This window comes from Gambusia affinis, linkage group LG21 (assembly GCF_019740435.1).
Source record: "Gambusia affinis linkage group LG21, SWU_Gaff_1.0, whole genome shotgun sequence".
In the NCBI taxonomy this organism is placed as follows: domain Eukaryota; kingdom Metazoa; phylum Chordata; class Actinopteri; order Cyprinodontiformes; family Poeciliidae; genus Gambusia; species Gambusia affinis.
The window spans coordinates 3,424,155-3,678,090 of NC_057888.1; the positions used below are offsets into that span (position 1 = coordinate 3,424,155).

General features: G+C 37.0%; 1 protein-coding gene across 3 annotated transcripts; it reads left to right on the forward strand.

Annotated features, from left to right (window-relative positions):
- Positions 1-61,991: 61,991 nt before the first annotated feature.
- LOC122824190 (cadherin-12-like) lies at positions 61,992-209,489 on the forward strand. 3 transcript variants are annotated; one of them, XM_044104486.1, is made up of 12 exons: positions 61,992-62,468; positions 109,892-110,294; positions 144,115-144,409; positions 149,478-149,597; positions 155,165-155,332; positions 159,254-159,441; positions 181,037-181,290; positions 188,452-188,588; positions 192,938-193,059; positions 200,380-200,497; positions 202,634-202,885; positions 208,173-209,489. In XM_044104486.1, exons 2-12 carry the CDS (start codon positions 110,049-110,051, stop codon positions 208,682-208,684), a joined length of 2,412 nt encoding a protein of 803 aa, XP_043960421.1. In that variant the 5' UTR covers positions 61,992-62,468; positions 109,892-110,048; the 3' UTR covers positions 208,685-209,489. The 3 variants fall into 3 exon arrangements, with proteins under 3 accessions (XP_043960421.1, XP_043960422.1, XP_043960423.1); XM_044104487.1 differs by lacking the exon at positions 155,165-155,332; XM_044104488.1 differs by lacking the exons at positions 61,992-62,468; positions 109,892-110,294; positions 144,115-144,409; ... (5 more) ...; positions 192,938-193,059; positions 200,380-200,497 and adding an exon at positions 201,130-201,807.
- The last annotated feature ends 44,447 nt before the right edge of the window (positions 209,490-253,936 follow it).

Genomic DNA, 253,936 nt, shown 5'->3' on the forward strand with positions numbered 1-253,936 from the left:
AATAACTCCATAAAAATTCAACTCCAGCAAATTTCAGCTTGTTGATGTCTAAATACCAACATATCACCAATTATTTAAAGTCTCTCTGATGCTACGGAAACATTGGTGTACCTGTTAGTGACTCAGCTGTAATGGGGTTTCATCTGTTTTTTTATTTTGCATGTCAGTGGCTGCACATTTTACAAGTGTGTAAAAAACTTAGTTGATATTCCGCTAATGTCAAATATTTTTCTTCTGGAATTGGGATATTTTTATTAAATAAGAAATACAGTTAAAATTAAGGTGTTCATGGTATGAGTTCTTAAACCATTCAATGACATCGTCCTTCTGCTACTTCCTGTAGTCTTCTTTTTAGTTTCTGCCAGTAGTAACATGATCACATGATTTATGTAATGAGAAAACATGTTTCCAAACCAGTTTTATAAAATATACAAATTTTGATACGGCTGGAAAAACCGCCAAATACTAGCGCTAAAACTTTTCACCAAAAAACATTTTTTTTTTGTTAAGCAAATTTATTTTTGTACTTCCAATTTATGCAATTTTATTGTTAATGGAAATACAATCAGTGTTAATTTATTTATATAATGCATAAAAGCAACAAATGTTGACCAGAGTGCTGCACAATTTATTGAAATTAAGCAAGACAACAAGAATGAGAACAAAATAATTACCGTAATTTCTGGACTATAAGCCGCGACTTTTGTCTCACGCTTTCGACCCTGCGGCTTATACAACGATGCGGCTTATTTATGAATTTTTTCTAACGGCCAGTAGGGGCGCTGGAGCAGAAAAGGTAAGCGTGAGACAGCTGGAATATATCTGTAGAGGAAGACTAATGTAACATCGTGCTTTGTGCATGAATAAAATTAGCTTGAACAGACCCTCATCATGGAGAATGCAAGAAGAAATGCATATGATGCAGCTTTCAAGTTAAAAGCAGTCGAGCCGATGAAGAAGGAAACAGACAGTGAGGAAGAAGACTTCCATGGTTTCAGTGCACAGGAGGAAGAGGATGACGGCTCTCCGTGACTTTTAACCGTATGTTATTTAAACCAGCCCTGTTAGTGTTGTTTTGCTATATTGCTGCTGTTCAGAAAGAAAAGCTACGGCATATTATTAAAACTTTAAAAACACCTTCTGTGTACCGTCTTTCTTTGTAAATATCTCATGTTTCAATGTAGGCACATGCAGCTTATACACCGGTGCGGCTTATGTATGTACAAAATGTGTTTCCTTTAAAAATGTAGGGGGGTGCGGCTTATAATCAGGTGCGCTCTATAGTCCGTAAATTACGGTATGTGCATTTAAAAGTAAGATTTAAACAAAACATCTCTACTCTGTAAATGTCATAAAAAAATAAAAATAAAAACTCGTGGGGGCTCATCCGGGAAATGAACCCAGGACCTTTTGCATCCCCTTCTTATGTTATGACCCCAAGGTCTATAGAGTCAAGGGTGGTAACATAAAAACATGTCCATAGAAAAAATCTAATTTAAAATGATTAATTACAAAAAAGGTTGTTTCACAAACAAAACACAGTTCAACTTAACCTAATTAACACACACACACGCACACACACACACACACACACACACAAAAAGACTAATGCTAAAGAGGGTAAGTGCAAATTAATTACATGACCAAACAAATCCAAAACAAGTCCTTGTCACGGCGGTCTACTCTCAATCCGATTAGCCAGGTCACATTAATACCAGGTTCTGATCTGAACCTTAGTTGGTTCAAGTCCAACATGAGGACACAGCCAAACCTCCAAAACAAAAATCAAAGATATACACCATGACAGAAAATAAATATGGGTGATTATTGTAAATGTAGCCGTCATACAATAATTTGTTATTATGAAAGAACTAACATGTTTGCCAGAGGTGCTGAAAATATGTTTATTAAATTCATAAAAGTTTCCAGATATAACTTGAGAATTATACTGGCCACAAATGCAACACAGCATCATAATCTCCTCAATGGACAATCATTACACAGAGAGAAGCAAATCCCCAGGCACTTCGTAGCACCCTCCATTCACCATCCTCAAACCTAATGTGCTCACTTATGAACAAACACATTAGTCCAGCAGAAGAGAGGCCATTTATATTTGATGTGCTGTCAGTGGCTTTTGGTGAATCTTTACCCCCTTCAGTCTTATTATTAATGTTGCTGCTTCCCTCCCTTGGGAGATTGCTTTACGGGACGGTGGCTGCTAGGTGGCCGGCGGGGTCATTAGGGGAGCAGCGAGGGGTCTGGAGGTCGGTCAGTAGCTGCCTCACCCACACACTCAGCGAGTTCCCAAGGCTCTGAAACAGCAGGGGGTCTAAAGTGTCTCTAAATTGATTGAAGTATACCTTCTCAGACTGAAGGACTTGAAATATTGTCAGCGTCGGTAGAGGAGTTCTGTCAAACTGAATGATTAGTCTGAACAATGGGATGAATAGCAAAAAATACTTGAAAGATTATTAGAAAAGAACATCCTATTAAAAAAATTAAATTATAACAAGGAGTTTTCATTTGCTCCTCCTTTAAAGGTGACCTATAATACTTCCTTGAAAGGGTTGGGATATATTCATATTACAATTTTTGCACAAAATCATTCTTACTGAGATTTAATCTGGTCACTTCTGTCTTTTTTTCCGAAGGAGATGTTTTAGGATCTCGTCACTTTCGATCCAAATAAGGTGCTGGTAAAGCCCCCATCTTTACCTTTAAACTCGCATGTAAAAATGGCTACAAAAACTTAAACAATTATACAACCATATTTATTTGAAAAGTAGAAGTGGAGCCTCCTGCACAACCAACAAGAATGCAGTGAGTGGTTTCTGGATGGTAAGTCAACAACAGAACACTCGTATTTTTCAGCAGCCATTGTACAGCGCATACAGAAATCAATCGTGTTGGATTTTAGCTTGGGTTGCTAGGTAACGGGCTGGGCTTCTCTGGGGTTTCTAGGCGAGGGGAAGTTTCTGCTGATGATTTGTGACTTAACAATAGGGAAGTTTTAGAAACGGCTTATTTTCCAGACGCCAAAAAACAATAACTTATAGCCAAAACCGTCTGGGTGTTTTTGAAAATTGCTTTGGTTGTTTTTAGAAACAGTTGAAACCAAAATGGAAGTACAAAAATGTACAAAATAGAAATTTATTAAACATAAATCTTTTTTAGTCACCATTTTATTTATGTTATTGGGTTTTACAGTAATAAAAAAATATATTTGCAAAAGCAGGATAGATACAATCTTTGATATTTGTGAAAAATTATGCAATAAAGCATCTAGTGTCCAACTTGATGACAAATTAGATCTAAAAATTTTTGAGGAAAAAGTACTTGTTTCATTGCTGTGAAAGTTTGATGCAATTCTATGAAAAGATTGAAAAATTGGAGTAACCAATATTTGTTATATATATTTACGTAAAAATATTTTTTTGCACAGCGAACCCATTTGCAACAAATTGGCCTAGTGTAAATCCAAAGGCTGGTGTTTCTATATGCTATCCATCCAATAACACTGAAGTGGAGATAGTCTGCAATGCTGAATGTGCACAATGTTTATAAAATCTCTTTAAAATATATCATGTTTCAGGTTTTAACATAAAAAAACAAACAAAAAAACCTACATTTTGCTGTCATTTTGCTGCTGTTGCATCAGAATTTTCCCACTTTGAAACATTAAGCAGCATTTCTATGCTATTCTATTTTCGTTTTCATGGTAAAGCAGTTTTTTGAGTATTTAAAACTTTCTTCTTATTCTGTAAAAAAGAAAAAGAAAAAGAATTTGAACTCTCATACAATCTCACACCAGCCCACGCCTCTTATAAAGACTTCAAAACTAATATAGCAGTCAGCTGGTAACAATCTAATCTGAAAATCTGGGAGAAACTCTGGACAGGATATTACATTTCACTCTGAGCAAATACTTTAATCCCGGGTGTGAGTTTTCAGCATTTTGAAGCCTTCAGCATATTCAGGTTACACCCGAGTTTGACAAAAAGAGCACAGCGACGCGCTCATTCATCACCAAAATGTCCTTCGGCACTTTCCTATTAGAAGCTGTCAGGTGGGCTGGACTCATTATTACATCATCATAATGGTGTCATCCTTGAACTTCATCAGAGTAAATTGCTGCAATTTGTCACATAGAGAGATATACCTCTGGACATCCACCTATATGCATGCAAGCTGCAAAATAGTGAAATAATACACTCAAAGCCGCATAAAATTATTTGATGGTTTCTTTATGAGCCCATTCTGATTTTAAACTCATTTTTTGGAAAAACACAAAAACTTGCCAAGTATTTTTGTCTTGCTTCTTGAAAGAAACTAACTTACAAGTAACATTTCAACAACAAATAGGAGCTTGTTTTAGGTCAATAATTCCTTAATATTGATGAAAAAGTTCTTGTTCTATTAGCAGATTATTTAATTTACAGCAAGATATATTTCTTATGTGATAAATAAAATAATGTGGCACTTTTTCATCAATATTAAGAAATTATTGATTTAAAACAAGCTCCAATATGTTGTTTCAAAGTTATTTTTAAATTACCCTTTTCTTATTTTATGTGCACTAAGACATTTGCACTAGAAACTAGACCAGAATACTTGGTAAGATTTTGTTTTTTTGCAGTGTAATGCCGTTTCAGCTAAATTAACCATCTATTAACATTTTCTGCTGACATGTTTTTACTCACTCTGACTCCATGGTTCCCCGGTGAGGGGAGCTCAGATATTAAGTCAGTTTCAACTTCTTGAAGGACATCATTACTAGTTAATTTTTTCTCTTTTTTTTGGCCCACTGTTTGATGAATAAAAGGAACCATCCACAAGGTTTATCCAAAGATTTGTTTAATAGTAATTAACTTTCCATTCATCTTGGTAAAAACGCATTGCATAGTTCTTATTGCGGATGGGGTCTGGATGATGCTAATTAGCAGATCTTTAATGTTTCCTCTGAGAAGCTCAAACTTAGCCTTAGATATTGCTAGGGGACTCGTATCTGCACACCATAACAAATTAGAGTACAGATTTATCTTGTACAGCAAAAGCACTTTAGATGTAAAAGCTGCTACCTAGAATTTTCTGTAAAATGAGTGACTAACATTTATAGGTTTTCCAACTATATCTACTAAATCATGCCTATTTCTTTTAAAAAATTTGGTCCCACTATTTGCTCTGTTTAACCCAGATAAAGTCAAGGTGCTACTGCACTGCAAAAATAATTTTGGTCTAAATTCTAGTGCGGATATCTTACACTTTAAATAAGATAAAACTAACTTTGCTTTTCAGCAAGATGTAGGAGGTTTTTTGGAGTTAATAATTCTTTAATATGGATATAAAGCTCTAGTTCCACTGGCAGATTATTTCACTTATAACAAGATATTTTCCCCAGGTTGTTTGTGAAATAATCTGCCAGTAGAAGTAGAACTTTTTCAACAATATTAAGGAATTATTTACTTAAAACAAGCTCCTATTTCTTGATGAAAAGTTTAGTATTATTTCAAGCGTACTAAAAACTAGAACAAAATTACTTGGTGAGATTTTGTGTTTTTTGAATGTTAGGGTCTGTTGTTGTGTTTATGTATATTGTTGTGTGTTAATGTATATTAAGGTAGATTTGGCATTTCAACTATTTAAATATATTTTAGTTATAAACATATTTAAAGGGGAATGGGTTAGTTCGTTTTAGGTGAACAAAATCAATATTCATGCTTTTAAAAAGAAATTTTCACACATTAAAGTTTATTTTTTCAGTTATGCATCTCTGAAAAACAAAGAAATTTAGTTGCTACTTCTACCAGTTTATAGTTATTGTGCCTTTTGTGACGTCATGAACCTAAATACTCGCAAAAGTATAATTATTTTCCTCCATTATGCTTTTGAAAGATTATAATTTGTGAAATTTTTGAAGTCAAAAACCACATGTATTCATAATAATCACTGTTCAATTGATATGCATAGAACAAAAATAAATTTACCACCTACATTTATTAGGAACCAAACCGTCATTAGATAACAATCCACCTTAAATAATATGTAGTGACAGGATGCAATGAAGGGTGCAAAAGGGAAATAGGGGGTGGAGGCACTTAAAGGAGCCATTTAGGTTTTCCTCCCCCCCTGCCACCAAAAACATTTTGGTGCTTTCAAATAAGAATGAATTATAAATGCTATTGAATGTAGTCTGAAGTAAAATACTCCCCTTTAAAAAGACTTCCCAGAATTAAATACACACACCTGATTTCGCTTGCCTTTAATGGTTCCTTTCAAAATAAAGGTGTTGAAGATGAAAAACGTTTTTTTTTTTTCTTTTTATCCTTTCTTCTCATGGTTCTATTAAAACAAGAAAGGAGCATAAATTATTCGTCTGGTCATGTTGTTTTGTAGCATTTCAATTCCGACTGCGCTATCCTTGAAATAGAAAGCCAGCTTGTTTTCTGTACAAATTGTTATTCCTGAAATAGAATTGCATGAACAGGCGCAAATGCTTTCTAGATAGGATGGTGTCTCCATGCTTGGTCAGTTTGACTTAAGCTAATGTGACAGTAGGAACAAACTAAACTAGAGGCATGTGTTTGAAGCTGCTATTACACCGCAGAGGTGCATTTGAGGAGAGTTTGTCTACTCTGTATTTACCAGCAGTATAACGTCGTGACTTTCATAGTATCCACAGAAAATCTTAAGTGGATTTAAGAAGATTTAAACATGAATAATGTCAATGTATACCAATGCAATCGTAGCTTCTTTCATTAGGTTTGTTGCATGAAAGACTTGAACTAGTCAGTCATTTGTTTTATGTGATCAACTGGTAGAATTCTCCACACCCAAATTATGAAAAATTAATGTTTCTCACATTTTTAGACTTTTGTTTGGTTTTTTACTGCTTCTAAAAGCAGCCCAAGTGATTAAAAAGACACACGCAGCTGTTTTTGGCAATACGTTAATGTTTTTGATGTCTGGAAAATGAGCCGTTTCAAAAAACCTTTTGAATGTAACCAGAAGGCACTACCCGTTGCCTAGCAACCTCAGGGAAGGCCAGCCCGTTACCTAGCGACCTCAGGGAATGCCAGCCCGTTACCTAGCGACCTCAGGGAAGGCCAGCCCGTTACCTAGCGACCTCAGGGAATGCCAGCCCGTTACCTAGCGACCTTAGGGAATGCCAGCCCGTTACCTAGCGACCTTAGTGAAGGCCAGCCCGTTACCTAGCGACCTTAGTGAAGGCCAGCCCGTTACCTAGCGACCTCAGGGAATGCCAGCCCGTTACCTAGCGACCTCAGGGAATGCCAGCCCGTTACCTAGCGACCTCAGGGAAGGCCAGCCCGTTACCTAGCGACCTTAGGGAATGCCAGCCCGTTACCTAGCGACCTTAGTGAAGGCCAGCCCGTTACCTAGCGACCTTAGTGAAGGCCAGCCCGTTAGCTAGCGACCTCAGGGAATGCCAGCCCGTTACCTAGCGACCTTAGTGAAGGCCAGCCCGTTACCTAGCGACCTCAGGGAATGCCAGCCCGTTACCTAGCGACCTTAGTGAAATCCAGCCCGTTACCTAGCGACCCAAGCAAAGCTCCAGTACTTTGGCAAGCTAGTTTTATCGTATGAATTGTATTTTGGACTTTTGGAGTTTCAAAAGTCAAAAATCTGAGTTTCTTGATTTTGAAACTCAGAAATGATTCAGATTCGTTAAACAAGAAATAGAACAAAATAACGCAGGATAGTTGCCCTCAAGGACCAACTTTAGTCGCCACTGGAATAAGGTTTATTACTAAAAGGCATTGTATGCAAAAAAGAAATGAACAAGCAGATATAAATAAATGCTAGACGTATGAATCTTTATACGTTTTAGAACTGGCTTAGACTTGCTCAGACATAAAAACAGGAGAACAAAGGTAACATTGCCTCCCACAAAGAGTCTCTAAGGTGTGTAGGTGAGCAGACAGGCAGTGGAGCTCCATTTGCTTTGGCTTTCTGCTGCAGCCCATATTGAAAGCACAGCAGCCCATTTGCAGCATTAGTCACATCACTGCTCTTGTGTCTGCCTGACGGAGAACCTGCAGCGAGCCAGGCAGTCGACCCATTTCTTTCCCTCACCCCCATCGCCGTGACTCTCACCCTTTATAATAAGGTCAGCTGGGAAGCATTCATGGCAACATTCATTCAGAGCAGAGACGCTGAGCGTTTGCGTCGCAGGTAAATGAAAACTCCCCCAGATCTCTGGTGTTGTGTGATTTGCAGAAAGGTGGGACGTGTGTATTGCTGTCTGTTCTCAGCTCACTCATAAAAGCTGTTTTCCTTGTTAAGTAGAAGATTCGGCGTCCTCCATCAACTATTTTCTATTAAATTGGAATTTCTGACATACATCAACATTTAAGGGGTGCGTTGGTCAAAATTCAATGTGAACATGTTTTTAATTTTCCCCACATGTGTTCAGTTGTGTCAAGCATATGCTTCATATACAACAAAAGAGATCTTTTGCCCAATGAGACAAATCTGGTTAAATAAAAGTTATTGTTATTTTTTCAATCATTATTATTATTTTGTCAAAATTTATTGCCATCTCTCACTAAAACTGAGAGGGAGTTCTTGTTGCTTTTTTATTACCCATTTCTTTAATGAGGAACACCTCAATGAGTTTGAGAAACTCTAAAGGAAAAAAAAAACCTCTAAGATGATCAAAATTATTTTTGATGAATGTGAGATTGTGAGTTTTTGTTCTTTCTGGTAAACTGTGGTCCTGAACTAAAAACTCTCCCATGACGTCTGTTGAATCATGAACTCTGAACTTTCACACCTCATATATAGTCCAGTAGAGTCAATTAAATTGGGGACCAAAGTTGCAACATTTGTTACATTTTTACATGCTGCGGTTTGGTTTCACACTGCACTGCTAACAATTCAAACTAATTGGAAAACATGTTCCCTTCCTCACCTGTGGGGGCGCTGCACCAAGATCTACTGTAGGAACTGACACAAAAATCTCTAAAGAAGACACTGAGCGCAACTTCCTTCTTCTCAAAATGCAGACAAACTAAAGTGGAGTCAGATTTTAGTGGTTGTAAGATTTCTCTTCTGTCGTCGGAAAAAAACCCCACGAGCCATTTCTCCCACTAGTTGCACGTTTGTTTTGGTTGTAGTTACCCAGAATGCCCTGGGTATAGTCCACTTCCTGGTTTTGGAGAGGTCTCTGATCCGCTTGGTGTTCACATATGGGCTCAAACTATACAAGAGTTTACTTCAACCAAATCAAGACAAAGGTTTTTAGGTGGAAAAGAGTTCACTTTTTCGGTCCACATCGGCGTTTGATCACACAGTCAAACCTCCCCAAACAAACCGGACTTTCTAGGCGATTAAAGCGATTCACATCATTCATTTTCAGCATGACTGGGGTGAATCCAGACTAAATCGGTTGTATTGGAACTGATCAAAAATATACAGGACATTATCACTCGATGACTGGATTTGGAGGCCATTGTTTTACATTTTTTACATCCAAGACAAAAAGCCTAATTTCCACCAAATGTGGCTTTTAATGACTTTATAATTACATCACCAAATTTACCTCTAGCACAAGCAGAACTGAACAACGTATTTACACATTCCCATTGCTCAACAAAACCAAAAACACAGCAGGCTCATAATAAAAAAGTGCATGTCTAAAATTACAATAATTATGTTGAAAGAACATCATAAGAAACATCAAGCTTTTTTAATGGTTCCGACAGAAGCTGCATTATTCCCAGTGACTACTAATGAAGGGCTGCTGTCATTAACTGGAATAAATCATTCATAAGAAAACAATTCAGTAATAGTTCCTCGTTAAATCATTTTGGGCATTTAGTTTGTAATGTATAAAACTAAATCACTTCCCTTCCACTGTGTGCAAGTGAGAAGCACTATTTCCTTTCAACGAGCAAATACAGAGCCACTCTATTAACAGGACTCAAATAGCACAGATGGAAAACAGAGAGGTACTCTATTTGATTCTGATGGTCTATTATTTTGTTTCTTCTTCTTAGCTATTATTATTATTATTAGTTGCGGAAGTAGTAGTAAGAAAGAATGCATTTCATATGCCAAACTGGATCTTGTTTAGTACACTTCCTTTCCCCATCTCTTGACTCTCTGGTACAGATATGTGAATAACCTGAAATAATTGTAAAAAATTATTGCAATTAGATTGTGCACTGAAACATTTATTGCAACCCTTCGACACTGAGCTTTGTTTTGTTTTTGTTACCATCCTCCCAACTGTTTATGGAGGTAAGATATACCTTACTCTTAAAGGTGACCTTTTATGATTCCTTCAACAGGTTAAGATAGATCTCAACCTGTTGTTCCTGTCATAATGAGCTGTTTTAGGACATCTTGTCACTTTAAATCCAAATCATCCGCTGCTGCCCACTCCTCCGAAGCCAACGTTTATATACGCACGTTTGAAGAGCAGAAGTGGAGCCTCCTGCACACCCAACAAGAATCCAGAAAGCGATTTCTGGACGGAGGAAGTCAACAACAAAACAATTGTATTTTCCACAAGTCATCGTACAGTGCATACAGCTGTGAGACCAGCTGACCAAACGTGCTGGAACTGTCTGATTTTAGTATCAGAAAAACCCAATCAAAATTCAGACTTAAATCCTATTGTAGTACTGAAGGCCTGTAGCAGTCAGTCTTGCAACAATTTTGTGAAGGTCCTGACTGGCAGCAATAGTCAAACAACAATAGAAAGAAAGTAGAATTATTTTTCTCAGAAGTTTGACATTTTCAAAGATCCCAATCCTCTTCCATAGAAGAACTTTAAAGTATCAGTGTTACGGTACATTTAAGAGTTGTTTCAATAAATGAAGCCTACTGGAAAATGTTGGAAGACTTTTGTGCTGCAGAGTGAGTTTAGACGTCGTCACGCAGTAAATCATGCACTCATTTCACCGTGTGGTCTCCTTCCACCTCTACTCATCTGTTTTGCTGCCGCAGGTGTTTGCTAAACAATCAAATTCCCTTCAGCCAATTCCTGTTTTGTTGAATGTCTAAATGCTTCAAAGCAAATGCTTTTGTGAGATAATTCCCTCTGCAAAGATTTAATTAAGTGCGCTCGGTTTGTTTGCAGTATCATCTCTTCATCAGCATTGTTGCAGCGTTGGAAACATTCAGTCCAATCAATCCGAACAGGCTCTGCTTCTTGTTTGTGGCACTTCTGGCTCTGAATGTCGCAGCCTAATGAGTTTATGAGAATGATGTGTGGAAAATCTTGTTTCATGTGGATGAAGGCTGAACCGCTGCTGTTTTAGAAACATGTGTGGCTAAATTAGCTTAAATGTTTTAGTAAGCATAAAACTTTCAAGGGAAAGTCAACATTTTTTAGACAGAAGAATTCCTTTACTTATTTATTTGGAAGAAATCTTATGCTCATTCTGTATATTAAGATCGAAGTCCTTCAAACATGGATTCTGCACAAAACTCACCTGGATGCTGCTGGAGAGGAGGAGTTTTGTGGAAATGGGCGGAGCTTTGTGAGATCAAGCGTTTAGGCATTCCCAATGCTATGGGAGAATCAAGAAGTTGTCAAACATGCATGAAAGAATCAAAGTAATACTCCAGGTGCGTTTTATGATGAAGGAAAAACATCTTAACATGATGTAAAGTTGATTTTACAATCAACTGCTCCTTTAATTTTGTGGCAGCACACCAATAGTTATATGTTTTCCAGAACTATTTGTGTCAATGTCAGATTCATGTAAATAAAACTTGTTCTGAAGTTTAAGTTTAAGGTGTTAAGCAGCAATAAGCTGACTGCAACAGAAAGTTCACTGAAATGGGTGTGAGATGCAACACCCATTACATCTCACGCTGACTGTGTGAAAACAAGCAAGACATGAAGATGAAGGGTAAAATGTGTCTATTAAAGGGGATGTGATATGCAAAACTCACATTTTGCACATTTCTTTTTTTTTTTTTACTTCCATTTGGGTTTCTACTGCTTCTAAAAACAGCTCAAGTCCTTAAAAAAAACATCCTTCTGCTTTTTGGCAACAGGTTAATGTTTTTTGGTGTCTGGAAAATGAGTCGCTTTAAAAACCTCGACCCCAATACCTCGCAACCAAAGCTGAGCTCCAGTCCGTTTAGTCAACTGGTTTTACCGCTATATGCACTGAAAAATGACACATTGTACAGTCATTGTTTCAACTGTAAAACAGCTGAAACACTGACTTCTTTTAAATCTCGACTAAATGAATCAATTGCAGATTTATTGATGAAACTTGACTTGACGTTGTGTTTTGATTGTTGATTCTATGTTGCATTGTGTTTCTGGGTTTGTTATGATGTAAAGCACTTTGAAATGTCTTGCTGTTGAAATGTGCTGTGCAAATAAAATTTGATTGATTGATTGGTTGATACAATGACTACTGGAAAAGATAAATGTTTTGTTGTTGACTTACAATATAAAAACCCCTTTCTGCAATCTTGTTGGTTGTGCAGCAGGCTCCACTTCTGCTTTTCGAAGATGTATGGTTGCGTAATTGCCAATTTGTTGAAACCATTTTCATGAGTGAGTGTAAATGTTGAGATTGGGGGCCGTGGCCAGCAGCAGCTTACTTGGATTTAAAGTGATAGCTCATTTTGAAAAGAGCTTAAAATAGCTCCTTTCAGACTAAAATCTCATTTAGGAATTATTTTGTCCAAGAAATGTAACAAATATGTTTTTTATAGGCCATAAACCTATCCTAACTTGTTCAAGGAAGCATATCCGGTCACCTTTAAGCATTTCCAACTCCTCCAGGACAAGAAATGTTCTATATCCTGCTTATATAGCATTAAACAACGTAAAAAAATGTAACACTAGACCAAGTCATCTGGAAGAAATGCATTTCCATCTAGGATATAACACAATTTAGCCTGGGAGCAGCAAAAAAGAAACGGAGCAATTTTATTTTAGTCGTTCACCAAGACCCATTTACACGAACAAAGACACCATTAAGAAGAGAACAGCAAAACGCTGTCTTTGCCTGTCCGTCTCTGGTCCCCATGGTGATGTGCAGGAGCACTTAACCTGCCAGCAGGGCGCTCGGTGGGGCTTCCACCCAAACACGGGGGCCTGTCACGAGAGGGAGGTCTGTGGGGACTCAAAACAAAAGGCCACGGGCACGCAAGGCCAGACACAATCTGTCCACCTCTGCACTTACACAAGCAGACAACACAGTCAGGCAAACCAAGTTCATGCTCCGACACAAATACGCTACATGCAACGTGCAACAGCAGACGTCTCACTACCAAAAACTACAACTTTAATAACGCCTCTTATTATGAAAATAAGCGAAAATTATACACAAAAGTGGAGGTAGGGTCTAGGGAAGTATGTAATATTCAGTGAGAATATCAGTGCTTTAGAGGGAAACATGGAAAGTCTTTTCTTGAGATAAAAAAAACAATGGGAAGCCTGAGGGGATAGTAGTGAGACTGTCCTAGAATGACTTTGATCTCTAACAAGTCACTAATTCAATAGAAAGCAGATAAATGACATCTTTTTATTCTAGCTTTCATATAATAGAGTGTTGAAATGATCCAAGTCTTAAACCATTTCAAAAGGCAAATATCATGTATTAGACAAAAATATATGTATTAAAAATAATTTCTTTAATTGTTTTCCATGGCAAATATTTCATTTTAAAAACACTTTTTATGTTTCATGTTGGGTGTTTAGCCCAGTTAAAATTTTGAAAATGGGATAACATGTAATAATAAACATAAACATGTAAATACATAACATTATAGCCAGGTGACACGTTTTTCATTTCTAATCCCATTTGCAGGTTTAGGCTAAAGCACAAAATAAAGATTAAAACCACCAAATAACTACAGGGCAGGAAAAGTATGAAACGACCTTAAAATCTATACATCTTTGCATAAAATCAATTTAGACATTTTTGGCTTTCCAAGAGCCGTTTTTAAAGATGATTTTTCTCTGAGATGGGAAGTGAAAGATCTCTTGTTCACTCACTCATTTAAAAAAAATAAATAATAATAAACTGCTGTAATAGAGATGGAACATAGACATGAAGTATTTTATAAACCAAGACAGAATCTTGATAATTTACTTTATCCCAACTCGTTTGGTGAGAATTCATGAGCATTCAGAATAAAGACATAACAAAACATGACCATCTGATTTTTATGTTGTCGTACTAGGGCCACGTTAAGAACATAAAAAAACATTTAAATATGAGAATAAAGTCAATAACATGAAAATAAACACATAACATGACTATTTTTGTAATTTTATCACAAGCAGTCTTTCCTCACTGTTGTTTATTACAAATCAGACAGAAAGAGCTCTTTATTCCCTAGGGTGCTGGTTATAGATATTTCTTGATTTCTGTCATGAAAATGAACCATTGTGACCTACAAATGGAAACAAAACTTAAAAACATGTACAATAAACACATCCTTTGATTTCATAAGTACTACAGTATGCTTTTACTCTATATTGAGTCACATCTGTTGAAACAGCGCAGATGCCAATCATGTCCCCAACAAACCTGGTTTCATCTACGGGGAAAAGCAGAATCAAATGCTATGAGTGTCTGTGCTTCTCAAAGAGAGGAGCAGAAAGAGGCAACATCAACTATCTCCTCCCCTGCCAAGACTGCAGTGGAGCAGAGGGCCTCCTGGGAGGCTTGGCTGGGCTATTCAATCTCAGAGGCCGACAACTGACAATGAGCATCATGTCCAGGGGATAGAAATCGAAATTAGAAACAAAGGAAATGAAGGCAAAGCACAGCAGGCTGTCGAAGGTGGAACCCATAAGTCAGGACTGTTAGGGATGGATGCTGCCATCGAAATTACCCTCTGATTCGTCGTACCGAGAGAGTTTGAGACGGGAAACAGGTACTTTTCCTGTCTGATGTAGCTGCATGCAGATATAAGAACCAACCCACAGTTCAACAAGTTGCAAAATCTCTTTTTTTTTGTTTCAAAAACTGAGACTGCCTCTCAAGTAATGACAAAGCTGCCACTTCCTCAGACAAGCTCCTTTGTTTGATGCATAAAAGACAAAAAGCTTTAAGATGGCTGCTGCAGAGTTGAATTATATCAGAGTTACACAGTCAGACAGCATATCAAGGGTTCTTTATGTCAATAGGTAAATTCTCATTGGAGCAGACAAAAGTCACATCTGAGATACCCCAAGGTTCAATCCTGGTACCCCTAATATTTAATATCTGTATATTAATATTTTTATCTGTATAACATTAGTCATCTTAAGTAATCATGATATTATGATGTCAACAAGTGACTCTGAACCCATCCGTACTGAACAAATGCTTAGAACATGGAAAAGTATGGATATGGCGTAGCTTTCTCCAGCTGAACAGAAACGAAACTATCATCTTTTGACATAAATAGTCACATAAAGACAATTACAAAGTTGGCCTTCTATCTCCTGAAGAACATTTCCAGGATTAAAGGACTATTGTACTGCCTTGTTTTTACTGAAATGTGCTATGCAAATAAACTGAAGAGTCCAGAAAAATGGTTCAGTTTTAATATACCATATTTTTCAGACTAAGCTCTCTGAAAGGGGCTTGTGGAAAACACAGAGCATCGGAGGTACCAGTAGCTTATGCATGTACGTTTCCAGTTTTTTTTTTTTTTAAACATTGTGGGTGCAGCTTATAGAGAAGTGCTCGCTGTTGTCTGGAAAATACGGTAATTTTGTGCACATATAGACCAAAAAGTGAGTTAATTTTCAAAAAGCTGCAGCACCTAAAAAGGCACAAGAGAGCATAAAAGGTAGCATTGACGTACGGCTCAAACTCCCCAAGCATCCAGCAGTCAGACATGTTGAACACACAGAAAGAATGACTATCAGGCCCACAACATTACCAACACATAATGGAGTTCAAAATGGGCTGATTTCAGCAGGTTGTTATATGTGTAATTGCTCCATATATGATTAATACATATATGATTATAACAGATTGAACCACAAACTTCAAGTGTGATGGACCAAAACAAGAATTTTGTGAAGTAAATGCAAACTGTGACTTGATTTTACAGGGGTTCTTAAAATCAAAATCTAGAAAGTATTGCATTCATTTTAGATTCAGCCCAAATATTTCGATATCATTAATAAAATCGAGGAAATTGCCATTTAGTAAGTACATGGTGTTTTATTTATTTGTTACACCTTTTATTTTCCAACATTTCTGTGAAGTGTTTTCTTCAACAGTGGGTTTGTATGAAAAGTCCTTTGGCTTGGTTGGTTAATTAATTGATATACTTTGCAGTTTAATGGCTGAGTTCTTATGTTTTAAATGGGAAGACACTTTGTAAATACAGGATTGACTAACTGATGATGGTAATAAAGATTTCATCCTTTCATTGTATGAGATTGAATGATGTCTCTTCACTGAGTTGTAATGACAGTAATTGGTTATGCAGGTATTGTTTTATACCAAAAATAGAAAAGCAAAAGACTGGAAGTAGAGTTGAAGTGAAACAGAGCGTGTTTTATCCATTACAAACTAACTGTAGAATGCCTCAAAGGCGCTAGGAGAAAGACAGATTAATTCCAGTCCTTTGTAATTCAAATGGACTGGGCTGATCCCCCACTATGCATGGTGATGGGCAGCATATTGGAGGGCAGCGCGCCCTAATAGGATGGACGAGGCGAAAGAATCTTGGCCAGGCAACAGACAAAAGCCCAGCAGACCAGAGGGTCCTGTAAGTGCAGCGCCAAGTCTGATTCATCAACTTTTACACTTCAAATAAAAGTGAGTGCCGCGTGCCAGCTTGATTATCAGATGGGCCCGGCTGCATTACAGGAGACGACACGCTACATTTCCTCTGATGTCGCTGCTCTGCAGTGGATTTGCGGGTTCTTTTTGAAGATGGCTTCCAATCAGGTTTGCAAATATTTGCTGCTACCGAGAGAGGAAAGAGCAATTCTTCTCAGGCTTCTTACCAGACACAAAAACACAGATCAATCCAAGGTTACCTCTAAAACTGTGTTTTTGCTTTCAAGTGGATGCCTATCTTCAATGTACAGCGGATGTAGATTCAGGTGTGATACGAATAAGTGTCACAAAGCATTAAGGGTATAAAACACATTTTTTATTATTGGGTATTTATATTATATTACTCATGCTGCTATTGTTAAATAAGGCCTTAAAGCAAAAATCTGAGCTAAAATTTTGCCTTTTTGATTAGCTGTCAGTGTTACTAATTACTAAAACAACTAAAATTATGTATCCCAAGTTATTTCTTTTAGAAATATATTTCTTTTTATTTTAGGCTCATTCTGTTTAATTTTTATGTTCATTTGGTTTATATTTTGTATTCATTTTGTAGATTTAACACTAAAACTCCATCATTTTATTTCTAGTGTGTAAAACTGTCCTTGAGTCAAACACAACATGATTTTGTTCAGTGTGTGATGTAAGTGAATTTATGAATGACAAAGAAAAGCCAAACTATTCGTCTTTAAATAGTCAGATTCTTTTGCTTTCTGCTGCGGCTAACTTAAAATCAGACATTTAAAAATCAATCTGCATTTCATTGATTTATTAAAAATTGACTAGGTACAAGAAGCCTTTTCAAAGAAAGAGTGACCTAATTACTATTAAATTACCCCTAATTAATTAATTACTGTATTTTTTTTTTTCAATTAAGATCTGAAAAAAATAAATAAACAAACATGATGCTTCTCTGAAAAAAATCTAACACTTTTTAATTAATTAAAGTACTGTGGCTTAGTTTATTGTTGAGCAGGAAAAAAACTTTTTCTTTTAACTTATGACAAAAAGTTTGGACACCCCTGGTGTAAGTAAATGCTTAAAGAACAGCTTGCTGGGTTTAGAATAATGTTTAAATATTTTCTGTACACTTTTATCCATTGTTAGCTTTTCCAAAAGCCATTTGATTTGGCTGAAAGGAGCATCGCACCTTATGGGAATCTTGCAGCAGCAGCACATCTGCCTTATTACCATGGCACTGCTAACAGCATTAACTTCAGATAAGATTGTTACAAGATTATTAAGCATATTACTTGGTATGGTTCACTAACAAACACCGCCTGTTGTAATTTTCTGCTAGCATAGTAGATTTGTTTGCTTAACAGCTACTTATGCAGGAGGTAAAAAGACCTGGGGGGTTGTTGAGGCAGTAATCCACTCAAAGTGTCTTAACACATATAATGCACTTAGACCCAAGCATGCAGAAATCCTCTTTTAGTTAAGGGCACTCACTGTTTGGGCCTTTGTGTTCATCTCAGATTCCTTTGCTTCATAAAAATAGCAACTGGAAGATCGCTCGAGTGGCTCTAGACGGGTAAAGGTTGAATGGGAAAGGATTTGCAGCACCTGCCCTAGGTACCATATTAAAGCACCACACTACGGGTTGCATTAGAGTCTCCGCAGGCATCCACAGCAAACACAGTGGGGACCTGAAAATCACAGCCCTGAAACCAGCGCTTGTCCAGTGAAGGTCACGGAGCGGAGACGGTATCTGCTCCAAAGGTAGAACTGCTTGAATAGATGAATCACAAGTGGCCGGAGCATCAAAAAGTTGCTTCTTTGTGCCTTTTTCCTTTCAGGGGAGGAATTTTCTCTTATACAATAATGTCACATTCAAAGAAAGTAATGTGACTTTTGCAAGGACAACAACAAAGACCAAAGTTAAACTGTTCTGTTGCAGAAAGAATCAAAAATGAACACCGTTAAATGTACACCATTTTATGTTCACTACCACACATTCTAAAGGAGCAGTATCTTGTATTTTCCAGGCACATAATGGCATTTCATAGCACAATCAAGTAACTATGTCACCTTCAGAAGAGAAATTTGACTTTGTACTTTAACACCTTGAAATTAGGCCTCTGTCTCTTTAAAAACTCCTGCTCTTTCTGACACTATGCATTCAGGAAGTTATCACAACATTGAAACTCGTGGTGTGTGGACTGGCTCAAAGCACAACGTCCATTGGGTTTTCTTAGAGAACCCAGGGTGAGGAATGCCTTGTTAATCCAAATTAACAGATCCGTATCTGATCCATCGTCATCTAATGTTTTTCAGTTCAATGTCTCCGTTCGTGTCATTGTCATTATTTTTTCTTTGTGTCACAAACTGTGCTCCCATTGGACAATTTCTCTCTGTCATGACTGTTATATGGAAGAGGATTAGAGCCCCTGAAAAGAAAGAAAGGAAATAAATAAAATGCTGACTGGCCTAGTAAAATATAGTCAAAAAATACTTGATACCTGAAAAAAGCTACTTATATATAGAAAAGTATTTACTGCGTTATGTCTCACCTCTAAAGTATCAATATTCTTTTCTAAATATATGCATTTCTAACTCCTACAGTTGTTTTGTCTGTCTGAACATGAAGGTTGTTTTCAGCCAGACCAAATTAAACTACATGTTTTTAATGTTATCCAGCTGCTGGTTCTTGGATGCTTATTAAAGATGGCTCCAATCAACTGGGGATTAGTCTCAATTTTCAGATTATAAATCCTGAGTAGAGCTGATCTAATAAAGAAAAGGCTTTAAGTATGTCAGACAGATTTGAAAATATGCAAAAACAAAGCTGCCACTCTACTTTGCAGACAGAATGTCATCAACTGCATTTCTTACACACTTTGTTGATATTCCGTTAATGTCAAGAAAACACAATTTTGGTGTTTTCTATTAGCTAAGAAATGCGCTTAAAGTCACACATGAATAAGTTTCCTCATCACTTTCTGTCATCGTCAGTAACATAACATGACTCGTTTTCATTTTCACTACAATTTTGTGAAATGCACAAATTTTGTTGAAGCTGAAAAACATCCTAGTGCCAAAATTTATCAAATAACTTAGTATTTTTTAATTGCCGTTTCCATTAAGCAAATTTACTTTCATGACACTAATTTGCGCAATTTTATGGTCAATAGAAATGCACACATTGTTAAAATAAAAAACTGACTGTTTTGTTTTATGGTGCTTATTTCATAAATAAAAACTTAGTAACTGTGTTAAATGGGGTTTTGTGGGGTTTTGTGGGGTTTTGTGGGACTAGTGTAACTGGTGGACTTCTGCGTTGTGTGTTATGTGGTGATCGGACAAACCGCAAAACATCTCCGTTTATTTAATCTGTCAATCGGGAGATATTAGCATTAGCACATAGCATGTGCTCCAGTTCTCCAACCCGATCTACGCAAAATAATAGTGTTAGCATGCATCAAATGTTATAAAGGCGTAATAGCAACTCAAATGAAAATATCCAAGCACTTATTATTAACACAGAAGGAAAAATAAACATTTGACCAATATAAATGAAAAGATTACAAAGGATTATAAAACTTGTCTCTCCCCAGTGGAACGAGTAACAAAAGGGAAGAAGAAATTAATAACTTAATATTTATAATAGTCCTGGAGGACCCTGAACAAAAGAAAGGTCCTCCAGGTCCTCTGTGCCTCTTATAGCAGAGGAACACAAGGACAGTCAATTATAAGAGGACAAATGCATTAAATAAAACATTTTGTGAAAATATACAACTATTAATATAGACCTAGTTACAGTAGCAGTGTATCATAACTAACATGAAATAATGTGGATAGTTCCCTAAATGCAAACTTTAAGTAAAAAATACCAGTAAATATCCAATTTGATAAATTCAGGGAGAAAAAAGCCCTCATATAAAACATATAAGGATGAAAACATTAAGATTGTTCTGGCTCAGGAAGCACAGGAGAACACAAACTGCTGTCTTGTCACCTTCATAACTGCGGGACAAAAGTGACTAGAACCAACACAGCAACGGTCCCCGATCTGGGCAGCTCGTTATTAGAACGAAGCCCAGTGGAGCTCGTTAAAGGACGACTGGAAATGCGGTAAATAAGGTTAATTGGGCGATCTGTCAGAGCCGGAAAGATGCTCCCACTGACATGGAACAACCGGAACATGATTTCACCCTCTGTGCCCGCACCTCGCCCCTCTCCTGTTTGCGCTCATTAGCACGTTGAAGGGTTGATTTGGTGGCTGGGGTGGTGGAAACAGTAGCTAAGGTGTGCTTCGGTGAAACCATAGGTGGTGAGCAACGAGAGTTTCAACCTTCCTGCAGTGTGGCGCTGCAGTCATGCCCATTTGGGAAATGCTAACAGAGGTTTTAATACATTCAGGTAAAACTAAAACAAATGGTTTCATTTCACAGCACAAACAATGTCAACATAAAATAGGTGTTGAACAGCTGCGTGGCATAAATACTGCACTTTTATTAATCATTTTTACAATACTTGCAAGAACCAAGTATTTGGATGTAGATATTAAAAGGAACATAGTATTCAAAATTCAGGTTTTGAATGTTTTTATACTTCCACTGAGGACTCTACTGCTTCTGTCAGCCTCTATAATCACTGTGTAGAGGTGATTTTGGTGATGCACTTAAAAAAATATAGATAAAAAAAAGCAATTTTGGCACTAAGTTGGAAAATTATCCATTTCCAAAATCAAACTAGCAAGCACTGCCCATCACCTAGCAACTCCAGCAAAGTCCACACCGTTACCTAGCAACCCAAGCAAAGCTCCACCCTCTGTATGTGCTGTACAATGGCTGCTGGAAAAGTTAAGAGTTGTTGGAATTTTGTTGGTTGTACAGAAGGCGCCACTTCTGCTTTGTGAACATGTATGGTTGTATAATGGCACATCTGTTTGGAGCTATTTTTAAACGTTGAGCTTGGGTGTTGTGGTCAGCAACAGATTATTTGGATTTAAAGTGACAGGAGCCCCTAAAACAGCTCATTCTGAAAGGAGCTCAAAATAGGCAGAACTGACCAGACTAAAATCTCATTGTCCAAGTATGATTCTGTGCAAAAAAAAACCCAACTTAGTACTTCTTTAAAATGTTCAACATGTTGTACCTTCAATGTTTAAAGTAGAAAAAAAAAATCTGTAAAGATAAAAGTATGAAAACAATTTAGAAGCAGTTTTCATTGAAATCTTTGCCATTTTCCCTTTTTTTTCAAATTAGTTCAAACTTACACAGTTTTAATTAAAAGTGTTTTGATTAAAAGGTTGACTTGATTTACTGACTGCGACTGTTGGTTGCAGTTGATGCTTCCTTTGGGGGTGTCAGAGTGAATGGGGGACATGGGATACAATGGAAACCTGGATTTTGTTAGCTTTATTTTTATGAAACTGATCACACAAGGATTAGGACTTGGAAAAACTACCTTAGCAACTACTTTTTCTTCTTTTGCTCTTTCCTTTGGTTTGTTATTTTCTTTGTATTTCCTTTTAATTCCTGTAAAGCATTTTGTATTACCTTGTTGCTGAAAATGTGCTATATAAATAAAATGACCTTTATCTTTATGGTTCTGGGTTTCTAGCCCAGTTGGCATCTGTGTGTGTATTTGACATTAAGAGCAGAAAAATCTCCACAACAGTTTAGAGGGCAAAAGCACTTGAAAGATTTAGCCTCAGTGTTAATGAGACTGATTTGACCATTATTTCTAAGGGTAGCTCATTAGTTCTTGGTGAGAAAGGGACTGTGCTGCAGCAAAGAGTTTAAAATGTAAGACATCACTTGCATTCCTGTTTGATTTTAAATCCGTGTTAAACTTTAACGTATGGTATTGTACCACCTAATGAAGTCCGCAGTTTTGGTTGTTATCGTCAGCAGAAGCAATTTTTGCCTGCTCCTGTTAATGACAGCAGGCAGTTAATTAAAGGTCTCGTCTTGGGGGAAATTTATTTGCCGTCACATTTGCTAAGGCAGGACTTCTAAGGACTCTGCTTTTCGTACGTCTTTATTAGATGAACAAGGCCGCACCAAAAGGGTGAACGCATGAAAAAGATATGAGAAAATTAGCCAAGGAAGTTTTGCTGCTCAAATAAAAATGATGTTTTTCAAAGCACAAAATACCAACCTAAAATAGTCATTGATTTTCTCAATTTGAAGTCAAAGGCATCGGTAACAGAATGCTCTGCTATTATTTTTCAGTTACTCCAAATTAAAATTCCTCATTAATACATGGTGTGACAAAGGGGAGAAGTTAACTTTTCAATCGATGCCTTCAGTAATCCTTTTTGATTTTACCAACCCATCCTTGAATTCAAACAAAGAAACGGCAAAGTACCTGTTTTCTAAATTCCAGCAATAAAAGTAAAATTCTTCAATTAAAGCAAGACCTGAATAGGAACAGATTGAAGTTACTTTTTCTGGAGCAAAAAAAAAGAAGAAAAACAACATAAAACTTCAAAATGATTCTGAAAAACACTTTATTTTTAGCCGGGGGTCTCCAGAATTGGTAAAGTGCCTCAACACAAAGTGTTGCGTTCAGTCAGGAGCTCTTAGATCTCACCTAATCATGCCCAATGTACACATTTAACCATCCATTTGTACTTATTGTAGCTTCTGTGTTGCGGTGTGCTGGTACAATGTGCTGTGTGTTGTAGATGTGACCCAGATGTGGTTTTAATCATTGCTGTAAAACAAATTAATCAGGATTAATCACTGTTAAAGCTCTAAATGTAAATCTGCAAAATTATGTTTTTATATGCAGGAAGGTTGGAAAGTAGTAATTTTGTTTAAACATTAATTTAGAGATCTTTTCTATAAACCCCTTGTGCTTAGATTGAAGAGTAATTCATTCCTGCAATATATCACTACTACTACCTAAAATATTACTTCCATCAGGTGTTTTTGGAACACACCACTCTGAGTCCCCTCGCTTGTTTTTTCCCTTGTGTTTGGAACTCTGCATTGTTGACCGCAGCACAAGACCATGTATTGGGCTCCTGTTGCTCCTTCTTCATTCATTCTCTTTGGAACTTGCGCCGCTTGTTATTCGTGCATGTGGAACTTCAAGCTCTTCACACAAACACGCAAGAAAATTGAAAAATGTTGCAGTCAGGCCCAGGGTGTTGAGCTTACTCTGATTGGAGTCAAACTTTTGCCGATCGTCACCTCCCATGTGTCGATTCGATGAATCTGGATTATGTAATATTAATGTGTTAAACTTTTCAGATTAATCACGTGTTAACGTTGACAGTCCTGGTTTTAATAAACCTTTCCAAAACTATGAACTCCAAATTGGTGGGCAGGAGACAAGAATTTATTGGTGGATGTTCATCCAGTCCTAGAAACCTACAAAGGCAAGATACTGCTTTTTATTTTGTGTTTATTAAGTGAGGTTTGGCCTAAATAAGGGCTGACTGTAACTCTTCAAATAGGTCATTGCTGTTTAGAGGCTCACATGCTGGATGAGCCAATATTTTCTGTAGTTTATTTAATCATAGATCAAGAAATGGATTTATATTTTCTAAAACTTGTCATTTAATATCATGTAGGCTGCATTGAAAGTGTTTGTGTTTTGTTACATGGTTAAAAAGATCAATGTGGTTCCCGTGTCACAGAGTCAACAACCACCTTAATGGTTAACAAAATTATGTTCATATAAACACAAATTTCTGCAGGTAAATTCAGGAAACTGAACTTACAGAAACTAACAAAACCCCTGAGATATGATGGTGTTGTAAAACCATCTCTCGAACAAAAAACTGCTGGTATGTAATTAAATCCAGCCTTCCTTTAGCTATAAAAATGTCTCCTGTGCTTCCAGTTGGATCTGCAGCCAGAAAGCCAAAATGCTTTTGATAAAACCCTGCCAACAACATTCCTCTGCAGTAAGACCCCCCGCCCTCCCCCATCCCTCAGACGTCCCCTTAAACTCCTCACAACGCCATTCACCAGTGAGGTAAGAGCTGTGTTTTCTCTACACTAATTAAAAACAATAAAAATGTCACATTTGAATCTAAAATAACAGCTCAAATTAAAAGAAAATTGCTTTGTTTCTTTCTTTTTTCTAACTTTACCACCGGCCTCAAGCAGTGTTTTTAATTCTGGTGCAATGGTTGGTAGATAAATTGTTTGCTTTTCTTCCTTTCGGCACAGCGTTAGACCTTTTATAAACTAGTTCCCCTGCATTTGATGTTAAAAATAATTTTAAATCTTTTGTTTTTGCCGAGGCAAAATAGCTGGTTCTGAACCACCAATCAAAGAACTCTCAGAAGCTAAATTTTATTTTTGGAGTGTTTTTTCTGCTCTGACTGTTTGTGTTTAGTAAACCTCTTAGTCAAATCTTACTGCGCTCCAGTTTCTCTTCAGCTGAAGTTTTAAAAGTGTTGCAGATGTTTAGATTCAGTTTTTGTAGCTCCGGTTTAGAAGTAGGGGAATTGTAAATAGAAAAAAAGCAACACAAAAACAAACAAATGGAGGAGTGTATTTCTGCAAAAATCTTGTTCTGTTTTTCCAGAAAACTTCTGAGATTAACTTAAACAATGTTTGAGTTTTTTTCTTGCAAAATGTATACCTTTCAAGCTCAGAATTGCAATAACCTACAGCAAAATGTAAACAACTGCATCAACAGATACTCTTCAGGTAAACCAAGAGGTTTTGAACCAAAACAGGGACAAAAAATTCAGTTTCTTGATATACTACACTCAGTCTAAGCATTGACATTCAAAATTTTCATTTGTACAAAATAAAATAATGTATATATATATATATATATATATATTTAGAAAGTGATGCACCATTTTTTTCACGCTTTGTTGATATTTGTGGCTGCAGTGTGACAAAATAAGAAAAGAAAAGGTAACATTTTGTAAGGTATGTCTGCTTGGATATGGAAATCTCAACCCTAATAATGCCAAAAATCCTCATCCTACTTGAAAAAGGACTTTATAACTACATAGATACTGTAAGCCACACAAAGAAGAACAGTAGCTCATAATAAAAGCTTAAACCACAGAAAAGACTTTCCTGTTTTAATGCCTCCCATTAAGCCATTTAGCGATAATGAACGAAGCACTGAATCCACCATCTCAGACCTCATTCTAAATCATATTTTAATCAACAGAGTGGCCTTTCTAATATACACTTACGCCAAGGAGTGGCAGAGCGAGCGTGACCTTGGCCGGTGATGTATCTGTCATTGCTTTTATTTATACACCTATCTGTATGAGCAAGCATCAATAAATCCTCCCTTAAAGTTTAAAGGCACTTGTGCTGAAAAGACGAAGCCGTCACCTGACAAGGGTTGGGATGACTTTACGAGCAGGAGGACAAAACCACATAAAATAGCTTTCTGTAAGTGATGTATGAGTGATGAGCGTCAGAGGTGAACCGGCTCCAGTGCAAGAGCTGCAGAAGTGGGGAATAAATAAGCTGGACGGTCCAGATATTTGTGGGAGGGAGCCGTCTACAATATCTGGTGCTTAAGAAGGAGAAAGTAGATAAGATGGGAAAAGCTGGGCAAACAGAACAAATTTATACTCCATAAAACAGAGATAATCCTATTTATTCTGGGATTTTTTAGAACATGACATTTGGAGTGTTTGTTTTATGTTGTGAGGAAACAAAAACCTTAAAGTGTCACATAAAGGAGTGTCTTTTACATTTAATGTTTCATATTCTAACATTTTTAGAAAAAAAAACAAAAACAAGACTAAGTCTTTAATGTTCACTTTAAAATATGACTAAATTCAAGTTACTGTGGATTTATGGCAGACATTTACACAGTGAGAAGGCTTTAAATATAAAACCTTGAAAAAATTGAAAACAGATTGAAGGAAGGATGGAGGAAGATAAAAAAAACATGGATGAAAACAAAGGCCATAAGGAAATGAAGATGGAGTAAACAAAAAAAGAAACAACAACAATGTATGAAGGAAAAGAAAGGATGGATACAGAAGAAACAGTAGGGAAGAAGTAAAGAAATAAAGTAAAGAAGAGACATATTCAGGTGAGAGTATAAAGAGGAACAAGGACAAAGCATTTAGAAAAAAAAAGGAACATAAAAACTATCTTTCCATGCTTATCCAAATTGGAAAATACTTTAAACCAATTAAAAACTCTCCAGGTTGCACAGAAATCCTAGATATTTGACTTGGAGCAACTTTAATGCGATTGCTTTTAGTCAAAATGTTATAAAAAGAATAGCTTTTCATGTAAAACTGGTCATACAATGTACTAAATTTCCATGTAGATTAATCCATTTCATATGTTTTTCTATTAAAAACATCATGAAAGATAGAAAGGTAAAAAGGTCAGGGACTATGCAAAATTAGAGATGAGTAAATATCAATCTTTAATTGCATAAAAATATACTTTTTATAACCAATAAGACATTTTCTTTTCTAATTTGTAAGTCATAGTTTTAACAGATACTAAAACAAAAATTTACATCCTTGATTATGCAGAAGAAATGGTTCATCTGAAAAGTTTGGCAAGCAAATGGAGAAAAAAAATAAATAACTTCAATGGTTTGTGTTTTTATGTCTTGTAATATCTAGGAAAGACGGGGATATTTTTGGAATTAAAATCTGATCATTCCTGAGGGTTTACATATTTATAACCACTCCAAAGTTAGACAATGTTTTTGTAAACAATAGGTATAATGTCAAACACTAATTATTATGTCCTACCTGACAGAATAATTAAATGAAAAAATGAGAGTCTGAATCTTACTTATTTTTGATAAAACTGAATCTCACATGAAAAAAATACAATATATGACATTTATACGTCTTTAAATTCAAGTAAATACACTCCATCATAATATGAATGCATTCACAAGAAATAATCATAATATAAAATGCGTAAAAACAAAAATGAACCTGAACAGCTTCATAGTTAGCCTCATAATTAGCCTCGTGCTAGCGGTTAACTTCGCACCTAGCATTAACATCAACACGCTTATATAGCTCAAAATAAGCTCCTCCAAACATTATAACATAATCCAGTGTTGCATAAAACAACTAAAATAACCAACTTTATTCATACTAATTGTTGGTTCCACTCCAAGACTCAGAGAAGTGACTTTCTGTGATGTAGCATGTTGCGCTAGCTGTGTATAGCCTACACACCGAAAGGTCTGGTAACTGAAAACCACCACAAGGGGGCAACTTACTTTACAAACTGACAGGATACTGAAAAATGATAATTTATAGAGTTAATAATAAATGTAAATGGATATTTTAATATCTGGTAATTTGATTTGACCCAAGAAATTGCAGAGGAAACAAGTGGGCAATGGGATAATTAGTTCCTGGATTGGATTCCATGCTTTTTATGAATGGATGAAGGCCATAAAAGAAAATGTTAATTTTTATTTTCATTTAAAGACATAGCCCATATTTGTCATAGTTTTAGCTTTTTAGAGCTACCTGCTCAACAAACTGAACTTGAATAGGTGGCATACATGTTTTACTAGATCAGAAATGTCCTTAGTTAAAAAATAAAACTCCATGCCTTCCACTGCTTGTATAATCAACTCCAACCCATTCGTAATCCATTTAAATGTCCCTCATTTGACACTAATAAACGCTAAAACAAAAAAGAAATAACTACAAAAATATTTATTTGGCATGGGGATACAAATGGCAAATGTGTCACATTTATTTAAAACATTTATTTCCACTAACTGTGGTGAAATAAATTCTGTATTGAGACACATGAGGGTCGCATAGCTGCTAAAAGAACACTGAATCACTGCTTATCTTGCCGCTGTTTTCAAGTCTGCCTAAAATGGAACACCCTTCTGCTATTCATCATATGCTACTCAATTATGAATGTCTGAAAACTTGAATGTGCTGCAGTAATATATTTTCAGAAGATGAAGGAAGAAGGAGTTTTGCTTGGAAAGCTAAAGAAACACAAGCTGCTATTAGAGAGGGGAAAACATTTTTTAAACCAAATCAAACCTAAAAGAAAGCTTTAAAAGCTTACATTTAACACAAATATTAATTTATACTTAAATATTCATAATTTCACTCATTCTCCTTTATTCAGGATTAAATAGTGACGGCCAATCAGTTGCACAAGTTTCCAGACCTAACAAGCAAAGCTTTCTTGGAATAAAAAACATCTAAAGAAGCTTTATATCTACCCAATAAGGTCTTTTAATTATGGTACCATGTCTCTGCCTTTGTAGTTACAGAAGACGTCCAGTAGAAAGATTTGTTCTGACGAACTAGAAGCATAACTAGACCTTTTATCTCCAAAGAGAAAGTTTCCGATTTTATAGAACATACCCATTTTTACTGACAGAAAAACTAGAGTATTTTTTTCTTGTTTTAAATTTTGATTTTGTTTTCTTTGGTAATTTCGTCAATTTGCTTCTCGCTGGTTTGATTTTTTGCTGCGTTTCAGAAGGAAAATAATAGGGAGCACTGCCAATTAGTCATATAGAGTTAGACCAGTCCTTGACCTGTTGGGATGAAACCTTGCCACTAGCTTGCAGAGTCTCGTTATGTGGTTCATGTTTAATTAAAACCCCAAATTTCCCAACTTCAGAATCAGCTTGTCCTTGGAGAACCAGTGTTTTAATAAGCTTCTCATTGGCTCAAACACAGGATTACTCCCTGCTGACTCATATTGCAGAATGGTCTTTATTTACAAGTCTGGTTCCAGATTTCCGTTATTTAATCCATACTAAATTGTGCTATTACTCCCTTGGTTTGACTAATACAAAACAAACAGTCCTAGGTCAAATAAAGCCTCTGAATTCTTTGGTTTAATTTCAGCTTTAATCAACCTTGCATATTGTGTTGACTTTAAAAATAAAAAACTGCAAAACCAAACAACCTTGGACAAAAAAAAAAAAATTAATAAATGAGTCATAATATGTAGGATATAGTTCACCAAAAAGGTCCATAAAAGTTCAATAATTCATTGAGGCTGTCTTTTTGGTAACACAAATCAGGCTTACTGCACTGCCAATTTATTTATTGGCGCAATAAATGTTTAAATACGGTGGCCGACCCGCTGCGCAGCAAAAGAGAAAACATGCAAACAAAAAAAAAAAGAAACCCCCGAATGAAATGCAGCAAACAAAAAGGAAAACACCCCCGAATGAAATGCAGCAAACAAAAAGTGTTGAAAACGGAAGTGCTCCAGACCACTAGGGGGAGTCAAAGAAAATAGTATTCATTTCTATGGGACCAGATGCAAGATTCAGAGAAAGAAATTTGAAAGAAAGTAAAGGTACGTATTACTATATTTCTTTTTAGATACGCCGTCTTTTATAATTTTATAAATATTATTATAAATATTATAATAATATAATATCTCTTCTTTTAGAATATTATAAATATTATTATAAATATTATAATAATATAATATGTCTTCTTTTATAATATTATTAATATTATTATAAATATTATAATAATATAATATGTCTTCTTTAATAATATCTCTTCTTTTATAATATTTACAATATTATAAAAGACGGCATATCTGAAAAGAAATATAGTAATACGTACCTTTACTTTCTTTCAAATTTCTTTCTCTGAATCTTGCATCTGGTCCCATAGAAATGAATACTATTTTCTTTGACTCCCCCTAGTGGTCTGGAGCACTTCCGTTTTCAACACTTTTTGTTTGCTGCATTTCATTCGGGGGTGTTTTCTTTTTTGTTTGCTGCATTTCATTCGGGGGCGTCTTCTTTTTTGTTTGCGTCTCTCTTTTTGTTTGCTGCATTTCATTCGGGGGTGTCTTTTTTTTTATTTGCATGTTTTCTCTTTTGCTGCGCATTTGCACCTGTCGGCCACCATATTTAAAGGAGCCTTGGAGACCAATTGACCAACACAACATGTGCAATTGGTCCTAGTGGATGCTAAGTGCTGAACTATTTCAACATGAAATGCAACTATGTCAAATTTTCTGCAAGTTTAAAAAGGATTGCTGGCTGCCACAAATTGGAACAACAGCCACTGACCACATACCTGTAGTGCGATTTTCCATTTACGTTTACTTCAAAGTTAAATAAACAGAAACTTGATGGTCTAACCAGTCAGCTAACTTTTTTTGCGCCTCTTAAGGCTAAGTGAAACTTTATTGCCAGTTGACTGGATAATTTTTTTTTTTTACCACTGACTCACTTCTGTCTATACACCAGGATCCCACAACCATCCTATATATTTAAAGCTTTTTCGGGCTTAAATTTAATTCAAGGTGACATTAAAAAGGCCTTAGAAAGTCTTAAATTGGACTTGCTGAAACCTGCAGATACCCTGGCTTTGGCTTTGACCTTAACCTGCTCTGGTAGTCCTCAAGATAAGTTTCTGCAATGAGTCTTTGCATGGTTGACAGAAATTGGGTCCAATTTCAGAAAAATAAAATAAATTTTTGGGTGAATACTGAGCCTGAAATTTGATGGTGTTTGCAGTGTCTTTGTTGGACCTTAATGGGTGTAATAGGAATACAATTGGCTTCTCGTTTTCAGCTTTTTGAAAATACAAAACTTCTGCAGCAAGGCTGTGGCAGGTTATCTATGAAGTGGGGACCATGCATATAACTCTTGGCTAATCACTTGATAGCTGGAGCAACTGGCCCTTGCTGACCCATGCCCTGGTTTTGACCCCTCTCTCTGCATTAGCGGGGTTCTGAATAAGTTATCGTTATTTCCACTGCTGCTGCCACACGCATCATGTCCTGCTACAGGGATAAATCTTTTAACCAAGTACTGAGTGGAAAAAAAAGAAATGATTGCCTTCACACTAAAGGGGATTTTACAAATTGCTGCAATCAAACCACGTCCACATAGGTCATTTAGGTCGTTGAGAGTTTAGTGGGGTCTTCATCCAGTGTGAAAGGGGTCTTCATGTCTCTAGAGGTGTTTTGTAAGATGATCAGTTGGCTCTTTCAGAAAGTTGTGTTACATAGTGTGAGATACCAAAATGTTTGTCCCGAATATGTTGCTTCTTGTAAGAGGGATTGCTTTATGTAACAGTGCAAGTTGAAAACATAAAGTAGAAATAGCAGCTTGATAACAGATGCATAGTTTTTAACCACCTTCATCGAGTCCTTGCATGGATCAAATTGACAACTTTAGGAGAACACTGAAATCTGCACCGCAGAAAAGACTCCTGTGGAGAACTTCAGCGCAGAACAAAGAGAAAATGGCAGAACTACCAGCAGGGAGGCACTAAAAGTGTCAACTTCTAAAAAAATAAACGCTTTGATGGCTGCCATTTCTGCCAAAGTCATACATAATTTTTTCCTAAACAAAAGACTAACAGAATGCCATTTGTGCAACATTTTTAAATCCCAAAGTGCTTTAGATAACAGAGTGAGGTGAGGTGGGTTGAGATCGTAGGATATTTGCAAACAGAACTAGATGAACAAAATCCAGGAGTTCAGATATTCTTAATTAGGGATCTTGTCCTTTGACTATTTTTCAGAACGTTTAGCCTCTAGTAAAACTGTCCACACCTAAATTTTTTAAAATTTAATATCAACTAAAAATCTTGAGCTGAATTTACATCTCCAAACACAAATTAGTGCAACTGTGTTTGCTAAGCACATCAAACCTGACAAGTTGAAAATTCTTTAAGACAATAATAAGCAAATTATAAACTTTTGCTGTTTCTTTGGTTTTACCTGCTTATCAAACAAATTATTACCATTTTTTATTAAAGAAATACATGTAAATCATTGCACATCCAGAAGATTAAAAAAAACATCCTGTCACTTTTGTGTTAATAAAATATTTATTTAAATTTTGTTGGTGTAGAAAACAGTCTATTCTCTGCAACAAGAATGCGGTAGCTACGGGTCATCCTTTGAAATCATTTGCGCTACTTTAATCTATCCAGCATTAATGAATAATGATTGGTGAAAATGTGGGAAAGCTTTAGGGATATTAGACTAATAAAAATGCATGGTTGATGTTTAAATACCACAATTACCGACCATTTCTGCGTCAATAAAGTTTCTGAGTAGAAGGAATCTTAAGCTTATAGACTTTTTTCTCCCACTAGGATGAGATCAATATTTTCTTCAGATAAAAAATAAAAAAAGAGTCCTTGCTGAAGAAACATCCAGGGGAACTTGATGTCTATCTATCCATTCACTTAAGATTTATGGAGAACCAATGCTGTTATAGTTAAGAACAGATATAAAAATAAATTAAAGCTGCAAGCAGCATTGGAGGTCCCCACAGCTCAGCGCCGCTCTGGCCTTATGGGGTTCAGAGATGGAGCTTTCCAAGGGATAAAATCGTCACTTCCTGTTTTGTGGGGGTGGGGCTTAGATTATATCAGGCTATGACAACATGGGATCGTCAGGCATCCAACCAGTTTGGTGCCAGTTGAGGTTTTCATTTACTTTGGCGAGTACGACAAGTTTGCTGCTCGGCCACGACCCTGAACATATGTATGAAAACTTTGTTTTTTTGATAACTTTTAAAACTCCACCCCTTAACTGCATCCTAACTAAGCATGAAGCTGATAGGTTGAAATCCCTAGGATGAGTTTGTTAAAGTTCAAGGTGTGTAAAAGTGAAAAGTTGCCAAAATTTGCCCTCTGACCCAAAATGGAATGACAAAACAAAGAGGTTTAGTTAAGAATTGCTCCATTAAGTAAGTATAAATGTTAATGACATCCTGCACCAAAGCTTTGGATGAAAGCTGATTTACTTCACATATCACAGCATTACCGAAGTTTGAGACTTTAAAATGCTGAAAGTCCTGGTTCTCACCGACACCACCAGACAGGAAGATGCTTTTTAAATAATGAACATGGCATGTTGCATTTAATTGAACTTAAATAAAATATACTTATAAATGTGATTGCAATAGCAAACCAAAGATTGAAAAAAAGACATCAATGCCAGGGCAGGATCTAACAAATTATTTTGTACACTAATCAGAGGAGAAAAGAGGCAGATTTACTGTGTGGCTGCAAATCATAAGTACCGCAGGCAGGTGTGGTGATTTACAGACACAGACTCATTTCAATAATGACCAAAGTAGTCACCAGGAGCAGTGCAAATTAGCATAGAGTTGCAAACAAATAGACCTGTTAATAACCAGGAGGCTGTGATTCATCAGCTGCACAGTTTGTTTCCTATAGCCAAAACTCAGGATTTATAGGCACCAACCTGCACTTAACACCAACCACCCTGGCTCAGATGGGAAAAAATAATCACTGCGACTGCTATTTACATAAGTAAATTCATGCTTTCACATGAGTTGTATAAAGGTTTAAGCCCTTAATTTAAAAATGACATTAGCATAAAAAATACAGCTCTTACCAGTTTCTGAGACTACAAACTGATCATAAAGATAAAGGAAAATGTTGGAAAGCCAACATAATCTGACAGCTTTCTTTGTTAATTTTATAAAAACAAGCTGACTACTTTGTCTTGGTTCGTTCTGACACTGAATGTACAATTAAAAACGGCAAATCCTGCCTTCTCAGGCAGTGTGACTAAAGTGCTCGTCACAGAAATGGAAGCCAGACAGAATGCATTATGGCGCGGTTCATCTAATGGCTTCGAAAACTAGCAAACAAACAGAAACTATAATGGAAAAAAGTGATCTGACATGAAAGTAGATGTAAATCAGAGGGTGAGGCACTGTCATCATCTTGGACCAATTAATTTGAGTGTTTTTTGAATGCAGGCTTTCTGCACGCTGCGTCATTTTCAATGTTCCCCAGCAGTGCAACAATAGACTTTGTTTACAAAGAAGATCTCAAGTCAGAAGTGCAGGAAGTGATGCATGTGGACATAAAAAGCTTCGTCCTTGTTTAGTTTTCATGCAATACTTCATATACAACCTGTTCTACCTTATTCTCCTCACTCAAATAAGGTAGATTACACAAGTGAAAGGCAGAGTAAAACAACACCTGTGATCTCATAGCCAAAAATCTTTGCAGAATCATTCTATAAGTCAGAACATAGTTGAATTTCTACATAGTTTTTTTACTTTCTAATGGATAATCGGATTAAGCTTTACCTATTTTAGGTCAGGTAGGATTACCAAAGTTATACATTTGCAAAACACCAGAATCTTTAAAGATTTTTTACGACTTTCTACAAATTTTGAAGTTTACATACAATAAGATAAATATGCCTAAACAATTCGGAAGAAGACTTCTAAGCCTCTTTCAGGTTAACTCAACACAAGTGAAATAAAAATAAATGTTCTAAGAAAAAAATAACCGAATTGTGGACCTTCATAGGAGTGGTTTGTCAATTTCTAGACGTCTGAAGATACCATGTTCATCTGTTGGGGTACAACAGCTTGGAAATGTTCAGACATCAGGAAAATTACGAGTTCTGTGCCATTTTATTTTCTTTTTACAGTGACATAAGTTGAGGATATAGTTGGGCTGAAGGCCGATTCATCATCAAGGAAGAAAAAAAATTTTTTCGGGAAGAATGGGAGTTTTGGAGATAAACACCAGAAGGAAAAAAAGGGCAGCATACATAAAGAGCTAGCCATTTAGCTAACAAGATGGATAGCAAGATTGATAAATTGCTATCTAGATAGATACATTATATAACTAGCAAGATAGATTGATAGCTAGCAAGATAGGTAGCAAGATAGATAAGTAGCTAACTAGCTAACTAACGTAAAAATGAACATCACTGCTACATTGTGATGCTGCTGGGAGGCTCGTCGATGATGTAGGGCTTTCTCTTCCAGATACTCTTGTGATCTTATGCCCCAATTAAATATTAAACTGCAACAGAAATAATTAAATGGATTTCAAAAATCACAAAAAGTTGACCATAACTTCAGTTTTATGTGAATTTATTTATTTTTTTGTGTCTGTTATATTACTTTCCTGGTATCTTTTGCATTTTGATGAACCATCTAGGCATCATATGTTAGATTTTAATGCATCTTCTCCCTTGAAGAAGACTTTAGTGGCGTCAGCCAGAAATCAAACAATGGGTCATTATTGGGGCTTTTAGCTGCATAATGATGAAAAACTTATGACCCAATTAACACAAAAAGATCCCAGACACAAAATTAACTTTCTTTCTTCCATTTCCATCCAAGTTCCCAGAATTAAGACCATTAAAAATGCTATCTGCCACTTTAGAAGCACCGAAATGCATGAAAGCGGTTGCGATGTTTGATTTTATTGCAAACACCAAAAGGCTTTTATGCTAGAGTCAATAAAAAGCATAAAATAATTAGAAATGTAAAGCCAGGTATGACCACAGATTGATTTCCGCAAGCCTATGGGGAATAATTGATCAGAAAAACGGAGCATTAAGCCATGCCTGCCCTCTGAATCTGCGCCAACATCAATTTATGGTATGGTAATTTGCATACATGCTGTATTCAGAGGCTGTAAATAAACTATAATGGGAAATCAGGAAGAGTCTGAACACAACGTCCTTCATAATAATGGTCTTCCTTCATTTACATATACATTATATCAATGCAACACTCTTCAGACTAGATTAAAACTACATTCAGTGATTTTATGTGGGGGTGAATTGTAATTTTCACATCAGGAAAGTTTTTGAAGCTGTCTTGTGGACTTGCACTGACATCCGTTGTGATTCTTGAGCTCCTTTGTGGGTTTTCAGAAGCACTTTGTGACTTCTCAGTGTCAGAAGCACGACAAACCCGCTGACAATGGCACTCGAATACCACTTCTTCCAACAGAACTCTTACTTTGAAGTCCAGTCAGGGGATCAGGCAGAACATTTTAAGAAGTTAATCCCCAATTTCTGCTCAAAATGCACACCATCCGCTTAATGTTTACCGCAGAGAGGTTCTTTAATTGTCCTGATTTCACCAGTTCACACTTACAGAATCATGCAGAGATTTTAAGGAGACCACAGGGGAGACATACGCTCTGCTTTGAAATAAATCATGGTTGTTATGGCTGTTAAATCTTTTCATTTCATTAGCATACCTTTGAAAGGATAAAAACATATATATTTATACTTTCAGCTGTGACAAGGTCACCGTACCGCCAGTATGATAGATTAATTAAATTTACTGTCCTTAAAGTTTTTGAGGAACGTTATGGAAATACGGCCTTAATTACGTCTCATTTGAAGTGCCATGAAAGAAAAGAAAAGTCTTCTGTGAATTTCCCAATTCAGCTTTTTTGCTGCCATAAATAAGAAGACTTGGAAATGTATTCGGAAATGCCATCTCAGCTGCTGAAGCCATTTCCTCCTGGCATTAGTTTTGTCTTCTGAGAATGACTTTAAATAACTGAAATGCTCTTTGGCTCACTTAGCTGAAAAGAGGACGACTCATTCCTGCTTTGCTTGTTAGTTCTTTTAAAGTAATGACATGGATACAGGGAGAAAACCAGCAGAGCAGAATGCTGCAAGAAGAATTTTTTAAAGTTTCAGACTCCCCCCCAATTTTAGAATAAAGCTTGTAAAATCAAATTATTTATTTAAATGCTCATCTAGACCTAGAAAAACTAAGCATATAACATGGTTTTCTGGACTTTATCTGTGGAAACCCTAAAGAAGTTTATTGGTTATTTTAGTGGAAAGTGAAAATTGAGGTGTACCCTTGGAATAATTAAATACAAATATTTATTAAAAATATAGAGATATTTTTAATAACAGTTGTTTTTTAAAAGACAACTCAAAAAGTTTTTAAAAAACAATTTAAAAATTTGAGTAAAATCTTTCAAAAAGCAGTGTAAATGTAACAGAAAGTGTCTGTTGGACGGTGTCCCATTGTCGCCCACTTTCTCTGAGACAGACGGTGCTAATGGCATGAAATACATTAGCACAAATGCCTCCAAATTTAATCCATTGAACATGAATTGCTTCAAGTTCAACACGATTTCCAACAATGCTCGACGATCAACTTTTCCACACGTCTGGTGTGTCAGTGCAAACCCCTTTGAATGCCTTCTGATTCTCTGGCTAATTCAAAGTACAAAGCAGCCAGTCAGGGCTAAAATTAAAGTTCAAAGGGCACCAACTGCAACAGCACACTTAGAAAAATCAAATATTGGCACAAGCAGCCAACCCTTTTTCGGAGAATTACACGTCACGGTGGGGAATTAAAAGTCAAAACGGAGATTCGCGGGGCTTTGATGCCTAGGACCTTGATCAAATATTGATTGTATGGAATCGTGGTGGAAGTTGAAACTGGACAGAAATCCCCAAATCCACGCTGCGGAATACGGGAGACGCAGGCTTCTGTGATTTAAATATCATTTCCTTGAGTGAGATTAGCGCGTCCTTCAAGCCCCGTCAGCTCCTGCTGAAAAGAACCTGCCAAAAGGAAGGAAGTTAGGAGTTTAATTTGTAACTTTCTGCTCCTCTTTCATTTCCACATTGCTGGTTCACCCCAAAATCTCACACACCCACAAACACGCACACACCCACACACAGGCTTGATATGAGTAATAGCACTCGGGGTTTGGATTTATCACCACAGACACCCCATGGGAGGAGTGGTAAAAATGCATACAACTTAAAGCAACTTTTGAATAATGTAGATTTACAATTCAAATGGCAGCACTCTCCTCTACATTAGCTCTATTCCAGGAAGTTGGTTTTAATGAGTGAAAGTAGCAGTAATTAATGTTCTCCTGTGATGGGTTTATGTTTATGCACATTATTCCCACAAGCTTCTGGATTTTATTGGAAATTTACGAGATAGAAAATTATGAAGGGGCACACAAAAGAAGAGCCAAAAGAAAATGAAATTAGTTTGTAAGTTTAAGTTTAGTTTAAGTTTATTATTTGGTCAAAAGTCTCAAAAGGTTTGCATAGATAGCTGGCTAGCTGTCTTAAGCTAAGCTAGCTAGCTATCTAGCTAGCCAGGTAGTTAGCTTAGATATATCTAGCTAGGTAGATGTATAAATGATTCAAACAAGTTATCTTTTTTTTTACTTTAATCTCTAGCAGCATAATTTCAAAAGCTCTAATCTTGAATTTGAGCACAAATGCATGGCATGCGTCTGTATATATCTTTAAAATATAAAATCATATGTACATGGGTTAGTGCCTTTTACAGCTATGATTCACCAACAGGATAGAAGTTTGTGTTCTTCAACAGCATCTTATAAAATTAGAGCTTGTTGTTATTTTCTGATTTATGTATTTAAAGCAAACTTCTAAAATATTAGAAAGGGATGCCATGTCTTGTTTACCCTCTGATAAAGTGAATAAGTGAAGTAAACCTCCATCACTTCACATTTATTCCCCTGGAGAATCATTAAAAGATGAAAATTCATAAAAGCTTCAGCTGTATACATATTATTTTCTGAGAATTGATAAAAAAAAAAAAATACAAAAAACGTTATTATGATCCCCACAAGCAGTAGTGCCTGCTGCTGCATGCATTGTGCGTACCTCCAGATTTTCCTTTAAGCTTTTTTATTTTCTAACGATCTTTACTATTAAGAAAATTATGAAGAAAATAAAATCTTGTGTCAAAACATCTTGAACATAGCCCACATCTATGCGAGTCTGTGGGGGTGGGCTCTTCCTAAGCTTAAATGTTATTGGTCAGTTTACTTTTATTTGGCAGGTTGGCGCTTTTTGTGTAAACTAAAAATGAAGGAGCTGATTTTGATCCCCCCTGGAGTTCAAAGAGCGGTCGAGTGAATCCTACCTCACCTTTTTACTGCGTGCGCAGTTCAGGCAGGGTTGCCAGTTTATGAGTATCTTTCTTTGTGGTTTTATGAAGTGAAGAGCTGATTGGTCACCTGGCTGGCCGACCGTGACATCTGCCACACTCTTCTTGACCGTCACGCTACGACTGCAGGTTAAACAGTTAAATCTAGTCAAAATATTTGCCAAAAGAGTTGAAATGAAGCAAACATTGTTCTTCAGTCTCAGAAACGTCACCTGAACCTGGGAATATCCATCCTCCACCTCCCATGGATCAGACAGGTAGGCTTTGCTATCCTGCCTTTATTATTTAGTATACTTTGCTAAAAAAACCAAAAACAAAAACAACCAGCTGAATAGGTCCTCTGTTCTTGTGAGCTATGCTCATTACACGCATGTATTTGTGTGGTTTAGGTTTGTGCGACATGCACATTATGCGCGTTGGAGATGTGGTTCTGTTCTTGTGGGTCAGGTGCAGTGGTAAAATTGTGCATATCCTCTGATGATATCTTGCAGGCGCCCTTGCCCGCAAGATTATTCAATTTAGTCAATTTAAGAGTGTGATTTTTAAAAAATGTATCTGATTTTTTGCTCCTGTACAACTTTCAGTGCATAGAGCACCACTTGTTTACCTTATTATTTAGGTTCTTCTTGCTTTAGCAGCTGGAGAAAGAGGACCTCCCACATCAGTTTCTTTTATTGTGTGCGGCTCCATGTGCATACGAGAAAAATCTTTGTGAGCAAAATATATCAACAGAAAAAAGCCTTAAGCCTCCTTCTCATGAGACCCTCATTATGTGTGGAGCTTAGGTAATTAATGAACTGTGAACAACCTCTGCGCTTTGTGAATTGTACTATAAAATAAGAAAATTTCTCCATCAGTGACCTGAATACATTTCTATATTTATCGTGGAATGACTTGCTTTGATTCACTGTGTGGCTCACAGCTTGAATATTGTCTAAATTAAATAACCTTTAATAACAAAAAAAATGACTTTTTTGACTACCCTGACCATGTTTCTCTGTAAAAAGGAAGTAGAATAGAAAAATAAAGACCCAGTCAGACTACACTTGTTTGTTTTTCTCATTTTTACCCGATGCATAACCTTGTCAGTCAAAAGAAAGGTCTTGAGAATTCAATAAAACAATACACAAGTCTCAAAGCCTTTGGATTTTTACAGCTAATGACCCGTTTCCATTATTTTTCCATCATGTAGCTGCTGGTAAAGGAAAAAATGTGTCAGATAATACAATAGAAAATGCACTGAAAACAATTTTTTCATAACTGCAGATGTCTGAATATTGTATTGAAATTTTATGTGGTAGATGTAATGTAATGCATATTTGTAGAGTAGAAAAAAATGAGGGTCGGCATAATAAAAATAAAAGTTTCTACTGTATTTCCATACACCACCCTCCACTCTAATACCCTGAAATAAAGTCTATAGGAGCCAAGTGAAGGGAAAATCATAGTAGCGTTATGTGACTATGTCCAAAGCTTGGAAAATTTCAAATCAATGCTTCATGGAAAAAGGGGCAAACTCCAAACCTTCCAAGGCATGCCTTATTGTAACTTTGGAGGAGCTGCAGAGATCTATAGCTCTTCCAGAACAGAACAGATTTAGAAAGTTATTGAAGGTTTGCAAGACATAAGAAATAGAGTTAAAGTTTCAACGAGCCAAGTAGGAAACCAAAAATACTAAACATAAAAAAAAAAAAATGTTAACAGGAAAATTATAAGACAAATGGAAATTTATTAGAAGTATTCATGGCAGTATACCAATAATTTCACCACTATGTGATTTGCTAATAAAATGCAGGACACTGAGGTCATATAAGACAAAAAATAATTTTGATCTACAATGTAAACAATCAAGGTTTGCACTTACTGAAACAAGTGCAAATTTGATAGCACACACAAACCTGATCTACAAACAACATATACAGTAGTACTGCATCAGTAAACTGAGGCACAAGCCCAATAAATGTAACATCTCTCCCTTATTGAATGTGCAAAACATTATGCTGATCATCAGAAAGTGCAAAATTCTGGGATGAGGATGTGCAAATGTCACAAGTTACCAACCGCAATGCAATTTACGAAACCTGGACCAGCCGGTGCCGTTTTTGCATCTACATTTAGCGCGTTTGAAAAGGAGGCGCAAACAGGCACGCAAAGATGTCTGCGGTCACCATGGGGAGCAATAAGCAAAGACACAATGACATCAGTCACAGAATGTCAAAGATTTGGAACATTTAAATAATTTAAGCTAGTAAAATATAGATTCAGTTATTATTACAGAATAATTTCATTACTAATAGCTTAAATTTCAAATTAATTAGAAATGTGTCCCATGACCTGAATATTCAAATGCTGGCCACCAAATCTGACTGATCTTGAGCTTTCTAAGTATTAGACTTCCAGCTAAAGTTGCCGCCAAGGTTCTAGAAAGGTTCTCCTAAGTATTCATGGAGGGGATTCTGAGCGTAAATTAGATTTATTTTTATGGGGGGGGGGAGGGAATAAATCATTACCCTTCTCTTTATACAGTTATGACCCACTTTGTGCTAGTCACATAAAATCAAAATAAGTACATTAAAGTTTGTGGCTGTAAAGTGACAAAATTAAAAAGTTCAAGGTGTATAAATACAGCTGCAAGGCGCTGTGACTTAGTCGTTGGTTGTGTATTGACAGTCATGAACTTTCTTTTCCCCATGTCTCCATAAGCTGTGCGCCGTTAACTCTATTTTACCGTGGCATGACTGAAGCAGAAATGGAGCTTAAATGACAGAATAAATGTCAGTGCTGTCTGGACAAAATAAGCTTTTTAGAAAGGAAGAGTGAGGGGCATTTTTTTTTTTAATGTACAAAAAGCTTTTCCGGATTAAAAGCCACAAGCCTGTTCCTGTTTTCATCCACAATATGTGACACTGAGCCATACACTAAACACTTTCCACACCACCGCAGGCTGTCTGTGGGGGCATTTGGGAGCAAGAGTGGAAAACTGAACAACTTTACTCACTTTTCTCCTTTTTGCAGTCACTGACTTACATTTCCTAAGCAACTGAAAAAATAAACTTGCTCTAAAATATGCAAATGTTTTCACATTTGGTGTCTCTACAAACAAATGGGTTTTGCATCCCAGAAATCTCTGTTTAGCACTACTTGATTCTCATTGTGACCTTATAGTTTATATGTCCATGTACATATCCTGGGGTCTCCTCTGAAGCAGTTAAATGTTTTATTATTTCTTCTGTTTTGGCTGTTTTGACTTCTTGAATTTTATTTGCTTTGCATCTTTTGTCTCATATGAATGTACTAAAGAAACCATGGATAGAAATTCAGCCGCCTCAGTAAGATGTAAATGGTGCAGCAGGGAAATTTTGGGTTTTATGTTGGAATTCCTTTTTATCTGCAAGATTATTCTCAGCCAAAATGCTCCATTAACAGTTTGAGGCACAAACAGATTGATGATCCTCTTTTTTATTCTCTGGCAACCAAATAAGAGTGTTTCCACACCTGATAGTCCAATAGACTCGGTTTGATTTAGGACCAAAATTGCAACATTTGTTACATTTTCAGCTGGTGTGGTTCACCCTCACCCTGCACTGTGTTAGATTTTTCAAACCCCTTGAAAAGTTTGTTCCCTTTCTCGCCTGTGGGGGCGCTGCACCAAAAACCACTGAAGGAAACAACTTGAAAACATCCAAAGAAGACACAGAGATACTTCCTTCAACACAAAATATAAACAAAAATTGAGTAGCGTCAGATTTTAGTGGTTCATTTTTCTCTGTGAAAAATCAAGAGACATTTCTCCAGCTAGTGCTGGACTTGCGTGTTTGTTTCGGTTGTATTTACCCAGAATGCCCTGTTCTGTAATCCACTTCAGGCTTTTGGAGCAGTCTCTGGTCCACTTGGTGTTCACATTTACATTTGAACCGCACCAGAGTTCACTTCAGCTCAACTAGAGTTCGCCTTTTTGGTCCGCATCAGAGTTTGACTGCACATCTACACCTCCCCCGAAAAAATTTACTTTCTTAACGAACTGGAGTTCAATTAAAGCAGAGTAAACAGGGTGGTGTGAATGTTTCCAACCATTTTCATGCTTTCTGATGATCAGTTGATCACTTTTATCAGCGCTGTTACCCTCCCTCTTAAATCCTGTGGAAGCAGTAATGATTTATTTCCACTATTACTGATTGTTTAAAATACGTTGGCAGTTGCAGTACCATGTCAGCAGGCTGGAGAAATTGTGTTTTATGATGCAAGAAGGTCTGCTTTGTGACAGAAATAGCTGGTAAAAATTAAGCTGGTCTTTAAATACATTTAAGAAATGTTAGACCTTTAATACCTCTGTTACAAGCCCTTGACAATACAGCAGTCCTCACAGTTTCTCTGGCGATAAAACATTAAAACTGTCAATCTAGGTGGAAAAGAATAATACAGAACTGCCACCGGGGCAGTTAAAGAGGAATAACTTATGGCTAGCCCACAACACTTATTGCAGTTTATGAAACATCCTTCCCCAAAAGGCTTAAATGTGTATCCTGCACTTCCTGTGAACCGACAGCGTAAAGAGTGAATGCACAAAACAGATAAATAAGTAAACACACACTCAGCTTGATATTCTCTGTACACACCCACCTCCTTTCATATTGTTGAGGCCGGTTTCATACAAGGTGAGAAGAAATACCCTTCCAGACTTCAGAAGTGCATTTGATATCTCAAGCTGGACATTTGCACATAAATAATAGATTCTATGATTTTTATTATTTAAAAATGAATGGAGGTCCCTTCTTCCTTCTCTTTTTCTTTGAGGACAGTTTGCTATTCATCAGCTTTAAGAGCAAGCAGGCCCAGACACCAAGAAGGCAACAGACTGTACCGAAGGCACAAACTGAGCACTCAATGTGCTTTAGGAGGTATTCGGGATTTATCATCCAGCTCTGTTAATGGCAGAAGTGAAAATAAAATCCCCATTCCTACTACAGACACTTCCACACCCCTATTTTCTCCCGTCAATCAATCCCTCTTTTTCAGCTTGGTAATTGTTCTTTATTATTTACCATCTTTATCCTGGATATAAAACTCCCAGCAGTCAAAAAGTCAACTTTTTCTTTCCTTTGGAGAGTCTGACTCAATGTTTGAATAGCATTGATCTTTAGTGTTTATACACAAAAATGAGTTTAACAAATTCAGTTTGAATGAAATGAAGGCCATTAAGTTCTAGAGTCTTACATTTCTTCAATTATGGAGTTTAAGAGGTCTTTAGGAGAGGTTATGAAGTGAGCAAGATAATATTTTCATTGCATTCTTAATTTTCAATCATGACATTATGAAAAAAGAAAAATACTATTGCCTCTAAAGATTATTTGAACTTGAAATAAACATAGATACGTAGGATTCACAAATCAAGTCTGTAAACCAAGACCATGTTTTTATTTTCCTTATTGCTTTCATAAAAATCACACTGGTATTTGTATGGGGGAATTTTTCTGCCATAATTCGAGAGGACTTGTTTTCAGTCTGAAAGCGAAATTTCACGTCTTTTGTACTCAAAACTTCTGCTCTCTTTCCAATATTCGCTGTGCTTTTTCAAACCTTTCCACTCACGCTCAAAACTTGTCTTTGCTTGGATCAAATCTCCGCTTGCAGACCTTTATGCTCGCTTGTGAACCATTTTCTGCTCGCAGTTGGAACAGAAAAGCACCATCGCCTGGCAACCTCTCAGCCAATAGAATGAAAGTGTTGTACTGGGTGCGTTTCTTTCCTTCTAGTGGGTGTGCCTGTGTGGTTACTATTAATTGTAGCAAATGTCAATATAGTTTAATAGTTTGGATAGTTGTGAGATTTATGAATTTTTAGACTTTATAGATAAAAAAACAGCCAATCTCTTATGTGTAATAGAAAAAAAATGGTTGCAAAGTTGTGGATGCATAAACAGCAAAATGCAGTTTGGCAACTTCTTATAATCATAGAAAAAATGCTTCTTTTTTTGCAGATTTTATTCCAAAGTGAAATGATTACTTAATTAACTGTTGAATTAATTAGTGTGTCACAAAAATAACATCTTGCAAATAGTCTAAAAAATAGACTCTATAGTTGCCAAATCAATAATAATTATAATCTATACAATATGTGTTGTAATAGTTCATCTTCCCACAGCTTTTGCTTTTTTTATCCAGCCCACCTATTTCTCAGTGTCTTTAAATATGTGGTATTAGCAGAGTCCCTAACTGAGCTTTGAACACTGTTGTGCAATTACATTCTCCCCTTCCTAACAAAGAGCGTAAGGTTGAACAGCTTGAAGCCAAAGACTTCCAACACGACCATTTGCCTGTGCCAGTTGGAAGGAATCACTTTAAATAATGCAGCCGCACTCAGCATCTCTATAATTGAACTTCAATAATGACGAGAACTCCTATCACGCTGGCTGGACTTGCTCCTGACAGGTCTCAGTAAAGTACACGGTGACAGCCATTGTTAAAACTCCACTCAAATATTGTGCAAAAAGCTCTGCAGTGGCAGCTTGTTTTCTGTGTTTTGTGATGCATTACAAGCACTTTGAAGGCTCCTCCAAAGTGCTATAAGACTGGAAAGGAAGAAAAGGTAAAGTCCATAACAGCACAGACTTTCTGTCATACATTTATCTTGCCAAAAGTGAGCAATGCCATTGTGATATTCCCCCAGATCAAACATCTTAAACATTGATTTGTTTTAGTAAGAAAGTAAGAAAAAAAATCACACACCATGTCCTCTAAAAGCTGAAATACTGAAAGTGTGTTTATTTTTTAGTGTGATGCAAATATGTGAATAAAACGTACTATAAGCTGCCTAAAGTTAAGGACCGTATCAAATCATGTTCCACCTTTAACTTCAGAACAGTTTCAGAAAACACTTGGAAAGATTACAGAATTACCAGTTTTCAGGATATAGTACTATTCCTATTCTAGGTTTCTCAATCTTTGTTAGCCAATTTTTAAAACGTAAATATAAAGGTGCACTATGATTTGTTGCTATTATTTCTACGATGGTCAGATTTAAGAGACTAAGGAAGAGGATGAACAATGGACAAGCAAATGGGTGAATGGACAGATTAGATGTAAACAAGTAGAAGGATAAGTGGACATATGACTGGCTGTGGACAGACAAACAGACATATCAATTGTTGGATGGATGGACAAGCCAATTGTTGGATGGATGAGGTGCAAGAGATGGATGGACAAGCCTATGACTGTTTATTGGGTGGAGAACCCAATAAACAGACAGACCTGGGTTTGAAATAATAACCAAATCGGTGATTCGATGGACAATGATCAAATGTTTGGACAGACAGACCAAAGGTCAACGCTTGGACCGACAAACCAGTGGATGGAGAAATGGATCAACTAATTGAGAGATGGATGAGTAGCTGAATGGAATAATGAATGGTCAGATGGTTGGACAAAGAAACTGATTAGAAGGGTTAGACACAGATGATTGAAAGAATGGAGAAACTGATGGATAAGCAGATTGATGGATATAATTTTTACTCAATAGGGCAGGGAATGAAATTTGGATTTAGACCTGGGAAATGCCTGAATTCAGACTATTTCAGAAAAATTCTGGAAGCGGAACTGATTGAGTGGGATTTGATAAACTTACAGGCCATTTGATACTTCCTTTGCAGGTATTAAATGAAAACCATTAATTCACCATACACCACTGATTAATGTATGCCGAATAAACGATGGAGAGCTCATACTGCTGGATTGTTATGAGTGGGATAACAGTGTGTTTTTGGCATGTTTAACCACAGGATTTCATGGTCATGAAATGCAGCTTAACATAAAACATGGCACTAAAATTAAACCCAAACTGTGAGGATGCAATCCGATGTTTCAGTTTCACTTAAGAAGTGCAGCGTGTCATGCAAGTTCCAGAGGTTTATGCATGTTTTCCCCGATTCTCAGCGAACATTATTAGTCACGCTGGAAACACTTCCTTGGGGAGATGATGAAGGAAGTCATTTGCCTGTATTGGTGGAAATTTTTTTATTTTTTTTTCTCCTACCCTGTCTCCTGCTGTCTTTATCTGACTTCCACCAACTGTGTGTGTGTGTGGGTGTGTGTGTGTGTGTGTGACTGAGAACCAATCCAGCAACATATTAATTTGAACCCTGCTTGCCAAGCGTGCTGGTTGCAGCAGTGCTACAGCCGGGAAGGCATCATTTTGGCTTCAGTGTTCCAGCGCCAAATGAATTACACTGACAGCTATTTACTGACCCAATTTTTAAAAATGAATTGCAAGAATCATCGTCTTTAGTAACAAGCATGGTGAGTATGGGAAGTGCGACACGATGACACCTAATCTACCCAAGAACCATGCGCATTCAGGGATCATTATTTTAACTTTGGGTGTCTCGCGCTACAAAACGAACCAAATGAGAACCACACAGGTGGTGAAAAGTCTGACTGTGAAACAGTCAAGTAGCGGCATATTTAGTTCCAATCATCTGCATGCATTTTCAACGCTTCTGGATATCTTACCGGGAAAAAAGTACAGATGTTTTGAATTACTTTTTGTGACAATGTCAAGGATTTTTTTTTTTGCACAGATCTTAAAGGGGAGAGCTGCAATTATTATTTTTTAAGTTGTCATGTAATGCTCTGACGCTTGGGCTAATTTTAATCTAGCTTCTAGCCCCATTTATTTCATGTACGTCCCAGGGGTTAGCAGTGTCCTGTATCACTTAGTTATGTAAGTGAAGGACAAGGTGGTGGGGCTAACTGCCCTTGTAAGAGGAAATTTGTTTAAGGAACAATTTTTCCATGATTTCCCTAAGAATTTATTCAAATTCAGTCAAAAATGGCTACTAAACACTGAATAAAAGATGTTTCACCTCTAAAAAGTTTTATGCCAGGTCTGGAAGATGACTAAAACCTCTGAGTAAAATATAAAAAATTCTGATTTTAATCTCAAAATTCTGTGGAAAAAACTCAGAAGTTGAAGACAATTCAATATTTTTACTTTGAAAAACTTAATTTGATTACTTATATCAAATCAACTCAATTTAGGTTGGATAAGCTCTTTTCTTTTTTCAGTGTAGAAGCTTGTTTTCAGTTAATAATAGCTATTATTAACTGAAATAATAGCAATTATTTCAGTTAATAAATTTAGTGAATTTAGTAATTAACTAAATTGCTAAATTTAGTTAATTTAGCAATTAACTAAATTGCTAAATTTAGTTAATTTAGCAATTAACTAAATTGCTAAATTTAGTTAATTTAGCAATTAACTAAATCAATTGCTAAATATTGATTTTTACCCGTGGAATACTAATTCCTCAGGCAGATTATTTCACTCAGACATTTTCCCCCAGTAGATTTTCATCAATATTAAGAAAATATTAACATAAATGAAGATATATCTTGCTGAAAAGTTACCTGTAAGTTAATTTTGTGTTATTCCAAGTGTACTAAGAAATTTGCACTAGAAACTAGAGCTAAAATATTTGGTAAAATTGTGTTTTTGCAGTGTGAGAGCAGACATAATGTGATCTAATCCCATGCAGTGGACAAACAAGACAGCCGTTTCCCTGGCATTGCTTTCCTCATGGGAGATTACGCATCTCACTTTTTCATCACCGCATTTCGACTTTGGCGCCCCAGCACTTATGAGACAAACCTAACGTCTCATCCTGAAGCTTCGGACTGGCCAGGAAAAAGAAGAGCACCTCCAGTAACTGTGTCACCTACACAGCGTTTGGTTTTAACAAGCAGGCATGATGTAGAAGCACAACGTGAGATGGATGTTCACCTTTCTTTCTTTGTATTAAGGAACAATTTAGAAGAGAAGGTTGAAGCAATAATCACCAACACTCTCTAAGGTTGAGGCAGCGAGTTGCACTCAGATGGACAGAGTAGAAATGTAATATAGCGCAGCTGCAGAAGACAATTTCGAGCCTTCAGTGAGTTGTGGCGGCCTCCTCGCCGGAGCCCTCCTGGCTGTTGTGTTCATCCCCATCCACTTCCTCAATATACTTCAAACTCCTTTAGGCCTGAGCTTATATTCTGGCCTGCTTCATCTCTCCACAGTATTTACTGTGCCTCTATCCTTCCCCACTACTAGCTCAAATCTTTGCCAAATGCTCGTCTGACAACCTATCTCTCAGCTTCAGCGGCAGATGAGCAATATGGACTCATTCGGTGGCAGCAGCCCCCGTGGCACTGACAGGAGCGGCGGCCGTGTCTGCCAGGACTTATTACTCGCAAAAGATTGCTGATCAAATTGTCAAACTATCCAAACTTTGAAAGGTTTTTTTTTTCCTTCCACTGCAACCTGGTGACATGCGACCTCATTTCCCCCCGTTTTTTTAGGGGAAAGTGTTTCTGACATTCCCCAGGAAAGGTTTTCAGAAATTTCAAGGTTTATCAAAATGTGAACAGCTTAAAAATTTATTTCATTTGGACTTTCTGTTTGTAAATATTTTTGTTTTATTTGGCATGTCAAAGAAAAATATGTCATATTTTCACTATGTTATTTTCTTTGTTAACTATATCTATAAAAGTCAGAGTTACAAACTAAATATTTAATTCACCAGTTAAAATATTTAGCTTTATTTAGGTTGGCAGTTGAATATTTAGCTACAAGCTAAATATTGCTAGCAACCTAGCTTAATATCTAGCAAGGCAACCTAGCTAAGTTGCCTTGTTAATTTTACTATCAAACAGTTTAAGGTTTATCAAAATGCAAATAACTTAAATTTATTTGACTATTTGGATTCTTTTGCCTTTAAAGTCTCATGGTAACTTTAGAAGCCTACTTATTTACGTAAATACATGCTAGTATTGCTGTTAATTCTTTACTGTGTATCAAATGGTACGTCATGAAAGATCAACAAAAAGTAACGCATACAATGCAAAAAAACAAAATTTTACTGAGTATTTTTATCTAGTTTCTAGAGCAAATATCTTATTACACTTGAATTAAGACAAAAGTACATTAGAAGCAACTTTTCAGCAAATTACAGGAGCTTGTTTTAAGTCATTAATTCCTTAAAATTGATTCAGAAAAACTGTTTTCTGAATTGAATTGTGACCTTAAAAATCAGAATTGAAAGTCTTACAGTACTTTTTAAATTTTTATTTATTCAAAATGATGCATAATTTTCTTTTTATATCAAAAATATGCAGTACTTTGTGTGCATCACAAAGCACACTGAAGTGGTGGTTGTAGCTACACAAAATGTTTAAATAAAAATTTATTAATTGCAGGAATTTCTTCCTCTTGTTAAGACATAAACTAATAGTTTGACTTGCAATACGTTAAATTCCAGACAGGACAGATGCATTCAATAATTATATACTGCTTTAACACTCATCAGCGAAATGACCGCCCCCTCAAATAAGTATTTTTAATCTCTTTCATTAGGGCGGCATTACGGCTTTGGCAAACTGATTAGACGCCTCAGTCCCACTGATTGTTGTTAATAGCAACCTGTACAGCAGCGGCGCAGGCAGATTGAGTGTGGCTTGCTTTGTTCAAGCAACGTCTGTTTTAATTACAGCTTCATTCAGATCAATGCAGCATTGATACTGTGATCAGCATTCAGTTCCGAGTGTTCCTTAAAGACTCTCCTTGTTTTGGCGCAGATTTTTGATTGTGAAGAGGATTTCACAGGATTAATGAAAGATTATTCTTCTCTGATTTAGCACTTTGGAATGTTCCCCCCTAATCAAAACTCATAAGAAGGACTCTAAAATACGTGGAATCCATTTTTTTTCTTTTCTCTTTATGGTTACTGGCTGGCTTCTTAAAAAGCCAATTTTGGCATATTGCCACAGGAAGTGATAAAAACAAAGATTAAATGTTCTAGATTTTTAAAAAAATGCATTTGATGTGATGCATATCACAGTATTTCTCTCATACAAGCAAATGAAGTGAATGAGGGAGCAGGAGGCAGAGCGTGGCTCCAGATGCCATCTTTTAGGCCTGACCTCCCTCAGGATAGTCTCGTCTTGTCTTGAGCTGGATGATCCAGCGAGCGACAGTCTGGTGATTCCATTAGCTCAACCTCTAATAGCATGCTACACCTGGGTCCTTGTGGTTCGGCAAAAACATCCTTATTCATCCATTCCTCCTCAATCATTCCTGTGCTTTAGAAAATATTGAAAAAAGGAAAACAAATACAAGTCTGTTTTTCTTGGATGAAGAAGATGATTGAAATGTTTTCTTTTAAAGGTTATCCCTTATGCCTCCTTGAACAGGTTAGGATAGATTTACATACAGTACAAAACATGTTCTTTACATTTTTTTTGCACAAACTCATTCTTAAATAATGAGATTTCAGGCTATTTTGAGCTCCTTTTAGAATAAACTGTTTTAGGGTATCTTGTCACTTTAAATTAATATCAGCTACTGCTCTCCACTTGCACATGAAAATGGCTGCAAAGAGATGAGCAAATATACAACCGTATGTGTTTGAAAAGCAGAAGTGGAACCTTCTGCACAACCAACAAGAATGCAGCAAGTGGTTTCTGGATGGTAAGTCAACAATAAAACACTTGTTTTCCAGCAGCCATTGTACAGTGCATATGCTCCGCAAAAACAAAATCTTACCAAGTGTTTTTCTCTAGTTTCAAGTGCAAATATCTGATGGAGATATTTTCACTTGAAACTAGTACAATTTTAGTAATTATTCTGACAATTCTTCAATTAAATTTGATGAAGTAATTGGCACATTCTTCAAGTTTCTCATTCAGCCACCTAAGCCCTTCTTTTTTTTTTCTTCACAATATTAGAAATGCATTAAAAGATGGACAAGAATAATTCAATTCCTTTGTTTTAAAATAATAATAAGAAAAACATTTAATTTCCTAAAAGTTAAAAACATTCTTTTAGTGAACCTGAACCAGGTGAAGCTAAAACTACGCAATTCAAGGAGTTTTGCCTAAAACATATTTACAAATTTATTTATGTATTTTTTTATCTTAAATGGAAAACATATCTATATTTAAATTTTGCACGTTTGGGTTAATTGCCACTCATCTTGTTCCATCAACAAATTGGCATTTTCTGAGTTAACAATTAATCAATCACTAAATTTGCGATTAATTATGATTAATCGTTTGAACCTGGCATGTAATTATTTAAACAGATGAATGCGGCCCATTCAGACATCTGGAAATTATTCCCGAGATTGACCAAGATTTACTACTCTGAATATGTTGTTCTTTCAGCAAAAAGCCTTTTGTTAGTCTGTGAAATCCAGTTAATGATTAATCTATTACAAAGTTAGCGATTTATCACAATTAATCCAATTAATCGTTCCTGCCCTACATATCATTGCTTGAACAAATGAATGCGGCACTTCCAATTGTTCCTAGGTTGAACCATACCTACTGCTCTGAATATGTTTTTTCAGCAAATTGCCTGTTTTTGAGTCTGTATAATCCAGTTAATGATTAATCTATAACTAAGTTAGTGATTAATCACGATTAATCGTTTCAACTCTACATATAATTGTTTGAACAGATGCACTGAACAGCTTCAAGCATCTGAAAATTGTTGAACCAGACTTGTGCAGCTCCACAATCCTCTTCCTGACATTCTGAGTGATTTTATTAACAGGTTTGTGTGCAACGACGAGTTACCTTTCAGGTAAAATAAAGTTAATGCCAACATGTTTCTTCTCCATAGGCATCTATGTTGATGCCCATCATTTTTCCTTTCATATCAGCAGTTTACCTGTAATGGCCTTGTAAAGTATCCTTACTTCCCTTTTCTGTTGGCAAGCTGCAGTGGAAATGCTTCAGTGTCCCACAGAGCGCGGGTCAGGCTGAGGTGCCATGATTGACGCCCGACTCCAAGCAGCCGTTCCACCTCTTGCTTAGCAAAGCCGGTGCCAAGAGGATTAAAAATGGAGTCCTCTAGGGCCACGCCATGCCATCTGGTCAGAGTTGATCTGGGAGCGGGGCTGTCAAACAGGACTGCTGAGTGCAGGAAACACTGAAATACAGCTTTCAGTCTCCACAACGCTATTTATTCTAGAATAAAAGCCTTCTCATGTCATTCTGTGCTTTATTGAACCATTTTTAGTGATATTTTTACATTCAAACTTTATATTCTAAATCATGGGTGTCTAAACTTTTAGTCACAGAGATCAAAACTGTAAAGTCAAAACGACTGGAGGGCCAAAAAAAATTTAAAAATCTTTCACACAGTCAATAATAAAAGCTTGCAATGCTTTAATTAAACATATAAAGTTAAGACCCAAAAGTTAAATAGAATTTTTTAAAGTTTATTTTTTTCAAGAAATGTCGCCAATTTTCTAGGTACACTGCAAACACAAAATCTGAACTATTTCCGGTCTAATTTCTACTACAAATGTCTTAGTGCACTTGAAATAACACAGTTAACTTACAAGTAACTTTTCAGAAAAATAGAGGAGCTTTTCTAAGGTAGATTATTCTTTAACAATCATGAAAATGTACTGGTTCTACTGGCAGATTATTTCACTTATAATGTGGGAAAAATGTTTTGTCAAAATGTGAAATAATCTGCCAGTGGAACTAAGGCTGTTTCAGTATTAAGCAATTATTGACTTAACACAGGCCTAATTATTCTGCTGAAAAATGATTCATTGGTTATTTTTGTTTTATTTCAAGTGTACTAAGATACTTTCCACTAGAAACCAGACCATGATGTTTGGTAAGATTGTGTGTTTTTGCAGTGTATCATTTGGGAAAAAAGAGAACAAACTTTAGTCAGCTCTGAACAATAAAATGAAGGATTTAGGTCACTCTGTTTGAAAAGGCTTGCTGTATTTAGAAGAGTTTACTAAATGAATAAAAAGCAGATCTGAGTGCAACAAAGATCGGTTTTAGGTAAAAGTCGGTAGATGTGAAAAAAAGCAAAATCCTGGTTATTTAAAGACACATAACTGGTGTTGCTGCCAACATTATCTATTGTAAGTACATATTACTTTGTGATAATTTTGCCCTAGTTAAAAATAGAAAGTCTTCAGCTATTTGAATCAAAGTCAGGGGCTGCAATCAATCAGTCCAGGGGCCGTTAAAGGTCCCCGGATCTCTAGTTACAAACGATCTGTTTCAGGAAATGTTTATCATAGTAAAATAAGATTAAAAAAAAAATGCAAGTCCACTCTTTATTTCATGTCTGTCCATCTTCAATCCAATCAAAAATAAAATATGGAAATACCTAAATGCTAATGCCTCACTAACCTTTTCTATAGACTGATGTGGGCCACTTCTGATTCCCTGACCGGCTCGCTAAAGGTTAAGACATGTGGAAACTCTTCAGCATGCCGGGGAGAAATAAGACGACATCTGTGCTCTGCATGACCAAGAGAGGAGCATAGCAGCGCGTGAAAAATCTCCTGGAAGATGAAAATTAGGGAATTTAGGTCACAGTCAGTGACGACTGCCAGACTTCAGGGAGAAACCAGAAAGTTTTGATGTTTATGTCATGTAATTCGTTTTTATGCTGGTCTCTATTGGGGAAAAAGGGAGGTGAGGTTTGGATTTTCTTTATTTGATTTCCCTATTTGGGAGGTTATGGGTATTAGCAGAAGCCAGCTGATGCCTCCTTTTCCACCTAAATCTCCCTCACACACACACACACACACACACACACACACACACAAACGCTTTATCATCTCTTTTCCTCTTGTTTAACCATAGGAGCCCTTTCTCCAACATCTTCCTGGTGCAAATGTCAAAAACAAGATTGATTAAAATGATTTTCAAGTAACCATGGCTGAGCTGGAGATGAACAATTACCATATTCCCCCAAATCCCAAAACTTAACCTGATTATAACCTGAGTCACCCCTCCACTCAAAAGGCATTAATAACAGGAAGAAAGAAGACTTACTGTCTAGAAATGAAGGTTCAAGCTCTTCACAGTTTTATTTTACTTTTTTGTTTATTTTGGGTCAGCGTTTGGCAGGAATGCAAATTTATAATCCTCAATAAATTTGTACAGGCTTTTCTGTATGCCCAAAGTTTGTGTGGTGGATAAAACCTGAAAATTACAACACAATCTTTCCAGCTGGAAGATAAACTTTGTACTGGGAAGTTTCAAATAATTACAAAAAATCACATTTAACATTTTTTTAAGCGTTTTTTTCTTTTTTACAATAATGGCTCCAATCAAAAGGGAATAAACTAGCATTTTACCAGGAAGAAACAACAAAAAAGTAATTGACTAAACACAAGTTTTCTTTCTTTTTCAGCATTTTATAAAAAGTATTTATGGCTTTTGATTTTATCCTTGAGTTTATCCTCTTAGTCCTTTTATAAATCAGTCATGCTTAATGAAATTAGACTTTTTTGGACAAAAAAAAGATTATAAAATACATCCTTTCTAATGTCAGAGTGAAAACTAATTTGCACAAAATAATGACAATTAAGTAAAAATAATAATAATGGCCGACGTCAAGTTTTGCCAAAGTAACTTTCGTCAAAAAATGACTTAAAAAAGTGACGATATAAAACATAAAATAAATAATTGCATAAATGTTCATCCCTTCCACTTATTTAACTGTTAGAGGGGAAGTTTGATGCATTTTCCAAACACATCGTAGCAGCATAATCAAGTAGATATGTTAACTTCAGTTGATTTAAAAATGCTATTAATATCAAATATGATGCCTTCAAATTGGGTCTCTGTCTCTTTAAAAACTGCTGCTCTTTCTGTAGCTCCGCCTTCAGGAAGTCATCACTGCTATTAACACTTTAATTACATTTTTATCAGCGTTTCACTGAGAGGAGGGGCTGCGCCCCAGAGGCGGAGCTTTGTCCTCCAAGGCTTTTTACACAGATGAATTGTTGCCATGGAGATTAAAGGATTTCTCAAACATGCATTAAAGAATCGAAGCAACACTCCAGGTATGTTTCGGATGAGAGAACAACATTGAAACATGATGTAAAGCTAAAAAAACGGGGTCAATTTTACAAAATTACTGCCCTTTTAATATTTTGGATGTAAAACAGTCATACAATACATTTTATTTAAGATGAATAGAGTAAAATGAAAAGTAGAAAATAGTCCCAATGTTTTAATAATATGATCGTGCATAAGAAAGAAAAAATAAATCTCTAATATTTCTCTTTGTACATTAACTTCAGTATGTAACAAGAATCTATTAAAATGACGAGTTAGTAAGTTTACTTTTCAGCCTGTGAATACCTTGTGGTGCCAAATTAAAGCCAAAAAAAGGCAAACTGATGGACTGTGTTTATCTAGCAGCTGAGTTTCTCCAGGGTTTGTATCTAAAGATGGCGAACAGATGTTGCACAACAGTAGGAAACCAGAGAATTAGGATTGGTATTCTGTATGCAACGGCTCTGGGAGTACAGGCAGCTTGTAGGAGACAGACACTGATTGAATAAATCTATATCACCCCCATGATGACGGTTTATGCTTAAGCTTCACAAAACGTCGTCAGCAGTAGCTGACTGAATATTTGTTACCTGAATAAATTGGCTAAATTGCCAGCCGAGGTATTTCAATAAACGGCTATATCGGTAGATTCATGCAATGTAATAGAAAATGTTTTTTTTTTGTTTTTTTTTTAAATAAGCATCACAAGAAACTTTCTAACTGTGTTGCCAGAACTTTTATTTTCTCTCAGTCTCGTTGTACTGCTCAACGTTCCAGCTTCAGAAACATGAACATGAAGTAGAGAAAGAAACCACTTTGTAAACCTGAAATGAATGCCCTGGTCTGTCCAAGTATGTTGGAGCACCAATCAATTCACATAAGAGGCATAGTGAGGGGGGAAAGCAGATAGCTTCAGCTAAAAGCTCTGGACTTAATGTAAATCTTTCCCCGAAAAGCTTCACTGCTAGTGTCGTTCGTTTGTTGATGGAAAACTTAGATTTTTCTCTAAAAAGCTTCTAAAGTTTGAGCGGCATTATGTCAAAGGGTCACACTAGAGCTGCATTTCCACTGACTGGAATCACCAAAATAAATTCATATAAGGGAAACAAAGCAATTTTGAAAAGAATTCATGTTTAGATGAGGAGGTGATGGTTTTTTGGCAGTACGGAAATGACAGCATTTCGCAAAACTGCAATTGAAACGATTTTTTCACATCAACAGCCTGGTCTAAGTTCAATATTTAACTTCTGCTTGCATAACTGCTGACCAGCGCGCACACACAATCAACAATAAAATATTAAATTAAAGACAGTAATTCAGAAAAATAATTAAGCAAAGCCAAAAATAGTTCAGAGGTGAGGTGAGCAGGGCAGAAATCATGAATAATTAACCTCTGTTGATGCGTTTAAAAGCATCGTTAAGGGCTTCATGCTGTGAAAACGAGAGAAAGGGGACCCACCAGCAGCAACGGCAACAGATTGCCTTTGTTTACATGCGAAGCAATAATTTCAGCTATTGACCTTTTTCCAAATACAACAATATTCCAATTATGCTCTCTACATGAATTGCATGGAGAATATCCTGTTTATTTTCTCACTTACATCATGTTAGAGATCCCAGTGAGATCAATGACTTTAATCACATTACACGCTACATTCCCTGACAACACAACCCAAAGCCTTCATTAGGTCTACCGCCATGCAGAGTTCCTCTCCATCTCCAAACAAGCACCTTTCTTTTTTTACCCACAGCCTTCCTGTTCTGCCCGCACCCTGCAGGAGCCTGGGGCATGCATTATAAAGCAGCAATGTGTTGGAAGGTGCAATGAAATCTTCGAAGGAACACCGTAGGATGTAGTTAAATTTAATACATGTCTGTTTAAAGTGACTCAAGTCGGAATGCTCCTATTAGCGTCATTTAAATAATGGCTGCTCTGAAAATTGCCCTATTTGGATAACTAGGATTTGCATTTTACTGAGAAGTGCATCTTTCCACAGTGTGGAGGAAAATAAGCAAAGTATTTAAGATCTTTTTAACGCCAGTGGAAAGGGAGGTCTTAAACAGATTCAGCGTCTTGAAACAGTATTTATATCCAGCTCTGGAAAAGATTTCTCTGATTTTACTGTTCATAGGTATATGTTTGAGTAAAATGAAGATGTTGCTTTAGTCTATGAACTGCTAACATCCCTAGCAAAAATTCAGGATTTGCAGGAAATGAGAAATGGTCAAAATAACGAAAAAGATGCAGTGCTTTCAGACCTCAAATAATGCAAATAAAACAAGTTCTTATTAATTTAAAACAACAATACTAATGCTTTAACTCAGGACGAGTTTAGAAATCAATAACCAGGAGGTTTTCAATGGGGTTCAGTGCAGAGGGCTCTTATTTCTGGAGCTGTACTTTGTACTTCTTCAGATTTTATGTTAAAAAATAAAATTCAATATGTATTTTATTGGATTTCATGCAATATTTTTTGGGATTTTTAATAATAAACCTCAAAAGTGTCACATGTGTTGAGTTGAAATCTATGACGGAATATTAGTGACGCACCAAATAAAAGTATTATAAAGTAATATTTTACCAATTGATATGATCAGAAATTGTTGAGGGATGTGGCTCTAATGTTTTTTGGAAATACAATATTTTCCAAACAGTTACATTTACACTCATTTAGATTGTCTGAAGGAATGCGCAACATCCTGAAATGTATATAATAAAATAGAACTTAATAAAAATGTCTCATTTTACCGCACTGTGCACTTTCAGCAAACTGAAGTTCTTGTATTCAGTTTGGTATGGAGACATGTCCGGTCTGTGGCATCAATCTGCATCCAATCTAAGGTAGAAATTCATTCAAAACTCATGTCTGTGTTTGTGATCTGATCATATGGACTCATTTGAAAGCTTTCTGACAGGCTGCTGCTGTTCTCTAGCAAAGTATGAAGTAAACATGAAGTGGTTGCTGTTTTTGCTCAGCAGCTGAACGAGCCAAAGTTCTTGCAGCTCAGCCATAGTGTTGCTGCTCACTTAACTAGTGAATGCTGGCTGACAGCCACAAGCTGTGTTCAGACTGAAGCCTGAAGAAAAAAACTGCAGCTTTTTGCAACCAGCGAGGCTGAATTTATGTTCAACGTAAATGTGTTTATCCCGAGCGAGACTTCGGTGGCAAGTTTCTCCCAAACTGTTTACGATTCAAGACCATCCCAACAATGTTTATAGTGGTGTATAAAAGTGTTGCCCCCTTCCTAGTTTACTGTTTTTTGCACATCTGTCCCAATTAAATGTTTCAGAACATAAAATCAAATTTAAATATTGTTCAGATACAACATAAGTAAACACAAAAAGTAGTTTTTAAATGAAGTTGTTAATTTTTAAGGGATTGTAATGCACTATAATATCAATTTGTTGTAAAATGAATATATTGAGGTTTTAAAATCATGTTGATAATTATAGTTTGCAGTTTCTTACAGATATTCATAGATTATTTAACAAAGATGAAGAAATAGAACAAAAAAAACCATTAAATAAAATATGTTTCCTTTGGTGGATACACCAATTAGCAGCCCAGGAAAGAAAGGAGAAGCAGACAATTGTATTAATGAATAAATCTCTCAATTTAAAAGCAACATGAAGATTTATGTGAAAGAAATCAGTGAAAAACCTCCCTTCAGATGCCAAACCTGAATCTTAGACCCTGACCTTCCACCTGGTTGGTTGTGCTTACGCAACTTTCAGTCTGTCAAGAATAATGAAACATCCCAACAAGCACAATAAACCATGGTTCAAACGCCCAGCAACAAGAAAGAATCCGAAACAAAGAATTGTTCAAGCGAGATGAAATTATGGCTTCAAACAAAGAATAGATTATTTACTTGAGCCTCTAAAATCATCAAAGTACCTTCGAGAAGACAAAAATGTGGGAAAAGAAACTACATTGACTCTAAATATGCCAGAAGTTTTCTGCAGTGGCGTATGCGGGTTACTGTAGGTAGAAAAAAGGAGTACATTTGAAATTTTTTCTGAACTCCAAAAGTGGAAAATTTGCAATAAAAAAACATCTGAAAGTTTGAGATTAATCCCAAAGTTTCCTTTTTTCCAGAAAAAAAATCTTTTCAAACTCAGAAATGTTTTTTTTTTTTTTTTTAAGAAAATGTCTGAGATTAATCTGAAAATGTGAGTAATTTGACAAAAATGAAGAACATTTTTCCACCTCACGCCGTCATCGTTTTCTCCCACATGCCAATTCCTGCAATCAGAACGGTCTTGTTATGCCGCTGAAGAGTATCGCTGCTGTGTTCTCAGTTTTCCCGCTTTCCTGACCAATCACCAATATATTCATCATTGGTGCACACTTGTTTGTTTACAGGCTGAGGCTGACGTTTTATGGGCATATTCATAGAAGATGACCCTGCTGAGCAGTATAATGAGGGCCATTTCAGTTTGATGGCCAGCATGGACTGCACCGTGGAGGAGATGCATCAAATGGAAAAGGGAAACACAGACTGAAGTGGAGATGGCTATTTCAGGCAGAAATGCTGTTTGAAAATCCTCATATGAAGAGTCTGACAACTCAGATTTTAGGGGCTTTTCACCCTTTTAAAAAGGTTTGAAATATAAATGCTCATTATACTTGCTGTTATGAACTTTAACTGTTATATGTGAAATAGATTATTAGAGTTTTTTGTTGTAAAATGTATACATATATGTTTTAATGAGAACTATTATGTTTTTACTTGAGATAACCTCTAAAATCTCTTATAATTGCTAATTTTAAACACTTCAAACACCAAATATACCTTAATACGCATTAATTACCTCTACCACAGAACTGAACATTTTCTTTACATCCATTTTTGGAGTTTCAGCCAATCAGCACCAATGAAAATGATTGGCATTCCTGGATTGGTCGCTTTCCAAAAGTATGGATGCAAAATCAAAATCTTACCTTTTGGTTTAGTTTATAGTGCAAATTTCTTGATACACTTGAAGACAAAACTAACTTAAAAGTAACTTTTCAGCAAGATATAAAGTTCTAGTTGAACTGGCAGATTGTTTCACCTCTTACAAGAGAAAAATATCTTATAATAAATGGAACTAATACTTTTTAATCAATATTGTGACAATATTTACTTAAAAAAAAGCTTGCTGAAAAGTTACTTGTAAGTTAGTTTTGTCTTACTTTAACGTTACTAAGATATTTTCTTTATAATTGAGACTAAAATGCTTTGTAAGGTTTCATTTTTTGCAGCGTTGGACCAGGAAGGAAAGACGCAGGTGAGACCCTGGAGGACTGGAGCTTGATTTAAGGTGACCCATCTACTTGAACTAGCGGCAAATCTATCATTTCTTATCCACTTCCTTCTATTTGGATGGCAATGTGCTGCCAAAGATTTCAAGGAAAATTCAGAGAAAGACTGATTAAAGAAGCCCCAAGTTCGTCTTCAAAGGCCTGGCCACCGCATGCGCTTGAGACAAAAGAAGCATCTCCAACAGTCTCTCCAATTAGGATGTCCCCTGTGACCACAGAGCACAGCCCTGGCTCTGTGGTGTGCATGTGTGTGTCTTCAGGGGGTGAAGGGGGTGGGGTGTTAGTTGGCTCTAATCTGCTTGATGATGAAGATGCTCGGTGCTCAGGGGGATCTGATGAAGGAGTTGGGGAAGGGTGGGGGGTGTTGCTCTCCTGCCTTACGCCAATGCAATCACGACCGTCGCTCACCACCGAGCCAGCAGTACTCCCAGACCCTCCTCACATTTTCTCTCTGCTTCAAACACACACCTCCTCTCTCCTCCAGGCGCACACACACACACACACACACACACTGCCCTGCTCACGCAGTCTCTCTCTCTCTCTCCCTCTCCACCTCCCCATCATTCGGTCGTCGTTCTGCATCCGCTCGGACGCACTTCACTTTAGGTACAGCTCCTGTGCATTCTCCAGCTCTACCCTCGTCTCTTGCGGTGCGGCGCGGCGCGTGCGGTCCTGTTATGCTCCAGCTCGCGCTCAAAGTGAACACAGACAGAGCGGGACGATGACTGAAAGGCACCAAAGAGGAAAGCAGAGCGAGAAAAGGAATTAAAAAAAAGGAGGGAAAGGAGAAAGAGGGAGACCGCGTTTGCGTAAAAGGTGGAAGGACAGTTTGATTCAGTGAGAATTTGGATTAAACTGGCTGCTCCTCTGCTTCCAAGTTACCATCACAGGTAAGTGTGTTTTTATATTCTGTTAGTATTAAACAAAAAAGTATTTCACATGAAACAACTCCACAGTCTAGATGTTCTGTTTGAAGAAGTTATTGCTTTAATTTCCTTTGAGCTGCTCTTGCGAGCCTCCAGTGAAGCGGATGAAACTGTGCCCTTCATAGTGTTGTAATGCGGTTTAACTTCGAGCATTGCCGCCACTTTTTTCTCTGTCGGGGTTCATAGAGCGAAATGAGGTGGGAGAAAAGCATCAATTAGACACGTGTCAGGATCCGGCGAATGCGCCGACATCAAGTTGTAGGTCTGAGTTTCTTTTTTTGGGTTCATCTGCATATGAAAAGGGCTGTGCGGCTTTTTAACTCTGCGCTCAGCTGTGATTATCTCACCACGCTGTGTCAAAAGGTTTTGGCAAGTTGTTCAGAGCTGTGCTTATGACGTGGAGCAGCACAAAAAGAAGTCCCATCTCATCCAATCAGCGCTGAAATGATCTGTTGAAATGTGGGAATTAATACTCCCCTCCAAGAAGAAGACATGACCTTAATGCATCAGACTCGTTTTTTCTGGTAACGCAGTTAAGTGTGGAGTTGAAAATCGTACATGATCTACATGCCTGAGAGGATTCCTATTGTCTGTAGAGTCTTCTTTTAGTTCTGGAAGGTGGGAATCTGAAGGAGTCTGGCTATAATTAGGGGTAGAAACAACAAGATCACAGATGTCTCCTCTGATCCATCATACACTGGCAGCTGTTGATTTAGATAAACAGATTGCAAAGACATAAAAAGAAAAATAAGGAGTTGGTTTGGCTTCAGAAGGTTCCCTGGTTGCTTACAGTCTTCATGCATTACTCTCCACTGATGCAACAACAAGTGTCTATTCTACTAAAGTAAATCGATCTGTTGATTCTGCAAACCCATTGGAACTTACAGTAACTCCAACAGATATGCATATCATTGGTTAATACTGCAAAAGGATAATTATTCCTATGTGGGAAGACAGAAGAGTAGCTGCATTTCTACTGACTGTAAAACTGAGCAAATTGGAATTACGACAATAAATTTGAGTGCAGTGAACCCTCGCTGTAACGCGGTTCACCTTTGGCCTCACTGCAGTTTTTTTTATTTTTTTATCACAGTGCATTGTGTTCTGCGTCCTGATTGGCTAAACAGTCTCTGCGCTTCTTCTTTATATACCATAACATGCCAGTAACGTTACGGTTTTTAAATATACATAATGCAGCCTGACAAATTTTGGCAAATATTTGTGCCCAGAAGAAAAAACAAAACAAAACAACTACTGATAACTATGTTATTTTCTCAAAAAAAAAAAAAAAACACACCTGCACCACAGGCTTCAGAAGAAAAAGACACTAGAGAGCGAAGTCAGGCCGCAGCGTCACAGTCAGAATCAATTTGTCTTACTGAACTTCGTATTGATGATTAAAATGATTATTTTACTGACGGTATTTGTGAGAAAGCGTTCTATTTGTTAAAAAAGAAAAAGCTTGGTCCTGAAAACAGGCTTTGTTCTTTGGTTTCAACGTAGAGTATTTAATGATGCTGTATAATAATTGTAAAAAAATAAAGGTAACTACTTCACGGATTTCGCCTATCACAGGTTCTGTTTGGAACGCAACCTCCGCGAAAAACGAGGGTTCACTGTTTTAGAAACAGCTATGTAAAAAACGTCTTTGATAGAAACCAGGATGAGGTGGGTTTTCAGCTGCATTGCAATTAGTTTATTTCACAAAACTGCTATGGAAACACTTTTGCATCGGACAAGTCATGTGATCAATATCAAGATGTTAGTACTAAATGACTAATAAGATGACAGGAGTTTGGAGGAGGACGATGTTGCATCATGTCATTTAGTGATTTATTGCACAAAACATATTCACGTGTGATTGCTATTGTGTTTATTTTTTTTTTAGACATTAGATGTTGACAAAGTTTTACACACATTTGTAATGGAAATGGAAATAGTGTGGATTGAGGTATGGTTATGCTCGGAAACAAAAGGCTCACAGATGAAACCTTCCTCCGTTGTGCAGCCATTGATTCAGAAACCAATATTGGAAAGAGATTGACACAAAATAAAGAGCTCTTGATTCTGCAAACCCATTAAAGTACAATGACATTAGATATGCATATATTTCAAACAAGCAGCATCAACATGGATTCGTTTGAATTTAATCTACTTTTTGGGCCACTTTAGGCGACACATGGTGGATTTTGTTTAAAAGTCTTTTGTTTGGACTCAGCCTATGGGGCAATACTGGAAAAGAGTAACAATTTAAATGATGTGGCAAAAACAGTGTTCAAGAAATCGACGAGGGTTATGGCAATGCTTGGAAAACAGGCTCACACATGTAACATGTAGATCAAATACATTGATAAAAAAGAGATCTATTGATTCTACAAACCCATTGCAATGTACTATCTACTGTACGTTAAACAAGTGACAGCCACTTGGACCAGCATTACTTAATGCACTTATTGGGACATTTTAGGCCACATGGTAGACTTTGCTTGAGAAGTTTCTTTTTGTTTGGACCCAATCTATTGGGCCAGTACTGAAAAATACTAACTATTGTGGTGTAAGTTAGGCTTGTAAAGAAAATTGGCTTATAGATGTAACTTTTTCCATTACATAGCTGTCAGTTCAGAAGAGCGACATTGGAAATGCATTGACACAAATTTGAAGAGACCTATTGATTGTGCAAACCAGCTGTAAGTTCTGGTTACCTTAGATATGCATCTCTTCCTGCAAACAAGTAGCAGAAAGATGGACTGACTTGAACTTAATCCACTTTTTGGGACTTTTCATGCCATATGCATGGCTGATTTTGCATCAGGGATAATGAAGATCAGTCCCCTCATTTTCTCAGTATTTGCAATGTTTTTCTAGTCTGCAGAGGTACCATATGCGGCTTTTCAGTGAATCCCATCCTCACTTGCAGATTAGATGAAAAATAAGCCTTTACCCTCCACTGCTTCAGGGAGATCTAATGCACCCTTACTTAAGTGTTTGAGGCGCTCAGTTCTCTTATCAACATTCAGCTGAAAACACCTGCTTTGGAATAATCAAATTATACTCCAAGGAGTCTGCGTCTCGGGAAAAGGAGAAGCCGGACACTTTGAGTACACAGAGGCTACTGTGCAGAAAATGAGCATTCAAGGCATGCAGCCACCGGCCACTCAGGTATTATAACCGCGTTAGAGAGGGGATAAGTCAAGACACATGCAATATACTTGGAGTTATTATGAAACGCCAACGCCACTAACCGTCTCAGGTGCATATGAAGGCATTAATTTCACCAACTCAATGATTGGAACATGATATTCTCCTGAGATAACCTCCTTTTTCCTTGCATGAATAATGCCATTCTGTATTCTTGCCCTCATCTTGTCTGTACTGGATAGATGCCAGTCCAGCTAACAGGACAGGATGCAGCATCCCATCACAATGTCAAAAACCCAACAGCTTTATATCAGATTATCCTGTTACAGGCGGCCACACACTGCACAGATTTAATCAAATCCAGATTGTTTTGATTTGTTGAGTTAACTGACATTTAATTATAATTCTGGTTTGTTTTAGGGTATAAAACTACTGCACACCTCCAAAGTGAAATATGTCATCCAATGCCATCATGGCTCGGCGGTGATGCATCAGTTGCGGCATGCCTAGGCAAAGGAAAAGTCAACTCTGCACTGTGTCCATGTAAATTTAATGGCTAGACTAAGTGCTCTGTGGTAAATTACAGCATACGTCTACCAAGCTGTCATCACGTCTTCGGATCTGCTGCTCCGTTTGATTAGAGAGAGCTGTTATTTATAGATGGTCTGCAGGCCTTACTATAAAGCAGAGCTACAGTGATCAGTCATACAGATGTGCCACCTATTGCTGCATTTCTAAGTGCGTGTCCATCAGGAGCCTCGGGGCTCAAATGGAATCAATACTTGAGATTATTTGGAGTTTCCAGACTCTCTTTACCTTGGGCTCTGCAATCTCCGCCCCCCACTCAATGGACTCATTTTGACATCATTCCGCTCTAAATGAGGTGTGTCCGAGTGTGTGCGCGTGCACCAAAGCGCATCTGTCGGCGTGCATTACTGTAGCGCCAAAAGATGTAATAAGCTGTCAGAAACTTGCTTCCACACTTTCAAGCATCTGAATGCTAATCAGACAGTGATTTGCTTGTTCTGTCTGTGTGCTCACAGCCAATCTCGGGTGAAACTATTGCATTGTGCCTGTGTAAACGGGCTTCGTGTCAGGCAGCAATTTTTCCCCCACTGTGAGCCACACTCAGGCGAAGACCCCTGCAGACCCCCAAAGACCAGATGTCCCCCGCCTCTCCAGACAATCATCAGCAACAGTCCTAAACATTTCAAATTAAAGTCTTGCAGTGATGGATGACTCTCAATCTCCCGGAGATATTGCACACTCTTCTTGTCTGAATGATGGGCAACTCCTCTCCACTCCACTTAGCAATTATTTATATAGATTTGTCTCTGTTCGTCTGTCTGGTTTTTTCTTCATTTCTTCCTCTGTGTGGTAGAAAAACCCCCCTACAGAGGTAAAAGCTCACAGTTCGTGCAGACTCTCGTCGGGTAAAGCAAACGAATTGAACTTTCCCTGTGGTGTACGCATGCTTTCTGAAGCGGCCGGCGAAAATAGAAGTAGGAAGGATGCGGTTACCTGATGATACCATTTCATATCGAGGACACAACTGTTTTGCCGTGAGAAAAAGACAAAGCAGCGAGCTCGGTATGGTGTTCCATGTAAGATAAAAGGTGAGGCGGCTCCTCTGAGACTCAAACTGCACACTGTCTGAACACTGATTATTACTCACACATGAGCACTGCTGGGGTTTTTATCTCAGAATGCCCACAGATGGAGGGCTCGAAAAAAAACATTATTAATTATTCTCAGATTCTTTTCTCTCTCTTGCAATCCCACTTAAAATCATTGCAGTTCATAACCTTTGAATATTTCAAGGAAACCCCAAGGTGAGGTCAGTTTATGTTTACTGTTTTTGTTCAATGAGATGCAGCTTGAAACACTTTGAGGCAAGTCTGAAAATACCTGGATGACCCTTTGTGTTCCTGGGCAGATTTCTACGATCCCTTTGAGAGATTCACCAACAAAATAAAGACCAGAACAGTTTTGTAATGGAAGCCTTCGCCTACTTCTACCTTTGAAGTAGCTACAGCTAAACAAAACAGAACTTCCCAAATAACTAGAGACAGGAGAGATGTTGTTGCATTCCAAGAAACTTGAAATTGTGATTGAAGCATCTCCAGAAGGATGCTCATTAATGTCTACATGTGCTTAAAAGGTGATTGGTGTTGATCAACCTTTCTACATGTTCATTACTTTTTTTTTTTGCACAAAATCATCCTGAGATCTTGAGGTTTAATCTTTCAAAATGAGCTGTTTTTAGGGTGTCTCGTCACTTTAAATCCGAATAAGCTGTTGCTGGTCATGCCGCCCAACTCAATGTTTACACTATTATGTGAAAATGGCTGCAAAGAGATGTGCAATCATACAATCGTACATCTTTGAAAAGCAGAAGTAGAGCCTCCTGCACAACGATCAAAAATGCAGCAAGTGGTTTCTGGACGGTAAGTCAAAAACAAAACACTTGTCTGTTCCAGCAGCCATTATACATCACTAAAACCAGCTGACCAGACATGCTGGGGCTCAGCATGGGTTGCTAGGTAATGGGCAGTGCTGATTTGTGGCGTTGCATTTGGAATGTTTTTGAAATGGCTCATTTTCCAGAAACCAAAAAATATTAACTTATTGCTAAAAAGCAGCTGGGTGGTTTATTTATGCTCCTGGTTGTTTTTAGAAGCAGAATCCCAAATGGAAGTACAAAAATGTGCAAAATGTGAATTTGGCATAAGAAGTCCCCCTAAAAAAGGTTTAGCTTCCAACATTTTTTGGGGGGGAAATACAAAAATACTTGTTCTTAAAATGTGTTCTCTGTTAGGAGGTAGTGTATGACAACATACCTAAATAGAGATAATTCTTGTGACTAAAATACAAGACGTAACACAGTCATTGCTGGCCAGATAAACAATTAGTAATGCATGTGTGCAACCCCTGTCCTATTCATTTGTGATTCATTGCTTCTGATGTGAAATTGATGCTCTCACTCCTTGGGACTCATCAGAACAATAAACCGCCATCTGTGGCTGGACTCAACTCCATAACCTTAAACACAACCCTGCCGGCCCCCTATTGGCAACTTGGGAAAGATTTCCTGTCACACAGGTGAGTGACTATTAGTTTAGTGACCCTAGAGGTAAAGTGGGATTGTAATGATTTCTAGAGAGGTTGCTTAGGGGCCTTTCATTACTGGGGCTGAGCTGTTCTGCAGGAAAGTGTAAGGTGAAAACAAATATGGAATACTCCCATTTTGGTGAACTGATTAAATTTTGCAGATGACTCCGAGGCCATTAGTGGCTGCTTTTTTCCAGTACAGCCTTGCTGGGTCAATAAATTTTTCATTTAGGCCTGGCTCTCCGGAACCTTAATAAGTTTGTGTGGCAGCAGTCCATCAGTTAATCCTTCAGTAATGATAAGAGCTGGCCTGTTGTTCACAGAGCTTCATATTAAATCTCCAGCTGACGACTTTTATCGTCAGGTAATCTAGTCTTCAAAAAGTTACTAATTTATGGTGATATTAGATCAAACTAACATGACAGATTCAGTATATTCAAATTTCACTCTTTTTGTAATTTTAATGCAATATTGGCATGCAATATTGGATTTGTAATCCTGAACCCCTCTTTAACACTACAGATTACCTGGTAACATAGGATTTAACATAAGGCCATATGGTCCCATCTTATTGTTGCTAAAAATATACTATAAGATCTAAATCATCTTAAGAAAATACTGGTATGTGATTTTCAATGCAAGTATAAGGACGAAATCATATTAGAATGAATCTGCAAATTGAGATTTCATGTTGAAATATTTATTTTATACATCACTGACCATCAATTAAATAACATAATGGATATTTTTAGTAAAGCAACTGTAACTTCTACCTTTTCTTTACCAGAGTTTAGCAGGATACCCGCTCCAGCATACAGACTGTCTTTAGTCTGTAGGAATGTTTTGCTCACTAACTTTGTATTAGAGCAATTGTAGACAGAAAAAAGGAGAAAATAACATGTTTTTAAAGAAAACAACAATATCAGAGTTTTGAAAGTTGAAAGGTTTCTAGAAAAACTCAAAGATCTAAAATGTTCTTGGGGAAAAAAGCATTAATTTTTGAGTTTCTAAAGTCAAACACTCAACTTTTTAAAATTTCCATAGATTAATATAAACATTTTTTTAACAGAAATGTATCCCTGTTTTTTTTTTCTATCTACTACCACATTATATGTTGCACAACCTTCCCGTAATATCAGCCTCAGATACATTTGGGAATACCAAATTATGATTTATTGAGATAAAGAAGAAAATATGCTAAGTAGCTGTGGCCGAGGGAGCATAGGGGATGTGTACATTAGCAGTTCTGCATATGATTTGTAATATTTGAGCAGTAATCTCAAGTCTGTGTGCACAAGTATGCACAACAGGAGGCTGATCCTGCTGTACCTCATCGTCTCTCTATCATGGCAGATTATCAGGCTTCTGTTTTACTTGCAGGATTTAGATGTTAGAACAGCAGTAGCTGGCTGCAACTGGAGCATAATGCAAATCTCAGCAGGACATAAAATATTAGTCTTCTCCTTTATGCTATTGTTATGCTGTGAGTATATATTGAAACTCAGCTGTAAGTAATGTCACCCACTGTTCATATGATGGAGGTTGCACTTTGTGACAGCCATAGCATTATAAGCCATTTGCTGATTTTCTCTTGTAGAGTCAGGAGAAAAGTTTCCATTTCAGAGTGATAAAACCAGCCCACCACCAAGTTGGAAAGTTGGAATGTACAGAAGCAGAGTTGGAGGTTTCTCACAAACTACAAGGCACAAATCCAATATGGCTGCTGGACGTAAATAAATGACTGGGTAACTTGGATTCTAGAGGTATTTATTGCTGTTTTTAGGATATTTTCTATGGAAGACACTTAGGGCCACAGAAAAAAGAATATTGATGTTTTTCCTCAGAATTCTGACTTTTGATCTCAGAAGATTAAAGTCAGAATTCTGAGGAAAAAATTTTTTTTTTTTTTTAGTGACCCCAGTACTTCTCCATACATTTGTAATAATCTTTTTCCTACACTTTCATTTTTATAGTTTCAAAATGAGTCTTGACTTTCAAATTTTACAAGGCAACCAAAACAAATTTGTGCATTTGTACTTCAGACAATATTTCCAAGTTGAAACAATTCAGTGAAAACCTGCAAATCTGGAATTAAAGGGGAAAGTCTGAGGGGTCTCATTAGGCACACTGAATTACAATGTAGCTGCAAGGCTCATAAATATGTTTTTATGCCAAGAGGATAAAACTTTCCAATTACAAATGAGGAAAGAGACTTAAATAAGAGAAACTGGAGTTCCTCGTTAACCTTTCTGATAAATTCAGAAATAAATAGCTTTATTTTTTTATTGTGAAGTTTGACAAAATATCAGTTTGATGGTCACGCAGAGTACTGCTGAAATTTTTTTACAATTTCTTACTCTTTACAGTGTTTGAAGAAAGTAAAAGACGGGAATAAACTGTTTAACTTCAGTTTCAAGCAAGAAACAAGAGTTAGCTTGCGTCTTTAGCATGCAATTTGAAAATTGACTGGTTTTCCAGGTTATTACTATTATTAAATATAAAAAACATATATTTTTTTTAATATTTAAATATATTTTAAATGTTTAAAACCCCAAGAATAAAAATAAAAGAAATCTAAATACTTCCAGTTCATTTTTACCCTGCAGAAAACTTCAGATAAAAAGAAAAAACTAGTGAAAATTACTGAGGTGTGGTCTTGGATGAGAGCATAAGGACAAAGAAGCACTTTACTCTTTTTTCCTCCATGCTTATCTTCAGACAAATGCCTTTGTGGGAAATGTCAGTGAGGAGACAGCGGGACATTGTTGTCTGTTTCTCAGTTTGCGGTTCTCCAGAGTGCCGGTCTAACATCAAATTGCCCATTCACCTCCAACGCACCTAAATCACAGTGACTCTTAAGGACATCTTTTTTGTGTACAGGGCTTTTTGACTTAATGGCATACCATTTGAAGCCAGTTATGCCTTATACAAACCATGAACCCTGGAGGTGATAAAACTCTCCACTTTTTCCATTAAATAGAATAAGAAATCATCCTGACAGACTCTAGATCTTGGCCTGTAGGTGAGGCTTCTTATGAGCGAGACTTCCTCAAGGTCAGCTTGATCAGGCTTCCTTTGGCGTGCTACAACGTGATAAATAGGACGCGATGCACGGGGAGAGAGGAGCAGCAGCAGTGACGATTCACATGGTTAATGAAATGTGTTTACCTGTGAACCAAGACCACAGAGAGCTGGAAGTGTCTAAGTTTTGACCTAAATTAAAAATGAAACGTTACTGGGTCCTATTGTCATTAAATACAGAACAAGACATGAAATTCATTCATGACTAATGACAATAAAATGAATAAATTCATTTGTTTCACCCTTGTAAGATCAAAAATGAATGCAGAGTTGTCCTTTTATATCCAGTTCATACATAACGTACCATCAGTAAGACTGTTGGCTTGATACTGAGAGCATTTTGTTGATGTAATGATAACGGAAATGTTTATGTTTAGCAAATAAAAGGAATGAAAACATTTGTTTATGCAGATTCCCTCCTTCCAACACTCGTAAGGACTGTTTTTAAATCACTACTGTCGTACCAACCTTTCAGAACCTGTCAGGTTTTCTGGTTCTGGTTCTGCTCTGCATCCCCAGAACCAAGCACGGAGAAGCAGCATTCAGCTTCTATGCACCACACATCTGGAATAAGCTTCTGGAAAACAGCAAAACAGCCGAAACACTGACTTCCTTCAAAACTAGGCTAAAACCCCAGCTGTTTAGATTTAATTTTGAACCATAACAAATTGATAAACATATTTGATGTGTAAGATTTTAGTAGTGGCAAATAAACTTAATTGATCGGTCAATTGTCTCTTGAGATAATCTCAAGAGATAAACGTTGTAGATGTCTTTACGTTGGTTTTCTTTTTCGTTAAATCTACTCAAACTATCGCCAGTGCCTCTTCCTAGTCGTCCATGTTTGTTTTCTCTGAAAACGGTGTTGGTCTGAGAGGTTTTGTGAGATTTCCCACCGAGCATCTGAATGTTGGTGAACAGAATCAGTTTGTGTGGCTGCAAGTCTACAACCGAACCCATTTTACTCAAGATTTTTTTCTTTTCTTACAGTCGTGTAAATGGGCTTACAATTTTAAAATCTTAGTGAAAAACTTAAAAACTTAAATTCTCTCTTTAGAACCAGATTTTTATTGCATGGACCTGTCAGCCATTAAGTTTCAAATCAAGGTTGCACAAGAGACTTCAAAGCGGCTGCGGCTCAGCAGAGGGGAGCTGCAGGTGGCCATGGTTGCTACCTGGTTACAAGTCAAGGCTTTTCAGCCCTCGCTGGTTTGTCGGGGTTAGAGTGTCTCATGTTGGATGGCCTGAGGAAGCATCATGAATGATGTCTCCACAGGCTTTGGGATCATACACATATCAAACAAACCTAACAAGAAGGCGACCCTACGATGGAGGATGGGAAAATGGCTTTGATTTGCTGGAGCAGAGTCTAGATTTTGAGAAATGCAGCGACTTTCTAAAGTATTCACCCCCCTGAAGTAGCTCCCATTTATTCACATTGAAACCACAAAATTCAGTCTATAATTATTCTACTTGTGTGAGGACAATTTTTCTTTTCTTTGCAAAAAGGCAGAATAGAAGTATTAATTTTCATACAAAATGAAGAAAAATTGTACAATAGGGAACATTTGTTAAATCTTCAGCTGATTCACTTTCACTCTGCACTGTCAAACCAACCAAACTAATTGAAAAACTTCTTCCCCTCCTCCCCTGTGGTGGCGCTGCACCAAGAACTACTGAAGGAAAAAACAAAAAACCTCTAAAGGAAACCACTGAACACAACTTCTGCATAAAATGTAAACAAAAATGGAGTAGCATCAAAAGTTAGCGGTTGCAGGATTTTCTTTTGTATTTTGTTACAGATTATGAGCCATTTCTCCTGCTAGCGCTAGATATACGAGTTTGTTTTGGTTATAATTACCCAGAATGCCCTGCGTTACAGTCCACGTCCTGCCTTTGGAGTGGTCTCTGGCTAGCCTGTCATTCACATCTACATTTGTACTGTGCCAAAATTCACTTTAAACATAAACCTAGGATTGTAGTCCACTTTTTTGGGCCACAGATTTCAATAATGCATTCATACTTTCCCAAACAAACCAGACTTTCTACACAAACAAATTACAGTTGCATTAAAGTGGATTAAACTGAGCTTATGTGAATGCACAGTTAATGAGTAATATACAGACAGTAGAGCGAAACCCAGTGTTTTCTGCTTCTTATAGTTTATTTTAAAATGACCCTCTGAAAAACAAAAACTTGCTCCAGAGTTCACTTCTCACTATTATCATCCTGCTTTAAGTCTGAAACTGCTGACGCTGTGTGCAAACAGTAGTAAGCTCACCCAAGCAAGCACCTGCATGTTGTTAATGCTTTTACTATCAGCACCCTAAGTAGAATTAAAGTGGAAGCCTCATCATGTTAATGAACTTCCTCACTCTCAAGGTTCTTCACCTGAGCTCTGAGTAAGAGGAAGCTAAACTTAACGCAGCGCCTCTTCTCCCTCGGGGCTCGGTATTTGTCAGTTGTGACCTAGCCGGCTGAGTTTTCCTCATGAGCAAGGGTCTGTTGACTTCATTGTGCTGAAGATAAACAACAATGCGCTCAGTCACCCTTCTGCAAGCAAGGCCTCCGCTCGCCCCATTTCTTATTGTCTACACAATCCACTCGACTGACAGATCTATCTCTCTTATATAGAGCCATAAATCACCCGAGTTATGTGTTGGTGAGCATCTTAACTTAAAAGTTTTTGGTACAGTAACTTTCAGTGACAAATGGTATTTTTAAACTTCATGCAAGAGTCACGGCTAATATGATTCACCTGCATCCAGGACACTTTCTTAATAAATTACTGACTCAAAACTTAAATCCAAGTGATTAAACTAAAGCTTTTGTAATAAATGTCAGTGATTTATGAGAAATGGTTTATCCTTAACCTCTACAACAACCAAGCAACCCCCAGGAGGGCAGCACTGTGCCCTGAAAAGAGCCGCTAATGACTTCAACAGCACAACAAAGAAACTGGGGGATACAACAACCTGCAGGCTTCTGCAGGCATAAAGAGTAAATAAAGCAACTAACACCAACATTTAAAGTGCCAGGAGAGACTCTGCATAAAGTTGTACTCCTTGATCTTCTTCAGCCAAGTCCTAAATGGACTATTTTAAGAGGTACCCATGTCAAACCCATAAAATTATGCTTTCTAATGCATCTGTAGCTTAAAATCCTGTTATTCCTAGGAATTATGGAAGCTATGTATTGTGATTGCTGTTAAAAAATATGTTTGAAATGATTTCTTGAGATATATCCCAAACCCCAAAACAAGAACATATCTCCAGATAACATGGCGAAAAGTAATTCAAGTGTTTTAGTGGAGAAGGGCTGATTAAAACTCAAGAAAACAAGAAAATCTACATAAAAAGAAAATCCTAAAGGGGAAATCTTAACTATCGGTAACAAAATTGAAGACTGAAGATTAAATATTAATGTAGTTTGCTTGTTTGTTCATGAAACATGATTCAGTATAACTCTAAAAAATTCTGCCCATTTACCACAAGGGCTGAAGTGCAGTTCAAACATGAGGCTAAGAACTTGTTTGGCTTCAACCTGTGGCGACGCCTTTGCTTGTTATCCAAAGAAAAATATGAATAAAACATCCTGCAGATGCTTTGGGTGATATCTGATCACATCATGGCTTGCATGATAACCAGGCACAAAAGAATTAAATAAAACACACTAAAAAAATCTGATAAATCATGTTCATTCAAGAAATGCTTGGATGATCCGCTATCTTATCATACGAACATGAATTACATAATTAGCTGCAGCTCTGGGGAAATCATGATTTGATGGTTGAAGCAGCTGGAAAAAGGCTGCAGCATAGAGTCACCACATTAGGCAGATGACGCCTCGCAGTAGCTGCTCATCAAAACCTAATAGTTTCTTCTTTTTCCTCAAAGGAAGTCAATGGGAAGACACTTTTTTTTTTGCAATTAAACAGCAGATTCACTCAGATGGCTTTGATATTGGTACACTTTATCATGATACGTCATCCTTCCAACATCTTCTAGTCATTTTGAAAAGGCAGGCACTGGAATTGGACTTTTATTCATCAGCCATTACTTGCAGGGAAACCTGAGGAGAAAGCATTTATCTGGATATAACGCCGACATGCACCAACCACTTTAAAATGAATACAAACCAAACACACACACTCACACCCCCACACACCCCCATGGTGACAACATACTTCTTGACAGCAGCAGCCTCCTCCAGCACAACAGCGCGCCCCACCAAACTACAAACACTGCTCAGGAACGACTAGAGCAACACGACAAAGAGCCTGAGGCACTGACCCAGCTTCCAAACTCCCAAAATCCCAATCTGACGGCGTGTTTGTGTAAAAAAAAAAAAACCTGCGTAACTTTCCATCCAATGCTGGGATTATTTATGGTGGACTGTAAATAAATACCCACAGATGTTCTGTGACCATTTTCAGAAGGGTTAACGCCAATGTGGGAGATCAAGATGGATGTATTCTTTATGAATTAAGTGATTTTACGATAGTTCAGATTAAGATCTGAATTATTGTCAAAATCTTACATTTAGCTGGAATAATTGTGATTTCCATCTGTATCAATAACATTACAATCAAAACATGTAGGTCATGGAAGGATAAAACAGACAATGCAGGTACTTTAAGAAAGAGACTCAGTGTTAAAGGGAACCTGTTGAAGAAAATTCACATTTTGCACGTTTTTGTCTTTCCATTTGGGTTTCTACCAACACTGCACAAGTGCTTAAAACAAAAACTTTAACGTATTTTCTGGCTATAAGTTACTGTTTTTAGATGACTCTAAAAGGAGACATTTCAAACCTCCAGAAAGTGTATTTTTTCAGCCGTTTTTGCTGTACAATGGCTGCTGGAAAAGACAAGTGTTTTGATATTGACTAAACATCTAGAAACCAATTGCTGTTGGTTGTGTAGGAGGCGCCACTTTTGCTTTTTAAAGATATGCGGTTGTATTGTTGCACATCAGTTAGCAGCCATTTTTTTTTTGTTGCAAGTGTAAATGTTGAGTTAGGGGTGGTGACCAGCTGCAGCTTATTTGGATTTAAAGTGACAGGAGACGCTTTAACAGCTCATTCTGTAGGGCTTGAAATCTTATTATGCAAGAATGATTTTGTGCTCAAAGATGTAAGGATCATGTTTTGTACAACTATCCCACCCTGTTGAAGGAAGGATAGGTCTTCTTTAACCGTGTTAAAATGTCTTTAGAACTTCTATGGTTCTCTTGGTGATACTCGACATCAATTTTGGAGCAACATCCCGATTGATGGTGAAACATTCCCGTGTCAAAGTGGTTAAGTGAATTTGAGCTTCTTGATTTTTCTCTCATATTACTTTTAGGAAAGAGAACAAGAAGTTCTCGGGTCAGAAGTGATATACTTTGGACTCCTGTCTATTCATGGTTCAGTTTTCTGGGATTTTCTGCAGGGTATTACCCCAAATTACTTGTAGTCTAAAATCTGAAATGACTGAAACAAAATGTAGCTTGGGAAAGCTGAAAACAAATCCAGGAGCGCCATTTATTTTCTGTCATGCTGATTGACTTTACAACCAATAGCAGAGAAAAGGAAAATATTCCACTGAGTGTATTTAAAGAGTGCTATGGTACATTTAGTGTTTGACCTTTTAAAATAGACAGAGAGGGTCTGAAGTATTCTGGGATTGTAGAGTGGAATGACGTCTGCATCAGGATTTTTAGAAAAAAAACAACTCCAACAACTTTGCAAGAGTTCCCTGTTGTTGATCCTTGTACTTCCTGCAGATTTTCAGTCTGACCATTCTATGTTCTTTATTCAACAGAAGTGTTTCTTTATTGCAATGTTTCAGTGCACTCAGTGATAAGACTTTAACACTTTTGTATTTTAACTACAACTAAATCTGAACTTCTTGATGAGCCAGAAAAAGTTCCTGAGATGCAATAATTATTCTTAGCCGAATTTTCTACGTGAGGCTCTTTAATCCAAAACAGCGACTGCATGTTTTTATTTTTAGGGAGCAACACCTGCTAACAGAAAAACCTAAAGCTGCAGCATGTAAACTTTTATAAACATCTTTTTTTTCATGATATTGCCACATTACCTGTATCATATTTTACTGCCAAGACATGATGACTGTCTTAGCAAATATGTAAAAACAAAGTTTATAAAAGTTACAAACTGCTGCTTTAAAGGCCTTCTTCGCTTATTTTCCATCAGGCTAGTTTCCTCTTTCACAGCTTTGCTGCTGCTTTTGCCAATATTGCTCTGATGAAATAAAGCTATGAATCATTTTGTGCAAATATACAGTGCAAATGGATTATTCTTATAAAATAACCTTTCTAGGTTGTTGAAATGCTAACTTCACAACTGTCAAATGTTTTGGCCATAAGTCTACAATTGAGGAGAGCAAAAAAGTGTAAACATCCATTTTATTTTCTCCACACTTTATATTTAATTTTCCTCTGACACTAAAAGATACTTCTGAATAAAAGCTTGCTGTGTGCGTGTGTGCTGGAGTTTTGCATCCACTATAAAAGAACAGTTTGCATTTTCAGGCAGGGATTTACCCATTCTTGGGAAATTCACAGTAATCTGCTCCAGCTTCAACACACATCCTTTCAGAGTTTAGTTGCTAAGTGGAAGTGAAAAAAGTACAGGAGATGAAGAAGAGCAGAATGCGAAGTTATTCATAAGCCTTTCACGGCATCTCTCAGCGTTCGACTTCATTTATTCAATATTTCAATGCAACTTCTAGAGAACGAGAAAGAAAAATGAAAAAGAGCAAGAGGCACTTTTAAGGCCACTTCTGTTGCCATGAAGACCAAAGATTTGTTAAAGTTTAGAATGAATAATCCTTTAACATGTTGCTGTATGAAATCACTAAAGATAAGAATGAAGAGCAGACAAAATGTATTTACTGCCAAGCAGAAACGTGTTGGATGTGAACAATGTGCCTCTGGAACGTCTCTGTTGGTTTTCATGTTTATTGTTTATTTGAACTGAAAAGAACAATAAAGCAATTTATCATTCAGTAGAGCAAAATAAAATATTCAGTCGGTTAATGTTTTTGTTCTATTTGCGAACCGAAACCTTTGAAATAATTGAACAACAAACCATTCTTCCTCCTCTCTTATTAACCTTTTATTCTTCATCAATGCAGAAGGTTTTCCTATGTCAGCTCGTCTTAACTTTGTCTAAAAATGATGAATAACAAACGAAAGAATTAACGGTTTTTTAGCTTTTCTTTCATGGAACAATTACAATTACTTTGAATTTAACACACTGAAACTGAACTTAAATATTAAAAGCACCGGTATTTTTTTAAAAATACAAAAATCACATATAAGAAAAAACACAACTGAATGGTGGTTCTTGGCCTGAAAGATAAATTATCCCTGTAATGTACAATAATATTATCGTTTTGACACTATTTTCAAGTAACGTGCATTTATGTGGCATAATGATGCAAATTTAATCTTTTAAAGATCTATAAACTGTAGTTTGGTAAAGAACACTTAGCACTGGAACTGTAAGATATTTTAAATATATTTTTTAAATAAAACAACTATAAGCAATAAATAAAAACAGAAATAAAAACTACACACAACTGAAACTATAAATTAAATAGATTATGATGTCTCTAAAAAAAATTGCCATTTAAAAAAATAATAATTGAAATGGAAATTTAATTTTAATTTATCATGCAATTAACTGATTAATTGCTTATTGTAACGTCCAAGTCAGGCTTTCTTAAGAAGTTTTTATTCTTGTCATTTTTAAAAGTCATCTAACTTTGGTGGCTTTGCGGGCAAAAATCATCTTCAAACTCTCACAAACTTTTTCCTTATTATTAATTGAAATTTGGAATCTAGATTGAAAATGTTAAGGTTTTGAACTTTAAAAAAAAGGAATAAAATCGTCACAGGTAAACATCCTGACAGAAGAAAACGCTGCATGTACAGGCCGTTGGATTCCTGTCCTACTTCCTCCTCCAACTCGGCATAAAGAACAAATTTGTTCCATTCTCTCCCCATCAGTGAGTCATGAAACCCCCGTGTCGCATCCTCAAATATTTGCTTCCTCCTTTACAAACATCTTGTTTGCCGTGCCGTCACGTCCTGACCCAGGGAGACAGAGTCATTACAGAAAAGACTCATTCGTAATCCAGGATACTGCTGGCTCATTACTCTCCCTCCCCATGGCCTCTCGTGCGATAACAGTTTGATTAAGGCAGTTATGTCACCTGAGAGGTTGGGAGATCTTACCTTTTCATATTACCTGGCTGAATCATTATGCCAGCTCTGCTTGAGACTAATAAAGTTGAACTGTGATGCTTGATTACAAATACCCACGAGTCCTTTGTGACGCAAGCCAGAGTAGCTAAACATTTATCAATAAACAATAAGAATTAATTAAAGTTGCCAAAGCATTTAAGCACCATTACTACCATTATGTTGGTGACAATTTTTAACACGCGGGCTAATGGCTTGATTGGCAATTTTATGGTTTGGTAGCGAAATATCACATGGTTCTTTGGGAATTTCATAAGAATTGGTGAAAGGTGTGAGAAACCTTTGGAGAGCAGAACACCAATCATATTTTAACAAAAAAAACTCCAATTTCTAAAAGCATTTTTATGGATTTCTCTGGTTTTATCCAATCAAAGCTCAAGGTAGGACTTTTTTTTTTTTTGGTGTCAGATTTGACCAAATAAAGTTCTGCTCAGTGTGTGATGTCACACAGACTTATATTGTATTCAGCATCTGTAATGCTCATAGATTTATCTGCAATGTACAATTCAATTTGCAGGCATTCATATCTACTTTCAGTCAATTCGCTAAAGGACAACAACGTTCTTTTAAACTATGTGAGGGTCTCTTTATCCTGGTAAGGTTTAATCAATCAAATAAAAACAATATCATCCTTACAACTAGTGAGACTTTACAAAAGTCCGATCCTAACCATTCTAGTAAAAAATTCAAGTTCCTCGGGCAGATTATTTCACTTATAAAATGGGAACAATTTCTTGTTATAAGTGAAATAATCTGCCAGTGGAACTAGTACTTTTTAAATCAATATTAATTGTTAACTAAAACATTCCTATATCTTGCTGAAAAGTTACTTGTTATTTAAAAAAATAAATACATCTTATTTCAAGTTTAATAAGATATTTACACAAGAAATAGACCAAAAATACTTGGTATGATTTTGTGTTTTTGCAGTGCCGTTAGCAACAGATGTATTATAAATCCTGGACAATCTTTTTTTTTTTTTGTGTTAACCCAATTCTCATTTTAAAAGACTGCATATGTTGATGTTGCCCTGGAAATCTGGTAATGGGCAGCATCAATTGGTACACGTTAAAACCTATTTGTAAAATTTTAAGTTTTCGTAAAAAGAATGTGAAAATCAGTTCACAAGATGCAAACCATTAGTTTTAGTTCACACATCAAACCTGTAAAGACAATTAGCATAAAGCCTTTTGGGAAATACGTTTCTGCCTGATTTGTTGCATAATTTTTGACTTAAATGTTCCTACATGTAGAAGTTAATTGGTTTGTCTTATTTATGGTCAGTTTCTGCATTGGTATTCTTCAAAACGCATGTTCTCCTGAGATTTACGTATGAAAGCTCTGTTAAGCTGCTCTTGACGGTTGATGGTTACCATAGCAACCGGCGACTGACAGCCCCGCCCCCTTTTTCTGTTGGTAACTGTGGTTTGTAGTAGGATCAGCTCTAAAGAATGATATTTTGGAAGAGTTTAGAGTGTTTTGTATTTAATTTTATCTTATTTTTTATCTCAGATTTTATTTTACAACTGTTAACTGATCATTGGGAACAATTTCTCTGCTCTTTGTTTGTTGTTATTTATTGTAAGCTGCTGGATTGGTGTTACACACCAATTTTCTCTGTTAGAATAAATACTGTGAACCTGAGTGTTTGTGTTGTGAAGTCAACATGAGGCGAACAGAGGTTACATATGAACGTCAGCAGAGATTTTAGATATAACACAGGTTTAAACTTTCTCGTTTTTACAGAAAAAAAATGCAATAAACTTTATAACTAATTATATTCTAATACAGACCTTTTGATAAATTTAACCTTTCACATCTTCTTTGTGTGTGTTTAATGCAACAGCAAGTGTAGGTGGTAAGTCAAACAGAACACTTCACTGCAGGCTCTTAAATGCACTCATATGTGCCGAAACTGAAATGGAGAGTTACAAAATTCCACTTTGTCTCACCTACAAGAACACTTCAAGCAAACACCCTGGAAATGCATCTCTTGTCACTTTAATTAAGTGCTGAAAAACACCGCTCAAGTATCTCTCTGAGGTCAGGCCACTCCAGTTTAATAGTGCAGCTCAGCGGAGGCTTCGTTAGATTATCTGTGATTTGAAATGGGGGCTTGACAGCCTGAAAACAAATCTCAGGCAGGCGGAGAGGCATGGCAGTCAAATTGTGGTCAGAGATAAAAAATTCTCAAAGGAAGAGATTATCCCACAATAAATAAAAGACATGCAGCAGCTGTTTATTTGAGCATAGTGGTTATTCATCTGACTTTAGGGTCAAATCCCTGCCGGTCTTTATGCATAGCCTTAACTCTAACAGGAGGTGGCGCCCTAAGAAATCTGGAGATCCAACACTTTCTAAGCAGTTATGTGGCCCTCTCCTATTTGCACAAAAGGTATCACAGGTTAGAATGGGCCTTTTTTTGCAGCCACTTATCTGAGAGTAATATCACCCAGCAGCAGTGCAGAGTGCAGCGCTGCAAACATCAATAGCTTGCAGTGCTTATTGCTAACGGCGAGGTAGATGGGAATCCGTGAGCCGTATCGCTTCAGATCACATGCTGCGGTCACCAAGGGCCGCCTAAGGCAAAAAACACTAAACAGCCTCTCTTCTGCTCGCATTCCTTTGATCTTCAATAATTAATTAGCTGATTATTACACTAAGTTTCCTCTGTGTGTGATGTGTGTAATAGGCCATTAGTCTGGAAATGGTGTGGTTGGGACCGTCAAGTTGAAAAGTCAATGAAAAGCTTTGAGGTGATGTTTACTCCCATGTTTGTCTGTCAACTCATCTTACATAAAGCAGTCTGCACCACTGAGACGCTGCGCGCACACACACACACACACACACACCCACACACACACACACCAACACAGAGATGAACATTACCATTAGGCTGCAGCATAAATAGAAAACACAAACATCCATTAGCGTAACGAATGTGCTGATCATAACTATACATCAGTGAGCTCGACCCTAATGCTTTTTGAGTTTATCTTTGCCTCGATAATGAGACGAGGCTTAATGCGAGTCTGTGTGTCTAATAACCCATAACCGCATGAAAGAAATATTTGCTTTGTCTCTCAGTTATTTTGACTTTTATTTTGCAGCACAGCCGAGCAGAAAATGTTCAGCAGAGCAGGTCTGAGGCGCTGGAAGAGGTCGACACTAACCTGGTGGATACTCTCCAAACTGGAGTTCAATTGTCTTACTTTAGGTTCGCTGACTTGGCAAAAACCTGCTGTTTAATAAAATTAGGTGCAGAGGGGTCATTTCAAGGACATCGCTTTAATAAGAAGGAAAAAATAAAAAACGAAAGTGATTTTACCATTCCAGGCTCCAGCTCTATATCTCTGCATCCATTTCCAAGTATTTTGAATATAAAACATTATTTTATCGTTTGAATCATTTATCTAAATTCAGCTCAGGGGTACATATATGAATAAATGAAATATGTGGCCCAAAACATTGAAATCATAACCTCACCAGCAGGTCTGGTTGTGCAAGTTCATCCCAAACAGTTCAGTTCAGTCAGAATCCAATTCCAGTAAAGAGAAAAACAATATTGTTAGGTTGAGAACCGAGAACACGGTGTAGGAAATTCTGATTTAAATTCAACAAAATTAATGAGTTCAGAGTCATCAAAAAATGTTGGCTGTCCTCTATGAAAATAATTGTTGACGACCTCAATTAGTTGCGCCTCTAATCTGGTTTTAGATCATTTTACTGCGGTTCTGTGCTGCAGCGGCACATCACAAGCGACTGTATTTTACCAAAATACCTTCAAATAAAATAAAATAAAATAAAAATGAAATAGAAACCTGGAAATCTGGACGAATTTTAAATGTAGAATTTGTTTATTTGAATGTACATTACACAACACAGTTTAGTCTTTTCCAATTAGAAACATCACAACAAGATTTTAGGTTGAATTTAAAACCTTGTTACAGTTCAACAAAGTCAAATTCAGTAAGTTGTGAAAGCCCTACATGGTTTCACCACAGATGGGTGAAACTGCTGTCTTATTCATTTAACAGATCCCATCTGCTCCCACATTTGTCTGTATTTTCTCCTCTAAATGCCAGCAATAGGCCTTATAGAGAACCAAAGCATTGACTCTGCAGTAGTATTTCCTCCTGCTCATGCATTCAGCTGCACATCCGTGGTCGATTTAAATGGCCACCTGACACAAAACAAATCTAAGCCGTGACACATATGCTCGGCTCACCAACGTAATGACATCTCTATTTAAATATTTAGTTGAAATTTATACCTGCTTGTGCATCACGTTTTATGTTGGCGCCGACTCCCGTTTCCATTTCCGAGCCAGAATGGATGAGCTGGCATCTGCAATCAACTGCATGTGGACACAAACTGAACTGGAGCGGCTCCATGTTGTGATGCGAGCTTGTGTTGAAGTGAGGATTCATTTTAAAGGGGCAGTAACATTTAAAACTAACTTTTCATGCCTTACATCATGTTACATTGTTATTCCCTCATCAAAAACAAACCTGGAGTGTTGCCTTGGAGATTACAACAAGAAATGTAAATGCAAAACGCCTCGGTGGGCATAGTTACGCCTCCTCCTCAGGGCTGAAGTTTACAAGCTTCTGAATCACGGAGCTCCTTCAGACTAGCCAGCTGAAATTAGCAAACACCAGGCAGAACTACACATCAACTGAGCTCACCATACAAGCTGGCAAAACGTTGTCAGAGCTTTGTTGTGATAAGTTCCTGAAGGCAGAGTTTAAAAAAAAGCTGGAGTTTTTAAGGAGACAGAAGCCCACTTTCAAACTTTAAATGATGTCAAATTTCTTTTAAATCCTATTTGATATATACTGAAGTGGGTAGTAAATAGTCACATTCACTCAATTAGGAAACATTTACTTGAGTAACTTAAAAAAATAAAATAAAATCTACTTTTACACTGTACTTGAGTAATTTTATTATTAAATATGGCGACTCTTGAGTTAAATTTCTGGATTTTCTTCCCACTGAGTGAAAAAACAAACAAGTTTTAACCAAAAATTCACCAGACACAGACACAAACCTGCAGTTTTTGTTAAAGTTTCATGAGTTTCATATTGAAAAAAACTGATTTGGAAAAGAATTATTTTTACTGATTGTTATTTTTTGTTACATATTGTTATTTTCTTCCTGAAAATACCAAGTTTTCCACTGTACATTTTGGTCCATCTAATGATGTAAATTCTGAAATATTAAATGATTAATAATTTGATCAGTTACTCACTACTTGAGTAAACTTCTTACTAAATACTTTTTATTTTTTAAACTCTTGAGTCATTTCCTGGATGGCTGCTTTTTACTCTTACTTGAGTAAAAACATAGTGAAGTAGTGGTACTCTTACTCAAGTACAATTTTTGGGTACAATAACTACCTCTGGATAAACAGTATAACAACTGAAGGTGCTCCAGTTACTTGATTGTACTATAAAACGGTGCTATGTCTGGAAAACACATAGTGCAAGAAGGCTAAACATCAGTCACGTGTTTCACAGTTTATAAAGCTCTTAAACTTCAAAATTACAACATAAGGAAGTTACATTCTGTTGATCAATATTACTCCATTTATTTGAAAAGACTTCAGCTTCATATTTGCGCATTTTTAAACTCTCTTTAAGTGAGGTCAATCTATTTGCAAGGATGAGGCGCAGAGAGAGCATCACTGGGTGCCGCAAAGTTCTTGTCACTCATCAAATAACAAGCTTGAGAGGATTTCATTTGAGAGCAAAATTTGCTGTGCCAACAGTCTGACAATTACAGCTGGGGAAGCGTATTGATTTTCAGGCTCAAGGGGCATTTGTTTAGCTATTCACACTCAAGCCTCTGCACATAATAGAAAATCTATAAAAATGTAGAGCGGACAAAAATGTTTTTTTTTTCCCAAACTATTCCAGAATATTCACAGCAAATATGGTGAAAGTTTCTGGACCGATTTAAAACCATTTCTTATTATCCAGTAATAGTTTTACAGCAACTTTTTGTTCTGGGTGTGAGTAAACATTGAACGGTGGAATACAATATCAATGACCGTTAAACAATGATCGGTGATGACTCAACAGAAGGAATGCGTAACAGAATATCCTGATGTCTTTTTCCTGATCTGGTGGTGCATTCGCTGTCTGATGCACATCCATCTCGAATGACTGAAATTCAGCTCAGTGAACCTTTTCACGAGGTTATCAAACCAAGATCTGGAGGTCTGTGCTGAAATAAAATGCTGTTTTATTCAACAGCTTTGTCCTTCGTCTCGTGGAGTAATTAAGAATCCCAGTGAAACTACATAGTTTCTGCGTAATAAATCTATATGCTAATGTGCTGTTCTGATTACAGTGTAATTACTCACAATCCTTGTTATTTACTACTGGACTGATTAGAGAATTGAGGAAATTCAATTTAACACAAAACAGATAGGACATAAATGAAATGAATGAAAAAAAAAGTTGTTCATTTGCTCATCCTTTTGTTTGTCTCTCTATGAAAGCGTATTGAGTTGCTTCATAATTAAACTGACCTTTCTCGAAATTAATTTTCCTCACTGTTCAAATCCTAATTGGACTTTTTTAATAAAAAGATTGGCAGAGATGAAATCAAACAATTTTCAACAAATAATACAATGCAGCTAACCCAATGTAAGTAGGTCCAACGAAATGTAAAATTTAAACAAAATGAACAGTGAAAGATTGCAAATAAATGTAACTACATTTTTATTAATGTATATTAAGGGTAGATATGGGTGTCCAACTCACACCTGATAATGAGATGTATTTTTGGGGGGTTGATTCAGATCCTACTTGGTAAAACTAACTCTATGTACTTCAACCCTTTCACATGTGGCGTCCCACATGGCTCAGTGTTAGGCTCCCTTTTCTTTGCTTTTGAATTGCTTCATATTGAGAAAGCATTGTGTAGTGATTAAGGTCAGATCTATGTTCAGGGCAAAAAGAAAAGGTGTAGATTACTATATCAGTGCATATAGTTGTAATTAATTAGTCAGCTCCCACTGCATATTTGACTTACTGGTAAAATTGTACAAACTGCATTCTGCAACAACTCAACCAAATGCAGTTAATTAAATAAATAAAAAAATATTTTAACATGTGAACAAATTTTTCAACTTTATCTCAATGAGGATTTTCTCAATCATTTAATTTTGTAATTTTTTTTTTATTTTTTTTTTGTATATTTTCTCTGAACGTGTTGGCTGAGTCATATTGCTAGCATGCAATAATACATAACCATACACATTCCAGATATCTGAAGTGTTTGCATCAGGTGTGATTGATTGGTGACATCAGGTCAGATGTGACAAAAATCAAACCTGAATTGTAAAAGTGAATATGAAGAAATCTATTCAGGGGATTGAATAGTTTTCAATCACCACCAAGTCATTTTAAGTAGAATTTAGTGTTAAACTCAGATAAAATTTTGCAATATAACTTTAGCTAAGTATTTGAATTGTTCTTTTGTCATATAGAATTTTGTCAATTTTGCTGTTGGGGGTAAATAAGTTGCATTACAACTTCAAAAGATGTGGGTATCTCACAACTTGATGTTAAAACTAAAGTGATGGTTAAAAACTGACAAGAAAATTGGCTGGATGATAAATTATGTACAGTTTTGACACCATTTTCACAAAATATAATGATGCAAATATGCCTTCTCAAGGCATAATAAACTATTTTTAAGGACCTGGAAGATATTTTAAATATCCAATACACAACCAAAACCAGGAAATAAAATGGAAATGAAAAACACACAACTGAAACCATAAATACAAAGGATTACGAAGTCATTTTAATTTATCATGCGATTATTAATTGGTTACTGCGACAGGTTTGGAGATGGTCGCAAGTAGCAAACGAGTGTACCAAGCCATCCATCACAGTTTATGATCATTAAAGTGGACACAGATTTTATGTCTGACAGATCAGGGCACTCAGCGGATCAAGCTTTTATCATTTGAGGCAGTGGGTCAAAACAAAGTCAATTTTTTCTAGGAAGAGAGTAATCTGTCAGGGTAAAACAATTGGATTACTAAACAGCAGATCTCACATATCCGCGTGGGTTAGTGACCACAGCCACCAGCAAATGGTTAAAATCTGCAAATACTTGAAACCACCTCTACAAATGTTTCTGTTATTTTTAATACTGTGGTCATCATGGTTTACAATGATGCATTACCATCATTGTAAACCATCTCAGCTCTACAATACAAGGTAACACCTGCTCTTTTTCATAAATCCCATAGTTTTATGTCTGCCATTTCAGGTCTACTGATGCACTAAACTAGTTAAAAACATATGCAACATATTGCATTTCAATAACATCCCTGCAGAGGTTGTCAAGAACAAAACATCTGTGCTTCTTGAATATTTGCTCCAGCTCCTGGGGGAAAGTTGTAGCCACCACACCTCCTTATTTCAAATTAACGCCCAATCTAAAGACTACATGACAGGAAATTGCGTCCGGCTTTGGTGTGAACACCTTTTAACTCGGTTGACTTTCGTTATCTCTATGGATCCTGTTGTATTTAAGGGCAAAGACAATGCTTTTCTGCCTCTGTTTACCGAAGAGTAATAGAAAAATGCTGAGAGCAACACAAGCTATTAAGATTTCATTAGCTGTTAAGATAGTTGTCCTTAAACTGGAGAGATCACCATTTGGACATTTGCAGATAAGAGAAAAATGTCGGAAATTATGATTTTAAGTAATTTATTTCTCCCAAATCTTCTGCTGTGAGAAAAAGAAAATGTATGCTTGACAATTTATATCACAATGTGACAAACTGTCAAGTACCAAGAAGAAATTGGTCCAGTTTGGTTGTAATTTGGTGATTGAGCAAACTAGTGATCATTAGATTAGCAACAAATGAGCAAGTTTAAAACGGGTAGCAGTGTTAGACAAGCTTTTATGGTCCTTGAAATGTTCCAGGGTTATCTGTATCAGTGATTTAGAACAAAAGAGTTACCAGACATTTTGGAGAGTTTCTGACTTTCAGTCATAATTAATGAGAGACAGCAGACATAAATGCTGCTTCTCTATATTTGGTCTCCAGAAGTACTCTGAAACATTGATTCAACAATATTAGGGAATTAATATATTTTGTTGCTATTAATTTCTCTTGGCCTTGCTTTGACATAAGTCCTTTAATCATGGAAATGTTGTTCAGCTGATAAAAGGCTGACTTTGTAACTGACTTTATGTGTCTCTGAATGTTCAGGTCTCAGTCCATAACTACACCCTCATTTTGGGCCTGATTACCAGTTTCTAACTATAATAATTGACTCTTGATTGTTTCTCTTTAAGGTCCACAGATAGCCGCTTGAGTTTTAATGAACCATCTACTACCGCCTGGAGTTAAACAGTTTATGCAGCAAGCACAAAATCTATAAGATACGACAACTGCTTATTTAAATTATGTCCAAATAGGATCATTCCTTCTGGCTTCTAACTGTTTTTGCGAATAATTTTACGAAAAAAAAGCAATGACCACGAATGTTAATGTTTGCTGCCTTTGCAGCAGATTGCTCAACTCAAACGTGAAACATATTCAAGAATATTATTTGTAACTTGAACAAATAGGATTATTATCAGTGTTCTGCATTATCCGACCTAATAACCACTGAGTGGGCTTTAGCAAAGAATGCCTCAGAGGGAGGAAGATAGGCAAGATGGAAAAATGCGCTCTCTGTCCCACAGGCTATCATTTGTCAACTGTTTGGCTATTTTTATTGGATTGTCAACATTCAACAATGGCCATTGCACGAAACAGGAACATTGGCTGTTTCTAGCCCCGGGCGATGTAATCATGTTATCCGCCGATTTCCCAGACTGTTAAATGGCTGGAAGAATACAACAATGAGAGAGTCCTGGCAAGGGATCATTGTGGGACAAGTGTGATTCATTAAACTACAGCTGACAAGGTCCCTGTCACACACACCATCAGTCACAGACTCCAACGTGCATCACAACATTTCTCTATTAGATTTACAAGTGGTATGAAGAAGCTATTTAATTCCTATTAATGCACACCTGCCTGGTCAAAGAGCCAAAAACATTGCCTGAGACATTAAAAGCCCGTTAAAGATCCAAAAACAACACAGAGACAGCACAATTAGAGAGCGGCGTGTGTAAAATATCTAATTAGCTTCATCTAAGACAGACCCTCCTGCCCTCATCAGGTGTTTTTCTTTTGCAGTCATGGCACCGGCTCTGTTTGATTTGCTATGACTTTTCTCTTTTCTTTTTACTGTTTTTTGTAGAAACGGTTTCAAAAATACTGAAAGTTATTTTTACATGTCAATGTTAAAATATCAATGAAACTGTATACAAAAAAATGTCTCTATACTTATTTAAATTGAACCAAACCATAATTGCTACATAAAATTGACTATTAAAATTGATAAAGCCACATTATAATCTGAACTCATTGTAATTATTTTAATATCTACAATGGAGCTCTACCTGTTGGTGTAAAATTTGCCTATTAATGGATTATTTGCATGTAGTGTTTGACCAGAAAATGCAACTTTGGAAGCTGAATTACTTTTGCTTAATGCTAGTTGACACACTATTGGCTGACATTTGCAAAGCAGCCAATCAAGAAGCACCATGCATTTTCCTTGGTGCTGATTGGCTGTAAGGAATACTGTAGATTTTGGCCTCTGCAGTCCTGCTGAGAGGATTTTTATGGTGCATATTAAGGTATATATTGGTGGTTGAACTATTAAAAATATGCAGCTAATCTCTGAACACCAGGAAGTCCCCTGTATTGAAGAAAACAAACATATTCTGAAATTCTATCATGACTTCCACATTTTCAGTTTCATTGAAATGATCAGACATATGCAAATTTTATTAAGGAGTTTAATGAAGTGTAGCACTTTTGGTGCTCAACAGATCTAATCAGATGACAATTGTCATTTAGTGTCTTCTTGTATCAAATTAAACTGAACAGCTGATGTAAAACAGAAAGTCTACATTAGTGTCCTCTCCTTGATAAAAAAAATAATAATAAAGCCTGAGTAATGTGCTCTGAAAGTTTTACTGCAGGTTTGCCTTTAAGTTTTTGAAAGCTTCTCTGTTAACAATAACTTCCCTATGAATCTTTTAGATTGTTTGGGGAATAAGAAACTATCACTTTTCTTTTTTCTTGGTGCTTTGACTTTTTCATCAGAGTCCAGCTTTTGGCATTTTGCTTCGACCTTTATATAAACTCCTGACTTTCTCGACATCAAAGAATTTCTCAATGCTTAAAGGAATAGTTTAAAATTTAAATGAGAGGTTTTCCATGAAGTAGCTTAGTTGCAGCACATTGAAAGATGTTTTTAATTAATATGAAGATGTTCGCAGGTGAAAAATGTGAAATTCTCTTGTAAGAAGAAGATTAGTTTTTTGTTAGTAAAATAAAAGAAAGAAGAAATAGTAGGTCAGAGATGTGACCATTGATGAGGAGCCTTTTTTAGAAAAGCTCAAACTTAAAATTAATATATTGTGGTTCTGTCAGGTGAAAGGCATCAATGTTGCAATGTAGAAATACAAAAAGTTCCAGCGAATCAGGTGAATCTTATGTTTTCACCGGAATAACTTCAAGTGATTTAACATTTGAAAAGTTAATAAAATTCTCTGATGAAACAATTTCTTAGTTCAAGGAACTACTCCAAAAGTCAATGTGTAATTTCATAAACAGAACAAAAAAAAAAGCAAAAACAAACAACAAAAATAACCCAAGTACAGAAATATGTGAAAAGCTGCTCCTGACCGGCTCTCAAAGAATCATCATTACACCAGGAGATTCAAGAAACCTTGGCAAGGGAGACGCACTTAGTAATCAGTGTGTCTGATTACTAGTTGTTCAGTTTTAGTCAGGCTGACTGCTGAAAAAAAAAAAAAATCTCTCTCTATATATGTATATATATATATAAGTATTCTTTATAAAAGTTACATACTGCAGCTTTAAATGCAACAAAAACTAAATTTCAAAGGTGCAAGGAGCAGAAAATGTTAAAAATTCAAGAGGTTATAAGAGTCTAGCAGGCTCAAAAGGAAAATATTTACGACGCTATACAATTGAATTAAGCACCAATTCAACAAACCTATTCCTATGAAATATACATTTAAACATATCCAGAATGGATTCTAAACCTTTTCTTGCTTGCTTTTTAACTTGGTGACTTTGACTTGTTCGTATCCAGATATTCAGGGTAATTCACAGATTAAGAAAAAGCCATGCAGCAGCACAGTGATGGAGAAGAGCTCAGCAGTAATGTGCAGAGGAAGGTTATTGGTATACGAGACCACCAGCACTCTGGTTTAAAATTACGCCAGGAGGAGAGGCACGGCTTGCTTCTACACTGTGGATGTATTTACAGTGCAGAGGGAAGAGGAGATAGGAGAAAGCAACTCACCAGGTGTCACTCAGGACGATACCCGTGCAGGGAAAATTGATGATGGGGCAGGAAGGGAGGCAGCAGTGATAAAGCCCTTTCACTGCGACCAATCCATATCAGTGTGTGCAGGGCAGCTGGGGGAATCACGCTGTGTTTCTAAACTAAAAGTGCAAAGAAAGTGTCATTTACTGAGAGGAAAACCTCTGTATTTAATCTCATGCATGTGGATTAAAATTACAGGTTTATTCAAAAATGACAAACTATTTTCATCATTAAATAAATAAAAAAAAAGAAGTCGGTGCTCCTTGAAAATCTAGCGAGTCACTAAAAGGCATATTTCTTATTCAATTACAACTTCCTCTTTTTGTACAAACGTCAGCATGGTAAGCAGTTTTTATCCGGAGCTAAATTTCCATGTAACGGAGCTAGAATGGGAGCAGGAAAACACATCTCAATTCCAGTGCTCATGCTGTGCCAGAAGCATCATCTTGGTGGAAAAAAGGGACAGTTAAAATTTGCATTTAGATTACTGTGGTAATAGAAAGACCATGGCGATGAATCTTGTTCTGAAAAAAAAAAAAAAAAAAAAAGAGAGACTAATGTGCATGTATTTTGAATAAAACTGTGCAGTTAAACACTTAGACTGGATCTGTATGAAAGGATGTATAACAGAATCCCAATCTATCATGTTTAAAACAATAACAGCTGGGCGCCACGGAAAGCAAAATGGGATGATAAACATATCAATTAGCCGGACCATTTGTTTCCCTTTAATCAAATTTAATTTAACATTTTTATCTGACAATATTAGATTCTAAAAAGTTGGAAATGTGACCTGAAATGCTAAACTTATCCACCTTCATTTACGTGTGGTATTTACCGCAAACAACATCAAGTGCTGATTTTCATATTCATGAGCCTCGCATTGTTTGCCGATAGCGCATACCAAGTGGGTCTAATTTGTTTTCGGTTCTTCACCGTTCTGCAGTCTCAAAAAATGTCAGCTGTGCACCATCACAGACACTTAATTAGGCAGCACCAGCCCTCTGTGCATGGACAATCTTTACGAAATGTCTTAGATAATCAAATGATAAGGTGTTCTTGGGGTGGCCTCAGTCAAGGAAAATGCATAAAAATCTTTGAGAAATAGATTGAATAAGTTTTGTTTAAGTGTGCTGTAGCAGCATCTGAATCTGAGGTTCTGTTTTCAAGAGACACTTGCTAAACAACTCACAAAAAATAAAAAATTAGTTTATTTTATCTTCTTAATCTAAAAACATGACCAGCTCACTCCTCATGCACACCTGCAGCTGGTGATATTAAAACCGTAAAGGTCAATGATGAATTACATAAATAAGGGAAGCTTGTGTCATGTTTGTCTAATTAAATACTATTGAGATACTTCGTTTTTACAGATTTTTCATTTTAACATGACCGTTAAATCGATCAAATAAAATCTGGAGTTTGCAGCGTTTTGATTGGCTGCTGGTCCCCGCTGTCCCGGCAACAAACTGGTTCTGGGATAGCACTGGTTTTCAGCACTGGAGATAGAGTTTGTCTCGTTGGAAGTACTTTGATGCCCAAAATGCTGCATCACACTTTCAAGGTCATTCGCACCAAAACATAAAAAAGGTGACATAAGATATAAACTTTAAATTTGGATGCTTTTCAACTCAGCTTTCACACCTGAAGCCTCTAAATCTGTCAACTTCCTGTTGTTATGGTTTTAGCTTCAGATTAAAATCCCTGTGTTAAACTAAACCTTGTCAAAAACAAAAATGTGAGCCTCACAGAACCATTAAATGTCCATTCCCAAAAAGAAAGTAAGTGGAAGAATCAATGACTGAAAAAATAAAATAATTAATGTTAAATGTAAGATCTGCTGTTGAACATTAGGATCCATTTAAGATTTTGTAAGGCTATAAAAGTTTGTTCTAATTTTTAGGACGTTGTAGAAACCCTGCTTTGTTTAACTGTTGGCTATTCTGTAGCCTACTATCCTATTATGGTGTACTAACTCAGCTTTCCACTGCTAATCACAGTTATAAAAAATCCTATGGAAGAAAATCTAATGTCCCTTTATTACTCTGAAAGAGCTGACAAATTTATTCAGTGCATATTTTCACAGCTTTTCTTCACATTAGAGATTTTTGATGCAATGAGTAGATAAGTTTAAGAGAGCAATTACGTTTGCTTTGAAGTTTGCTCCTGGAAACGCCGAATTACACCTTACCACAATAGTTTAGTTTAGTGCAGAATCAAAACACTGTAGAAAAATTAAAAGAGAGGAAAGGGTGAGAAGTGGAAGACAGGCACCATCTCCACAACCATTTATCAGAAAAAAAACAACAACACAAACTTGTTCTATTATGCAAGAAAAGTAGATGTGACTCTGTTTTCCCCCACTTCATTTCTTCTCTCTCATCTCTAATTTATTGCCATCTGCTCGGCTCGGGTGTAAATCTGAACGCAGGCCGACTTGCTCACCCAGGCTTTATCTGTTAACATTTAGCAATGTCTAATTAAGCAAAAATGGGAACTGCGTTGGCTGAGAAATGCTGCAGCCGGGTAATGACAGTCATAACAGTTTGGGATGCGTGTCTGTCACTGCAAGCAAATGCACTTATTAAATCAGGGTAATTAGAATAAGGAAACAGCCATAATGGGCAAAAGGCATTCGGCTGTGATTAAGGAGGTTCATACTTGCAGCAGATCCACTGGCTTTTGTTTACAATTTAGCTTTTAAAATGACAGATGCATGCCATAAAAAGAAATATAAAAAATGGTCAATACAACATGTCCACTTCCGAGCAAACTAATTAAATAAAATGGCAGCAAAAAGTGAAAAACGTACAAATGCTAATTTTTTTGGTGCCTTGACATTGTGGTTACAAACAGCCGGGTGTAGGAGAAATTTGCAGAATTAATTTATCACATCTATAGAGATTTTAATCAGGAAATATCCGGACCAAATCCGGATGTTTCAAATTTCCAGTTTATTGTAAGAAACTTAAAATTAGTTTTTGACTCGTTGCTTTCTAAGGCCTCCTCTTTGATGGTTGGTGCAACACAGTAGCAGGAAGTGAAGGTCCACACACTGACTTGTCAACCAAAACCATCGGAATGTAACATCACAAATCAGCACTGACCTGTGAAGCCCAAAGCATTACCTAGCAACTCAAGTGGAACACTAGCCTGTTTGTTCAGCTGGTTTGTTCAGCGCTGTACAATGGCTGCTGGAAAAGACAAATGATTTGTTGTTGATTTGACATCCAGAAATCACTTGCTGCATTCTTGTTGACTGTGCAGGAGGCTCCACTTCTGCTTTTCACAGATGTATGGTTGTATAATTGCACATCTGTTTGCAGCCACTTTCATGTGCGAGTGTAAACACTGAGCTAAGGGGCGTGGCCACCAGCACCTTATCTGGATTTAAAGTGACAACAGGCCCTGAAACAGCTCATTCTCAAAACGGAAAGAATAATTTTGTGCCAAAAAATTTAAGGAACATGATTGTATAGATCACAGTTCTATCCTAACTTGTTCAAGAAAGAAGAATAGGTCACCTTTAAAATTATGGTTGACTGTCTGGTACAATGCTTATAGTAAACGTGTTCTAGTAAAGTATGGCTTAGTGTCAGACTCTTCAAGTCTTTGATGATGAGATTTAATGTTTCAATAAGTGCATTGCTCTTTCATTTACATCATTTGTCACATTTGTAGGAGTGCATACTGAAAAAAACAAGCTGCATGAATATGAAAAACGTTTACTCCCGGATATTATTTATTGAAACACCTCAGTTCTCATAACATTTGTTTATCCGAGAACAAAAGATTTCAAGGTTGTAACTTAACGTTTACTGGAGTAACATGATTTAATATGCCACAGTGCTGTAAATCCTCCTGCAGAAGCGTTAGATTAGGCAGTTTTCACAGATCGCTGTCGTTTTCCATTAGAGCATATCCATATTGACCACTTCCCTGATGATGTCTCGTCATCTCGCTCCTGCCATAACCTTATCTGTCAATGGTTTGCGCTGCCTTCAGCAGAATTTATTGGCATGCCCTGTAACACAGCAGCAGGGTTCAAAACTCAAACAGAAGCGGTGTGAGCGTTGTCTGAGTTTTCAATGCAAAGTCAGTAAAAAACAGATGAGGCAAAGTTCAGTTTGGCTTGTTGCCTTTTCCTGCAGCCAGACTTCTGACAGTACTCTGCAGCGACGTAGACACGTTGTGTCTACGTTCGCTCTCCATGACTCCGAGAACAGCAGCAGTTCGTATTCAGACAACACGACCCCTTTGTCAGTTCTGCTCTCTTCCACCATTAGAAGCATTTTTCTGTCTATTGAACATTTGAAAGACTGCGCCACGATCATCTTCACATGTCGAGATTCCCCGAAAAGACTCCGCATTCGGATCACGGCCTTTAATTATAACCTTTCATTGTAGCAAAATCTATTGCATCATAGATTTTGCTGGCAGGGGATTCAGACATTTTCACTCTGGGGAGAGATGAGCCAGTGTAGGTTTTCTTTATTGCCTCAGGCCAGTTTTGTCTCTAAAGCTAAGCTTCCCATATCTTCAGTGGGGGAAAAGTTCAATTTCTAGCACAGAGGTAGCCTTCGTTCAGTAGGACACACAGCTAATTTATTTTTTATCACCCTACGATTATAGTCAAGGTGATATACCATCCCAGAAGAATCAATGATGAAAGGATTTCCTTGGCGGCATAAAGGGAACTGATGAAATCTATATCTTACATCTATTATGTGATTTCTTCAACTTAAATTACTGTACTGCAGTGAATGCCTTTATACTTCGATATAACTGGAATTACCCATTTTTACACCTTAACATGTTTAAATCTGTGAATGAATCAAGATTGGAGTGTTCAATTGTTCGTTCATCCATATTTCCACTTATCACAGAAAAGAGTCAGAGGAAAACTTGAACATCTTTCCTCACTGCAAGGAAAAATAGCTAGTTTTGGGTTACCCCAAATGAAGACTCCCTTTTGACTAGCAGTTCAGAGAAAAGTTGTCAGGCTTTGTAATCAGTCTCTGCATGTTTTCCATCCACACTATTGGAATTAGTAAGTAATAAATTATATTTAGAAAGGAACACTGTAGAGTGCAAACATAAGCGTCACCATTTGATGTGCAGTACCTGATTATAGCGTAAGCTAATTCGCAAAAATGGGTGACAGAAAATATAACACTACACAGACAGACTCACACACACATAGTTAATGATAACATATCTGAGAAGTTGCAATGACTTCCACTGATTAGTTGCCTTTACAGGAGAAGCCGATTGCCCGTTAACAGTACGGCGAAATGGGATGGTACACGCCGTCACAGATGATATTCTCATTATCCAACTGTCTCCAACTGTAGCGTGTGCTCAAAATCAGACAGTGGAGAGGGGGACAAGATCATTTATGATTTTATAAATAAGACTAAAGTTACAAAATAACCTTTTCAAAGCTCAAAAACCTGTTATTCTCTACTATGCTATAGTGGTGGTATTGACAGTCTGTAGCATATGACTGCTAAATAACAGGACACTTTTACATTTCCAATATATATACAGTAGCTGCAACCAACCATTGACATTGTATATTTCAAATTTCAATTGTTATTGCAGTACTGATGTGAGCAAACCCGGATGCATGTTAAATTTTACTTGTTGGATGGACAATCTGATGCATATTTAATAACCTGGATGATGAGCTCATATACAGTCATAATACTTCAGTGGTAAATATCTAGTCAAAAACAGGCCTAAAGAGAAAGACAGGCTACGTTTAGCCTTTAAAGTTATTATTAGACTGCTGTTTACGTAGAATCATGCAGATACATTAAGACTATGATAGCAGGCGCTAAAAACATACAAAGGATACACAAAACAATAAAATGACTTAATTAAACATGCTTTTGTCAATAAATACAAATAGAACAGTGAATAAAAGAGGAAACTACAACACAACTATAAAAATTAAATAACAGTGCAACTTAATATTGTGAACTATAATTTTTTTAAGCATGTTTTGATATACATCTGTAAAAAACGGCCAAAAGGTTAAAAAAAAAAGAAAAAAAAAAAGAGAAAGATTACATTCTGGGTTCTTATAAGTGATGAAAATGTGCTTTTCTTGCACATTTTTACTCTGAGTAGCTGTTAGTTTTTATATTTTCTTTTTCATTAAAGTGAAGATACTAAATGTTACCCACCACTTGGAAGACACTCTGAACTCTCAACACGACCTCTGAACTGTCCTTTAAATGTGCAGTCGGAGGAAGTAAGACCACCCTGGTTCAAACACTAACTAGTACTGAAGTAAAGTCAGTAAATGCATCATTTACTGAGTTTCCGGTGGATAACTAACAGTATGCTGGTGGTTTTTCTGCAGAATGGAGCCATACAGTTTGGACGACGATTGTTCAATATGAGGTCTGCTTTCTGTGCCAGAATTGGGGTTTTCAGAACAGCATTGAGGGAAGGGGGGTTCCTTTTTAACATTCTGCTTTACAGCAGGAGCCCACAATTTCTGGGTGGTGGTCGTCCAATGAGAACTTCAAATCTGCTGCACAAAAAGAAGACTGACCGATGCACCCGATCCTTCTTACTGCTGGCAAGAAGGAACAGGCGGGAAGCAGCCAGGTGGCCACTCAGGGTTTTTTCCAGATTCGGATAATGAGTGTCGTCAAGCAGAAGGCTCTCAGTTACCCTGGTGCTGCTTTGAACAACCAAATATTTATTTTTCACCATTTGTTTCCATTCAGGGTTATGGTGTGAACTGAGACTAAATGTCACACATTTGCCTTAAAAAATACAAAATATATTATACTTTCAGTTTAGCTTTTAATTTACTAAGAGGCTATAATGTAGAGACTGAAATGACAAACTGTTTTGTGCAAATCTTTGTGCTATGGTTACAGAGGTGAAATAGACAACTGAAAAAACTTAATAGAATCAAGCTACATTTAGTTCTGATATAAATAAGATGGCAAGATCTTTTTTTTTATTTTTTTTACTGTTTGCAGGCTTTGTTCCAGGGTAACTAATTTTATCTAGAACAAAAGCAACAACTTCAAACATGTTTAGAAGAAAAGAGAGGCCAGTGGAGTACATGAATTTTCTTAGATTTTAATTTGGGGTTACATATTTTCTCACTTCTTTCAGAAGATTCGGAGGAAAAAACACAGAACAAAAGAAGAAAAATATTCATTTGGTGCTATGGGCGGTTCTACACAGGACATTTTTGGTATTTTTCACAATTTATCAATATCTTATAAAATTTTTTATCTTAAAGCAGTTATCCAGGTGCAGTTAGAATACAGCTAAGCTAGCTGATGATGCTAATGTTAGCATCTGACTCTCAGCTTTGTATTCATCATTCAAAATGTTAGATAATGGCCAAACCTGAACTGAAATATGTTTTACACAACTCAAACTTTTCAAAAACATCACATTTGGTTGTTTAACTGGGGAACGCACAAACCAACGAGTTGACAAAGCAGTGGCATTAGCATGACTTTTGGCTCCTATCGAGAAAAAGAAATTAAAATTAGCTTAATTTTGGAAAAATCTTGGCTCTCTCTTTTCCTCCAATCCCAAGTTCTTCCTGGTGAGCCGCCTGTGTGGCAAATAAGGAAGCAACCATGCGTGATGACGTCACAGAATTACAGAGTTTAATCCATACACAAACCACAATGAAGTAACAACAAAACTGCAAAGCGACCAAAATATAGACTTATTACCTGAGACAGACAAAAACTAAAAAAGGCAAAGACGCGTCTTTGGAGAAGGCTGATGCAAAAAGCAGAATCAAGCAGCCATCTGAATTCTTATTATTCCGCATTCACTTTTCTAGTGAAGGCGTTTCTTTTGTTGTTAATATATGCAAATAGGGCGTTCCCTGTTTTGACCAACCAAAAGCTATCTTGGAAAAAACTTAGACCTTCTCCTAAGTTACGGCAGAAATCAAAAGTCGTTTACTACTTGTTAAAATTATAAGTTATTTTCATCAAACATAGTTTTCTGCTTTTCTGTTTTCAGCATCTCCGAAAACTTAAATCTTTGTCTCGTTACATAACAAAATGAGGTAGAATTCCTTTTTGTAATTCAAACAATTTTCCTTTGAATCTGAAATTATCCCCGATAATACATTTTTTCAAATACATTCATCATCTACTAGATTAATACTTCTAACTTGGATAATAAACTTTAATCTAAAACATGCGATTAGTATTTAAAGATGTGTTAAAATTCAACGTTAGTACCAGGCTGTAACCAACTCCAGACGCAGCTCTCTTCTCTGAGAAACCCCCGACCTTCGACCTCTGAGCCGGGGAGATATGTTTTATGGCCCACCTGATTTAGAACCTTTCAAGAGAATAGTGTTTTGGTTAATCTCCTCCAAGAGAATGTTTATCTCTTGCCTCCTGGCTGTCTCCTAGCTTACATCTGTTTAGTTTTTGTCCAGATAAGAATGTTCAATCTACCTAAATGCGCATGGCTGTGAGATTAACTATATTAAACACTCAAAATAGTTATATTTCCTCAACACTCCATAAATATATATTTCATCAACTAGTCAACCAAATACTATCAAACTTATTAAAATGATTTATGCAGGTTTTATTATATTTATGAGAACTAAAATGTTATTTTTGGTGCCACTTTTCACAACTGCAGCAGACTTTAAGATCACAAACCCAAACCAATTTATTCAACACAGTTTGATTTTTGAAACTAGTATAGAATGAAAATCAAAAATGAAGATTAAAATCTTTTTCATGGATTTGTTCCAGTGGATCAGCTCATCTGGTGAGCTGGGTGTAATCCCAATCACAGTTTTGATCTCTACTGCTCTTCTACCTTTTCCAACTTGGATTTTATTCAAACAAAAACACCTTTGGCATTAATTTATTCCTCCAGCAGTGTGTTTTACACTCCTGTAGACAGGTGTACCAAAACAGTGCTGCTTGAAAATAAGACTTGACATAAATAAATTCTGGGTATTTTTAACGGTTTCTGAGGCAGAACCAAGTTAATTATATTGTTTATGAGCGCTAGACATCACTGGGAACCTCATAGTTGTGCATACAGAGAAGTCATGAGTCGCCACTTAATGTCTTTGCCTTTGAGGAAACAAGGCATATCTGATACAGTAAAACCTATTTAAGAGATCAGATCTTCAGCATTCATGTTTTTTTTTATTAACTTTGCCCTTTTATTAGCCAATATTAAACACGCCGACTGTGAGGCATAAAAGATATGACAGGCTTATGGGGGAGAAGCGCGCAAAGGTCATTCGTTCAACTTTGAGAGGGAGATGCGTAGAAACGCTGTATCCATTCTTAATGGGTTAAGGGAGAAGGTTTTCTAGAAGCTCGGGTCAAAAATTGGTTGTAAAGGCGGACTTTAAAGATGGTCTGACTGGATGACAGCCGTTGCCTGTGCTCCACAGCTGCCTTGGGGCAACAATGCTGTTTCATTTCATCTGAGTAGCTGCCTGTCTTTCACCGCTTCACTATGAGATCAGGCATCTCTCCTGACTCTGAATATTTGTTTCTGTCAAAAACTTCTGACGTCAAGGACGACATGAAAGATGTCCGACAGTCGGTTGTGGGACACTGGAAGCAGGCAAAAATATGAAAACAAGAGTCCATCCATCAAACTCCAAACTATTTGGGGTCAAAATATGAAAATTTTAGTTGATTTTAGTTGTGTGAAAAGGACTCCAATTTTTTATTTTTTTTTTTTTGCATTTGAAGTGCACTTAGAATATTTTAAAAGTAAAATCGGAGTGATTCTGCAGAACACAGGAGGAGGGAGAGATCGATCGTTTATTATCATTTATTTATTATTTCATAAATTATCTCATGTTTGGACATAGCAAAGGTTTTAAAATTTTTTATTTTTATTTTTTTTATGTCATATTTGACGTGCTTCACTCCCGAGGTAATTTTCCGCCGCAAAACGCAAACTTCCCCATTCACTCAGAGCATTAAAGTTCCACACGACAGGATTTGTTGCTGCGCGCTTGTGAAGAGTGAAGGGAAGAGATCAGATGCACACGCAGGCTGTGAAGAGAGATACAGGTGATCGTTTTGGTGATCGGCAACAAGAGACAGCGATCGGCGATCATACACTTTTTCATGGAAATCGGCTGCTTAAATGTGCACCACCACCTATCCTCCATACACCAAGGTTGCCAATTCAGACTCTGTTGAAACCCCTATAAATCCCTCGCCTGATTCGTAAGCTGATGCAATCTTCTCTCTGAAGTCTCCAGAAAGCTTAAACATAAAACTTTAGCCATTCTAAGTGAAAATGTGAGGTTGTCCAAATTTGTTCAACAAAAATAGCTTTTTTGTTCCATTTTACAGAACCTTTTCTTCAGTTGTTTTTGTTTATATTCTTTGAAATTCTCATTTTCATCAAAATAATATCAAAAATGATATTAAAGATATCCACATATCCAAATATGCTAGAGAAAGATTCAAGTTTTTACAAATGTTAATTTATTTATCTGACTTTTCAACCTGGAAGCAGCAACGTAACTCCTTTAATTTGACTAGTCAGATGTCAAAACTGAAGCCCACTCACCCTGTGCTTGCAGCTGCAGAGTACTGTAGAGCCTGTTGTGGTGAAGAAGAACAGAACTGCAACACTTTGAAGCACAGGAGTTTATTAGAAGTGATAGCAAACCTTTAGAAGAAGTTGAACCATCATGAAGTCAGTGGCAGTGGGCAGAGAGCCAGACTTATTCGATAGAGGTGCAGCTATCCTGCCTCTTCGTGCAATGAATTCTGCTGCTGTTTACTCTGAAAACAATGGAGGCAGCAGCAGCAATCACTCTCTGACTCAAAGTAACTTAAAACTGTACTTGCAATTCTCTTTCCTTTAAAAACTACTAAAGTACCCCTGCAAAGTGTTCCGTCTTGTACAGATTTCCTTGTTTTGCAGACGTTGCACTATAAGACGCATCAAAGAGCATTTATCACACAAATAGTCTTGGGACCAGGACTTGTTTTCATTTGTCACCATTAAAAGAATGTCGGCCTGCTGTTCAAATGATTAAATGGATTGACAATAAAAAAAAAAGAAAAAAAAGAAAAGTATTTTTACAAAACGGTTAGAAATTATGATTGAAAAGTAGTACTTAATCTTGTTTAGATTATAATATTTATGACCGAAACTTGTTTTATTAGTTTTCCTCCAGGGTGGATTTGGCCTGGTAGCCAGACCACAAAGTAATTTCCAAACTTAGAAGAACACAGATGGTTTTGGTTTTGGACAAGTACAAAATTGATTTGTTCTCCTCAAAGAGACAAACTGTCAGCAAACTTTTTAATTAGTTTTCTTATGCAGCCAAAAATTGTTAAACTGTGGGACAATGTGGAATTGATTTTGAAATAAATCAATTCAAGATTATTAAATAGCACATTTTAGGAACAAGGCAGTTCAAAGTGCATTACACCATCAGTCATCGATTATGAAGCAACCAGTAAACATTACATTTCATCAAATACAATCATCAAGCAAACAGATATTGTCCAATGTTTGACTTCCTACTAATCAAAGGGAAATCTAAACAGGTGGGATTTTCGCCTCGACTTAGAGGAGCTCAGTGTTTCAGCATCTTTACAGTTTTCAAGAAGTTTGTTCCAGTTCGTTTCTCCATGTTTGGTTCTGGGGATGCACAGTGGACCAGAAGCTGAATACTTGAGAGGTCTGGAAGTGTAGACTGTCTTTGGTGCCAAGCTGTTCAGTGATTTAGAAACTAACAACGACATTTTAAAGTATATGCTCTGAGCTCCAGGATGCCAGTGGAAGAACTTTAGAAGTGGGCTGATGAGATCCATCTTCCTGGTTTTAGTCAGAACGCCAGCAGCAGCATTCTGGATCAGTCAGACCTGATTTTACAGGTCTACCTGATCAGGAATCAATGGCACTTAAGATAAACACAAATTATATAAATGTAGATTATCTTCTATTGAATTAAAATATGACCCAATAATAAGTTTCATAAGGAGTCATTGGTTGTATTTTTATTCTTAGTGTAAGATAAATCTGTATCCTCTTCCATGCACTTTACATTAATTCACCACAATCTGTGGTGAATTAACACAAAAAAATATTCACGTTTGTTATTGTAATGTAGCGAAAATTTGAAAAAGCTTAAGGGGAGTGGATCCTTTACATTGTGTACATAAACATTAAAATATCGTTACCAAAGAGCACATATCTGAAAAATTAAAGCTATTTATTTCCCTGTTTGAGGCTTTTGTTGTGCTTTAACCTACACGAGTTGTGATCTGATAATTCTGCTCAACTGGCCAGCTGTGATGATATTCCCATTTTCATTACTTTGTTTTTTCCCCACCTACACTTATTTTTCCTCCCACTTGCTTCCTCGGGGGTTTGAGTGTTATTACCGTCTCCCCCTGTCTGAGCTGTGTGGAGACGGCGTCTGCTGATATTTACCCGATAAACAGACCTCACTGCAGAGGCTTCGGCTCACGTCGCCATTTTTGTCACGATCATAAAATCTTTCAGTGCTAAGTGATTTATTTTGTGGAAATAAATGCTGAGAATTATGTTTTAGGACTGGTTTATTGTTAGTCTCTCTGATAATTGCTCATTAGTGAAGCGGCTTCTGTGCTGCCGTCAGTATTTCTCCAACCTACACTGCAAAAACAAACTCTTACCAAGTATTTCTGGTCTTGTTTATGGTGCAAACATCTTAGCACAACTGAAATAAGACAAAACTTACAAGTCACTTTTCAGCAAGATATAGGAGATGGTGTAAAGTTAATTCCTTAATAGTGATGAAAAATTCAGCCATTACATGGGGGAATAAGTTAAGCGAAATAATCTGCTAGAGGAACTAGTCATTTTCAAAAATATTAAATTATTGTAAAGTAAGGATTTTTATCAAGTCATCAACTAAGTATCAAGAATCCTTGGTCTACTTTATAGTGCAAACATCTTTGTACACTTGAAGAAAACTTGATAAAAAAAATAAAGTAAGAGTTTTGATAAAAGTCCTTACTTTACAAAAATTCAGTTAGTTGTTTTTTTTCCACATTATTTGTTTTGGTACATGTTTTAGCTGTATTATAAGTATAGTTAAAATGAAATTATTTCAAAACTTGTGTTTTCAAAACTTTGTTTTAACACTGCACAAGTCTTAACAGTTATGTTGGTGTGTAGGCTTTTCAAGAAGAAATTATACCAAAGCTAAAGAATAATAAAATATTTACTTTCAAAACATCATTACATGATGAGTACAGTAAGTGGAGCAATGGCTTATTTCTGTTGGAAATCTCCTACTTTACCTCAGTTTTACAACACACTGGGATGCGCATATAGACAGCACAAAAGATGCTGTAAAAATATTGTTACTTTAAAAAAAATACAACATCATACGAGTTTATTTCCGAAACAAAATAGCTGTACACCATTACTGTTCCTCTGCACAACAGGAAGAGACCCGGTGAGGGAAGCAGGCGAACTGACTGAGATGAGAACGTGCAGCAGGTGGTGGAATAGGAAAACTAGAGCAGAGCCAACTGAAGATTGGCAAATATCAGGAAGCGAAAACCAAGACCAGACAAATAAAAAATAAGCAAACAACGTAAAAATAATTATTTATTGTTTAAAAATCCATCTAAAGGGTTAACATCAGAGTTCATGACAATTAACATAATTTTCTGTAAAGGTGAAAATGTTTATTTTGTTCAAATTCAGTTCATGGTTTAAACTTCATTAATTTCTTAAAATGATAATGTATATTTTATCCAGAATAGGAAAAAAATACACCCCAAAAACACACACTAAACATCGGATTCATTTGATCAGCCGGTTTCCACAACATTCTCAGAGATCATTTTTGATCACAATCTGACTTCGAGAAAACATTTAAACAACTGCTTTTTATTATAATCTTATAATATGAAATATATAATTATTTAACTGTAATTTGTCCTTTATTGAATCCAAATAAAGGACAAATTCCAGAACCATCCGACACTTTTCTCTGGTTTAGGATTATTTTTTGTCTTCAGTAAATATTCTTTACCATGATTTCCACTTATTTCATATTCTTGCCAATAGTTTGTTTGTTTACATAAGGTTTTACATAACTTGAACTTTCTATTTCCCTCCCTGCATTATGCCGTTTCTTTTTGTGTTTGCATGCATTTTATTGTGCTATATAAGCACACTAAAACCAGAAAACATGAAGCATATATTAAAAGAAAGTCGCAGTCTAGAGCTGTACAATGGTTTAACTAATTTAAAATGTAAATTCCTCAGAAATCAGTGTGAAGTTAATTTCCATATTAATTCTGACGCTCTATAGGAGAAAAGCTGCACTTTTCTAAGGGATGTTTTCAGACACCATTTAAAATTCGTCTCCGACTCACGACTAGGTCAGTTCATAACCCTGTTAAAACATCAACACCTTTGCCCATGTCCCTGAATAATAATAATAACGCCAGTGCAAAACAATGGAGCTATTAAAGCAGAAGGGGAAATAAAAGGTTAGGATATAAAAGTGTATGCAAAACAAAAACTTGATCCTCATGACTCATTCTTTCCCCTCTGCTGCAAAAGTCAATGCCTGCTGATTTGTTTGTCATGTTTATGGCTGCCTTGACAACTAATAACTTTCTGTGGGAGTTTCTCGTGGGTGGTAATCTGCACCGGCAGATCGGCCGGCCATATGTTCTTTGATTATTGAAGGTGATGTGCGAGGGCCCCCCGTCAGCCTGCTGCGCTCGTCGTGCTACGTGAAGCAGACACACAGGTCAAGGCTCGCACCCGAAAGCCCGACATATGCTAATGAGCTCATCTCATAAAATATGCATGGGGCCCTCTCTCAGGACCCAACAGTGGCAGAAGCGTGATTTTGCAGGAATTATGGGAACAGTCATTTTCCATTATGTTGGAGCTAAATGAGGACTGACCTGCGGCAGAGGCGTGTCTGACCCGTGTCAAGGCGGTTCCTGCCAATTTCATATTGGGGGAACTTTGCAGATCAGTTTCTGCTCTTTACAGGGAGCGTGGTGACAGCGAATAAATGGATCTGGTTGCACAAGATAACCTTGGAGGAGTAATCTACCTCTGAAGCCGTTGTTCCAAGTCTGTATAATTAATCAAAGACAATGATGTCAATGAGGGCTCCATTTATGAAATTAGAGAGACGCTTTCTTCCATTATTGTACAGATTCGAAGAGCTTTATGTGGAGAGGTGGCTCGTTTGCTTCTTTCTTCCCATCGCTGTTCCAATCACTTGTTTCTAGAACAATGGCGTCTCGTGTAACAAGGCCAGAGCTGAACGCTTTGGTGTTGACAATGTAGTAAACAATTGGAAACGAGGCTTAACCAGTCAGAGCCGCTTGGAAAACCAACTGTTAAAGCCACACTGATAATTCAGCAGTTCTTTTTCTCTTTAGAATGAGTCACTCCAATACACACTTTATTAAATTTCATTTCAGATTAAGAAGAATTTGTAGGTGTTATTTACAATTGTCATTATCACAATCAATACCAATAATAGTAACAGGTTTTCTTGTTTTGTTATGAATTGATTTGTAACAATTTTGTCCATGTAGTACAATTTATTTGCTGGCTCTTTTGCGTAGAATGATGAACAGATACATGAATATTATAACATGGTTTTAAGCAATATAATTTATCAAATTGAAATAAGGGATCAGATTAAATAAGTGTTCACTTCTGTCTACTCCTTTTCAAACAGGAAAGTACCAAACATATGAAACCCACATTCAGTTTCCTCTAATCTGGAACAAACTGCAAAAACGCTGAAGCACTGAGTTCCTTTAAATTACTGCTAACACACCATTTACTGAGAGTTGTCTTTAATTAATAATTGGAACGTCATTAATTTTAATCTGTATTTAAACTTTCCAATACTTTCATTTATTATGCCACTGCAATGTTTTGTTTGTTTTACGTTATCATGTAAAGCACTTTGAACTGCCTGTTTCCTTGATATGGCACTTTTAAAAAAAACAAAGGTTTCAAAGCGTGTTACAAGACAAAACAAGGATTTTAGTGACTAATGATGTGACGAAGATGATCTGATTTCCTGCTGCCAAAAACCGAACAGCTGTCAGATTTTTAGAGAATGATTGAATTGTACAGGGACATACACTTGAAGTAACTGATTTGAAAATGTGTAGGTTTTTTTTTAAAACGTACAGTTTGGTGTCATCTGCATAGAAATGAACACTATTGTTCTTAGTAAAGGAACCAAGTCATACAAACACGATGCACCCACAGAAAACAATTACAAAAAATAGAACAAAGTGTTTGTTTAAAATGTAAATTGAAAGTGAAAATTCAAATATCTATTAATATTTAGATATTATGCAATTAAACTGTCATATCAACCGAGATAGTTCAAAGCTTTCTCCTGGCCATGCTTTGAAACACTTTAGCTTTTCATTTATTTTTATGTGATGTACACAGATTCCCACATGCATGTCAAAATGCCATGCAGAGTCAATCTGCAGTTGCCCTTTATTGTCAAGCTCTGCCCCTTATAATGGCGGCTTCTCAGGAAAAGCAACATGTCTTAGAGATCACTGTGAGCATACTCCTATACAATGACATTTCAGTCGGTGCTCATGTCATTTTGATACATGCACCCTGTTGTGCATCATCCTTTGTCTTCTTCTGTTTTTTTTATGTTTTATTCTGCTTATGAAAAAAGTTTTCTTCTTTACCTGCAGTTTTTAGATGAAATATGCCAAGACAAGCTTAAGTAAAGGAAATCATGACATGCATCAGAACCCTCTCATTAAGATGTCATTGAAAATGCTGACTTTTAGCCATTCTATGGGTGAGGAATTGCTGCAACATTGACAGGTCTGCGGCTCGGTGTGTGGTGGCCGGTAATTGACAGTGAAAATAAAGGCACCGTTTTTCCCCACAGAGACAAGTTTTCTTGCTAATTAGAGCATGTATCCATGAGAACTGCCTGGCGTAGAAGTAATCTATCACAGGGCACATAATTACAGCACTTACTTTTATGCTTGAGAGTGAAAGCACTATAATTTATCATTGAGCAGTTAAAAACTAATGCAGGTGAGCAGTGGGGGAAAAGAATATAGGCTGCTAAGTGCCACCAAGATATTGGTATTTATGAAAAGAAAGCCATTACCAATTGGTGTTTGTGAAAAGGAAGCTGTTAGCACTGCATGTTATGACTGAGTGTGATGTGAGGCAACCCTGCATTACCCTTATTCTTTATTTTAATAAGGTGTTATTAGTCTGCAGTCAGGTACAAAATTAGCCATTTTAATACAAATTTTCTTTCGTTCAGGTAATGAGATCGAGAAGTCACTGACTGCAGCCCTGAAGCACGCTGCAACTCCACGCCTCACTCATTCACACAACTCATCGCCAGCAGCCGTTTTCCCCCCGTAACTCAGTTCTCAACAAGGACTTCAACTCGGGAACCTGAGCCTCACAAATCGCCAATGCTTACAAGGAACTGCCTGCTGCTGTTCCTGTGGATTCTTGTCAACGAGGGTTCTGGCTTTTCCTCACACAAACCTTCATCCCCACTGGGACGGAGCAGGAGTGGGCGAGAGCGCGCCAGGAGCTCGGTGGGCTCGACGAGGAATGGAGCGGCTGGGTTTCAGCGCGTCAAGAGGGGCTGGGTGTGGAACCAGTTCTTTGTCCTGGAGGAGTACATGGGCTCAGACCCGCAGTACGTGGGCAAGGTAAGAAAAAAAAAAAAAAAAGTCTTTTTGCACCAGTAATTTATGGTACAGGAGAAGTCATAAATCAAGCAGGAAGGAGTTGGGGAGCAATTGAATCAAGGGGTAAATGGAGGGAGCAAAGGAATGTTAGGAGATATAATGGGATAAAGGAGGGTAAAAAAGAAAAACACTAATGATAGAGAAACTATCAGGTGAGAAACATTAGAAATGGTCTAAATACATAGATTTTGATGCTAAATAAACCTAGAAATTGTGCTTTTAAGTAGGGGTGGGAGATTTCAAAATATCTTGAAAGCTTTAAGTTATCAAGATATTTTGTGGTTCTATTGTGATAAACTGAACTATTCTTTTGGTAACTGTATGGTTGTGAAGGGATGAAAAGCAATCCATACCAATTGTAATATTCTACCTTAACATACCAGCCACATAAAAAATGTGTGATTTGTTTCACTAAACTGCACATAATCCACTTCTTGACGCTCTCATTGAACAAACAGTGGAAACAAGAAGTAAAACATACAATCCTGACAATACGGACTGTTTGGGGGGTTTTAAACGTCATTAACTAGAATTTATTGTGACAACAAAAATCAAAGTTCTTCACGATAAATAAGAAAAGATGCGATAAATGTCCACCCCTATACGGCACCGTGGCAAACTCTTCTTAAGACTTGAACTTTTTCCACATTTGATTTGTAGTTTAAAAGTGGACAGTTTTCTTCCAAGTTTGGCTTTTGGACCTTCTAATTGCCCCTCTGGGGAAAATTTTAAACTGAACTGACGCTCAGAGGTCTGTTTGAGAACACACGGCATCAGGAAGACAAAAACACAGCAGTCAGGTCAGAGAAGTTCAAACCAGGACATGAAATGTTGTAAAGCTTAGTTAAAGTGTTGTGCATGACCACATTTAAGTAAAACTGTTTGCGATTGGACGTCGCTTTAAAGAACTTTAACCTAAAAGTTGCTGGCTTTGACATGATGAACAAGAAGTAAGAAAAGCTCAAAATTGTGCCATTTAAAAGAGTGAATAAAAGATTTAATCTGTAATGTTTAGAAGAATAAACATTGCTACGTTACACATTAAACAAATGCAACAAGCTGCTTCTGTGCATTGTTATTTAACCATTACTTTCAAGTCTTGTTCAATATAAACTGAAAACTCAGACACAGTCACAGCAAACTAATATGTTAAAGCTTTTTTTATGCATTCATTTTCTTGAGCCGATCCTCATGTTTGCAGCTTTAGGTGTGAGGAAAAAAAAGAAGAAGATTTTCTGAACTTGCATAACCCTTAGTGCTTTAAAAAGAAGATTGTGATTACAACATAGTCTTTTTATTTTCTAATTAAGAAAACTTTAAAATATATGAAAAGTAGCAGCTGTTTGAGAAATTTGGCCTCAAGAAAGAAGAGACAAAAGAATCCACAGAAAATTAGGAATTGTGTAAAAAATAAAATATAGAAAAATCCGCATACAGTATGAAGACCTAATGGACATGGTAACTAGTGAATAATTTGACTTCTGCATATAAAAAGTCAAAATACAATGAATGAAGGGGAACCAGATCCTGTTACAGCTGTGAATTTATTTCAGTGTTAATGTGGTGAACCATGAAAAGAATATTCATACTTGTCTGGATAAATTGAATTTACAGCTAGTTACCTTGAACAACTGTAAATCTACCAAGTTATGGCATCCATTTAAACTGACAACCTGTGCCAAAAGGCTTTTAATTAAAGTAGCAGCAAAGAGGTTTCAGAGATCCTCAACTGAGGCGTTCAAATTACCAGGCATTTCATAAGGACTCTACAAAGTTGACCTTGATGGAAAATTTTAAACATAATACTAGTGGTGGGAGAAAAAACATAAAAAAAATCCCACTTAAAGTTTGCCGTGGGCCTAATAAGGGAGAAGTTTAGATCAAAATATAATGATGTGCTAGAATGGTCCACTCCCAGGCCCGGTTGGACTGGGCAATCGGGATTCGCTTTCCATTTAATCTGACTGAGCTTCAACTAGTTTGATCCAGTTGTTCCAGAGGCGAACAACTGGATGAGACAAACTCCAAAAGACTGTCAACTGTAATTTCAGTGAAAGATGGGTCCAAAAAATATGAACTCCTGGAGACAAATGCTCATCATGAATTTTAAACTATTATTTTTAAAAATGGGTAGAAAAAGCCCAGTTAATTTTCACTTCACAGATGTACATCACTTTATGCTGGTCTATGAGAACCTATAATGCAAAATTCACAATTTGCACATTTTTTAGATGCTTCCATTTGGGTTTCTGCTGCTTCTAAAAAAGGTCAATTGTTTTTGGTGTCTGGCAAATAAGCATTTTCATAAACCTCCCAGTTCTTAAGTTACAATTGGGACCTAGGAACCCAAGTGAAGCTGAAGGACGTTTGGTCAGCTGGTTTTACCACTGTATGCGCTGTACAATGGCTGTTGGAAGAGACAAGTGTTTTTTATTGTTGACTTACCATCCAGAAACAAGTTTTTATATTCTTGTTGGTTGTGCAGGATCCTCTGTTAATGCTTTTCAAATACGGTTGTATAGTTATACATCTGTTCTTAGTTATTTTCATACAGAGTGAAAATGATGAGTTGGGGGCGTGGCCAGCAGCAGGTTATTTGGATTTAAAGTGACAAGACGCCCTAAATCAGCTCAGGCTAGACAGAACTGAGCAGACTGAAATCTTGTTATCCAAGATTGAGTTTGGGCAAAAATGTAATGAACATGTTTTGTTTATAGTTCATAGACCTATCCTGATCTGTTCAAGAAAGTACAATGGGTCACCTTTAAGGTTTTCCAGATGTAATGTGATTAAATAGTTCTGCAAGGCACTGTTGTACAGCCTACCAATATATCCTAAAGGTTACTGCTTCAAGTTGCCCCATTTAATTTACCCCATGAAGCTTCACTACCGTTATCTTTTAAATCTTCTGTGGAGAAATTGTCTCTGCGCCTACAGACGAGACAAAGAAATCCATACATGCTTATGCTCCTGTGCCACAACCTTTCTATGCCACTGTATCCAGACGCACACGGCATCAAAGCCGAGAGAGAATCGATGGTGTGGTGGAAATAACTTTAAATTATGGTCCTTGCAAAGCTGTAAGAACATCATACTTATGAACCGGGGAAGGGTGCCAAAAGCAATAAAAAGGTAGAAGAGACTGCAGCAGCCTGAACAAAATGCATCCCATCAGACCCACTTGTTTTGGTCCCCTCTAAAACCTTGGCCATCACTCTTTTTAGCAGGATTTCTTATTCACTGCTGTGGCTTAGGACATTCGTAAGCAAACTCTGTGGGGGTTTACAGCTAAAGTTGTAATTTGGCAGTCCTGGCTTACACAGGATAATAGTAAGACTGACTTATCTGCCCCAGTGCCACTGCAATCAGCCTTGACAAGCCGTGCTGTTTGTGCAAGTCTCTGAGGCTAAAGCAGGGAGAGAGGCAGAGGCTGATGTCTGTTGCACTTCTAAGTCCTTAATCCTGGACCGCTGCACTGCTTCAAAATAATTGACTGATTCTTCCACATATGACCAGCATTTAGAGATGCTCCGATCTTGTTGGAACAGTCTTAATAAAGAGGATTTTAGCTCATAATAATTGTAGTGATGGCATATTAATAAGTTCAAAACTGGCTGTCTGAATCAAGTGCCAACAGACTTTAGATAAGGTGCCAGAAATGCACCGTCAGGGACACAGAGTTATCCTTGACGCTAACAATAACAAAAGATGAGGACCGTTTCACCTACTCAGGAGTATATCTACGTTCCACATACTCTGAGAAGTTGACATGTTTAATTTCCAAGTCAGAGAGAGAAAAAATAGAATATATATGTAGATATTTCAGCATTTTTTTTTAAAAGTTTTCTTAAAGCTGCAGTAATTTAAAAAAATATATATGTTCTTACATATTTGTTAAAACTGTCATTATATTGTGACAGTGTAGTATGAGAGATTATTTGTTAATAAATAAATAAATAAGCACCTCTCAGTGCTACTGTTGCATTCTTTAGATTACATGCTGGTCCTGGTCAAAAACCACCAATCAGAGACAGGAGGAGGGTCTTACCGCTGTCAATCACACTTGTGTATGCGTTGTTCAATGTTCTAATGGTGGAGAAAGAACTTACAGTTACAGAAAAACTGTTCCATCAATTTTGGCTATGCTAACTAGCCTTAGCATTCTTGACTGCTTTGCTATTGTAGCATAGCAGAGAGCAAGGAGGAGGAGGTGAGCAGCGTGTACACAAGAATGATTGAAAACCCTTCTTCTACCTCTGAGTGAGGTGTGTATTTCTGGAGTTAGTACAGAGGGAAGGCAGATGAGTTTGATGTTTACACATTTTATCTACCTCATATTTCACTATCACAACATAGTGACAGTAACAAACATTTTTATCCTGCAGCTGTAAATGGATAAAAAAGTAAATATTAGTGTATTAATGTAGCAAAGATACATATTACCATCTAAAGATAAACAAAGCTATGATGAACCAATAGCTTCATCACTTATGAGGTAATAAACTTGATTTATTCCATAAATCAAGTATATAGCATAAACTTGATGCTTTATGTTATATAAAGACAATGAGGAGAAATATCTACTTGATGCAAGTTCTTAGCTGCTCATAATATTTTGACAGAATATTCATTCAGAAATGCTGAACGTTTCCTTTCAGTGATTCTAATTCGGGATTCAACCTTGAAAAGTAAGAAGTTCAAAACTAAAGTTAAAAATCCAATATCTCTGCTGCTATGTTCATCACTTATACTTTATTGTTTTTATCTCTAATTTCATCACAACACTGTTCAATATTTGTTAATGATTTGTTGCTAGAGTGGAGACAAATGCATTCCTCTATGCTTTTAATCACAAATAATAGATTATAGTGGCTTAGCTTAACAGTCACCTTGCAATATCAAACAGATGCAGACACAGAGAGACAGAGATGCATATTTAGATGACCACAAAAGTTAGTCTTCAAACTTTGAAGTTATTGCTAACTCCAGCCTCTAAATTTAAAACAGTTGCTGAATTTATAAAATGTGCCACATTGGCTAATAACCTTTTAATTTGCACATTTGTGGGTTTTTATCTCTTCCACCTACATAATATTACCATTTAAAATATTGTGTCAACATGTTCACTGACCGATCAGCTTATATGACCAATAATAGTTGGCTTGGTGAGCAAGGTTAATTAGCTTAGCAGCAGAGTTTCCAACTTGATTTGCCCAGGAAGTGAAAGCCCAATATAGCATCCAACTGCACAAAGCTGTGTCTCAAGTTTTTAACTAGGCATGAATCACTATTTTCCAATAATTGATGCAAAATAATGCAGAGCAAATTTTGTCACTGAACATCTCAGATTAGTGTCTTCATTTTAAAAATAGCAAATGAAATTCAGTGCACTCAGAAACTGGGTTTTATTTGAAACCAAATTCGATAAGAAATAGCAAATCCAGTCATATCACAAACTTAAAAAAAAAAAGAAAAAAAAAAAAAAAAAAGGTTGATGTGAGTTGTATTTAGTGGGCATGTTTTTGGTTCAAAGTTGATTTATGGTGTTTGTGCAGGACCTTATCTGCTGCTGAATTACCACACCAGGATGCCAAATGTAGGACTTGGACGAAAGACTTTGAATACTGCTGTATCACAAAACTGTAAAGTCACAGGAAATGGTTCTGAATGTTGTTCAAACTTATGAGAAGTTAATCAGCTAATACCTTTTTGCCATGGCTACACAACTTTCTAAAGGTTAAACAAGAGCAGCACAAATCTTTCAAGATGCACATCATCCAAAGCCAGAGGGAATATTGTTCCAAACACATAATTATAAAAAAAAGATTAATCTATAAAAAGGAATAAATCAGAACTATTAATAGAGCCACTTCAACCTCCTGAGCTTGGAAGAAGCAGTATTGTGTAAAATTGTGTAAAACTCTTTTTTTTTAGCTTTATATAATGTTGTAATGTCATTTCCTCATTGCTTTGAAGCTTTCATGCATGGTTGAGAAATACTTCAATCTTTATGGGAACCATTAAACTGTGCAAAACACCTGTGTGGACCAAGCTCCGCCTTCGAGACCCAGCTCCTCCTCTTAGCTGCAGTTTCTAAGCTTCTTAGCTTCCACCTCACACAGCAGCCATCCCTCTGACTCCTCCATTCAGCTCCTTCAGACTAGCCCGCAGCAATTAGTAAATACCTGGTGGATCTGCTGAGCTCATTATCCGTGTCGTGGTTTGAGTTTTTCTGTGCGTTTATTTCGAGTTTGTGAGTTTTCTGAGTCTCCGTGTTGTCCTGTCTCCCCTTGATTGCTCCCAGGTGTTTCTTGTTTCTGTGATTACCCTCTGTGCATTCACATTCACATTCTGAATGTGTTGCTTGTTCCTCGTTGGGTCCTAGTTCTATGCATCGTTTACGTCCAGCTGTCCATTCGTAAACCCTGTTGTTACCAGTGCTGAGCCTTTGCCTTCCGCTCCGCTGTGCTGCCAGGATTTTGGACTTTGTGTTTTTTTTTGTTATTAAAATCCTTTCAAACTTCAACCTGGGTCTGCTGCAGTTTTCTCACATCACCACAGCACGACAATCTGAGCTACTTCTCAGTGAAATACTAGTATAAATGTTGTTAAAAAGTTAATAGGAGTGATGTTGTGATTACTTCCTGAAGGTTGAATGTCAGAAAGAGTTTTAAAATTTCAAGATGTTGAATTACAATAATAATAAAGTCATTTTTGATTTGTCGTATTTTTATAACTGCAGGTAACAGTTACTTTATTGTGCTATAGAAATGCACTATGTGGCTGGAAAATACATAATACTGGCCCTTTAAGAGATGCGGTAAATGGAAGCAGTTTATAAACATCAGGTCCATTCAGTGACCTACATGGTGTGGGGTAAGAGTGACACATTAAATTTGCTCTCCGCTCAGTGGCAGATGTGCCTCTCTGGACCGATTGAAGTAGTAATTTCTGTATCTGACTGCAGCCTCTAAAAGGAGGGAGAAGATCAGTTGAGGAGAAAGTAGAGAGAGTTACTGCAGACTAGAGAAGCTATACTTGGAGCATTTGGGAGTCGGGGTGGGAGCTAGCTGAAGAGTCCCAGTTTATGTGTATGATGTAAGAGAAACTTTGTGGCAGATGATGATATTGCCAGAGGAGTTCATACTTCAGGGATGTGTGACTGAATCAGCCGTCGACCCAGCCTCATAAGCTTGGCAACACTTTAACAATTGTGTATGTAGAAAGTATTACCCTCTGACCCGCTTTCCAGCCAGACACACACGCAGGCTGTAATGATCCAAGTGACATGAGTGTATATTACTCCTTTCATGCCATTACGGTTCATTATTTTGAATGTTTAAATCTTTTGGCACTCAGCCTAAAGAGGATAGCTGCGGTGGAGATTGATGGGAAATTTGGGGCAAGAGAATCACATGGAGCAAAGATCCCACTGGCTGCAAGTCAAGCAGAGGGATTCAGCTGCAGAGGGCTTTTTTTTTTTTTTCACCCACATGTGCGCTGACCATGCAGCCATCAGATGTCCACCGAAAGGATTTCCACGGTTTTTCTTCTTCTTTTGTTTACTTTCCCTTGAACAAGTGCCAGACACATTGAAAAAAAAAACCATTTTTATGGAATCTGAATGCAGATTGATACAACTTTAGACTTTAATTTAATTTATATTCAGAGGGCAAATGCACAGCAAATGTAATGTTGAAGCATTTTACAAAACAAGTACAATGCATATCTAGAATCCAAACTACAGTAAACCTTCGGTTTTCGCAGAGGTTAGGGACCCTGACCGCGTGTGACTAGATAAAATTCACAAATACATGAGAATCTCTATTAAAAACACCTTCAACTGCCTATTTTAGTAGATCAAAAATCAAATGCATCTCAATATGCTTTATGAAACCATCTCATTATTTCCACTATTGGAGGGACGTCTGTGTCAAGGAAAATGAATGTCAATGCCAACCAATAGTGCGTCAAGTAGCATTGAAGTCAGTTTTTCTAGTTTCCCAGGTGACATTTTCTTTAGAATATTATAGATATACAATATGAAAAAGTATATTTTTCTCCAGGCTGAATGCGCACTGGACCCTGGAATTACCAGTGTAACTTCAGCCAGAGTTCTGAAATCGGGGAACATCTCTCACATTGAAGTGATCAGAAGTCAACTGGACTCTCTGAACAAGGGAGGATGCACTCCTCCTGCACCAGACCAGCTCCAAAAGGTCCATAACTCTCAACGGACCGTCGGCTCCCGGATAGCGAGACGCTTTTGGCTTTGAGTTTAAAATGACTTTTGATTGATTGGTTACCTCTGCAATGTTATACACGCATAAAATTGAAAATATCTGCACTAAGTACTCCAATATTTAAATTGTAATTGTCAAAATTGTGGATGGCCTTGAGATTTTTCCAATCAATATGTAAAAATAAACTGTGAAAGATGGAAGATAATCCATTAAAGCAGCTCCTGGTTCCACCACTGGTCAGCCTTGAGTGACTCTCACTGGATAATCCTCCTACTACTGGAGTTTTGTAGCCTTGACAAAACCTGACGTTTTTCCAACTTTCATGCACAGACCCACCACTGGATGGGAAAGATAGTTATTCCAGAACTTATTAGTTCTAATGTATATGTTTCCATTTTCCTTGTTGCATGTAAACGTTCTCGGAGAAGCCAAAAACCATGTCAGGCAAGAAATTCCCCATTTTGTCACTTCCCTCAACCATTTCTAATGTTCCAATGTTTCAAAATCCACATAAAAAAAAAACCTTGAATGAAACATGGCCATTGTTCGATGTAGAGATGGTTGATAGACATTACCACATCACCAAACATATGAGCACAAATGAGAGTGAAATGTGAAGCCATCTGTCTGTCAGCAGGAGCTTAACCCAAACTGGGTCACCAACAGGTCAATGGTCCCAAACAGACAAAATTCTTCAGCACAACAACAAGTCTGAAGCTGCTGCACTGGCCCAGTCAAAGCACAGATGTTAATTTGATTGCTAAGTAGCTGCATAGACACAAATATCTCACATTACTCATAAATTCAAACACTGTTGGAAAGAACAGTGGGCCACAGTTTAACAGTAATGATGCGGGTGACTAATAAAGTCGGACAGAAGAGGATTAGTAACAATAACAGCTGCTAGAAGTGGTCCTATAAGCTACTGATTATTGTTGCTGATTGTACATTTAGAGTTGATGCTATTATTAAGAGTGCCAGAATTTAAATATTCTGATATTTGGCATAAAAAAAAAAACTAAAAACAAAAAAAAAAAAAAAAAACTTGATTTCCATGTGCAACAGTGCAAATTATACACATTCTTAGAGCATTCCATTAAATGCATCACTGCCAACTGTAATTAGAAAAGCTAAATAAGCACTAATTAGTGCTAGCCACAGAAACATAATTCAAGCTGCTAACTGGGTGGTAATTTTGTCAGTTCTGACGGCAGGCTAAATGAAAGACTTGTAGTGGAGAAGGAGAGAGGTGGAGGGTGAAGTGATGAGGACACACACTGTACTGGTGTCTTGGTCCAACTGGTCTGCCTGCAACTTGTGCCAAACAGAACAAGTGCCTGTTTGTGGGAACAGCAGATGTTTGGCAACAGTTGGATCAAATCTACTCGCCTTACTGGTTTCTTCCCACTAAGAAATGTCAAAACATTCATTTGGGTTTTTAGACCAAACAGAACCATTTTAGGAGGCAACAAAATGGAACTATCGCCAAACTGCAAACAGGATTTTCAGTGCTGCTCCAGTCCACTTCTTAACCACGTCCTTGTGCATGACTGTAGCATTTATATGCAAGAAAATAAATTTGATTTTAGTGGATTTTGTCTATTTTATGGAAATAAAAAACACCAATGCCACTTCTAATTCTTTCAAATCAAATGAGGTTGCAAGGTATTTTATAAATGTTTGATTTTTGACTCGACGATAAAGTCATAAATACAAAAAAGCATTAATGTGTGGTATTTGTTTTTTTTATTATTTCACATGAAAATAATGAAGTAAGTATTTTTTTTATTTGATTGTGACTTTCAATTAAACTGAACAAAACACAAAGACTTTTATAAACGTTTGACTTTTGATTTTAGAATCAAGTCAGATACAAAAAGCACTGATGTTGTATTTTTTTATTCTCAAATGAAAATTAAAATGTTTTTTTTGATGTTTCAAAAACTGAACAAAAGATAAATGGACCAGGGAAAACCCAACTGTAGTGTTGGACATTGGTAAACAGAAAGAAAAGTACATTTCTGTCAAAAAAAAAAATAATCACTTTGCCTTGGGGGGGGGAACAACATAAAAAAAAAAAAACCTTGGATTTGAGAAGTTTCAAATTTGCTTAAAAAAAAAATAAACAAATAAGGAATGTCAGAAATATCCAAGTTTATTGGAAAAGCCAAAAACCACCTCAAGCAAGCATAAAGCCACATGGAATTTCTTAATCTATAAAAGTTTTGTAAACAGTCTGTTCTTCCTTCAAAGCATTAGTATGTTTTTCAAGTCAATTTTCAACTTTTAGAAATGGAAAATTTCAGGTTTTTTCTAGAGGTTTTTTCGTGGCAGAAATTGCCCCCCTCCCCCCCTATAATAACCATAATAACATAATAACCATATAATAGCCATAATAACCTGATGTAAAAAGCATTATGGTTGGATTTATTTAGGCATTTCATAATAAAGTGGACTTTACAAGAATACATAAATTGGACCTGTGTTTGTGCTAAGAAAAAAAAATGCACTGATGCATGAATCTTTATTTGCACTTTTTTACAACCTGGAGGTTGTAAAGTAGAAAAGTAAAAGGTAAAGCTTAAAGGAGTAGGAGAACTTTTCAAAAGGTGTAATATAATCTCGGGTCCTATTTTTAATAATTGAAAGTAAATAAAACCTATTAGTAAATGTCGTGTCCTCCAAGTTGGTAATTTATTGTTATATTATTCTAAAATGTGAAAATTAAGAAATAAGTTGCGAAAAAGAAGGTGAAACCTGCAGCTGTAACTTTCGAGTATCTTCGTATTTATCCGGTTTCATTTATAAAATCTTAGATTCTGCGACACTTTTGAAACCACACAAGATGACAAACACCTTGTGCCCCCAGTCATCCCATCTTTTCTAAAAACTGCAGGGCAGTGATTTCCATTTTCTTCCTCTTCTGAATGTAGGTCGAAGTCTGGCTGCTATAAATCCACAATGAAAGCTGTGCTATGAAGAAGAATCGTCTCATCTTTTATCTCCTTTGAAAACATATCAATACACCTCAAAAAGTCGATAGAGTCCTGCTCCAGCAGTGAGGTGGGAGGGCTCAGTTTTATTACAACTTCCAAGTTAATGTCCAAATTTATGTTGATGCATTTTAAATCTATTCTGAAAACACTGCGCTCGTCTTCTGACTGCGTGCATCTGCTTCTTTTTTAAGTGTATACAGTATTAATCCAGGACGGGGTTTTATAAATTTAGAAAACTAAACATAAGGGGAAAACAGATTATTGTTATAATACACTACCTGTTCTTTTTTGGATTAATGAGTGCCAGCAAAGTTTCTTTTGTTCTGCAGCATATGTAGAAATAAATGCCAAGTCTGCATTCCTGCAGATCCTGGTGGCTTGGTACTACTGCAAACTAAAGAGTCTATTTTTTTTCCTGAAGCTTTCATATTATTTAATACATGCAACCTCATTTGAATACAGAAACAGTGGAAGTCTGCAGTGAGGAAACTAATGTATTCACATTTGTCTTGCATGGATCAAAATGTATGCAAAATAAATCCAAACAGTGTAATATTTAAATAAAACTCATTTACAGCACACATCCAGATGCAATAATATAAAGAAATGTGCTGAACTTAATCAGAAGCACAAACAGCATCTCTGCATAGTTTTCTTTCTGGTTTACATCAGAGTGTATGGGTTCACTACACAGTGATTCATCCATGGCTCCAAAATAAACCCAGTGCAAGAAGAACCAGAACAGATTCTCTTCTGGTCTCAAACCAGTTCATTTTTTACTCCTCATAAAGATTCTTTTACCACTTTGAAGACTGGTGTAAGAAAAATGTACTCAAAGTAGAAATACATGAATACCACGGCTTTACAGAGTACACACAAAGTGTAAAACTGATTGCTTTTAATTAAAAGTTATTCCAACAGCTCCTCATTTGGATTTTGACATTAAAATGAAACTTTTGTCGTTCAGTACTTTATATAGCAGCACAGATATAAAAAGTTGGTATTAAGTGGACTAACTGGTCGGCTATCTTAGACAAGCTGCAAATAACTTGCCAATTTTAGCTTGCAGTCTTCCAGTGTCAGGTGGCTGTCCTTTAGTTTCCACACTGACTGTCCATGGGTTTTTAATGCCAGGATATATCCCCCAAAAAGTTGAATGCGTCTCTTATTAGTGCTAGGAAGGACAGTTGCATTTTATCTGTCTGCTAACCTGTAGTGTACAGCAACTGGTGGGGGAGGGGCAACTCCACTCAGTGTAAAACTTTTTCTGACATCTCAGAAAACAGGAAAGATTCACGAGCTTTACATGTTAAATGTTGATATATGAATATCATTACTTTTGGACAATGTCTCCCACTCCATGATTTAACTCTTTAAATCAATCACAGAAGTGTTTACATCACTGATCAATCAATCAATCAAATTTTATTACACATTTTCAGCATTTCAAAGTGCTTCACGTCATAACAAACACAAAATCATTCAACATAGAATCAACAATCAAAACAGGACATTAAATCAAGTTCCATCAATAAATTTGTAATCAATTTCGTTTCAAATACGACTCTAAACAGGGGGTTTTAATCAAGATTTAATGGAAGTCAGTGTTTCAGCTGTTTTATAGTTTTCTGGAAGATTATTCCAGATAAGTGGTGCATAGATGCTGAATGCTTCTTCTCCTGGTCTGATTCTGGTTCAGAACCAGAGCCAGGAGACGATGTTGTTATTGTTATCTGCTAAATTATTTTAATTTTTTGTAAATAGTTTGTTTTATATCCACAGTAGTTGCACGGATCTACTACCTGAAGCAAACAGAAAACAGTGTTGGATTGACATAAAATGTTTTTTATTATTATTATTTTAAAAAAACAAAGACAAATTAAAAGAATTACAAATTTATTTGATAATTCTGCATCCGACAGCACTTTTAAATACACCAATAGCTTCACAATATTAATCAAACAGGTAAAAACTCTAACTTGGTCAGTCAGTGCAATCAGGAGCAGAACAGCCAATTTAAGATAAATAATACAGAAAACAGACAAAAACAACAGGTTGACTATCTTGTTCAAACTTAAAAATAAAATGCAACAAAGCTTTCAAATGGTTCAGAAAGTGCAATTAGGAATTATGAATATAATGTAAAATAAATAATAATTAATAAAGAATGATGTCACTCAGAAATAGACTGAATAGATCTGGGGAAAATTCCGATCCCAGCACAAAGGTTAAAAGTAAAATAGAAGCATGCAGTTTGAAAATAAGGTCAAGAATAAAGATGGATGGTATTAATATCTGTATCAGAGTCACCACTGTGGGACAAAATGATATTTCTATTCTTTTCTGCCTTAATATTGGGAGCTGACCCATACCTGGGTCAGCATATAATCACATTTTGATGTTCAAATAGTCCAAAAGTGGTTTTTCCACCCAAATACCAGCACCTTTCAAATCGCCCTGATTCCTGGAATATCTGAAACAATAAATCACATGCACCACTAGTACTTCTGTTTTTTTAGCTCGTCTCAATTGGAGCCTTGGTGCAGAATCTGTTTTCCTGGGTGTTTTCCACATCTCCACACTTTGACTGCTGGGATATTCTCCAGCTGCCTCCTGGGACAGATTTCTTGGGAACAGAAAACAGATGGATGGATACAACCACTGCTGGCAAATCAAGTTGGCTTGGCTGTGCATACATCTGTGGTAAGACTTTCAATAAATTGTTACAGGGGACAAAACTTTAAGTACTCAGCGCAGCTATTTGGAAGTAATTTATTCCTCGTTTAATATTAATTTCTTTTCGTTATCCCAGTGCTGATGTGAACTGAGACTCTTGGAAATCAAAGAAAGGGCTGTCTCATCATACTCTGGCCCTCTAGGCATTTTTGCTCAAAGGTGTATTTTGTCGAAAGGGTTTCTAATTGCAGCCTTTCAGATGTAAAATTGTTTGGTTTGATGCTTCGTTTGGTCTACCTGAAGGTGGGTTGTGAGAACTCAGAGAACTCATCTTGACCACATGCCACTCTCTTAGTTTCTATTTTAATTAAAATCATCGGCAAACCATTGCTGAGGATAGACTTATTGGTTTGGTTAAAAAAACAAACAAAAAAAACTTATCAGAGCGGGAATTTAGCAACAGAAACTATTAGTGATGACTGGTTACCCTAACATGGACAAAACGTCCTAAAAAATAAGAAATCCAAATGAGGGCAGCATAATGGGGAATTCTGCACCGTAAAAATGTCTCACATCCGAGGGCAGGAATAATGAGGAGCGCAAAAATTTTGACAAGCAGAGTCCACAGGGCTTAAAAGGGGTAAATGTAGCAACTAAAAAATGCTGAGACCTTCACTGAACTGGGCACCGATTATGCAGCCAGAAAAATACGGGGCAATGTTTTTACTGGTAAACTTCACAGGAAGTGGTTTTAAAAATGTTCTTTACTACTTCATCAACGTCAATACAAGAGTGAACCAAAGCTGTTTTATTACATCGGTGACAGTAATTGAAATGACTCAGATTCCAGAGACAAGAAAAGGCTGGAATTTAGAATAGGATACAAAAATCTCTTTGGTTGGATTACCTAAAAAAAATTTGGAAAGTATTTTCAAACATCGTGAGGGCTGTCATAGACAGAGAATAAAAAACATTAAAAGTTCTAAAACAAACAAAAACAAGCAAATTTTGTAGCTTCAAATCAAAAACTTGATAGAGAAGACTGGGAAATAATAAAGAATAATGCGGACATTTTTGAGTTCGAACTCAGAAATCGAGATACATTCTTTTGATTTTTGAAACTTAAATTTGTATGTTTCTTTTCTAGAAAATTTTGGAGATTGATCTCAAAATTTCAGTTTTTTTCTAGCAATTTTTCAACCTTTCAAACTTAGAAATTTTCTTGCTCTTCTAAAAAATGTTAATGGTGCACCTCCCCCCACACCATCCACAATGGTCTTAATATACAGTCGTAAGTATGTGGTTACAGAGTCAATTTTAAACAGAATTGCTGAAGTTACTCTACGTTGTCCAAGTCTTTTTTCTCAGCTTTTTAAAATATATTTTACGTGTCTTTATTCTCTGTTTGGACAGCTGCTACTATGCACTACACACCCTTGAGTCCATGACAGATTTCCTCAGGGGACAATAAAGTATATTTTATTCTCATATGTGTGCAGACAAGCGTGCATACATAATTATGCAAAGTCCAATGGATCCAGTGAAAAGAAGCATGCACTGAATGTGTGTGTGTGTGGGTGTGTGTGTGTGTGTGCACATGTACAGACATGCATTACAAATAACCGTGCAATTTGTACAAACCTCAAGGTTTTAAGAAATTTGTCAAATCTTTTCTGTTTTGCTTTATTAGGCGTTGTCTGAAAATTACTGCAGTGAGAGAACAGGAACTGGGATTCTGTTCAATCAGCTGCCTTGTTCAGTAAACATTAAATCTAAGATCACATGGCTGTAAAGGTGTGACAATGACATCTAAATGCAGGTTGAAGTCTCTCTGGAAGACAGCTTTTTACAGATGGAGGATATATGCAGCTCAGTGTTGCTGCAATCATTTCAAGGTGTGACAAAAAAGCATGAAGCTCCAAACATAGAAACATCTGAGAAGGTTTTGTAGCAGCTGGTTGCCTTTTTTTTTTCCTATGGTGACACCACAGGGGGAATATATTCATTATCGCTTTAAGACATTCATCTTGTTCCGAAACATTTTTGAAACTTGACATTGTTTCATTTCATAGCCAGTGGTGATTAGTACCTATGTTATTAAGCTATATTCTGAATATATGTTAATTTATTTTTCTCAAATTAGTTTTATAAAGTTCTGGTGAAACTTTTACATCTATTCAACTGCAACTAATGTTTGGCAAGTTCTTTTTTTAGCGTGACAACTACACCAGCTTCTTAAATGTGAATACATTTGCACAAATTATGGATTTTCTCTAATCCACACAGAGTCACAAGCCTAAATATAAACATACACCTCCACAACTTGGACTAAAGGTTCTTTAAATCTAGTTGCACCTCAACTTTCTTTGTGTTACCATCTAAAATAGGAGAACAAGAGTTCAAACGAACTGCATTGTTCATTAGAACAAACAGTTTATCAGCCCTTCCTCTGCTCTCACTAATCTCTATATTATGTCAAAGTTCTTATAAAACACCAAACTGTGTCTCAGTTATTCCAGCTGAAGCTGAGACAGTAGCCACTCTTAGTTTGGATGTAAGCTACACAGGGGACTTGTAGACGTTGTTGCATGGAGCAGCAACCAAAATTTTCTTTGTTGTTAATGGAAATGGTAATTCCTAATGTGATGTTAAAGGGTAACTTTAAGCAATGCTTAGTTCGGGTTTTTACCCCTGAGGTTAGTTTGAAAACTTCTACTAACAACCAATCAAAAAAACTCAGTAAAGAAACTGACCTAAGAAATGATCAAGTTGTTAAAAATGTGCCAAACTGCATCTTCGTTATCCTGGACGCTAATGCTAAAAGCTAAGACAGCTGTGCTCAGATGTAGCACACCACCAGTTCTAACACATTAAAATTGTCATTAGTGGAACTTAAGGACACATGTGGGATTTGCTATATGTGGAGCAGCAACCACCATCTTTGTTGTTAGCTGAAGTGCTAATTCCGGATGCAATGTTAAACAGTAACTTTGAATAATAAGTAATGTTTTTTCAATTTCTTTATTACTAGAAGTGTTCAAAACCAAGTTAAAGAAAAACTGACTAAAAAAATTATCAAACAATTCTCTGAATAGTTTGTAGTAATCCAAAAAAATTTAGATTGTGTAACCAAGTATAGAAAGAAAAGAAAAAAAATGCTTTTTTTCTCAGAAAAACAGTATACATTCGTTTGCTTGAATGCCCCATTTTTCACTTGAAGACAAAAGGTCACTTATTTACATACAAGTCAATATGAAGTTTTTTATTTTTTTTACACATAAAGGCCAGCACCATTTCTCTGACAACCTGCTTATTCCCTCGCCTCCTGCCTGACAACAAATGGCCATCCTTATTTTTATTGATGGCTCTTCCTTTTGGTCCCATTCCACACCTTTCTCAGATTTATGACCGATGTGGAGCCTGCAATTTAATCTTTCTGTGACGACCCATAAGAGGGACATAAAAGCCTTTTCAACAAGACTTACACACTGGGACCAACAAAGAAAGATTTCATCAACCAGCCGTATGAAATTTATAGGCCTAAGCGAGACGGTAAGTTCCACACGGTTAAATTTGGTTCTTTTTAATCGCGCCGGAAGTCCTCTGTCTTTGAGCAAGTCAACATAAAAACAACAAACCTGTTCCTGTGCTGGGATGATTAGCGCAGCCACCACTGTACAATAATTCAGCAGGACAGGCTGAGAGGAAAACCAGCAGCTAATTAACTTGGAATTCAAAATCACAGGCTTCATAACTTAATTGGTTTGCTCCATGCTATGAAGATGTTTATTCAGTGACCTACAGCTAAGTGGAGGATGTAACGTGCACAAATGATCCACTGTGCTAAACAATAATCTTATATAATCTTGTCTATTTATATGCAGCATAGTAAGAAAAACAAGATAATGGAATAATATAAAAAAGACCGTGCAGGAATCTTCAGGTAACGTTCATTTATATCCCAGATGTTTTAACTGACAAGTTTAAATGAAATATATTATCGTTTGATGTACAATTATTCAGCAAAAGGCATATTTTGCAGCTATATTGCAGCTTACGAGGCTTTAATGTGGAATTATTGCTAGTATAATGTCGACCTCGCAAATTTATTCCACGTGAAAGCATTAGAATAGCATCGTTTTCCAGCTATTAAACATCAACATTTTGATAATGATTTATTTTTGTTTGCAATATAGTGATTTATTAATATATATATTTTTTTCATTTTATTATTTAAATCAAAACTTTATTCTAAAAGACATGGACACCCTGCCTGGTTTTAGCAAAACCACAAAATCTAAAGTACTTTTTGTCCAGTTTCAAGTGAAAACATTTTGGAATACTTGAAATAAGAATAACCTAACTCATAAGTAGCTTTTCAGTAACAAATAAGAGCTTGTTTTCTGCCAATAATTCCTTAATATTAAAATATTCTACTTCAACTGTCAGATTATTTTGTACCAAGACATTTTCTCATGTTACAAGTGAAATAACACCCCAGTGGAACTGGACCTTTCATTTGTATTAAATATTTATTGACTTAAAACAAGTTGCGATACCTTTCTGCACCTTTAAGCTAGTTCTTTCTGATTTTAAGTGTACTTTGATATTTGCTGTAGAAACTAGACCAAAATACTTGTTAAGATTTTGTGTTTTTGCAGTGTAATGTCACCCCTCATGTTCAGTTTATTTAAAAACAGGGACAATATGCAAAAGCCATTAATAAGAGATGCTTTGCCCAGATTTAGCTCAATCCTGTTAAGTTCATTTCTGAGGTACAGCAGTAATGTCCGTGGGTCAATTTGACCCGGGAAGTGTTTAATCATGCAACAGTGTCAGGAACCAAAAAATTCCTCCAAAACATTTTTGTATCTAATTATTAACTCCAATACTAGTCATTTCAATCCAAATTTGTGCAATGATGATTTTTTATTTCTCACAAATAAAGGACCAATGACGACAACTTACTCATTTGGACATAAAAAAAATGGAATTTAAATTTTGTATGTCCACTAAAATATGGTTCATAGCTGCAAGGAAACAAATAGATTTGGAATTTTAAAAAAAATCTTTTTCACCCTTCAACTTGACTGCCGGGTCAAATTGACCCGAACCGCATCTATGTGAAATGTAGACGCAGGGGGTCTTGAAAATGAGTAAAATGAATACATTTTCAATTTGTATGTAGTTAAGACAAATAGAAAAAGTTTTACGCAAAAAAAAAAAATTAATATTTCCAACTATTTTTAAATGGGTCAATGTGACCCAGAACATAACAAGAGGGTTAAGTTAGTTTCTGTCTGTACTCTCTGAGCCAGTGAGTTAATAAAATATAAAAGATAAATTGAAAGCTCCCATATGCCCCATACACAATCACTGCACAACTCGTAAAGCAACAATATAAGCCGTACTAAACGCCAGTCTTCTGTAATCACTTACGCCAAGACTACAGTTTTGATTTTTCAATGCAGACACTGAGGTATGTTTGGCCTACAGTAGGAAGATGCGTCTAGATGTTTGATAATCTGTCTGAGGACATTTTTCCCGCAGCTCACTTCTGGCTGGGAGATATTTGAGATTTCTTAAATATAGTACCCATTAAAGCCATTTAAATATCGCAGCCTGCTGACCAAATCTTTCCCTTTATGACCACAGCGTTCCCACCTTCTGGCACCAGTGTGTGCCACAAATTAACCTGTTATTTGTGCAACAGCTATAAAGAAAATAGAAATAGTTTTTCACATGTTCAATAGCATTTAGTTCATATTATTCAATATTACTTTAAATATATACATATTTTTTTAAATCATGCTAGCTTTGTGCCTTTGTGGGTCTAAGCAGACGCTCAACTCACACATACCTTGGGCCGGCTGTGTCTATTGCCATTACCCAGAGTAAACAATCAGACTGATGAGCTCAAGTTGTGTTTTGTGTCTTTGAGCCATTTCGTATCGGCATGACTGAGATGTTGTTCATCTACAGATTTCCATAACGCAGGTTATACCCATGAATTAGGGTCATTTTTGTCGCTTTTAATAGACCAAGCTAAAGAGATTGAAAAAAATGATTCTGGGACATTAGCTTTGTATGCATCACCTGTAATTTCCTACGATATGCAGAGTGATTTAAAATGATTGCTCTGCTGCAGAACTTATGCATAAGGTCGGGACATCGCTGCGCCTCCGCGGCTCGTTAGAAATTATTAAGAAGTCGAGAGGATTCAGAGTGGAAATGTATGTTGATGATGAATGTCGCCAGAAAGAACAGATGAAATAAAAGCTAATGATGTCATTCATCTGTCCTGCCAAAGTAATACAATTCCTATATTTTGTCCTGATGGGTAATGGAGTTTTCTGTTGAATTGCCTGAATCATATTTCCAAATGGCCTGCTAATGCCCCAATAAGTATCACTTTCTACCATGGTCAACATTTTCCATTTGTAGGATGACATTCAGGAAAGGATATTCTGGGTAGATAAAAAGTGTCAGTGTTTTGTATTAATGTTACTACGTTGTTTAATCAGGTGTACTATGAGGAATGGTGGCCATTGCGTTAATTCTGACCTTTATGAGATCAAAAATCTGTATTTGTACCTCAGACTGAGGAAAAGCCATCCGTACGATGTGAAGTGATGTGTTCGGAGGCTTTCTGCTCGCTGCATTTGCTCAGTTTTGCAAAATGCCAATCTGAGTGGCTATAATATCCTCAACCACTTCAGCTGTTTTCAAAAAGAGCAAGTTATCAAATTGGTTTTTTTGATGAATGGCCATTTAAACAGTATCACAAGAGAATAAAACTCATTAACTTCACTTGTCATACATGCAAGGCTTGCAGTAACACACCAGACATGCACGTGCACACACCCACACACACACACTGATTCTATGGTTGCATACCTGCCAATACAAATCCCAGTGAGTTTCTCTCTCCATCCTTATTACCCAACTGGGGTATGACACAAACCAGATAGCGAGCTCCAAGCTGTCACCAATAGAAGAAAAAAAAAAGACTCAAACCAAAAATCGATCAGCTATAAAAAGCCTGCAAGGTTTGACATTGTGTTTTCTTCCCCATCACCTGCTCACCAGTACAGTGACGACCCTCAAATGGCCGCTGCCCAACAGGCGGGCATGATGTGGCAAGATATGGAACCGCCGTGACAGTATGTGGACGTGAAGCAGCTTGCAAGTCGAGACACTGTCACCGTGTGATCTTACAACTGTGCAGGGATCACTGATGATGTAGCTGAGGGAAAAACTGCTTCACACTTTTAAATAAAAAGGACCAACTAAAGATGGCCGGTTTCTGATACAGCATGGATCTACCAAAAGTTCTCATTATACAGTTGTGGATTATTTTGTCAGCTGTGGTCCAGATGAAGAAGCTTTGATACCTGAGGACTGACACTCAACTGGATCAACAACTACATGCAACACACAACCTGCTTCAAATTTAGACACCCAAAACTTCTCTTTAGTTTTATAACATGTAGTTTTTTCCCCAGTTTGGCCAAGCCATCTTTACATTGCAAAAAAAAAAATAAATGAAAATAAAAATCTAAGTATTTATTTCTAGTTTCTAGTTCAAATATCTTGATTCGAGTGTACTTAAACAAAAACAAATAACTACATTTTCTACAAGACCTATAAGCTTATTTTAAGTTGATAATTTGTTAATAATTTTAAAAAAGCACTAGTTCCACTGGCAGATTATGGAAAAAATATATTTCAAATCAAATAGTCAGTGGTACCAGATTTTATCAACAGTATGGAACTATTTACTTAAAACAAGCTCTTATCTTTTGCAAAAAGTTTATTTTATCTTATTCGAAGCACACAAGGAATCTAAATACTTGGTAAGATTTGGAGTTTTCGCCGTATGGACAAGTTGAGCTGCTTCCTGCATCTTTGGCTACTTGAACTCCATTTTCACAATGCGGAGTGTTTTCTGGACTTTTTATGTCGTAAATGACCTGCACTTGAATAGATCTTCATCAAGTCCGAGGATTCCCAAGCTCTTCACATTCAGTCATTCACACACTGATGGTGATAAGCTGCACTGTAGCCACAGCTAGTTTTATTATTATTATGTGCAAAGACGTTCAATTATCACTGTGGTGTTTTTAACAAGCATGTTGGCGACACCAAGTTAAACCACAAATGAAGGCCTTGGAGATTAGTTGCAGCTTGCTTTAATTGTCCTCATGAACATGTGGTGAAAACTGAACTGGCACATTTACAAAGTGCATAAAGCTCACTAAAATAACATTTTCACAAAATAATCACTTAGTTATAAATTGTCAAATAATGCAACTTGCTGCGATTCCTGCCTGATTGTTCAGCGTGGATAGCCGCTCATCACATTTCCATACTGCCTCTCCGTGAATGTCAAACTGTTTTCTAGCAAAAACCGAAACCAGATGTAGAATTTACCGATAATATTTTTCTAAAACTTTTATAGAGAATGAACTGTTCAAGTAAATAACTTTTAATCATTTTAAATAAATTTTTAGATTTTAAACCCGTGTGTTTATTTTAGAGAAATGTCTTAAAGGCAACACAATAACCTAATATGACCTTTTTCATCCTTCATCACCTTCCCTTTAAGAGACTCATTGCTAGATATAAAGTATAAATGATCATTAAACTACATTAATGGTAGTACGCAAACTACCCATCCTATTGCACTCAGAGCTGTAATTTCATTTAAAGATGAGAGCAGCTCTCATCAAGGTGTTTCCAGATATTTTTTTTTTAAACGTGTACCTGCTGGTGCTGGATTTCTCACCCATCAACAAAGAGTTGCAGCTTTGATGTGCATTCTTGGGGAGCTCCACATAATCCTGGCCGCAGAAATCCAATTACAGCCTTTTCTACAGAGGTTGGTTACATTCTCCGCTGGAATAACTCAAATCAATATGCAGCTTTACTGCCCAGCCAGTGAGGGACCGTTTGCTGCAAAGCAACAGTAACCTGGAACAGCAGCACACTCTGCAGTAGTCAAGACCTGCTGCTGCAACTTAAAGAGCATTTAAAAGCAACGTAGGCTTCCATATCAACAGTTTCTACCTGTAGTCAAGGCCTCTTTTTCTAAATTTGCGTGTTTATAAATGTAAGAACTAATGGGCTTGGCAACGCTGCCAGCACTGCTGATGTTGTAGCTGCCAGTCCGCATCGGCTCAACTCTTCCAGGTACAACAAGACGACCTCATTCTTAAAGAGGACAACGTTGAAATTACCAGGTCATGACTCGTTACTGTAAAGGTCTTACTCGTGTCTTTGTCCTTGTCATTATACAATGAGTTGCTGCAGAACGTGAGCAGAGTAGGATTTGTTTTGGCATTAAGCCCTCGACCAGCCGAAACAAACGCACTCAATGCTCCATCAATAAATATGAAACCAAGATTAAATTCTCTCTTTTTACACCTTTTTATTGTATGAAACAAAAAAAGCCAAACATTTTAATTTATTAAAGGTTTGCTCCAGGCAACGGTGTTATTTAGCACCAACAAGATTCTGCACTGTAAAAATATAAAATCTTAAATATTTTTTGGTCTAGTTTCTAGTGTATGCATCTTTGTACACTTGAAATAAGACTGTCAATAAGATTGTTTCCATAATGTTGATGAAAAGGTTTTGGTTCTACTGTCAGATATTTTCACAAACTTGAAAAAAGTGTCTTGTTGTAAGTGAAATAAGCGGAATTAAAAAAAACAAGCTCATATAGTGTCAGTTAGTTTTGTCTTATTTTAAGTGTGCCAAGATATTTGCACAAGAAACAACCAAAAATAGTTGGTAAGATTTTGTGTTTTTGCAGTGTGGGACTGAATCCCAGCCTGCTGTCTTTATGTTCTCCCTGTTCATGGGCGGGTTCTCTCCAGGTTCTCCAGCTTCCTCCCACAGTCCAAAAAAAACACGACTGGTAGGTTTGCTGGTTACTTAGAACAGCTACCTTGAGCTGTAAATGTGCACAAGTAGATTTTGTAGCAAATAAAAATAAATAAATAAATAAAAATCACCAAAAACACAAACACACACACACAAAAAAACAAGAGTTGACAGCAGGAAGTTCCTTTTATAAATGCAGATGGTCATTATGCAAATTTATCATAAGCAACTTCAGTAGCTTTCATGGTGAGGAGCTGCCCACTTCCCACATTGATGCTTGATGCCTTGTGAGCCAATTCAGTTATGTAATTATTTGCTGCGCTCCATGATCATTGAAAAATCTCTTTGACTTGCAGCAGCTGAAGAGCTCGTACATAAATATTGAATATTCCTCTGCGGCTACATGTACCTTATTAATCAAGATGGGGAAAAAAACCCCAAAAAGAAACGCTTCTTCAGTGGTCGTCGTGAGGTTGGATCGTAACTGGAGTCTTATTACAGTTTCACACACAATCTGCTTCTCTTTTTAGCTGCCGTGTCAACAGATACCCCGCTCAGAGCGTCTCACTAATTATGCTTAGAGAAAAATGAATTAAAAATAGGAAGGTCATCCTTGTCATTCTGTCAGCCAGTTCTCATTCAGCCATTCTGCAATGCTTCATTTCAACTTATCACAATTGCCATCCTTTTGAATTCTGACCAATAGGCTGTTCTTTTAGTTAGTGATATAATTTCAACCTCCTGTTTAAAATTTTTTATGCCTCCCTTTGTTATTACAATAACTTCTGCTCTTTTGTTCTTTTTATATTTGATTACAAAGGCTATAATTTTGCCCCTGGACCATTTGGTTCTTTATGCTTTCAACAATTGAGTGCCTCTTTATTAATGAATATTTTTTTATTTAACTGATTACCATTGTTGGCATAATGGAAATTTTAATTAATAACAGACTGTGTTCTCTTGTAATTAATGAAACAATGTGTGTCCGTTTCATTTTGCATTTGCATTTTTATTTCTTCCCTCAATGTGCTGTTCTGAATCAATGCACATCTCTTGGGTGCTTGTATCGAAATACCTGAAAATTTCTTTTTTAATGCAAATAAATTAAAGAGGCCGCTTTTCTTCTCCTGCCAATCAAGAAGAAAAATCAAATCTTCTTCCAAAATCAACTTCTCCTTAATCAGAAATGATCATTTGTTCAGTAACAGCCACATCTGTTAATGCAAAGTCAAATTAACAGATTTCTGATATGTGCTCTTGATTAACAGAATTTCTTTTTCCAAAGACTAGGCAGAGATGTGACACAATGAAATCACTGACGATTAAAGAGTAGTTATCAGAATCAAGGATAAGATGTTAAAAAGTGAAAGTTAAAAGGCAAACAGTTTAATTTTAGGCTGAAACTCTTAAATACCTAAAATATTAGCAATAATAATGATGATTTTTAGTCAGGACAGTATAAGTAAAAACAGTGATCCTGAACGGTATCAAAAGTTTCAACTATTTTGATTTTGACCTTGACTGAAGGTCAAGTTGAATTAATCTGGAGTAAGTCAGTCCTCTATTTATCGTTTTTACCATCTTTGTGCCATGGTAACGCTCAGGGTGAAATAGTCTCCTCACATGATGGATTATTGGTTTTTAGAGCATCTTTACTCTTTCAAACATTCTTGTCATTATGAACAAATATTTCAGTTTTAACTTTTTCCCAGAAGGCTTCTTTAAAAGCGGCAGCAAAACAAAATAAGCAACCAGATCTTTTTTTCTGGTGCTGAATAAATATACAGCTTTTTTCAAATTGTGCCACTTTCATATGTGGTTCTAATTCAGATACATATCTAATTGTTGTCTATGCATCTACAGTCTGAACAGTCATGTGACATTTCATCCAGTTTTTACATCATCGATGTGAGACATGCAGCGTAATTCTGCACCAGATAAAACCAGTCACTGTAAATCTGGACTTAACAATGGCTGAAAATTATGATTATGAACTTATGAGTTGGGAAGTCTGTCAGTGAAGCGTATCACATCACAATCCCACCACTCCTGGCTCTACACATCCAAACAGACTACTCTACAGAAACTGCAATAAATGCTCCACAAAAGGTCATTGCTGTTAGTTTTGCCTCCTTTCTGTTATCTTCTTTTGTCTTCTTATGATCTTGTGACGACGCCGTCTGCTTTCATCGCCGAGATAAAAAAGCAGTATTGTGCGAGTGTAGTCCGTTTGGCGTCTGATTCCACCTTCGCCCAGTGCTGTGTATTGTTACCTGCTCTTTCTTTTTGGATAGAGATTAACACAGCAGAAGGAGAAGGTGGATTTTATTTCTCCTCTGATTACTTCATATTTGCTAAACAGTCATTGTGACAATGATTGTTTTCAAACTTTCAACTGGAAACACCTGTCAGTAATGTACCATAACACCTCCTCTGACTTACCTTTCATTTGTTGGAAAAACATCTCAACCTGCTGCTCATCATCAGTTTGAACTTTTATATGCTACTGGTTGTTAATGAGACCTATAGAGCAAGGTGATAAAGTATCAAGAAAGGTCCTCTTCAGGTCTAAACGGCAGAAACAAAATCAAGTATATTTGGACTGGTTTCTAGTGAATATCTTAGTACACTTGAAATTAGGCAAAACTAGCTAACAGGTAAGTTTCCAGCAACATCTAGGAGCTTCTTTTAAATCAATAATCTGTTAATATTAATGAAGATGGCAAATTATTTCACTTAACTTGGGAAACATGTCCTGGAATAATTGAAACGATCTGCAAGTGAAGCAAGTACTTTTTAATTTTAAGGAAGTATTGACTTAAAACAAATTCCTATATCTTAAAGAAAAGTCACTTCTACATTAGCATACTTGAAATGAAATATTTGCAGTAGAAACTGGACAAAACAAAAATACTTAGGATTTTTTTTGAATGTAATACTTGAGATATTTGGCAGATGTAGACACCATGAGGCAGGTTTGTTTTAATGATGTGACATTTCTCAATCAACCCTGAGTTGCCTTTGCATGCTGTGCTATATATTTATATACATGAGGGGAATCATAACAAACTCCTTGACAACCTTATGCAATCCAAAACAACTGCTCTGCAACATATTCTGCCGTGTCGCTTACACAGCTCATTTTCTTAGTGTGTCAAAAACAAGTTGATTCAGCTTCACGAAGCACCAGCAGCACACACATCTCACTGTAAAGCTGCCATTATTAGGTCCACCAGGAATAGGCGACAGTGAAATTGGGGATCTCGTAACACGCTGCAATCACAATTAGAAAGCATGTCATCAAACAGGTCTAATGAAAACCAGCTTTGTGTTTTCACAGCAGCGGTTTGGCTCCAGGCGGCCCGATTTGGGCTGCTTTAAACACAGCTGTTTTCTGTGTCTGCCGTCCGTCGGCGTCATGAAAAGAAATAGATCCCATTAAGACAACATTGTTGCAACAGTTCATCTGCCACCATCGTCTCTGCAGTAGCTCACAACTAAAACCACAGAGAGACGAGGGCCGCTTTGTTGTAGAAGGAAAATGTTTGTCTCTGGTGCCGTTGTTTCATCTGTCTAATGGGAGCGCCAAACTCATGAGATAATCTAGAGCAATTGATGCTGCGAAAGATTACGGGATTACAACAGAGAGGGGGAGAAAAGGGGATGGATGATAAAGGAACAACTGTTGAACACAAAGCAGTTTTTCCCAGCAGAAACCTCTCACTATTGATTAAAAACTTTTCTGGAAGCTTCTGTTCCCTCAAGGAACAAAAAAAGTGTAGAGCTAAAGTTTTCACCAGAACAATAAAATCATAAATTCAATAAAAAGTTGATTGTTTACCATGAAAGTAAAACAAAAAAAAAAGGCAACAAGAAACAAAATAAACAAACTCTTGTGGAGTTTGGGGGTTTCATACAAAAGTGATCAGATATTCACCAGACCAGTTTCAACAGTCATTAATAACGTAACAAGAAAAAGGAGCCTTGTGTAAAACTATGTACAGTTATACTGTTTTAATTGGCTTCAAGTGCAAAAGTAACATCAGAATGCCACACTGCATTAACAAATTAAAAAATGTGTCTTTTATAAAGTAGGTTTTGATAATGTGCTGCTTTGAAGCATTCAGGTGTGTTTGCACAATGTCAAAATGGAAAGACTTCAAAAATAATGAGCTTAGAGAAGCAACTGTTAAGATCCAACAATCTGGGAAGGGTTAAAAGCTCATCAAAGGACATCAGTAATACCAAAAGATAAACCACCAGAGACAGAAAGGTTTATCTGGAATATTTTGATTCACTAAAGTTAAATATAAGGGAATGTTTAAGTGTTTAATATATAACTGGACCTTCCATTATAAATTCTAACTAATACCGCCAGTCATTGAGAGCGTTTACACACCAGATAGCCTAGCCTGGTAGACTCACTTCGATTCTGAACCAAATTTGCAACATCAGCAACATTTTCATCTGGTGTGGTTTGCTTGTGATGAGGATCAAAACAGAAACACTCAATGAAACAATTTTCTTCTTTACGAGATGTAAACAAGAATGATGTGTAGCCAGATTTTAATACGCTGTATTTTGCTTGTGTCAGCACGAGCCATTTCACACATTTGTTTTGTATTCATTTTCCCAGAATGCCCTGCATTATTGTTCACTTCCTGTTTTCGGAGCGGTCTCAGGTCTGCTTGGTGTTCACATGAGCATTCAAACCGCACCAGAGTTCACTTCAACTGAGCCGAGGCCGAGGTTTGTAGGTGGCTTATGCAATCACACCTCTCTGAACAAACAGGCAAATAAACTAGAGCTTAATTAAAGCGAACCAAACTGGGTTGGTGTAAATGCACCCTTAACATGTTAAACTTTAAAGCTCATGACAGGGAAAATAGGAAAATGGACAAAACAAGTAGCTTGTTTGGAAGGGCTGACGGAGAAAGCTTTGGTTGGTGTCGTTTGGACATGAAAACCAAGCAGAGATTTTCCCCATAATGTACAACATAATGCTGACAGCATAAAACACAGAATTTCAACAGAAACTGTCAGGCACAGTGGTGCAAAGCTGGCTTCACAACCAAGGATCTGGAGAACTTACTGTCATTGAATCCAAACTCTGTATACAGAAGTATGCCTGAATCAAAAATAACCTGAAGCTTTGCCCAAACCTGGTCATCAACAAGATGACGATCTCAAACACAGCAGCAGATCTACAGCAGAACGGATGGAAAAGACAGACAAGTCCAGACAAAGTAATGTTTTCTAACCTCAAAGAAGCATTATTGGTAAGAAATGTTGATCAAAATATCACCACCAGGCCAAGGAGACCAAAAGAGTTAAAAGATGATTAAATCAAATTGTTCAACTTGGTTCTTGAAGTCATTCTGTTAATGTTTCACCAATGTTTCCATGGTAGTTTAGCTTTTTAAACTTGAAGTTAGATTACAGTAATTTTAGAACCTGCTAATTTTTTTAACAATGTTTTGTTGCACAAATTAACGTTTCCAGATCCAGAGGACTATTTTAGACAAATATATTGGCTTATAAACTTTGCAACTCAACTTATAATTTGTGATAAGGCAGTTTAATTAGAGATCTGAAAGCTGCAAAGAACAAGTGTGAGATGAAATAAATTTAAAGAGTTAAAAAAATAACATTTCTAAAGACTTACAACAATCTAAATAAGTATTGCATGGAAGACATTTAAAATTCATCAGTGCAGAAAATAATCCATCTTATTATGAGCAAAATGTCTAACACTTCCCATTAAATATTTACCACTCAAGTCAAAACCTTTCACTAGTGTCAGAGAAATCACAAAAACACATCTATTGCCAACACATAAATCTAAAACCCCTGGTGCATCAGAGACAATTAATAATTACTAAGTCACACTTACATTTAAGGGAAAAACACACAGCGTCTTAGAATTTTTAAATCATTGCAGCTCAAAGCGTTTAACCAATTTGTCATCATGACATCCCAACAAAAACATATCTGCATAACTCAAGGAGACAAATTCCACAATAAACGCCAAAGCTTGTAGGAACAGAAATGCATATAAATAATCTATTAAGGCCCAGTCAATGCAAACTGGCACAAAAGAAAGCAGGACTAACAGAAGCAAGCGCATAATGAAAGCCAACTCAGAAATAATGAGCACAATAGGCAGCTTTTGTACCAAACAGAGCAGAGGGGACAGAGCAGGAAAACCAGGGCCAGCAGAGGAAAACCAGCTCCTACCTTTCTGGAGTCACTCTGCAGTATTTTGGGGTTTTTTTTGGTTGTAATTTATCATGTAACTCAACCAAAGTCCAAAATCTTAACATGTTTCTATTCCAAACACATGGAGCTCTTGAGATTGTATGATTGCTGCTTCCATTCTTCTTTGATGCTTTCTGTTCCCTTCACTAGTTATCACACCTGCTTCCTGTCACTCATCAGCTCTCTCAACAGATTCAAGTTGAATCTTCCCCTCGGCAAAACTAAATTAGTGAGGAAATGTGGAAAAAAATAGGAAGCCAAGAAAGAAAATGCTTAAAAATAACATATTAATCTCTAAATAAATATTTTTGTTTTGATTTTTTTGGCATAAAATGTTTGCTTTCTTAACTGTTTTTTTTACCAAGACTGAAGCATTCAAATTTTTATTTCAAATTCAAATAAATACAAAAGTATTTATGTAGTACTTTTGAAAACAGGCTAAAACTACACCAAAAACAACACAACAAAATAAATTTATGAAAATAAATAATAAAAACAAGTAAATAAAATAAAACAATCCAAAATGGAAAAGTTACAGTATCAGGCCTCAATTAAATGCCAATTAATAAAAATAAATTTCTTAAAAGGAAATTAAAGGAAAATTTCCAGGAGTTTAAATGAGAAATTGAATTTAATTCAGTCACAACAGCCCTGCACAGTTTTTGTAAAAAATATGTAGGGTACCAAAATCTTTTTTTAATCATATTTGTACATTTTATTTTAGATTTGCACACATAACGCTGTTTTGATGTAAATGGTAAAATATTTTCCACCATTTCTCTTTTTGGAAAATTATTGGTTTGTTAAATTTTATTTTATTTTTTGCCTTTTTTTTTGTAATGTTGTAAATTTACCTAAAAAAAAAAACGTTAATCTGAATCAGAATGATTTATTACTGCATTTTGAGAAGAAATTAGAAATTTTTTATAGGTTTTTTTTTCCAAAATTCTGATTTCAATCTCCAAACTCAGGGGTTTTTTTTCTTTCAGAAATTCTGACTTTAATTTTCCAATGAAAAAGTCAGAAATCTGAGATTAAAGTCATAATATGAGTTGTTTTCCCATAGCTCCACTCCTCTTCCATACACGAGCAACATTACTCAGATATTGGTATTTTGGGGGGTTAAAAAAAAATGCAATCTAAGGTGTTAGTCCAATTAATTTTTTGCCTATAGATTTAATTTTTGGATAATTTTGTGAACCTCTAATTGCATTGCGGTGGAGGAGGAGAACATATCAGTCGAATTAGCCGTACATGAGAAAACCTGATCTCCACCACGGTCCTCGTCCTCCTGGGAGAAATGTTTTGGGGTCTCGTTATCACCCAACATCGGTCATGTACTAAGAATAATAGTCTATCATTTGAATAGCAATGAGAAATGCACCAATGGGTGACAGCATTATAATGCCATGCTATGCTTCTGTGAACTTGGCAATTTGCTCTGAATCACCAATTACTCCCAGAGTGTTGGTGCCTTTTTATTGTGTCTGTTGGAGCCGCAGTAACCTACAGAAAATCTACAGCCACAGCTCATATTTCTTCCTGTCGTCACGGCCATGGCAGTTAGGAACGGCGTAGCGGGAATCCATCGACTCATTAGGAGAATGCATAAATAGAAAAGCTGAGGTCAGGGAAATTATAGGTTCAATAGATCCGAAGAAAAGTACAATCAAAGAAGCTTGATTCAATCTTTTGAAACGTCAACCATGGGAAGCCTTATTTTAGAAGCCAGTAATGCATTTCAGCTAAAGCTGCTTCTGTGGTTGTTGTAAAGTGTATTTAAAAACTAAGAAACAATTAATATATACTCACAGAGGTTTTAGCTTCCGGGTTAAAATCTGATGAAAGGGGGAAAATAATTGAAGTATTTTATCCAAAGAATTCATAAAATACAAAGTATGTCCAACAAAATGCAGGTTTGAAAATGGCTGAGGTGTGAAATTTGACCCAAACTGGATTTTAGAAATGTTTTTTTCCTCACTAAACATCCTCTTGATGATGTCTGGTTTCAAGATAAACTTTGACCTCTCCCCAACTTGATTGGTCACAGTTTTAGTAGTTTTAAAATTGTAGATTTCTAGGGGAGTAATTGTTCTTGTGTAGCAATTAAGCTCACAGTTGCTAACTGAAATAGAAAAATGAATTTATTGGAATTTATTCATTGGTTGTTGTCCTGCTAAAAGCTGAACCTCAAATCCCTGTGTCAAGTTAATGTTAGTTTACAAATATTTTTTGGAAAACCGACTATTAAATCTGTGCGAGTATTAAATCTCGCACAGATTTAATTTTAGTTACGTTAAAGTTTGTTCTTGTAACAGAGATGCAAATGTAACATAGTACATAAAATTGTTGCCTGGTCAAACACAAGCATAAATGAAAAAGCTTGTATTTAAGATGCCAAATTTAATGAAAAATTTATCTTCTTACCACAAGACAAAACTTAAGCTAGTCAGCTTGGAGTTGTGAATATTTATCTTTTATTTTCTCCTGGTTTACAACCTCCGTTCAGTCAGGCTTTGGAAACTCCATCTCACTGACAAAGTGAACGAAAAATCCATAGTCCTCTGAGGTAATCACATTGCATTACAGCCTGTAAATATTTAAAAGGCTTTGAATATCATAGCTGTTTTCTGCCATAAAGTAAACATAATTATGTCAATATGGTTTTCTCGTGCCAAATGTGTTTTGTGTTTGTCAGAAGGGGAAAAAATTGCTTCCATCGACCTGCGTCTGTATTAGCAAATATGCTTTCTGCTTGGATATGTTGCACTTTGCAAAAACTGGAGCGTTGCAGAAGCTGGTAAAGTTCCTGTTCTGATCTGCACATCCTCGTCTGCAGCCTTGTATTTTAAATTAGCGTGGCAAATATGAATGTTAACGCTGCAAAAATGCTAAATTTTACCAAGTAATGTTGGTTCAGTTTCCAGTGAAAATTTCTTATTACACTTGAAATAAGATAAAACTAACTTATAAGTTACTTTGTAGCAAGATATTTGAGCTTGTTTTAAGTAACCAATTTCTTGATATTGATAAAAAGAAAGTACCAGGTTTCATTGGCAGATTTATTCACTTTTTTCTCATGTCATAAGCACTTTCTTAAAAATCTAAGGAATTTTGAGGAATTACTGACTTAAAACACACTTCTGTATCTTGCTGAAAACTGAACAAACTAAAATTGTTGTTTGCTTATGAAAAGTAAAGCTTAAAATTATGTTTATAAGAGACACCATTTATAAGCATGTCATATATTCAGTTCCACTTTCCCCTAAACCATCAATTATAAAATGCATTTTTAAAGCACTGTAGGTGTTAATCTGTTTTTTCTGTTTGATATTTGCCTCCTAAAGTTAAACTCCCATCGGTCTATTATAAGAAAAGAGTTCTGAGTTCTTCTTAAACTGTAATGGGTCTTAAGTTGTTGAAAGCTTGTCATGGCAGCATAATTGCACTGAGATGATTCATTATTTATGAAAGATTTCACGTCGTTAATCTGCAGAATGTTCTGAGAGTCTGATCGTTTTCCTTTTCTCCTGACTTGGTGTTTCGCAGATCTTCACAGAGAGCTGAGTGAACTCTTTGATGTGCAGTCAGTTTCCTTGACTGTCATTGTGAAATAGTTCTCCTTGACAGCTCTTCCCCGGTGTTTTCATTGAATCATTATCTGTGTCAATGTTTGCACTCAACCTCTTTTTTTTCCCCCTCCCCTCTTTTGTCTCACAGCTCCACACTGACCTCGATAAGGGGGACAGTTCGGTGAAGTACACCCTCTCGGGGGATGGTGCTGGCTCCATTTTCACAATTGACCAAACTACGGGGGACATCCATGCCTTAAGGAGCCTTGACAGGGAGGAGAAGCCTTACTACACCCTGCGGGCTCAGGCAGTGGACATCGACACCAATATCCCTCTGGAGCCAGAATCAGAGTTTGTCATCAAGGTCCAAGATATCAATGACAATGAACCAAAATTCCTGGAGGGACCTTACACAGCCAGCGTACCTGAGATGTCACCAGTCGGTAAGAGAGCATACAGAGCCCTAAAATGTTTGCAGTACAGTTCAGATTGACAACCAGAATCGGCCACAGGCTCTGGCTCCTGTGGTGTGTAATAATCATGCAGCACAGAGGAAGCCAAACAATAATGTAAAGTTGAGTTAATCTACATATTATAGTGTAAATAGAGGAGTAGACAGTTCAAACCGTTGAGGAAGTACAGAAAATAAGGAGCTCCAGTTATGACAGCTAGAAATTATTGATCAGTTCTGAAATCTGGGTGTGTTGATGGACTCAGAGGTGAACTTCAGAGCCACACGAAGACAGTTACAAAGTTGGTCTTCTCTCACTTGGAGAACATTTCCCGGTTTAAAGGACTAATGTTACAGCAAAATCTAGAGAAACTGCGTTTATCTTTAGTCAGATTGATTACTGCAACAGTGTCCTCACTGCCTAAAAAAGCCTGATGAGATCCAAAACGCTGCTGCTGGCATTCTGACTAAAACTAGGAAGATGGAGCACATCAGTTCTAACGTCCCTGCACTGGCTCCCTGTAACTCAGAGAATAGTTAGTTTATGAATCACTGAATGGCTTAGCATCACAATACACTAAAGATCTGCTGTTGTCCTAATGAATATCAAATGTCCTATTTACTTCGGGCTTGGGCCTAGAACTAACGTTAATTAGTTGAGCTGGATCAGGTTTGGGCTGGGTTGGATTTGTTTTTGGCCCGATCTAAATTCTACTTTGCAAGGGAAACTTTTCTTTCTCTTTAAGAAATAGTAAAATAAAATAAAATAAAACAAGTTCAGCTTGAGAGCAGAATGGCTGTTACCAGCAGGTTAACTCTGCTTCACCTAACAGATTTTGACATTTCAGAGAACCATTTTATTCCTGGTGTGCCCTTAGTACATTTCACAGCTTTGTCTTTACACTTCCCTTGAGGGGAGGGGTGGCAGATCAAGGTAATTCGCTGGGAGAATGGTTTTCTCTTGATGTGAATCACAATGAAGCCCTCAAAACTTCAAATTCAGCAGTCCCAGGGGAAGGATGGTAGGAAGCAGGGAAAACATGGTGCAGGCTTGGCGGGCTCCCTGAATCAAAGGCAGCTCTGAAATGTTTACCGTAGGATGGAGGCTTTCAAGTTCGTCAATAAAACATGCCCATGAAAGAGAAGTGAAGAGATCAGTTAGAGAACTAGAAGATTTGATCTGGGTTATCATACAATGTCTTTATCCAGCTGAATTCATGTAACAGTCACAGAATATTACATTCCACAAAGTTACAATATTTACTATTTAGTATTTAGGTCTTGGTAATTAATCAAGTCCTGCCAATGACCCTTAATATGTAAGATAATCTGTACTGCTTCACCTAATACCAGATAGTCCAGTAGAACTGATTTGATTTGAGAGCTAAATTTTAGCATCTGTTATATTTTCAGCTGCTGTGGTTCACTTTCACACAGCACTGTGTAAGATGATCCAAACCCTTTGACAAAAAAAAATTCCCCTCCTCGCCTGTGGTGGCGCTGCACCAAGAACTACTGAAGGAAACCACACAAAAACCTCTGAAGACACTGAACGCAACTTCCTTCTCCATCATGAAATGTACACAAAAATGGAGTAGCTTCTTTTGTCTTTGGTAAAAGACCACGAGTCATTTCTCCCGCTAGAGCTTGGCTCTAATGTTTGCATTGGTTGTATTTACCCAGAATGCTTTGCGCTGTAGTCCACTTCCTGCTTTTGGAGCGGTCTCTAGTCTGCTTGTTGTTCACATATCCAGAGTTCACTTTTGTGATTTCCACAAAATCATAGCTTGATTACACATTCACACCTCCCCAAACAATTCCTAGACAAACTGACTCAAATTTGTTCAACACACTAAAGACGACTGGCGTGAATATTTTTGATTTGTTAAAAAAAAAATCGAGAAATTGGTGAATTTTCCGTGAATAATTTGTAGTCATGTTCTACAGAAAAATCCGCAAATACAATACCACCCATAGGTAAGTTTAACATATAGTGACTAACTCTGTTATAAATCAGGCACTTTGGTGACAGATAACATAACTAAAATGCAGAAAATATGACCCAAAAGTTGTCAGTACTGAGATGCAGCCATCAGTTGAAATTGCAAAGTTATTAAATTAATTTGAAGTGAAGTGTTCAGAGGGTAATGCATTGCCAGCCAAATACACAAACAAAAAAGCCTCACTAAATGTCCTAAAGAGACCAAGAGCTACAAGACAGAAATTTGCTTTAGTGGCTGGTACATTGGTAAATGCAACAAACATTTAGCCAAGCAACAAATCTTTCCATAATCCCTTGTCAATAAATAGTTTATCCCTGAATCATGCAGAGAATGAGGCAGATTAAAAACACTATTTCAGGGGGGAGTAATTACTGCAAAATGAAGTCTTATGCTTCATCAATTTGTTTCTTCCACTGGCTTTATACAAACTTCCACTTTAGGTTGTTAATGTGTTTTTTTTTAACATCAGACTCATGAATTTTCCTGCAAAAAACTCCTTTTCGTAATCGGATCAGTCTTTAGATTGATATAATTCTTATCTCCCAGCCTCCTGCTTAAATATAAAGCATGTATACATTGTGCAGTCTGCTACATTAATTGCCTTCCTTTAGACCACTGCATTAATCTGGAGTAATACGGTGTTTGATGAAGTTGGATAGTTTAAGAATTTGGACCGTTTTTTTCAATGTGTTCTCATTCAGGCATTTAATTTTCCTTCTTCCTACAAATTGAAATCAATTTTACTGGTTTATAGCCTCACACTTATGTAAAAGCTGCTACCTTTGTTGCATGGGAATGTGTAGGAGTCAGAGGCGCTCGAAGGCTTTCAAACTTTCAGCTCATACAGGCTGCGGCTGCCGAGGCTCTGCTCTCTTTGCATTAGCAGGAAATGTGTTATCTCATCTGCTCTGCACACATGTTTAGCACAGCCCTTCTACAGCATTTCTAATCAGGCATCTTTCAGGAACGCTAATCTCTCTTTCTCACTTCACCTGATTCTTTAATTCCACTGTTAACATCACCACAGACTGAAAAAAACTATGAAATATACAGTGAATTCTTTACAGGCATGAAGCAGCGTAGAAAATGACCAAGTTAAGTGCCAGCCCTCCGGTCAGTCCCTCTTGATCATAAAAAGCATCCCACACATCCTGCAATTTTCGTCTTCATCCAGTATATTTTTACACCCCCTGATGGGGCGGGGGGGAGTCGTTCTGAGCAATCTGCTTGTGTTGTGGAGCTATAAAACCAGAATCTGTTGAATTTAAGCACACGTTTAGGACTGACTTCATGAAAATAACTGTGTTTTTTGCCAAATTGAAAAAGCAGATCAACCGAACTTCATGATTGTAATCATGCGGCCATTGTTGTTTTAGGAGATTGGGAGGAATGCCATCTTAACGGTCTTCTTGACTTAAATTATAGATTTTTCTCTTTTCCTGGGAGCTTAAGGCAAATACTACTTGCTGATAAGCTTTTTGCCAATTTCCACTTGCATTTTTTGACCATAGCGTCATTGGAAGATTGGGAAAAAAGCAACATGGCCAGATGAGATCAAAATTGAGCTGCAGAAATCCAGAATAAAATCTCAAGAACAATATCTCTACTGTTAAGAGTGGAGATGGAAATCTGGAAAAATTGTGAAAATTAGGATGAAAATAGTAAAGATGGGCTGTGCAAAAACCACAGCAAAGACAGAAGAAGTGACCAAACCTGGCATTAAGGTCATGGAGCGGCCTAGTTAAACTCCTGAACCCAATCCTATAGAAAAGCTGTAGATTTAAGATAAGGACTCAGAAAGACTAAAGAATTTAATGTGTTTTTGTAAAGAGGAGTCAAAATCTCAGCTTGTATGTGAAATCCTGGTGACCAACTCTAGAAAACGTGTCAACACTCTTTTATTCATCAAGATCTCAGTTGTAGGGGATCAAATATTTATTTGACCTGCAAAACAATTATTTATCTATTATTTAGTGCATATTTTTCTGAATTTTTTTGTTGTTCTGTCTCTGAATTAAAGTAAAGCATCTTGCCCGAGGAGACAACAAAAGAGACAGAGAGCGATCGATCAAACAGGGCACCCAACGATTATGGGACAAACTCCAATACTGGAAACTATCAAACTACAACTCTGTCCTGGAGAAGTCAGTTTGGATTTCTGGAAAAGAAACAACACAGTTTTCATTTGGTACAGTGGAAACATCAAACAAGCATAATTTAGCAGAAATACTCTTGTGGGAAACAGCTTGTGTCAATCAGGGATGTTGAAGCTGATCTGGTAGCTAATTCTACTCCATCCGAATGAAATGATGAATTGTTGACATAGCCAGGGGCTTGACGGGGTTAGAGTTGCCAAAAACTGAAAAAAATAAACAAGTCTCACTTTAACACACATTAAAAGTCTAACAAGTGTATGTTGTGTTTGTGTATTTTTCTTCATTCAGTGAAGTCATTCAAAACTGTACTCAGAAATTTGACTCAGACATTAGTAGAAGTAATATTACTCAAGTATTAAAAGTACTAGTTTTAGTAAATGTTGCCAGTAACTACCCACATTTCCCAGCACCCAATGTACCTAGAAAAAGAGGCACATTTTGGAATGCATTTTTGGGAATAACTTTATGAATTTATTCATTTTCCCCCAAACAAAAATATTAAAGTAGCTGAGTTAAACCCAACACTAAGTGATTAGTGTTGCTTTAGGAGACTGGAAGACTGCCATCCTAACACTGTTCCTGAATCTGCTCTTTGTTTTCTTAATGGGAGGATTGTTCATTGAGGTGCTTTTAACCAGAACTTGTTCCCTTCACATTTTCATGGCTGCTTTGTAAAACTAGAAACATGCAAATGCAACCAAACAACAGGCTAAATATTGTCCCTCATTCCACTCCAGCAGCTTTAGCTGCAGCTTTCTCACCAGTGACTCAACACTCATTAGGCGTCAGGTGAGATCCTTTGTTAGGCTGATGAACGTCAAACGAATCTGGATGCCGGTCTCATGTGGAAACAGATTAATTCAAGGTCGATTTGTATTTTTCCCTCCGCTCTTTTCCGCAGGGACCTACGTGACGCAAGTAACAGCCACAGACGCGGATGACCCAACCTATGGAAACAGTGCCAGAGTTGTATACAGCATCCTTCATGGTCAGCCATACTTCTCTGTTGACCCCAAAACAGGTAAGCTAAAAAGCTTTTCTTCCACATCTCGTATGTGTTATAAATTTGAATAATTAAATTCTAGAGGTGACTTTTCTGAAGAACTTTCACAGTGAGTTCAGCTACTCATTTGTTAAAGGTGACCTATTAGGCTTCTTTGAAGATAGTAGGATAGATCTATGGGCTATACGAAACAGGATCCTTACATTTTTTTTGCACAAAGTCATTCTTAGATAATGAGATTTTAGTCTCATCAGTTCTGCCTATTTTGAATTCTTTTAATAATGAGCTTCTTCAGGGCGTCTTGTCACTTTAGATCTAAATATATCCCCCAAACTCAACGTTTATAGTCACATGTTAAAGGACTGTAGACACATGTGCAATTATGCAACCGGATAGGTTTGAAAAGCACAAGTGGACCATCCTTCACAACCAAAACGAATGCATGAAATGGTTTCTGGTCAACAAAATAACCCTTGTCTTTTCCAGCATCCATTGTACCGTGCATAAAATCTATCATCACTAAAATCAGCTGACAAAATGTGCTGAAGCTTAGCTGGGGTTGCTAGGTAACAGGCGGTGCCAGCAGTTTTATGATGTTACATTCTGGAGGTTTTTGAAAGGGTTAACTTTCCAGACACCCAAAATCATTAACTTATTGCCAATAACAGTCTCTGGTTTTTTTTTTTATGTTTGGACTGATTTCAGAATCACTAAATCCCAAATGGAAGTACAAAAATGTACAAAGTGTGAATTTTGCACAATACATCTCCTTTAGAGAAATGGGTCAAGGCCTTTATTGGCGTTTCAGAGAGGAAAACTGTACTTGATTGGAAGGTTGATACTTGGACCCAAATGCAAGAAAGGACACAAGCAGATGAACCATATTGTTTTACTGCTAAAAAATTTCAAAATTTATAAAAAATGAGTTTTGTGTATCAAGGATTGAGATCAACAAAACAATGACAAATAATAACTATAAAAATGCAACTTTTTGATTCATTTACAACAACAAAAAAAATATTGGAAAGACAAGTAAAACTAACAATGTCACAGCATGACGGTTTGCCATGCTATCCCACGGGTCCAGACTCGATGCAGCCAAGTTGCAGCTTCTTCCTCACTGTCTCAGGTGTGTACTCTGGACACTGTTCAAGGTGTTCATGACGAGTCTGCACCCGAGGGATGTCGTTCTGGTACAGGAATAGAGCCTAACACTTACACTTTGGAAAATATCCAGATGTGCAATCTCACAAATGCATCATTTAAACTGTAAAGGACTTCTGGCACATTTTATTACCAATATCTCACTCTGTAGTATCTCCTATGTTTTTTCTTTGCACATTTCAAACTTTTTAATATCTGGCCTTTTTCAAGATGTACTGCCTAAAACTGCAACCATTCACTTGTCAGCTGAAAAGCTGTATATTATTTTAGTAATGCGGAAAAGTTAAATCCTGATTTTTCATCCAGTATTAATGTTGTACATAAAGTTAATATAGAGATGCTATCTGTCATATTGGCTTAAAGCCATACCATATTGCAACATAAGCTACAACAAACCTAACGCTAAATTAACATGCTAATACTAACATTCACAGCTTATCACTGGGTTTTTTCAGACTTGTTTAAAATGCACAGTAATTCCCTAGATGTCTCAGCTGTTAAGCAGATCATCTACTTCAGCCCGAGGAGAAGGATTTAGAGGTAATTAGGGAAATGGATTCTTAAACTGTATCTTATAGCATTCCAGTAGAAAACATGTCAAAGTTAACTCTCCATATGTGATTAGGCACAATAGACACACACTTATGGGTAAAAATTAGACTTTCAATAATTAATAAGTCCTAATTTTCTGTGCCAAGATTAAGGTTGATGATTTTTTAGTCAAATGCAGTAGAAAGCAACATGGCACCATTGCTCTTTTGGTCCAGTTTAAGCCAAGCTTTTGATGTTGCATTCAGCTCAATTGCAACCCTAGCCTCTGGTGGTGATGCAACAAGAACCACTGAAGAAAACAACACAAAAACGTCTGAAGAATACATGAACGTATTTCTTCACAAAATGTAAACAAAATGAAGTAGTGTCAGATATTAGTGGTTGTAGGATTTCTCTAATGTCTTTGGAAGAAGACCACAGGCCATTTCTCCAGCTAGTGCTGGACTCTCAGGCTTATTTTGGTTGAATTTACCCAGAATGCCTTGCACTGTAGTCCACTTCCTGCTTTTGGAGCTGTCTCTGGTCCACTTGGCATTCACACAGTCAAACTGCGCCAGAGTTCACTTCAACCGAAATGAGGCCGAGGTTTGTAGGTGGACTGAAGTTCATGTTTTTGTGCCACATCAGAGTTCATTCCGTCATGAACCTTTACTTCTGCTGTCAGCTCGACAACTACAGCTCCAGTTTCAGTTTTCATGAAAAACACAGAGTAACCCAACTTTTGTCATAGTCTGTACAATACTCTCCAGGACTGATTAAAGCTCATTTTTTCTCATCAAAGTCCGGCTACAAAGTGATGGGTGCTACTTTGTAGCAGGACTCATCACTTTTTCCTGCTACAAATTTGTCCAATAATAGATGGACAAATTATTTGTGCCCATCCAAAGTATCAGCACAAACCGTTCTTCTTAGTCTGTCTAGGACATCATTATGTAGTATCCAATTTCTTTACTGTTAAATGTTTTTCCAAATCCTTGTTAAACCACCAAACATCTTCTTACCCAGTCAATGAAATAAAACTATTAATAATTTATAATGGGCTTCATGATCTTTGCTCTGTTATCTAGCAGAGAAACAAATATAGATATAAAAATATCAATTTAGCGTTACCCACTGAACTTCTTTTGAATCTGCACACATAATTTGGCTCACAAATGCTGTATTTTAGGATTTCACAAGAAGAGGTTTAAATAGCAGATCAGCCTTTAACATCAGAATCTGCATATACAGTAAATATCTGGTACGTTCCTATGCATGAGTGGAACTATGTGCACGACATGCAACGTTCTGTTGGGAAACTATATAAAGTGACATAGAAACAAAGCGTAGAGAACTCTCAGCTACCTGGGAACATTAAAGTTTGTCATGCAGATACAGCAAAAGTAAAAAGAGTGGACCAATCCAAAACCTTATGTCAGCAAATGCATCTTTCAGCAGCAGTAATGTATGTAGTTCACTCTGCACTTAACTAAATTATTAATCATCTGAAATAATGTCAAGCTGAGTGTAAACATCACAAATACTGGAGAAAGAAAGTCCAGCTGTTAAGTAGGGTGGAGGATGTGTGACGCAGAAGGCCATTTTGTGGATGAATACCAGAACATTGTTAATAAAAAAAAAATTTAAATGGGCTAAGTGGACAGCTGCCCAAAGCAGCATGAGCTGCTACACTGGCAAACAATTGTGCAGTTAAATATGAAGCTTATATTTTGTTTGAAAGGTAATTATTTAACAAAGACTTTCTAGAATGTTGCAATTTAATTTGTGTTTCTTGAAGTGTCATAGTGTAAACTGTCTTAAATCATTTTTTTATGTTTCTTGACAGTTATGCAGAGACATTTTTGTCTTGATCAAAAGGCAAACAAACTAGACATAATTTTGTAATGAACTTTAGTTTTATGTAATTTTTTGCAGACTTTTAACTGCATGGCATACGGTATGTTTGTGCCTTGTTTTGAGTGTTTACAGCATTGTTTTTTGTTTCTTTCACTTTTTTTTTTCTACATAGAATATTAAAAGACATGTGTGTGTGTCTGATCTAAATGATGCCTCACATTGGATGGAGCCTGTTGGCCCAGGACACCAAACCGTCTTGAACCGCCCCTGCTCTCATGTCAACCCTCAGGAACGAATCGGAACGAACACCCGCATAAAAAAGGATCTTATCCTCATCTTTACCAGCAGTGTCAATAATTCTGAAGATGTAAAATACACTGCAGATCTCTGTCAGACAAAGCTTCATAAATATGCAGCGTCTTTCAAGTACAGTTGCGATGGCAGAATGCTATTATATCACTGCAGTGCATCAAAACGAGAGGTAAAGCCATGAAATTACTGCATCCCCGATGCTCTGATTGTGGGCTGCCAGCGTTCTGCAGCTGATGGTTCGAACTTGGGTCCCTAAAAGAAAAATAAAACAAAAGCATTTGTTTCTGCATTGACAGAATTTATTTCTCTCACTCATTTGTTGATAAATTGTGTCAAAAGCAGGTGAAAAGGGCTCGGGGTGGATGTGGTATATGGAGCATGACTGCTCTAAATCTGAAATAACTTTGCACCGGCAGAACTGTGTTGCTGTTCCTCTGCTATCTGGGGCATTTCAATGCATATGGAAATAGGATCATGCATATCACACAGCCAGATAAGGTGGAATCTGTTGCTGATCGCGCTACTCATCCCACAGCTTTGCAGAGCACCTACTGTGATTACATTTCAAACTGATGGTAGAAGAAAAAGAATGAAACTGTTAAAGCGAATGTTTGTCCTGCCGGGGCTGCCGCTATCTCCAAACACACAGGAGAAGAGGAGGGAGAAACGCTGGGAGGTAAAAGGTGAACAAAGGGACGCAAAGTTGTTGTAGTTAACTAAAACTAATGAAATAACAAAAACTGAAATGGAGAAAACTATTTTGTGAAGTGAAATAAATAAAAACAGTAATTTATTCCCTACCTAATCCATCCCAATGGATGTGAAACTGATTTTAATTCCCCCCACACGTAGTTTACGGTCATCCATATTCTTCGACAGCAAAAGTTAAGAGAAATCACAAGACAGTTGGTTGATCAACAATAATAAAATATATTTTTTGACAAATATATCTTCTATTGAGTATTCATCACCCGATCAGTGTTTAGTAATCACAATACAATACTTTGAGATTTCTGAATTCTACAATTGAAGCAAAGTATGAAAAAACTAAAACTACTTCTATAACTAACAAAAACTAAAAAGTCTTTAACTTAGGTGAAACACACTAAAAACGAATTAAACAAACAACAGATTACAACAAAATACAAATTAAGACCTAAACTATAACAACATGAACAAATCTGAGTGTGTCCCACAAAGAACGATGGCAAAAACCTCAAAAACAATCAGCGTCCCAGAGGTCTGTGGATCAAATGGAAGAGCATCTTTATGTAATTGATGAAATAATGGAAAAAGGAAGTTGAGTCCAACCTGTGCTGCATGCTTCTCCTTAGCCTGCCAACCTCCCATTGACCCCACTATTAATCTGCAGTATAAACCCTCTCTGATCTCAGGGTCTCAGATCCTCCAGTGAGTCATTATATGGCTTCACCAGTGCTCCGTATTGAATGTCAAGTGTTTCCAGTTTGTAAGGTGACCTCCATTTTCGGCCTCATACTTCTGCAGCTCCATGCGGAGGAGTGAGCTTCTTTGCTGGCCATATATTGTGCATTTTGAAGTAAATTGAGCGCCTCTCTGCTTGCCTTGTGTATAACCCTCGATTTCTTTCTCTTTTTATGTCCCAACTGCTCTTTCCCACTACCTCCTTTTTCTTTTTTTTTCCCCACTTTGTCTGCCTTCTCTTTTACCTCCTACTCTCATAAATCTTGCTCTCACACCAGGCGTTATAAAGACAGCTTTGCCCAATATGGACAGGGAAATGAAAGAAGAGTACCAGGTATTAATCCAGGCCAAGGACATGGGCGGGCAACTGGGAGGACTGGCTGGGACCACCATTGTCAACATTACGCTCAGCGACGTTAACGATAACCCACCCAGGTTCTCTAAAAGTAAGTGTACTCTGAAGACCTTAATATTGATTAAAAAAAAAAAGCATGAGTTCCACTGACAGATTATTTCACTTGTAATATAGGGGAAAAATCTTGTTATAAGTGAAATAATCTGCTAGTGTAACTAGATTTATACTTTTTAGTCACAGCAAACATCCCAGAAAAAGCAGTAAATCTCATTCCTGTATGTGGAATTGCAGTAAAAAGCGGCTCTTTGAAGTGTTTCGCAGGTAACTCGGATGTATACTTTTCAGACTTTTATTCTAAAATCACCTTGAAAACCTTCTAGAAATGTCCTTCCACTTCAAAACACGCTCAGTTTAGTCTGTCACATAAATTTCCTCAAAAATACATCGAAGTTACTTGTAATGTGACAATGTTTTGACACTTTGCTATGAATGCAAGTTTTGTAGAAACACAGCGACCTTACCCAGGTTCACAGATGATTTCATAATAAAACAAACACTCCACAATTACAGCAAGGCAGGAGGCTTTCATCATCACTTCTCTTCATAATTGCTTTTCATTATTTGTCATTATGCTCCGTCGTAAGCAGTGGCCTGTTTATTTGTTGTGATTGCATCTACAGCTACAACTCCTGGCAAATAAAGCAGGGTAGATGTTATTTCGCTCGTGGGCATCCGTCTATATTTAGATCAGATTTGAGATTTGTTGCTGCAGCGTCAGGGATTCAGTCAGTGTGTTTAAACTCTGTATTTTTGTTCCCGTAAGCTGCTGCTAAACCAGATTACCTCGATTGTAGCGTTTACTAAATCATGCGGCGACCCAACGTTTAAAATAACATAAGGCAAACCAAAACGTCTGCTTCCCTGCATACTTTGAAGCACATGTATTAAAGTGTATGCTAATTATATTCTTGATAGAAGCAGCAGGGGAGCAAGAATAGAAAGCAAAAGATACTCCTCCGTATTGATGCGGCTTCTTTGTGTGCTTTGAGGTGACACTGAGCGCTCTGCCCTGAATGTAAATACAGCCAGTCAGACGGTCAAGCTCTTCTGGCTGCTAGGAAAAGATGATATTTCCATAATGCTGTCACAGCACTGAGGCTTGGGCCCAGCATCCCCGCTCCTCTGCCCCATCCTATCCTCTTTTGTCTCCCACTGCTCACCGCTACAAAGGGCATTCAGGTTTTAAGGAATGAGAAGAAAAAAATTACCATTGGAGATTGTGTGCATTATCCCGTGACATTCCTGATTTTCCCTCTTACACATTTTCTCTATGTTCGCTCTTTTTCTTTGACAAACATAATGTTATAGTTTTGATATGAGACAGACTAAATACAGAATTTAGTTTTTAAATAGCTGTTTCATTTATTACAGAGAAAATACTCCAAACTAATTTGGTCTACCGTGAAAAAGTAATTGCCCCCTTTGTTAACTGACAAATGAACTGTGACTAATAGCATTTTTTGGAAAGCTGAGTTAAATTTTATTCGCCACATCCCAGCCCGATTACTGCCAAATCTGGACAATTGTGATTTTATTTAAATAGAAGCTGTCTGACAATAACAGGTACATTAGAAGATAGAAATAAATAACATGGTGCCATCTGAGAGCCAGTATTCAGAAATGTATAAACTATAAATAATCACTCTTTGCACCTGTGCAACAAAGGCTACGTTCAGACAGCACGTTCTCATGCTCATTTCCAATCTTTTACTAAAGTACAATATTTTTACGCTGTCATTCTTACAACTAACACACCTGCCTGCAATGAAACTTTGGTGCAAACGGTTTACCACCACAAAGCAACCCGCATGCACACAAGAAGAAGGTTGACATAGCAAAGCAGCCCAGATAGATAACAGATACATTTTACAGTTCAGCAATGGGAATGAACGGCGTTGTCACAAGATCATAACAACATGAAGGAAGCTAATAAAAAAGAAAGTACAACAAATAGCAACGGCTTTTAGTGGAGTACTGAGCAAAAATGGAGAGTTTGGTTTGGATTTTTCCTGCTGTGTAAACATTGCTAACTGTGTCAATGACTTGAAAGTCACAGAAAAGCCAACAGAGCAGCTCAGGCTTCACTTAAAAACATTCATAATCAGGTTTCCAAACAAAAATCACCAGTAACCAGGAAGCATCTTAGCACTTTTAAATCTTAATGAAACAACTTCAGTTGTGTCTTACACATATCTATTACAGCATTTCAGAAAATAAAAAATATGCCATCAAACGTGTTGGTGTTAGTGTGGTGGGATGGGGCTGCTCTGCTGACTCAGAAGTAGCACCATTCCACATCATAAAACCAACATAAAGGTGTCTGTTGATGTTTAAATGTGTTAAAGTTGATCGAATGATCTAACCAAGTCAACCTTTGGCCTAATAAACCACAAACGTCACATTTTTGGCTATTTTCCTTTCCATGGAGCCAAACAATGTCCAGGATCTGATTAGGCTGGAAAAAGCATAAGAAAATGTCAACTGCATCCTGTTTGCACCAATAGCTTTCATTTTATTTAAAAGGGACAATGTAGATTGGTCACATCAATGCTCCCTTATCCGTCAGTAAGACTAATTCTCATACATAAGGTTGATTTGTGAACATCAGCTGAGAGTAGAAAAACTCTACAATCAAATCCTCAAACACTATATTGAAAATCTATGGAAAAAAATAAACATCTGTGAATGCCGCTCTGTGTGATTGAAAGATATTAACTGTTAGAATGAAATTAAAGGTGCTAATTAAGCATAAGGCATTGAGATGTGATGAATTCCTAAACATTTTTTTGAGAAACAGCCAGGGCTGGTATTTTATCTCAGATTGCTGGAGCGATTCAACTCATGGAGTGAACTTTTGGGTCAACTACACACCGGAACCACAGATAAAAGTTGATCAATCAGACAGTACACCATGAAAACTGAAAAAGACTGTTTTGCTTTGAGATCTATTGCTTTGATCCTTTTTGCAAAAACTTTGTGTTGTGGCAATGATTTTAAAAAATTTTTACGTACAGACCAAAATTGTGTATTTAACCTTGTTTTACAAAGGCTTTATTTATTTGCCACCAGCGAAAAACATTCTTTTCTTTAATCCTGTCTCACATGATGAATTCACACCAAGATGGAGTTGGAGTTTATTTTGTCAAATAAAGGCCAAAGTAATCAAATTCAAACAGAAAGATAATCAGATTTTCTTGAAGCGCCCTAGGCTGTTTTTTTTTTTTTGTTGTTATCTCAAAAGTGAAGCATGTTTGGAATTTTTTCTGAATTCAATTTAAAAATGTGCAAGGACAGAAAAAAGGGAACTTGCTTAGCCTTTCAAAGGGAAGCAATTTGAATTACTTATAGAATTTCATTCAATAATCAAAAAAAAGTCTCCAATGTGTTGAAGTTAATCATTTCTACATAAATGTCCAAACAGAGAAAAGAACAAGGACATTTTAGCTGTGTTGTTTCCCAGATCGTACATGCAGTTATGGACTCTGAATGACTCGCACCTGTTTCATGATCTCAGCCCGTAAGGGTGTCAGACGTGAAATGCAACCCAGACGTTGTCAGTTCAGACAGAAACTAATCTTTAAGTAGATCTCAGAGAGTGAAGTGAGGCATAGAAATGATTAATTTCCTTCCACTTCAGGTGTAAGCGATAATCAGTCAGTCAGCTGTTTGCCCGTCCGTGGATAAAAAATAAAAAAAACCTGGGATATGCTGTTTTAGTTTGGTCTTACTGGTTTGTTTCAGGCTATTTCAATGAAACTCCAATAATGCCATGGAAAAAGTAAAGGCTTGACATCAAACAGAGAGAATCACAGCTCCTTTGCTTATGGGTAAATACTTTTAGACTTCCTTTGGAGAGTTAGGGAATAACCATAGAAGTAGTGATGTGAGGAGTTTGCTGTTTCCTTTTGATGTCAGGTGATAAACCCGTCTCTGCTCTCATTTTCTCGGACAGGTTTCTTCCACCTGAGAGTTCCTGAATCCTCTGCAATGGGGTCCGCCGTCGGCAGAATAAAGGCCCACGACTTGGACATTGGGAGGAACGCTGAAGTAGAGTACACCATCGTTCCCGGCGATGGAGGCGCCATGTTTGACATCACAACCAATGAGCACAACCAAGAGGGGATGATCATTCTCAAAAGGGTACACTAACTATTAATCCACTTATGATTAATTGCTGATTAATTGAGTTCCAATTGATTAACTAATAATGCTCGCCTAGACCTTCTTTCAATGGTGTAGTTTAGCTGCCATCTAGTAGGGGGTGACGCTGGTCATCCTTAAATGGAGCCAGATAATACAGAAACAAGGATGGCGGGGCCTTACTAGAACGGGAAAGAAATGGCTCAGACTCTGATGTGGATGCGCTTCATGTGGTTCTGTTTTGAAATATCAACACTCTATAAACATCTTAAATGATCACCTTAATGGAGCAACATCAACTTCTTATTCAAAAATGATTGATGTTTTGCATGATGGTGAGGATGCTACGACAGAATAGCAGAGGGGACGATGCAGAAATGTAGTAAAAATGTGGATAAAAATCATGAATCCAAAGAGCACGGTTAATTTTGAGGGCTGTCAGAGTTTTAACATTTTACTTAAAAACCAATGTATGGTACTACAATATAAATATCTCTTTATTCATGGGGAAGTAAGACTATCATATGTTATATTCATTTCATTTTTACGTTTGTATTGAGCTAACCTAAGAGGTACAAGGGAACATGGATGCTTATGGATTAATAGTTAATCAGTTGATATAATCAATAAACGTAAGATTAACTCATTAATCGAAAACTTGCAACCCTACTACTTCCACTTTTCACTCACTCTGTTATTACATGTTTTGATGTTGTGATGCATTTTCTTTCTTGGTTGTAAGTCGATGCATAATTTCAGTTTATTGGTGTCTTGTTGATAAGTTGGTGGTAGGATGGAGGATTGGGACCTATTCTGCAATAATGTGAGCTCAGAGAACAATTACTTTTCTGCATTGAAAGAAATCAGTTGTGGTGGTTTAAATAATCCCTCTGCCGATTTTTCAAGCATGTTCCAGTAGGAGATGACTCAGCAGCAGACCCAGAACTTGTCAGAGCAAATATATATATTACTTCTGGTCTATGAACAACTTGGAAAATGAGCTGAAGAGTCGCTCTACAGGTGAACTGTCAAACTGTTTCTTGTTTTTCACCTTTGGGACCAAACAAGCCAATCTAGTGATTTGTTTTAGATTATGTTTCATGTATGACGTGAATTAGATTAAAGGAGGTGACAAATAGCAGTTTGTTGTCAAAGAAACAATACAGTGATGTCTTGTTGGTTGATGTCTTAACATTACAGGCCTCTGCTCAGCTCATGTGTAAGCCTGTGAGATCAAATGGTGACTTTCTCTATTATCAGTGCTTACAGTTTTCAATTGTATCATTTTCAAAGGATTAGGCATTTATGTCAGATATGCAGTGAACCCCTGGTATTTATAGAGATTAGGGACCGATTGCATAAATCTGAATCAATATCCGATGCCAAATAGACCTTAATATGCATTTATACACAGTGGAAACCAGTCTGGGTAATGCAGCACAAGCTAACACCCACAGTACTGTTTATCTTTTTTCTCCCAAATTTATTGAAGGACATACATACTAAGAAACAAAACATACTAAGAGTCACCTCCTTATGTGGTAAATTACCTGCAGAAAATGTTTTACTGGTGAGATAAAGCAGCATCTGTTCACTCCTGCTAAATGTATTTTTACATCTAAAGAAAGTAACTGAAAATTCATATTGTAAATAGCATAATAACAAATTTATATATTAGCAATAGATTATTTTTACACTGTTTGTTCTTGGCTGGAGTGGAAGGTACTTATTTGCGTCCTTAACATTGAATTCATTTTTTTTTGCACGCTCTTTTAGTGCGGCGCAGAGTCATCACTCAGGAAAGCGCTGAACTTCTGAGGAGACGCCGGTGGTTGAGTGCTGCATTTGAACTCTGGCATTTCTTTCAAGTGTGAGAGGCTGTCTAAATCCTGTCCAAAAACTTTGTGCTTCGACAGATCAGCAGAGAAAGAGAAACATACAGTATGAAGCATCGAAGCCCTGCCCCGCTCGCGAGACTTTTTTAAAAATAGAAGAGCTATCATACCTGACAGGAAATGGAAGAGGTGGGATGCAAGCACATACAGAATGTCTCACAAGCGGGGAGGTTTAAAAATAAACAGCAATTCCCAGTCACTAGGGGGAGGGAGAGAGAGCATGAAGGGGAAGTTTGGTTTTTTGCACTTCCCAGAGTCAAAGACTCACCCATTTGTTAGACTTCTAATAATGTGACTCACCCTTTTTCTGCCTTGTTTTACCTAAAATATATATTTTCTTCTTTAAAAGACGTAGAGGCAGATGTTGGGTCAGAGCCTGTGATCTGTACCTCATTTGATGTCGAGTTGCTGCTGTCCAAGCGGTGAAGCGCATCTCAAAGCGATGACATAAGTCTTTCTGAGCGCCTGAGCTATCTAAAGCATTCACTTAGCATGTCAGGGCTCATTTGCTTTGCCATATGTTCTGATGGATTAATACACCCACAGCACTGTGACCTCCTCTCAAAAGTATCTCATTTAATACCAACTACTTTTACCACATAAAGCATTTTTAGAGTCATAATATCTCTTTAGAAAATGGCAAGTGGCATAAAAGAGTGTGATACATTAGAGAAATGTATTGCTCCCAGGATAAACCCTTAGAGATATATCATCTCATTTTCAAAGGAGATCCGCAACTGCCAGAGGTGAATGGAAAAAAAAAAAAGACATTAGAGCCTAAAACTAAAATTAGAGTGAGAAATATGGTGCTGGAGCCAATGAGATGAGTCCCAATCTGCTCAAAAGCTCTACACTGTAAGAAGATTTGACATGAAATCAATTACTGTTTTTGAAAATATGTTTGCATATTTTTTCACTTTAGGATTATTTAAATCATAAATGTTCATTCGAAGTACATTAAGAATTATATTTTATGCATTATATATATATATATATATATATATATATATATATATATATATATATATATATATATATATATATATATATATATATATTCAGCTTCCCAAGCTGTATTTTCCTTCCAACATTTCAGATATCTTGACAAAGTAATTTTAAAAAAGTCACATTTTCCATGAAAAATGTTACGTTTTATTCCACAGAATAATATGTGAACAGGTGAATCCAGGGATATTTAACTGTCTCAACAGGACACGTATTATCAGCCTGTTTGATCCATTCCAAAACAACTAAGATGAGTGTTTTGGGCTCATTCTCCAGTTCACACCTGATTGACCAGCAGACTCGGTTTGATTGGGGACCAAAATTGCAACTTTTGTAGCATTTGCAACGTGCAGCTGCTGCAGGTCTCTTTCATGCTGCACTGCGTCAGACAAACCAAATCGTTTAAAAACCTGTTCCCCTCCTCTCCTGTGAGGGCGCTGCACTAAGAACCACTGAAGGAAATGACAAGAAAACCTCTGAAGAAGTCACTGGGTTCAACTTCCTTCATGAAATGTAAACAAACACGTATTTTTTGCCAACCAGGAAATACGCAAAAGAACCGGTGCATCCAAAACTTACAACTTCAGGATCCAAATTTACTCTGTTCTAATGATCTGTACTCTGTTGTTTGCAGACTGGAGGAAATATGAGTTTGTTGAGGGCAACAAAAAGCATCTGCAACTTGCTGAAAACTTTTATTCAAATAAAATAAGTAATAAGTGGATTTATATAAATTCATCATGACTGCAAAATGTTGCAACCATGGCATATTTATTGCAAACATTTAAGTTACATAATATTATCATTTCAAATAGAAATATATCAATTTAAATTAACCTTTTAAACCCCAAATTTAAGTAGATTATCTCCAGAAGCGTGATTGTCCTTCAGACTGGAACAGTAGCTCTTGAGATGACTTTATCAGTCAGTCTGAACTTCAGTTCTGCTTTACAGCAAAAGCAGACGTCAAATCCTTCATCAGTCTTTATGTCAGCTCTCATAACGTGGTCAGGACTTTCTGCTTCATAAAAGTCTGCCCATTAAGAAAGTATCTTCTCATTTGTGTATGTGGCCTTGGTCTGGCATGACCCCATCTCCTCAGGGTGTTAAAATCTTACAGATCAATCATGTCCAAACACATTAATAAAATTAATATCCTGCTTTTCCCACAGGCATGGCCGCAGAAGGCGAGGACATGATGATGTTAGTTCACTTTAGGCGCTTAAAGCTTCCAGCTTAATGACAGTGGGTGGGTAATGTGCATTTATGAGAGTTGCATGAAAAGAGAATAAAACAAGAGCCTCAACAAAGTCTCATTAGTGTTTCAGGGGCCAAGATACACCTACTCTTAGAATAATAGCAAGCATCAGCAAAAGGGGCATTAATAGAGGTATGAATGAAGGAAATGAACCTGTGCCTGATTACGTGACTGTTTTGCCACAATAATCAGAATTAAACCTGTCATTACTCAGAGATTCAGACTCAGTGAACTCGCTCCGACTGCTTTTGTTTGCAGCTTTAAACAGGGAAGAAAAATTCTGCTTAATAACTTACAAACTGTTTCATTTACTTAGATTATATGCCTTAGCTATCAGAGTCTGTGGTACAAGTAGACTTATATACGACGGCTTATTATGACCAAAAACAAAACAAGAAAAGGAATACATTTCCACCAACTAACTCAGAAAAGTTGAAATTTTATAAAGAAAAGAACGTGGAAATCTCGGAGCCCTAAAGGTCAAAAGTTTGCTACCAAAAAAAAAAAATTTGATTAATGTCGGAAATTTTCTAGAAAAAGCTTGAAAAAGTCAAAAAAGCTGGACTTTTTTGATACTCACAAATTTCCCAGTTTTTTCTAAAAAATTTCAGACAATCTCTTATTTTTTTCTCACAAATTTTAAACTTTTTAATTTATATTTTTTTAAGTTTCTTTTCTGATTAATCTAAACATTTTGGAGTTTTTTTTCTTGCTAATTTTGACTTTTCAAACTCAGAAATTTCCACGTTTTTTTTCTGGAAATGTCTGAAATTAATCAAAAACTTTTTGAGTTTTTGATGGAAATTTCGTACTACGTTTGCATTTTTTTTCTACAATGGCCCTAGTATACTTTACATCATTACAAAGTTTTACCTTATTCCAAAATGTGCTATGTTTCTCTTGCAAAACGTGTAACACACACGTGTTGAAGAGACAGCTGCCCACACATGAAGCTGCAAAGTGAAACATCCACTAATGTAAGCTTTTACCTGCCGACGGTGTTGCTCGCGGTCTGACTCGGCTAACATAAGAACCTCGCTCGCTGATACCTTCCTGCTCTGTTCTCTACGTTTCCCTTTGGCAAGATGCAGCAGACCCCTGTGGTGAGCTTAAATGCCATTTGTTGTCAGAGGTATTGAGATTCGGAAGAATAAAGAACGGCAAAGGAATGCCACGTTTGCATAATGCAAAAGCCCCAAACAATCTGTGTGATATGGCGAAGGAAATAAAATGTAAATGTCAGTGAGAGAAGAGTTTTGTAAGAAATGCTTTTGTGCGAGGATGAGACAGTTTCCTTCTTGATATTAATTCTTTTATCTGCTGGAAATGCTTTCTGGATTGGGGCTGCAGTTTGGTATCACACAGTTGTGGAATTATTTCCAAAACCTTATAGAAATGTTATTGTTTCCAAGGGAAAGCACAAAATATGATCAAGAATATTTGGTCTAGTTTCTAGTGCAAATATCTTGGTGTACTTGAATTAAGAAAAAAAACTAACTCAGTGAAATAATCTGCCAATGGACCAAAACAGCTTTGTTCTACTCACAGATTATTCCACTTAAAATTAGAATATTTTCATCAATATTAAGGAATTATTCAATTTAAAGAAGCTCCAACATTATGATAAAAAGTTACTGATAAGTTAGTTTTGTGTTAGTTCAAGTGTAGTAAGATGTTATCACCAGAATGAGACAAAAATACATTTTATGATTTAGTTTTTTCCAGTAATTGAACATTTAAAGTACCGTAATTTCCGGACTATAGAGCGCACCTGATTATAAGCCTCACCCCCTACATTTTTAAAGGAAACACATTTTGTACATACATAAGCCGCACCGGTGTATAAGCCGCATGTGCCTACATTGAAACATGAGATATTTACAAAGAAAGACGGTACACAGAAAGTGTTTTAAAAGTTTTAAAAACTTTAAACTGTAGCTTTTAGCCGTAGCTTTTCTTTCTGAACAGCAGCAATATAGCAAAACAGCACTAACAGGGCTGGTTTAGATAACATACGGTTAAAAGTCACGGAGAGCCGTCATCCTCTTCCTCCTGTGCACTGAAACCATGGAAATCTTCTTCCTCAGTGTCTGTTTCCTTCTTTATCGGCTCGACTGCTTTTAACTTGAAAGTTGCATCATATGCATTTCTTCTTGCATTCTCCATGATGAGGGTCTGTTCAAGCTCATTTTATTCATGCACAAAGCACGATGTTACATTAGTCTTCCTCTACAGATATATTCCAGCTGTCTCACGCTTACCTTTTCTGCTCCAGCGCCCCTACTGGCCGTTAGAAAAAATTCATAAATAAGCCGCATCGTTGTATAAGCCGCAGGGTCGAAAGCGTGAGACAAAAGTCGCGGCTTATAGTCCGGAAATTACGGTAGTTTTGACGATTTAAATGGTTCCCAATTTATATGGCTTCTCTCGTTGTGTAGAGATGGAAAACCACCATCATCCAGAAACAAATAATGTATCTCATTTGCTTAAAACTAAGTGAAAAAAAATACTTGAATCACCAGAAAAACAAGCCAAGACACCTTTGCTAGCAAGAGACTTCCTGTATTTGTCACCAGCACTGACACTTCAGGACACTTTTCTTTATGAAAAGTCTCATTTTCAGGTTTTCTGCATGGTTCATGACAGCTCAAAGCTTCAAACTCTTCTATTTCTTAAGGATTGGGAATTTGAAGATGGGATAAATCGGTCTCTGACTTGAATGTTTTTTTTTGTTTTGTTTTTTTTATAGCACCAATTCAAATTGAATATCGTCTTGAGGACCTTTAGAAGAAAATTCACTTTAATTCAGTCACTCAAACATTCCAGTTGATTCTGTATATCAAACAGTTCAATAATATCAGTTTATTATTGAAATTAATTTAAAAGGTTTGTAAGGAAACCTGCAGATTGTATTGAATCACTGACTTACAGCATTCACTCCTTCTGGACATATTGACAGTAGACAATTGACCATTGTGTCATTGACTTTGCATGTAGCGACAGTGGAGAGGAAAAACCTCCCCTTTAACAGCAGAACCGGAACCTGGCTCGGTACAGGCAGCCATCTGCCAGGCTGAGCAGATTCATATCAAAGAAACAGAAAAACTAATACAGGAGTTAGTAAAAAGTAAAAAGTAAATAGAAGGAGAGAAGAATGTTTAGTTGGCAGTGTTATTTCAGCCGATGCTTCCCTGTTGTAAGGTAGCAGAGCCAACCAGAACGGCAGACCAGATGCAGTTTCTATAGAGACACAGAGAAAAAACAGAGAAAACATAAACTGGCTGCTGCTTTATTGCCTTAGTGCTGTGTGGTATCTTTGTCGTACCGGGAGATTCCTTTATGACCCGTCCTACGACTCCTGGCTGAAAGAAAGAAGTTCTCCTCCAAGTTTTAACTCATTTGAACACTTAGCAGACAAACAGTCTCAATTCATAATGTTTCCAGCTCTTTGCTTGACAGTGGAAATAATATTTTTTAAAGAGCTCAACTTTTTAGGATTGCTACAAGAAGGAAGATCCTGCCATCCAGATCAAGGTCGACTGATGGTTCTATTTCCCAGCACTTACACTAACGGTTAACTTTTTCTCAAACTTTCTGCTGACAGTATTCTAGTCCAGGACGTTTCCACATTAATGCCCCAAAAGAGCATTAATCTCTGGCTGTGCAAACAAGACAGAAAATATTATAAAACATGTAAAAAACATCAACCTTTAGAATGGTTTTTATTCACTTTGCAGTAATTATTACATTCATTTAGCATTTATCTAGCATAAATGCTAAATGAATGTAATAATTCATTTAGCAGCATATGCTACCTCATAACGTTTGACTACAGATAGCCATGATTTCTGTGTCGGAAAATTTTATTATCAGATACATATATTGTGACTTTGTTAACAGATTTTTTTTCATTTTTCATTACAGTCCTTTCTTTATGCACACAGACTAAACTTGATTAGTTGGGAGTAGATTAGGTGTCCTACAAAACTGAACTCTAAACAATATAAATCAGCACTAACTTTTGTTATGGCATGAAGTATCGTTCATTTCCTTTCTTCATTTTAACATCCAGACTTCAGACTTCCCTATTAGAGACTCCCTCTTTCACATCTTTTCATGCAAATTTCAGGCTGGAGGATCAAAAACAGGTTTCTCATTAAAATCCGTACCTTCTTTGGCAACAAAATACTTTAAAGGAGTTATGACAAACCCGGCTTTTGTCTGTTGTTTTAATCAGGTATAAAGCACATATTTCAACTGATTGCAGAAGTAAGAGACGAAAGCACTTCAGTCTGTTTTTATGCCTTTCGGGCTCTTTCTGATGTAAGTGTCTAAAATGCTCTTTGGGGGGGGTTATGCAAATTCACATTTATTTTTTTCTTCTTCTTACGTATCAGACGGAGAGGTGTTCATTACCCGGTTACATTTTTAGAACATGCCCCGGCTCACGAGCGCACAAAAGGTGCATGATCCTTTGATCCACAAAAATATGCAGCGAAGTGAGTAATTGATTCGAGGCTTAGTGCGAGAGACGCCTCGGTCTAAACAGAGAACCTCGGGTTCTCGTCATCACAATGATACATCATGTTTAGTGACCTTCTCATTGACACTAATGGAGCAGCAGAAAGAGACAGTGTGCAGTTCTGATGCAAATGAAGACATTTGTTTGTTTACATCGTGTATACCCCTGACACACGGCGTGGAAGGATTTTTTTCTCCCATTGTTTCATTCCCAACGTTTGATATACTTCCATTTAAAACAATAAGACATTGTGGTGTATTCCCTACCCTGGGTGGGATTGCGAGCCCATTTAATTGACCACATCCCCCTACAGAGGAATGCGCCGAACATGTGCTATAAACCAAAGGGGAATGTGATATTTGCAGGACACAGAGCCAGGGAGGGAAAATAAGCAATTCCTTGGAAAGGTGTGAGTAGCAGGTAGCTGTAGATGAAGCCTTTGTGTTCCCAGAATACTGACCCACCCACATGCTTGTCTTATTTCAGAGTGCTGGAATATCCCCTGAGATAGGTGCGCAAATGTGTGCAGAGGATCCCTGTTGGCTCTCCTTTGACTCACTTCCCTCACACACATATAGATGAGGTAGAAAAAAGAAGAACAAGAAGAAGAAGGGCTCAACGGGAGAGAAACGAAAGCCACATTGTGCATAGAGCGGAGTTTGGCAGACCCCAAATTAGAGACTCAGGAAGGTTGGTTATGATAAGAGGATCAGGCTGAGTAATGGGTTCAAAGGATGATCATCTGCTTCCCAGTCTGGCAATACAAGGGGACGGATGGTGGAGTGGAGGGGGGGAAGAGCAGCATGGAGGCATTGAAGGGGTTTGCACATCCCATCTGCAAAACACAAGATTATGGGAGACAATAGGTAAATCCTGCGGAGAATTCCCAGGAAAGCGTGCAGACAAATGTGAGCACACAGGCCGACGTACTGAACATGAAAACGCATGCTCAAGGACATGGCTACATTGTAAGGCAACACACACAGATGGGAAGCAGTTGTTGCACACAGAGATTCAGAGGGATAACCTTGGGTTGAATAGGTAAAGATGAAATCATTCTCCATTTGCATGCTTGCTGATTTTCTCTTAGGAATGACAAAGAAATGTACACTGCAAAAACATAAAATCTTGCCGAGTATTTTTATCTAGTTTCAAGTTAATATATATTACTACACTAAGTAAACTAAATAAACTTTCTGCAACATATATGAAGTTGGTCTAAGCAAATAACTTCTTAATATTGATGAAAATTCCAAGTTCCACTGACAGATTATTTCACAATTAATTTTCCAGAGGAACTAGTGCTTCTTCATCAAGATTAAGGAATTACTTACTTATAATAATTGCTAAGAAGTTACTTTCAAGTTACTTTTGTCTGATTTTAAGTGAACTAAAACATTTGCACAAGAAACTAGTCCAGAAATACTTGGTAAAATTTTATTTTTTGCAGCAGCAGCAGAGTTGTAATATGGTGAGCGCTAAAGTAGCAGTGCTGTTTAATGACAGCTTGTGTGGCATAACATTTGCTGGCTCCTGCTCAGAGAATCCATTTTTCAAACACGAGTATATCCTCGCTGTGCAAACTAAAAGCCCCCACTGGCCACAATACACTGAGTAAAGAGCATTTGCAGCAGACCTGTGGCGACACTTCCAAATCCTCTGGACCCGGAGTCTTACGGAGGGTTCATAAAAACTGTTGGATGGAGTTGCAGATGATTTGTAAACTGCAAACTTCTTCATACTCGACCCAACTACAAGCTTGGGAAATAAGGGAGAGCAAATGAAATAGATGCATATAGTCATATCAGTTCGAAAGAATAATTTGTCCTTTACCATTTTCTAAAAATATTCAGATTTTACTTTACTTTTTTACTTTGTTTTTGTACAAGAACTCAACAGATTCCACAATGTCAATAACAGCAGCAAGAAAGGTTGAGCGCTCTGTTCGTTGACCGTTAGCATGCTGAGTTAAAGAACGGGCACATATTTGAGCAATTACAAAATGTGTGTTGTATTATCTAAATATTTAGCACATTCTTTCATTACTAGGGTTATCACTCTTCTAAAGTATGGCATGGAAAGAAAACAGGGCACTCCAGGGAGAGTCCACATAACGTAACTTTTACAGTCAGCAACCAGTTTAACTTTTGAAACGTTTTTGTTTTCGATATTTTTCGTCTCTATAGACTATTCCCTGTAGTTTCATAATGTACAAGTCACCCAGAGGATGTTTACAAAAATACGACAAAGTTTGTCTCGCGCTGCTCTCGCTAAAGTTTGAAAACACAGTTTGCTTTAAGAAAACTTAAACTTTTAAAAATTCTCTTTTTTTCCCCCCTTCTTTTTTCAGGGCAGCTCGTTTTGGTCCCACTAGATCTCAGAGTGGAACATTTCTTTCAGTGAGATGTCAGTGGGGATCCTGTAATCCTGTCAGACTAGATTAACCTGATGGAACCTAACACTTTTACTTTTACCTTTTCTCACATCTACCAGATGCCACTCTAAGTGTTCGCATACTTAAATATACATAAAATGGTTTTGATAAAGAGGCTGTGAAAGCTGTGCTAGCAAACCCGTTGCTCTTTATTTTTTTTGTCTTAATTATTCTTTTATTTGGGTTTTCAGGGTCAGAATTTGTATTTCCTAGCTCCCTTGAGTGAACAAAAGTGTTGTTTCCATGAGACATTCCTCCTCTCGATGATGCACTGACACATTTACAGCTTCATAAATATCTGTACTACTGTTGTCACGAATCTGCTGACTGCTCAATGTAAATAAGAAATGTGGATATGGAGAGAAATGTGAAGCAGTGAATAAAGATCAGTTCTGACACAAGCTTGCAGGATGGAGGGAAAACACTGGAAACGTTGTCTGTCAGTCTGTGTCTGGTAACTTTCAGAAATTTAGGTATTGGAGGCGGAGTGAAACTTATTAAAAGTGGAAATTTTTAATAAATCAAACACGGTATCTGAAAGTCAAATGCAGGACTTATTAAGAGCAGCATAGTAAGAAATGTTGTTGTACTCTGTAGTTTGATAGTTTTGTATAAAACATGGTCTAAGAATAGAGCCTTGTGGAACTCCATGTGAGGTCTTTGGGCACTCGGGTCAAAATGAAGCAAAGTAATCTTGATCATTCAAGTCTTTTTTTAAGGAAAAAACAATAAAATTGTTGATAAACTTCCTATTTTATAATTTTTGGTTCATTCACATCACATATATGGTTTTTGGAGAATTTAGAGAAATATTAATCCAGTGTGAAGAAATGCTAAAGTGAGTCAAAAAACAGAGACTTCCTTTCTCCTTTTATTGCCCCTGTCATTAATTACAGACTTAATTACACTAACGCCATAAAATGGCTGCTGTTTAATATTGCAATCAGACTTCTTATTAGTTGACTGAACAATAAATATTTTTATGCTTTGTTGCCTTCCAAATTTATTGAGATGCTACCATGCTGTTTGAAAAAAAAGAAGAAGAAATCCAGTCCTGACTCTACTGAACAACAACTTCTAACACTGGTTTGCTGGTTGAATACTGCAGCCACATGGCATGATATCAACCACTGCTCTTGCTCAAAGACAAGAGCTGAAACCAACCTATTGATTGTAAGGCTGAATGTTCCAGTGGGAGGTGGAATGAGTTATTTTTGTCTCCATGTGGCAGGGACTGAAACGGAGGAGGAAAGGAGGAAACAATACCTCGGAACAGCAGGAGATTCAGGTGCCAAGCACAGCAGAGTAACACCTCACCAAGCAACCAAGCGGGGTGCAGCGCGTCTGTTTATGCCCTGTGTATGCATGTGCTGCGCCTGAGTCAAGTAGGGAATCAAATGTAGACAGAGAGTGACAAAGACGGCCGGAGAGGTGCTTGGAGTCGATGAAGTGTCCGCTCTCTGGCGGCTTTGAGAGACGTGGGTGTAATAGATTAAGCTAGTGTCTCGGGGCTCATCCCAGGGCTAACCCTGTCCTATTAAGAGTGGCAGCACAAGTCTTTTGCAGTCACTCTACTCCACTGTAGTGTGGACAGAGCTGCTGGCGAACCACTCAAATGGCACTCCACTGTTGGGAGCAACCGAGAGGATGAAGATGCTCGGAGGCAGCCAAGGACACAAACCGATGTGACTGATGGCAGCACAATAAAGTGAGCATCTCTTCTCCACAGTGTTAAGACCCCCCGGTATTCAGAGGGACATGAAATGGCTCTCTGGGGCATGTGAGCTTTGCTTTGTGAAAGAGAAGCTGTTTTTCGCTCCGCGTTCGCCCGTCTGCCGATGGCAAAATATCGGTCAGTGGTCTTTGGTATTCTGCAATGTTCAGGTGAAATTATCAGTCACTGACCCCATGACATCATACAACGCCTTGCAAAAGACACTCAGAGCACTTGGGTTTTTCTACATTTTGCTATGTTACAATCACATTTCAAAACATTTTTTTTATTTTTATTTTATGAGATAAACATCCTAAGTACACTGCAAAAGGACAACATCTAACCAAGAATGTTGGTCTAGTTTCAAGTACAAATATCTTAGTATACTTTAAACAATCTTGCTTACTTTTAAGTTATTTTCTTATTTCAAGTCAATAATTTTTGATGAAAAAGCACTTGTTCCGTTGACATTTTACTTCTTTTTATGTTTTATAACAAGACATAAAAGTTCTTGTTGTAGGTGAATTAATCTGTCAGTAGAACTTATACTTTTTCATCAATTTAAGAAATTGACAAAAAAACAACAAGCTCATAGATCTTTCTGACAGGTTATTTCTAAGTCAACAAACTTGATATTTGCACTAGAAATTAGGCAAAAATACATAGTTAGATTTTGTGTTTTAATTGTTAGTTTGGATTGAAATGAAGGCAGAATTTTCTAATTTTTTTACTAATAAAAATGTGTTGGATATCTATATTTAGTCACATTTATTGTGGATGTAATTCCAATGCAACCAACTGCCTTCAGAATTTAAAAAGTTACAAAATAAATCTCCACATGTGTGTAATTTATTCAGAGCATAAACCCAGCTTTTCTATGAAGGCCTCAGTGGTTTAATATGCAACATTTATGAATGAATATTATGACAAAGATCCAGGAATCCACACACACACACAAAAAACTTGTAATACAGCTTCATCGCAATTAACACACACTGTGGTGAAATATGGTGGTGGCAGCATCATTTTGTTTTGAAGCAGCAGTCCATCTTGTAAACATCATCGTTTTGAGCGTGATTAGCTTAGAGTAACCAAAATGAAAAGCAGTGAGGAGTGTCGATGCTGAATGTGGGATCAAAGAGCTTGAAATTTGGAGAAAATTAAACACCCCAACATCGCCTTTAATGCTGCCGTTTGGAGTTATATTTTGGCTCATGCAGCTGCAATTAGAAGTCTGTGATATTTTTGCCGTGTTTGAATTTGCTTTGAGTTGCTCTCAGCGGATAAATCAAGGGAGGGGGCGTTAATGATTCATAAGTGGTATTGTAAATATATAATACTCTGGTTAAATAGATTTAAGGTCGTGCAGTGTATCATAGATTAAACATAATTCTGGAGCTTTTTCCAAGCCATTTAATCTCCAGCCTCTTAGAGTAATGTATTTGCTAATGATGACAGAAAGCCGTTCTGGTAAGTCAGGTGAGAAATGTTGACACGCCTCTCTTTGGCGTGAATGTCATATTATTTCAGAGGTTAAAATTTTTTATATGGGCTGCTCAGTTCGTGTGACACAGATAATAACTTTTACTTCTCAATTCTGAACTTATTTCCATCTTGTTGCCATTTGTTTCTGGAGGGAAGGAAGTTGGTCATGTGGTATTTGGTCATGTTACCGCTATGGTGCGTTTCTTTCAAAGGGAAGTGAAATACTTATATAATAACAGTAAAGATCACATATTATCCATAACAGTAATATTAATATCAGGTATCGATTTTGACTGAGATTTTCATATCAGTGCCTCCTTAAATGGCACAGATAGCATTAGCTCTCATGGGAACACACTATATGTAGTTAGTGGTACATGTGATAATGTTTTGCTGTAGAGCTCTGAGGTTTTTTGTTTTCTTGGAGCTCTCCATGGGAAACCTTCAGCTCAAGTGCTCTTGGATTTTGCAGAAATTTGGCAATAATCTGAAGTACATCAGCAATTCCACCTCTGAATGTTTCAAAACAAACAAAATGAAGGATTTGGAGGGGCCTAATCAAACTCTGAATTTGAATTACTACTTTTTCTCATGGGGCCATGTTAGTTTTATTTGCTTTTTCTGCTTTAAATAAAGAAAATTAGCATTTGAAAACTGCAAATTGTACTTTCTCTGGTAAAAGTCTGACGATCTGGAAAGAATTTAAAAAATCTGTTCAGTTGATAGTTTTTTTTGTGTATGATGTATATTTTTAGTTTTGACCTTGTCAACAATCAGTAATGTCCACCCAATTGTTGTTTTAAAAATCAATGCATGCTTTATGTTGCAGAATCATTTCACTCTGAGGTTCAAAGAAATCATTACAAGTGCAAATTAATATGGTGTTCATGCCGAGGATGAATCTATGCAAACTTCTGACCATATCCTGGGTTTGAGGAGATTATCGGATTCAGGAATTGTAATTCTAAACTGAGCACAGCACCAAAGTGAGAAGCCATTAATTATGCATTTCATTCTGGTTCTTCATTCCCTGAAATAAACAGTAACCAGAGAAAAAGCTGCAACCAAGATTTGAGAGAGCAAAGTGGGAGTAAAACTTGCGTTCTTGGACATTTACTCCAGGACAAACTGTCACTGTTTTGGGAGTCTGATGATGTAAGGACTTTTTTTTATTATGTTTGAAGTGTAATACTGTAGCGGTGAGAGCGTGATGCGTTGATTAGTCCCTTGTTCTAAATTACCTAAATCCCTCGGAACATGGCAGGTTCAATTGGAAGGGGGGAAAAAAGCAGCTTCATTCAGTGGCACTTCCAGTGCAATGAAGGTGCACATTTACATATCAAAGGCTGCAGCACCATGTCTGGAATTTCAAGTGTGTTCTGTTGTGATGTTGAAGAGCAGCAGCACTGACATGAGAGGAACTTGCTCTGTCCTCCTTACAAATTCCACTGTTGATACACTTCCTTGTTATGTCCACAGTAACACATGAAAGGTGCAGAGGAGCCCAGACTGTAATGAGACGCTTCAAATGCTCAACCGAACATGCGGAAGGTGCATGCATTTTGTTTAAAGATAACACACGTGTGGATCGGTGTTAACAGATATTCAAATGGTGCTGGATTGGGAGTGAATAAGTAGGTCATCTGCGAGGAATGGGGAAAACATGTTAAATCATTTCTGCAGTCTCTGAACAAATGGCCTTTTCCCCCTCCTTTTATCATTCTTCCCTTCTTGGAAAATTTCCCCCATGGCCCAGCAGATCTGATTTGATTCCCTCTTAGTCAAGCGTTGACACATTAGCACGTCTTCTCATTAACTTAGACTCTGTCATTATCCCCTTCTGGTCCCATTTTATTCCAATTTAACAACATATATTCCAGACATACATGGACCATCATGCATCTCAGACACATTTAAAAGTCAGTGAGGCTCTTAGCATTAGCGTTTTGTTGCTAAAGCTGAGTATGTAAATCAGTCCATAGAATGTGTTTGGAAGCTAATTATGCAGCCAGTGAACTGGATCATCTCCATCTTCCCACAATTGAAACCTTACTGTTTAGATCAAATCTACATGTGAAAAATATGTTAATAACTAGGAAAGTAGGAAGTCTACGATAAACTTACTATGTTCATCAAAAAAACATTTAAAAACTCCAAGATTTAAAAAAGTATATACTTTTGAATATGTTTGCCTTATTCAATATAATAAATAAAATAATTTTATATGACAATCTTATCTATTGTAGGTAAAAAGCCATCCTTTGTTATTCCACTTTTTAATTATTTTCTGATTGACCAAATTTTGGGGTTCAGTTTCATTACTTATGCTGCGGCCTGATTAATGCATAAATAAATCAGTCAAATAAAACCTGTCTTCAACATCACAACATGAAGTAGGCATGAAAAATGCAAACAACTTTTTTTGGCTGTTCCAAAGTTAGTGTGTTTCGCAAAACTGCAAAGGAAACACTTTTTTGCTTCACACAAGTCATGGGATCAACAATTACTACTGTTGGAAACCATGAAGAAGACGACAGGAAGTGGTAGGAGGAAGATGGTGCAGCATGTTTCTTTTTGACTAGCCATGTGAACAAACTTATTCATTTAGGATTTTAGTTGGGTTTCTTATTTATAGGAAACACTGCAATTGTGATTTTTCAACATTAATGCAATATCGACAAAATTTCAACAAATGAAAATGCAGCTACATTTCTGTGATTCTGTAAAGAAGAGTGTGCCAAAGTCCTCAGTTGACAAATTGCCAGCGTTTAATGCCAACTGTTGCAGTGAGAGGAGAAACAAACCAGTCTAGAACTTTGGTGGTGATTACTTTTTCACATTCAAGCCATGTTGGCTTGGATAATTATCTGAAACATACTGTAAGGATGACAAAAAAGCAAAAGCAGAATAAATCTCTAATGGGGACAAAGCTTTATTTTCAGCACTGTATACACAAATGAATCTGTCAGCAGGAAGTTCAGAACACCAGCTGTGTTTGTTCGAATATTTTAACACCATAAAACACACAGCAATATTGTTCTCTGGAAACTGGGCTTTTCATGGAAATTTGAAGCTCATATTTCAGTCCTAACTGAGGTGATGCACCAGAGTTTCTGCATCTCCCTGATGAGAAACATGCTAATGAGGCCTGGTGTTCACCTCCTGCTGTCCACAATCCCTTGCATCGCCCTACCTTCTCCATCCTCCCTCCACCTGCGCACAGATTTCAGCTGAGCTAGGCAGGATCATCCCCCAGCGTCCATTTTGACTCAGCATGATCTATGTATGATGCGCTTGTAGCACAAAAACCCAGAGCGCATTGTCATACACATTCCAGCCGTTGCAGCTTTACCTTCTTTTCCCGGCTGTCTCGACGTAAAGCTTTGCATAATGAGAGGAATTTGATTACATATTTGTGCATTTATTGCAGTCTGACTCACTCCTTCAGAACGGCAAGCTGCTTTTAGATGCAGACTTCCAGGAAATCAAATGAACTGGCTCTGTATGCTGAGATAATAACTGCTAAGCAGTCTTATCTTACTTCGTTGGTCTAACTTGATTGCCACGATCGGCATTTCACTGGAACGCATGCTAAATTCAGTTTGTACACAGCGCTATTGACTTGTCTCCTGTCTGTGTCGTCACTCCTTGGGAGACATTGGAGGGGACAGAGTGAATTTCCTCCTAAAGGATCTTTTCTCTGGGCCCTGCCAGTTGCATTTGGTGTGCAATCAAACCAATCACAGCAGTTGATGGTCAGTGATTGCTTTCAGATTGGCTTGCCTTCACATAACTTTTTTTTTCCCCCTCCAGTCGTTTTATGGACCCCTGCTGTGAATGTGAGACAAGGTGGGACAGACAGAGGGTTAGAGATGGGCCTGTTATCACGGTGGAATCACAGCTTCACAGCCTCGCTTCATTTCTCCTGATTGGCCTCTAATCAGATGGCTAATTCTTGCACAGATAAGCAATCCCATTTATTCTGCATCACAAGGTGTACAGTAACTTGCAAAGATATTCAAACCCCTTGAAAGTTTTCACTCTTTGAAACGTATCAGAGGGGCATCGGTGTGCATGGAGGAGTTCAAATTCATTTGGCAGTTCTGATTTTTACTTCTCGATTCTGAATTTTCCCTTGAATATTTTAGATATGCTTCACAAAGAATCCACAAATATGTGAATCCAGGAAAACTGAACCACATATAGGGAAGGGGGATGCATTGTATTTGCACTGGATTTTATTTGAAGGTATCAGCACACAAGTGGTTTAATAAATTTTTGATTTTTATTTGGGAACCATTATTAAAACCTAGGATTCTTTGATTGCCTGTAACTGCAAAAACACAAGAATTTATCAAGTATTTTTGGTCTAGTTTCTAATGCAAATATCCTAATACAATTGACATAAAACAAAACTGACTTACAAGTAATTTTTCAGCAAGCTGTAGTAGCTTATTTTAAGTAAATTGTTATTTAATATTGATAATAGTTCAACTTGCAGATTATTTAACATTTTTCCCATGTTTTAAGTGAAATAATCAGCCAGTGGAACTAGCATTTTTTAATCAATATTAAAGGATTGTTGAGCGAAAACGAGCATTTGTATTTTACTGAACAGTTAAGTTAGTTTTGTTTATTTCAAATAAACAAAAGATATTTGCACTAGAAACTAGATCAGAAATACTTGGTTAGATTTTGTGTTTTTGCAGTGTATATCTTCTCACCTTTTCTTCATATCATCTACTTCTGATTTTGAAGACATAAATAAATAAATGTTTTTCTCAGTGTAGCGTTTAGAAAATAGAAATTATTGTGATTATTCTAGCTGACCTAAAGCAAGAGAAGTTTGGTTTGATTTTGCTTCAGACTGGAAAAAAAAAAACAAACAAACAAAAAAAACAAAATGTTTGTTGGGTGTATTTATACTTCTGGCTTCAACTCTGTAGTTGTAATGTGATAAAATCAATTTGAGGAGAGCTCTGCACCTTCTTCTCCATCTCTATCTAACAGTTGCTGTCTCTTTTCATACTCACATTTCGCAACACCATTACCAGTTGTTTTCACTCGCTGTCTTCCGAAACAAGAGAAGCCTGAGTCCTGGGGCAAGGAGATAGCATTGCTGCCATGGCGGACATGTTAGTCAATTTGAAGTACACCGAAAGGGAATGTCTCTCATGTGACTCCGGGCCAGCAGAGCATGACCAGCTGCTAGCTCGCCCAAGTATGGTCGGTCACACATGACGGGGCAGCAGACAGGCAGAGGCCTGAGCGCGGGTTTCATTGCTGTCAGATGTGAGCACCTCAGCTGCAGACATATTGTGGAGGCAAATTCCTTCCCCAAGCTTTTGACTAATTGACCCTGAGTCGACGTGTCAGAAGCCTGAGGAGAAACAAGATATGAACTCGGCTTGGAGGCTTCTGAAAGTAAGGTGAAGAGTTGCTCAACCAAGTAACAGCAGCTTGACTTTTTATCGCTCCGAGAATGGAAATCTGACGTTTAATGTTTTAGGCTGATAGATTGGTTGAAGATGAATGAGTACTACGTTCAACCTTTTTACAGCAATCTGATTTGCAAGTATTTTAGGGTATGCCTCCTCCTTTGACTTTATGTAACTAGAAATAGCTCAGCCAGGTTGGATGGAAATCATCATTAAACATTACACAACACAAATAGTAATAATATAATATATTTGTGCACTTGAAATATGAAAAAACTAACCTACAAGCAACTTTTCAGAGAGATATAGGAGCTTGTTTCACGTCATTAAGTCCTTAGTATTGTTGAAAAAGTATTAGTCCCTATAGCAGATTATTTCACTTACAACAAGATATTTTCCCCTATTATAAAGTGAAATAATCTGCCAGTAGAACTAGTATTTTTTCATCAGTATTTCATCAGTATTAATGATTTATTACTCCTATACATTTGTAGAAAGTCTTGTGCCTCGTTTCATGGTGTAGTGTTTGAGTCTTGCTCCATATTCCCAATTGGATTTAGGTTTGTACTTTGACTGGTCCACTCCTTCAGATAAAAACGCTTTGATCTTTCCCATCCCATTGTAGCTTTGGTTACATTTCGCATCACCTACATTCCTAAAGTCTTTTGTCGCCTCTTCTAGGTTTTCTCCCATAACTGCCTTGTGTTTTTCACCATCTGTCTTCCCATTATTTTTAACCAGCTTCCCTGTCACTGCGGAAGAAAAGCAGCCAATGTCACAACAGCCATATTTCACAAGTGAGATGGCGTCTTCAGGATGTTGTGCTGTATTAGTTTAGCATTTGAACAAAAATAAAAAAGTTACATTTTGGTCTCATCCATCTTCTTCCTCATGTTTTCTGTGTATTCAACATATTAGGCTTAATATCCAGCGCCTCTCACCCAAAGACAGCTGGTTCTGTGCAACTTTCCTTATCTGTCCTTTCAGCTTAAATCAGGGGTATCGCACTCATTTTCATTTTTGGCCATATCAAGATTACAAATGTTCCTAAAGGGCCGGTTGTTGCAGAATATATTTATATAACTATGTATTTAAAATAATAACAAATAGCTGTCTCTGCATTCTTGAAATTACATATTGTTGAACATCTTTTCACAATTATGTAATTTGGCAGTATACAGATAAAAACTGCTTTGATTTGATTAGTAAAATAAGATTTAAGTCCATAACTTATCTTGAAGGGCCACATAAAAGTTTGGCCTAGAGTTTGCTATGTGGTTTAGGTGAATATCTGTGTTTTTGTAGGTTTGCAGTTGCGCCACACTGCCTGTTTTATATTGAGCTTAATCTGCAGAATAATTAGATCACTGGCCTAGATTGTTTTAGAGGTACTGGAATAAAGTTGTGAATAAAAATGAGACTTTTCAGGGGTTTTTTTTTTCTCCAAAATTAACCATTTATCATTTTTCTTCCCACTTCACATTTCTGCAAAATTTTGAGGTGGTTTATCACATAAAATTCTAATAAAATACATTCAAGTTTGTGGCCAAAATGTGACACAGATTAATTTGAGTGGATATCCTTGAAAATCTTGGTTATCTTGCATTTTTATGGTGTTAAAAGTTAACTGCAGTCAGAGGGCAAACTGCAGTCAGTTAAGACTCAGAAGGACTTGCAGCACTACTTGAAGAGCTCTTAACTCTCAGCAAGTGAACTCCACATGGAGAGGAAATTAAAATACAAGTGCTGACACACTTCACATGATTTGAAATTAGGCTTTTAAATGTACTCTGTTGATGCAACTTGAACGGTTCTGTTTTCTGTCTTCCTCTCTGTGTTTGTAGCCGCTGGACTATGAGACCAAGAAGGCGTACACCTTCAAGGTGGAAGCCTCCAACGCTCATTTGGATCCACGATTCCAGAGCTTTGGGGCTTTCAAAGACACAGCAACAGTGAAGATTAACGTGTTGGATGTGGATGAGCCCCCGGTGTTCAATAAGCCCTCCTATGTGATGGATGTGTACGAGGACACGCCTGCGGGCACCATCATCGGGGCGGTGACGGCACAGGATTTAGACGCCAGCAGCAGCCCAGTCAGGTAAAGTTAAAGCTTTCACAGTGTTTTAAGACAGTTTGATATCATTAATCGTCTTCTTTATGTCAAAGTTCCCAAGAAAACCATTCAAAACGTTAAAAGTTCATGTATTGAAGGTGCTGAAAGATTGGAAAAACCATAAGAATTACACCTAAATGAATCTATGCATTTGATGCGTTGAAGGTGCATTCGAAACTCATAATAAAAACCTTTAGTTGGTTGTTAAAGTCACATGACTTGGACTAGAGTTATTAATATTATGACATTAGACATGACTTGAATAAGTGTTCAGATTTTTACAGCATTGACTTTGGACTTGCACCTGTTTACTTGAAAAGACTTGACCCAAATCAAATACCTAAGCCAGCTTTAAGAAGTAGGTTTTTAGCCTTGATTTAAAGAAACTCAGTGTTTCAGCTCTTTTGCAGTTTTCTGAAAGTTTCTTCCAGATTTGTGGTGCGTAGAAGCGGAATGCTGCTTCTCCATGTTTGGTTCTGGGGATGCAGAGCAAAACCAGAAGACCTGAGAGGTCTGGAAGGTTGATACAACAGCAGCAGATTTTTAAGCCGTTCATTTATAAACTAACAGTATTTTAAAGTCTACTCTCCGAGCTACTGGGAGCCAGTGGAAGGACTTTAGAACTGGGGTGATGTGCTATATTGTCCTGGTTTTAGACAGAACACCAGCAGCAGCGTTCTGGATCAGCTGCAGTTGAAGGATTGATTTCTTAGGCAGATCTATAAAGACACTGTTATAGTAATCAGTGCGACTAAAGATAAACACATGGATGAGTTTCTCTAGATCTTTCTGGAACATCAATCCTTTAATCCAGAAAGTGTATTAAACATTTCTATCACCTGAAATGTTGTTCAGGTGATAGAAGGCCAACTTTGGAACTGTCTTTATGTGACTCTGAAGGTTCAGGTCAGAGTTCATCACTACACCCACATTTTGCATTGGATGTCTACTTTCTAGCTGTAATAGCCGAAGCTGTGAAAGTTATGGCACAGCCACACAATTTTCTGTTCCAAGTATCTGTTCAGTGCTTTGATGGGTTCAAAGTCACCAGGTAAAATTGTATTGAAACTGTGTATTATCTGTGTAGTTATGGTAACTAATCTTATTTCTTGTTGTAATATGAGGCAGTGAGAGCATAAAAACAAAAAACATTGTAATGTGAAAGACTGGTAAAAGATTACCCTGGGTTCATCTTCGCTTTTTAATTAGTCATTAAAGTTTTAGCATTCTTTCCACATAGAGAAGTTAAAATTTCCACTTTCTTTAAAACTTATTCAGCCTTTAGAAGCTTCACAGGACCAAACCTCTTTTTCTATTGAGTGAGGATTAAAAACCAAAAGGGAGAACGACTGTGCCACTGCAGCCTGTGATTGAAGGTTTTAGATCTCTAATTCATTCATCAACGTCCGCAGTCTTCATTCATCAATGTCATCACGGCTTTAATCGTGAAAGTTTTGTCAGCTTTACTCATCAGTTTGAGAACTAATCAATCTATGTAGAACATCTGACTCTGTCTTGTAAAACCCTGCTAGCGTCATCTTCTGGCAGGTCAGCAATTGTCGGTGACACGGCGTGACACGGAGGGAATATTCAAGCTTTGGAAGTGGTCTCATTATAAATGCTTGCACCTGCACGCACAAAACAAGGTGTTTCAGCAAATAAGAGAGTGGATTACTGTGTTTGATCATTGGTTCAGAGAGTGGCTATGTCTTTCACATGCAGATGAGGATTTTTTTCCATTGAAACCTTAAGATATTTCTTACAAACTCCCCAGACATCACTCCTTCAGAAACCTTCCATCAAGGCCAAAGCTCTATTTTGCAATTTTTAGGAAAGTCTTGAAGTTTTGTGCTGAATTTCAATGAAAGCCTTAATTATCTATGTTTAATAAAGTCTGTCCTGATTCTTTCACTCAATCCAAATTAATAAAACAAACCAAAAAAAGTATTAGTAAAAGTAAAAATAAAAGTATTAAATATTCATCAGTAGCACAGCTGTAGAAAAAAATAAATGACATTTCATTTCAGATAGACCTGATTAATCAATCAACGTTAGAACGATCACTTGTGTAAATGCAGATGTTTTCTCAGCTTGCTTCTCTGCAGCATTCTGCTTTGTATGAACACAATGCAACAATGGGAAGTGATCAGCAACGACCTTAGAGAAGCAATAAATAGAATTTCTCTCTTCAACTGTGATTGCCTTTCCCTTATTTCTGTAAACCATCAAGCAGCAAATGTCAATTTAAGCAAATTCTGTTTGATGAAACTTACCATAAAAAAAATTAAGGAAAGCATTTGAAAACAAATTTCCTCATCGTCTGTGAGTGGTTTTTTTTTTTATTTATCTATCCCTCGCGAAAGACGGAGAAGTCGACAGGACGTGTTCGGAGGATGATTTGCACAAATGCTAAATTGTTGTTTTTTTTGCGCACATTCAAAATAGTCATGCAGCTACTGTGTATAATATCAGCTGCAATAAAAATATTTTAAACCAAGTAAAACATATTATATGGTTAGCATTTAAAGTTGCATTTTCCATCAGTGATAAACATAATTGGCAAGGTTAAAATCAGAGTTTGTTTTTATATTTTCTGGGGAATGCAGACCTTTTACTTTGGAATTTGCAGAAGGCAGTCAACATTTCAAAATCCAACTTTACTGTTATCTGCTGAAAATGTTAAGTGTATATTTTGTTTCTGCATTTTCTTTCAAATTGCAGATTTGCTGAACAAAAAAAATCAGAAAATAGGTCAATTTATGCTAATAATTTAGAGTTTTATTCCACAAAAACATTTGTGAACAGGAAAATCCTCGAAAAACAAACTACAAATAGGTATCCACTTTACGCCAAGCTGTGAAGGTTCTGATTTCATCCTTTATCTTTTTTATTTATTTATTTTTTTTTTTACAAAAAAAGTATGAGATCTAATTTTTAACATAGCAAAATGCTTTTCCTCTTGAGGATTATCTATTTGGACACTGAACTCAGTTTTGTAGAACCAACATGCTTCATTAAACTCAAGTCACACTCTTTCCAAGTCATTCTCTATCCGTCTGTCTTTCTGCCTTCGTGAGCACTTATAGGACATCACTACCTCCTTTTTTTAAGCCGTAAAACATTCATCACTTCTGGATAACAATAGCCCATCCATTGCGGAGACAAAAGAAAGAGTGATTTAAAAAATGTATAAGGAGCCCTCTTTTATTACTCTACTCACCACTTTTACAGTGTTAAATTGCTTCAGGGTGATGGGTACTCAGTCTTAAATGGCTGAAAAAGAGGAAATACCTGTTGCATGATGAGCAGTTGTTTTACTATTAATATTTCATCCCGAGGAAAACAATAGAACAGCGGAAGCGGAGATTTGTTCAACAAGAAAAAGCTAATGCCCTCTGCTCTGTGGATCTCCACTTTGTCTCCGGTCTTTAAATATTCATCAGTAGCACAGATGACATTGTTATTTTCTGCGTTCTTCAGAGAGCAGCCTTGCATTGTGGGCTTCAAAACAATAGGACTCCATATGCTCTGTCATGCATAGGGAATCATGCTTTTAGACTTCAAACCAAACCCATTCAGCTACTTAGCGCTAGAGGTTTTTCTCCAGCTCGGAATGCAGAGTTGCATTGTTGGGTTATTCTTGTAAAAGTTTCGTTTTTACACTGTCATAAATTGTAATAGTAATCTTACAAATTACAAGACACCAACACTCCAGTCTGTAAGGAAGTTGTCACAGCTGATAGTCCAGCAGACTGTTGGATTGGGAACCAAAACTGCAACATTTGTCACGCTTTCAGGTATTGCGGTTCACTTTCACATTCTACTGCAGTGGTGGCCAAAATGGGTCCTCGAGGGCCGGCATCCTGACTGTTTTAGTTCTCTCCCTGGTTTAATGCACCTGGATCAAATGATGACTCATTAGAAGCCCTAAGAAGAACACTGACAGGCTGAAAAGGTTGTTGGTACTACCAGGCAGAGAACCAAAACGTGCAGGATGTCGGCCCTGGAGGACCCACTTTGGCCCCCCCTCCTCTACTATGTCAAACAAACTAAACTCTTTTAAGAACCTGTTCATCCCCTCACCTTGATGGCGCTGCACCAAAAACTAATGAAGAGAACAACATAAAAACCTTTGAAGATGACCCTGAATGCAAATGCTCAGCGGAGCCAGATTTTAGTGGTTGTAGGATTTCTCTTTTGGTTTTGGTAAAAGACCACAAACCATTTCTCCTCCTGCTGGTAAACTCTCATGTTTGCCTTGATTGTATTTACCCAGAATGCACTTTGCTTCCTGTTTTTGGAGCGCTTGCCGGTCCGTTTCAATCTGTTCACTTCAATCGAACAGAGTCCGATGTTTGTAGGCGGGCCAGAGTTTGGATGAGAGTTTGATTGCACATTAACACCTCCCCAAACAAATTGGACTTTAAATACAAACAAACTAGAGCTTAATAAAGCAGACAAGACAGGAAGGGTCTGAATGCACCATAAAACAAAACCTGTAAACTCTAACGCTCAGTGAGCATGGAAAATATACAAAAGCACACTTCTTTGCTGAAATTACATCCTGCATTTGGTTTGATGCTCATATAGAGAGAAGGAACTTTACTGCTCTTCAAAGCAGGAGATAAGAGTAATTAATTTTCATATCTACAGCTGTCACTGCCATGGACTCAGAGCTAAGGAGACCCTTCAGATCTGTGATTTCCTTTTTTACGGCTGTTTATCAGTTCTGCTAAATTAACTCAAATATGCTACAACACAAATAATTTCTTTAATGGTTTCCACCCAACAGGGATGCTGTATTTTATTCCCTCTAGTTTGTCTTTCATTTTAAGACATGGTGAGATATTATTACATGGTGCAAACCAAATAAAACATATGTATTATCCAGTAATGCCTTCTGAAATAAAAAAGAGAAAAGAACCTCTATGGCTTGAGGAAAAATTATAAAGCATTGATCTTTTGAACTCTTGATGGGACTTTGTGTCCAACCAGTTTAGCGAGAGTCTCTTTGATGAAAACTGCAGGCATTCATGTTCACTTCAAGGCTGCAGGCAACGCAGAGAGATACAACACGGACAAATCAAACCTGTAACACTCATGAAGTTGTTTGGTTATGTTCCTCATTACTGTAAAACACCAAATGAGAGTGAATGGGTATTTCTCTTAATGATACATATAAACTCTATAGCCATTCATTTTATTTTCTACTAGGATGAAAAAGCTCACAACAGAAAATATAAAATAAAATCAGAGAATGGTGCCAAAGAGGCTAGCCCAGTTCAGGCTCAGCCTCGCAAGAAATTACAAACTTGTTTTGTGGAAGTGCCTATGGGCAAGGCTTCAAATTCCCACCCTGTGAACTCTTTGTAAAGGGGAATAAAATATGACTTTCCCCTAATGGAATTCCATAGACGATTGTATGATTATTAATGAAAAAATTGTGTTTTTAACATCAAATAGCATAAAGTGATGAATGAGGCTGTCACTGGCCGGCGCTTTGGTTTCTGATCTCTTTTTTTTTTTTTTCTTTCCTTGAACTCCATAGTTTGCATTCAGCGTAGCCAACTAACACCAAAGACTCACTCCACAGAGAGAAGCATCCCTGCTCGTTTTGGACACCAGTCCCAGACTTCTCCATGCTTTTGTTTTTCATCGGCAGAGGAAGAGATTGATAAGCTTTCAACAGTCCCTAAAATGAATTTATGTTCTCAAGAAAAACATTAGCTCAGCATGGCCAAACATGTGCTCCATTACTCGATTGGGATGCATGTGCAGTCCTCAGCACATTTGGTGGAATGACCGTTCAGAATGAGTGATGAAGACTACTCCAACATCTCATTACACCCAACTCATATGAATACAGCGGGGGAAATAAGTACTGAATACGCCAATGTTTTTTCTCAGTAAATATATATCTGACGGAGCCATTGACATGAAATCCACACCGGCTGCTGGTAACGGTCCAAGTCATCCACAAACACACAGGCATGAAAACAAATATGTCCACAGACAAAGAAACACAGAGTTATTGAATTTTTTGTTTAGGCTATTAGATTGCATCTGGATTCTTATTGGATTACCGCTCAAAACAAAAAGTGAAGGGACAAAGTTTGTTTAAACTTGTTGAAAATTTATTCAAAATGCAAAACAAAATCACACGCACATAGAAACTCTCAGTTTTCATGGCAGTTAAATATACGATGAGGTGATGAGAAAGATAAAGGCAGGAAATCAATACAAGGAAACAGAAGTAAACACAGGATATAACAAACATTTTCTTCCATACACATTCTATTCAGATCTAGGAGTTCCTAGGATCCTTTCTACACCCTCTGAAATCCAGATGTTCCCACAGATTTTCCTTTTACATACAATTGTAGTATAAAGTGTTTTGGGGCCCTATAATACACTATTTTACTAGAATACAAGTCTGGTAACTGAGGAGAAACTGTCTCAGATTCATTTTCTTTGTCTAAAAATAACATTGTTTTCTTGAGATTCTGGTCTTGCTTTAACCATTTTTTCCATTTCAAATGCTTATGCAGTTGTTCACAGTGCTTTTGAATTTATGTTCTCTCCACTTCTGCATTACTTGACATTTTAGAGATTTAGGAATGTATTTAGACCGATACTAACTTTTACAACAATAAGGTTGACAAAGATGTGAAAGAGATTTTTTCCACTCTCATCATGAAAATATATTTTTATAGGCTGTCAAAAATGTCTAAACCAGCTATATATGTTGAATTTGAAAAAATTACTGCTTTCTAAACTAATATATTTCAACTGATTTCTTGGTTTTCTGCGACTTCCAGCTTATCTTCCCATGTTAAAAACTTAAACTACTACAACTTCTCATTGTAAGTGTGAATTCATTTGATTTTTACTGAAATCTGGTGGGATTGTAATGTAATGTTTAGTGCATTTAACACTATCGGTGATTGTAGTTTGTATGATGTAAAGCACTTTGAACTGCCTTGCTGCTGAAATGTGCTCCACAAATAAACTTGAATTGCATTGAACAGGGAAAAATACTGAGATGTTCACTTCTTACGTTCCCTGCTGTATGAGTCCAGAGGGGGAAATTATTCCACTGTTAATTCTTCAGTCTACCCCATTAAACAAACATTTTCTTTATTCCAGGTATTCCATCGACTGGAAGAGTGACTTGGACAGCTTCTTTGACATCGATCCGGTGGAAGGAACGATTTCCACAAACGAGCTGCTTGACAGGGAGAACATCGCCCAGCACAATATCTCTGTTGTTGCAACCAAACTCAGTGAGTATGACAATGAGATCAGCTATGATTCATTCAGGTGTCGCTGACCTTCCTCAGCCATAATCTGTGTGAAGGATTTAACGCTCTTTTACTCAAGTCAATACTCAATCCCATTTTCCCAGAAAGGTTTATAGGCGGCCATAAACCTCGATGGCTGGCTCTCCCAAAGGGTTGTATCTTCAGGACATCGTCTCCTCTCGCATTGGTCGCCGCGACGTTGCTTTCATTTTTAACTGCCCTTTTTTTTCTGGATGGTATTGGGAGGAAGTTTTTTTCGGTAAAGTCAACTTTTACTTACCCCACAGTAAAGTGTGAACCATCCCAAGTTTTACAGCGAGCAGATGCAAGACGGAACCGACGCTCCGGCTTTCAGACGTGCCATCAAGCTAATTATGTTTATTATGAAGGAACTAGAGCGAATTTCCGCATAAATAAGCAAATCCATCGTCATCAAGTCATCAAATCGGCTAAGAACCGTCAAAGTCATTATCCCAGAGGCAGGCTGGCGCTCAATCAAAATTACACCCGCTGTATATTCATTAGGACAGACTGTGAAATATAGCCTGTTAAAACTTGAATCATTGTCGCCTTGGAAACTGATATTACTCACTTCCCCTCAAGGTCACATCCGTGACATTCTAATTGTGTTCTCAGTGTGTGTGTTCGTGCTTTTTTGTGTGGTTTTATGCATTGAAATTAGGAGACGAGGTGGGCTAAAAGGATTTGGTGCGGATGGCGGAGGATCGGAAGGCAGATGGGACTTTTATAAGGTTGCTTGTTTTGGTCTGTCATTCCTGATGAAGGAATGAGGGAGGATTTCTGCTGATTTCGCCCCTTTCACAGCTGCTTTTTATGCCTGTCTTCTCGCCCCCGTGGACTCTTCCTCTCAGGGGAAACAACGTTTTTGATGATTTTTCCTCATGAATTAAAAATAAAAAGTGTTAAAGTCGATGTTTAAAAGTAACTGCCGGGGATGAATGAAACGATAAAGAAAGCAGCTCAGCATTTGTGTTCGCGCCTTGAGTTCAGTCTGTCTTTGACCTTGAGTTAGTTCTGGCAGAACTTGGTGTTTGGGGTATTGAACAGCTTTTATGGCTCCTCTGTGCTGAGCTGTATTGTTATCACTGGAAGAGCGTCTGTCTATTATGTGGGTTTTAAACCATGAAGAGCAACAATAAGTACCACTGTGCAGATACCTTAGGTGTAAATACAAATAATGCGTTTACCGAGGAGAGGTCATGCTGTGTCTGAAATGTTTTACTCACCCACAATAACATGTTCTTATTGAGGATTAAGTAATGGATGGAAGGCATGGACTTTCAAGGATATTTGTGCCATGTTTATTATTCATAATCCGAATGCAAATGCTCACAATAAAAATGTGATTTGACCCCTTAGACTTTTTTGTTGTTATATTCTCCTGTGCGAATGTAGAACATGATTTGCAGCTATAATTAAGCTTAGGCAAAATCTCCATTTAATGTGGGTTTGGGTGATTATTTCTTTGTTTATTTGCCATACCTCTAAGGAAAATGCACTTATAAGATTTGAAAAGCTTGGCAAATACCTCTCTGCCAATGCCATGCAGCTTTTAGTGGGGGCAGGGTAATGATGTTGTTTACTGGAAAAACAAATCTTCTCATTAATGGGCATAATATCAATCCAAAGGCATGTTGAGATGTGAACTCATTAGTTTGCCGACTGGTTTTCCAATTTAACATTTTAAAAACAGCTGAAAAGGAAGTAAAGTTTTTTCCAGATGTAATCCAGGTTCTCTTTAAAAATTCAGAGATTCTTCCTCCATCTTAATCACAAACTCCAACATGGCTGCTGTTCATGTAACCATTAGTGGCTGCACCTTAAATCAGCAGATGTGGTTATAGTGCCCAAAAGTTAGTGTAGCACTACTTCAACATATTTTTACTCATGTAAAACTAAAAAGTAGCATCCAAGAAATGACTCAAGTTAGAGTAAAAAAGGTTTTGGTAAAGAAGTGGACCAAAATATACATTTATGTAGAAATGTTGATATTTCAATGGGCAAATTGTGATAAAAAATAATTTAAATAACTGCAATAATTGCAAAATCAGACAAAAAAAAATCTAAATAAATTGCTTTCAATATAAAACTGAAGAAACTGGTTAAAACAAGCTTGTTCTCCATTTAGTGAAGTTACTCACAGAGTCAAGTATACAGACATTTTACTCCAGTAAGTGCAGCAATACTTTATGAAGTCACTTGAGTAAAAGTAAAATGCACAGCGCAGTAAAAATACTCCTAAATGTTTTTTGTTTTTTTTGTTTTGTTTTTTTTTTAAATATTACTTAAGTAAATGTTACTAGTTTGTATCAGTTGCCATTGACATCTGGCCAACTTTTCCTCACAACTGTGATTCTATGACACAATGCCTGACAGAACAAATTGTTGAGATTTTTACTGGCATTGTCTTGTATTGCTAACTGTAATTAGCCTGCCTATTGAGCACAATAATTAGCAAATCCCAATGGTTTTTCCCAACATGCAACTGGAACACAGCAAATTGGGGATGACGTCAATCCCAGATCCGAGTGTGATTATTGAGGTAAATAGAACGCGGCAATAACCAGAGCCTGGAGCAGCCTGAGACGTCTCCGCATTGCTGTTTTTCGAAAAGCGGTAGTAAGTCATTGTAGACATTTGTTGTGATTCTTATTTATATGCTTTATTTAACGGTCCAAAAATTACAGAAAATGCACATTTTCAATACAGCTATCTCTGACGCTGGAGAAAACCTTTCACTTTACAAACCTTGAAGAGTTTTTATCTGTCCGGTCAACCCCAAACGCTGCAGTCATGCATCAAAAAGACAGCAGTGTATTTTGTCCTATCCCGAGGCGCAGTCTGTGTTGCTTAGGGTGTGTAAAGGAAGAGCACGGACTGCAGTAACAGATTGTTGTTTGCCAATTAAACCCAAATCCAATTTTTAGGGAGTGAAAAACAGTGGGGAGATCTATTAAATGCAGTAATAACCTTAGCTGGATATAATTAGAGGGCGCTTTCAAACTCCTATTTGAGTCAAATGAAAATTTGTCTCATAGTTTTCATGAAGTTTTGAGTTGTGAGTTTGCGCAATGATTCTGTCAGCAGATGCACTTTCAGAAGATTAAAATCCACATCTATCTGCGCTTGATTGCTAGTAAAATTGTAGATTGTTCCATTAAAAGGAACCTAATTAAAACAAGTGAAGTTCAGCAACCAAGCAGTTTAAGCAGACAACTTTATCACTAATTTTTGAAGCATTTCCCGGCAATGCAGTGCTGTAACTGTCAATGTAATGAAATGGAGCAGTGGGTTTGTTGGGTTGAAAAGCAAGACTGGAATGCATCCACTGTGCTATTGCTCCCTCAAGTGGTCTCAACAATGTACTACTTTTATTATAAGTTTTACAAGTCTTTCAAACACAAGAAAATTTTGCTTTTCAGCACCTAGAAGTGAGCAGCTTTAAAGCCCAATATTACAGACTTTATGACCTGAGAGAGCATCAAAATCATTCTGAAGGCAGATCCAGAGATTCTTTGCTGGATGAGCATAAATGTTAGTGTCTGGGTCAGCGGAAAGCAGCAAATCCTGTGCTCTTTGTCATAGCAGGGTTGGGAAGATTGCTTTTTCCATCAAGGTCAGAGTCGGGTTGACATCTGAGCCTGCTCCTCCAATTCCTCCAAGATGACTACACAACCCCATTCTCAAGCCCCACCACCACCGACACACCGAACCCAGCCAACACACAGCGCATACCTCCACACACACTAAGCCTCCCACAGCACAACAAAGCCCACTCCCACGTCAAATCCATAAAGTTTTCCACTTGCACAGAGGGAACATTTCCCTTTTGTGTCCCTGCTGGGAGGCAACGGTGTAGCAAACAAGCCTGAATTCCAGTTAGTCTCACTCAGGGGAGCTTTCAAACTGTAATTACAGTGGACGGTGCGTTTATTGCTCGAACCAGAGGGGGAAAAGTATTTAAAGAAATTCCAACAAACTTTTATAAACCTGCGCTTTTTTTAGATGAGCGTAAAATTTCTAATTTGCAAAATAGGAGCATCTGGGCATTTTATGTAGCAACATGTCCTGGACGCATTAGAAGTTATAAACGGGGTGATTTAGAGTGCATCTCTTCAAGGACGCTCCGACTGCATATCGGAGCGCTGCAGCCTCTTTAACCAGTCAGCCATCCCCTGGCAACAGTTATAAAACCGCATGCTTGGCCGTGTCATAAAGCAGTAGTCCTGCAGACGTCCACTCGGTGTCAGTGCTGTGAAAAAGGAGAAAAAAAAAGAAGTTTATTTTTTGTTTTGTGCTCCTGTCTGCAGACAGCCCGGTTCTGACCAGCCGAGTGGCCGTCACAGTGCACGTCCTGGACATAAACGAGTTCCCGCCTGAACTGGCCAGTCCTTATGAGACCTTCGTATGTGAAAACGCCAGAGTGGGACAGGTACGCTCATTATTAACTTCTCTCTGCTCATTTCAGGTTCTACCAATACGGAAGATCAGGGCCACTGAAAAAAAAATGGAATTCTGACTTTAAACTTTGACTTTTATGTCAGAAGAAGAGCTTTTTTTTTATATAAATATAGTATTAAAGATGGACAATTACAGGACTAATTCTACACTCGTTAAGCAAAGATGAAGCAAAAGATGTAAATATTTTGTAAAAATTAGTCATTATTCAGCAGGGATGAAGTTTTATCTGACTTTATGAGTCTGTCATGTTTACAAATTTTACTCCACTGTTTTTTTTGTTTGTTTTTTTTTAATGACGTTTAACGTTTCTGAGGTATGTATGGACGGACGGGGTTTTGCAAAGATCTGCTAAGGTACAACCAAAACATTTTAGTCCAGTTGAAATCTGGATTTTGATTAAGCCATTCAACACCACGAATATGTTGTAATTTGAATGTTGTTAAAATTAGAATATTACGTATTAGTGTGGCATTCCTTGCCAGTTATTTCAGAAAGTAAAAATTTACAAAAAGATCACATTTTTCCTCCATCATATCTCTACACAGAGTTCGGTTGGAGTTGCTTAAATAGAACCTTGTTTCCTGAGATTCCTTTCTATGTAGAAGGTATCGAATTGCCCATTTTACAGAGTTCAATTTACTGGCAGAAGCAATAATAAAGTGCAGCAGAGTTCTGCAAATAACCGCTACCCAGACTGCATTTCAAACTGTATATTTGGGATGCGGCGGGGAATTTGCCAGGGTGCATTGTAAACTACCTGTGCCTGTAAATTAGCCCATTAACTGGAATCTATATGCAGTTAGCGTTGTGCTGGAGCCGCTTCTCTGGCAGACCATCAAATCACCGCGGACCCCCCTCATCACGCTGGTCCTTAGGCCCGCTGCAATCAAAACAACGGCAGTGCCCTTCATTTGAAGGCACCGCCGTCTTTACCGACACGAGAATCTAACATATTTTCTTCCCTCATGATTGGGTAGAAACAGCTTCGATGCTTGAAATGAGAGAGTGTTGCTCTCCTTAACAGACACAAGCTATGAATTTATGAAAAAAAACCACTGTGTTGGAAAACAGTTTGCTCCTCACAAATTCTTGTTTATCTGACTCAGTGAGGTAGAGGTTTCCAACATAAAACTGGTCTCTGATTTATTTATTTGTTTTCTTTAGTTTGTGTGAAAAAAAAATCTGAACTAGTGAAATAGACCCTTTATAGAGAAGAAGATGAAGGCCATTGAAAAGAATAATTCTGACTTTTTTCAAAATGGCATATATGGACCATTGCAGATAGAAAAAAAATTGCCAAGAAAAACCTCAAATTTCAGAAACTTTCTAGAAAGAAATTGAAAATGTTCCACTTTTGGAACTCAGAAATTTTCTTGTTTTTTCTAGAAAATGTCTGAGATTAATCTAAAAATTTCTGAGTTTTTTTTTTGCAGAAATTTGCTGTTTTTTCCTTACCTATAAATGCACCGATACACTGTTATAGAATTCAGACCTTTTTTTTTTTTCTCAAAATCTGTTAAATTGTTTATGCACCATCAGACAAAGCTTGTATTAAAACTCAGAAATTCCAAATTTGGGAAAGGTTTCCTGAGTGAATAAAGTTCAGGTCTATAAATCCTTTAAAAGTGAAGAAACATTTATGTGATTATTTTTATATGCTAACTACATAACTGACATACACCTGAGAATGTTTTGTTGTTTATTTGGATTTTGACAAATGGACACAGAATTAAAATTCTTTAACCAATTGCCATTGTGATACTCTTCCTTAATGCAGCTAGTTTACAGTATTCCCAATGGTTAGGCAGTTCAGCTCCACAGAAGAAGCATATTATCTCTTCTAGAAGTCACCCTGACCTCCACTGCTTTAATTTTAAAAAAGTATGCTACAGACTGATGTAACAGCTGGCTAAAAATGCTTTGCTGTCTTATTACAGCATGCCTCTGCTTTGTGAGCCTCAATTATAACTTTCAGAGTGCCTGGCATCTGGTTTAGGAGGCTGATGGCTGCTGATTGTTGTAGAAAAGTTTTGTGAGTCAAACTCTTTATGGACTTTTGAAATTTGCAACACCTGGTCTGAGTAGAAGATGCCTCTGAACAAGCCGTCGCTCTGGACATCTATAAACAAAATCCTGGATACTTGGGAAAATGAAAACTCTAGCTTGCCAATAAACAAAAGTCAAAATCCTGGATACTTGGGAAAATGAAAACTCTAGCTTGCCAATAAACAAAAGTCAGACTAAAAAGTTTTGCACGGCCCCTTGGTATTTGCTTACGGATCTCAACCCCTAAAATCACAAATACTTAAGAACTCTTACTTATGCCTATAACTTCCTATTTTAATAGGTCAAACCCCAAATTTTACCTTAATATGGTCTACTGTACAAGCTAATATCTACAGGCTTCTTTATCACCAATCTTAGTGGTAAAACCAATCAGTACCAAGGAAAATAAATTCACTGCTTTGCAAATGCCAGCCAGTAGGATGTCTGTTAGCTTTGAGCCTACGTTTAGATTTTAGATTTGCTCTTCATATGCACTTACGTTACACAGAAAAACGTTCAGTCAGAAAGTTTGTTTGTGGGTCACCTTTTTAACTGAACCAAAGCACTTTGCATTCTGCAGCACATCTACACGTCAAGGTTGTCAAAGTCAAGCTAGCATAACTGACCTACTTCCCTCTCCATTTTTTTAATTAAAACCTTTTCCTGACCTTGTAATCTAGTTATGGTAGTGTTAACAATTAGTAGCAAAGCACTGTGTCTCTTTTTCTTTAACAATATCATTTGTGCATTTAAGATTTAGAGCATTATGTTGACAACTTGACAGCTAAAACCAATGCTAATCATTGTCAATGAACAGGATCTCATGATGTCACACTGCAACATTTTCATACATTCATGATGTCTGCATAAAGTTCAGAAAGGTATAATAGATAACTGGTAGTTGTCTGCCCCAAATAATTATTTGAAACCAAATCTTTTGCACAGATCTCATTAAAATTCATTTATTCCTTGTTTTTACCCTAATTTACTTTAACCTTCACTCCGTCTCTTCATTTTATCCTTCTTCATGCCTCCTTCCTCACCCCTCCTAGAGGATCCGTGTTTTCCTGCAGCGTTTCCACAGCGTGATTTCACCAGGTGTTGCAGACAGCTGGGGAACGATAAAAAATTGTTGATCTGCTTCTTGGAAAAAAAAATAAAAAAATCCATCGTATACCTCCCCCCGATAATTATCTGCACTGGCACAGCCGAAATACACACACAGTGCCTGTTTTGGAGAGCCTCACACTGTGGCCCTTCTGATTGAAAATAATTTGTAACCATGATGAAACCAAGCACAGAAAATCAATATTTTTTTCATGTAAATGTGTGCCTCGAAACAAGAAAAAGCCTGGAAATTGGCAGGTGAAAAGAATCAGAGTCGAGGTAGTTACATAAAGCAGGTCTCTTCCTTAATTTTACAGATAATGCCTCACATAGTCAGTTGGTCAAGTGTGAAATGGGACAAAGCAGAAATGAAACATAAAAACAGTCCCTCCCTGTTGGCTGTATTTAACAGAGACAGTTCTCTAATGTGTTTCTGCTGTTTAAGGTATTTGCTGTGCCGTATTGAAATGCTAAACTGGCGAATCAGCCCATTATGCAGGAGTAATTACACTGATATTTACACCATTTAGCGAGCATCCTTATCTTTCTAGGCCTTCAATGCAGCCGAGTGTGAAAGCAAAATACATTTGAAGCTTTCACATATACAATGGAACGCAGTAATGAGCAGCTGCAGCCGTGACAGCCACACTTATGATCACAGGTGGGGTGGGAAGTGTTTTTGAGTGAAGCAAAGGGGGAGTTTTCCATGACAAATTCTAATTAAAGAGCAAAAGCTTTGCTGTTTCGGCTGTTCCTGCCTGCAGTGTTAAGCAGCATTCAGTGCATCCAAGATGTTTGCCAAATTAGAAAGATGCATTTAAGAAACTTTTTTTTAAACCAAATACCACCTGCTGAAGCGTCTGGAAAAAAAGCAGTTCCCTTGACTACCCAATCATTGCAAAGCCATTTGCTTAACATCTGCTTAATCGCTACTGCAACATGCTTTAAAAGAAAAAAACACAGAAGCTGGCTTGAAGTTTACAATTTCTGGAACATCCCGGGTATTCTCCTAATATAAAACTTTGTTTTTAAAAGGAACATGGCCTTCCACAGCAATAAAATCTTCAAAGAATAAAAGTTATGCTTTTTAACCTCGAAAATGTGTGTATTGTGGCTGTAATCAAGACTAATGATAATCCTCAGAAATAATTATGGAAAACAGCAACAGCTGCACCTAGTGTGGTAAACCCAATCCTTCTTGTCCATGAAGCAAGAAGCAACTGAACTCAGCTGAGACGTAAACTAAGAAGCAAACAGAAAAAGAAAAAAAAAACATTTTAAGAAAATAATAAAAATGTTGTAAGGGGAGAAGAAAAATAAAGTAACGGCTGAAACTTTGTTCTGTTTCTGTTGTCCGACAAGCTAGGATTAGCCTGAAAAGGAAAGCACCATTGCTAGCTGCTAGCAGGAAGTTAGTCCCTTTCAGCAGTTACCTAAAAAAATGAGACAATTTTTCAAGGGAATATTTCATTATACGCAACAAAAAAGTAACAATTCTTGCTGTTTTAGCTATTGTTAGCACTGCAACACAGCTAGCTGCATCAAGAAGTGAGAAAATTGACCATTTCAAGCTTCTATCACCAATTACCTAAAAATTAAAATTCTGATTTCTGGACTTTATTACTTTCTTAAGAAAATTAGAAATTTAAAAGTGACACACTTATTCCTGATTTATCTAGCGTTAACAGTAAAGCAATCTGCAAAACTGTTCAATCATACATAAATTATTCTGAAATAATTCAAAAATATTTGACACAATCAGATATCTTCACTAATATTTAATCCAGTTCATATTTAGACTTCCACAGTTTCATCAAATAAAAGTAATAAAGAGGTAGTGTTTTTACTTTAAAGAAATAACTTTGCTGCAGCTGACCAGACTACGAAATGCTTTAGATTTTTTATTAAATTGTTGTTGCAAAGAAAGAATATCATATTTTGCTGTTGTAAACGTCTGAAGTTTTTCATTTTGCTTATTTTACAACTGTACACTTCCGTTTTCAACAAATTCAAATTACATTTCATGGAGTTACACCCAAAGATTCTCCCAAAACACAACTTTCCCCAGTGTCTATTGTTTGATGGGCACTTGCTGTCATTTTGACTCACTAATTCAGCACTAAAAAGACAGGCTTAATAAATTAAACTCTAATTAAAGTGACTATTAGCTACAACGGGACATATTCATCACAAAGCTAATCCAGCTCGGCGGAGATCGAAAGTGTGAACTTTACATCCGCTGTGGGGAGCACAGCAGAACACTCATCACACCCAGTGTCAGCTTTATTCCCCTACAGGGAATTTTATTCAAATACTGAGAGGGCAAACATGGAGCGCAGCAGAGTCGGAATAATGTAACACGACAGCAGGGCTGATTAGTCGCTCCTGTTTGTTGGAGGGGGATCTTGGGATGGAGGCCTGGAGGTCTTCAGCAGGTCAAACCCAGTGACTGAGGAAGAGCAGACTGGCTGCACAGCTGCACTTATCACAGGAGAGAGAGCTGTAACAGCAGCAGGGAGAGGGAGAAAAATAGGGCATGTCTATCTTTCAAGATGGTAGAGAATTAGTAGAGGATTTTAACTTGGTGTTTCTGTTTTGTGTTAAATTAAATTCCATTTAATTTTGTTGTTTTTTACCCCTCCTCTCAGCTCCTATTTTTGATTTTTTTTTTTTTGTTTTATATGAAAGCACTGGTGTATTAATGGCAAAAGGTTAAAACGACTGCAGTCTTTGCTTGGGTATATAATCTCAGATGGTCAGATTGTTCTTGCCACTAGAGGTTGGTGGATCGATCCAAAATATCAATATCGGTATCTGTATTGGATTTGACACTAGCATAATAAAATTGATTTAGTTACAGATTCCCTCTTGAAATTAAGTTTTAGTTTTGTATTCTCAAAAAAGATTTTTTGATTTTCTCTCTAATATATATATATATATATATATATTGCATTTTATTTATTTAGAAAAATGAGAACAAACCATCTTAATATGTTATTAAAGTCTTTTTGTGGATACATATAAATCTACATATTCTGCCTTAGGTTTGAACAAAATAATAATACAAAAAAACATGATGACATATCAAAGTTAAATAAAAAAGTATTGGTATCAGTATTGGTATCGGTATCAGTATTGGCATCAGTATTGGTACCGACAATATGGGCTCTGGTTTTAGTTATCGGACTGATACCAAAATATGCAGAATCACACATCTCTACTTGCCACTGCTTCAAATTTTTTGTCTAGTTTCTAGAACAAATATCTTAATACAATTGAAATAAGACAGAACTAGCTTACTAGTAACTTTTCAGTAAGATATAGAACCTTATTTTAAGTAATTCTCTTTTTCTATTTTGTTAACAAAGTACTGATTCCACTTGCAGATTTACTTATTAAAAGACATTCTCATGTTTTAAGCTTCACTTTAAAGTCATTACACTTAAAATAAGACCAATCTAAGACATTCACATTAGAAACTAGACAACAAATACTTGATAAGATTTTGTGTTTTTAAAGTGTTTAATCATTTTCTTCATGTTAGTCCCATTTCCTTAACTTTCCTGGGATTTGAGGTTCCATCCTGGTGATGGCATGACTTTGAAAATCCAGTGTTTTGCTTTGGGTGTGTGAACAGCTTTCCCCCTTCACGTATGAGGAGGTAGAAAGTCCCGTAGGCACGAGTAGGAATTACTCAGGCAGCAAAAGAGGAAAAAAAAACAAAAACTGTGGATAAAAACATTTTTCATGGAAGAGAAACACAGGAAACTGTATTAGAGGAGGGAATAGTACATGAGTGAGACACATTGGTGTGTCTCACTCTAGAATTACAGACAGTGAGCAATCCCCAGTGGTTGTAAAGGAAGTTAATCCATCACACCATATGTTGAGATGAAGTAGAAAGTGCTCAGCAGCTGTATCCAACATGACAGGGAGAATTAAACACTGGCAGGTTTCAGGCCTGAAAGGTTTGATATGCACATACTACTGCTTCTATATTATGATGATAAATGTAATTGATTTACTGCAACACAGAAATCTGCACTAAGATGTTGAAATGTCTGGCAACAGCGAGTGGCATTTAAAGTTCATGTAAATCTAAATGAATGTGTTTTTTTTTTTTTTTCATGCCTACCAGGTGATTCAAATCTTCAGTGCAAAAGATCAAGACCTACCAAGTGCTGGGCAACAGTTCTCCTTCAGAACGTCAAAGGAAGACGTCAAGAATAAGAATTTCACAGTTAGAGACTTTGGAAGTAAGTATGCGAATGTGAAGGAAAATAAATGATGCAAAACATTTTTTTAGCTGAACAGTAGGTATTAAAAACCTCCGTGTGAAAAGCATTTGTTTTTTAAAAAATCACTTAAGAATATTAAAACAATTTAATCTCATATTGCAGACCTATCTCTGACTAAAAAATTAGTGGAAAAAATCTTTCATTTGAGTATATTTTATATATACAGTGGAATAAAAAACAATGTTAAGATATAATTATTTTCAAATAAATTGCTTGTGGAAAACTTACTGGCAACTCTAAGAGTCTCTAGTAGATAAAAGTAACTAAATGCTTTTTATTCCTGCTGTTTTTGTACTTGGAAAGATTCAGTCAAATATTAATACAGAATTTTCTGATTGCCACTGATATAAATACGACATCATCTACATAGTAACTGATTATTTCGAACACAGACAAGAAAAAATTGTCACAAATGTAATTGTGGAGTTTGCAAAATGCCCTACAAATATTTTAGATTTGGCAAGTATTGAGTGTTTCAGCAACAAACACTCCACAAGTATATATGGTGGAGGATCTGTGATGCTGTGGGCCCATTTCTGTTCTAAAGACTCTTAACACTTAAACCAATTGGTTCTGAAAGAAAGCTAAAAACGGGACATCACCGAGTTTTGAAAAATGGGATATTGACCCAAGACAGAAGGTCAAATTCACACAGAAAGGGTTCACTTCAGATAGAATACCAACTGGTTTGGTAAGAAAAGATCCAACAGCAATCATCTTACTAAAAGGAACAGAAATAATAGATAAATAAAACCAGAATAAAACCAGAACCACAGAAGATTCCACTGAACCAGGCCTGAAGCAAAGACAATGGAAGGATCTGACAATGAACAGGAAAAAATCGAGGCCCTAAATGCTGAGAAAAATGGATACAAACAAAGACCAGGTGGGTCAGGAGATCACAATAAAACCACCGAAAGAGGGATTCCCAAAAACCCACATTATTAAGAATCAACGTCATACTGGAACTATGCAACCACAAGCTTTCTAACAGCTTTTCGTCCATTTCTACTTTCAGCTAATTAGTTTAAAAACTGCTCAAGATCAAGAGATGGTTGGAGCCAGCAAAAGTTTGTTAGAGTGTCACGTTTCTGTTCTGAAAATAACTTTAAAGCACACGGTGATATGATAAGGCCACGTGTGACACTCTTCAGCGTGCGCTCGCCAAGCCCTTTGAAGTGGAGCCAAAGAGACGTGCAGTGAAAAGTGGGACATGGCAGGATGAGGCCAGGGGAAACGAATGGATTCACCGTCCTTGACAAGCCCAGGTCTGAACCTCTGATCCACTTTTACCTTTTGGACACACTGTCTTTCACTTTCCTGACTGCCAGCAGCCTAGGAAACACTCTCTGCGGATGGAGGCCGGGATCTGATAGGCAGGGACAGGAAATACAAACACTGAAGGCGATGCACGCAGGGTGAGCCGGGGAGAGAGAGAGTGAGCAGAAACAAAAATCACGGCTGTGCACAACATGCAAGGTGTGTTAAAACGCGTGACCTCCTGTCAGAAAGAGTGCAGGCTTTGTTGGTGCAACAAACTTGTCTTGACAGGGGTCAGACAACGTGGCTGTGGAAGACAGGAAGAGGCAGGTTCGAACCGACATCTCCCCCCTCCCGTGTGTACATTGTCACCCTCTATTCAACTTGCCATACTTGCACCTCCGGCTGTCTTCTCAACTCGCACCTTTTTTATGTTTTCATCTCTATTTTTCCTGCTAGTACCTATCATAGATAATTTCAGAATCAATCCTTGCTTTGTGAGCAAAGAGATTAGAAATTGAGTCCATCTCAGAGCAGAGGAAGAATAAAAATGCTTCTCAGGGTGTAGATAGGCGATAACTTTAATAAGATGAGACTGATATGTAGGTGTTTTTCATTTCATTCGGAAAGACATCAAACACTATCAGAAATAAAATTTCACCTCCAATTCTTGGACTTCTAGACTTTCTCAGAAGCTTGTTTGATTTATTTCAGTTTGCGTTCCCCGAATACCTAACCTGCAAAGATGAAAAATAAGCCCTAATTCTAACCTAGTTCTAATTCAAAACAAGTTCTTTTGAATTGATATGAATCAGCATGCTGCGTCTCTTTCAGACAACACGGCAGGAATCGTGACAAAGCGGAGCGGCTTCAGGCGGCGTCTACAGGAGATCTACTTCCTGCCTGTTGTGATAGAAGATAATGGCTACCCGCCGAAGAGCAGCACGGGGACGCTAACCATTCGTGTGTGTGGCTGCGAAATGGACGGCTCGCTGCTTACATGCAGCGCCGAGGCCATCTTCCTTCCTGTGGGGTTGAGCACAGGAGCTCTCATCGCCATACTTCTGTGCATCGTCATCTTATTAGGTGAGATCTGGCAGAAAATGATGCTTTTTCCTATATTTTTTTCATAGTATGAGGTAAAATGTAAGTTCACTTATACTCAAAGTATAGTGAAAGTAAAGTTTATTTAGTCAAGTTTATTTGTACAGCAGATTTCAGCAACAAGGCAGACGTATAAGTTTTATGTCTGACAGCATGACTTTCCATAAAGTCACCTGTTGGAAAGTAAGTACTAAGTTTCACCAATTAAGAAAAACATTGGATGATAAAAGATTGTTTTTAGGGTATTTTATGGCTGAATTAATACACGGGTCCAAAATGACCCGCTAACACTACAGATGGCAGCAGAAAGCTAACACCAGAGGAAGGTTAAACAGGGATTTTATTTGAAGTTAAATTTAATTTCTAGATCAATTTGAAGAAGTAGAATACTTTAGGTTTCAGATAAAATTATGAAAAGTAATCAGTAAGTTTTAAGTAATGTGTCAGTTCAAAATAGGTTAACTCTCTAGTTCCAGAAAGTAACGTACATTTTTAAAAATGAGTTGAGATTTCTGGGTGAAAAAATAAAAACCACTTAACTTGCACAAAAGTAGCCTGATAATTTCAGAAAGTTTCCTGGAAGTTGCAGAAGTGATTTCCAAAAGTAACCTCAATGTTTAAGAAGGTAACCTTCAAGGTGAGTGAAGAATAAGGTGTATTTTATAATGTTAAAGTGATTTTTTGGAAGAAAATATTTTTCCCTGTAAGATTTTGACATGCCTTAAAATGAACCATTAGCAAGAAAATGTAGCTTAGAATAGAGTCAGCAGGCAACGAGGAAGATGGCATTTTCAACAAGCTGCGTAAAAACCAATTAAGTTTGAACATCTGTTTTGTTTCTTAATATTTTATCTTCATCTTGTTGTCGGGATCTTTTGTGTTTCTGACTTGTGGGGGCAGCGTCGACCTGCTTTGCAGTCAGAGGAGAATGGTGACGACCGGATTCCAGGATAGTGGTATTGATCACCACGTCCAACTGTTGTCAAAAAGAGAGATGTTGACATTTCATGAAATGTCAAACTACTGACATTTCTATTCCACGGCTATTCATTTGCTGTTGGTGATTTGTGCTGCTACCGAAGACAACGGCTTTCGTTTTACAGTTTATTTGTTTGCCATCAAATTAAACAGAAAATATAAAAGTGATCTTACTAATGACAGGACAGATCATCCTAAAAATATGGGATTATGTGGATTCTCTTCTTAGGTTTGTCCATTGCCATCTATTTATTACTGATTTTTTCTTTCCAAACAGTTTTCATACGTAGAGGCTGATTAATGCAGATACGTTAAAAGATATGCACTAAATTCTTAGATGTTTAGATGTTCTTCAGCATTTCACTGTAATGCATTTTGCCTTTTATCACCATCAGAGCAGGGATTTTACCATTAGCAGTCGGACTTAATTAAATCTCCCATATATGATCATTCAGTGGGACGTTAAAGATCGGAGGGAGGAACCGCTAAGCTCTATAAACTAAATTTAATCTTTCTGCTCTGTCGATGCCTCCCTTGATACAACTTTTTATCCTACTGCAAGGTCACGGTAAAAAAAAAGAAAAAGAAAATAACCTCAATTTTTCCTTTAATCTTCTACTATTTATTTTTCCAACTGCTCTGCATATTTCAAAAGAAGTAAATGCTTTGTTTACGATGAAAATTGTGCTCTAACATCTGAAGTTGCCGTATGTAACATTTACATATTTGATCAACTGTCACCATGTCGTAACAGTTTGTTATGAGACATACACAGTTCCCGGCCAAAAACAACCAATCAGAGCCAGGAGGAGGGTCTTAGTGCCGTCAATCGGCTTCGTAAACATGCTGCTAATTGTGCTAATGACAGAAACAACTTACCTTTACAGAAAAGCTGTTAATCCGCCACTATCCGTGACCATGTAAAACTAGCATTAGCATTCACAACAGGCTCTGCTGGCAGTGTGCGCATGGCACACTGTCAATCATGTTGTCAAACATGATTGACAACAATCATGGCTCTTATTGGTTGTTTCTAGTTAGCTGGGTGCGCTGAAGGCAGAGGAACTAGATTTTTTTTTATTTCATACATCTTATACATATGATAAGCTATACACTGCAGCTTTATTTTTAGTACTATTACCTTTCCTAATTGATGCCCAACATGGAATTTATACCCTTTCTCATAATTAATCCCCATTTTCACGCGCCTTCTGAATGCATTCAGGTGACATATCCACTCATGGCTGAGTGTTTAGTATGTTATCAAGCATAAAAAGGCTTGTAGTGGATTGTGGTGGGTTGCTGCAGAGCCGTCTCTGTGTGTCCTCTCCATCTGAAGGCTGTCTTCAAAGCTCCTGCTTGAGTCAGCCCCTCAAGGCTGAGGCTGATGCCAAACTGTCAGACTGTCCCCGACAAGGGAAGCGGCAGAGAGACTCTGAACTCACACTGTGAGCGTTTCCGTAGAGACACTGAGCAGGATTTGTTATACCAGGACAAATAATGATGCAAATGAAACAGATCGTTGCGAGAGCTTCACTTTGCTTCTTATTCCCTCCAAACTGATGAGCATGGACAACGTGACGGTTCGGCGTGCGACTTGGATGCCCTACATTAACACACTGTCCTGCGGAAGTCTGAAAATGCGCCACTAGGGGGAGCTGCCACACCACAGAAGGGTTGATTAATTCATTTGCAAGTGAAGAAAAGCAGAAAAGTTATATAAAGGAGGAGATTAAAGCAGGAGACCTATTTTTTCAACTTCAATGTATTTATTTGACTCTTTCATTTCACTGACTGATTTCGGAGTTATTCCTACCATTGCTCCACTGCTGAAGTGCAGCTATACATCACAGAGCCAGAAGAAAAACATATTTACTGCATTATTCAGAGCACAGACAGACCAAGGGACGCACAGGGGAGATAGACAGAGTAAGACAGATTGCACTGACAAGGGAGAAGAGAAAGCAGGAAATTTACTGCTTTGCATTGGGAAGAAAACAACACAACAGTGGTCCACCAGGCTCCCTAAAATAAGCTGTTTAGGGAACCACTGAGGGGTTTTTGTTGTTTCCATGAGTGAAAATTAGCCTCTAATTAATGTTCATGTGGGAATGGATTGGCTACTGATATCAAAGGACAGCAAGGTTTGAAAACGATACGGTACCTAAATCGTTAAAATTTTCTTCCAACTCAAAATCCTTTTTCTTTCTTTTTACCTTTATTTAACCAGGAGAGTCCCACTGAGTTAAAATTCCTCTTTTTCAATCCTAGCCAATAGGCAGCAAAGGTTTCACAATTAAAATGCCATACAAATAACTAAAAACAATCACAACTCAAAGATGTCATCTCTAGTGCGAGGGATCATAGATTTTTTCAGGCCCCTTCATTGCCCTTTCCTCACCCAGAATTGATATAATACTGCAAATCTGATCATATTTAATCATTATCTGTTTTTCTGTTTGAAGTAATTAGAAGTGTTAGTTTTGTCAAAAAGTCTTGTCTTCCTAACAGGGAAGTGTGGTATTTTTTTCCAAACTTATCATGTCATAAGTCTTAATCTGCTTTTTTGTTTTCACCTATTCATGGTTGAAACCAAATCCGACCAGCAGGCGTTCAACTGTATGTTGGAAAACAGCCAGACCCACAGATATAAATCAGAAGTACTTTGTACAAAGTGTGCACATCGCTGTTGTTTCAACTAACCATTAAAAGTAGTTAAAATAAAACAAACGCTGTCTGTGTAATTGAAATAATGAGCTTGCTTAAATGTTTGAGCAGGATTCAGAGTCATTTAAAGTGAGATTTCTGAGTCTGTACTGTAGGCGCAGGGAGCCTGGGAGTTAATTGCAAATGTCAGTATGTTAACTTGCTCACTAGAATAATACAATGTTCATCATCTTACTGCTTCATGTTAGCATGATATAAATGCTAATGAGATAAACTCTGATGGAAAAGCTTGCAGGAGCTTTCGGTTAAAGAATGACCTAAAAAAAGTTTAATGACACTAAATAAGATCCAAGATGTACAACTAGGAAAGTGAAGACACGTTCATCTCGGTATAAACTCTCAAAATCTTTAAATCATCTGGGAACTGGAAGCTTAAAAAAATACATTGCCAACAGCTGGCTATATTAATTGCTAAGTAAGGTGGGTGAAATGTACCTTAAATATATTTTTTAATTACAGACTGTTCATAAAATAGCCATAGTGGCTGTCAACCTATTGTACAGATACATAAAATCTGCTTTATAATAATGATCATGTTTAATGTTTGTCATTAGACTTTTTAATTTTTTATCAGACTATACACTGAGCTGGACAGGTGGCTTTGGTTTCTCTGCTTTCTGCACACCTGATTTCAATTTATAGCTAATTAACAAGCTTTTTGAAGTTCAACAAGACAACAAACCCAAACAGAACAAGAAAGAATTGCATCTTGGTTCCAGACCAACAAGAATAACATAAAAGCACAGTCAGGCCAATCTTCCAACAAACGTACATTCTGACTGAATGCTACTGTCAAATGTAGTCCAACTAAGCCAATAAGCAATTAATCTCATGGTAAATTAAAAGAAACTTGATCATTTCCATTTGCATAATTGTATTTGTCGTGTCTCTTAGTATGAAAAGCCAAAATTATTTATGATAAATGAATGTAATAATTATTGAGAATAGAGAATAAAAGTGAGAAAACATGTTTTAAAAATTAATCCTTCTTTACAAAAACTGCTGTAGTATCATCCTCTTCTAGTTCTGGTTCTGCATCCCCAGAACCTTAACCAAACATGAAGAAGCAGCATTCAGTTTTTATGCTCCACAAATCTGGAACAAACTTCCAGAAAACTGCAAACCAGCTGAAACACTGAGTTCCTTTAAATCGTTAAAGGAACTAAGTGTTCTTTTAACAATTTAAAGGAACACTTTAAATCATTAGTCTCTTAAATCAAGACTAAAAACATGCATGCTTAGAGATGCTTTTGGACTATAATAAATAATCCACCAATTTGAGTATTTTAATGATGGCACTTGACAAACTGCAATGTCTGTTGGTTTTCTAATTTGTCGACTGTATGATGTGTTTGATGTTTTCATGTTTGTATGATGTAAAGGACTTTGAATTGTCTTGTTGCTGAAATGTGTTGTACAGATAATCTTGATTGATTGATTGATTGATTGATTGATTGATTGATTGATTGATTGATTGATTGATTGATATATATCTTGTACCATTGTTGTGCAGTTTGGGAACCCCTGCTTCTTAACACCGGGCTTTTTTAATTTCCTTCCCCAGTTATTGTCGTACTCTACGTCGGATTAAGACGGCAGAAGAAAAAGGAAACCCTTATGTCCTCCAAAGAGGACATCCGAGATAATGTGATCCACTACGACGACGAAGGAGGAGGGGAAGAGGACACGCACGCCTTTGACATGGGGACCCTTCGAAACCCCAAGGTCGTCAAGGAGAACCTGTACCGCAGGGACATCAAGCCCGAGATGAAGCGAGGCCCCAGGCCGCCCGCCTCTCAGGACAGCTCAGACATCCGAGACTTCATCAACCAGCGGCTGAAAGAGCACGACACGGACAACTCGGCTCCGCCCTACGACTCTTTGGCCACGTACGCCTACGAGGGGAACGGCTCGGTGGCAGAGTCTCTCAGCTCCATCGAGTCGCTCGCAGTAGACTTCGAAGAGGACTATGACTACCTCAGCGACTGGGGTCCTCACTTTAAAACTCTGGCGGGGATCTTTGGAGAGCAGTCAGAAACTCATTCAGATTCGACAAACACAGAGAATACGCACTGATGTTCCTCACTGACTTAAAAAGGGAAGATGTAACATTGTTTTTTGTTGTTTTTTTTTTTGCTATTGCCTCATTTTTTTCACCATAGTTTTTCTCCAATGTTTGTTTTGTTTTACAACTCACTGGTTCTATTTTATAAGGTCATTTTACAATGTTCAGTCCCAAAATTGTAAAAAAAATAAATAAATAAAATACAAAAAAAATTATGTTAACATGATTAGATGGGCAGCCATTCAATTTCTTGTCGATTGAATGTTGTTTCACGTCTTGCATTTAGTTTCCTCTTGGGAAGACGCACGGAAATGTTGTCATTTCCTGGAACATCCTTTAAAGTGCCTCAATATAATTGTTGTTTCACTTGCTGTTTCATAGCACATATCCAGTACGTTTCTTAATTTGTCTCATCCCCATAAGTAAAAGCTGATTCTGTCAGCGTGCTGTACTGTGCTCAGACTGGCATGGAGACCAATGCCAGAACCTGTGAGGCAAATGAAATGGGCTGAGTTTGCCCAAAGAATCTTCTGAATGTTATTTATTGTTCTATTTATTTATTGGATGACTGAATCTGATCGGATGCTTGTGTATTTATCTATTTATCTCTTAATCATCAATCTGTATTTTTTATTTTTGGAAACACTTGAGGATTTTTGTAATTTATGACAAAGGCCCATGTGAAAATTGTATGTTTCTGTTAGTTGGATTCTGTAAATAGACTTGTACTAGAGTTGTAAAAAAGATAAGGTTAGGGTTGGCTAAATGCTACAGTTTGGTCATGTAATAAGTACTGTTTTCTTAAATAAATGCCACTTGGACAGAAAAGCTTACTTATGTTTACAATTCCATTTATCTCCATTAGAAACCTTCCAATCTCGATTTTTTTCATTCCTATTACTAATTTCGGTCACACTGATACCAAGCTTCAGTTTAATACCAGATTAAGATTATCTATATTAATGCTGTTTACTGTAAATCATCAAAAACTCAGAGTTCTTCCTGTTATCTGCCAATTAACAAAACTTTCTCAAATTGGGGGTAAATTTTGAGTCATTTTCTAGAAAGCTGCAATTCTTAGGTCAATTTGCTGCTCAACCGTTTAGGGAGTTATTACCAAGGTGAATATTATTGTTCTTTGGTAGAGTTATTTTCATACCAGAAAATTTAGCAACTCTAACACTAATAATGGCTAACTTTGAGCCCGCTTCCTTCTGTAATGACATCTACACTGAACAGTTTTATCAACCAAACCTGGTAGGTTTCAATTATGACACAATCTGTGATCTGGAAAAGACTCCAGCATAATTTTTGGTGCATCGCTATTCTCATCTAACTGGCTTCCTTGAGAAGAACGTATATTTTCTCCAAAGGAAGGTTTCTATAGCACAGTTTAACATGCTATGTCAACATAAGGTTGAGAAGGCAAAGAAACCCCCTATGATGCTCTGAAAGCCATCACCTGAAATCCACAGACCTCACTTCTGTCTAGTGATTTATCTGACTTAACACTGGAAAAAGTTAATTTTCCTGAAATTTTTGCTAAAACCTTTCTTGAAATAACCAGGATTACAAGATTCATTCAAGATGCTTGGGTGAAACAGAATGCACCTTTTGGGAGAGGACCACAAAAACTTAACTAAAGCCATCTGTCCGCTCCGTCCCTGCTTATATTACACACCAACTGCAAAATATAACACCTGGCTGTGATTTTACTATTAACAAGGAATCCAAAGGAAAACCAGTGTGTTAGAGAACAGATGGTTACCTGAATATACATATATACACACTGTGGAAGCCATCTTAGGACAATCAGAGAGATATCTGCAGTCTGCATTATCTCTGCTGTTAGGAGAACAGCCAATCAGTGCCAAGGTAAATAAATGGCACTGGTTGATTGGCTGGTTTGCAAATGCTATCCAGTTGTATGTCCAGTAGCACTGCACCATTTTCGCTTCTAAAGCTGCACTTTCTAATATTTAAATGAGCAATATGAAAAAGATAATCAGATATGTGGGTTTTCCTGGACAATTAGGAGTTTCTTTCCACACAAAAACAATAAATAGATAAAAATCAGCAAATCTGTGAATTCGGAAATGCTGAACAACCACTGAAGGTGGTGTTACTCCAGGCCCTTTGTTTTTTTGTTTTCTTTTTTAGAATAACAATGCACTCGTGAAATGAACAGTCCAAACATGATGATGTTTTTTTGTTACTAAAAATAAAATGTAATTTGATAAAGAGATTCCAAGTGGACTTCTTCACAAAATCCACCAACCAGAAAGCAGCAATGATTGTTCATTCTTGAAAAAAATAAACCAATGAATGCTTTACGGGGTAAATCTCAACACCGAGGGAAAGCGAAATAGGTACAAGACTTACAGTCACACATAGAGGGTCTAGTAAGGTATCAGCACAGACTATTTCTTCAGTAGTTGAGCAAAGTGGCAAAGGCCTTTCCTGCCATGGTCTGGTGACGATCTAATGGAAGGTCTGGATGATAGCCAGAGAAGTGACATGCAATCCAGCGCTTTTACTGCAGAACGGAAAGTGAATCCCCTTTCTGTCTCACTCTGTCACATCCAGAAGGTACACCCAAGCAAAGCTCTAGGATATGTCTACTGATGTGTTTAAATGGGCATTAAATGAACTATGATCCTCGTAGGTTGCAGCGATTACAAAGACAATAACCGTGTTTCCATGACAAATGTAGAAAAATTGGGGTGTTTAAATTAAATAAGAAACACAAATAAAATCAAACCTGAATAACTGTGTTGACGCGATGAGTCAACAAAGTTAAAAAACATTAAAAACATGTTGTGACATTTTCCTAACATTGTCTGTCATCTTCTTTGTAGTTTCCGCCAGTAATGACATCCGGTTGTTGATGATGTGACACGTGATGAGAAAAAAAGTGTTTCCATTGCACAAAACGTTTCAATATGATGAAACCCCACTTCATCCGAGCGTCAAAACCTTTTAACATAAACGTTTTCCCAAAATTGGTGTTTCCAATAGGCAAATTTACTTTCAAAATGTCAAATTGTGCAATGGAAATTCAGCTAGTGATACAAGTTTATTCTTACCCGCTCACATCGCTTCTTAGTGACGGTGGTCCGTATAACAAACAACCGCTGTCTCTTCAACAATTTTTTTCATATTTCCAAACGGTAAAAATAAAAACTAAGAAGTTTGGATTTCTTTTAATGTAGCTAATAGCTATTTTTCTTGCAGAGGAGTTGGCAATAGAGGCTCCACAAGACTAGCGGCAGCAGCAATTAGCAAACAACTGGTAACCTGCGCATCTGCTGAGCTGAAATTCAAACTGCAACTCTCCTAAAAACAGTTGTAAAAGACATCAGTGGGCAGCATGGAGAAGTATTGTTACAATGTGGTGAAGGAGGAGTGTCAGAAAGAGTAGGACGTTCTTAAAAATACAGACGCTAATTCCAAAGCGTAAGACATGGATATAGTCACATTTTAATTCAAGTTATTTTTGATATTTAATATTTTCAAAATCACTGAAGGTAACATGATTGCTAATAATAGTAAAGGTTAGTACCCTACCCCTATGAACACTGGGGGTCCACTGGAAGAAAAAAAAGAAGCCTTCCAGCTAAATTTAGAAATATATCAACAGAAACCATACTCTTTATTGAATGTTAGCTCTTTTGTGCCACTCTGCTCTTTATAAGGAACACAACGGCCTGAAAGATTGATATAAGCTATGCTTAGCCAAAAAGCAAACTCAACCACTAGTGAAGCTGCAGTTGGATTTGTATTGTGCTGAGAGACATGCTCTCCCCCTGCAGCTGTTTGCAAATTTAAGGTTAAACTCTCACTAACTTAAAAATAATGACAGGTGCATGACTTGATAAGAGCCACATTTTTATATCAAATCCCCTCCATTGGCTACACAGTTGAGTGACACAGCAACAGGTAGGGGAGAGAGAGCGCTACTCTAAAATTACTTAGGTTGGATAAAACCCTCTTCTGCCTGTGGCATCTTGCTGAAGGGAATTTTCAACAGCAAGAACAATATAAAACTGAGCTAAACAGAAGAAGTAATGAGGAGGGTGTGAGGAGTTCAGCCAACTCTACTCCACTCTCAATTCAGCGAGTTCATGAAATCTACATCTTAGCTTCCTCGTAAGTCACTTAACAAATCAAAATGACAAGTTGAGTATGAAAAGCAGGGAAACATGATTATTAACCGGACAGTCGGGCATCGAGAGCATTGTTTAGTTGGAAGCCAATTTGTTTACAGCATTCAATTACTGAGTCACGCAAGGCGCGCTGTCGTGATGCAGCAAAGACGAGCTGTCAAGCCGCCTTTTGAATAAACTCCTCTATTGTTGTCACCACGGAACAATCTGCTTTGGCTCAAACAAATGAATACACATTAGTTAGTCAGTTAGTTATGCTAAGACTTTCCAGTTCGCTTTGCCTCGGTTTCCAATAACACCTCAACTCCGACCCCACCGGAAGGTTAAGGATTGTAGAGCTAATTATGATTAAATTAAAACGAGCCACTTCGTCTGTCGTCATGTGAAGCAGGAAGAAAGCTGTCACCGCAGCAGCTGAGTGTTGGCTCAGTTAGCATGTTAGCTTGGCAGGGTGGTGCTGATCTAAGTGGGTGAAACTGAATTTCTTTGCGGCCAGACAGCTTCGTTAACCCCGCTAATTGTGCGGCGGCAGCAGAGGCTGACCTTGACACAGAGATGTCCGAGCAAACGCATCATTTATTACTGAACTCTGAAAAGATGTGTGGTCAAAGTCAGACGATAACGAAACCAAGAATTAAAGCAAACCACAGCAATGGGGATTGTTTAATTGGTTTGGTTCTGTGAAGCTTTGTTAAAGGCAAAATCGTGCAGGATAGCAAATCAAAAGCTTCACATATTGAGTTATTTCTGGAACTGTGTCAGGGAAATAATGACTGATAGCTTCGATATGAAGGCCACAGGTGGCTAATTGCATCATACAGTATGGGTATCAAATCCCATTTATTTCAAGTACAGGAAAAATTGCCCTCATTTTCCAAGGGATTTATAAATAAATATATATTTATATACGTATATATATATATATATATATATATATATATATATATATATATATATATATATATATATATATATATAAATAAAATGATTGGTGCTCCAGCAGTGACACTGCCATCCTGAGGCTTACTTGAATCTCATTTAAATGGCCATAACTGACACTAAACAGAATCCTCTCAAAGTCGCTTTAATTATGGTCCAAGAGAAGGTTAAATAAGCATTAAAAAATATCACTCATTGTAAAAGTTTTACACAAGAATAAAAGCAGCAAGATAAGTTTCGGAATCAAATACCTTTAAATCAAGTTTCAAAGAAATGATTCTCCTTCATGAAATTTCCTTTCAGCTATCCAGAACTTTTCATTCCAGAGGCAGTGCAAAGTAAGTTAAAGAAAATCTGTTCTTCACATCTAACCAGACACCAGTCTGTCAAATGTTCGCTTTCGTTTGAAGTGTGGAATCATTTTGCAAAGCTATGAAATAGTTTTTTTTTTTCTTTTTTGGCAGGGAGGTGCAGAGCCTGGACACATATGAACTGGGAAATCAAAAACGCTACACCCAAATACTGAAGAACCGAACTGAGTCAGAAGGAGGCAACACACAGAAACGTGCATTTAACAAATGCACCAAACATGGAGAAGCAGCATTCAGCTTCTATGCACCATAAATCTGGAATAAAGTCCCAGAAAACAGCAAAAACAGGGTACATTTAAATCTAACAGTTTAGAGTTGCTTTAGTCAATAAAACATTATTTAACATTTTGATGTGTAACGATGGCTCTTGACAATTGCTGACTGTGTGTTCTACAACTTTGTATTTTTGTGTTTTTATGATGTAAAGGACTTTGAACTGCCTTGTTGCGGAAATGTGCTATATGAATAAAATCATGCAGTATAAGTTGTCCGTTGTGATCAATGGAAGGAATAGTTTGAACTTTCTACTTCTCTTTTCTTTGTTCCTCCTTTTCAATGCCTCTGGGAATATGATTGTTATTATTATCCTGTACTTATTTGATACCAACTCCTATAAACATCAAAAACGTCTGACTTTACAAGGAGTACTGACCAAAATGTAGAGGGGGGAAGTAATTAGTTACTTGTAATATTAAAATATTTCAGAAACTGACATCTATAGGTTATAATGATCCAAATGAACAAAAATAAACGGATATCAGCTCTACCTAAGTGCGGATTGCTTTTGCTGAGGTGCAGAATGTTGTCGCTATCGCTGATATTGCTGCTGCAGGCAGGAGCACAAACATGTGCATTTAACATTGAATACCACCATGACTCAGCTATCACCTTGCTCCCCTCTTATAGTTACAATCACGCTTTGAAACGAATGGTTCATCCTAACAAATGTCCATTTTTCTAGAGTTGTCTCTGGAATACAAAGAAAGTGTATATTTTCTACTTAAAAAAGCTTTTAAATGGCAAAACAAGTCAGTTTAGTGATTAAAAAAGTATAATAGAAACCTGTTTTATTCAAGAAATACTGCACGACTAGTAGAACCCAATTAGACAGTAATAATAAAAAAATTAAGAAAAGCTTTATTGAGCTGTTTTTAAATTCACTCTCATGTTCTGAGGCAGGATACATAATTGTGACTAACAGGAATCCTTAAATAGCAGCCTGTCTCACACCCAGTGCTGTCTGCACCACTTCATTAAATCAAGAAAACCACCTTTCTCTTTCCACCACTGAATGACTCAAAGCCATATGCTTGGCGTTCTGTTCAGACTCAGCGATGCCTGAGCTCTCTTCCCCCTATTCACTCCATTCTCCTTTTTTTGTGTCTTGCAAACACAAACAGACACAGGCCATTTCCTTTGTGGGATTTGCCCCGAGGGACTCCATGTTTGCCATTCTCAAAACAAGTTAAGCTGCCTGGAGGGATGCAAATGGGAATGGTGTTACCAAACCAAATACGACACAGCTATTACCATGTAATGTAGTATAACTAAGTGAGTCATCAAATATTTTATGACTGCCACAGCTTTTTATTGGCTTTCTTTCTAATAGCGGTGAAAATAAAACAGTTATTTGTTTCGCATTTTAGTTCTTGAAACCACTTTATACATGTATAAATTACCATCATCACTGGGGTGATGTTTTTAGTAATTACATTTAAAGAAAATCTTGGCCTGACCTGTTCAACCAGTTGTCATGTCGGACTGCTAAATGTCAATGTTAGAGAAGTGTTGAGTTTAGTGGGGCATCCTTCCCTGAAGCTCTCCTTCCATGCACTGCTGATACACTGGCTGTGTGGATGTGCCAGACTCCTTCAGCAGATTTGACCAGAAATCTGTGAAATTTAACAAATTACTGATTAACACCATAAAGTACTCAAACAGATAGCACTGCCAAGGTTGCATAACCCTTCAAGTCTGTCATTTTATTAAAGCGGGGATTAGGAAAATTTTAATTTCTGCAAGAAATAAATTTTTTTTTAAGCAAGTTAAATTCTGTTTTGACATTTTCTTGACCTTTCCTGTAAAAAAGAAATAATAATAAAAATTCAATAATAGGATTTCCTTTGCATTTGCCATTCAAAGCAGAACAGATTCTCTTTCATTATTTCAATGCAGGTCTCCACTGGTGTGTTTATTTCTTTTATATTTTATCTTTTTATGGTTTTGTGATAATATTAATGTCCTCAAGGTTGAAAGGCCACCTTGCCAGCAACCTGATCTTTTGCAAATCCATCGGATTCAAGTTGGGATTGTGGTTGTGTCACTACCAAATGTAACCATAATGGAAGTGGCTAACCCTCAAACTATAAATATTTGCCATACGAAACAGCCATTTGCAAGATAAATGTTCACAAAATCAGTAAATAGTGATGTGGATGGGCATTCATAACAGTTAATGACCCCTAATGCCTCAAAAAAAAAGGTCAAAAGTCAAATGTAGTCACTAAATACTGTCCAGTTCGACAGTAAGATGCACCTCACATTCCATACTGGCTGACTATAAATCAACAGAAGTTCAAGCAACAGACAAGGCAGCATCCCTGAATTTGCTACTTCTAATCTCTCAAAAAGTATAAAATACACACTATGGGAAATAAATCTCCCGCTACCTCGCTGGCTTCTTTGGTGGTGAAACAATTTATCCACCTTGGTGCAGTAAGAAAAATCTCCTTCATAAATTAGCTGAAGACTCGACTGAGAGCACTTTTACAATTAATCTATTCATTCTGTTTCACTGAGCAAAAACCGAGAGAAACTATTATTTATGGGCCACTTATGTGTTTCCTGATGCACCTGTAGCCTTGTGTTGATGGTGGTAAATGAAACGATGGAGTGTTGGGGTTCTTATTTTCAAGGGTTTCTCCTCAGTCTGCTGCGTTGCTGCCTGCATGGCATTAAGGAAAAAAGTGTTCATAAATGAAACACATTGGTGTAAATGCAGAAACACTTCTAGCAGTTTAAACTGAAATGTGTACTTAACATATTACCAAGCATGCATCAACACAATATGTAAAGATGTTTGTGATTTATCCTTTTTTCAGCTTTCTTTCAGTTTGAATGAATGAAGTGCATAATTTGATAACTTTACACCACTTGATATTTATGACATGATTAAACACATAGCATTTGGTGCAGTCTGATTAATATGGAACTTTTCTTTACATGATTTTCCTTTGGATACTAACTTCCATGAAAGGTGAAATAATCATTCAGACTGTAGTCAGATGCACATTTGATTTAATAACCATATAAAATACGCCTTTGTCTGAATTGAAAACAAAAATAAATGCCGTTTAGATTGCCATAAAACAAATATATTGTTCACACATGGACTATAAAGTCATATTTAAACCACATGATTCTAATTAAATTATCCTCTTGTTTACTTTTTTATTGCCAAGACCGGGGAGGATATTTGCCGGCATACATCCCAAACAACCAGTTGGTACCGGTACTATTTGATCATCTTGGAGATTTAAAGAAGGAACAGAAAAAAGATAGACTGTTTATTTTATGTCCTTGGTACTATTTAAAAGTTTTCATAATCAAAGCTTTTTTTTTCTATAGTAGTGTTGGCAAATAGTAAAAAGCCCACGTTTTACAGTTTAATTTAAATGTTTCCTGTTTTGCCTTTCGCTAAAATAGTTGGATGAGTTTGTAATCCTTTACAGCTTTTACAAAATGTTTGTCAAAAATATATTTGAACGCTTCATAGTGCAAACTCATCTTGCTCCATTGCTTTGGCGCTAATGGTACCCTTTCCCTGCTACCACACAGAGACATAACGTTTGCTTTTATGCTCCATCTGCTTCACTTGAGTGGAGAAACGACATGCTGTCATTGTCAATCAGACTTTCTAATAGGCTGGATAATAGCAATTATGTTTTCATCATTTAATGTGTCTATTTGATTTTTTTTTTTTTCAAAGGTGTCCACACATTCTGGTGTTTAGATGTTTGTTATCAAATGATTCAAAACATGATTTGATTTTGCTAGATGTGTGAACCCAAACCTGTCTGGATTACTGTAACTATGTCTTCTGTCATATTGCATCTGCGGTGAATCTTATCTACACACCAATCCAAAACATTCACTGGTTTTATGTGTGTAGCTTCAGCTCCCAAATAAATAGTCATTTGTGCAGCTTGGGTTAGTGCAGGAGAATGTGTGCTGCCAACAGTAACTGGGCAAGGTCAAGCGGTAGACACAACTAGAAAATTCCTGAAGAAATTTAACTGGGGCCTGCCAAAGTATACCCGTCGGTTTGGACCCAGCATTCTGATGCTAAAAATTAGCGTCAATGCTAAGTTTAGGTAAATAGTAGTCATTAGCTTGTGGGAAGTCACAAGTATGTTAAGTAAGCTGGACGTGCACCATTGAGTATGTTAAAATGAATGAATAAGCTGAAATTAGCCTAAATGGGTAACAGAAAAATGGGTAATAGCTTATTTAAGATAAAAGGCTAATGCTAATGAACTGCCTTGATGTGCAAGGCAGTTCCCTAAGCTGAGAGAAACAGATAATGCAGAATCATATTATTGCCAAAACCAGACTTGTCAATCAGGTCCTCGATCTCTACAGAAATAGAGACGCTTGGCCTTGAGCGAAACCACCTGTCAGATCCACTTTTCTGAATCTGTGGGACTGATCACCTGTCTGAGCTCGGGGACGTGGGAGGGGCTCCCGGCAGGATGGTGGGAGACAGTAGGACTCTGGCTACCATAACATCACTGTCTCCCACTCCCAAGTAAGAAGCTACACAAGTAAAGGCCAGCTCATTCCTGAGTCTTCCAACATAGTTAGAACTACAGTGATGCGTATTTGTAGTCCTAAGCAGCTCCTGCTCCATGGTAAATAATCCTCTGATCACCTGTCTGAGCTGTGAGTGAGACATCCAGGGGAGACAATTCTCTGTTTGAGCCAGCCAGTTTGCAGGATGGTGGGAGGAACCGTAATACATATTCGAAAACCGATTGAAGCGTATGAGAGGGCTATTTCTCGTCTCCGATAGTCCCGCGATTCATATCTCTACCTCATTCACAGTATTAACAGCGATGATATAAAGAAGGTGTGTGCCAAGGTCTGAAATTTTTCAGAAATACATGGAAGTGAATCAGTGAGATTTGTCAGTTACCCTGGTGCATGATTTTGCTCTGAAGCACCTTGACAGAAAACCATAAGCGCTAGATAATTTTTTTAAACATTTGACCGGAGCAGGCATGCGTATCAATGTGATGACTGAGTTTGATACCAATCATGCGATATTTGTGAGCGTGAGGGCGAGTTAAAAAATTATTTGGGGTCAAAATGTCACTCTGAATCTCACTCTGGCAGAGCGGCATTTACACTCTGATTTTCCAAAAAATCAAAAACTTTGGGTCGCTTAGAAAGAAGTTGTGGACAAACCATAATTCATATTAATGTGCTGTCTTCACTTTAAAAGAGACCACGGACGTATCTACAAAATGAAGTTTTTTGTCTTTTGCAAAGGATTGATACATTTCTCCCTCTAGCATTAGACTCGTTTGTTTCGGTTCTGTTGACCCAGAATGCCCTGCGCTATGGTATACTTCCTGCTTTTGGAGCGGTTTTGGATCCACTTACCGTACTGTTCACATATGCATTCAAAATTAGGATTTTAGGCGGACCAGTTTGTATTTTTCGACAGCACCAGATTTCAATGGCAGATTCACATCTACCCAAAGAAACCAGTCTTTGTAGGCAAATGAACTAACATTTGACTTTTGAGGCCTGAACAAGACTCGTGTTAATACACCCTCAGACTCTTCGCTTTGTAAATAAAGTCTGAAGTCTTTATGGACAAATCCACATTATTTTTCAAGTATTTTGGGGATAGGTTTAAGTTCCTGAGTTTGAGGGACAAGTTCAAGACAGGTCTCAAGTGAAAATGAAATAAAAAAAATAAATAAAAACTCTAAGAAAATGTAAAATCAACAATATAAGTTGATATTGTTATTTCATGAATAAAAGTGTTTCTTTCCACTAGAAAAAAAAGGAAATGATCAAAAAAGGTAAACTTCCTTGTTGAAACGTGACTACAAACAAACAAATAAATAGAGGAATTGTTTTAGCACATTTTCAAACCAACACCATGCACTGATTAATATGCTTTTGATAAAGTGAGTGGGAAGATTTAAAGTGCTTGAATAGTACACTGAAAAAAATATACCATGTGTTTGTATCTGGTGTTTGTATTCAGATTGGCTCATTGTGTCAGAGGTGTTCAGGGACAATAATGTTGGGAGCAACTGCACACCATGACTTTGCTGAAAAAGCTGTTTGCCAAGCTAAAATGAGGAAGCTCATTACCCATGTCAGTTTTGTTCACTGATGAGAAGCAAACGGCTCCAACTCAACAACTACCAGGGGCCAGGAGAGGCCACGAGGAAATATACCAACCCTCCCAAATCTGTCACTTCATTCACATTTTAATGCATTTGCTGTATAATTCTGCTCTGCATGAAAATCATTGTCTTGCCAGAACAAAGGATGAAACTAATTCGTGATCCGTTACCAAGATTGTAATCACATTCAATGAACGCGCACCAAATTCCCCAACTCTCAACCGAGCAAGCTAAATGTTTAGGGGGTTTTCCTTCCAAAACCCAGATGTATTTTGCTTATGGTAATGTAGCGGTTGTGCCACTTGGCTGTTCTTTCTCTAACCCACACTCTTCCCTCAGTGTTGCGCCTGAGCTGCAAGCCCACCTGCTGGTTATTAAGTGGATTTCCCTCTGGATATAAACAGGTGGCTCTCCTACTAGTGGATCAACTCATTTGTCTCTCTTGAGTTTGGCGTGTTTGGCTCCTGATTTTGGCTCTTAAGGTGGCATTACATGTGCATCACTGTGCTAACCAAGTACTTTTTGTCTAGTTTTCAGTGCAACTGTCTTCATAGAATTGAAATAAGGCCAAACTAACTTAAAAGTAACTTAAAATAAACTACATGGATGGAGAATTGGATGTCAACTTTGTGCTATTATCAAGCAGTGGTCACAGTGTTTGGTTTCTTTTACTGTGTAATAATCCAATGTAGATGCTCTTATATTTAAAATGAGGTATTATGCAGAATCAACTTTGAGCATAATATCACATTGTGATATTCTCTCATCAAAAACGTTCCTGGAATGTCTTTGTCTGACATTCATACACAGCAAATCCAGCAGGCCCAAATAAAATCTGTCAGGTTTGATTTCAGCACTTTTAAAGTGTCAATATGTCCACACCAGGAAGTGTTAATTTAACTTTTTTTTTGGAGAGTTGATACCTTAACTCTAGTGTCAAATATTAAATCTGCTGGAGTGAATCATTTAACACTTACTATCACGAATTCAGTGTTAGATCTTAATATTATTTTATTTTTTTTTAACTTCATAAGGGTTATTTGTAATTAATATTAAATAGGTATTTTATTGTTTTGACCTTTTAAAAATTCTTTGGAAAATAAACATTTAATAAAGAGGCAAGGATTTTCTCAAACGCATTTATTTCAAAACGTGCACCATAACTATAAAACATATCACAACGTGGAGTAATGTGCATGTTTCACATGTCGCTTTCAGTCACATATTACTTATCAAAAGGTCTGACATATCAGCTGTGCAATACAAAATGCAGTATGCTTAATAAATTTTTCTTCAATACAACATGCATGGAATTGTTCACGGTACAAGGAGGAGAAAGTAAAGCAAGCAGTTCATGTAATATGATAGAGTAAATGTTCTTTTGACAGTTAGATTGCCGGACATTACAGTACATAACAGACCAAACTGATAATCAAATTCATCACTTCTTCCCCAGTTTATGTTTCTGTTGATAAGGGACTGGGACTCTCTGCACTGCCCCAAAGAGCTGTCCACTCACTAACACAGATGGTCTTCGGGTTGTTGGGCTGTTGGTGAAGTTTGGCCGGGAACATCACCGTGCTCCTCTACTGCACTGGACAGTTTTCAGTCTCTGAGTATGATTGCCAGAGTTGGTCTCTGGATCATAACAAACATAAAACATAACAATGAAAAATGGAACGAAGAAATAAATTTTTACTACAACTTTAACAATAAGCCTCAATTACAGAAATGTGGAGTTTCAGAGATATTAACAATCATTTTTTGAGCTTGAATCTTCAAAGAATCCATGGAAGGGTTCGGGAGGTTGATGCTGACGACTGGCGATTCATCCTCAACCATACTGGTACTAATATATAGAAAAAGGCAATAAAAGGATTAAAACATGCTGCAAAATGTGTATAAGAAGACACAACAGCAGGAATAATTTTTTCATGTTGAAAAGAAATGATAAATGATAAATCTGACCAATATTTATGTAAATGTTCAGCATCATGAAAAAAAAAAACATACTCCACATTATTACGGAGCTGTTTGTTTGCCAAGAATTTGACTGAATGTTCACCGGCTCAATTTTTTTCAACACTTATACTCTGCAAACATTTGGCATGCTAAGCTAAATATGCTAACAAAAAAAAAACAGAGTTGGAGCTTCTTAAAGAGACAGAGTCCAATTTCATTGGAAAGTCAAATTTCTTTTAAGCTAAGTTTTAGATACCTTCAGTTGTTAAAAAAAATGCAATGTAACAGTTCAGATTTTGCTATAAAATGCCAGTATGTGCCTGGAGAACACATAATACAACCCCTTTAATTTCATATATGGTATATATATTTTTGCTATATTGACTTTTTCCCTGAACAACTCCATACTTGTCTTATACTTCAGGTGTCAAACTCCAGTTTTGCAGCTTCTTTGTATGCCTTTCTGCTTCAGCACATCTAAACTCAATAATATGGTCATTAGCAGGACTCTGTGAAACTCAGCTACATGCCGAAGAGGTGATTCAGCTATTTCAGTTAACATCAGTGCTTTGTGGAAGCAGGACCGCCGAAAAATGAGAGCCTGATTACCACCGATTTGAGCAAAACACTCTGCCGTTTGTCTCAGAAAAGTGGCTCCTCTTTAAATTCCTCCTGATCAGCCTTAAAGAGCCGCAGCTGTGGAGCCTGCACCTGCCGGTCACAGCCTGCAGTGAAGGACGAGGAGAAACAAACATCCAACACACAGGTCTTTGGACACGACAAGGAAATGTTACAAACCTCCACACAACTACGCACTAACCTGTGAGAATCTGTTCTACGACTAAATAAAGAGCTGCAAAATCTCTATTTAGTCTAGGACAGACCTACTTTTGTATACAGATTTGTATGATTGGTACAGAGACTTGGAACAGCTGAACTGAAAAACATATTTGTAAAAGAACACAATTAATTTAGCCTATTTAACTGTTGATGTAAAAGATTAAAATCTGTTGCGGAGAGCAGCTGAGTACTGGGAGCTGAACTTGGAAAGAAAAGCCTGTTTGCAGTGAGCAAACAGTTTTAATGAAGTTTTCATTTGAAGGTGGATCTTGGAGCTCTGTTCCTGTGGTTTTATTAGCAAATGGATGGAGCTTCACTTATCCCCTTCAAGTTAATGATGGACTGAAGTACAGAGAACAAAAACAAGCACCATGCCACATCTTTTTTCCTGCTAAAATTATTAAATGTATCTTAGAAAATGCTTTAAAGGCAAGTTTAGATTGTCAAATTATCAGCCAGCCTCCGTTTCTTGGCAACATGAATAAAGTGATTCCTTCCAAATATGGGATGGAGCATTTTAGCAGGAAGATGTGAGGACTTATGCTAAAGCTATAGTTAATGATGACTAGAAAAATAAAAATTATACTGCAGTTATTAAAGTTATTTAAATCTATCTTCAAGTGAAGAAACCTACAGAACAGACACTCAAAACTGTGGAAACTAGATAGTTACATACATGGATATATGGAATAAAAAGACGAAAAACAGAAGTTAAGTCAGACCAAACTTCTCCTAAACTTCTCCTGTTTAAGTGAGTTAGAATTAAAATGATTTATTTTTGTTAATAGCCAGAAAACGTAGAAATACCATGTTTTAGAGTATTTTTAAAAAATCTTATTCAAATGAAGAAATTTACACACATTTGGTCAGTATCAGGGGATGAAATCTTTTTGGGTTTCCTTCCACAAACCTCTGATGAATTGGAATCACAGCTGTGGATTTCTCATTTAACTTCAGAAAGTGATAAAAAAAAAAACAACATATATTTTTATTTGGAGTATGTAAATATCTGGTTTTAACTGTATATAAACACTGACACTTGTCTGGGGTTGTTCAAATACAAATAATTCCAAAACTCAATGTTTTGGACAGTGTTTTGATTTTACCTTATAAAGATCAGCATGCATCTGAATTAGTTGAATGGTAATGTGGAATCTGAACATTCTTTTCATCCTAAAAATTAAAATATATATAAAAAAAAATGTAGTTTCTTTAATGTTATTGGAATTGTTTGTGTGAAATTCTGCAGCTGCAGAAACATTAAATTATTTTAAGACGTTTTACAGTTTGTGGTGCCAATAACTGTCAAGCGTATGGTTTCTCATAATGAAAGTTTCCATTACCTTGTGAAGCTGGCTGGCCGTTTTCAGGTTTACACCGACTGAAAAGATAAAAGCTGTCCAGCGGTATTTGATTCAGAGGTAGATTGGTTGTCTCTTTCCATATTAGCCTCTGTGTGATCTGTGCAGACTGTAAGGCTTTCATCTTACAAGTCCAACGCCATGCAACACAGAAGATTCACTTTAAGGTTTGTTGTTTCTCATCCACAAAATACAACAGTGAACAGTTTCAAGCAAATTATATTTTAAAAATGCATCTTAGAACAGGTGAATGAAGGAATGAAGCCTAAGAACTAACTGTATTTTTTAGTCCCTGCATAATCTTTATTTTCATTTGTTTTAATGTGCAATATTTTCTCTTATGCATACACCATGAATAATATTCCAACTTTACATTTTTGCTTCATACCTTGTTGCTGTTGTCAAAAAAACTGATGATTGAGTTTTAAATTCCTACATTGTAAAGATAGTGAATATTTAGGATCTCTATTTCATACATTTTTCTTATATTCTTCCCCAAAAAACACTGTTACTGTTTGTTGTTTTGCAAGCATTTCGTCATACATCAGTAATATATTAGAAGGTTCCCATTAAAGGTCTATAAATGGATATTGTCTGGACTTTGAGAAAGAAGTGTAGGATTCAGTAGATTTCCATTTTGTAATTGTCCATTTCCGTCTTATTACTAAACCACTTAGTGCAGCAATTATGCTGAAGTATAATCCATATTAGTTTGGTCTGCTCTCAAAAACTTCATAGAAAAACTGGAAGTAATTTAAACATCATCTTCCTCCTTCCCTCGCGTTCAACTCGCCTCCCTGGTGTTTTTGAGTCTAGCTCACCACAAAAAACATGAGCATCATTCCAGACCTGCATGTCTGTGAACCGTTTGCTTTCAGAGCATGTGAATAAAATGGATTAAACACGGACAGAGCCGTAAACAGAGCAGTCAGTCAAGGTGACCCCAGAGATCCGGGCTGCATTCAGAAGATACGGGGATCAGTCAGGTCTTCCGCCGGGGTAGGCTCTTATTTTTTAAAACCGTTTTCTTCCAGCTGGTAAAATAAATCTGAATAAACGGCATACTTTCCAAATGAGTTAACACATTTTGTAGCTCTAGGGAAAAATGATCCCTTAAAATAATTTTGAAAAGAATACAAATATTTGCACAAATGACCATTTTCATAATGTATTATTTTACAAAGCAAATTTATTAAATACTTAGCATTACAGTCAGACGTTGAATCTCTGGCATCAATTACAACTGGGACTAATGTTTCGATTCTTTTGGAGTATAAGATTCAAAACATTGATATTCAAGCATATGCGTAGTATTCATAAAGTTGGAAGTAGTCTTGTGAAAAAAAATCATGGGTTAATACAAGATAAAAACTTATAGAATTAAAACTGAGAAGTTGAGACTATTTTACCCAGAATCAACTGGTGATCTATAGTTAATTTGAACCCTGTTGATTTTTTGATCCCTTCTCTAAATACAATCAAAATCAAGAGACTTTAGAAACTGGAAAAGAAACAAGTAATTGGAGTTGTAGATTAAAAATTAACCAGATGCTGTTGATAGAGTGCAAATATGTAATTAAAACTATTCTTGAGTTATTTCCAAGTATTTTAGAAGCATGTTGCAGAGTTGAGAAAGTTTCCCTTTTCCGCTACGTCTAGGTTTAGTTTGCACAGATTAAAGCTGAATAATTCATGTTCACATTTCAGCACCTAAAAATTTGGAGTTAAAATTACACTCACCATGAACAGAAGGATTTGCAGTCTGATCTCTGCCAGCTGGCTCACATCCATTTGACTTGTTTTTCTTGTTGTCTGTGCTTCAGTGTGCCTTAGCCACCTTCATTCACATTCAGTTTTGTGCAAAAATATTAGAATGTGTTGAACATTTTCACATTTTGCCACAATATTTCTAATGTTTTTATCAGGATTATATTTGACAGACCAACACAATGCTGTGGACACATGTGAAAAGGAAAAATGATTTTGCTTTCTGACATAGAAATCTAAAATGTGCAGCTTTAATTTTTATTGGGTCCTCCTATTTAACCCTTTGGAGGATGTGCCAAAATTTGATCTCTAAACTTTTCATCTCTGAGTTTGTTGCTCTTCTCCAGCCAGAGGTTGTGGGAATAAAAACAATGTGGTAAATCAAAGCTGCCGCATTGCTTTACCACACGAGTTATTCTCCATGACATCTTGTTTATTCAATGGTTTTATCTATTTATGCGCAACTGTGCCACCAAGGCGCCCAGTAATGAATAAAACAAACAAACAAACAAACAAATACAGTTGGTATTTTTCTGCAAACTCATCAAACTAAAAATATTTATATATTTTTTTGCTTCATTTATTGTTTCACATTGTCCATTTACATGTATCTGAATCCAAACAGAGAAAAATAAATGATATTACATGTATACAGTCACCTATTGAATTACTCACAAAGACACCACCGACATGATTACCAAAACATCAACAAAAAAATAAATAATAAAAATATCAGGGACAGAGAAGCTGTTTGGAGTGTGAAGATGGATGACACTAAATAAAGCTTACAACTTAAACTTAAAATTATTGGAAACCTAGCACACTTGGCATAAATGCTAATTGTGTTGCAAGATGGAACGGCGCACCATGGGAGGAAGCAGAGCAGAGAAGAGCAGAGGAATGAAGCTGCTGGAGAAAATGTGTTTCTTTCTGACCATTGAAGTAGCGGCTCAGATATTGTCTTATTTTAATAGAGAGGAAGTGTTTCCTCAAATGCCATTCCAATGAAATCAGGGCTTTATTAAAGTGAAGCTTGTGGAGCTTTGGAAGTGCCTGCAGTGAAAACAGTTGTCTTGATTTGGAGCTTTTTGGTCCAGAATCAAAATGTGTTTTGCAACTCAAAAATAAAATTTAAACAATAAAGAAGTGCTTTGGCTGGAAGTGTGTTACTTCATGCTGTAGTCATGGTTATTTAAAAATCTGTCCTGGGGTGAACTGCTGTCTTGTTTCTTCATTTTGCTATGGTAATTCTGCTTTAAGTTTTCCTTCCAACTGGTTACTTCATGCATCAAACCCACCCGCCTTAATCTTGGTTTGCTGTTAAATTCTGGTCTCATGACAACCCTTACTTGCCCTGAGCTTTGTGTGCACTAGATTCATAAAAGTTTTATATTAGTCATATTACTATTACAGTTTTATGAGTCAGAAATGTCTGATGACCAGAAGTGTGAGCCAGAAAGGCCTCATGCATACAAATGAACCCAGACCGCTTCAGTCATATCTGGCATCATTTAAAAGATAAGTACTGCTGAAGGCACAGAAAAACAGTCTACATTTATTATTAGTATTATAATACTAATACAAGAGGATTGACTGTTAAAGAAAAAGAAACTGCAATGAAAAGTGTTTTCTCCCCACCCCATTTCTGGAAAATTAATATTTCCATCAGGAACAGTTGGTAGCTCTGTTGTCTTTCAGCAAGATTGCATGGAGTTTGCATGTTCACTGCTGGGTTAATTGGTATTTGCAAATTGCCTTAAGGTGTGTGCGGGTGTAGGCATGTGTGTATGGTTGTTTGTCCTGTGATGGAGTGGTGATCTGTCCCAATAACCACTGGAAATGGATGCTAATCCCCTGATAACCCTGAAAGGATCAGTGAGACGTCAACATGACGTATTTTTTTTTCTTTTTGTTTTTTTTTAAATGCCACTTAGAAATAATTGCAAAAATAAACATGAAGCTCTCTTCTTTGCGTGAGAAATGTTTTTTGGTGTTGAACCCTGATACACTAGTGGAGCTGTTGTCAGTCAGTTTCCATGGCAATAGTGTGTAGTGTAGCCAACATAGAGAATGAGAAAAAAAAGAATACAGGTGGTTTTCTTGTTCTTCAATGTTTTTTTGCATTATTTTTATGCTGCTGTGGCGCACTGGACTGGAAATTAATAACATTTGCATTTCCAAGTTGCATTTTGTTAATAGATTTGGTCTACTGTAGCAGCACGGCTATTGATGGCAATTAAAAGAATCAACGTTTTGCTCCCCATGTTGTGCACATGCACAGATTTTCCAGATGTAAACGACATGAAATGTGTCTGTAGATCATAAGTGGATGAACGATGGATCCTGGTATTTACATATGTTCTGTGTGCTTACATGAGAAACCTCTTCAAACCAAAGATCTTTCCTGTAGGTTGTGGCTGCACACATGACTGCAATCATCTGATCATCTGCTTAGGATTTAGGTCAACAGAAGCTGTTTCCATTACAAATGTTCCCAAATTTTAGAAATCTAGAATGAAAGTCTGAAAAGGTGTCTAAATGTAACCTACAGTAACATGTGAAATGTACTGTCTGTGTGTAATTGTGTTGTTTATGCCTGTGGGCAGGCCTACATGATTCAAGTATTGACTGCAATCAGCTGTTGTGCAGCTGAATATAGTTCCTCTCTGACTCCAGAGCCAGAAACTTTCAACTATCAGCAACTTTTTTGCTTTTGTTCCAATACCTCTGAGAGATCATCTCTTATGATTCTGCTCCCCTATGATGCTCTCTAAAATCATGCCAGACTGTTCAAAGGAACTCACAGTGATGCTGGCCTATTTCAGTGACAAGACCATCAAGGGAGAAGCATTTTCTTCTTCTTCTTCTTCTTCTTGTTCTTCATTTTTTATCTTTTTACAAAAACAATGCTTCACTGAAGAGGTCCAGCTGGCTGCTGTTCAGTTCTTTTCTGAGCTGTGGGCGAGCGAGGATGGATTCAATAACAGCACTACGAAGCTGATCCTCAAAGTCTAAAGGCATCGAGGAGGGATTCCCCGACTGAACCACTGATCTTATCCTGTTCTTTTTCATGGTTACTTGAGCTGTAATATCACTCCAGTCAGAATACCAGATAGAAAAACAAAGAAAATATCTGAGGCTATGCGAAAGCAGGCAGAGCTGAGTTAGTGGGCCGAAAAGATGTTTTCTGATGTGTCATCACTGTCCTCCTCTGAAAACCTTCACCCTGTTCAACCCCACATTAGGCTTGTTTGAAAAATCACCTTATTACAGGGAGTTTAACCACAGGCTATTCAGTGACACTCTTCTTATGCAAGAGAAAATGAGCACTTTTTCCAAAAGCAAGTTTTAATGCCAAGTAATTATATTTGGAGGTGTGTGGCAAGGACAGCGGCCTCTCTTTCATCGTGGAGGCTGCTGCAGCAACAAAGTCCAGTGACCTGGTAGGGTTCAACTTATGCAACATTTGGATAGTGGAAACATTAAGGCAAAATAGGAACATCTTAAAAAAATTTAATATTGTGAAAAAGTTCATTTGAGAAAGTGAAACTCATGTGATTCCCATAGTGAGATTTTTCAAGTCGTTATTTCTTGTAATTGAGATCATTATGGCTTACAGTTGATGGAAACCCAAAATCCAGTGTCCCAGAAAATTTTAGTGCAAAAGATGAATGAAAAATTACATTTTAAACTAATAGCAAATCACTAATAGTCGTGCCTCAGCATTTAACAAACTGCAACTGCTCATAAACAGATGAAATATGGAGTTTCACTGTTCAGTGTAATTTTCTGAAATGTGTAGCCAAAATTTTATTTTATTTTTTTAATATTCCTGCAATTTGACTTATGATTTATTAGCCAGAGATCTTAAAAAGCACTTTTCTCTCGAGTGCTATGAAAAAGGATTGTCGTCTGACTAATTTAGGTTTACTCCCAATGTTTGAGATCATCAAGCTAATTTCAAGATCAGACTCAAGTGAGATGAGTTCATACAAAAAGCAGTTAATAATTGATACACTGGGTTCACTGCATATTTCTTGGTTTAATTTCACAAGCTACACCCAGACCCAAAGATGGCCAGACATGTTGAATAAATAAATCACTTAAATATAACATTTCAAAGAGCATGAAGTAGGTCAAAAAATCCCAAAAGGAAAATGAAGTACAGATGAGAAATGGTCAGTGACTTTCATTTTGGGAAGGAAAAGATTTACAAAGCCATTTCTCATGTCTTGGGATTAAGGTTAATATGATTTTTTAGAAATATGGAAAAGTGGTGAACCTTCCAATTAATTTAACAACTCATCCGTGAAGTTACCAACAACAAAAACAAAAAACTGAATATATCTAATGTACTGCAGTCCTCACTTGTCACAGTTAAGGTTAGTTTTTATGAATCAGGTCAAAGTTACATTGTGAGTAACAAATCCCAAACCACTGCTGACTAAAAAACAAAAAACAAAAACAGTTTCACCTTTTAGCTTCTTTAACAGGGCAGCTGAATTACGAGCTTTGTCATCCACTGGACCTTTGGTGTGATGGATGCGTTCAGGACCTCTCCCTTTGGAACATTTCCCAGCACAACCCACTGGGAGGCTGGGGAAATTTCCAGAGGGACTACAAATCCCTCGAGGGCTGGGAATGCCCTGAGATGTCATCAAGATCGGGCTTAAGAGCGACACAGGGGAAATGGAGGTCTGGGTTTCCCTCTTGGACTGACGCCGCTGTAGCCCAAGACAAATGATGTCAAATTTTTACATTTATGATTATTTGGTTTCCAACTACCAACAAATACAGTCTTTCTATAATCTATATAATCTACAATGAACATGGTTAATAATAAACATTTGTGGTGGGGTTCTGTTATGACTTGGACAAAAAAATGATAAGCCAATGTGGTTCACTTCAGATGATGTTTATTGTACTCATCTTCAGGCGAAAAACGTTGGAGAAGTTCTGCAGCATATTCACAATGGACATGCAGACAGGTTTATTTAAAAAACAAACAAACAAACAAAAAACAAAAAAACCTTCATTGCAGCTCAGCAGCCCATCAATTTTAGTGAGACCTGTAGGGAGTCTAAAGTTAGTCTGACTCCTTGCGGTGCAGAGCCCTGTTTCATTGTAACAGGCTCCGCCCACAAGAAAACAAAACAAAAAGTATACAAAGTTTATAAACTAAATTTATTAATTATAATCACGAAATAAAAACCTGTTAAATTGAATACATTGTTAAATTGAATAGAAAACACTACATACCATTGTATGAATGACGTCATTACGTCGTCATGTGACTCCCGTCTGGCGCGCATTAATCTGGAAATAACTTTGTTTGAATATCTGAACCGGAAAAATGTTTGACACTGAAAATTACAGGCTAGGATGGAAGTGACAGCCGAGTCAGGAACACGGCGTGTGTCAACCCACAACGAAACGTGCCAGTTTCGTCATGACTGGCATGAAACCAGAGAGTTATATCAGATGTGTGTATGTTTGTGTGCTTTCATGTAGGTACGGATTTTACTGTATCAGTGCATTCAAGCTCGTGACGGCTTTTCCATCACGCATTGAATCCTTAGTTATTTCAGAAATCCATAATTCAAATAGGAATTAGATATAAGCACATTTTTTTAAATAAAATGTTATAATGGCTTCCCATTTTTACTTGGCGCTCATATTTGGCAACTTTTATTAATAATACAGCAAACAGCTTCAGCATAAATGAAATTTCCATCAGAAATTTCCTATCAGAGTCAGAAAGAGTGCCTTTCCACTGTCAATCATCTTCATGTACATGCTGCTCACATGCTGCTCACATCCTTCCATTTCACCACAACAGAGCCTACCATGAATGCTAAGGCTAGTAGGCGACTTCCAAAATGGCAAAACAGAAAATTACACGCAGGGCTCATAAGCATAACTGAAATAAAGACATACTATAAACTATAAGTCTACTCATGAGATTTTAGCACAAAAATACAAGAAATTCACTTTTAATCAAATTTGCAAAACCATCAAATTACCATAAAGTGTTACACATGGAGTTTATCTGCTTCTAAAGAAAACCTTAAATCTCACAAATTCCTGTCATGTTTTCATATAAAGCCACAGAGGTGGTTTAATTCGTCTCTGGTTTCTCAATCGACTCATCTTTAATTCACAAATGCAACAGATGGATTTCTGCAAAATCCCCAATGTGTATAATTATTTATACAGTGAGGAGAATTTTCATTTTGTTCACTTTGCAGATCTGCCCTGGAGATTTCCATGTACAATTACATCGTTCACACCCTTCAAAGAAAAGAAAAGGTTCAGGAAATGAGAAACTTAATATGCAAAGAAAACATTTTCTATTCTGCAAGTTCTTCTGTGAAAAAAGAAGAGAGGTCGACAAGCAAATTAATTACAATGTCCTCTCCTAAGTCTATCTTATCTCACATCCAGGTGCTTAGATTTATTGGGTTTTAGTGTAATTCTTTTTGTTCTTTTTCCCTCTCAGATTTACTGCTGATCATATATTAGAGCTATACAATTAGCCCATAAAGTCCAAAATTGCTGGATTTAGAAACAGGTTAATATTTCTAAGAATCATGTGAGAACATCAACTCAGATTTTTTTTATTTTTAAGGCTTTGATTCCCAGATTTTAAAAGTAGCAGCGTGTTCACAGCAGGCAGTGATTGTTCTGAGAAGCAGATCATCATTGGTGCTCATTTTCCTTTGAAGAATTTAAAACTCTCAGGGGTGCAGAGCATACAGGAAGGCAATATCCTGACTCTTCCAGAAGACAAGTCCATTAAAGCACCTGTGGGAGTATTAGGCCCATTATCAAAATCCTATTAGCTATTCTACATCACTGCATGTCACTGTGAGTTGATGAGTATCAACACAGTTTAGGTTGTGTATCTCCGGTGAGGTGCATGTGAGAACTAAGATGAGTTTTTCTTTTTGAGCGTATGAAAATCACAGCCTTAGTCATCCCAGAATTGTCCCCATCAAGATGTTGACATCTATGCCTGAAGACCTGATAATTAAATACTCTGAACAGGATCATTTGGATATTAAAAGTTGTCAGTCTTAAAGACAACTTTGAGAGAAACTGTCTCAAAGACATTTTGGAGAAAAATTAACTTTATTGCATATTGGATTGATTGGGAATGTTATTTCATTAAATGAGGACGAGCCATTAAAATGAAATAGAGATACTTTGCTTCTTTATGAATCAAACCAGACTCAAATTTTATTTAAATTAACAAGTGAGTGAAGTCGGTTAGCGTTTATTTTTACTGATGTAGCAGATAAAGTTGACTGAGAAAAAAATCTAACAGCAGATTTGTTTTATATCTTTATTTAAAATATTCATAAGAAAATAAAGTTTCAAGATTTAGAGCACAATAATGCTTGACATGCTATTAGCTGACATTTCAGAAGAAACCAGTCCTAGTGAAATCTGCATGACTGCAGCGCGCTGGACAGAAGCAACCAATCAGAGCCAGGAGGAGGGTTTTAGCGCTGACAATCAAGCTCATGTGCACTGATATTTAATCTAGCAGCATCCTTTTGTCAACTTTTTATTTTCTCCTCTTTGCTGGCCATCAAAATGTATACACTCAAAAACTCCAACACTTGTGCAAAGCAACTACCAACAGTTGCTTAGAGGAAATATTTAAAATAAATATAAAGCATCAGTTTTTATTTGTTTTATAATGTACTTGATATGAAAATTTTCTACTATAAATTCCATTGCTTAAAAAAAACAGTAGCCAGTTGCTCCAAGTGAAAGAGTAATATGCATACTAAATGTTTCCAACCCTAATTAAAGCAGGGTCCTTTGTGGATGTGTGTGTCTACTCACTGCTTTATCACACACACACATGCACACCAAACTAGAATCTCCACAGAACATCTGACAAGTTTAACGTGTATAATTTAAAAAGTCATGCAGCTGCCTCTGGGCAGTTTTGTTCCCACTGTATTCCTTTATTCTCCTGGTTTAAACGGAAATGTCTCTGTGATGCTCGCTGACTGGTTTACATCCTGCTCTCTGTTCTTATCGTCTCCACAGTTACACATCGGATGGCTCTCTGCATGCTGTCCCAACTGTTGGCATTTCTTTTCAAGCCTGCAAGTTTGTTCAAAGCCTCCAAGAGGACTAAGGGCTGGTTTGCACCCACATTAATATAATTTTGTCTTGCCATTTCAAGCTGTGTTCATTGTGCTGTTACATAGTTTTATGGTTTCTTTTAAAGAAAAGACTTAGTTGAGCCTTGGAAAATACCAAGGCTCAGCCTTGGAAAAGTGCATTGAAAGAGAATGTTGTGAATGTATTATCAAACTCTGATGGGGTTCACCTAAAAACCTTGATCTTGGTTCGGTTGAAGTGAACTCTCATGAGGTTAGAAGGCATAGATGAACGCCAAACGGACCGGAGACTGATCCAAAAACCAGAAGCAGGGCATCCTGGGTAAATAAAACCAAAAACAAACATTATCTCCTATTTATCCAACTGGATATCTCCTATTTATCCAACTGGGATAAATAGGAGATAATGGACATCACTTCATAACTACTTTTTCACATTTGTTCAATGTGGAGCCAAACAGCATTAATATGCATTTGGTCTTGCTGAGGCAAAGTTTTTATTTTGTGTGGGGGATTTGTCCTTCCTCTGAAAAAGAATGACAAACCAGATCTAGGGAATTGATTGCAGCAAAGGTTCAAGCTGGTTGCAACTCAGCTGGGAGCATTTAAGTCAATGTGAAACGAACACTAAGCAGTCAGCCATCAGGTCGCCTACACAGCCCTTTATTTATTTCAGAGCTCATTTTGCTGCCTTGTTTTCTACTTTTATAGGCCTCTCTGACTAAGTGTTTGTCCAACATATCTTGTGACCCTTTATGAAGAACAGAAATGGAGACGTAGGGGGAGGTGCTCTATGTGTTCCCCATCAAAATAAACAATAAAACTTTTAAGGTTGAGCTATGTAACTTTTATAGAAATGTTTTTTACATATTTGTTGAAAGTAAGAACAGCACAACACCAGAGAGTTAATCTGTGAAAATATCAAACACCTCCCGGAGTTAATATTACGGTTTGAAGAAATGCAACACTTCTGACCAAGAACAACCAATCAGAGTCAGGAGGAGGGTCCTAGTGCTGTAAATCATCCTCAGGTACAAGCTGCTCAATACTTTACACACAGAAAAATAACTTTCCAATAGAGGAAAACTGTTTATCCGCCATCATCAGTGGCCATGCTAACAAGAACTGATGTCTGCGACTGCAACAATGTTTAGTGTTGGCATCTTCTTGTACTTTCATTTTTTTTTCTTGTTTAAACCTTGATTTAATTTAATAAAAATATAAATTTGCCTAATTTAAATATTGGTGTGCTTTCCATTTTTGTCATGTCCTCATCTTGATCGTGATCATTAGTACAGTCACAACTTAGGAATGAAAAGTATTTTTCTTGGATTTGAGCCTTTCCAGTTTGAGTGTTTGAACAATTATTTTAAGACAAAAACAATATGCAACTTGTTTTTGTTTTTAGCTCATATTTTATTGGCTTATTTAATGGTGTGAAATTTCTTAATTGCTTGTTTTGCTTCTGTTTATAATTTTGTTTTTCTCAAAAAGGATTTCTCTTGAAAATAAAATCTTGGATCTCAACGAGACAACCGTGAGACAGTTGGGCATGTGCAAAGGTCTAGAGTAGGTCCCACCAGGTCCACCTGTAAAGGTCATAGTGCACATCAGGTTCACCCTGAAGTCTCACCTGAACCTTTTGTATTATTAGTAGATAAACAGAAGTCAGTTCTGTTCAGAAGCAGGTTCTCACAGTGTGCTTTGTTCATATTTGTGCCCTTCTGTCCTTGGGTATAAAAAGGCCCATATTGAACTCTAAAAGCGGAGCTACAGGACAAATTTATACCAGTTGCCATGCTGAAACGGTTGGACATTATGATTCATACTAAACTGTGATTTTCTGTTATGTGTACTAAATTAATTCTGTTTGCGATGGTATCCTTGAGACATCTTGTTAATGAAGCGTATATCGCCTTTGAGAGTGTTTCTCACATCTGGGTAAGTCTGCTGTGAAGGGATATTGGCGGTGTCTCTTTCAAGCTGACAGAAAATTATGGTTTGTTTCAAATGTAAATTTAATCTGTCGCTCCTGATACCCATGAGATACGCTGTCAGTGTATAGCGTACACAGCTCTATTTCCTGGTGAGCTACAGAGATAAGTACACATTTCATTCTGTCAGTAAATACCTAATATGTAAACACGTCTTGATAATTATTTCTTTACTCCTCCCTTTTTAGAATTGAGCAAAAAATAAAATAAACAAAGACTCACAGGGAGGTTTTAGCTGCAATATTTGAGCTAAAAAAGAATTAATTTAAACTGAAATTTAAGTTGTTTGGAAAGTTTATTGCACAATTCACTGATATGTGTTGTTTTTGCATTTAGTATTGACTATATTGAACTGAGCTCAGTCTTAAATAGTCTGATTAAAAAAAGCCCATCTAGGATCATTTCAGGTGAAGATGAAACAGTCTTAAACAAAAGGTAATGTGAAACATTGATGCCTGTTGTTTAGGGAATTTTGCTTAACAAGTCAGTGTTGTGGCTTGAATAAACTGTAGTTACACATTTCTAAAAGAAAAAAGGTTGAAGAGTGGCTGTTAAGCAAAGTGAGTAATGCAAATGAAGTGATATTCAGAACCAGACTCATTATCTGCTCAGATTCTTTCTCTTTCTAACAACATTTTTTGGAATAAGTTCCCAGAGCAGCCGAGTTTAGCAGGAAATCTGCTCATTAACAGATCTTTTGTGTCAAATTCTTTGAAAAAAAAACAAAAAACCTGATTATTAGAATAAACTAAACATGAAATTTTAAAAAACGTAACTGAGTTAATTTAAGTGTTTCTCTCAGTAAGGAAATATATTTTTACAGCCAGATGGAGAGCAAAACTGGGGACTTAATTAGAAGAAATAAGAAACTCTTCAAACTGATCCTAGAAGCTGTGATACAGTCATACCAATCCAAATGGCTGAAAATAAAAATTCAAAACACATGGATAATGGAAAAAAACAAAAAAAACAGAAAAAAATTAAACTAGTAAATAAATCTACAAATAAATACACACATATACTTATTTGGTTTGGCCTCTTTCTAAACATGGAATACTTGGTGAAATTTTCATGTCAATAGAAATATGTTCGCCATGTTGAAAAATTATGACATATTCAATACTTTTTTTTTTTTTTTTTGCTGTGTATCATTTATTTGTTTATCAGGCGATCATACATACATTGATATTACAGACATTTGGCAAAGCTTACATGACTTCTCCGATTTTTTGTTTTCTTTTTTACAGTTTTTTTCCCCCCTTCCCTCTTCCTTCTCTCCTTTTCTTTCCTTCTTCTCCCCTTTCCCCCTTCTTTCCCTCTTCCCTACCCTTTTCCCGTAGCGAACATAAATCCCCGTATTGACATAACAAAAACGAGACCAAATAAGTATAATTACATAAAAAAGAATACATTAACAACCAATAAATAAATAAATAAATAAATGGGGATGGGTTGGAGGGGGGGTTGGACGGCATTGAGAAGCTAAAGGCAACAACATTTCACTCAATTATTCTGTAAATTTAAGTCACATGACATGATGGGTCAGTCACATCAATCTATACATTATAAAGGCAGAAATTTTATGTATGTCATAAGAGGTGCCCACTTGTGAGTAAATATTGCTGAATTACCTATTCAATACTTATTTTACCTGCTATAAACTAAACTACAATTGGTAGGGAAATGGGGGTTGCAAACAAACAAAGGATGAATATTATGTGATAAACGATGAGCGTCATGAAAGTCAAACTCTTCTTTAATGAAAGAAACAACAGATTTCTAAATCATAAAGCCCTGAAAACATTTATTCTGTACTTTATATTTGTATTTTACTGAATCACATTAAACACCATTGAAGAAATAAATTGTCCTTCTAGCTTGGGACATAGAACGATTACAGAGAATATTAGGACATGAATACATCAAACTTGCACGCCATTGACATTCGAATTCAGATGACATTTCCAATATTCTATTCATGTCTTGTTTTGAACTTGTTTTCAAAACATGCCAAGTAATAAATTTGATTTCTGTTCAAGGAAACCAGGACATGGCTTTATGGGTCCCTCAGTTCCACTTATTAATTCCTTATTTCAAAGTGCAAACCCTGGATTTCCTTAATAATGAAAGGACCTCTCATGATTTCACATAAGCTTTCCGTGGTTAATTTTGCAAGGATGTGTCTGTCACAGAGGCGGTGCTATGTCAAAGAGCTACATTTTTTATGAACTTTGATTAATTTGGCTGAATAATTCAGCAGGCTCTTTGATGAAAGAGGCATCACTCCCGTTCCTCTCACTGCTGCCACTTTTTCCACACTTTGTCTAAACAAGATTGCCCGTGTGTATTACGCAACACAAATATGCTGCGTTTGACAACACTGCGTCCTCAAGTCTGGTGTGCTCCACTTTTTATTTTTCAAATAAGAAGCATTAGTAAGCATTAACTAATAAAAAAGGCCTGATTGCCTTGTAAAATCAATCTTATATGATGAGGATACGTCCATGATGGTTTAATTATAAATGTGTCATTAACTTGTTTTCTTGTACTGACTTACAAATTTATTCATGTACAATGTGATGGAGCGGTCCAGTCAAAGGCCAGAGCTAAATTTAATTGAGAAAGTGTTGCATCTTTAAAAAATACAGTTAAAAGATGCTGTTTATTTAATCTGACTGAGTACAAGCAAATTTTAACATGCATAACATTCCTTCCACTTTGCCATAATGCTGCAATTTTTAATGGTCTTACATATGGAATCCAAATTAAATGTAATAACATTTGTGCCTGCAGTGTGACAAATGTTATTAAAGGAGGCGTATTATGTAAAATTGTCTTTTTTCAGCTTTACATCGTATTATAATGTTATTCGCTCAGAAAAACTTACCTGAAGGGTTTTATTTTGAGTGTTGGTGTTAGAGGTGCAGCCTTAGACAGGTTTTGTTCGTACCTGACGGAGCATTTTGTGGCGGCATTCATGAGTTTGTTTAACCTACAGTGTCTTTTGGCTGTGGGATGCCTCAGGGATCCATTCTAGGATCCCTTATTTTCTCTTTCTCCTGTCATTGGGTTCCACTTTGCAGAAAGAATTGTATTTAATTATTAAGCTGATGACTGTAAAGTATTCATACAAATGAAAAAAATATGTTCATCCTTTAGTGCCTAAATAAAATCAAAGCTCAGAAGCGTGGGCATGGAGTTTTTGTTGTACTTTATAAACAAACTGAATTAAATTGGAAGGAGATTTTGAACAATTTTCAGGTCATGTTTGCCTTTAGAGTAAAACCGTTGGTTTATGAGGGGATTTAATGGAGAGCCATGTTAATAAAAGAGTGAGGTGGATTTATTCTTTATCTGCAGGTCAGGTGTAACATCAACACCATCACCAACAAAAAGTCAGGAAACAAGAAACAGATTATATTTAACAATATCTAACACCCAAACCATCAAATAGTATTCTTTGAATATGAATCTTCATCTAAAAATAAATTAAATTTAGGACCATGTTCATCATTTCTGCTGCCCTGCTGAAGAAGCAAAATGGAAAGTTGTTCTCACTTGGTCCCCTGATAAGAAATGATGCTAAAGTGGTAAGTTAAATCAATTAAAATATTAGGAAAACACAATTGGACATTGGTAAGTGGAGTAGATCTGGAAAATTTCTCCAACATGTCTGAAGTCATACTAAAGTTATGTAAGTCACACAATGTCAATTCTGTTTCATAAAGTACAAGAACCCCCCCGGTCACCATTACAAGCTAAAAGTCCAAGACTATACATTTATGCTTCAGTATTATCCTTAACCTAATCTTGTCATCACTTAAAAGTCCTCTGCTGTGTTTTCTCCACATGGGTAAAAGAAAGAGGGAGTAAACCTTTGACCTTCTGGAGGATATCGGGAGGAGTGATGAATGGTTTCTGCTGTGCAGAAGAGAAATGAATCCAGTTGGACTCCAGAAGACTAAGACACCAGTTTACTGCTTGGTGTAATGCGACGCATTGCAGATGCACTGAGAGCAAACACACATTATCTGTCCCACTTTTAAACCTCAGCTCTGCTTCTGTTTGTTATTAGAGACTGCTTGTACTTATGATAATGAAATCATTTTCTTTAGGCATCCAATGTTTGTTCATGTAAAGTTTGTGGCTACATGCACAAGTTTTTTCAGTTCTTTTGCTTTATTTCTGACAAATTGTGATAAAAAAATGTTAGAAATCCAGTAAGTTCTCCAAGCAACATTTGTGTTTGATGTTTTATACAGTTAAGATAGAAAAACAACTTTATTCCCATAAAATTCATCACTGACCAAGATAAAATACTCACTTTAGCGCACCTCTGAAATCAGAACCATCAGCTTCATGATGTTCAGGAAAAGCGTAGGAAAGAGTCTGAATAATACATAATATTAATATTAATATTAATATTTTCTCCTCCTCTGTTGCGCTCCCATGAGGGGCACCACAAAGCTTCATTCTTGAGTCTTTTCTTTTTTCGTCATGCATGCTGCCTCTTGGCGCCATTTTAGAGAAGCATCGGGTTTTCTTTATATCACGCAATTTACTCTCAAATTAGTTTTCCCAGTACAGAACATTTGGTTCTCTTTCCAGCCTTACTGAGATCAGGGGACATACAACACCAATTTATTTTGAATGTTAATGTAAGAAAAGGAAATGTCTTTTAGGCCAATTTGCACCAATAAGATTTCCCTGTATTCTTCTTTCCTCCAAGAACATTTGTGAGAACCAACATTGAGACAGACATAATTATTTTATAACCTTTAAACTTGATTCCTTCTTTGCTATTCTCTTTAAATCATCCAGATTTCTATCGCTCCCTTAAAACTGGAGAAAAATCCCACTGATTCTTTCTAACTTGGACAAGCAGAACATATTTGGAAGTATGACGTAGATTATTCCAAATATATGTCTAATGTAAAAAATGATGCAGATTCCATTGAAAAAGAGCATAGTTACTCAGGGTGTTACAAATATGAAGCATAACAGGATCATTCAGACATACACTTCATGCTGGGCGTTAACCTCTTATCAACCGTCACAATTCAACTGAGAATGAAGAAAGCTCACATTTATTTCCCACTATTGCCTTTTGTTGTACAATCCAACCATAAATGATCATATTAGTGGCACTTTCCCATCTTCTAATGGTCAGACCTATTGTCAGCCATACCTAATTCTGCAAATTGCATATTCTTCACATTTGTTCTTCATTCATGGCAGATAATCAACTTTCGCAGTAACATTTATAAGATAGCATTTATGATTCATATGCACAATTTTCTTACACCTTTTAACAACCTTTATCTACACTCTGCAGTCACAGTTTGAGGATACAGAATTACAATGACTTACATAAACATAATTCTATATAATTAAAATCTGGAATACCAATTTGCATGATGCACAGAACAGTGATTATGCTTAAAAAAACGACATTTAGTCAGAAGGCGTAACATTTCTAACATAAACCCACCACATTTCGTTTAACAGCTGCCCCTTCAGTATGGCTTAATGAAGAAATGAGGAGGTAGACAAATCAAATGCACTTTTAATTATTTAGCAACCTGCTGGATGGAGGTTGTTCTCAACATCAAACATACTGAAATTCAGCGCACAGAGAGCAAGGATCCACTGCAGTCAGTCATGAGCAAACGCTCTCCACTCTCCAAGCTGTCTGCCTAACGAATTGCTCATCTGCTCCCTGGAAAGGAGAAGGAAGCGCTTCAGTTTTAATGGATCTTTAATTCTCTGTCCAAAGCACTGCCCATTGCCCGTTCCCAGCAAACATCACACCTTGGCACAGCATGGGTTTGTTTTGAATAGCAACTGCAGATCTTCAGAGTCTGTTACTAAGCAGTCTGTTTTATTTTGCTTTTAATGATCGACTTGAGGCCACAGGAATGGATGCTGTGCTGGAGCAGAGGAGCATCAGGTACCGAAGGTTTTGGAAAGTATTTGTTGCAGCAAAATGGATTTGAATTTTAAACATCAAAGAAAGGCAAAGGAAGTCCAAATCAATGTTATTGTTTTACCAAAACACAAATTGAGACCATTGTAACTGAAATTTCACAAACAACTTTTAAGTTCTGCTTTCTAAATGTATTTGTGCCCCTTATCACATCACAGCCTGGGAAGAACCAGTTTGCTACAGAAGGTCTGGACTCTCAGCTATTGAGAAACAGTGGAGGCGTGGACTCTTGAACATTGAAACATTATGCTTCCTTGAACAGGTTAGGAGAGGTTTTTGAAACAGCTCATTTTCAAGACACCAAAAACATTAAGTCACTGCCAAAAAACAGCTGAATGTTTTTTTAAGTGTTTGTATTTTTAGAAGCAGCAGAAACCTAAATGGAAGTTGACTCAAACACTCTCTCAAAGCAAGTAATGTTGGAACTCTTTCTGTTTATTATTTTAGTGGAAACATTAAAAAATTGAATTCAATTTCTAAACTTTAATTCTGAGAAACAAGGTCTGTGCAGCTGCTAATTACTGGCTCCAATTAGCTCTGTAATTCGTTTATTCTGCTCTGGGGCTTTGATGAGGTGTTTATTTGAGTTGAGCTAAACAGGTAGCTCTAAATTTGGGAATGCATTTAAATGGCTCATTTCACAATGCAGTGTCCACATGAGAAATTCTCCAAAGACCCAGGCTTGACAGCAGATGTATAGTCCAAACAACGTAGGAAGAAAATTCAGCTCCCACTTCATTTTCTCCATAATTCACCTCTGATCATGTCATGAATGCCAAACGTGTTACTACTTCAGTTTGTTAAGAGAAAGTAGGAATGGATTTTTCCAAGAAATGATGTTTGTTGAAAATGAAGCTGACCAGCTTCCCTGTTGTACCTGAAGAAAAGTATTCCCAAATCTGCACAAAATTTCTTACCCTTAATTAGTTTCTTGTTTTGTGTTTTTCTTCAGACAGGTCATAACTTTCTATTTTTATATCAATTCTAAGACTGCTTATTTGGGTTAGCTTTAAATACGTACTGATAAGCTCAACATGGGCTAAATGTAGCCTTTAAAGCTAACTTTGACTCATCTGGCTTTGCTGAAATAATCTGCAGACCTAAACATTTTGCTGTCAGACTCTGATCATTGACTGAACAAAATACATTTGAATTAAAATTCAACTGGTTGAATTAAACGTTTTTATACTAGACCTTTGTCAGGCAACGTTTTCAGCTGTAACAACTTGTAAAGAATCTATTCTAGTTTTTATTTTCTCTTTACTATCACAGGAAAAACCAGAGAGCGGTAATGAAAGATTTAAAACAGGCGCATGTAATTCCTACCACAGGTGTTGATGCTAAAGGAACTGCTTTCAAATTTATGAGTGAAATTATTGACAATAAGCAGCCTTACAGAGTCAAAACTGTCTGCCTTGCGTTCTGCACACAGTGAAGAAGCTAATAGTGTTTTATTCAAACTGAAGGCCGTGGCCTGAACTTTTAAGTACCACAGATCAGCAGATCATCATGCTGACCCAGACATCTTTATTTCAGGCCTTAAGAAAAGGATCATGAAATATGCGTGCGAGTGAAAGCTTATGCCCTCGAGCAGATAACATAAAAAAATATTTTATTTATTCATACACTTTATTTAGAGTGAAGGTATCTCTCTCGTTTGAGAAGAATAAAAACTGAGAACAGAGGAATAACAGCCTTCAGCTGATCTTACACCTTGTGGTGACATTCGGAGGACTTCTGTTTGGAGAGCTAAATGTCCCTGAAGGCTTTAGAAAAGTGGCTCTGATTTGTATTTGACACAAGGTAGTGTTTTCCAAAATAGATTCTGTTTTTGATTTAGTCGTGAATGTCTTCTGAATGAAAATCACTGCAGACTGGTAAACAAGCTTTTCTGTTTCCAAATATATTACAACGTTATTATATTGAAATACCCTCTTGACAGGCGTGACTAAAAGCACGATGTTGAGGCTGTTCACAAGAAGATGCAAGCTGCAGAGAAACCTTAGGTCACTCAGTGTTTATAGTGACATTTTCTGGCAGTCTGCAGCCATCTGTTAGGGCAGCAGCAGCAATGCCTTAGAAGCAAAAGGAACTAGACAACTTAGGAGACAATAATTTGACTCCCCTGGGGCTCAAGTTGGAGGAAGAAATAAAAATGTACTTTTCAGTCAGATGCACCTGGAGAAACTGTGTTGAAATTTAGTACTAATCTTATTCTACATAAAACGCACAGCAAAGCAAAGGGCTGATGCTTTAAACTTTTTCTAAAGTAATTGCTTTTCATAGTGGTGACTAGTAACCAATGTTATAGTAACAATGACTAAAACTATTGATAACAGTCCAAAGGTTTCTGATCAAGTTTGGTGCAGGGACAAAAAGAGCAGATTGAAAAAAAGCAGTCAGTTTTATAAACAGTTTAAAACCACTTCTTTTCTAACTTCCTGTCTCAGCTAGCTGTGGTGCTGCACTGTTAGCATGTCCAGTGTATTGAGTTCCAGTTGTAACTTCTCAAGACTTTTGTAGCACCAGTTGCTGGTTGCCTGACTGTAAACAAAAACAAAAACACAAAATCTACCAAACATTTTTGGTCTGGTTTTTAAAGCGAATATCTTAGTACACTTGAAATAAGACAAAATTAACGTATAAGTAACTTTTTAGCAAGATATAGAAGCTTGTTTTATATCAGCCATTCCTTAAAACTGATAAAGAAAAGACTAGCTGCACTGGCAGGTTATTTCGCTTAAAATACGGGAAAAATGTCTTGTAAGAAGTGAAGTAATCAGTCATATTTACTGTCATAACTAATAAAGTGAAATATGCATTCTGATGAGGCTCATTAGCTGGATGAAAAGAACCTTTAGAAAACTTGGCGGACTTGGCATTGTGGGAATGCGGCTGTTGGAAGCCTTTGTATGCTTTCCTGTCTGTTTTGCAGAACTGCATGACAAGGAGCTGAGGTCAGTAGCTGAAATAGCCTGCTAAGCCATTGCTCTTAGCCAAAAACAACAATCGGTGTCAGCTTCTTTACAGCAACTAGAGACTGCTTAGAATATCCGCACAACACTCACACTACACACTGTTCTTTGACTAGATTTATGATCCTTTTTGTTCAACTGGAAGACCAAAATGAGGTACTACATACGGTCCAGACTACAAGCAGTACACTTTACTTCAATGGCATTAGAGTCATTTGGTAAACAAAAGGTATAACTGAGCATTGGATATGAATAAGCACAAAAATTAACTTGCACTGGTTACCTGTAATATTTCAACAGACTTATCAGAGCCTCTTTAGCAGATGTGTTTTACACAGGCGATTTTTGGGGGGACTGCCATCACTTTATTGGATCTGTCCTTCCACACTGAGGAAAGAGTGGGAGGTCACATATAAATCCCAGATGTAACTGTCACTGGCAGGATGCATTTGTGCTATAGAGTCCATAGAGTGATGAAGTGAGAGCAGAGCAAAAGTTTAGAGGAGTAAAAAGAGTCACCAAGAGGGACAGCGGAGCGAGGAGGGAAGGAATATGCTGCAGTGACCTCCCCTGTCCCTGTAAAGCTGCAGTTTACTTTTGTAATCCCCTGCAGAACAGCTAAGGGGGATATTTCACACTTTGCCTCTCTTGAGGAAAGACAGGTGACAGCTAAAATGATAAATCTGTGACTTTGAAGATCAAATGTTATATAGATGTCCAGACGATCATGCCTGATTCTTGACACAATTTCAGGTGGCTCAGAAATCCTCAAAAATATATGAAAGGCTTTTTCTGAAGCATTAATCACTGATCAGGTGAGTCCAGAATGCAGCAGGAACAGAATACATAAAAGAAAGAAGCTCAGCAGACTTTGCAGTTGTAGTTCTGCATGCCTGCTGGTCTCGTCTCAATCGTTGCTGCATGTCTGTTATTATTCATGCCAGAGAGCAACTCAACACTGAAGGATGACTTAATGAAAATATCCTCCAGCTCGCCTGCAGCTAAAGATGCCAGGTTGGGCTGTTACTCAAACTTAAACTGTGAATGTTAAACGTGCAAAACTTTTCAACTGTCTTTTAAAATTCTTTGCGTTTGGCTTTCAATTAGTAAGATTTTACTGTAATGCTTTACAGTGCTGCTGATAACAGACAGTTTCAGTGAAACTCTTTGACCTTTGATCTTGAGGAAAACAATATTTGCTGCTAGCTGGGTATTAAAATTGTTATTTGTTTTCACCCTGGCAGGAAATGCTCTTCTGCTAAAATTATGTCCTAAAATAAATTAACAAATTTTTCAGGAGGAAAACAAAAACTGACATTAGCATCTAATTCCTTTACCTTAAAACATTTGTGTTAATCTGTAAGATCAGATTCATGATTACTTCTACAAATAAATCAACATGCTGGATTTTTTAAAGATTTGTTTTGTGTGCTGACATGAATGATATTTGAAACAATCCAAATTTTTTAAGCCTAATGTTCTCAAGCCATAGCGATAAATATGTTTTCATTCCTTATATATTTTTCGGTTGAAAATGGTAGAAATCCGTATGCTCTGCATATGGAAATCCTATTATGCTTGTGCTTTTGCTGACGGCCTCTGCAGTCGTCTGTGCAAAGCAAAACCCCCTCAGTGAAAAGTGCATGATGAACTCGCCCCAGTCCATATTTATTCATAAGGGGGAACAGTCCCTTTAAATCTTTATTTTGCCTGGATGATATTCCCTTGGATCCCTCCTCAGATTGCAGGATGAGTGGGAAGTCCTTTGAAGCAGCCCAGTCGCAGCAAATCCATGCTGTGCGCTGCTAGTTCCTGGATTAAGACACGCTCTCAAAGTGAATAATGCACCTATATCAGTGTGTGGTTTGCATTTATTCATCGCTAGCATGCTACGTTGCTCTGTTCATGGTTTCAAAAGTTACCTGAGGTCTCTTAAATTCAGTTGACACTAATGAGTAGTTTTAACTGGGCTGTTTTTTTTTTCTAGAAAGTGTGTGTTGGTTTAAAAGTAAGTGTTTCCTGGCTTCAGGGTTAAAGGTCAGATGGAAATACAAGCGTGCAGTAAGACTCCTGCTTTTGTAAATCCTTTCCTTTCTCTTTCATCTTGCCCTTTTATTTAGTAACTGACCCACAGAAACCTCATGAAGCCATCATCTCGTTTTGTCTGAGTCAGAGCGGCTGCAGCGGAGTCTTTGGAAATCCCTCTGCTTATTCTTTATGCTACGGAAGCTCAACATGAAAAAATATTTCATTTTTTGGAGAAATCGTTTTGAGATATTCATGCTGACATTAATTCTGCTTTCTTCCACACCAAGGTCCTTTCACAAGTAAATCTTATACTCCTCTCCAAAATAAAGTATCTGTTAAAAATGGTTTTGTTTTTCAAAAGCGGATTTAAAACTAATTCAGTAATTTGTTGAGCCCCCAATCGCTTTTAGAACTGATATGGTAAATAAAATTTGTACAGCCAGCCATCCAGTCAGCAGACTAGAGTCCATCTGTGCATAATTTGACCTCAATATAAATCCAGCTGTTCAGTAAAAACCAGCTGGAACAAAGAACAAACATGACAAAGACACAAGGAACAGGGCAGACAGGTCAGGAACAAAGTTATGGAGAACTTTAAATCAGGGTTGGGTTATAAAACTCAAACTTACTGAGTTCTGCTCACCCATCCAGTCCACATGTGTTTTATGAGCTTTGAGAAAGCATTCGATGCTGCACCGCAATGGATCCTTTGTGGAGCCGGGGCCCTTTGGTACAGGCTGTTGGTCCCCTGGATGACAGGTGGCAGAGCTTGATCCGACTTCCAGGAAAGTTGAACTTCTGTCCAGTGAGAGTTGGAATCTGCCAAAGTTGACCTTTGCCATTGATTCTGTTCATAACCTTCATGGACAAATCTTCTAGTCACAGCCAAGCTGTTGAGAGGATCTATTGTAGCAGTTTGTCATTGGTAAAAGACCACAAAATGTTTCTCCCTCTAGTTCTAGACTCGCACGTTCTTTTTACCCATAATGCCCTGCACTATCGTTTGCTTTCTGCTTTTTGAGTGGATTCTGGTTCGCTGGCAACCACATACACTTTAAACTGCAGCTGAATTTATTTTAGTTGAACCGAGGCAGAGGTTTGTAGGTCTGGATCAGAGCTCGATTCATTCACACCTCCCCAAACGAACCGGACCTTCTAGACAAACAAACTAGAGTTTGATTAAAGCGATCTAAGCAGGGCTAGTGTGAATAGACCCATAGATTGCTATGGAAGCAATTTATCATTTGACATTTGAAAGATATACACTGTTTACCTCCTACTTTACAATTGAACACCATTGTATGTTGGTCTATCTCATAATATTCCTCAAAAACACATAATGTTTGTGGTTATAATGTGACAGCTAAGTGTCTTTTTTACTGCTTGAATAAATGACAATATCAAGAGGGTTCTTTCCATGAATCTTTCTGATTTATTCAGAACTGGCTGCTCAGCACTGGTGTCTGATAAATCCCTCTCTCCTCCACTCCAGCACCAGATCCAACTTTGAGGAGCTTCTCCAGTCCCTCTGCGCTCTTAAGGCGTGCAAAAATAAAAGGTCACACTTCTTTTACACCTGAAATTCTCCATGAATTGAATAATCTCCACCTCTAACACTTTAACAAGGATCTGCAGAGAGACACACACGTGATAATGATAAAGATAATGCCTTTCTGAAGTACAAAACCCAATCTAACTGTTCCCTTCGGTGATCCAGACACAATTTGGGACCCGTATGTATTAAAAATGAAAAATGGACCCCGGACTGCATAATGACTCCATACAGGGGGAAAAAAAGGAACCACATTGGTTCTGGATGTGTTGAAGGATGACTACAGTCAGTATCTAGATAATTATTGAAATAGTAGCACCAATACAGGAGAAAAGCAAACATTAATCAATCGGTCTGTCATTAACTCTTATCTGCGTCTCATTATTCATGCTCATATGCTCTTGTGCTGATCTCTTAGAGCTTTCCTTTTGGAAAGTCTGTATTCTAGCACAAGTGCACATGTCCATGCAGCTTCATATAAGGGCTGTCCATGAAGTGCTCAGGCTGCGTGACTCACCATATTCTGTGGTTATTACTCCGTTCTCTGCAGTGAGCCCGTCTTTACCACACTGGAGAAATGAGATTTAGACAGCAGAGAGCTCCAGGGTCAGACTCTGTCAAACCCTAAGTGACTGCACAACTGAGAAAAGAATGGCTGCAAGAGGAAATCAGTTTCTAGTTACACTCACTTAAACAAAATAAAGAACCTAAAAGCTCCTGATGCATGAACAAGTTGACAATCAAAAACGCAAAGAACTCTGGGATTGATTGCTATTACTTCACATCACAATCTATTCGGTTGGTCTTCAAGCCATGACCTGCATGAAAAGAACAGAAATTATGGTATAAATTTTTAATTTCTAATCATCTAGAAGGAGACAAGACAACTTAGTGACGGATATTAAGCAAACGGCTCAGGTTTTATGTAACGGTCCTTTATGACTGAACGTATTTCAGCCAACTTTCTATCTTCTCTCTTCGGTAGCAGGAACATTTTGTGGTTTCTTAGGTAAAGGGAGAAAAACATCTGAAGGGGTGATTCCACTTTGATGTAAAGTTGGCAGATCTGTCATTCTTTCTCTTTTTAAGCTGATTCTTGGGGTTATGCAGCCTGAAACCCATCTGATCTACCCCAAGATACGGCTCTTATTTCTCCCTACTGCAGCATATCAAACTTGCTGAGTTTTCTGATATCTCATTGAAACACCTTGATGTTTCTGATCTCCCAACACCTTTGCTGCAGCTGTATGCATTTTTTCCCCACTGCACACCTCGGCAGGTCAACTAAAAAAGAAAAAGGATGAAAAGGAGATATGAATAAAATCTTTTTATTTTCCTTTGTGACAATTCTTATTTTATCCTAACATACATCTCTTCATTTAAAATTGTGTATTTGTTACATTTATATAGAATAATGAGGGAAGGGATGTTAAATCATTTCATTTGATTTGGACAGGTCAAACCAATATGGACCATCTTTAGCCACTATGTTAATAATTACATCTGTAGAATGTTTTTCATAAATTGAACTGGTAAAAGGTAGGGATTTTTTCTTTTCTTACTTTTTTGAAAGGAAGATGCGTTTGTTAAAGCGTTTATTCTACAAAGAGCCTGTGATTTTTACATTTGTGAAGGTCAGGTTTTCTTGGCTGTTACAGAGCACTAATATTCTTTTTGGGAACAAATTAGGCAGACATATCTTGCCCAAGGTACTGATTTTAATAAGCATCATCCTTTAATTTTAAATTTTTAAAAAAAACCACAGCAAATGAAAAATAATTGGTGTACAAACCCAAGGTTTTGTTTTCAATTTAAAAGTTTGTTCCTTGCAGACTTCCTGGGAAAACTAAATAAATTGGTCCGTCACACAGTAAAATTTAGACAAATATCTGGTAATTAATGGGATATAAAACATTTATTTCCACTTGTTTTTGTAGGAGTATTTTGATAGATTAGATGAGTTTCCTCCTTCACTTATTGAGTACAGAAAGATTTTAAGTGCAGCAGACAGAATAATTTGCCTTTAATTTCACTTTAACAATAATAAAATGAGTAATTCCCTCCCCCCGGCTCAGTACAGGTGGCTGATGCGGATTTATTTATCTTTAATAAGAGCAAAATTGTTAGAAATTAAAACATCATTACAATGGAAAATGTTAGAATCACAAAGTATTTGTCTTTAATAACTTTTGTATTGTAAATGAGCCCACATCGCTCCAGAGGTTATTCCTGCATCTTAATCTGTAGTTTATAAATTCAATTTGGTTAAATACAGTGAACATTTTCATAACCCAACTCTTGTTCTCATTATTTAAACCCGCTTCCCTTTTTTCCTATTCAAAAAATGTATTTGCACCTCCATTTCCACTAAAAATAATACTCCTTTATTTGCTCAGTTAAAATATCACATTCTGTGTTTGTTGTTGAGCAAGTAAAGCGATAAATCACAATATAATATGTTGTGATAACCAAATATATTCTGGCAAAATGTTTGGACACTCTTGATTTAGGTCAGTGAGTTTATTTCAAAAAGCGACGTGTTAATTAGGAAACAAACCCAAGAATGGATTTTAGCTTTTTAAAACTCTGCAGTCCAGGAACAACAACCCGTTAACACCTGGCTGTTTGGTCCTGGGAGTTTTCTCCAAATTAAAATCAAGTAATAACAACTCACTTCTACATTCTGCAACTTCGAAAGTTGCTGAGACATTAGATTTCATGAACAACAGATGCTTGGTCAACCCTTTAGTGTTCAGGCCCTATATTCATCAGACCTCTCACTAATAAGACCCCCACCCTGCAAATGGACCCACCGCTACAGTCTGAACCAACTCCAGAACCGGGTCTCTGTGGACGGCAGAGCTGGCAGAACCCAGATGAACGTAAATTAAAATGCCCTGCAAGGTGTTGAGAAGAAATATACAGAATCAAGTGAGCATGGGTTTGTTTTGGGTCATTGATAGCCGGGGGCTACAGATGGATGTCTGCTTGACCTGCACTTCCAGGATCAGTCAGCCATTGCTGTGCAGAGGCTGCTGTAATGACTTGTTGGTAATTCCCAGTTGCAGTCTCCATCTGCTCACTAAAAGAATCCAATATGCATAATGAATTAAATTGTTTTAACTTGTGTAGGAAATATGCATGCAAACTGTAGTCTCAGTACCACCAGGCCTGGACCTGCAGAAGTTGGTTGCATGTAGTGAGGAAGATGAAGATAAACATTCCTCAAGAACATTCAAGAACCTTCCACCTCATGAGAAGAGTAACAGCACATGGATTCATCTGAAATCTGGAAAAATATTAATTTCCAGCATTTCTCTGGACTGGAATGGAAAATAGAGAAATGAACAATGTTTGAATTTTTAGACCAGTCATTGTGCCGCTGTCTAAAGGTTACAGACCATCCATTCATGCGTCCATGCAGTTAGAGATAAATCCATTTGTCCAACCCAACTAAATTGTCTGTCCATTCCTGGTTGTTGCCAGATAATTTAAAGTCTGAGTATAATAGAAATATTTTCTAAAAATGGATTGAAAATCGACTGATAACGGATCGAATCTGCTAAAGGTTTAGTATAGTCTATATAAACTAGTTGATATTCTATTGATTATCACAATTTTGAAATTGTGATGTTTCCATTAAATAAAAAAAGCTGTTAAAATCACATGTGAATAAGTTTGTACACACAGTAAGTCATTGAAGACATGCAGGATGTTTCCACCAACTCTACAGTAACAGAAAGTGTCAAGGTGGTAAAATGAGAATAAACAGAAACGTCAAACCTTTGACTCTAACCAATAAACAATCATCATGCAGCATCATCGTCATTCTTCGCCTACTTCCTGTTGTCGTCTTCATCTTTTCCACCACTAGTAACATCTAGTTGTTGGTCACATGACTCGAGTGATGTGAAAAATAAACCATTACCTTTGCAGTTTGCGAAATAAACTAATCCTAGATTTTATGGTTGTTGTTTTTTTCAGTAGTTACTGAGAAAATGTTTGGTTTTGATTGTTTATTGGTTAGAGTCGAAGTTTTGAGGTTTCTGTTTACCACCTTCATACTTTCTGTTACCGTAGAGTTGGTGGAAACATCGTGTCACTAGTATCCTACCTTTAATGAAACTTAGGTTAGATTTTGATGTTACAGCAAAACGCTGCCCATGATCTGTTGTTTTGAGAGGAAGTTTGAACGTCTTTGGATATCAGTGTCATTAAGACAATGAGTTACAATGAGGGTTACAGCAGCATGTTCTTTCTTTGGTTATTTGGTCCATTAAAATTTTTTATTAATTAGATTGATGCAGCATGATGGATAACAGGAAGTACACTGGGTTGTTAAATGCTAAATGAGCATAAAGGAGGACAATAAAACAACAATAATGGGCAATAAAAGTTGAAGCAAATCATTATTTAGGGACATAAATGTTTATAAGCAAAAATTTGAATAATAAAGTTTTTTTTTTCTCCGAAGAGTTTTTGCAGCTCAAGTGGCTTTTATTTTTGTGACAGTATGGCAGACAGGAAAGCGGGTGAGGAGAGAGGGGAAGACATGCGGCAAATGTCGTTGGGACCGGGAGTCGAACCCGCGACGTCCGCGTCGAGGACTGGGGTCTCCAAATGTGGGACGTGCTAATCCCTGCACCACAACAACACGCCCTGAATAATCAAGTATAAACTCCTCATCATTTTTAGACGTGCTTTGGATTTAGTTTCTTTATGTTCCCAGTGTTTCAGCCTGCATCACTAATTTTGA

What these genes read in the sequence shown, in the direction of transcription:
- LOC122824190 (XM_044104486.1), top strand. Translation starts at nt 110,049, where the DNA reads ATGCTTACAAGGAACTGCCTGCTGCTGTTCCTGTGGATTCTTGTCAAC. An exon ending in CTCTGTTGACCCCAAAACAG is followed by an intron (nt 149,598 to 155,164) that starts GTAAGCTAAAAA and finishes CTCTCACACCAG; the next exon opens with GCGTTATAAAGACAGCTTTG. An exon ending in CACAGTTAGAGACTTTGGAA is followed by an intron (nt 200,498 to 202,633) that starts GTAAGTATGCGA and finishes CGTCTCTTTCAG; the next exon opens with ACAACACGGCAGGAATCGTG.